Here is a 288,358-nt window from a genome sequence, read left to right on the forward strand (position 1 = left end):
AGAAAACCATTCTCAGAGCAGTGCACCGATCCTCGCCCAACCGTTCCCACAGTACTCAAGAAACAGCCGCGCTTCAATGCCATGGTTTTGGACAGCCAGAAGCAGTGTGGCCAGAGGGCAGGGCCCGCTGATCACACATGCCTGGAGCAGCATAATCGGTGCCTTAATTCACCCTCCTCAAGCAGCCAGGTGAGTATAAAAAGGTGTGGCAACTCTCAGAGGTTGATAGAATTGTGAATGTGCTCTTTGGCTCATGCACTTTCTCCCTCTCCCTCTCTCTCTGGGCAGAAAACTTTGCTGATGCAGAGGATGACAACAATTAGCTCAAGCCTTCCATACATTTCCCCAGCAATCAACCCTGTTCTCTCTCCCACTAGGATGCTGACAGACTCTGGCACAGTCAGCACCTGCCAGTGACCCCACTCTAGGCTGGCTAGGGCTCCCTGTCTCCTGCACAGACTGCACTGCTCTCACACTACACTCTCCCTACACTTCCCCTTCATTAATTTTTCATAAAATTCACTGATATTTGCACTGAGGACTTGGGTTTTGTGTCTCCAGAAAACCGCTGTCAAAGCAGTGCACTGCTCCTTGCCCAACCATTCCCACAGTGCTGAAGAAACAGCAGCTCTTCAACACCATTGTTTTGGACAGCCAGAACCAGTATGGCCAGGGGGCAGGGCCTGCTGATCACACATGCCTGGAGTGGCATAATCATCAATAATTCTCCCCACCTTGCAGCGTGAGTCTCACACTGGTGGAGAATGTGAACATGACACCCCCACCCACCCTTCACATGGAACCACTCCTGCAGCACCCCCTGGAGACCAGCCTCCAACAATAGCAGGTGACACAAGAACTTACTAAAGGTCTCCAAATTGCCACCCAGTAGCTGCTGCAGCAACAGGCCAGAGCCTCTCCTCTCCCAAGCCATCTCCACCAGGAAGCTCTCCGTCTACTCCCCAAACTCACCCCAGCAGACAATGTAGAAGCTTTCCTGTACACATTTGAGCAGGTGGTGTATAGGGAAGGCTGGCCAGAAGAAGAATGGACTCAGGCTGTGGCTAACCTCCTCATGGGAGAAGCTCAGCTGGCCTACTTCAGCCTCCCACTGGCCTTGGCAGAGTATTACCCTATTCTGAAGAAACAGATCTTGAGGCAATGTTGGTTCTTTTCCTGCAAGGTCATGACAGAATTCCACTGCTGGGCCTATCAGGCTGATGTCAACCCCCACAGCCAAATGGATGAACTGTTGAAGACCACCAAGCACTGGTTGCAGTCTGTACATTGCTCAGCGGTGCAGGTCGTAGAGTGGATTGCTATGGACTAGTTCCTCCAGGCTCTTCACCCTGTAGAGTGCATGGCCACTGGGATGAGGCCTCCCCAGACCCCCAATGAGCTGGCGGATGCCCTGGAGTGCTCCCTGGCAACCCTGGACCTGAACAAATGGGAGACTGTGAAAATGAGGATGGGGATGTAGGACTGTCTGCCCCCACTTCCTGGCCCAACACCATAGCCCAAAGGCACCTGCCCTACCCTGCTCCCTCTCTAGGGCCCCTCGATGAGCCCATGCCCAATGCACCTGAGCAACCCTTTTCGGCTCCAGCCCAGAAACCATGGCTCGCTGGCTGTGCCGTTTACTCATCCATCAACTCTTATCTCCCGAGCACCCCTGTGTGGATGGAGGACCAACCACTGGAAGCCCTGCTTAACTCCTGCAGCACTATCACCCTGGCTCAACCCTTAATTCTACCTATGGCTGCAGGGTGCTGCAGTACACTCAAGATTACCTGTGTGCATGGGGACACATGAGAGGTGACCATTGCCCATGTCAAGATCAGGAACAAGAGAGGTGAGTGGAAATTAACTCTCTAGGGTTGAGAGCTTCGCCAGCAAAGCTTGAAAGGTTTAGAATGAGTAGGTCATGTATTTAGATAAATATCTTCATGAGTTTTTCATCATACACACATGATAAACATATTGACAGAAACTTTTTACTTTACACTTTCCTATGTGCCCACTTCTAAATAATATTATATATTTTAAATTACCTATATTAAATGAAACATAACTTGTCACCTTACTCAGTCACACTGGAGTCAGAGCACTGAGCACGAGCACTGAGCACGAGGGGGGGGATGTGTGACATCCTGAGAGGCTGCGTCTTGGAGGGGTGCTATATCCCACACAGATGGCTCCAACCACTAGCAGCTATAACTCCATCTGGTGGTGGAGTTAGGAACTTCACCCCTCAGCACACAACATGGCAGCACACCTGTGGCCAATGAGGGCCTAATGAGTAAGAGGGCTTTGTGAGAGCTCAAAACTCTCAGTGTGAAGGTGGAGGAGAGGGTAGAGAGGTTCATGGACTCTCGTTGCTGAGTGAAACCTGCTGGGCAGAGTATTTGTTGAAAAGTTTATCTGGAATTCTTACCTGAAGGATTTTACACTGAAGTACTTACCTGTGTTATGAATGCCTGCTATGGGACTGCCACCGGGCTGAAGACTACAGGGATTATTGACTGGACTCAAAGTAAGGCAGAAGATTTTGTTTATTTGGTGAAAAGGATATTGGACTGAAGGAAACCTGCCTATAATTTTGTTGTTCTAAAGCCAGAGACATTGTTTGAGTTTGACTTTTGGGAATCCATCTTTGTTTGAACATTGGACTTTGAGATACCTTTTCTGTTTAATCTCCTGGCATAACATTAAAAATCTTGATTTATTTTAACCTTTGTGTCCTTGCACTGATTGAAGGGTCCCGCTGAGAGCCAGCCAACCTCTCGTGATGTCACATATGGTGGAGGATGTGGGCATTTCAATCACCAATAATAGTGCATGTATGAGGAGGACACTGAACATTTGATTGCTCAATTTTCCCAGTTAACCATAGGCCCTCTGCATAACAAGATGGAGGAAATTTTGAAGGCCCTTATTGCAGGCCAGCAAGCCCAAATGCAGGTGAGCGTGGCCCTCCTGGAGGATCAAAGGAAAGCCAACCAACTGAAGGCAGAGGAGTTGCAGCTACAGAAGAAGATGGCTGTTCGGAGCGTTGGCCCAATAAAGGCAAGTGATTATCTCCAAAATGGGGGTTACAGATGATGTTGAGGCATACTTGCACACCTTTGAAGCCACGGCCACTAGGGAAGGATGGCCCAAGGCACAGTGGGTTGGACTGTTAGCCCCATTTTTAATGGGAGAATCATTGAACGCTGTCCGAGACCTACCCCCTGACAAGGCTACGAACTATGATGCTCTGAAGACTGAGATCCTCAGCAGACATGGGCTCACCAAGTTTGGTATGGCTCAATGCTTCCACAGCTGGACCTTTCAAGCAGACCAGGCTCCCCGTGCGCAGATGCATGAACTTTCCAGAATCGTGAGGAGACGGCTGGAACCTGAGAAAACCACAGTGGCTGCAGTAGTGGAGGCCATTGTCGTGGATCACTACATTCGAGCCCTGTCATATGAGGCGAAGCGCTTCATCAGCCAACAAGCCCTAACCACAGCTGAACTGACTGTTGAAGCTGTGGAAAAGTACCAGGCCACAACAGAAATGCTCCGTGCTTCCAGGAAGGACCCCAGGACTGCGCCCCCACTGTTGACAGGGGGAGGCCACCCCAAAAAACCCAAGGGGCCCAGCCACAGCAGGACCTGGCTATGCTCCAGGGGGAGCCAGAAGCCAGCTGGGTCCGGTTAGGATTCCCCGTGATGGTGACACCTGACAATGCTTCCGGTTTGGGGGCAGGGGACACATGTCTTGGCAGTGTGGGAAACCGGTGGACGAGCCTATGCCCACTGCAGGGTCCTCCAGCTCACCCTCCGCCCAGCTGTTTGTATCACTCGTTGGGGCTGCAGACGGGCCCCCAGATCGACCCCCCCCACCTGCCCAGTGACTGTGAATTGCCGTGATGTCGAGGCATTGTTAGATTCGGGTAGTCAGGTCACCTTGGTGCATAAGGATCTGGTGGATCCATCATGTCTGACCACTGACAAAGTTCTCCCAGTTTCCTGCGTCCATGGGGACACCAAAGAGTACCCCACCACTGAACTAAAAATGACCACCACCAGGGTGACTATACACATGAGGGTGGGAGTGGTTGATTCCCTCCCTGTTCCTGTTCTGATTGGGTGAGATTGTCCAACCTTCCACCTGCTGTGGAGAGAGACCCAGCAGAGGCCAGCCTGGGTACCCTGCAGTCAGAGAGGTAAGACTCGTCCTGCCACCACACAAGTGCAACCCGCACAACCCCGCATCCCTGCTTTTGCCCTCGCAGGGACGACAGGCACCCAGGCTGACACAGAGACTGGCCCAGAGACTGGAGAAGAGAATGTGACCCTGGAAAGCTCTCCGAGCTCTGACGAGGAAGACGCCCCAGGCATCGAGGAGCTTCCCCCTCTCACAGGCCAGTATGGTACTGCCCAGTTGCAGGATCCCACACTTGCAAATGCCTTAAGAAATGTGCAGGTGCTAGAGGGTGTGCTGTTAGGGGTTACAGCAAGCCCTACATACCCCCATTTTGCAATTATACAGGGCCTACTGTATCAGGTGGTGAAGAAAAATGACAAAGTGCATGAACAGCTCCTTGTACCACAGCCCCACCGGGCGACTGTGCCCAACCTGGCACACACACATCCACTGGGGGCCCACCTAGGTGTAGAGAAGACAAAAGAAAGGATCTTACAGCGTTTCTTCTGGCCGGGAGTGCGCAAGGAAACAGAGAATTACTGTCGTAGTTGCCCAGAATGCCAGAAGGTGGCGCCTAAACCCCCATACCATAACCCGCTCATCCCCTTACCAATTATCGAAACTCCTTTTGAGAGGATTGGACTGGATATAGTTGGGCCTTTGCCAAAAAGCTCCAGGGGGAATCAGTACATTCTGGTCATCCTGGACTATGCGACCCGGTACCCTGAAGCCATCCCCCTGAGGAAGGCTACCTCCAAACAGATAGCCAAGGAGCTGTTCCTCCTCTCCACCAGTCTGGGGATTCCAAAGGAAATATTGACGGACCAAGGCAGTCCATTCATGTCCAGGGTGATGAAAGAACTGTGTGCTCTGTTGAAAATCAAACAGTTGCAAACATCTGTCTACCACCCCCAGACAGACGGGTTGGTCAAACGGTTTAACAGGACTCTGAAGTCCATGCTGAGGAAGGCGATTGAAGAGGATGGGCGGAACTGGGACCAGCTGTTGCCATACCTGATGTTTGCAGTAAGAGAGGTACCTCAATCTTCTACTGGCTTTTCGCCTTTTGAACTGTTGCTTTCTTACATACCCAGAAGGCTGCTGGACATTGCCAAGGAGGCTTGGGAGGAGCAACCCTGCAGACAGCGGACCCTGATCGAGCATGTCGGGGCCATGAAGGAGAGAATGAGGGCCATCTATCCAATAGTGCGTGAACACATGGAGACTGCTCAATGGCAACAGCAGGCCTCCTACAACCGACCTGCCCAGCCGAGAGAGTTTAAGCCGGGGGACAGAGTGCTGGTCCTGGTGCCGACCGTGGAATGCAAGTTCCTGGCAACCTGGCAAGGACCGTATGAGGTCATCGAGCGGGTAGGAGAAGTGAATTATAAGGTGAGACAGCCTGATAAAAGAAAACCTGAGCAGATATATCACGTTAAGGGCAATTCCATGTAAATGTCAACCTCACCATGCAAAAATAAAGCAACATGTAATACATCAAAACCACTCCCAGAGATATCACCTAGGCCTGTATTTTACAGATGTGAATAAGTTGAACCAATTTGTAACCAACCTAATGTGTCACTGTCAGTCTTTCTTTCTTATAATGTAAAACCCAAGCTAAAACCAACTTTGATCATGTACAATTCTATATTATTGCCACAAGCCACAGAAATGTATGCTAAAATCCACAAAACAGCAAAACAATAGCCATCCTAAATATTATTTAAGAACTTTGATAGTTTTAGCTGATATTTAGAGAGTTTTTCAAAGGGTTGTGGTGGTTAAATTGCTGATTTTCTAAACATATGCCATGTCTATTTCAGACGCGTCACATCCATAACGGAATTTTGTCACATCCATAACGCTGACTTTTCCTTCTGAAACTCTGCATGAAATACAAAATATTTTAAACAAAGATTTTTTAATATTCACCTTGGACCCCTCTATCAAATGGATATCTCCATTTCGACATTAGGTTTACGATTTCACAGAGTTTGATAAAAATGTACAGTCACCCAAGAAAAGTGATACTTTTTCTGTCACATCCATAACGCATCTTTTATTGGCGTTTTCTGGCATGCCCTAGATGTACTATGGGAATTGTTCTTGTTCTATCACTTCTCCAGTATGGTACAGCCTTAAAATATGCAACACCTGTTTAAATACTGGGAGACAATAAAACATGCACTTGGTCATTTGTTGCCATTTTGAGTTCAAGTGTCACGTCCATAACGCTGGAATTGCTCTTAACCTCTTGAAAAAATGGCACGCCAGGGAGGCATTGTTCAGTTGTTTGCCCCCAACAGAGTCCAAAGAACCTGCCCGAGAGGAGGTTCAGGTGGGGCCAGGCCTATCCCCACACCAGCAGCAGATGACCCTAGAGCTGGTGGACCACAACCGAGACGTCTTCTCACTCCCCGGGCACACAGAGGTGGTCCAACACGAGATCCGCACCGTCCCGGGCCGAACAGTAACCCAGCGTCCCTATTGTGTGCCAGAGGCTCGCAAGGTGGTCATCCAGGAGGAGGTGAGAAAGATGCTAGAGCTGGGAGTCATAGAGTCCAAAAGTGCCTGGGCAAGCCCCATCGTCCTGGTTCCCAAACCAGATGGGTCGGTGAGATTCTGCAATGATTATCACAAATTGAATGAGGTGTCAGAGTTTGAGTCATACCCTATGCCCCATGTTGATGACTTGGTAGACTCCTTAGGACATGCCCGGTTCCTCACCACTCTGGACCTTACAAAAGGATACTGGCAGGTGCCCCTGACCCCGGCATCAAAGGAGAAGACGGCCTTTGCCACACCAGAAGGTCTCTACCAGTACACAAGGCTTCCATTTGGTCTGCATGGAGCGCTGGCCACGTTCCAGCACTTAATGGATCGGGTCCTGGCTCCCCACAAGAGGTATGCAGCTGCATTTTTAGATGATGTGGTCATTCAAAGTCCGGATTGGGACAGTCACTTACCCCGTGTACAAGCTGTGCTTGATTCCCTCAGAGATGCAGGTCTGATGGCAAACCCGAAAAAATGCAGACTGGCCTTCAGTGAAACCAATTACCTGGGGTACACCGTTGGCTGGGGACTAGTCAAGCCCCAGGAACAGCGTTGCCAGATACTGCTGACGTTTTCCAGCCAAAATATGTTCAAAACCTGCCAAAATCCACTTAAAACCGCCCAATCTGAACACTGCCCAGGAAGCGAAGCTGCAGGCTATACAGAACTGGCCGCAACCCCTCACCAAGAAGCAGGTGAGGTCGTTTTTGGGCCTAGCCGGCTACTACCGGCATTTTATTGCCAATTTTGCCTCCATTGCTGCACCCCTGACAGATCTGACAACCAAACGGCACTCAAGAATGGTGAAGTGGAATCCCGCGGCGGAGGCAGCCTTCATCAACCTGAAGCAGGCCCTCTGTTCCAGTCCGGTTCTGGTGACACCAGACTTCAAGAGGGAGTTCGTGGTGCAGACAGACGCTTCAGAGGTGGGGCTGGGGGCTGTACTCGCTCAAGTACATGAAGGTGAGGAACATCCCATCCTATATCTAAGCAGAAAACTACTCCCAAGAGAGAAGAACTATTCAACGGTTGAAAAAGAGTGTGTCGTCATTACCTGGGCCCTGGAATCCCTACGATATTACCTCCTGGGCCGGCGTTTCATGGTGAACTCTGACCACGCCCCTCTGCAGTGGATGGCCAAGAACAAGGAGACAAACAGTAGGGTTACCAGATGATTTTTCAGCTTGCAAGCATTTAACTTCTCTGTTGTCCACAGGGCTGGCAGGCGCCATGGCAATGCGGATGCCCTGTCCCGGTGAGATGCCCTCTTCGCAACCTTCAGCCCGACGAGGATGTCGGTCACGAGGGGGGGGATGTGTGACATCCTGAGAGGCTGTGTCTTGGAGGGGCGCTATATCCCACGCAGATGGCTCCAACCACTGGCAGCTATAACTCCATCTGGTGGTGGAGTTAGGAACTTCACCCCTCAGCACCCAACACCGCAGCACATCTGTGGCCAATGAGGGCCTAATGAGTAAGAGGGCTTTGTGAGAGCTCAAAACTCTCAGTGTGAAGGTGGAGGAGAGGGTAGAGAGGTTCATGGACTCTCGTTGCTGAATGGAACCTGCTGGGCAGAGTATTTGTTGAAAAGCTTATCTGGAATTCTTACCTGAAGGACTTACCTGTGTTATGAATGCCTGCTACGGGACTGCCACTGGGCTGAAGACTACAGGGATTATTGACTGGACTCAAAGTAAGGCAGAAGATTTTGTTTGTTCGGTGAAAAGGATATTGGACTGAAGGAAACCTGCCTATAATTTTGTTGTTCTAAAGCCAGATACATTGAGTTTGACTTTTGGGAATCCATCTTTGTTTGAACATTGGACTTTGAGATACCTTTTCTGTTTAATCTCCTGGCATAACATTAAAAATCTTGATTTATTTTAACCTTTGTGTCCTTGCACTGATTGAAGAGAGCCAGCCAACCTCTCGTGATGTCACAGCACTCACTTATGCATTCATAAAAGACTATTCACATGGTGATCACTTTCACATTTTCAGTTTCGATTAGTTTCTCTTTTGTGGTGGGAACACCCACTGTAAACAGTGGTCAATCTGTCAGCCAAAGGTCAGGCTATTTGGAGGTAAAACTTATTGCGAGATGGCATGTGGAATTTATGTGCTTTAGATGATTCAGGACAGTGATTCAATTCAGTCTTGAGAACCACAACACTGATGATGAAGGTGCCTTTTTTTTTTTTTACTTCAACTCAATCCAGCCAAAGATCAACTCGAGGAAGTGTAAATATTTCTCCTATTTATTATGAGTAGATCAGTTGATATGATAAAATGACTGAGCAATTTTTCCAAAGTTAAAAGTATTTTCCTCAAAAATCGATAACTTTGCTCTATTTTGAGTTTAGAGAGTAAAATTTGGAGTGGGAGTGGGAGCAAAATGACAGTAATTGTGTAACAGAGTTGGTTGTGGCTCTGAACTGAGTAAAATAGTACAATAGTTAATTTCAAGATGCACTGAATAGTCAAATACCAAAATAAAATCAAATACCAGATAAATGAAGCTGTTGTAAAAAGCAGTTTTAGAACTGTTTTGGAATGTGTGAAAAAACATTGCCTTACCCATTGTGACTTGGCCTGATGGGATTAAGAGTTGGCAGTGGGAGGGGTTTTCACTCTTCTCATTGAATGGAATGGAAATATTTTACACTTCTCATTGAATACCCCTCCCATTGCCAACCCCTTATCCCAAAACAATAGGACATTTTTTTTGATGGCCAGTTAATTTTCCAAATCAATGGAGCAGATTGAAGTTTTTGTGCTTGATTCATTTCTAAGACTGAACAGAATCACCTCAAGTGACCAAAACAGTTCATCACAATGGGTAAAGTCATGTCTTTTTCACACATTCCAACACAGTTCTAAAACTGCTTTTAACATCTTCATTTATTTGTCATTTTTTAAAGTACAATAATGACATACATACTACATAGATATTATTGTAGTTGAACTTGTGCTGAATACAAAAAAAATCATATGACTTTGAAAATACTGCTTAGATTTGTTGAAATTGACAACAAAATCACAGCATGCCAAAATCATTAGTGTGCCATAAAATACCCTCAGACCCCAGAGGGTTAACTGTTGCTGTGATTCCTGACCTTTCTGTTCCTCTCCTCCTAAGTCAAGACTGGTCCGGTTTCTCACAGGAGTTGCCCACCATTTGGAGGACAAGGTGACAATGTACCCCACGGAGGCCAGTGGACCGCATGCTGAGGCCCATGTTGCAGAAGGTGAGTTGCACATCACCTTTAACCCACTCTCATGTGTGTTTAAGCAAGTGACACATAAAAGGAACTTTGGGCAGGAACAGAAACAGGATGAGCAGCTAAAGAACTGTTGGGGTCAGGAATGTGTGGTAGAAGGGGAGAATCAACAGTCGGGGCAGCCCCTCCCACACACCTACTTCCTGGTCCATGTTTCATCAGTGATCACCCCTGCTCTCTCTGCCTCTGGGATACCGACAGACTCTGGCACAGTCAGCACCCACCAGCAACCCCACTCTAGGCTGGCTTGGGCTCCCTGTCTCCTGCATGGACTGCAATGCTGTCACACTACACTCTCCCTACACTTCCTCTTCATTCATTTTTCATTAAATTCACTGATTTTTGCACTGACTTGGGTTTTGTGTCTGTGTTCTCCCCACCTTGCAGCGCGAGTCTCACACATGCTGATTATTTGGTTATTGATCCACTTTATACTTTGTTTTTTGCTCATAGTCTCTGACTTTCAAATTCTGTCTGTCTCGCCTGACCATAGCCTGTTTTGTTGAGACTGCCTTTGACCACTGATTTGGATTTGTCTGCCAGCTTTTCCATAATAAACTCTCTACTGCTTTTACATCCATTTGTCGCCTGCATTCCTGACACAGTAAACACTTGATAACTTCAACAAAATAGACTTCATGTCAAAACTATAATACATTTTCTTTATTATCTAAATTGCACTTTTTGACCATATAGGACACACTTATTTATAATTTGTTTATAATCATGCTATCTGTTAGATTATTCTTTAGGGATGCATTTATAAATTCATATGTTTAAAATATGCAATATATCCGGAATTTAAATATTTCTGTAAAGCTGCTTTGACAATATCTATTGTTAAAATACAAATAAAGTTAATTTGAATGACAGTGTATTATTTTATGATGCCTATCTTCTTCTTTTGGCTGCTCCCGATTAGGGGTCACCACAGCGGATCTTTCGTCTCCTATAATGTGGACAATTTCTTTTTTCAAGTACCTTGATTGATTTTGTGAATGTGGAGTCTACTGACATTGAAGTGACCAATTGTTTTGTGTTCCGAATTGACATGTATGAATGTTATATTGATTTTCACGTGTTTACTAAATTCTAGAAAAAAATCTAAATAACTTTAGCCATTTAAATTAATTGAAGAAAAAAAACCCTAGGGTATACTACTTCCGTCTGTCTGTCTGTCTGTCTCGACACTCGCACGCGCGCGCACACACACGCACTGAATTAAACCCGGCTCGACGTCACAGGCGGTGCGGCAGTGCAGTATAACCGGGCGCGTGGGCAGTTAAGAGCCAAACACACACACACTCTCTCTCCGCATTCCCTTCCTTTTCCTTGGTCTTCTGGATCTTCTTCGGATTTTTCATTGTAGTCACAGAAGGAAGTCGTGCGTGTTGCCGGGCTGGAGACAGTGAGCACTGGGTGAAGCGGTGTGGAGGACGTGTGCGTCCATGCCGTAATGTGTCCGCCGCGTCAAGCGCTTTTATAGCGACACGCGCGCGCACGCTCGCGCGCGCACACACACACACACACACACGCACGCACGCAACACGCGCGCGCGTAGAGATCTACACTTGTTTCCACCTGTAAGATGGAAGAGAACCAGTGTCAATAAGATGGGTAGAATCAGCGCGCGCTTAACTGCTCGGATTGTCGGTTTCCCACCCAGACTACTGCTGCTGCCACTGCTGCTCGCGCTGTTCACTGGCTGCAGTCATGCCATGCCGCACGTCCTGAGATTCGGTAAGTCATTATTCTGTCGTCCGTTTCTATATCCAGTCGAGGCTATGCAAGTTCTTACGGTAGTCTAAGTTCTCCGGTGATGATGGGCCATTGCAGAGATGTTCTGGCTTGGGCACAGATGTATGGCTGCATCTATAGTCTAACTAACATTATTTGCACATTATGTATATAATGCATGTGTCTTACTTTTAAAGTGTGTGTGTGTGTGTGTGTGTGTTTGCTTTCTAACTGCTGGCCAATATTTCTGAAATCTTGTGTGTATTGGCTACTCGAATACAAAGCGGGACTGTCCTCGTATCCTCCTAAATCCTATTATCTGTTGCTTAAACAGTTCTGAATAATGCTGAAAGCCACAGTGTTTATAATTCTAACAGTGTAAGGTGAATGACTTTGAGGTGGTTTATGACACAGATCTTACAAGCTCGAGCTTACAAATCACCTCTCTCCATTTGCTTTGACTGACAGGCTAAATCTCGCGCAAGCTTTCTGCTGATTGTGTGCATTAGCATCTTCCACTATATTGCTCAAATAAAAGATATCATTCAAATCTGACTAAAACCCATGCAAAATGCGACACCATTCCGTTGGATAGCTGTGACTAGAAGGAATCTGTCTAAGATGGTATATGAACCGATGTAGATGACATCGATCACTGTCAAAGTACACTGACAATGTCAGTCTTTCCAGTGCCCAGGTCCAGTTTGCGCATGCTCCGTTTTTTGTTGCCAACGATATTTTAATCCACACGTGAATTTCAGCACTTTCCCCACAGATTAACAAAGCAAATGGAATGCAAGTGGAAGGCAAGCAATGGAAGCCTGTTTCTGCCACTTGAACAAAAAAATTAGTCACGTAGTATAAAAATGAGAACGCATCTCATGATTATAAATGTGTGTAAAATTATGAGATACTGCAGGGACGGACTGGGACCAAAAAACGGCCCTGGACTTTCCCCCCAAATAGGCCCACTATACTATAGTATACTATACTATAGTGCTATAGTAAAGTGCTATAGTGGTATATTGTCTGTCATAACAAAACCCACACAGATGGACTATTTATGATTGTTTATTCAGGTAAGCCTGACAAACAGATCTAAAATTAGGCTATTAACAAATTGCACAATGCAATGCTGCTGTGATTAGTTATGATACCATTCAGCCAATCATCCTTCAAACAACATTTGTAGCCTATTCCACAGACATTCCACCACGCACCACGAAAGAGAAGACAAAGATAAATAGTGCCAAAATGGAAAACACTTCTCCCCCTCAAACTTTTGGTTAATGATAGGCTAGAGCTTTGGTTCTCTTGAACGTAAAGAGCCTAATCTGCATGAATTATGCAGAGGTGAACATATGAAATCGCGGCCATTTGTGCTTGCCTATCTATTTATAATTGGCTTGCTTGGTAGTTACGTGTTTGTTTTGACAGCAATAAACCACATATTTCTCATCATCACACCGCAAATCCAGTCAATAGAAGATTGGCCTACTATGAGAGGGGTCTATGAGTGGCCTTTACGTAACCTGTTTTATGCTATGGTTTTATGTCGTTGTCACTTACCAGTACCTCCTCCTCCAGTGAAATTCCCTCAGCTACCTGTCCCTCATCATGACTATCATCATCAGCATGTGGTTGGTCAGGTTGGATGTCCACCTGGTTCTCAGTCTCGCTCGGTGATAACGTGACATGAACGTTACTGCTGCTGCTTGCAGTTGCACTGCTGCCAAAAAGCTCTGTGAGCTTTCTACATTTTGAAGCATCTTCTTCATGTGACTTCACTTTCTTTTGTTTTAACTTTTCCCATCCACCTTTCTCCTTACGTTTTCTGCTTGCCATCTTTCTGTTGACAGACACTAACGTTACTCTTCTTTGCTGGCTTTTAGGCCTATGGAATAATGATTGACGGATAAATTATCGTCTTAGCACCACCTGTTGTTAGTTGATAGACTGAAAATTTTGGTTATTGAACAGGGCCGACGGCCGTAGACCGGACAGCCGTTCTGGACTTTTCCAGAACGCACAGATTGCCAGTCCGCCCCTGAGATACTGTCATAATTATGACTTACTGTTTCATAATAATGAGAATATCTATCTATCTATCTATCTATCTATCTATCTATCTATCTATCTATCTATCTATCTATCTATCTATCTATAGTGGATATAAAAAGTGTGCACCTGGTTAAAATGATAGGTTTTTCTGACATAAAAAAAATGAGACCACGATAAATAATTTCAAAACTTTTCCAACCTTTAATGTGACCTATAACCTGTACAATTCAATTGAAAAACAAACAAATCTGTTTGGGGGGGGCATAAAAATTAAAAACGTACAATAAGCTGGTTGCATAAGTGTGCACACCCTTAAACTAATACTTTGTTGAAGCACCTTTTGATTTAATTGCAGCATTCAGTCTTTTTGGGTGCACACCTGCCATCAATTAAAATGACTCTGATTAACCCCAAATAAAGTTCAGACATTTACTCAGTTGCATCCTCCAGCAAAAGCCATGGTTCACAGAGAGCTTACAAAGCATCAAAGGGGTCTCATTGTTGAAAGGAATCAATCAGGAGAAGGGTAAAAAAAAAATTCCATGGCATTAGATATACCATGGAGCACAGTGAAGACAGTCGTCAAGAAGTGGAGAAAATATGGGACAACAGTGACATTACTGAGAACTGGATGTCCCTCCAAAATTGATGAAAAGACAAGACGAAAACTGGTCAGCGAGGCTGCCAAGAGGCCTACAGCAACACTGAAGGAGCTGCAGGAATTTCTGGCAAGTACTGGTTGTGTACTACATATGACAACAATCTCCCGTATTCTCCATATGTCTGGACTATGAGGTAGGGTCAAAGAAAAACATTCAGGCCTGGCTAAATTTTGCAAAAGATATACATCAACTCTCCCAAAAGCTTGTGGGAATATGTATTATGGTCTGATGAAACCAAGGTTGAATTTTTTGGCTACAATTCCAAAAGGTATGTTTGGCAAAAAAACAACACTGCACATCACCAAAAGAACACCATACCTGTGGTGAAGCGTGGTGGTGGCAGCATCATGTTTTGGGGTTGTTTTTCTTCAGCTGGAACAGGGGCTTTAGTCAAGGTGCAGGGAATTATGAACAGTTCTAAATACCAGTCAATTTTGGTCCAAAACCTTCAGGTGTCTGCTAGAATGTTGAAGATGAAGAGGAATTTCATCTTTCAGTATGACAGTGACCCCAAAAAAGTTTGTAATGGCCCAGCCATAGCCCAGACCTAAATCCAATTGAAAATCTGTGGGGTGACCTGAAGAGAGCTGTGCACAAGAGATGCCTTCGCAATCTGACAGATTTGAAGCGCTTTTGCAAGGAAGAGTAAGCAAATATTGCCAAGTCTACATGTGGCAGGCTGATAGACTCCGACCCCAAAAGACTGAATGCTGTAATTAAATCAAAAGGGGCTTCAACAAATTATTAGTTTAAGGGTGTGCACACTTATGCAACCAGTTTATTGTACTTTTTTATGTTTTTCCCCCAAACAGATTTGTTTGTTTTTCAATTGACTTGTACAGGTTATAGGCCACATTAAAGATGGGAAAAGTTTTGAAATTATTTATCGCGGTCTCATTTTTTTTACATCAGAAAAACCTATCATTTTAATGGGGTGTATACACTTTTTATATCCACTGTATCTATCCAGCCCAGACATTAAGAATAACTTCTTCTTTATAATGACAGCCTGGCAAATGCCAAAAGACATTTGTAGAGGGAGGGAACGGAGGGACAAAACAAAACAAAACAAAAAACACCCACAAGACAGACAAAATAAAGAATAATGGCTAATTAATCAAACAAAGGTAAACCATTTTTTAGTATCATTAAAAATGTCCGTAAGTCTTTCCTTAAAAGCAGTGATATTAAGTCATCATTATGAGAAATTATAATTATGATTATAATCTCATTATGGAGGTGGAAATGGGCTTCCATAGTTAAGCCTGCATATCACTTTCAGAAGAGTCCATGAGCTTTGTATTTTCTGCACACAGCTGGTCAACTTTGTACTGACACACAAAAATAAGACAACTCACAAGCTCCAAAGTGCTACAAAATTCATGAGGCGTTCCCTCTTGTGTGCAAGACTAAGACTAAACTGCATGAGTGAAATATGTAAATGAGAGTGTTATTTCTGTGCACCCATAACAAGTGTTTACTGGCATTACAATGGTGTTTCCCCAGTAAGTGGGCAGCACAATGGACAGCAGCATATTTATGACAAAACAGTAAATATGGGGGAAAAATACAACTAGATTGCATTTCCTCTGCAGGAACTGCTGGAGTGTGCTTGCTCAATTGTTGCCAGCAACAGTAAAGGGTTAATATACGGTATGAGAATGTGTTTTCGCGCTCTGAAATCCTTGTTTTAAATGGTCAACAGCTCTCACTCCTTCTCTGGCTCAAAGTCTCTTTGTGGCAGGATAGCCCCAGCAGTGGAGAAGACGGAGGAGACCAAATAGTTTTCAACGAAAAGGCTTCATTTTTTTAAAAATTCTTTTTCTCTTTTTTTACCAATGTGCAAATATTTACAGTGACAAGCGTGCATGAAAAAATATACAAAAACAAAAACTGTACAAAATGAAAATAAACAAGCATAAATAGCCAGGCTAAGTCCACAGACCCTGAACTACTATCAAGAGCAACTTCAATTAACAAAACACATTCACTTCACCACCAACCCTCACCTACTGAGGCTCTTGGGCCTAATATAGAGCATTGCTAACTGTAGCCCCACCCACTGGATAGCCCCACTGTCAAAAATAATCAATTAACTAAACAACATAATTATTACCAAATAATAAATCAAATAAGAAAACATAACACAAAAATACACACTGACATTTATTGACATGCACAAAAATACCTTATTGAACCTTATTGAACCCTTGAAATGGCTTTTAAGTCATTACTCCTAAAACACCCCTATCACAATGGGCTGCCCCACAAAAAACCCGGCAAACCCCTCTATCCCCGAACCCCCCCCCCCCCCCCCCCCCCCAGTGGAACAGTCCATCTGTTTCCCCAAACGAGACACAGAAGAATGTTTTGAAAGCCTGGTGAGTGAATTGCTACCGGAGCTGTAATAACAGAAGTTTTAACCAATAAATGAAGTTTTTAACAGCCAGTGTGAATTATTATCTAGTTATTATTATTATTATTATTATTATTATTATTCCGTTTCACCCATTTTTTTGCTAGATGTTAGCATGCTAGCAGTGATTTAAAAATGCCAGCAAATGGCTGCCTGCGCGCTATGCCAGCGTCACGGCTCAGCCCGTCACACTCTTTCACATCATTTTGAAGGGAGATTTCACTGCGCTTCGCTTCGCACAGTGAAATCTCCTCTCCACCCTTTATATGTTTTTCAATTTCATTCAGAGGTTTTACAGGGTTTAAAACATGGATTTTGGCTGTAAAATTGCAGTTTTAATTTTTTTATCTGCTGCTCCCGCTCTAACGTCTAGAGTGGGGGAGCTCCTTATGACGTAATCACTCCAAAGTTCAACCCATTCATTTCAATGGCACAGAATTTTGCCGAAAAACATGAATACTGAACGAATGACAAGGGGTAGTGCAACCATTTTAACAAGCACACCATTCCAGATCGGGCCCTACGTTTCAGCGTTGGAACGGTGTCTCTATCTCGAAAGCCCTAGGAGGAGGAGTGGATCCAAAAAACGGGTGAAAACAAATAATAAAAATAAAACTTAAGAAGAACAATAGTGTGCTTTTGCAAGCACACTAATAACAAGTGTTGCCTGGCAAAACTAACCTTGCTCAGTAGCACTTATGATGAATATGAAGGAAGATATCGCAAAAAAAAAAGGTATCCTGTGGGTACATGTGGCTACTGCTTATAAAAAAAAATAGCTTTTTGATACCATGTCCATACACTAAATATAGCACATACAAACACACATATATATATATATATATATATATATATATATATATATATATATATATATATACACACACACACACACACACACACACACACACTCTATGAGGCAGTAGCCACAAAAATGAAGCTTAATCCAAAAATGAACAATTTAAAAATCACAGAAGTAAAATATATCAAGTGTCTGTACTTTATATTATTCTACTCTTACGTCTTACAGTTTTCACAACTGAAACCTCCGAACTGAGGCTGACATACACACGCTGTCGCCATGACTGAAACTCTTATTTTGTCCCAGTGCTAGAGCTCAGTGGAATGCACTTTCCCTCTGTAATAAGCATAAACATGTCTGAAAGCAATTTCTTTAGTCTAGTCCATTTATTTCCAATGGTGAACCGAATTGTATACACGTATCGGCCATTTTAATCAGAGCACATGTATGCATATGCGCAGTTCGCGATTGTTACACTCTTACATTCTTACAGCACAATGACATAGTGGCTAGGGCCTCTATATGAGGCAGTAGCCACAACAAAAATGATTTTGACTTTTTTTTGCTGACCTTGACCAAATGACCCTCAAAATGTTGGAGGTTCTATTTGAGACCAATGCCCATCTAGCCTGAAAGTTTCATGAAGATTGGTCCAGCCGCTTTCCCATAATATCGTTAACAAACAAACAAACCCGACCAAAAACAATACCTCACCCCCTGGTGGAGTCTGTCCTGGGCGAGGTAACTATTCTACTCATACTGAAAAAATTTAACCTTGGATCAAAGTAAAAAAAACAAAAAGCATCAAATTATTACAGCAATTTATTTCAAATTCAGTAAAAAGAAAAAAATATATATACACACACTATTTGCCAAAAATATATGGACACCTGACCAATCACATCGATGTGTGCTTGTTTTAGATTTACTCCATATCTAGAACAGATATGGAGTAAATCTAAAACAAGCACACATGGACAACAAAGACACGTTGTGTTTGGTGTTATAATAATCTCCACTCTTCTGGGAAGGCTTTCTACCAGATTTTGGAGTGTGGCTGCAGGGATTTATGATCATTCAGCTACAGGAGCATTAGTGAAGTCAGGTACTGAAGGGGTTGAGGCCAGGGCTCTGTGCAGGACACCCAAGTTCTTCAATTCCAGTCCTAGCAAGCCATGTCTTCACAAAGCTCGCTTTGTACACAGGGGCACTGTCATGCTGGAACAGGTCTGGGACTCTTAGTTCCAGTGTAGGGAAATCTTAATACTATGGCATACATTCTATACAGTTATAACAGTTTAAGGAAGGCCCATTTATGGGTATGATAGTCAGGTGTCCCTGTACTTTTAGCTATATATTATAGCTTTAATAGGTTGATACATTACTTTTTTAAACTTTGAGCTTTAGTTTTGTTTTTTTCTCAGTGCATTTACAGTATGTCTTAGCTGATAATTTGCCAATGTTTTCCCTGTGCAAATAAGGACTAATTATGAAGCCCTTAAGTTAGCTAATCAAATGTCTGTGTGTACAGAAGATTTAACCCCCAGTCTAATATTAATCCATATTATTTAGGAGCCTCAATGAATAATTCAGAACCTGCAGTGAAAAAATTAAGTAAGTCATGTAGTAAGCATTATGGTTTATTTGTTAATACCAGCGAAGGAATATAAATTCACTCCACGAGCAGACATAAATTTCTGAAGCATGTAGCTATGAAATTGAAGATTAAGCATTTTGCTCAAGGGACCAGTAGTGGCTTTGTGGCAATCCTCTGGTCTCATATCACAGAACATTAACCTCTGAGCTGCCAAAGGGTCTGCTAGATTAATAAATACAAATCTTCATACACCTGATTAATATGGTTTCTGCACAGCACTGATACACAAACTCTTTGGTTGTGGGGAATCTGTGGGGAACCCTTACATTCTCATGTTCTATAAACAGCAGAATGTTTCCCTATCACAAGTAGAACCCTTTTTGGAAGCCAAGCTCCCTTAATTATCCAAATAACCCTTTAAAATCCCTTCAAGGATCCTTTCTTTTTAAAGTTGGTTTTGTACTGTGTAATTTCAGCAAGAATTTATGATTATTATTTGCTACACTGTACAAGATTATCCCAATAAGAATTCTATAACAGACTGTGCGATAACATGTTCTTAACATGTAATAACATATTCAGTTTAATTGATGAAGATAGTTACTGTGTTGGGGCGGCACGGTGGTGTAGTGGTTAGCGATGTTGCCTCACAGCAAGAAGGTCCGGGTTTGAGCCCCGTGGCCGGCAAGGGCCTTTCTATGTGGAGTTTGCATGTTCTCCCCGTGTCCGCGTGGGTTTCCTCCGGGTGCTCCGGTTTCCCCAACAGTCCAAAGACATGCAGGTTAGGTTAACTGGTGACTCTTAATTGACCGTAGGTGTGAATGTGAGTGTGAATGGTTGTCTGTGTCTATGTGTCAGCCCTGTGATGACCTGGCGACTTGTCCAGGGTGTACCTCGCCTTTCGCCCATAGTCAGCTGGGATAGGCTCCAGCTTGCCTGCGACCCTGTAGAACAGGATAAAGCGGCTAGAGATAATGAGATGAAATGAGTTGCTGTGTTCGGGGTGGCACGGTGGTGTAGTGGCTAGTGTTGTCGCCTCACAGCAAGAAGGTCCGGGTTCGAGCCCCGTGGCCCACGAGGGCCTTTCTGTGCAGAGTTTGCATGTTCTCCCCATGTCCGCGTGGGTTTCCTTCGGGTGCTCCGGTTTCCCCCACAGTCCAAAGACATGCAGGTTAGGTTAACTGGTGACTCTAAATTGACCGTAGGTGTGAATGTGAGTGTGAATGGTTGTCTGTGTCTATGTGTCAGCCCTGTGATGACCTGGCGACTTGTCCAGGGTGTGCCCCGCCTTTCGCCCGTAGTCAGCTGGGATAGGCTTCAGCTTACCTGCGACCCTGTAGAACAGGATTAAGCAGCTGGAGATAATGAGATGTTACCGTGTTCTGCCAGACTGGTTGCACAATGACATAGCACAGGTTTGTAGCTCTTCAACTGGAAAGCATAACAAATTTCATGTTGTCATAATAGTAAATAAACTCTATGAACAGAGTTTCTGAATGCTAATTAGCTAGCTACACACCTGGAATCTGTAATTAATCTTCTGTTTCTTTCCATGTCGCTTCCCATTTTGTCCAGTTATGATACAAGTGTGATTAGAGAGACAGTCTGTCTTCTGCTGCAATTCAACACACTGTTCTTCCTTTTAATGGCCTGAGGTTGGGCTGAAGTGCCCTTGAGCAAGGCACCTAACCCCCAACTCCTCTCCGGGCGCTGTAGCATAGCTGCCCACTGCTCTGGGTATGTGTGTGTGCTCATTGTTCACTTGTGTGTGTTCACTGCTTCAGATAGGTTAAATGCAGAGGATGAATTTCACTGTGTGCTTAAGTCTGTGCTTGAGTATATGTGTGACAAATAAAGGCTTGGCTTCTTCTTATATGTTTTGTTTACATTTCATCATTGCCATTACGATGTTTGTAGATATCATGTGTGTTTTGTGTAATCATATGTTGTCCTCCTATTGATGGATTTTAGACAGTAGCAGCACTCAAACTCTGAGGTTTTAAGCATTTTGACACTGCCAGAACTTTGCCACCGGCTGTCTTTTGTCAAACAAAAATCAGGCACCAGTTGGTGTCACACTATAAATTCTGACACCACTGATCTCAAGTCATGACCAAGATTTACTATGTATGATTTTGCCTGCAACAGCAAAATCTAGTCGAATATCATGCCATGTAAACCTGGCTTAAGACACTTATTGTAACACTGCTGTAAATACATTTATGAGAGTATTTCTTTTTACTCACATTTACACACTTGTGAGGAGGAGCCTTCTCCTGGCAGTATGCATTTCCTGTCAGGTTTTCTTTGTTCTTTTTTTTTGCTTTAATGTGGAGAGACTGCGCAACTAACAGGTTTTGCTTACCGGATCGCATCATGAAACCACCAAATGCTGTTCCTGTCAAAATTCTCAATCCCACGATAAACTACTAAAACCACTACAACCACTGTATGATATGAGATGAATATTTGGTCAAGTGATGAGTGCTGTGAAACTGACATTTTTAAATACCGAAAAGAAATACAGCTAGTAAATACTGACCTTATGCTTCCACCTGACTGGCATGCTTCATGGTATCATTGCTAGGACTAGAAGTAAATTGCTTCCACTTCCCTCTTGTGATATATTTTTAAGAGAATAAACCCTTTTCTGAGACTTGCATTATCCAAACTGATGCTTAGTCAGCACCATAGACAGCCCCACACCATTAAACATAGATATCAAATATATAATTATAGTTCCGATAATTTTAAAGTCATTGCCTTCTTTAACTTATTTTACGACTGAGATGAGATGATGCAAGGAGACAGATAGACATAACTGTCCACATTTGTTCATATATAATAGTTACATATGAATAAATGAGTAGCAATAGTAGTCAGTGGGTAAAGTTCCTATTTAGTGGCGTGAAGGTTGTAACTTCAAATCTTCGCACAAGATTCTTAACCCCCAATGATCCGTTATATATGCCAGGATTATACTGTGCCTCATTTCTCTGGATGAAAGTGGCTAATAAATGAAAATGTTGTCTTCTTAGAGCACAGGGTGACTGTGAAACCACACATTCTTAATTTTCTTGCATTAAATTGTGCACCAAGTAAGGAATAAAACATGGGAGGGTGGGCATACAGTTATAGGAAAATAATAAATGACAAGGTTGTATGATGTGCCACCACTACCACCTCAGACTATGGAACATACAGTGGTGCTTGAAAGTTTGTGAACCCTTTATAATTTTCTATATTTCTGCATAAATATGACCTAAAACATCATCAGATTTTCACACAAGTCCTAAAAGTACATAAAGAGAACCCAGTTAAACAAATGAGACAAAAATATTATACTTGGTCATTTATTTATTGAGGAAAATGATCCAATATTACATATCTGTGAGTGGCAAAAGTATGTGAACCTCTAGGATTAGCAGTTAATTTGAAGCTGAAATTAGAGTCAGGTGGTTTCAATCAATGGGATGACAATCAGGTGTGAGTGGGCACCCTGTTTTATTTAAAGAACAGGGATCTATCAAAGTCTGATCTTCACAACACATGTTTGTGGAAGTGTATCATGGCACGAACAAAGGAGATTTCTGAGGACATCAGAAAAAGTGTTGTTGATGCTCATCAGGCTGGAAAGGGTTACAAAACCATCTCTAAAGAGTTTGGACTCCACCAATCCACAGTCAAACAGATTGTGTACAAATGGAGGAAATTCAAGACCATTGTTATCCTCCCCAGGAGTGGTCGACCAACAAAGATCACTCCAAGAGCAAGGTGTGTAATAGTTGGCAAGGTCACAAAGGACCCCAGGGTATCTTCTAAGCAATTGAAGGCCTCTCTCACACTGGCTAATGTTAATGTTCATGAGTCCACCATCAGGAGAACACTGAACAACAATGGTGTGCATGACAGGGTTGCAAGGAGAAAGCCACTGCTCTCCAAAAAGAACATTGCTGCTCATCTGCAGTTTGCTAAAGATCACGTGGACAAGCCAGAAGGCTATTGGAAAAATGTTTTGTGGACAGATGAGACCAAAATAGAATTTTTGGTTTAAGTGAGAAGCATATATTTGGAGAAAGGAAAACACTGCATTCCAGCATAAGAACCTTATCCCATCTGTGAAACATGGTGGTGGTAGTATCATGGTTTGTGCCTGTTTTGCTGCATCTGGGCCAGGACGGCTTGCCATCACTGATGGAACAATGAATTCTGAATTATACCAGCAAATTCTAAAGGAAAATATCAGGACATCTGTCCATGAACTGAATCTCAAGAGAAGGTGGGTCATGCAGCAAGACAACGACCCTAAGCACACAAGTCGTTCTACCAAAGAATGGTTAAAGAAGAATAAAGTTAATGTTTTGGAATGGCCAAGTCAAAGTCCTGACCTTAATCCAATCGAAATGTTGTGGAAGGACCTGAAGCGAGCAGTTCATGTGAGGAAACCCACCAATATCCCAGAGTTGAAGCTGTTCTGTATGGAGGAATGGGCTAAAATTCCTCCATACCGGTGTGCAGAACTGATCAACAGTTACTGGAAGCATTTAGTTACATTTATTGCTGCACAAGGGGTCACACCAGATACTGAAAGCAAAGGTTCACATACTTTTGCCACTCACAGATATGGATTATTGGATCATTTTCCTCAATAAATAAATGACCAAGTATAATATTTTTGTCACATTTGTTTAACTGGGTTCTCTTTATGTACTTTTAGGACTTGTGTGAAAATCTGATGATATTTTTGCACTGTAAAAAATGATTTGTTGTTTTAACTTAAAAAAGTTAGTGCAAGGGTTGCCTTAAGGGCTGCCTTAAAATTTTGAGTTCACTGAAATTAATATAGTAAGTTCACAACAATTTAACTTACTATGTGAATTCCAGTGAACTCAAAATTTTAAGGCAGCCCTTGCACTAACTTTTTTAAGTTAAAACAACAAATATTTTTTACAGTGTGGTCATATGTATGCAGAAATATAGAAAATTATAAAGGGTTCACAAACTTTCAAGCACCACTGTAGCTAAGCATTCAAATCAGCAGATGTAGATGCTGCTCCCAAGCCCTGGAAAAGAACAGCCTTGGAAAAACACCAAGTGTTTTTCTATTATTACTTCCAGTATAACAAGTATCAACACTCGTGTCCTCACCAGCCACTCAAATAAGAATAAGACAAAATCTAGAATTTATAAATAAAAAATGCAAATCAACACTTTCTAAACAATTAGAATAGAGAATTCAACAGTACTGTAGTATAAATGGTTTAAGTGTATTTCAAAATAATTACAGTGTAGCCTTTATACATGTCTGTCCTGGAGACTGCACCAGGAATACAGCAATGTATTCAGGTCAAGAGATGTAGAAGACCCAGTCCCACCCAAGATAAGGCATAATAGGACAGGATATGAGGGTTGTCAGTTGTCTCTATTTGTGTGATCATGTTGCAAGCATGAAAATAAGACATTAATCATGTATTTTTATGACTAATAGGAACCTGTTGAAGAGAGAGTGGTATAGTTCGTATTGGTTTGGTTAGAATTAATACATTATAAAGAGATCAGTCAGAAATTATTCTCTGATATGTGTAACAGGGCAGCATGACACATACACAGAAGAAAGTGATATCTACCCTCTTCTGCATACATGAGTTCACAAACGCTCATGATTGGCAAGTGTCTCTGTGATTGACAAGGGAGAGAGAGTATGTCATTCCTCATTCCCAGTGAGCACAGCCAATTTCACTCCTTTCGATCATGGTCACAGATGGCTTCAGCATCATCCAATTTCAAATTTGCAATCTCTGGATGATAGTGCAAATGCTTTTCTGTTCAGTAGCAAGATGTTCTTCCATTTTAACCAACATTTCAATAAGATATGCAACTTGCCCATGTAACATAACCTTATCTGTCCAGCTGTACAACTATGTTTAGAACCACAAGCTATGATCGTGTTATAGTTGTGCAGCCCGCATAATGGAGCAGTGTTTTGTGGTAATGGTAAGATACTCAGGTGAACCAGAATATGCTGTTTGAGTCTCATTCATGTCATTTAGTTAAAAGTAAACTGTGTTGTAATAACAGCTGGAACAAATTAAACTACCCTGCCATATATTGCACTTGGTGTGAATTAGGGCATGATAATGTGCACTGAAACAAATGCAATGTTGTCATGACTCTGTTTCTACGGTGTAATTAAAATAATATCATGTCATCACCGTTGTCACTTTGCAATGATTGACTGCATGAGTGGGCAAATAATGACCAATGCCTGCTGTCTCACATAGCATGTAGTAGATTAGTTCCTAACAGTCCAATCGATGCCACAATCAGTGGCGGTGGCAGAGGGGGGGCGACCCCCCTAAAATTATGTTGGGGGGGCACCTCCCCCAAGTTACAATGGGAGTTCTTTGACTATTTACAAGGAAGAAAAGGAGAGAATAGTGTAAATAAACAGCCCACTGTGCGCCTTTGTTTTCCCTTATTAAATCCGGCTGCGTCCCTTCACCCTGGCGACCCGGCGTCATCCCTTTGTACTGTAAGTTGGTAGCACCCATTCGCACCAAAACCGATGCAAATTAGCCTGGCCCTGATGTCACCAATTACCTCTGCTTTCCGGGATTTTTCTTATTTGGCTTACGCGGAACTACAAAACCCATCACTTTTAGTAGACAAGCTGATTTATGAATATTCTGTGGACTAATTAACCCATTGCTGTGGCAACTGTCTAGACATGTCTGGTCTCCTTGGGTACTCGCGCCAAAGCAGGGACCCTGTGACAGCAAGGCTATGACAGTGTCGCTACATTTGTATCTGACTGTACATTTGTAACTCGTGTCCTGTCCGGATGGCTACATAGTGTTCACGAGGCATACAAGCAGTTTTGGGCACCCAAAAACTTGATGCTGCTCTAGCTCTACATGAATTTGCTTGCTGCCCTGACCACTCACTAAAAATCAGTATGAAGAGGAGTTTCAGACAATATCCACTGCAAACATTTTGAGCTTGACAAAGGCACACAAGTTGCTTGATGATAATGAGGTAAGTTTTCAGTACAAATTTTTTTAACATCCTGTGGCAGCGGGGCCATGGCCAAGCGCCGGTCTGTGACAGGAGGGCGGAGTCAGGGAAGGTAAGTGGCAGAATCACTACACCTGTTGTCAATTAACCTGTGTTTGTGTGTGTCTTCCCAGTGACCATGCCCTATTTAAAGAGGGAGAGCAGAGAGCTCATCCCAGAACCAGACGCCGGTTGTGTGTTGGTGTGTCTGGGTTCTAATTTGTTCACTGAAAAGTGTGGCAATAAAAATCGTAGTTTCAAACCTGATCTCTGTCCTGCTGTCCTCTGTGCTCCACCCCTTTGTGAGAACTGTTACAGTGGTGCTGAAACCCGGGACCTGGAGCACAGCAGCCTAACAGCCCCATGGAGTCCTCCCCGTTCGCCGAACTGGTCCACGCCCTTGCCACGGCCCAGCAAAGCCAGCACCAGGTGCTACTCACCCTCCGAAAGGAGCAAGAACAGCGGTTCGATGCCCTGGTGTTGGCCCAACAAGAAGATCGACAGGTGTTCCGGCACCTCCTCGCGTCGGCGGGGTCCACCAACGCTCCCACCGCAGGTCCGTCCCCCCTCACCCTAACAAAGATGGGCCCGCAGGACGACCCCGAGGCATTCATCACACTCTTCGAGCAAGTCACAGAAACCTCGGGGTGGCCGATGGAGCGGCGCGCCTCCTCCCCGTGCTAACGGGAGAGGCACAACTGGCCATGCTACAGCTCCCCGCCGACCGCCGGCTGGCCTATGCGGACCTTCGCCAGGCCATCCTCCAGTGCGTGGGGCGCACCCCGGAACAGCAGCGGCAGCGCTTCCGCGCTTTGCGCTTAGAGGAAGTCGGCCGGCCGTTCGCGGTCGGCCAGCAACTCCAGGACGCCTGCTGACGGTGGCTGAGGGCCGACAACCGCGACACCGAGGGGATCATCGACCAGGTGGTGCTGGAGCAATTCATCGCACGCTTGCCAGCGGGAACTGCGGAGTGGGTCCAGTGCCACCGCCTGGCGTCGCTGGATCATGCAGTCGAGCTGGCGGAGGACCAAATGGCGGCTGTCCCGGCGGCAGGACAGCAGACAGCCTCTTCTCTCCTCTTCTCTCTCTCTCTCCCTCTCCTGTGTCTCGTCCTTGCCCCATTCCCCCACCAGGGAGGCGGGGGCCGGCACCACCTGTGCCGGCCCGCCGCACCCGCGGTGCCCTCCCGTTTCTCCCTTCTGTGTCTGTTTCCCCCCCCCCTCAGGTGAGTGAGCCCCAGAACACCGGTGCGGAGAGGAAGCCCGGGCCGGCTTGCTGGTGCTGCGGGGAGCCGGGCCACCTCCAACAGCAGTGCACGGTCATGGAGGTGGGCGCGGTGGTTCGGATCCCTGACGCGCCAGGAGCCGCCCTCGATCGGGCCGGAGCGTATCGCATACCGGTGAGTATTCAAGGGGATACATATCAGGCATTGGTGGATTCTGGTTGTAATCAGACCTCAATCCACCACAGCCTGGTTCAAGATGAGGCATTGGGGGGAGCACAGGGGGTAAAGGTGTTGTGTGTGCATGGGAACGTTCACAGCTACCCTTTGGTGTCGGTCCAGATTGTTTTCAGAGGGGAAAAATTTATAGTGAAGGCGGCGGTTAATCCTCGCCTTACCCACTCTTTAATTTTGGGGACAGATTGGCCGGGATTTCGGTATTTAATGACACACTTAGTAAAGAGTGGGTCCTGCCATTTAACAGGGGGAGGTCCCGGTGCTGCTTTGGCGGGAGCAGCTGTCACAGAGCCATCTACATCATCTCTGCATCAGAGTGAGGAGCAGCAGGCTCCTCCTCTCTCTGTTGCGGAATCCCTCACAGATTTCCCATTAGAGCAGTCGCGAGACGAGACTCTGCGGCATGCGTTTGACCAAGTGAGAGTAATCGATGGTCAACCGCTCCAGCCGAACGCCACCCCATCCTTCTCCTACTTCGCAATTAGGAAGGATAGGTTATACCGAGTGACGCAGGACACTCAAACTAAGGAGCGAGTCACGCAGCTTTTAATTCCAAAGAGCCGCCGGGAATTGGTATTCCAGGCGGGTCACTTTAATCCCATGGCTGGACACCTAGGGCAGGATAAGACACTAGCCCGAATAATGGCCCGATTCTATTGGCCGGGGATTCGCGGCGACGTTCGTAGGTGGTGTACGGCGTGCCGCGAATGCCAGTTAGTGAATCCAGCGGCCATTCCAAAAGCGCCTTTGCGCCCTCTACCATTAATCGAGACCCCGTTTGAAAGAGTTGGGATGGATCTCGTCGGGCCATTAGATCGGTCGACACGAGGGTACCGCTTTATATTAGTTCTAGTGGACTATGCAATGCGATACCCGGAAGCAGTGCCTCTGCGCAATATCTCAGCACGCAGTATTGCGGAGGCGCTCTTCCGCGTTATCTCCCGAGTTGGAATCTCGAAAGAGATTCTGACTGATCAAGGCACCACATTTATGTCACGGACACTGCGCGAACTGTATGGGTTATTGGGGATTAAGCCGATCCGCAACAGCGTGTATCACCCACAAACAGACGGTTTAGTGGAACGGTTCAACCGCACCCTCAAGAATATAATTTAAAAATTCACAAGTAAGGACACATGTAATTGGGATCAGTGGCTCGAGCCCTTGCTGTTTTCAGTGCGAGAGGTTCCCCAAGCCTCCACGGGGTTCTCCCCGTTCTAATTATTATATGGGCGTAAGCCGCGCGGCATTCTAGATGTGCTGTGGGAAAATTGGGAGGAGGGACCTTCACAAAGCAAAAACAAAATTCAATACGTTATGGACCTGCGCGCAAAACTCCACACGCTCACCCACCTAACCCAGGAGAATTTGCAGCAGGCCCAAGAACGGCAAACCCGCCTGTACAACAAGGGTACGCGCCTTAGAGAGTTTGCACCGGGAGATAAAGTACTCGTACTGTTGCCCACATCGAGCTCCAAATTGGTCGCCAAGTGGCAAGGACCCTTTGAGGTCACACGGCGAGTCGGAGACGTCGACTATGAGGTGAGGCGAATGGACAGGGGTGGGGTGCTACAGATTTACCACCTCAATCTGCTTAAACTCTGGAATGAGGAGGTCCCCGTGGAATTGGTGTTGGTGGTTCCGGAGAAGGCGGAGCTGGGGCCGGAGGTCCAAAAAGGGGCATTGGTGTCATGTATCCCTCCGGTCCCCTGTGGAGACCACCTCTCCCCGACCCAACTCGCAGAGGTTGCCCAGTTGCAGACCGAGTTTTCGGATGTGTTCTCGCCCCTGCCCAGTCGCACTAACCTCATAGAGTACCACATTAGAGATGCCCCCGGGGGTGGTAGTGTGTAGCCGCCCTTACAGGCTACCCGAACACAAAAAAAGGTGGTTCGGGAAGAACTCGAGGCCATGCTCGAAATGGGCATCATCGAGGAGTCCCACAGGGACTGGAGCAGCCCAGTGGTCTTGGTGCCCAAGGCCGACGGGTCGGTCCGGTTCTGTGTGGACTATAGAAAAGTCAACGCGGTGTCTAAATTTGACGCGTACCCAATGCCTCGGATTGATGAGTTGCTCGATCGACTAGGCATGGCTCGCTTTTATTCGACACTGGATTTGACAAAGGGATACTGGCAGATCCCCTTGACTCCACTATCCCGAGAAAAAACGGCCTTTTCCACACCGTTCGGATTACACCAATTTGTCACACTTCTGTTCGGGCTGTTTGGGGCGCCCACTACGTTTCAGCAGCTGATGGACCGGGTCCTCCGCCCCCACGCCACCTATGCGGCCTCCTACCTTTATGACATCATCATCTATAGTAATGACTGGCCGAGGCATCTCGAACATCTGAGGGCCATCCTTAGGTCGCTGAGGCGAGCGGGTCTCACAGCCAACCTGAAGAAGTGTGCGATTGGGCGGGTGGAAGTACGGTATCTGGGCTTCCACTTGGGCAAGGGGCAGGTGCGGCCCCAAATTAACAAGACCGCAGCAATTGCGGCCTGTCCGAGACCCAAGACCAAAAAGGGGGTGAGACAGTTCCTGGGGCTGGCTGGCTATTATCGGAGGTTTATACCTAATTATTCGGACGTCACCAGCCCGCTAACTGATCTCACTAAAAAGGGGGCACCAGATCCAGTCCAGTGGACGGAGCAATGCCAGTGGGCTTTTTCTGAGGTAAAGGCCGCACTGTGTGGGGGGCCACTTTTACACTCCCCTGACTTTTCTCTCCCCTTTATATTACAGATCGACATGTCGGACAGAGGGCTGGGGGCGGTTTTGTCCCAGGAGGTGGAGGGGGAGGACCGCCCAGTCCTATACATCAGCAGGAAGCTGTCAGTGCATGAGGGGCACGACAGCACCATAGAGAAAGAGTGCCTGGCAATCAAGTGGGTAGTCCTCGCCCTCCGTTACTACCTGCTGGGCAGAGGTGGAAAAACTGGATTGACAAAGTAAAAGTCCTGCTTAGGTTTTCCTTCTGCCTGTGCTCTCAACACAGATGATTTCACCAATTAGCTCATTAACCTGGCTTAGGGGATGTGGTAATTAGGATCAGCTGGTTCACTGAATTGGCTGGAACAAAAATGTGGCAGGGTTTTTACTTTCTGCACCCGGGTTTTTCCACCTCTGCTGCTGGGGCACCCTTTCACCCTCTGTTCGGACCACGCGCCCCTCCAGTGGCTCCACCGCATGAAGGATGGCAACACGCGGATCACCCGTTGGTATCTGGCACTCCAACCCTTTAATTTCAAGGTGGTCCACAGGCCAGGGGCGCAGATGGTCGTGGCGGACTTCCTCTCCCGTCAAGGGGGGGGGAGTCGGCTGCAGGCCGGACGGCCACCCGGCCTGAGTCGGGCGGTGGGGGTATGTGGCAGTGGGGGCATGGCCAAGCGCTGGTCTGTGACAGGAGGGTGGAGTCAGGGAAGGTAAGTGGCAGAATCACTACACCTGTTGTCAGTTAACCTGTGTTTGTGTGTCTTCCCAGTGACCGCACCCTATTTAAAGAGGGAGAGCAGAGAGCAGAGAGCTCATCCCGGAACCAGATGCCGGTTGTGTGTTGGTGTGTGTCTGGGTTCTAATTTGTTCACTGAAAAGTGTGGCAATAAAAATCGTAGTTTCAACCCTGATCTCTGTCCTGCCGTCCTCTGTGCTCCACCCCTTCGTGAGAACTGTTACACATTCCAAGTCAAATTTTGCAAACTAAGAAATGAATGACTGTTTACTTGCACTGAAGACAAAAGGAAAGACAGTTATTCATGCTCTTGCTTTATACCACTGTAAAATCAGAGCAGGTGGGTGGAGCACAGAAGCACGGCAGGCCAGAACTGAGTTCTTACAAACTTATTTTGTATATACGTATAGCTTTTCAGCTTTCTTTCTCATACACACTCACACATGCATTCAGGTCGGGAGAGAGCTCCCTTTCTCTGCTCTCTCTCTCCTTTTATAGGGCGCGGTCACTGGAGGAGACACACAAACACAGGTGTAGCAATCCCTGATGTGGGTGGAGCACAGAAGCACGGCAGGCGAGAGTTGATATGACCCAGACGACTTTATTTAGCTTTTCAGCTTTCTTTCTTTCTTTCTTTCTTTCTTTCTTTCTTTCTTTCTTTCTTTCTTTCTCACTCATTCATTCATGTGTTGTGGTCGGGAAGAGAGCTTCTTTTCTCTGCTCTCTCTCCTTTTATGCTCCACAAACACACACACACACACACACACACACACACACACACACACACACACACACACACATTATTGACAGCAGGTGGAATGATTTGGCCACTTACCTTCCCCAACCCCGCCCTCCATTCACAGACTGCTGCTTGGCCACACCCCCGCTGCCACATACCCCCACCGCCCAACTCAGGTCGGGGAGCCGTCTGGCCTGAAGCTGACTCCCCCTGATGGGACAAGAAGTCTGCCACCACCATCTGCACCCCCGGTCTGTGGATCACCTCGAACTTAAATGGCTGGAGGGCGAGATACCAACAGGTGATCCGCGCATTGGCATCCTTCATGCGGTGGAGCCATTGGAGGGGCGCGCGGTCCGAACAGAGAGTGAAAGGGCGCCCCAGCAGGTAGTATCAAAGGGCGAGGACTGCCCACTTGATGGCGAGACACTCCTTCTCGATTGTGCTGTACCTACTTTCACGCATCGAGAGTTTCTGACTGATGTACAGCACGGGGCGCTCCTCACCCTCCACCTCCTAGGACAAAACGGCCCCCAGCCCTCTGTCCGATGCATCAGTCTGCAAAATAAAGGGGGGAGAGATGTCAGGGGAGTGTAAAAGTGGCCCCCCACACAGTGCAGCTTTTACCTCAGAGAAGGCCTGTTGGCATTGCTCCATCCAATGGACCGGATCTGAAGCCCCCTTTATAGTGAGATTGGTTAGCGGGCTGGTGACATCCGAATAATTAGGTATAAACCTACGATGATAGCCAGCCAGCCCCAAGAACCATCTCACCTCCTTTTTGGTCTTGGGCCTTGGGCAGGCCGGAATCGCTGCGGTCTTGTTAATTTGGGGACGCACCTGCCCATGGCCCAAGTGGAACCCCAGATACCATACTTCCACCCGCCCAATCGCACACTTTTTTGGATTAGCTGTGAGGCCTGCCCGCCTCAGTGACTTTAGAACGGCCCTCAAGTGTTCCAGGTGCCGTGGCCAATCATTACTGTAAATTATAATGTCGTCTAGATAGGCAGCCGTGTAGGCAGCGTGAGGGCGGAGGACCCTGTCCATAAGCCGCTGGAATGTAGCGGGCACCCCAAATAACCCAAAAGGGAGCATGACAAATTGGTGTAATCCAAACAGTGTGGAAAAAGCCGTTTTTTCTCGGGATAGAGGAGTCAAGGGGATCTGCCAATATCCCTTTGTTAGATCCAGCACTGGGCTGCTCCAGTCACTGTGGGACTCCTCGATTATGCCCATTTCGAGCATGGCCTTGAGTTCATCCCGAACCACCTTTTTTTTTGTGTTCGGGCAATCGGTAAGGGCGGCTACGCACTACCACCCCCAGGGGCGTTTCGATGTGGTGTCCTATGAGGTGGGTATGACCAGGAAGGGGTGAGAACACATCAAAAAATTCCTTCTGCAACTTGACTACCTCTGTGAGTTGGACCGGTGAGAGGTGGTCTCCACAAGGGACCAGAGTGGTCCGAGATGTTATCTTTTTTACCTCCAGCCCCAGCTCCGCCTTCTCTGGGACTACCGATGCCAACACCACGGGGATTCCCTCATTCCAGTGTTTTAAAAGGTTGAGGTGGTAGATTTGCAGTGCCCCGCCCCTATCCGTTCGCTTCACCTCATAGTCGACGTCCCCAATTCGCCGTGTGACCTCAAAGGGCTCTTGCCACTTGGCGACTAGTTTAGAACTCGACTTGGGCAATAATATGAGCACTTTGTCTCCCGGCATGAACTCTCTAAGGCGCGTGCCCCTGTCATACAGCCGGCTTTGATGTTCTTGTGCCTGCCACAAATTCTTCTGGGTTAGGTGCATGAGGGTGTGGAGTTTTGCAAGCAGGTCAAGAATGTACTGAATTTCATTTTTACTTGGTGAAGGTCCCTCCTCCCAAGTTTCCCATAGCACATCCAGAATGCCACGTGGCTTATGCCCATATACAACCCCGATTCCAAAAAAGTTGGGACAAAGTACAAATTGTAAATAAAAACGGAATGCAATGATGTGGAAATTTCAAAATTCCATATTTTATTCAGAATAGAACATAGATGACATATCAAATGTTTAAACTGAGAAAATGTATCATTTAAAGAGAAAAATTAGGTGATTTTAAATTTCATGACAACAACACATCTCAAAAAAGTTGGGACAAGGCCATGTTTACCACTGTGAGACATCCCCTTTTCTCTTTACAACAGTCTGTAAACATCTGGGGACTGAGGAGACAAGTTGCTGAAGTTTAGGGATAGGAATGTTAACCTATTCTTGTCTAATGTAGGATTCTAGTTGCTCAACTGTCTTTAGTCTTTTTTGTCGTATCTTCCATTTTATGACGCACCAAATGTTTTCTATGGGTGAAAGATCTGGACAGCAGGCTGGCCAATTCAGTACCCGGACCCTTCTTCTACGCAGCCATGATGCAGTAATTGATGCAGTATGCGGTTCGGCATTGTCATGTTGGAAAATGCAAGGTCTTCCCTGAAAGATATGTTGTTTCGACCTCCCACTACCATAGGACATCACACATAAAAGCAGCCGGACAACAATTGATATATTAACGTTTTTCCCTTTTACTTGATATTTTTCATATATTACAAGAAAAGGTTTTAACAGCACAGTGGAAAAATATTACAGGGCGGTTGGCAGAGGAGATAAGAAAACCAAAACAAAACCTAGCCAACAACTGACTCCTCATTCCAGCTTTCCTCACTCCTGTGTTCCACGCGCAACCGCGAGGTACAAAATAACAGTGAAATCTTCCGGTCCTTTGCCTAACCTACACTGACTAACTGTTCTACAAAACGTGCAGGAACAACCACCCAGAACTAAAACTAGCTAACACCACCACCACCAGCTAAAGATATTTACAAAAGAAATCAAAACTAATTATCAAAACATTAAAAGGTGCGCGTGTGCCAGCGTCTGCTCAAAAGGGAAGTGCAAGCGAGAGAGAGAGAGCGCCATCACGAAGTTAGGGTGTCTTTATAGTTGAAGGACCACCCAGTAAGCCCAATGCCAATGCACCAACGCCTTCACCTATGGGATATGATTGGAGAGACATTAACAAGACCAGCAACACATCATTAAACAAACATAATTACCGCAAGCAACACCAGCACCACATAACACCCCCACCCATAAAAATAAACTGGTGGGGGGGGGGGTAAACTAAATACACCAATAACCCCAAAACCAATATATACATATATATAAGAATGGGAAACCATACTCATCTCCAGTCAAGCCCTACCACAGCTCAACTGGGGAAGAAAAAAACAACACAAATTTACAGATTAGTGTACAGTAAACCCCACAGTTTATTACCAGGGCGCGATATGCACTCTAAACAGACGATGGATTAAACACTGCATAATAACAGTGACCAATCAAAACTAAGTGTGAGAAAGCGCATCTGCCAACACATTTTCACTACCACGAATGTGTCAGATAGAGATGTTAAAGCTCTGGAGGATGAGGCACCACCACATCAAACATTGATTTTGATTACACATGCGATGCAAAAATGTCAACGGGTTATGGTCGGTGTAAACTACAACGGGCTCAACGGCCCCACCAACATAAACCTCGAAATATTGGAGTGCCAACACAAGCGCCAGGGCCTCTTTTTGAAATTGTGGAATACGCGCACTGATGACTGTTAAATTTACAGGAAAAAAAAACAGAGGATGTTCCACACCATCAGAGCCACGCTGCATCAGTACTGCTCCAGCCCCCAAATCACTGGCATCAACTGCCAGCGAAAAAGGCACAGAGAAATTAGGGGCTGCCAGTACAGGAGCAGTAGTGAGTAATGCCTTCACAGAATCAAAAGCCAATTGGCTTTCTGCAGTCCACAGAAACACCCTTTTTAAACTGAGAAGATCAGTAAGAGGTGCGGCTACAGCAGAAAAATTCTTACAGAATGACCGGTAATAACCGACCATTCCAAGAAAGCGTCTTAACTCATGAAAAGACGAGGGGACAGGGTACTGCAAAACAGCTTCCACTTTCGCACTAACCGGGCACACTTGCCCACCACCAAGCACCTTGCCCAGATAAATAACGGAGGCATGGCCAAACTCACATTTTGCGAGGTTTATGGTGAGATTCGCACAGGACAGACGCTGGAGGACAGCTTCCAAATGGTTGACGTGGTCTTGCCAGGTGGCACTATATACAAGCAAATCATCAAGATAGGCCTCATAATTCGAAGTACCGGCCAGGACATGATTAACCAACCACTGGAATGAAGCGGGCGCATTCCGGAGTCCGAACGGAAGGACAGTATATTGCAAAAAACTGTCAGGTGTTACAAATGCCGAGATCTCTTTGGCACGGTCAGACAATGGAATTTGCCAATAGCCCTTTAATAGGTCTAGTTTGCTAACAAACGCAGCGGAGCCAATACGATCAACACAGTCGTCCATTCTGGGCAGTGGAAAACTGTCAGGCTTTGTAACCGCGTTAACCTTTCGGAAGTCAGTACAGAAGCGGAACGTATTATCCGGCTTCGGAACAAGGATGCATGGAGAACTCCATGAACTAAAACTCTTTTCTGCAATGCCATTTTCGAGCATGAATTTAACCTCTTCCTGCAATTGTAAACGCTTGCATGGATTTACCCGATACGCATGCTGTTTTACCGGTTTACTATCCCCTACATCAACGTCATGAGTGATAACCGAGGTGCGAGTTGGAACATCTGAAAATAAATTCCCATAAGAACCAAAAAGAAAAATTAAATCCTCCCGCTCAGAGGGAGAAAGATGAGAAAAATAACAATTAAAATCTGCCAAAATTTCCGAATTTTTCAAACGTCCCACAATCACCTCTGCGGAAGGAGGGCGAACATCGTCCCCAACACACAGAGGCTGCGGAGGTGGTAAAACCCCTGCACAAGTTAGGGGCAGCGCGACAGCGGTTTCAGCACCATCAGCAGTGGACAGCAGAGGTGGAAAAACTGGATTGACAAAGTAAAAGTCCTGCTTAGGTTTTCTTTCTGCCTGTGCTCTCAACACAGGTGATTTCACCAATTAGCTCATCAACCTGGCTTAGGGGATGTGGTAATTAGGATCAGCTGGTTCATTGAATTGGCTGGAGCAAAAATGTGGCAGGGTTTTTACTTTCTGCACCCGGGTTTTTCCACCTCTGGTGGACAGCGATACCTCTGGGCCATCCACGCTGTCACTCAAAACGCCAGCGCCTCCAGGACAATCCTGGACATTACTACAGTCATCACGTTCACTGTAACGTTTTAACATGTTCACATGGCACAAATGAGTCTTCCTCCGCCTATCTGGAGTAGCAATAACATAATTCACATCACCAACCCATCACTCAACACAATATGGACCAGAAAATCGAGGTTGGAGAGCCGAACGGAGCAGTGGAAGGAGAAGCATAACTTTGTCACCAGGCTGAAACTCACGCACAATAGCCTTTTGATCGTAACGCTTCTTCATGCGTTTCTGACTAATTTCAAGATTTTCTCTGGCCAATTCTCACAGGCACGATTTAATCTGTGGCGGATCTTAGACACATAGTCAGAAAGACTACTGTGCAAAGGCTTCTCACTTCCTAGCCATGAGTCCTTTAACAGTTTCAAGGGACCACAAACAGAATGCCCAAAAACCAGTTCAGCTGGACTGAAACCCAAAGACTCTTGGACCACTTCACGTACAGCAAACAGAGCAAACGGGACACCCTCATCCCAATCACATGCAAATTCAAGGCAGAATGCTCGCAACATTGACTTTAATGTCTGATGAAAATGCTTAAGCGAACCTTGAGTTTGAGGGTGATAAGCACTCGATGTAATATGTTTAATGCCTAATTGATGCATTGCTTGTCTGAACACCTTGGACATAAAATTAGTGCCTTGATCGGTTTGCACTATCTTCGGGAGACCAAACAGAGAGAAAAACCTTACCAACGCTTTAATAATAGCGCAAGCAGATATTTTACCCAACGGTATTGCCTCGGGAAAGCGGGTAAGTGTACACATGATGGTCAAGAGGTACACCTTACCAGTCTTCGTGCGAGGTAGCTCACCTACACAATCAAGCACAACATGTTCAAACGGCTCCGACATTACAGGAATGGATTGCAATGGGGCGGGCGGAATCAGTTGGTTTGGCTTACCCGTAACTTGACAGATGTGACATGTTTTACAAAAACTTGCCACATCGCGTTTGAGACCAGGCCAAAAGAAATGACGCAAAACACGGTCAGATGTTTTAGTAACCCCTAAATGACCCGAGAAATGGTTATCATGGGCTAAGCGCAAAACTTCATTGCGAAAAGGAGTAGGCACAACAATCTGAAACACAACGCGCCAATCATCTTTAGCCGATGCAGTTAATGGTCTCCATTTACGCATTAATAAATTCCATCTCTTAAGAAATAGCCCTGGGGCATAAATTCAATTTCTTTTTCTGATACAGCATCAGAAAATAAAGACGAAAGGGAGGAATCATTCTTCTGCTGAAGAATTAATTGTTCGCGGCTCAGAGACATATCTGCAAAACAAGGTAACATCGACAGTGGAGAGGGTTTCTTTATTTTCGCCCCACCACTATCAGAACAAGAACCGTGTCGGAGAGGTCAAAATAATCATCCCTACATGTTTCTACAGCAGTCTCGGCCTTCTTGGCCGTTGCACACATAACAACATTTGCGTGGAAAACATCAGGAAATTCCACACTTAACTTATCAGGGCTTTCAGCCTCAACAGTGTTCGTCATGACAGGTCCAGGAAAAACCACTCCTCCAATAATATCATGACCTAACAAAAGGTGCACATCTTTAACAGAGAGGAAAGGGCGCACGCCCAGTTTAAACTCACCGGTAACTAAATTAGATGCGAGAACAGCCCTATGAAGGGGGACATTAATAAAGCCCATCTCAAAACCTTGCACAAGGACATTTTCACCGGTATAAGACTTGTCATTGAAATTCAAAACACTCTCCAGGACAAAACTTTGCGAGGCAGCCGTGTCATGGAGCACCTTCACAGGCACACCCGTACCTTGCACACCTGGCAAAGTGACAACGGCGTCCATAATAAACGGAGCGAAAGCCTGATTTCTCTTGTCTTTCCGAGACGTCAAAGGGAGAGAAGATATACAGTTAGCGTCAGCCCTGTAAGAAGGGGTAGATTTAATTACACCATGCTTCAGTTTGAAACAATTTGCTACTGTGTGACCACGCTTCTTACAGTGCGCACAAAACTGATTTTTCACTTGCAACGCTCTATCATCTGCACTCCAAACAGGCTGAGCAGCAACAGTTACAGCGCCTTTCGCATTGTTCTTCTGAGTAGCAGCGTACAAGGGCCTAATGGCAAAAGCACTCGCATCCTTATGGGCCAATGCGTATTCGTCTGCCATAACGGCAGCGTCCGCAGGTTTTAAAATTTTATGTTCACCCAAATAAGAAGCGACGCTCTTGGGCAAGCAATTTTTGAAGTCTTCAAGCAATATTAAATCACGAAGACCTTCAAAGGTGTTAACATTCTGTGACCCCAGCCATCGATCAAACAAGATCTCCTTTTCGCGAAAAAACTCAACATAAGTTAGAGCATCCGGCTTTTTATAATCGCGATATTTATGCCGGTATGCCTCAGGTACAAGCGAGTAGATGCGCAATACCACTTCTTTAACCTTATCATAGTCTGCCGCATCATCCAACGACAAAGCAGAGTATGCTTGTTGAGCTTTTCCCTTAAATATACTCTGTAGAGTAATAGTACAAACTGTACCCGGCCACTTCATCACCGTTGCTACACGTTCGAAATGAGCGAAAAATGTATCCACCTCGTCCTCATTAAAGGGAGGAACGAGCCTTATGTTACGAGTGACATCGAACTGATCAGAAGGAACAAACACCCCAGACTCCCGAGCACTCAACTCGAGCTCTTTTACACGAAGGGCTTGATTTAATTCAAGTTCCTTCATTCTCAGTTCGTGCTCCCTCTGCTCTCTTTCTCGTATTATAAGCCTATCTGCCTCCAATTTTGCCTTTTCGCGTTCCCACATTAACTCTTTTTCCTGATCTGTAGGCGACGGAGCTCAAGGGCAACCTTAGGAGTTGCGGCAGGCGAAGCAGGTGTTTCAGCAGGTAGGATGGGCTTGTCACCACCCAAAACCTCATCACTATCTACCAAAACACCGTGGGCGATTAAAGACTCCGTCAAGAGTTTCAACAGCTCGGCTTTAGATGGACTACCGCTAACATCTATATTATAATGCCCCGCTACCATCACGAGATAATCCCGTGTGATAGACGACAAGACATCTAAAATTGGAGAAGCAACAAACTCCTCCAAACTGAACATTGCGTCGCAAAATTTTGAGTAGCAAACAATTACCCAAATAAGCACACAAAGGGAATGCGAAGCAGAAACCGGCACACAAGAAAAAAAAATGCACCACTAATTAAAACAGCTTACGCCTAAAGGGTGTTAACAATTAGCCAATTAGAATCTGGTGGTTCAACTCCCGGACGAGTCCCCATTTTTATGTTACAACCTCCCACTACCATAGGACATCACACATAAAAGCAGCCGGACAACAATTGATATATTAACGTTTTTCCCTTTTACTTGATATTTTTCATATATTACAAGAAAAGGTTTTAACAGCACAGTGGAAAAATATTACAGGGCGGTTGGCAGAGGAGATAAGAAAACCAAAACAAAACCTAGCCAACAACTGACTCCTCGTTCCAGCTTTCCTCGCTCCCGTGTTCCACGCGCAACCGCGAGGTACAAAATAACAGTGAAATCTTCCGGTCCTCTGCCTAACCTACACTGACTAACTGTTCTACAAAACATGCAGGAACAACCACCCAGAACTAAAACTAGCTAACACCACCACCACCAGCTAAAGATATTTACAAAAGAAATCAAAACTAATTAACAAAACATTAAAAGGTGCGCGTGTGCCAGCATCTGCTCAAAAGGGAAGCACAAGCGAGAGAGAGAGCGCCATCACGAAGTTAGGGTGTCTTTATAGTTAAAGGACCGCCCAGTAAGCCCAACGCCAATGCACCAATGCTCCACCTATGGGATATGATTGGAGAGACATTAACAAGACCAGCAACACATCATTAAACAAACAATTACCACAAGCAATACCAGCACCACGTAACAGACATCGTCTGGATGGGAGCATATGTTGCTCTAGAACCTGGATATACCTTTCAGCATTGATGGTGTCTTTCCAGATGTGTAAGCTGCCCATGCCACACGCACTAATGCAACCCCATACCATCAGAGATGCAGGCTTCTGGACTGAGCGCTGATAACAACTTGGGTCGTCCTTCTCCTCTTTAGTCCAAATGACATGGCGTCCCTGATTTCCATAAAGAACTTCAAATTTTGATTCATCTGACCACAGAACAGTTTTCCACTTTGCCACAGTCCATTTTAAATGAGCCTTGGCCCAGAGAAGACGTCTGCACTTCTGGATCATGTTTAGATATGGCTTCTTCTTTGAACTATAGAGTTTTAGCAGGCAACGGCGGATGGCACGGTGAATTGTGTTCACAGATAATGTTCTCTGGAAATATTCCTGAGCCCATTTTGTGATTTCCAATACAGAAGCATGCCTGTATGTGATGCAGTGCCATCTAAGGGCCTGAAGATCACGGGCACCCAGTATGGTTTTCCGGCCTTGACCCTTACGCACAGAGATTCTTCCAGATTCTCTGAATCTTTTGATGATATTATGCACTGTAGATGATGATATGTTCAAACTCTTTGCAATTTTACACTGTCGAACTCCTTTCTGATATTGCTCCACTATTTGTCGGTGCAGAATTAGGGGGATTGGTGATCCTCTTCCCATCTTTACTTCTGAGAGCCACTGCCACTCCAAGATGCTCTTTTTATACCCAATCATGTTAATGACCTATTGCCAATTGACCTAATGAGTTGCAATTTGGTCCTCCAAAAAAGCTGTTCCTTTTTTGTACCTTTAACTTTTCCAGCCTCTTATTGCCCCTGTCCCAACTTTTTTGAGATGTGTTGCTGTCATGAAATTTTAAATGAGCCAGTATTTGGCATGAAATTTCAAAATGTCTCACTTTTGACATTTGATATGTTGTCTATGTTCTATTGTGAATAGAATATCAGTTTTTGAGATTTGTAAATTATTGCATTCCGTTTTTATTTACAATTTGTACTTTGTCCCAACTTTTTTGGAATCGGGGTTTTAATAATTCAAAGGGAGAAAACCCCGTGGAGGCTTGCGGGACCTCTCGTACTGCAAACAACAGGGGCTCGAGCCACTTATCCAAATTACGCACATCTTCACTTATGAATTTGTGGATTATGTTTTTGAGTGTTTGGTTAAATCGCTCTACTAAGCCACAAAGATCTGTTTGTGGGTGATAGACACTGGTGCAGATAGACTTAATCCCCAGTAACCCATACAGCTTGCACAGTGTGTGTGACATAAACGAAGTGCCTTGGTCTGTCAGGATTTCTTTCGGAATCCCAACCCGGGAGATAAAGCAGAAGAGCGCTTCAGCAATACTGCGTGCTGAGATATTGCGGAGAGGCACTGCTTCCGGATATCGTGTTGCATAGTCCACTAGAACTAAAATAAAGCGGTATCCCCGTGCTGACTGATCTAATGGCCCGACGAGATCCATCCCAATTCTTTCGAACGGGGTCTCGATTAATGGCAGGTGGCGCAAAGGCGCTTTTGGAATGGCCGCAGGATTTACTAACTGGCATTCGCGACATGCCATACACCACCTACAGACATCGCTGCGAATCCCTGGCCAATAGAACCGGGCCATTATTCGGGCTAGTGTCTTATCCTGCCCCAAGTGTCCGGCCATGGGATTTAAGTGAGGCGCCTGGAATATGAATTCCCCATGGCTCTTTGGGATTAAAAGCTGGGTTATTGGTTCCTTAGTCGGAGTGTCCTGCGTCACTCGATATAATCTATCTTTAATCATGGAGAAATAGGGGAAGGACGGTGTGGCGTTCAGCGTGGCATTTGGCTGGAGAGTTTGACCATCAATTACTCTCACTTGGTCAAACGCATGCCACAGAGTCTCGTCTTGCAACTGCTCTAACGGGAAATCTGCAAGGGAATCCCCAAGAGAGGGAGGAGGATCAGGCTGCTCCTCGCTCTGACGCGGTGATGACGTAGACGGCTCTGTGACAGCCACTCCCGTCAGTGCCACTCCGGGACCTCCCCTCGCTAAACTATGGGAGGCCCCACTGTTCACTAGATGCGCCATTAATTCCCCAAATCCTGGCCAATCAGTCCCCAGAATTATCGAGTGGGTAAGGCAAGGATTAACTGCTGCCTTTACTCTAAATTTTTCCCCTCGAAATAGAATGTGGTCTGACACTAAAGGGTAGTTGTGAACATCCCCATGCACACACAACACCTTCACCAATTGTGCTCTTCCCATTGCCTCGTCTTGCACCAGGCTTTGGTGGATTGAGGTCTGATTACAGCCGGAATCCACCAAAGCCTGATACATATCCCCTTGGATACTCACCGGTATGTGATACGCTCCGGCCCAATTGAAGGCGGTCCCTGGCACGTCAGGGATCCAGACCACCTTGCCCACCTCCATCACCGAGCACTGATGCTGGAGGTGTCCCGGTTCCCCACAGCACCAGCATACTGGCCCAGGCTCTCCCTCTGCACCGGTGTTCTGGACATCACTCACCTGAGAGAGAGCGAGAGAGAGAGAGAGAGAGAGAGAAGAGAGGGGAGAAGAGGAGACACGCTGTCCTGCCGTCGGGATGGCCGCCATATGGTCCTCCCACAGCTTGATCACCTGATCCAGCGACACCGGGCGATGGCACTGGACCCACTCTGCTGTTCCTTTCGGAAGTCGGGAGATGAATTGTTCCAGTGCCACCAGGTTGACGATTCCCTTGGCGTCGCGGTTGCCGGCCCTCAGCCTGGAGTTGCTGGCCAATCGTGAATGGCCGGCCGACCTCCTCCAGGTGCACCGCGCAGAAGCGCTGCCGTTGCTGTTCTGGAGTGCGACTAACACATTGGAGGATGGCCCTGCAGAGGTCCACGTAGACCAGCCAGCTGTTGGCGGGGAGCTGCAGTGCAGCCAGCTGCGTCTTGCCCGTTAGTAGGGGGAGGAGGCGTACCGCGCGCTATTCCACCGGCCAACCCCACACTTCTGCTGCCTGTTCAAAGAGAGTGAGGAAGGCTTCGGGGTCATCATGCGGACCCATCTTCATTAGGGTGAGGTGGGGAGGGTCCGCGGTGGTGGTGGTCGTGGACCCTGTCGACGCGAGCAGGTGCCAGAATGCCTGGCAATCTTCCTGCTGCGCCAGCACCAGGGCTTTGAACCGTTGTTCCTGCTCCTTCTGGAGAGTGATCAGCGCCTGGTGCTGGCTCTGTTGGGCCGTGGTGAGGGCATGGACCAAGTCTTTGAAGGGGGAGGACTCCATGGGGCTGTCTCCTTCTGCGCTCTGGGTCCCGGGTTTCGGCACCAATGTAAAATCAGAGCAGGTGGGTGGAGCACAGAAGCACGGCAGGCCAGAACTGAGTTCTCGCAAACTTTTTATTTTGCATATACATATAGCTTTTCAGCTTACTCTCTCATACACACTCACACATACATTCAGGTCGGGAGAGAGCTCCCTTTCTCTGCTCTCTCTCTCCTTTTATAGGGCGCGGTCACTGGAGGAGACACACAAATACAGGTTAACTCACACCAGGTGCAGTGATACTACCACTTACCTTCCCTGACTCCGCCCTCCTTTCACAGACCGATGCTTGACCACGCCTCCGCTGCCATAACCATGTAGCTGAGCGGGTATATAAATCTATTAGCTCTTTAATTCAACAAGGACATTGAGGACAAATTTTCTCGCGTTTTGTTTTTGTGTGTGTGTGTGTGTGTGTGTGTGTGTGTGTGTGTGTCTGGGGTCCATGAGAAAACTAAGGGAATGTAGTTTTTACAATTTACCGACACAGCCCCATATGCCATTCATACATGCTTCAATACACCAATATCACACAGTTTTGATTTGAAAAATATGCAACAATAGTATCATTGGTTCTGTTTCATATAGAAAAAAAATACATGGATGAAATGTACTCTAATAGAGACATTAAACTTAGCTTTACTCCACCAAAATTTGCCTCTCAAAATGTGGGAAATAGCATTTTAGAGGGTTAAAAATTCCATAATTTCCTGGGGGGAGCATACCCCCAGACCCCCTTAGATTTGGCACGCCTTCAGCACACGACATGTCACTCCCCCCATCCAAAACTTCCTCCTGCCAACTCTGACAATGTTATCAAACCAGCATATTCTACTTCTTCTATTTAATTCCACAAGATCTGTCATCATGATCTGTCATCAAGATCTGTCCGCATTCAATGGCGTATTTTGGTTGTCTTATTACATGACCACAGTATTGTAACTTGTGGGATTTTCTATGACTGAGAAGTTCGTTTTGCATTTCAGCCAGTTTGTAGACTTGCTCATTGGTCATAATAGTTGTCCATGGCATTCTCATTAACTTTCTTCCATACTGTATGTCATTACTGACCAAACCAAGGCTTTCATCAGGGGCAGCTTGGTGACAGAGGTTATTGACCTGTTTTTCTACATGTTGTTTAACTCAATCATTGTCTCCATGCCCATGGCCAGTCTCAATTTCACCTTGCTTGTGCCATCAGCATCATTAGTTTTTCTGCTCCCTAAATATGCAAGCCAGTCTATTTGTTCTAGTTTTATGCTGTCTACCCTTTAGAACTTCATCAGTGTTTGTCATTACTTTAGTTTTTGCTGCATTGATCAAAAAGTTTTATTCCTTTCCTGCCCTCTTAACTAGTTCCACAAGTTCTTGAAGTGCTTCGGGAGACGTGGACAATAAAACGATGCCATCCTCAGATTATTGATGGTTTTTCCACCAATTTTGAATCCTCCAGAATATCCTTGTAGATCTTTCTGCATAACTTGTGCTGCTCGAATATTGAACAGGCACAGAGAGAGGTTACATCCTGATCAGACTCCTTTTCACACATGGAACCCTGCTGAAATACAATTGGTTTTCCTTATGGCAGCATGCTATTGGTTGTACAGTTTCTCCAGCAGTCAAGCATGGTTAATCAGAGCTGGTCATGCCTGACTATCTATCTAAGGCCTTAGTGAAGTCAATGAAGCAGAAGGAGTGCTTGTTTCTTTTCTCTTGCTTTTTCAAGGATGATTCATAGATTTATTATCTGATCACATGCGCTTCTTCTTGGCCAAAATCTAGCCTCTTCCAGGGAAATCTCTCTTTCAACTTTAGTTTGCATTTGCTCAAGGATTAAATGAAGCATGACCTTGCTGGCATCCGGGTTCGAGCCCCATGGCCATCGAGGGCCTTTCTGTGCGGCGTTTGCATGTTCTCCCCGTGTCTGCGTGGGTTTCCTCTGGGTGCTCCGGTTTCCCCCACAGTCCAAAGACATGCAGGTTAGGTTAACTGGTGACTCTAAATTGACCATAGGTGTGAATGTGAGTGTGAATGGTTGTCTGTGTCTATGTGTCAGCCCTGTGATGACCTGGCGACTTGTCCAGAGTGTACCCTGCCTTTCGCCCGTAGTCAGCTGGGATAGGCTCCAGCTTGCCTGCGACCCTCTAGAACTGGATAAAGCGGCTAGAGATAATGAGATGAGATGAGATGACCTTGCTGGCATGTGACACCAGTGCAATTGTCCGGTAGTTGCTGCACTGTAGTAAATCACCCTTCTTGGGGAGTGGAAGGAAGACTGACTGAATCCACTTATCTGGCCAGATCCAAGTCTTGCATACCTCCATACAGATCTCATGCAATTTGTATAAAGTCATTCCTCCACCCAACTAGATAAGTTCAATGGCTACAGCATCTAGTCCCAGTACCTTCAGTGGGAGGATTCTTTTTCTTTAATTTTGATCTGTGTGTTTTGTTTCACACAGTCATCTAGCTCTTCACAATACTATTTACATCCATGGCACACTTGATCTGGGTTGACTTATGTCTTTCCTGTTTTGTCTTTGATGGCTGAAGTGTGAGGCTGGAAAGATTTGGGCCACTTCTTCACTATTTGGAAGATGAGCCTGCTGTTTCTTCTCTTTACATTCTCTTATAGCTCACCGCAAAATATGTCTAACTCTGCTTGCTTGTCCCTTCCGATCATATTTTGCACTTCACTTCATAGTTTCTTGTACTCACTTCTGGACTTTAATGATCTCAAACGTTTTGTGGAGATCCAGTTCTTACACTTGTTCTTTTGCAGTTCTTTTGCAACACTAGATGTTGCAGCCTTCAGTTGCTACCACAGTTCATCTGGTGAGTGCGGTTCACTAAGTCTCTCTATCTTCTCAAATCTGTAAGCAATTTCAAGTTGATATCACTGTTTGAATTGATCAATGCCAAGCTTTTTCAGGTCCAGTAACAGTACTTTACTGCCTTGTTTCTTTTTGAACCTGATCTTCATCTTCATAAACATTAAGTTGTGATCAGAGACACAGTCTGCACTGAGGCATGTATGCATGTTTTTAATTGACTGTTTCCACTGTTTTCTGATCAGAATGTAGTCAATTTGGGTTCTAGTAACCTCATTTTGGCTCTTCCAAATATAGCTGTGTCTGTTATGTAGGTGGAAGAATGCACTGGTGATAACCAGCTTATACTCTGCACCAGTGTTTCACCCTGCCCATATTGCACAAGACCAAACAATTTATATCTTATCGACATTCGGCTCCCTGAGACAGCACCGGCCTCGGTTAAGGCCGTTGCTGAGACAACATTTCCCCCTGAAGGTCACTGCTGGGAGACGCTCTCGCATTCCTCGCATTCCTTCTTTAACTTTCCACGGTCACCATTTTCGCCCCCAGTGTGACAAGCGGGTGCGTGACCAGCACCTTCATGGCTGCAGGAGCGGACGGCTGCTTGCTTGCGTTGGGTTACCTGCCCCCTTCTTTACCCCCTTTCCCCCCCTCAAGTCCCGTGTTTTAAAGTGTATTTGTGTTATTGTGTGCTTATGTACAGAGGTTTTTAAATGTTCCCACACTGTACTCCTGACAGGAGCATAGTGGGGGGGGGGGTTCTTTTTTTCTCATCTCTCCTCATGTTATTATTGTGTTTCCTTTTCTTTTATCCTTGTCTTCCTGTCCTGTTCCCCCTCTGTAAGGACAGGTTGATGGTCAATTTCACTGGCAACAGTGATAATAAAGGGTTCATTCATTCACTTCAATCTCTACTCCATTTTCTTCAACTCTTGCATTGAAACTGCCTGTGATTAAGAGTGTTTTCTGCTTGGTTGTTTCTGCAAGCATATATTTCACTTCTTTGTAAAACTGTTCCATTTTTTATCTGGTTTGTCAGCAGTTGGGGCATAGCATTTGACCACAGTCACATCTTTTGGTTTTGAGGCAAATGTGGCAGAGATTACTCTGCTGCTCACTGTGTTGTAAGATGTTCAACACGGAGTAACACTCTTATATACCCACATGACAGTACCATGGTGCTCACGTTCTGCTTGGCCTGAGACAGCAATGTGTGGCTGTCTTCTATTGTGAAATACACAGTGCCTGTCCATTTCGTCTCCAATAGTCCACACATGCATATTTTCAGCCTCTCCAGGTCACTGCTGAGTATTGATAACTTGCCCAGTGTGTTGGAACCTCTCACATTCCACTGTCCTATACTGACACATTGTCTGCCATTCAGTCAGTGCTTAGCTCTTCCTTCTCTGTTGTGTTGAGCTTGGCATCCTGTGATGCTGGGGAGCTAATAGCAACCTTGTCAATGCCCACCCTGCTCTCACAGGATGTCACAGACCTTTTTTCCTGGGTGACATCCCAGCCAGCATGGCCTCTTTTATTGCTTTACCCATTTGTGCTTTCTGTTGGATTAAAGACTGAGCACATCAATCTCGTGTTGGTCCAGCAGTTGACTTGCCACTGAACTGAGTTATATTCCTTGGAGTGAAGCTCAATCAACTGCCATTGGGCACGTTAAGGCACTTTTTCTGCCAGAAGTCATTAAAAACCGCAATGCTGCCCACAATTCTGTTTTGTATTTGGAGTTTTCTTTCTCCTAGGTACCACTGGTTCACAGTGCCTTAGTCTGTGTTACTCAGCGCAACCCCTGAAGGTCTCCCTTGGAGGGCTTCCCCTATCCGCCACTGGGGGGATGCCCCTCTACACTGTTGTATCTTAGTGAGAGGAATTAACATAAAAACAATGCAGTTATCCAATTATTCTTGAGCATGTGAATACATACTTGGCCCCAAAATAATATGGATAATAATTATCAACTTCACTCTTAGTGAGAAAAAAGTTCTATATTGCACCAAAACGGTTCTTTGTCTTGGAACAAATAGCAGAATCCTTTTTGGTGTCATACATTACCAGTTTTAAAAGGTTCTATAAAGAACCATAAATCAACAATTTCCATATTCATACCAATCATTACTTTTATACATTTGTACACATGTTTGCATTTGTAATGGACCTGAACTGGGAGTTGATCCTCTTTGGATCTTTCTGGAAAGCTTTCTATTTTATGTCTGATGTTACTGAGAAAGCAAATTAACTTTGTTTCAAAATGTATTTTCTAAAGGAAAAGAAACTGTTATTTAGGCTACAGCTGACAGTAATAGTCATGGAATAATATTTGATTAGATTTGCTTTAATTTTGGTTGTTACATTCCAGAAAGATCAGAAAAGTTATCCGGACATACTTTCAGAATCTGCTTTAAAACTGGGATGCATTATAGCTGTGAGTCAAAATTAAATCCTTAAAGCAGCATTTAACTACATATGCTTGCATTCTGAGAACATTTTCTTGTAATAAATGTTGAAAAATGATAATTTAAGAGTGATGAAAAGCACCTGCAATGGATGTACTCATTTTATAATATTAAAAATAATTAATTAAATGATTTTTTTGAAGAGTCCTGCAGAGATATGCTGCCTTGTGCACAGCACACTGTCTATATGTGTTAGGATGCAGGCACTTACGGATGTACCATATATGCAGGGGAGAGCAGGGAATGCAGACTGGCAAACAAATCCAAAACGCGAGACGAAATCAAAGTTGAGGGACAGGCAGGGGTTGATCGATCTGAAACAGAATAATAAGGGCTAGACTAAAGAGTAATGAGAATGAGACAATAACGAGGGTTGAGAACACGATAAGGCAGGCAGAATAACAAGGCTTGGTATGACAGGTAAGACACTGAGTGATATTTCGCATTGCATGAGTGTGGGAGAGGTATTATACAGCATGGGCTGATTACCCAGGGAATGAGTGACAGGTATAATTAATAGGCAGGTGATAGGGGGCGCTGTGGTTCTTGGGTGTTGTAGTTCAGATTGGCCATGTTTGTAGTCTGACTGGAAGTGGCGTTTTCTATTGCATTACTGATAGAACCGACCCCCCCCGAGGAGCTCCCTCCAGGAGCTACATTCTTCCTAGGATGCTCCCTCCTTCTGGGTGTGGGCTTGTTGGGGTGCTGGTAGTGAAATTCTTGAGTAAGGAGAGGGTCTAGGATGTCCTTAGCTCCCACCCAGCTTCGTTCCTCAGGTCCATAGCCCTCCCAATCTACCAGGTACTCTAGCTGACATTTTCTACGTCTAGAGTCGAGGATTCGATTTACCTGGTAGATGGGTTCTCCTTCTGGGCCAGGAGATGGGTGGTCAGGGTCCCCTGCATGTTCTCAGACAGGGGACCCTGAATGGAGGGTTTGAGGCAGGAGACGTGGAAGGTGGGTGACAGACGTTTGTGAGGTGGGAGCTCAAGTCTATAGGAAACTTCATTGATGTGCCAGAGCACCTTGTACAGTCTGATGTAGCGTGCCTGCAATTTTCGGCATGTGTTGGGTCCCTAAGGTCCCTGGTGGACACCCATACCTGATCGCCAGGAGAGTACTCGGGGTTGTTGCTCCGGTGCTTATCAGTGTATTCCTTGTACTTGGCATTAACTGACATGATGTGTTGGTGAATTTCTTCCCAAATTGACTGGCTACGGGTGAACCACTTTTCCACGGCCTGTACCCGTGCTGGAGAGTCATCCCAAGGAAACGGGGAGGTTGATAGCTGAGCATACACTGGAAGGGTGTAAGTTGTGTGAATGAATGAATGAAACCTTTATTGCCCCAAGGGGAATTTGTCTTGCACTTAGGAGCCATAAATTACATAAAACAAAACAACACTTAAACATGCAGACTTACACAATAATACATAGAATAACAAACAAATCTAAAAAAAATTAAATAAACAATATATAAATAAGGGCGGCACGGTGGTGTAGTGGTTAGCGCTGTCGCCTCACAGCAAGAAGGTCCGGGTTCGAGCCCTGTGGCCGGCGAGGGCCTTTCTGTGCGGAGTTTGCATGTTCTCCCCGTGTCCGCGTGGGTTTCCTCCGGGTGCTCCGGTTTCCCCCACAGTCCAAAGACATGCAGGTTAGGTTAACTGGTGACTCTAAATTGACCATAGGTGTGAATGTGAGTGTGAATGGTTGTCTGTGTCTATATGTCAGCCCTCTGATGACTTGGTGACTTGTCCAGGGTGTACCCCGCCTTTCGCCCGTAGTCAGCTGGGATAGGCTCCAGCTTGCCTGCGACCCTGTAGAACAGGATAAAGCGGCTAGAGATAATGAGATGAGATGAATATATAAATAAAAGGTGTATACTTTAGAATTGTATCAACCTGTCTGAATTCAGCCTGTTTAGCAGCTGAATGCTCCTTGGCACAAAAGATGTTATAGCTCTGTTTGTTTTTACATGTGGCATTCTATAATGGAGTCCTGAGGGGAGAGGGGAGTACTCAGGGAAGAAGGGGTGGGATGGATCATCCAGTATCTTCAAGGCCAAATTAATGGTGTATTCATCAGAAATCTGCATGATACTTTTCACTTCTGATCCAGTTATTTTCCTACCAAGTGGCTGAATGCTTGAGAGTTTTTGTGTGGATTTGGCCCATGGGATAAATCAGGCCCAGTCCCCTTGGTTTTGCTTGCAGAAGATTCTGAGGAAACATCCTATTTCTTGGTTGGCTCTCTATCTGGCCATTTGACTGGGGATGATATCACGAAGTGAGGCTCACCGAGACCCCTAGCTGCTCCATGAAGTTGGCCCACAGACGAGAGATGAATTGAGGGCCACAGTCACTGACTATGTCTTCTGGGATGCCAAAGTATTGGAACACATGCTGGAACAATAATTCGGCGGTCTGAAATGCTGTGGGTAGGCTGGATAATGGGATGAGTCTCAGTGCCTTGGAGAAGTGGTCAATGATGACCAAAACTGTAGAGTTGCCTTAGGACGGTGGTAGGTCAGTGATGAAGTTGATTGCCAGGTGGGACCATGGTTTCTGAGGTACAGGAAGAGGGCATAGTTTGCTAGCTGGAGGAGTTCAAGGGACCTTGGCTTGAGCACACTCAGTGCATGAAGAGATGAAACGAATGATCTCAGTCAGCATGTTCTCCACCAATACTTGTTTCACAGCAGTTGGTGGGTGCGATGGCTGCTGGGATGACCAGTGGCAGGAGAAGTGTGTGCCTATGTGATGAGTCTACTCCTGAGATGATTAGGGACATACAGGCAGCCCAGTGGGCAGTTGACTGGAGGATTCTGTGGTTGTGAGTCCCTTATCTCCTTGTCAAGGTCCCAGGTGATCGCCTGGACGAAGCATTCAGGTGTCAGGATGGGATGAGGTTCTTGGTCATGAAGAGACGGGCTGAAGATGCATGACAGGGCATCAGCCTTGGTGTTTTTGGTGCCAGGATGATAAGATACCGTGAAGTTGAAATGGGTGAACAGTGCCCATCGGGCTTGGCGTGGGTTCAGTCTCTTTGCCTTCTTGAGATACTCAAGGTTTTTATGATCAGTAAAAATGACAAGGGTGTGTGGCCCCCTCCAGCTGGTGCCTCCATTCCTCTAAGGCGAGCTTGATGGCCAGTAGCTCTTGGTTCCCAACATCATAGTTCCTCTCTACTGGAGTGAGCTTTTTGAAGAAGAACGCTACCGGGTGGAGCTTGGGCCTTTTGCCAAAGCACTGGGAGAGAACCCCTCCTACACCAATCTTGGAGGTATCAACTTTGACTGTGAAAGTTCGGGTCGGGTCCGGATGCTGAAGGATAGGGGCTGTGTTGAAAGCCGTTTTGAACCTGTTGAAGGCCTCTTCGGCTGTGGGGTTCCAGTGGAGGCATTTTGGTCCCTTCTTCAGGAGGGAGGTCAGGGGCCCCATGAGGGTTCTGAACCCTCTAAAGAAATGATGATAAAAGTTTGTGAAGCCTAGGAAATGTTGGAGCTCCTTCACCAAGGTGAGTACTGGCCAGGATGTGAATGCAGTTACCTTGGAGGGGTCCATGCTGACCCCCTCAGCACTGATGATGTACCCCAGGAAGGAGATCTTATTAATGTGAAATTCACACTTCTCAGCCATGACATAAAGATGGTTCTTAGACAGGCACTTGAGTACTGATCGAACATGGTTAAGATGACTCTCTTCATCTGGGAGTAGTTCAGGATATCATCAATGTAAGCTATGACATACCTCCCCAACATGTCTCACAGCATATCATTAATGAGGCACTGGAACATTCTTGGTGCTGAAGAGAGGCCATAAGGCATGACCTGGTACTCAAAATGGCCGGCGCTGGTACTGAAGGTGGTCTTCCACTCGTCGCCCTTGTGGATGCAGACCAGTTTGTAGACACTATGTAGGTCAAGTTTGGAGAAGATTGTGGCGCTGCGGAGCTGTTCCAATGCAGAGGGCACACATGGAAGTGGATATGACTATTTCATTGATATCTGATTGAGTCCTTGAAAGTCTATACATGGACAAAGTCCGCCCCCTTTCTTCTCCACTATAAAGAATCCCGCTGACACTGGTGAAGTGGACGGGTGTATGTACCTCTGCTTGAGGGCCTCCTGTATGTACTCTTCTATGGCAGCTTGTTTGTTCTGGGACATTGGGTAAATGCGGCTGTGTGGGGGAGAAGTACCAGGCAGGAGGTTGATGGCACAATCATCTGGACAATGTGGGGGTAGGCTACATGCTTTGCCCTTGCTGAAGACCTCCCTAGGTCCAGTTAGCATGTGGGAATCCCTTCCAGGGAATCAGGGTGAGGATTTCTATGGGGGAAAGATTTAACTGAGGATGTCCAAGGCAGTTCTGTGAACATGTTGGGGACCACTGGAGAATCTCCTTGTTCTGCCAGCAGATGAGTGGGTCATGAAGCTGTAGCCACAGATAGCCTAGGATGATGTCGTCATGCTTGGTAGCTGTGATGAGGAGTGAGATTTGTCCAGAATGAAGAGATCCTACCTGAATATGCATGGGAGTGGTCTGGGAGGTGATGAGGCCATCCCCACGGAGCCTCCATTGATAGATCGGATGCTGAGTGGGCTCTGCAGTGAGTTTGTGGGCAGATTGAACCTCTGAATGACTGAGCTGGCAATGAAGTTCCCCTCTGCCTGAGTCAATAAATGCAGACAGCATGTGGGTAGAGGAAAACAGTTTCAGTAATACTGGAAGCTTGAAAGATCGAGCTCCTAGTGACCTCATGGGACTCACCGAATCAGCCTTGGTCTCCTTGGAGCTGGTGCGTGGTGAGCAGACTGGACCCTGGATGATAGGTTGACTGGAGCTCCTACAATAGAAGCACAATCCCTCCTTCTTTCTCCAATCTCGTTCGGAGCGTTTCAGGCGAGCATGAGAAATTTCCATGGGAGAGGGAGAATCAGAAGCAATGGCAAGCTTGGCTTCCTCCCGGAGGGATGGGTGGCTGGATAGCGGATGGTCTAGCTGAATGGTGAGATCAATGAGAGCATCCAGAGAGAGATGTTCATCGCGGCATGCTAGTTTATTCAATACTGAGGGGTGAAGTCCTTGGCGAAACACCATCTTTAATGCTGGCTCATTCCATCCACTGGCAGCTGCAAGAGTCCAGACATCTTGGGCATAATTGGTGACTCTCCTTGAACCTTGGGTGATGGTGAGTAGGCTCTCACCAGCTTCAGTTCCCTCTGGTTTGTGATTGAACACATGCTTGAATAACTCCAGAAAGCTGTCATAGGAGGTGGTGTGTTCACCTCCGCTTCTCCACACTGCGCTGGCCCATTGTAGTGCTTTGCCAGTTAAAAGCGAAAGAAATCCGTCGATCTCGTGTTCATCCGAGATGTGTAGGAGTGAGGAGAAGTACATAGAGCACTGAAGCAGAACCCCCTTGCAGCTGAGCACATTCCCAATGTACTTCTTGGGGCATGAAAGTGGGAGTGTGGGACTCGAAGGAGCTTTGGGGCTCATTAGGAGGGCCTACGGCATCATAACAGCAAGCTGAGATATCTTGGTGTTGAGATCAGCGAGCATCTGCTGATGTTCTCCTAAGAGGTGCCTCTGAGCAATCAAAGCAGTCTGCTGCACCTCCTCTGCTGCATCGATATGTGGCAAAGTATCCTGTCAGGATGCAGGCGCTTACAGATGTATATGCAGGGGAGAGCGGGGAATGCAGACTGGCAAACAAATCCAAAACGCTAGACGAAATCGAAGTCAAGGGACAGGCAGGGGTTGATCAATTGGCAGACAGAGTAATAAGGGTTAGACTAAAGAGTCATGAGAACGAGACAATAACGACGGTCGAGAACATGATAAGGCAGGCAGAATAACAAGGCTTGGTATGACAGGTAAGTCACTGAACGATACTTCACATCAAGTGAGTGTGGGAGAGGTGTTTATATAGCGTGGGCAGATTAACCAGGAAATGAGTGACAGAGGGCGCTGTGGTTCTTGGGTGTTGTAGTTCAGATCGGCCATGTTTGTAGTCTGACTGGAAGTGGCACTCCATCACGTTACTGACACACACACACACACACACACATATATATATATATATATATATATATATATATATATAATGTGTAAGTAACGCGATAGAGTGTGCCACTTCTGTCCTGAAAATCTTCAGGACAGGGGAGTTTCTGAATTCAGGATTATATATCCTGAATTCAGAAACTCCTCTGTCCTGAAGATTTTCTTGCATCTTACTGACTGTTACAAAGCGCTGACACTGGACACTAATTCCATAAATGTTACATAAATGTCTCATAACAGAAAACATCACCACATCAACAATTCTAATTTTTTTCTTTGTTAACTAACACTGCTTTTACTATTAGTCCTAGATTACATGGAGCGTCTGCCATACAAGGCCCTATGTATCAGCTGTTACAACAGGGACAATAACGTATCTGAAAGAGTGCATTAATACAAATTGATCATTTATGTTACAGTCAGATCTACAGTCAGAGCTGCTGTTATAAAAAATGAGTTAACAACTTCCGATTAAACAAATCCAACCATGCTGTGGTATAAATTATCTTTACTTATAATTAACAATTTTTTGACAAAGATTCTATGTAGAACTGCTTAACAGAGGGTTTCCCCATTCAGGAGTTAATACATTTGACTATCCAATGAACCCTGAGTTATACACTTGACTATCGAGGTACCCTTTGTACACCCTTTGTATCTAAAGATGTGCTGTAAGAAAGAATAAAGCAGAACCTAATGCAAGGATCATGAATTGTGCAGTAGAGACTCTGAGTTTATTTGAAAGAAAAATGTCCACAGTAATCCCACCGAATGTACTGTTGCTTCATTTACACAGTTTACTTTCATGACCAAACACTGAGTTACTTAATATATCGTTCATCAGATTACTCATAAACTCATAAGATCACACACACACACATACACACATGGATGAACAAATACTGTCTCAGTAGAAGAGTCCTCTAAAATTCTGTTGATCTAAATGCTGATGAGAACACTGAGTGAACACAAGGGTGGCACAATATTTACCAAATGTCATGCTGTGATTCTGTTTGCAATTCATTTGAGATCCATTCATGCACTCTTGGCTTGATTTGCTAAAAATCTTGCCTGAACAAATTTACATTTTACATGTATTCATTCATCAAAGCACACACACACTTGTGATGGTCAGAATGCCCACAGTAGGTAATAATCAAATCAAATCAAGTTTATTTGTATAGTGCTTTTAACAATAAACACTGTCGCAAAGCGGCGGCACGGTGGTGTAGTGGTTAGCGCTGTCGCCTCACAGCAAGAAGGTCCTGGGTTCGAGCCCCGGGGCCGGCGAGGGCCTTTCTGTGTGGAGTTTGCATGTTCTCCCCGTGTCCATGTGGGTTTCCTCCGGGTGCTCCGGTTTCCCCCACAATCCAAAGACATGCAGGTTAGGTTAACTGGTGACTCTAAATTGACCGTAGGTGTGAATGTGAGTGTGAATGGTTGTCTATGTGTCAGCCCTGTGATGACCTGGCGACTTGTCCAGGGTGTACCCTGCCTTTCGCCCGTAGTCAGCTGGGATAGGCTCCAGCTTGCCTGCGACCCTGTAGAACAGGATAAAGCGGCTAGAGATAATGAGATGAGATGAGATTGTCGCAAAGCAGCTTTACAGAATTTGAACGACTTAAAACATGAGCTAATTTTATCCCTAATCTATCCCCAATGAGCAAGCCTGTGGCGATGGTGGCAAGGAAAAACTCCCTCAGACGACATGAGGAAGAAACCTCGAGAGGAACCAGACTCAAAAGGGAACCCATCCTCATTTGGGCAACAACAGACAGCCTGACTATAATATTAACAGTTTTAACAGGTATAACCCTCAACTGTCCTCATGGGGCCGTCCTTCACAGGAGCGGTGCGATAAAACTCCGACCAGACACAGGGCACCAGGATGGATCAAGCAAGTCCGAGGGTCAGAAGAGGCCAGCATCTCAATCCCAGGATCAACATGTAACTCAGAGGGACAGATTGGGGGGGGGAAGAGAGAGAGAAAGAAAACACATGTTGTTAGGTATGCCCTAAAAATGACAAGTATTAAATCTGTGTGGTAGGCTCGCAGAGACGAGAGTCTTTACATCAGGCATAACACACAACAATGGCATGTTAATATGGTAAAAAATATATCATGACCTGCTCTGGCTGGATGCTTGATTAGGTGATGGGAGCACACTCCTCAGCAATGATGAGATGCAGATGGGACCCTTAGGGCTGGCCAAGACAATTCAGTTACATTTCACCAGGTCTGGGACATGTGACAGAATGTCTGACGGCCGATTCCCTGCAGGCTACGATAGCCAGTCGAGGTCTCCACCCTCTCCACCAAAAGATTTCCTGTTGACTCCATGTAACTCAGAGGGACAGATTTGGGGTGGGGGGGAGGGAAAGAAAACACAGGTTGTTAGGTATGCCCAATGTCACCTGAATAAGTAGGAGCAGTATACATATTGCACCGAGTACAAGCAGGGACTCCGGCAACTAACTATGACAGCATAACTAAAAGGAGAGAGCCAGAAGGTAACACAGGCATGAGGGAGCCCCGGGACATAAAGCAGCCAGCCACTACACCGTCAACAAACTCGAGTGAGCAAGCGATTGGGGACTGACAGCATCCATACATCCCAGTTTACCAAAACACTCTATGTCTGAGGACCCTCTAGATCTACTCCTTTACCTCATAAACACCATTAACAAAAGGCTTGACTAAACAGATATGTTTTCAGTCTAGACTTAAATGCTGAGACTGTGTCTGATTCCCGAACATTACTTGGAAGGCTGTTCCATAACTGTGGGGCTTTGTAAGAAAAGGCTCTGCCCCCTGATGTAGCCTTCACTATACGAGGTACCAGCAGATAGCCTGCACCTTTTGATCTAAGTAGGCGTGGCGGGTCATAGAGGAGCAGAAGTTCACTCAGGTACTGTGGTGCGAGACCATTTAGTGCTTTAAAGGTCAATAGTAGTATTTTATAATCAATACGAAATTTGATAGGGAGCCAATGCAGTGTGGATAAGACAGGCGTGATGTGGTCATATTTTCTAGTTCTAGTAAGGACTCTTGCTGCTGCATTTTGAACTAACTGGAGCATGTTTATGCACTTATTGGAACATCCAGACAGTAAGGCATTACAATAATCCAACCTGGAGGTAACGAAAGCATGGACTAGTTTTTCTGCATCATGCAATGACATTAAATTTCTTATCTTTGCAATATTTCTGAGATGAAAGAAAGCTATCCGGGTGATGTTATCAATGTGAGTTTCGAATGAAAGACTGGGGTCAATAATCACTCCGAGGTCTTTTACTGCTGCACGTTAAGAAACAGAAAGGCCATCCAGAGTCACTGTGTAATCAGAAAACTTACTTCTAGCTGTATGTGGTCCTAGTACAAGTACTTCAGTCTTGTCAGAGTTAAGCAGAAGGAAATTAATAAGCATCCAGTGTCTAATGTCCTTAACACATTCCTCAATTCTATTTCGCTGGTGTCTCTCATCAGGTTTTGCAGAGACATACAACTGTGTGTCATCAGCATAACAGTGGAAACTAATACAATGTTTACGAATAATATCACCCAGAGGTAACATATATAGAGAAAAAAGCAGTGGACCCAAGACAGAACCTTGTGGAACACCAAACTTTACCTCGGTACGTCTAGAAATATCACCATTTATATCAACATACTGATAACGATCAGTTAGATAAGACCTGAGCCAGGAGAGGGCCATTCCCTTAACTCCCACAACATTTTCTAGTCTATCCAGAAGAATGGAATGATCAATGGTATCAAATGCTGCACTAAGGTCAAGCAACACAAGTAGCGAGACAGCCCTGATCAGACGCCAACAGTAGGTCGTTTACTACTTTAACCAGTGCTGTCTCTGTGCTATGATGATGTCTAAATCCTGACTGATACATTTCATGGATGTTATTCCTATGTAAATATGAGCATAACTGCTGTGCCACAGCTTTTTCAAGGATCTTGGAGATAAAGGGGAGGTTTGATATTGGCCGATAATTGGACAGCTGACAGGGATCAAGGTCAGGTTTTTTAATCAGGGGTTTGATAACTGCTAGTTTAAAGGATTTGGGTACATAGCCAATCATAAGAGAAGAATTTATTATTTTTAGAAGCGGTTCAATTACTCCAGGCATTATCTGTTTGAATAGATGTGTAGGTAAGGGATCTAGTACGCAAGTTGAGGCTTTTGATGTAGAGATTAATGAAAGTAATTCAGTTTCTTTTAGGGGAGTAAAACATTCTAACTGATGATCTGATACAGTTATATTGTTAACTACAAGGTCACTTTCATTGTCTAACCTTAAATTAGTAGTTTGAATTTTTTGTCGGGTATTCTCAATTTTGTCATTAAAAAAATTCATGAAGTCGTTGCTACTACATACTGCAGGTGTGCATGTGTTGATAGTGGACTTATTCCTGGTTAATTTTGCTACAGTATTAAATAGGAATCTAGGATTATTTTTGTTATCTTCTATTAGGGAGGAGAAATATGTTGATCTCGCAGCACTAAGAGCTTTCCTATACTTCAGGAAGCTCTCCTTCCAATCTAATTTGAACACTACCAATTTTGTTTGACGCCATTTACATTCCAGTTTTCAAGTGGTCTGTTTTAATGTGTGAGTGTCATCATTATACCAGGGTGCTAATTTTTTGTCTCTGACCATTTTCCTTTTTAGAGGAGCTACATTATCTAAAGTATGGCGGAATGTTGACTCTAAGCATTCAGTTGCCTGATCAAGTTCTGCAGGGGTTGACAGTGACCCAATCAAAGTTGATAACTCTGGGAGATCATTTATAAAGCTCTGTGCAGTAGTTGACGTGAAAGTACGTTTAATACAGTAGCGTGGTGAGGTGCATATATTATTACTCAGACATAGCTTGAATGAGATGAGACAATGATCTGAGATAACTTCAGACTGTGGAAGTATGACTATATTGTCTACGTTTAATCTGAATGTTAGTATTAGATCAAGGGTCTGACCACCATTATGGGTCGGTCCTATGACATTCTGCTTAATCCTGACTGAATCTAAGATGGACACAAACACTGTTTTTAAAGGGTCTTCTGGGTTATCGAAGTGAATATTAAAATCTCCGACAACTAAAGCTTTGTCTAAGGAAATAACCAGATCTGAGATAAAATCTGCAAATTCAGAAAGAAACTCAGAATATGGCCCCGGGGGCCTGTAAATAATAAGCAATGGAATTAACTGGGTAGACTTATTTTTCGAGGCTACATACATTATATGAGTATGAAGAACTTCAAATGTATTAAATTTATAACCAGGTTTTTGTGTTACACCTAGATAATCGTTATAAATAACCGCGATGCCTCCTTCTCTGCCAGTTAGACGAGGCTGGTGTATATAACTGTATCCAGGAGGACTCGCTTCATTTAATGCTATATATTCATTTGGCTTAATCCATGTTTCTGTTAAACACAATACATTAAACTCCTGATCAGTAATGAGTTCATTAACCATTAGCGCTTTAGATGTAAGAGATCTAATATTTAATAGCCCCACCTTTAGATCAAAGGTGCTGGCAGCAGCTGTACAGTCAGTATGATCTAATTTTATATTGATTAGGTTACTGGAACAAACTCTCTGAAAATTTCTACCTTTTTGTTGAGCTCGGGGAACAGACACAGTCTCGATGTAGTGGACCCTGAGTGACGACTCCGTGCAGCTAGCAGACAGTCGGTTTAGCCTGTTCGTCTGCTCCCTGGCCTTGGTTCTAGATTGTCAGAAATTAACTAGGCCTGTTCTGAGACTATGACCTATGCTGCAGGAAATGAGAGCAGCACCTTCCCAAGTGGGATGGATACCGTCCCGCCCTAACAGGCCAGCAGTGCCCTCAAAATTAGCCCAATTATCTATAAAGCCCACACTGTTTTCAGAGCACCACCTGGACAGCCAGCAGTTCAGCGACCATAACCTGCTGTAAGCTACATTGCCACGCCGCATTGGGATGGGGCCAGAGCATACTACAGCATCGGACATCGCCTTCGCTAATTTAAACACCTCTACACAGTTACTCTTAGTAACCTCAGACTGACGAAGGCGTATATCATTAGCTCCTGCATGGATAACTATCTTTGAGAACCTGTGCTTGCCTAGGACCCTAAGATTACCTGCTATGTCCGGCACCCTGGCTCTCGGTATACACCTGACTATAATAATAATAATAATAATAATAATTAATTAATTATAATTAATTATAATTATAATTATTATTAATCATAATAAATGTAGTGATTTGTTATACGGCTTATTTCTATAATTAAGGCATCATGTGATATATCAGTATTGCAAATGATACAACCCCGATTCCAAAAAAGTTGGGACAAAGTACAAATTGTAAATAAAAACAGAATGCAATGATGTGGAAGTTTCAAAATTCCATATTTTATTCAGAATAGAACATAGATGACATATCAAATGTTTAAACTGAGAAAATGTATCATTTCAAGAGAAAAATTAGGTGATTTTAAATTTCATGACAACAACACATCTCAAAAAAGTTGGGACATGGCCATGTTTACCACTGTGAGACATCCCCTTTTCTCTTTACAACAGTCTGTAAACGTCTGGGGACTGAGGAGACAAGTTGCTCAAGTTTAGGGATAGGAATGTTAACCTATTCTTGTCTAATGTAGGATTCTAGTTGCTCAACTGTCTTAGGTCTTTTTTGTCGTATCTTCCATTTTATGATGCGCCAAATGTTTTCTATGGGTGAAAGAGCTGGACTGCAGGCTGGCCAGTTCAGTACCCGGACCCTTCTTCTACGCAGCCATGATGCTGTAATTGATGCAGTATGTGGTTTGGCATTGTCATGTTGGAAAATGCAAGGTCTTCCCTGAAAGAGACGTCATCTAGATAGGAGCATATGTTGCTCTAGAACCTGGATATACCTTTCAGCATTGATGGTGTCTTTCCTGATGTGTAAGCTGTCCATGCGACACACACTAATGCAACCCCATACCATCAGAGATGCAGGCTTCTGAACTGAGCGCCGATAACAACTTGGGTCGTCCTTCTCCTCTTTAGTCCGAATGACACGGCATCCCTGATTTCCATAAAGAACTTCAAATTTTGATTCGTCTGACCACAGAACAGTTTTCCACTTTGCCACAGTCCATTTTAAATGAGCCTTGGCCCAGAGAATGTTAGGACTGGGACTGTTTTGGCCTCTAGAGGCCGCTGTTATTTCTTTCTTGTCATGTTTGTTTTGGCCTCTAGAGGCTGCCACTGTTCTGTGTTTTATGTTTGTTGTTTTCCATGTGTCTTGTGCCCTGCCTAGTCCTCATTAGTGTCACCTGTGTCCTATTTTAGTTTGTGTATAAATACCCCTCTGTTTGTTCCCTTGTCACGGAGTCTTTTTCCTATGTTATGCTGTTAGTGCTAGTTCCTGCTATCCCATGCACCTTGCCTGTGTCTTTGTAAATTTTTGCTTCTTTCTTTTGGACTTTGTGGATTTTATTTTTGACCTTTTTGATCTTCTTAGCGTTTGAGTTTTTGCCTTTTTTCTTATTTGGATTTTGGACTTTTACCCTTTGGATATTTTTATTTTTGTTATCTTCTGAGCTTTTGCATTTTCTTTTAGTTTTTTCCATTGGATTGTAAATATTGTACATAGTGTAAATAAACTGTTTTTTGATACTCTACTTTTGCCTCACCCTCTGCACTTGAGTCATCCCCCTGGTGGCCTAGTGGGGGTTTGCTGGATTATCACACCAGTGACCCGGGTTCAAATCCCAGCAAAACCCTAACAGAGAAGACGTCTGCGCTTCTGGATCATGTTTAGATATGGCTTCTTCTTTGAACTATAGAGTTTTAGTTGGCAACGGCCGATGGCACGGTGAATTGTGTTCACAGATAATGTTCTCTGGAAATATTCCTGAGTCCATTTTGTGATTTCCAATACAGAAGCATGCCTGTATGTGATGCAGTGCCGTCTAAGGGCCCGAAGATCACGGGCACCCAGTATGGTTTTCTGGCCTTGACCCTTACGCACAGAGATTCTTCCAGATTCTCTGAATCTTTTGATGATATTATGCACTGTAGATGATGATATGTTCAAACTCTTTGCAATTTTACACTGTCGAACTCCTTTCTGATATTGCTCCACTATTTGTCGGCACAGAATTAGGGGGATTGGTGATCCTCTTCCCATCTTTACTTCTGAGAGCCGCTGCCACTCCAAGATGCTCTTTTTATACCCAATCATGTTAATGACCTATTGCCAGTTGACCTAATAAGTTGCAATTTGGTCCTCCAGCTGTTCCTTTTTTGTACCTTTAACTTTTCCAGCCTCTTATTGCCCCGTCCCAACGTTTTTGAGATGTGTTGCTGTCATGAAATTTCAAAATGTCTCATTTTCGACATTTGATATGTTGTCTGTTCTATTGTGAATAGAATAGAATATCAGTTTTTGAGATTTGTAAATTACTGCATTCCGTTTTTATTTAGTTTGTATTTTGTCCCAACTTTTTTGGAATCGGGGTTGTAATATTATAATAACTTTCCAAATGATATATTATGTGGCTATAATAAAGATGGCCAAGTCTCAGCAGGTATGCACTTTAAAATGAGTGCAACTTGCACAAACTGTAGTACAGTTATTTATGGCATGTCGTGTGAAGTAATAAATCACATGACATTGGTTTTTATATTCTGTTGTCAAAGAGTCATGAGTTTCCATTGCAGTTTTGTGCAGCATCAAAGCAATTTAAAAAATGTTGACAAAACAAAATTGCAAATGGTCTGTGTTTCCATTGAGTGATGTTATTCGATGAAAGCTTAGTTTTCTCCTCTCACGATAGTCATTCCAGTTAAACACGGTGACAGAGCTCCAAGACCTGATAAGTGCTGGCATGGCAATTTTTATTGGTTTTGTTCCTCTTCTGGTCATGTCATGTGACATCAATACATTTGAAAAACATTTTTCCATTTCAATTTTGCGAAATATTGCTTCATCAAATCATCTGAAAAACTATGTCATGTGAGTGGATAAGCTTTTTTTTTTTTTACAATATTTGAGAGTATTTTTAAAATTCATGTGTTTCCATTCCTTGTTTTGAGTTCACAATTTAAAATTACGCATTGAGCAGGTTAATAGAAACCCACCAAGTGTGAATAACAACAGGAGGAAGATGATTGAAGTTATACACACTACATTATAGAGTAATATAAGCGAGACTAGAATTCCTGCATACCTCCTAACATAATATTTTTGCTATAAAGATACTCTCCAGGCACAAAGATGAATCAGACATTTCATTTGGCCTTGGGGACACTACACACAGGACTGTAAACACTGATTTGTGTTTAAATATACATGCATGTGTATATACAGAGAATACCTTATTTTAGTTGAAGGGTACCCACATGGGGCCTTCAGAACACATTCATTTGCATTGCTTAAATATTTAATACAGCAATACTGTAGTAGTATGAGATGAGATGACTAAAGATTTCTAATGTCTTGACATGAAAGAGGGAAGAGAGAAGAATCTGGCATTATCATTTGACTGATTCAGTCTATTATATGCATCCATCTATCCATTATCTGTAGCTGCTTATCCTGTTCTACAGGGTTGCAGGCAAGCTGGAGCCTATTCCAGCTGACTATGGGCGAGAGGCGGGGTACACCTTGGACAAGTCGCCAGGTCATCGCAGGGCTGACAGAGACAAACAACCATTCACACCTACAGTCAATTTAGAGCAGCCAATTAACCTAACCTGCATGTCTTTGGACTATGGGGGAAACTGGAGCACCCAGAGGACACCCACACAGATGCAGGGAGAATATGCAAATTCCACACAGAAAGTGTCCTCGAACCCAGGACCTTCTTGCTGTGAGGCGACAGTGCTAAGCACTACCGTACTGCCCTCCTGTTATTTATTTATTTATATATATATATATATATATATATTTTTTTTTTTTTTTTTGAGGCAGCACGGTGGTGTAGTGGTTAGCGCTGTCGCCTCACAGCAAGAAGGTCCTGGGTTCGAGCCCCGGGGCCGGCGAGGGCCTTTCTGTGTGGAGTTTGCATGTTCTCCCCGTGTCCACGTGGGTTTCCTCCGGGTACTCCGGTTTCCCCCACAGTCCAAAGACATGCAGGTTAGGTTAACTGGTGACTCTAAATTGACCGTAGGTGTGAGTGTGAATGGTTGTCTGTGTCTATGTGTCAGCCCTGCGATGACCTGGCAACTTGTCCAGGGTGTACCCCGCCTTTCGCCCGTAGTCAGTTGGGATAGGCTCCAGCTTGCCTGCGACCCTGTAGAAGGATAAAGTGTCTAGAGATAATGAGATGAGATATATATATTTGCCTTTCCTTTAGTATTTTGTCTTTACATACAGCACATTCATGAAGCGTTGAGAATTTTTGCATAAACTATCCACCTGTCATTTTGCCTTTTAGGAAGTATAGGCACTGTATCTACTTCCTATATGAGCACAAAATTCAGGGTTTTTTTTTAACTGAAGCGGTCCTTTTCAGTGGCAGCTGGTAGGGGAAGTGCAGCTGTCTGTTACTAAAGTATTTATCTGTGTGTTCTGTTTTATGAGAGAGATCAGAGCATTTTTTTCACAGACAAGGCCAGCACTACATGCCTATGGTCACAGCACTACTTGTCAGCCAGTCAACTTTATTGTACCAAGAGTGCTGATAGGACCTGTTTTTGGTCCCTGGCAGCTGGATTAAATCAACTTTGGGCATTGGTCTGCCCTCTTGTTTAAAAATCAAACAAAGCTCCAAATTAAAATGTCTGAAACCAACCAAATTTTATTTCCATATGTTTATGTTTGAAATGCTGTGAGTCAGGGACATTACTAGGTATTTAATCTAGTTGGGGGTGGTGGTGGTGATGGAGAGGGGTCTATCCTGATGGATATCCTTATGGATAAAAATTTACCTCAGAATTTTTCTTTGTCATTAGTTTTATAGTAAAGTCCTCATAATTTCAGTTGAGCATGGAGCTACTCATATAAATGCTATCCATCAGCTTACAACAGTCACAGAGCAAAGCCTTCATAACCAAGAATATCTCCATGTGGATGCAAGTTACTGGTCTAAAGAATGTTATAAGTTTACATAGCCAACAATTTTTTTCAGTCTTATTTGGTTCAACCAGAAAGAGCAGAACTTATAAGGTGTAACAAATCTGTCATTTTCAAGGTAACTGTAACACGGCAATGACAGACCAGATGCTCGTGGATTAAGAACAAACTCAGGGTTTTAATAGACACTGAGAGAAGGCAATGTACAATAACCAGGCCAGGTCAATACCGGGAAATCCAACTGAGTAACGAGGGCTAGACAGATCGTGGTCATGAAACGGGCGAGTCTATGAACTGGAAATCAGGAAAACACAGGCAGAATAAACACAAGGACTAGACAAATCAGAGTCGAGAAACAGGTGGAGATCGAGAAACCGGGAAGCGAGAGAAAAGAGCAAACAAACAAAAGGGCTAGGCAAAACAGGAAGAAACCGGAAGCAAAAAGGGTCATACACGAAGATGCAATCAGGTACAACCTCTCAGTAGGCTCACAAAAAATGTGGAGGCAATATTGTGCAAAGAACTAAACAAACAGAGGGGTATAAATACAGACATAAACAAAAGGTACAGGTGATAACAATTAGAACTCGGGGGAGCCACTCCTAGGAAGTAGCTCCAGATTGGTGGATTGGGGTGCACATGGTAGTGTCAGGTGTGTGAGTGGGATTGTGGGAAGTGGAGTCCAGAGAGTTAGGTGAGCCCGGGAGCGTGCCAGTAACACTTGTGTAACACCTTTCACTTTTGGGCAATAAGGAGTTGGGAGACAGGCATGACAGTTCAAGGTGCGTTTTATTTTTCTTTCTAATTTCACTTTTCAGTGTCTTTACCTTCTTTTTATCCCCCCGTGCGCGCACGCACACACACACACACACACACACACACACACACAGTGCTGGGTAACTCAGCTCTCTCTTGTACTGACCATCTCAAAAACACAAAAGGCACACCTTAGTAGACAGCCAGAAATCAACCACAGGTGTAACTCATCATATGGTACCTGCTGGTTTACCTGACTCCATGCCGTTCACAGCCAATGTTCAGCCACACCCCCACTGCCACATACCCCTACCACCTGACTCAGGCCGGGGAGCCATCTGGCCTGCAGCTGACTTCCACCCGGTTGGAGAGGTAATCCACCACCACCACCATCATCTGTGCCCCTGGCCTGTGGACCACCTCAAAACTTAAAGGGCTGAAGAGCTAGATAGAATGAGTGATCTGTATGTTGACATGCTTCATGCAGCGGAGCCACTGGAATGTAGCATGGTCAGAACAGCAGTGAAATGGTGTCCTAACAGGTAGTATTGGAGAGTGAGGACTTGATGACCACCCACTTGATGACCAGACACTCTCCTTCTTGATGGTGCTGTACTTAGACTCTCACATCAAGAGTTTGTGACACCACCTGGGATAAAACTGCCCCCAGCCCTCTGTCTGATGTGTCGGTCTACAAAACCAAAGGGAGAGAAACATCAGGTGAATGCAACAGTAGGCCTCCCCACAAAACCACTTTAATCTGAGCAAAAGCCCGATCACATGGCTCAGTCCACTGGACCAGATCTGGTGCCCACTTTTTAGTGAAGTCAGTCAGCGGGCTGGTGACCTTCAAAAAATTGGGCATGAACCGCCTATAAAAGCCAGCCAGCCCCAGGAACTGCCTCACCCCCTTTTTGGTCTTAGATCTCAGGCAGGCCGCAATTGCTGCAGTCTTATCAATTTGGGGAATCACTTGCCCATGACTCAAGTGAAAGCCCATATACTTCCATCTGCCCAATTGCACACTTCTTCAGGTTTGCCATGAGTTCTGTGCACCTCAGAGATCTCAGGACAACTCTCAGATGTTGTAAATGCTGCTGCCAGTTATTCCTATAAATAATGATGTCATCTAAATAGGCATCGGCATATGCACTGTGGGGATGGAGAATTCTGTCCATGAGAAGCTCAAACATCGCTGGGGCCTCACACAACCCAAATGGAATTGGGACAAATTTGTGTAACCCAAACGTAGTGGAAAGGCCATTTTTTCATAGGATAACGGAGTAAAGGGGATATGCCAATATCCCTTCATCAAGTCCAGTGTCGTATGAATGCGAGCTGTGCTGAACTGACTGAGCAGTTCCAGGCACTGGAAATGCCAGGCACTGGAAATGTGTCAAATTTAGACACTGTGTTGATGTTTCTCTGGTATACACAGAACCAGACTGTCCCATCAATCTTAGGAACTAAGATGATCAGGCTGCTCCAATTGCTGTGCAGCTCCTCAATTACACCCATGTTGAGCATTGCCTTGAGTTCATCCTGAACCATATTTTTTGTGCTTGGGGAGCTGATTCACAGCAAATTCCTCAGTGTTGAATTAACACTTTCAGAGTTAATTTGTGTCCAATTGGACACATATAAACACAGTAGGGTGTTAATTTAACACTCTGGGTGTTAATTCAACACTGGGGATTTTGCTGTGTACAGGTGGCTGTGCACCACCACCCCTGGAGGAGTCTCTATGGAGGGGGTGAAAACACATCACAGAATTCCTCCTGCAACCTGATAACTTGTATTCTCTGTGATGGTGAGAGGTGGTCTGCACAAGGGACTGTGATGAATTGGACCACACTTTTTGGACTTGTAGCAAATTCTCTTGGGTTCTGTGGCTCAATGCATAGAGTTTTGCTCTCAGGTCAAGAATGTACTGAATTTCATTTTTGCTTTGAGAAGGTCCCTCCCAATTTTCTCTGATGATGCCTAAGACACCACAAGGCTTGCACCCATATAACAATTCAAATGGGGAAAACCTGGTGAAAGCTTGTGGGAGTTCATACACCGCAAACAACAGAGGGTTGAACCATTTATCCCAGATTCTAGCATCCCTCTTGACGAATTTATGAATCTTGTTTTTAAGTGTTTAATTAAATCGTTTGACCAGCTTGTCTGTTTGCAGATGGTACACATGAGTATGAATCGATTTAATCTCCAATAATTTGTACAGTTCATGTGGTATATGTGACATGAAAGTAGTGCCTTGATCAGTCAGGATTTCTTTCACCATCCTGACTTGGGAGATAATGCAAAAGAGTACTTCTGCAACACCACATGCAGCAATATTGTGGAAAGGCACTGCTTCCAGGAATCACCTTGCATAATCCACTATGACTAATGTAAAACGATATCCTAGTGCAGTTTGACCGAATGGCTCAATGTAATCCATGCCTGTTCTCTCAAAGGGTATCTCAATTAGAAGTAATGGGTGCAATGGTGCTTTTGGAGTGGCCAGTGGATTCACCATCTGGCATTTGTGACAAGCCACACACCACTTATGGACATTGGCACGAATCCCTAGCCAGTAGAAGTGGGCCAAGAGATGATTATCCTGACCTAAATGCCTAGTCATAGGATTACGATGAGCTAGATGGAATAAAAGTTCCCTATGGCTCTTTGGAACCAACAACTGGGTCATCCTTTATTTACTCTGAGTGTCCTGCATCATTCGAGAGAGCCTATCCTTAATAATGGAGAAATACTGGTAGGACACGGGTTCAGAGTACGGGTTTTGGGGAGTTGGCCCCCATTTCTGCAAGGCTGAGGTAGGGTAGGGGTGAGGAGAGAGAGAGAAAAAGAGAGAGAGAGAGAGAGAGAGATTGCAGGAGTGGCTGCTTCCAGAAACACCATCAGGTAATCCTCTGCCATCCTCTGGACTACCTCCTCCAATGACACCACATGGTGACACTGGATCCACATCGACATTTCACTCAGCAGTTGTGCGACAAATTGCTCCAGTGCCACTTGATCGACAAGGTCCTTGGCATTGCCCTCACCAGTCAGCAACTACCATTGGCATTGTCACCATTGTCTCAGAGCAGTTGAGAAAAAGTAAATGGGCGGCCAACTTCATTGTATGCCAGTGTGTGGAAGTGCTTGCAATGCTCTTTTGGTGCATGGCTGACCTGCTACAGTATAGCCCACTTCAGGTCCAAGTTCTCCAGCATGCTGGTGACAAGGAGCTGCCAAGCCATGAGCTGGGCTTCCCCCAACCAGAGCGACAATAGACAGGCCACCCACTGTGAGGTTGGCCATGAGCTCACCTCCATGACATGCTCAAACAGCTTGATGAAGGCTTGTGGGTCATCCTGCAACCCTGCCTTGACCAGCTGGATGGGAATGCTGACCACAGGAGTGACCACTGAACTACCTGCTGACTGGACCAGGCTCTGGATCACCTGCCAGTCTTCTGCCTGGGCCTCAAGCAGAGCCTGGAAGCGCTGCCCCGATCAATAGACAGTAGGATGAGGTCTTGACGCTGGCACTGGAGTTTGCTGACAAGTGTCTGGAGGAGCTCTTTGACTTTTTCAAACTCTGGTGGCATTTGGTCATCAGTCCCAGGTTTCGGCACCAGTGTAACACCTTTCACATTCCGGCAGTGGGTAGCTGGAAGACAGGCATGACAGTTCAAGATGCACTTTATTTTTCTTTCACTTTTCAGTGACTTTAGTTTCTTTTTATTCTCGCACACACACACACACACACACACACACACACACACACACACACACCAAAAAGAAACCCCACACAAACACTATGCTGGGTAATTCAGCACTCTCTCTCATACTGGCCACCTGAAAGACACAAAAGACACACCTTAGTAGATACCAAGTGATCAACCACAGGTGTAACTCATCACATTACTGTAAATGCTGATTCACCTGACTCCTCACCATTCACAGGCGATGCGCGACTATGCCCCCACTGCAACAGCTTGTCGGCACAAATGTGCAAGATCCTTTAAATTGCTCATAAAATATTTTAAAAAGTCTCTATTGAAAGCTAGAAACCTCATTTATTTATTTATTTATTTGACTAACTTCCATTAGACCTGTTCCTTTTGGCCTGCTGTCAGTCTCTCTTTCCTCTCTCTCTCCCTCTAATTGCTTGCTGGTATTAAAACAAAGAAACTCAGATCCTTGCCATTCACAGGTGACGCTCGACTACGTCCCCGCTGCAACAGCTTTTCAGCACAAATGTGCAAGATCCTGTAAATTTTTCATAAAATATTTTAAAAAGTCTCAATACAAAGCCAGAAACCTCACATTCATTCATTCATTCATTCATTCATTCATTCATCCCACTAACCTCCATTAGACTTGTTCGTTTTGGCCTGCTGTCTTTTCTCTCTCCCTCTAATTGCTTGCTGGTATTAAAACAAATAAACTCAGATCATCCACACATGATTAAGAAATCATTAAATTCTATACAGTGGTGCTTGAAAGTGTGTGAACCCTTTATAATTTTCTATATTTCTGCATAAATATGACCTAAAACATCATCAGATTTTCACACAAGTCCTAAAAGTACATAAAGAGAACCCAGTTAAACAAATGAGACAAAAATATTATACTCGGTCATTTATTTATTTATTAAAGGTTTGAACAAATATGAAAAGCATGTGCGTATCGAGCTGTGGGGTGACTTTATGGAACAGACTGGAGACAGAAATAAAACAAAGTGCAAATATAAATATGTTTAAAAAAAGGTACAAAAAATATTTTTAAACAAGTATATTGAAGAGGAAGTATGTTAATGGAGGATGATGAGGGATAAATAGAATAGGGTTGATTGTTATATTAGAACTAACTTAGTATATGGTATATATTTATTTATGGGGATAGATATCTTCATATTTACAGGGATAGGTATGTAGTAGATATTTATTTTTGTAATTATATATTTATATAGATATTTATGAAGTGTATGTGTGTATATATATATATATATATATATATATATATGTGTGTGGATATGGTATGTAGTATATATTTCTCATCTCATCTCATTATCTCTAGCCGCTTTATCCTTCTACAGGGTCGCAGGCAAGCTGGAGCCTATCCCAGCTGACTACAGGCGAAAGGCGGGGTACACCCTGGACAAGTCGCCAGGTCATCACAGGGCTGACACATAGACACAGACAACCATTCACACTCACATTCACACCTACGGTCAATTTAGAGTCACCAGTTAACCTAACCTGCATGTCTTTGGACTGTGGGGGAAACCGGAGCACCCGGAGGAAACCCACGCGGACACGGGGAGAACATGCAAACTCCACACAGAAAGGCCCTCGCCAGCCCCGGGGCTCGAACCCAGGACCTTCTTGCTGTGAGGCGACAGCGCTAACCACTACACCACCGTGCCACCCTAGTATATATTTATTTTTGTAATTATATATTTATATGGATAATCATGAAGTGTATATATGGTATATATTTTTATAGGTGTATTAATGTAGTTTGGATTTCGGGGTAGTTAAAAAGGAGTGGGAAATTTAAAAAAAGTATTGTGCTTCTTCCCACTCCTTTTTCGAACAATGTGCGGTGTATTGTAATGTCTTCGCTCTCTATGTTATTTTATTTATTCTTTTTTTGTCACTTTTTTCATTTTCTTTCTTTTGTATGTACAAATAGTTACATACATTTTTATACATGTTCGAAATAAATAAATTCATTCATTCATTCATTCATTCATTCATTCATTCAATGATCCAATATTACATATCTGTGAGTGGCAAAAGTATGTGAACCTCTAGGATTAGCAGTTAATTTGAAGCTGAAATTAGAGTCAGGTGGTTTCAATCAATGGGATGACAATCAGGTGTGAGTGGGCACCCTGTTTTATTTAAAGGCATCGTGCGGTAATTTCAGCAATCAGGCTATATCATGTGTCAAAATGTCGGGTTTGGTGGGTTATTCAAGCCCCTCGGTTTCCCGCAATCTCAGTGTCACGATGCGCCCGCTACAAGCATTTAACGTTGACGCGCACAGCCAAATTTAGGCAGCCAGCCGTTAACTAGGTCAACTTATGTGTTACGTCATACCAGTAACCTCCCTTGGGTGATGCTGGCCTGTTGCCATGTTTTCTCTATAGCGTGCGTTTACCAGAGTTGTTTACATTGCGGATTTTGTGGATTTATTCAGTTTGTGGATAGTTTTGAACACTCAAAACATGAAATGTTTTATGAAACATGTATTAATATTAATGAAATGATGTATTAATATTCTGTGATACAAAATGCCTAATCGGTGTATTGTGTTTGGCTGTAACAACGAACACTGAACACTATTTGTGACTGTTGTTATCAATGGATCTGATTTCAAGGTCATGGCTAGGTATTGATAGAAAAAAATATTTTTTAAAAAACATGTTTTAAGTGTTTCTATGCATCAATCATTAATTGTACAAAATGATTTTCATACATTTATGTATTTGTCATATCTTTCTTTGTCACATGAAGTGTTGTCTTGATAACATATGTGGCACATAATTTTAGCAAATGGATGACAGAAGATTAATTGAAAGATTTATGCCACAGAGCTGCCTTTTACTAATAATTATCACTTATTACTGACGATTGTACGTTTACTAAACAATACAATACAAAGCTCAATACTCCCAGCCTATAACATACTGAATATCAAGTTAAAATCAACCGCAATAAAAGGAAAATGATGAAAACTGGAATATCAAGGGGTCTACTGTATCAGAAGGCCCACTGCATTTCGCGAGATCGCAAGCTGTCAAGTTGCTAGAATTCAATCTTTCTAGCTATACTTTCACCCCCTACAGCTATCAGTATTACACATAATCATAGATTAATCACACAGCATTCTAATTCAAGTGAAAATGGTCTTTAAAAATACACACAAGTAGTGATTTAGTCAGAGAAACCAACCAAAACAAGTCTTCAAGTCGCCGGTCTTCTTCATTCTCGTCTTCGTTTCTGTCGTCATCAGAACTGTCCTCATTTTCTTCTGAAGATGAGCGCTCAGGTTCAAATCTGTAAGGCTGGATACCACCAGGACATTCAGCTGTCAAAATCTCTACTTGTGGGCCATTTTCTTCTTCTGTATCGGTAAAATCAAAGCTAATTTCCTCAGCATCGCTCCTATTTTCTGGTATGTCCGCCATTGCAACTGCACCGAGTGGTTACTGGTATGACGTCACGCAGCTGTTTCATTGACCGAGAGGGGGCGCTGCGAACGCGGGAAATTTCAAGTGATGGGCATGACCAAATAAGGACTGATTACAACCGCGGGAAGCTTTTGAAAAATCGACGGTCAATTTATTTCGAATCTCGAAAGCATTCTGGTGCAGAATAATGCGACTTTTATCGTCACTGCGTGACGCCTTTAAAGAACAGGGATCTATCAAAGTCTGATCTTCACAACACGTTTGTGGAAGTGTATCATGGCACGAACAAAGGAGATTTCTGAGGACATCAGAAAAAGTGTTGCAGATGCTCATCAGGCTGGAAAAGGTTACAAAACCATCTCTAAAGAGTTTGGACTCCACCAATCCACAGTCAGACAGATTGTGTACAAATGGAGGAAATTCAAGACCATTGTTATCCTCCCCAGGAGTGGTCGACCAACAAAGATCACTCCAAGAGCAAGGTGTGTAATAGTTGGCGAGGTCACAAAGGACCCCAATTGAAGGCCTCTCTCACATTGGCTAATGTTAATGTTCATGAGTCCACCATCAGGAGAACACTGAACAAAAATGGTGTGCATGACAGGGTTGCAAGGAGAAAGCCACTGCTCTCCAAAAAGAACATTGCTGCTCATCTGCAGTATGCTAAAGATCATGTGAACAAGCCAGAAGGCTATTGGAAAAATGTTTTGTGGACAGATGAGACCAAAATAGAATTTTTGGTTTAAATGAGAAGCATATATTTGGAGAAAGGAAAACACTGCATTCCAGCATAAGAACCTTATCCCATCTGTGAAACATGGTGGTGGTAGTATCATGGTGTGTGCCTGTTTTGCTGCATCTGGCCCAGGATGGCTTGCCATCACTGATGGAACAATGAATTCTGAATTATACCAGCAAATTCTAAAGGAAAATATCAGGACATCTGTCCATGAACTGAATCTCAAGAGAAGGTGGGTCATGCAGCAAGACAACGACCCTAAGCACACAAGTCGTTCTACCAAAGAATGGTTAAAGAAGAATAAAGTTAATGTTTTGGAATGGCCAAGTCAAAGTCCTGACCTTAATCCAATCGAAATGTTGTGGAAGGACCTGAAGCGAGCAGTTCATGTGAGGAAACCCACCAACATCCCAGAGTTGAAGCTGTTCTGTATGGAGGAATGGGCTAAACTTCCTCCATACCGGTGTGCAGAACTGATCAACAGTTACTGGAAGCATTTAGTTGCATTTATTGCTGCACAAGAGGTCACACCAGATACTGAAAGCAAAGGTTCACATACTTTTGCCACTCACAGATATGGATTATTGGATCATTTTCCTCAATAAATAAATGACCAAGTATAATATTTTTGTCTCATTTGTTTAACTGGGTTCTCTTTATGTACTTTTAGGACTTGTGTGAAAATCTGATGATGTTTTTGGTCATATTTATGCAGAAATATAGAAAATTATAAAGGGTTCACAAACTTTCAAGCACCACTGTATATTCAATTGAGCTGGCAACATTTTCTCACCAGACCGGCCTTTCACAGAGCTGCTGGTGCTCCAGAGAAAATAAGAATGTGTGACTTCAAAAGAGAGGTTATTTGTGAACACAGCTGACAGACCCTCCAGGATTTCGCGATGTTGCGATTTGCAACATCAACGCAAATTCAACCAATCCCCGCAAATTCAGGGCGGTGTTGCAATTATATCCAATCACCGCAACTTTCCCGCAAATTTGACCAATCGTTGGCGTCGTCTTGAGGTGACGTCGACAAACTACCTTCCGCCTTACTTCCAGTGTTGCCAGATTGGGCGGTTTCAAGTGCATTTTGGTGGGTTTTGAACATATTTTGGGCTGGAAAACGTCAGCAATATCTGGCAACACTGCTTACTTCCATGTATACGTTCAAGAGAAGCAGCATGTGTGAGTCAGTGTTTATATAGGCTTAAATTCTGTTACTGAAAGTGTTATGTTTACAGTGAAGGACTGTGTGCACTTTACATTATTTTTTTACTTAATACAAGAAATTAATGGATGCCAACATTTTTGCCAAAATGGTATTTTATTTTCCATTGTTTAGGCAGCTTCAGCATCATACTGTGAGATTCTGTTCAAATTGTTTTTTTCTTCTATGAAGCCTGAGCCATTTATTTTATTAGTTTATAATTATTGTTTAATTTAGTCTTCAGGAGAGACTGCCTGCACACAGTATTAATAGTTTTTTTCTTACATGAAAGCTGAGGCATTTATATTATATTTTAAGGTAACTTCATGTTGTGCTGTGAGGTTCTATGCACTTTAACTTTTGAACCAACAGGTGCATTTGGATAAGTAAAGCCTATTTTTCTGCATTGTTGTAGTCCTGGTAATCTTTTATATTGGTAAAGTTGTTTATAGGACCATTTCTCAGTGTCTTTGTTTTTTTTAATCAATAGTTTTTCAGTAATAACTTAATATTTAACGTACGGTATCACTCAATTTTAATCACAAAAAGAGAAAATCGCAACAATTTCTCGCAACTTTCACTTCCTCCCGCAATGTAATCGCAACAAAAACCTAAAAAACACCGCAACTTTCATCGCAATTTTTTGGAAAACCCCCCGCAACATCAGACATTTTAGCCCGCAACAATCACAAAAAAGGCCCGCGAAATCCTGGGGGGACTGAACTGTTACCACACAAGACTTATGTTAAAAACTTCTCACATTATCTAGCAAGGTAACTTTTCATTAGCAGTAGGCTAATAAACAATGGCAAATGAGAGTTTTCCAATATTTATTAGGCTATATCTTTATACAAATCACTATACAAACTTTTTATGAATTTTAACTTACAAACCCCATTTCCAGAAAATTTGGGATATTTTCCAAATGCAATAAAAACAAAAATCTGTGATTTGTTCATTCATACGAACCTTTATTGAACTGACAAAAGTCCAAAAAAAAAGATTTTCAATAGTTTTAATAACCAACTTAAATCTATTTTGTAAATATAAACAAAGTTACAATGTGATGCCTGCAACACACTTAAAAAAACAAACAAAAAATAAACAAAGAAACAACTGAGTCAGAGGCATTATTACCATTGTGTCACAGCACCTTTCCTTTTCATAACACTAATCATATGGGAACTGAGGATACTAATTGTTGCAGTTTTGCAATTGGAATTTTTGCCCATTCTTGCTTTATACAAGACTTCTGCTGCTCAAAAGTCTGTGGTCGCCGTTGTCTGATTCTCCTCTTCATGATGTGCCATACATTCTCAATAGGAGACAGATTTGGACTGGCAGCAGGCCAGTCAAGCACATGCACTCTGTGTCTATGAAGCCACACTATTGTAGCCCATCTAGAATTAGGCCTTGCATTGTCCTGCTGAAATAAGCATGGACTTCCTGGGAAGAGACGTCGCTTGATGGCAACATATGCTTCTCTTAAATCCCAATATATGCCTCCACATCAATGGCGCCTTTACACTCATGCAACTCACCCATGCTGTGGGCACTGATACACCCCAATATCATCAGAGATGCTGGCTTTTGCACCTTTCTCTGATAACAAACTGGATGGTCGTGTTCACTTATGGCACTGAGAACTCGACGTCTGATTTTCCCGAAAACAAGCTGAAATGTGAACTCATCTGACTACAAGCACATGGTTCCACTGTCTTTCAGTCCATCTGAGATGAGTTTGGGTCCAGAGAAATCGGCAGCATTTCTGCATAGAATTGATGAATGGCTCCCTCCTTGCATAAAACAGTTTCGGGTTGCATTCCTGGATGCAGCAGCGGACTGTGTTCAGTGACAATGGTCTTCCGATGTACTCCTGAGCCCATGTGACTATATTTGTCGCATTAGCATGATGGTTTCTCAGGCAGTGTGGGTCATAAACATTCAGCAGTGGTTTCCGACCTTGCCCTTTACGCACCAAGATGTGTCAGAATTCTTTTCTGAGAATTCTCTGTAAAAAACTTTTCACAATATTATGTACTGTAGATTTTGAAAGACCTAAATTCTCTGTGTGGAATAAATATTTCACTGAATAAATGAAATAAATATTCAATAAATGAAATAAATCTTTTATTGAGAAATATTCTTTTTGAATTGACTAACAAGTCTCTCATGAATTTTGGCACACAGTGGTGAGCCACAACCCATCCTTGCTTTTAAAGACTGAGCCTTTGGTGCATGCTCCTTTTATTCCCAATCATGATACCCTCACCTGTTACCAATTAATCTGCTTATTGTGGAATCTTCCAAAATGGTGTTACTTGAATGTCCTATAAACTTTTCAGTCTTATTTTGCCTCTGTCCCAACTTTTTTTGAGTGTGTCACAGGCATCAAATTCTAACTTCATTTATATTTACAAAATACAATTAAGTTGGTCAGTAAAACTATTGAAAATATTTTCTTTGCACTTTTGTCAAATTTGTTAAGTTATGGTTCATGTGAATTAACAAATCGCAGCTTTTTGTTTTTATTCCTTTTCATAAAAAATCCCAACTTTTCTAGAAATGGGGTTTGTAAGTGCTGACTACTGCAACTCTTGTGGTTACCAGAGGACTAGCCCCCCACTATAACCTTAGCTATGTTATAGGCGAGAGGCTGAGGGCTATAGAAACAGAGATTGGTGCCACCCAATGTGCCTTAAGGGCCTAGTTAGTATTTAGACATAAGACTGCCTGGAAAAACCAGGTCTTGGCAAGGGAGGTACTTTGACTTACTAATGCAGCTTATCCATATCTCACATGAACTGTGATAAAAGTTAGGTGTAGCTACTTGATAGAGCGAGTCTCATCTCATTATCTCTAGCCGCTTTATCCTGTTCTACAGGGTCGCAGGCAAGCTAGAGCCTATCCCAGCTGACTACGGGCAAAAGGCGGGGTACACCCTGGACAAGTCGCCGGGTCATCACAGGGCTGACACATAGACACAGACAACCATTCATACTCACATTCACACCTACAGTCAATTTAGAGTCACCAGTTAACCTAACCTGCATGTCTTTGGACTGTGGGGGAAACCGGAACACCCGTAGGAAACCCACGTGGACATGGGGAGAACACGCAAACTCCACACAGAAAGGCCCTCGCCGGCCACGGGGCTCGAACCTGGACCTTCTTGCTGTGAGGCAACAGCACTAACCACTACACCACCATGCCGCCCTGTACAAGACTCATCTCATCTCATCTCATCTCATCTCATTATCTCTAGCCGCTTTACCCTGTTCTACAGGGTCGCAGGCAAGCTGGAGCCTATCCCAGCTGACTACGGGCGAAAGGCGGGGTACACCCTGGACAAGTCGCCAGGTCATCACAGGGCTGACACATAGACACAGACAACCATTCACACTCACATTCACACCTACAGTCAATTTAGAGTCACCAGTTAACCTAACCTGCATGTTTTTGGACTGTGGGGGAAACCGGAGCACCCGGAGGAAACCCACACGGACACGGGAAGAACATGCAAACTCCACACAGAAAGGCCCTCGCTGGCCACAGGGCTCGAACCCGGACCTTCTTGCTGTGAGGCGACAGCGCTAACCACTACACCACTGTGCCGCCCCTGTACAAGATTCATTTCTGTTAAAAACTTTTCATTATCTAGCAAGGTAATCTTTCTTTAGCAGTAGTCTAATAACTGCAAATGAGTCTACAGTCCAATAAATGTTGAGATTTTTTTTTCTATGTAAACTCCTACATCATAGCCTTATTGACTTCCAGAGAGGCTGTGCATTTGGGTAAGACCCAAAACAACACATTAAAAAGCCTGTTGTCTAATGAATGTTGATTATTGCTCTGTTAAAACACTGTGTACTTGAATTTCATAGTTTGATCTATTAAAATATTGAATTTGACCAATAGTGATGAATAATATAGGTTCATTGGTAAACATCTTATTTTAATCACATTTTAACAAAATTTTAGGGGAGGCTGTAAAACAATTGCCTGATATCTATTTGCTTTCAAAACTATTATGAAGCATCATTCCAGTGCAAATGCAGTTATTTAGGACACCCGTAAGCCAGCCAAATTAATGATTTGAATGCCATCAAACGTGTTTGCTTTCATAACACCGTTGTGAAACACCTTTGACAACTTTCTTTAAGTGTCATGAAACAAACTAGTTTGCTAACAAATTTGCTAGATAAGGCTAAATAACTTTACAGTGACAATTTTGATGAATCTACCCATGACAATAATTGACAGTTGCTCTCATATAAAGCTTCTAATGTCACAAATTTAATTTATTCATTACCAAATACTTATAAAAATGCTATTAATACTATTTAACAATTGAATGAACATAAACATTTACTTTTTATTAAGCCACATTAATTGATACTTAAAATGGCCTAATTTATTGATGCTTCACTCATTTGCATTTTCGATAGTTACAGTTATCTGAACCAATTCAATCATCAAATAATGTTTTAAAATATAATTTTCTTTACTTCACCAGACGTTACTTCACCATATCTCTCAACAGTGCAAAATACATACAGGTTTACATGCTTTTATTTGCTTATTTAAGCTCAGTTTTACTTGTTGCAAATATTTACAAATAGACAATGTTAGCATAAATCCAGTACATTAATGTATCGCTAATGAGTATCTAAATGGAGCTACAGTGTTCCCTCCCATTTTTCACACCAGTTTGGAGATTACAGAGCAGAGATGGATTACGTATTTTAGTATGCATTGCACACAACAAACCTACAGCGAAAGGCTGAAGGAGAAAGAGGGGAGGGAGAAAGCAGCTGCATGAATTCAGTAGGTCATGTTCAAACCACCCAGATGGGAAATAAAAAACCCTTGAAAGTCTACCTTAGTTACTGTGAGACTTGTAGTTGTGAGATTGGAAGTTAAGTGCATTCTAAACTATACTTTGTGAGAACTGTATGCTGTCAAATGAGTGAATTAAATGAAAATTAACTTTGTTCACTAGGATATGAAATCGCTACCCCATCAGGCCTTGTCATTAATATCTGTTTACCTTTTTTTTTTTTTAATTACCAATATAAGCAATATATTGACAGGTTTGTGGATTAGAAGCATGTATATGTGGAGATGATAGATACACTAATCAAATTCACCTGTTTATATCATGTTTACAAGAACATAATTTTAATTTTTATGTTGAGGAAAAATATTGATCCCATTTTTTACAGGATCATTCTGAAAACATGGCAGGTTTTACATGGGTTGCAGACTGAATGCGAAAATAATGTGGATGGATATTGAAGTTGATAGCGCTGATATGTCTAAAGAATACAAAATGTATATCATCCTCTGGTGCAGAGCAGCTCTGCTTTCTGCAGTGACTCTCAAACATTGATACAGGACATTATGGTTAATCGTGAACTGTGGCAAATAAACAAAAACAGAATTTCATAATGGAACATGCAAAGCTTTACTAAAACAAGCACTGATATTCAGACTATCACAACCAGAACAATGTAAAGAGAGAGAGAGGGTGTCACACTAATCACAACTAAATTACTTTAATGAATTTTAATTATTTTTCCCTACTTAAATAGATCTTCCACAAATAGACTTTTTTGCTTCACCAGTCTGAAGGCTAATTTATGTGCATTTATGGCTTGGTGATTATTTACAAAAGCACAAATTAATGGTGCTAGTAAGCATCAGGGGTGCTCTTATTCAATGGCGTTGGAATGAATGGAGTAAACGAAATGTAACAAACTCATGCATAATTTTCATTAGCATGTGTCATTAAATCTAGTATAAGACAGTAAAAATATCAAATATATAAAAATGATACAGGTTTAATAAAATTATTGAAAAGCAATAAAATATTTCCATTGAATAAACCATTTTATACAACACGTGGATTTGGGTAAAATATAATTAAGGCACTGTGATGACCTGGCGACTTGTCCAGGGTGTACCCCGCCTTTCGCCCATAGTCAGCTGGGATAGGCTCCAGCTTGCCTGCGACCCTGTAGAAGGATAAAGCGGCTAGAGATAATGAGATGAGATGAGATAATTAAGGCACTGTGATGACCTGGCGACTTGTCCAGGGTGTACCCCGCCTTTCGCCCGTAGTCAGCTGGGATAGGCTCCAGCTTGCCTGCGACCCTGTAGAAGGATAAAGCGGCTAGAGATGATGAGATGAGATGAGATGAGATAATTAAGGCAGCTAGATTCTGTGAAGCAACAAGTGATGGTGGACAAGCAAATGAAAACCTCCTGACACTGGAGAGCTCTTGTAGCAATGTTTATTGGATGTAATTAATGAACAATATAAAATATTGCATTGCATCAAGTATTTATTGACATGGCACGTTAATTCATTTTCATTATCCTGGTTAGGTACGAAATGGATCCAAAGTCAGATCTTGGGAATGCTGTTCCTCATGGAAAATCACCATAATGGCAAATTAATCTTAAAGGGCTAATCAATAACTTGACTCTCTAGTTTGGTTTTGTTTGTTTTAGTTTGGTTAGCCTTATTTTTTTTTTTTTACATTTTCTGTGACCAAAATATTGCAAGTCAGGCAACCCACAGAGAGTTGGACACTATTTATTTAGGCTTGTCTAAGACTCATAATTGAGATCCAGTAGTAGAGCAGAATACAAACAAGTTTGTTACAGAGGTAAATCTGCAGTCCTAACTAAAAACAGAAAGGTTAGGATCAGAACCTCTAGAGAGCTGGGACACAATTTTGGGAAACAAAGAATTGTAGAGTAATAGAAAAACTAAGAAATGTAAGGATTGTACAAGAGTGTTGTTAAATTCTTAATTCAGATTGGTCAGACGATGTAGGTTCATTTTCTATAACAGCAGTTCTGACAGAAAACAATCACAGATTTATATTAATATGTTCTTCCTAAAACATTAATGATTCTACAGTACTGACTTATGCCGCTTTTCCACTACCAATGCGGCTGAGTTGGGCTGAGCCGTGCCGTGCTGAGTCGAACTGAGCGGGGCTGTTGGAGTTGCATTTCGACTACAACCGCGCTGAACCGTGCTGGCTGGAAGTGGGTGGACACATTGGGTGGAGTTAGCGAAAGTGGGTGGACGTCACGTGATGTCGTTAAGCAGCGCAAACAGTGACATCAGTGAGCTTTTAAGTGGTAGTCTCACGACCCGGATAGTAAACAATAAACATGGAGGACATGGAGTCGTTAGTGTTGCTGGTCTTGGTTCTGTGGCTTGTTGTCACCGACAACGCCAACAGATACTGGAAAGAGCGTATAGATGAGGCGAGGCGCATAAGGCTTCAGAAATTCTCGTAATTATTATTCTTCCGGGTTTACGGTGTTTATAGATCCCAGCGTGCTCGCGGGGCGTGTGTGGGCATGTGAGGACACTCCTCCTCACCAATCAGTGCACAGGGGAGTGTCTGCTCACGCCCCCAGCCTCACTCGGCTCGGTTTGGCTCGCTTCAGCCCCACTCCAAAACGGTGCGAGTTTTAGGGGCTAAGCAGGGCTGAAGCGAGCTGAGTCGTGCTGTTTTTTGGTAGTCGAAACGCGAGCCGTGTCGGGCTGAAGTGAGCTGAAGCGAGCTGAAGTGAGCTGAAAAAGGGTAGTGGAAAAGGGCCATTAAATTTGGGCTTGTATGATAAATATTCACACAATTTTTAAGTCTAAAAATAAAATGATTTCAAAAGAGAAAATGCTGTTAAAAAGGAAAATTGCTGCTACTATGAAGCTTTCCATAACCAGAATCTTTAATTAACATTGATAGAAAAAGATTCCACATTAGCGTTTTAAGTGGAAGCTGTACCTATAAACAGAGAAAAAGTAAGATGTGTTAGTTTTAATGAATAAAAAAATTTAAGTTGGTAAACTGTTGTAGTATCAAAGGAATAAAACACTTTGGGACACTTTTTTAATCATACAACCTCATCACTGATTGTTTTCCTATAACAACATTCAAGAGTTCACAGAAAAAATGCAAATGAATGAATAACCTTTCAGTACTGTGCCATGTTTCTTTTCCTGTGTTATCTGACATAGCTCTGCTTTCTCTGATATTTATGACTTTTCTGTAAAACCATCTGAGACTTACTGCAGAGATGGAGCCTATAATCTTTGATAGCTATCTATCTTTGTTCAAACGATTGGCTCAGCTGTGGACTCTCATTTCAAGCTGGATAAAATATTGTAAAAACCTCAGGTGCTCCAGAGACTTGACCTTTACCTGGGACCCAAATATGGCAGAAATGAAGAACAAATTTAGCAGCCAAAAGGATTATGATAATAGTGCTGTTAAAATGTGAGCATATGAGAGAGATAGAGATATTCATAATTAAATAAAATAAAGATATTTAAAAGCGTTTGAAATTTTAGAAACTGTATTAAGGTTGCACTGCAGTCTCATAGCTCCAAGGTCTAATTGTACAGTTTCACATATTCTCCCCATGTCTGGATGTCTGGGTACATTCCATCTGGAGTTTCTGTTTTCCTCCCATGCTGGTAGGTAGATTTGATATTCTAAATTTTAGTGAGGTGTGTGTGTGTGTGTGTGTGTGTGTGTGTGTGTGTGTGTGTGTGTGTGTGTGTGTGTGTGATTGTGTACATGTGGGTTAGTGAAAGGGGCTATATAAATTAAACGTCGTTGTTGACGTCGGCATTCCACCTTGGGTGTATTTCCACCTCATGCTCAGTGTTTCTGCATCCACTGTGACACTAACCAGGAGGAAACAGTTACTACAAATAAATGAGTAAATATTAATTTGGGACCCATTTCCAAAATCACCCCTCAAAAAGATTCACACATATGTGTACGTTCAACAGGAGAGGCAGTACAGTCAACACCAAAGAAGGTTAAAATTCATTGTGTCGGAGACATTCATCCTGTCTAAGGGCAGATAACCACAGAGAGCTGAGAATGGTGTTCTCAAGGACAGTTCAACTGTGTTAAGACACCCTTCACATACAGTGCATGATGAAAACAAAATAGATGAAATGTAACATCCTCTGTAGTTAAATATAGATGTCCTCTACTACAATAATAACTACAGTAGCATATAAAATCTACTTAAACTGGAATAATTTTGTCTCCTTTACTCCCTTACAAGAGCCATGCACCCCCCCATCAATTCTAAAAGCCTGAAAAAGAATAAGTGTTATTTCTGCTAAACTTAACCTAAAAGTCTTGTTTTTTTTGTAACATATGTTTTGAAAGCAGAATGAATATTTCATAAAAGCATTTTGAGCTTTTGCTGTCAAGTTTTAGAAAGAGTTGTGTTGCAGTTATTCATATGTTTATATTTAAAGTAGGATAAAATAATATGTTAAGTGATGTGAAAGTTAAAAGAAAGCATAAAATATGAGTTTTCAAATTTAATCAGAGCTTAAAATGAGAAACATTCATGGTCCTGAGGTACAGTAGGCACTTGTGTCATATGTGGTAAAACTTGGAAAATAAAGAGGGTTTGCTCATAAATCTCAGATTTGACTACAAGGACACAATGAATGAAGAAAAGCCTTCTATTTTCAAATACAGTCCAAAACTTTCTCATCAGTCATTTAAATACAGTATATGCACATATATGACTTTGCTGGTATTAGATGGGCTGGGTTGGATATTTCAGAAACTGTTGAGAAGGGAATGGCCAGGTTGGTCCAAGCTGACAGGAATGCTATGGTAACTCAAACAGCTACCAATGTTACCTCCATGCCACATCATTTCTTCTATCACTATGTTCCCCACTTTCTATTTCTAGAGTAAGCACAGATTCACTGGAACTGAACAGTTCAAGACTGGAAATAAGCCAGGTCATGTTTTTCACTATCCAGTTGAAAATGTGCCTACTGAAGCCTCATATTGCTGATCATGCAGTATGTCTCTGACCATAAAGGAACATATAGTATAAATAAATAAATAAATAAATAAATTTGTCCCCTTCACATACTGTAAACCACTGAGCAAAATGTCAAGGATCATTTTAAGAATGCCACACATTGAAGGAGAAAGAAATAGAAAGTGAGGAGCTTATTGAAAGAAGAAATAATGATGTGGCATGGAGGTAAAACTTGTACTGGAAATCAGAGATATGAATAGTGTTTCATCTTAAAACATGGAACAGACAGTTCCCTCCACAATTATTGGCATCCCTTGTAAAGATTTGAAAAAAAAAAAGGGTTAGGAAAAAAAATTCACCTTTTGGTGGTCACATCATCTCATACTGAATAAAATGAGAAAAATCAAGCTTTGAATTTAAGTTAATTTATTCAGAGAAAAACAAATCCCTCATCAATAAATAATTATTTTCAACAAAAACACATGTGCCACTATTATTGGCACACCTGGAAATGATAGTGAACTGAAGCATGTTTCCCATTTAAATTGGACATTTTTTAGTTAATTGGAGTGTGTAGGAAATTTCAAGCTGTAATCCATGACTTCCTGATTAACAAATATCGTCAAATATGAGGTGACACAGAGGCCAAATTCCCGTAATCATCCATCAACATGGAAAAGATAAGAGGACACACAAACCAAATGAGGGAGAAATGTGTTGACCTTCATAAGTCAGGGAATGGTTATAAAAAAAAATGGCTACTCGCCTGAAAATGTCCATGTGGCAGCGAGGGCGTGGTCAAGTATCAGCTGTGAATGGTGAGGAGTCAGGTTGAACCAGCAGGTAACATGATGGGTTACACTTGTGTCTAATTAATGGCTATCTATTAACCCCTTCGGACAGAAAGAAAAATGCTATGGAACTGCATGCTATGGAAGTTCATGTATACGTACACATTATGTCCGAAGGAGTTAATATGTCTTGCAGATGGCCAGTAACCAGAGAGAGAGAACTGAGTTACCAAGCACGGTGTTTGTGTTTGCATGTGTGCGTGCGCAGCAAGATCACTGAAAAGTGAAACAAAACACAACCCCCCCACCTGCACTGTGATGCCTGTCTCCTCGTTCTTCATTGCCCTAATATTGAGAGTTGCTACAGTCCATTTCTACTGTTGGGGCAATAATAAAAAAGTGGTCATCACTTGGAACTGTAACAAGCTTGCCTGAGTACCCAAGTTTATTTTGCCCCACATACCGTACAATGAGGAGGATGGTAAGAGAGGTGAAAAAAATTCCCAAGGCTCACTGTTGGTGAATTACAAGAAAAAGTAAAATCTTGGAGTTTCCAAGTCACCAAAACCACCATCAGATGCCACATGCATGCCAAGAGATTATGTGGAAGGTCTAAGAGACAAAAAAAAAAAGCCTTTTCTGTCAGTTAACTACAAACATAAGCACCAGAAGTTTGTGAAGTGCTACTACAACATTGACTGGAACCATGTTCTGTGGTCTGATGGAACAAAAATGGAGCTTTTTGGCAATAAACACTCAAGGTGGGTTTGACATAAAAAGAAGGATAGCTATGGTATAATGGAAAGAACCCAATCCCAACTGTAAAGTACATAGGTTATTTTTATGTAATATTCAGTCATTCTATTCTAAAATTCTATTCTAAAATTCAGTAATTCTAGACATTTTGGCTGTTTTACACTGCATTGTAAGCACTTTTTCACTCTTTCATCATTATTGTGTGTTACTAGTTGCGCACACACACACACACACACACACACACACACACACACACACACACACACACACACACACAGAGCATAGATAATCCCAGTTGGTTCTTTATTAATAATGTATTTTCTTGTTAATTCACACTTACTGGCGCAGATACACATTTCACACTTAAGAAATGAATTGCCTTCTACACATAGATATCACGGGAACTCGCAATAAATGAGTCTTTGGCAAGCAGTTGATGCCTCAACCCTCTGTGGTGCAATACACTTTAAACCGTCACTAAATGGGAATATAATTGAGAATATAATGTGAATTATCACTTGGTATTTACTTTATTCATTTGGTTGACACTTTTATCCAAAAGAGACAGGGTACACTTGAGCACTTGAGGGTTAAGGATTCAACTATGACAGTCTGGCCATGCTAGGATTTAAACCTTCCAATCAGTAGGCCATAGTAGACCAGTAAGTCTGAAGCACTGAGCCATCACTGTATTTAAACCATTTAATCCTAATATCGTTTCTGCAACAGGTGGGATTTTTGAGTCTATTGAGAGTGGCCCATCTGGTGCTGAGGAACTGGCCTTCAAATTTGCACTGAACACCATCAACAGGAACCGGACACTGCTGCCTAACACCACGCTCACCTATGACATCCAGAGGATCAATGTCTTTGACAGCTTTGAGGCCTCAAGGAAAGGTGGGAGGAAGAGAAAGCTTTACAAACAAAGACACAGAGCTGTTTTGTTTCTGGAGTACATTTAAATATATGATTAAATGTATAATATGTTACAATGGTTACGAAAAGCCTTCAGGGTTTGGGAGGTGTTTTGGGAGTGGAGGTTTTTTTTTATTATTATAATGTAATCCTAATTATGCCCTTTTGTTCCCCTGAGACACAGTTCTCCTTTTGCTGGGAATGGTAGAAATCACATAATGAACGTGCATTAGAGTCTAATTGGTGGTCTTTGAGGTAGCTTTTTTTTTAATGTACTGAACAGCATGCATAAATTGAAGACAAAACAATCAGCGTTCACCTAGTCTGGTTAACACCAGACCATATCACAAGTGAAATATGGTTTGGAATCCGCCTATTGAATTTCTCGTAGGGGAGGTGTGGTTTACGATTGTCAACGGCCGTTTATTGGACGTTGCGAATGTCTATCATTTGGCGTATACGTAGCCCATGGCCAATCATGGCAGTTGTACCCGGTGACGTAGTTAGAGCGACGAAGAAGACGAAGAGGCGAAGAAGAGAAGGAAAGAGAAAGAGAAGGCAAAACAAAAATAGGAAAACAGTGGCACCGTACGATTACTGCCGTTTGTGCAAGACAAATATGAGAGAAGGTGGTTTGGTTAGTTTGGTTCGTATCGCTCGCCGCCATGTTAAATGTGATCCGTAAACAGTCCCAAATAAACTACAAGCTTCCGTTTGTCGAGTAGTACGCGTCACCGTCTTTCCATCCCTCCCCACTCTCTGATTGGCTCCCTAACTCAGGCGAGCCTTTAGACCATAGTTTCCATGCTGTCTTTTCAGATCGGAACAGTTGTGCAAAGCAGCATGGGATTTCCCAGGCTAAGCGTTCACCTATTCCAGTTTCTAATTGTGCCTGCTTTTGTGCCTGCTATACTACAGACTTATACATGCAAACATTTTGTGTAGCTATTTTTAGTTCCTACCCCTACTCTAGATGTTTATCACAGTTCTATGAGACCTAAGTGTTTAAATAATTGCTAATTAAATAAATTTTTGTCATGCCTGACATCTTTTACCTTCTCTCAGCAGCTTGTGAGCAGCTCTCTTTAGGTGTAGCAGCCATATTTGGGCCATCACAAAGTTCCTCAGCCAATGCAGTGCAGTCCATCTCCAATGCACTAGGAGTACCACATATCCAGACCAGATGGAAACACCAAGTTTCAGATAATCGTGACTCGTACTATGTCAGTCTCTACCCTGACTTCTCCTCCCTCAGCCGTGCCATCCTGGAGCTTGTTTACTTCTTCAGGTGGGAGACAGTTACAGTGGTGTACGACGACAGCACGGGTGAGTCGGGCATACTTACATCAATAACGTAATAGAAAATGTAAAAGATTATAGATAATGTAGATAATGTAATAGATAGGGCGGCACGGTGGTGTAGTGGTTAGCGCTGTCGCCTCACAGCAAGAAGGTCCTGGGTTCGAGCCCTAGGGCCGGCGAGGGCCTTTCTGTGTGGAGTTTGTATGTTCTCCCCGTGTCCACGTGGGTTTCCTCCGGGTGCTCCGGTTTCCCCCACAGTCCAAAGACATGCAGGTTAGGTTAACTGGTGACTCTCTAAATTGACCGTAGGTGTGAATGTGAGTGTGAATGGTTGTCTGTGTCTATGTGTCAGCCCTGTGATGACCTGGCGACTTGTCCAGGGTGTACCCCGCCTTTCGCCCATAGTCAGCTGGGATGGGCTCCAGCTTGCCTGCGACCCTGTAGAGGGATAGAGCGGCTAGAGATAATGAGATGAGATGTAATAGATAGTAATTATAGTATGATTTATATTATTTTATAGATGCTAGCACCCTTTTAACACACTGAGATTGTTGTGTGAAATGCATGCTATGCAGTTTGTTCTCAGAGATTAAATTACATTTCCTTTGACAAATCAGTCCAATTATTAAATTACACAACAATATTAAGGATGTCAATTACTTAATTACTCTTTATTCACTCATAGGACAGAGAAAGGCATTCTGTTATACTCACTAATCCTCAAACCTATTATTGACCATACCTAATGAACAATAGAGCTGTTTAACTCCTGAAATAACACTGACTGAATGTCTTTGAACATTTTTAGTTCACTACCACATTGTTCTCTCATTTCACATTTTAATTGTCTAATCAAGTAGCATAAGCTCAATGTATCGCCGATTTGTCCTTTTCTTCCTGTAATACCCCTGTGTTATTGTGTTTATTCCATGGCTGAACAGATGAACAGAATTTCTGAAGCGGGTTTACAATATCCACTGAAGAATTATAATTTGGATAGAAATTATAGGAAATACAACATTTTATATTTTAATGACAAAACAACAACAACTTCAAAAAACATCTTAAAAATAAAGATATGTGCAATGAATAACTGAATTAAAAGGAACTAATTTCTTTTAAATATTTTAACTTATCTGGTCATTAAATAAAAATATATTTTATTTTAAACATATGCTTACAAATTAATTAATGTAAATGAAATACTGTATAATTGTAAATTTCAGTTCAGACAAATGGTAACTGATACAAATATTCCATGAAATGAATATTATACAGTGGTGCTTGAAAGTTTGTGAACCCTTTAGAATTTCCTACATTTCTGCATAAATATGACCTAAAACATCATCATATTTTCACACAAGTCCTAAAAGTAGATAAAGAGAACCCAGTTAAACAAATGAGACAAAAATATTATACTTGGTCACTTATTTATTGAGGAAAATGATCCAATATTACATATCTGTGAGTGGCAAAAGTATGTGAACCTCTAGGATTAGCAGTTAATTTGAAGGTGAAATTAGAGTCAGGTGTTTTCATTCAATGGGATGACAATCAGGTGTGAGTGGGCACCCTGTTTTATTTAAAGAACAGGGATCTATCAAAGTCTGATCTTCACAACACATGTTTGTGGAAGTGTATCATGACACGAACAAAGGAGATTTCTGAGGACCTCAGAAAAAGCGTTGTTGATGCTCATCAGGCTGGAAAAGGTTACAAAACAATCTCTAAAGAGTTTGGACTCCACCAATCCACAGTCAGACAGATTGTGTACAAATGGAGGATATTCAAGACCATTGTTACCCTCCCCAGGAGTGGTCGACCAACAAAGATCACTCCATGAGCAAGGCGTGTAATAGTCGGCGAGGTCACAAAGGACCCCAAGGTAACTTCTAAGCAACTGAAGACCTCTCTCACATTAACATTAGCCAATGTTCATGAGTCCACCATCAGGAGAACACTGAACAACAATGGTGTGCATGGCAGGGTTGCAAGGAGAAAGCCACTGCTCTCCAAAAAGAACATTGCTGCTCATCTGCAGTTTGCTAAAGATCATGTGGACAAGCCAGAAGGCTACTGGAAAATGTTTTGTGGACAAATGAGATCAAAATAGAACTTTTTGGTTTCAATGAGAAGCGTTATGTTTGGAGAAAGGAAAGCACTGCATTCCAACATAAGAACCTTATCCCTTCTGTGAAACATGGTGGTGGTAGTATCATGGTTTGGGCCTGTTTTGCTGCATCTGGGCCAGGATGGTTTGCCATCATTGTTGGAACAAGGAATTCTGAATTATACCAGCGAATTCTAAAGGGAAATGTCAGGACATCTGTCCATGAACTGAATCTCAAGAGAAGGTGAGTCATGCAGCAAGACAGCAATCCTAAGCATACAAGTCGTTCTACCAAAGAATGGTTAAAGAAGAATAAAGTTAATGTTTTGGAATGGCCAAGTCAAAGTCCTGACCTTAATCCAATCGAAATGTTGTGGAAGGACCTGAAGTGAGCAGTTCATGTGAGGAAACCCACCAACATCCCAGAGTTGAAGCTGTTCTGTATGGAGGAATGGGCTAAAATTCCTCCAAGCCGGTGTGCAGGACTGATCAACAGTTACCACAAATGTTTAGTTGCAGTTATTGCTGCACAAGGGGGTCACACCAGATACTGAACGCAAAGGTTCACATACTTTTGCCACTCACAGATATGTAATATTGGATCATTTTCCTAAATAAATAAATGACCAAGTATAATATTTTTATCTCATTTGTTTAACTGGGTTCTCTTTATCTACTTTTAGGACTTGTGTGAAAATCCGATGATGTTTTAGGTCATATTTATGCAGAAATATAGAAAATTCTAAAGGGTTCACAAACTTTCAAGCACCACTGTATATTATTCTATCCACATTCACTAGATAATATCAATTGTGCACTCTGATTGACTACTCTACTACTAGGATATCAGCTCATATACCGTGAGTAGAGAAAAACAAAATGGCGGAGCGTGTTGCTGAACCAACCAAGGACAAAATAAAAACTCTACTCAAAAACAAAATCCCAAAAATGATCAAGTATTTAAATGAAACAGAAATAGCTAAAAGAATATAGTTTTATTTTCATTTTTTCTGCAATATCTTCTGTTCCATACTCCAACCCAGTCGGTGGCGGTAATGCACCTTTAAGTTGGTTTGCCAACTGCCAAAAAAAAATCTAAAGAAGGAGAAGACCCCAAAAATACAAAAAAGCAAAAAAATATGGAATAAAACTATTTGATGGTAAGAACGTATCTTTTTAATTTTTCAAGAATTATTATAGCTTTTTTCACAAATTGCTACTGTCATTTTGTTTGTTTACATTCTAAGCGGAAATAATTTTGTCAGACATTTTGTATAAAGTTTTTATTTATCAAAGTAGTTAAAAATAAAAATCCTCTGTTTCTTAAAATCCAGTCAATGTAGATAGAATAAAACAGTTATTCCACTCAATCTTGTTGTACATGGCTTTTTGCCAACTCGGTGCTACACGCCTTGTTGGCTATCGATTTCATGGAATAACTGTTAATTATATCCAACACATATAACACTATTTTTTAATTGTTACATCCCTAAATCAGAAAAAGTTGGGACAATTTGTTGAAATTGAAATTAAAATTGAAAACAATAATTTGTAAATAATTTTTGATCTCTGTTGCACTCAAAACAATACACCAGCAAATCGTTTGATGTTTGGCCTCATGGATTTAATTGTTTTTCTTATTTTTTTTTTTTCAAAATTAATACTTATTTCAATTTTAATTCTTTTTTCTAAAAAAAAGTTGGGATGGAAAAGCATTTACCACTTTGTAATGTTACCATTCCTTTTCACAACACTTAAAAGATGTTTAGGGACTGAAGACACCAGGCTTGTACTTGAATCCAGGGCTCGGACTCAAGTCCGACTCGTGCCCTAATTTTAAGGGCTCGTAACTTGACTTGGACTTGAGCACTGATGACTCGGACTCATGCATTAACTGCATTTGGACTCGTAAATTGGAGACGAGGACTCAGATTTTTTCTTTATTTTTTGTAATATGCCATAATAACTTGGCATAAGATATTTATATCTACATTAACTTTTATGCTAATTTTGTTCAAGAGAATGCACATTCACCTGTTCATATGTCATGTTCAGGAACAAACTAATGTTAATAGTGCTAATATGCCTGGAGAGAATGCCCCTAGGATTGTCCGCTTTGCTTATACAGACTTCGCGTGCAGTGGGAAAAATGCACTGCTATGTATGTGTTCCATATGTAGAAGAACTATCAAGGAAATGATGGGGACAACCTCAAACTTCACTCATCATTTGACAAGACAGAGAAGTAAGTGACATGCTATGCTCATTGCTCTGTTGATAGTGGGGCTTGCTTGCTGACCGATGAACTAGCTAGTGTTAAACTCTCTCTCTCATGTTATTTGCCCTGTTGATAGCAGGGCTTGCTGAGTGATGAACTAGCTTTTTTATCTGTAGCCTATTAACTAAAATGGGGCAGTCAAGCAGTAACGTTAGTCCAACACAGTAGCAGAGCTGGTTTCACATAAAGGCAGCAACAGCCACTGTCAAATGGTGCAGTTGAAGTCTTGTTCTCGGGCTCGACTCGGACTCGACTCAGATCAATAGTGGACTTGACTAGAAAATTTTCTTTAATGACTTGGACTTGCCTCAGACTTGAACACTGGGAGCTTGAGACTGGACTCAGACTCAAGGTTTAGTGACTTGACTACAACACTGGAAGACACCAAGCGATGAAGCGTTTCAGGTGTTATTTTGTCCCATTTTTCTTGCAAACAGGCCTGAAGGTGCACAACAGTACGGGGTCGTCTTTGGCACATTTTTTTTCATTTCATAATTCACCACACATTCTCTATTGGGGACAGAGGGGACAGGCACCCTCTTCTTCCACAGCCATGTCTTTGTAATGTGTGCAGAATGTGGTTTTGCATCGTTTTGTTGAAATATCCCTGGAAAAGATGTCATCTTGAAGGCAGCATATGTTGCTGTAAAATCTCAGTGTACTTTTCTGTATTAAGCTGCTGTCACAGAACTGTAAGATACCTTTGCCAAGGGCACTGACACAACCCCCATACCATGACAGATCCTGGCTTTTGGACTTGTTCCTGGTAACGGTCTGGATGGTCCTTTTCATCTTTGGTCTGAAGCACACAATGTCCATTTCTTCCTGAAAAAAGACCTGGAATACTGATTCTTCTGACCACAATACATGTTTCCACTGTGTGATGGTCCATCCCAGATGCCTCCGAGCCCAGAGAAGTTCACGGCACTTCTGGACACAGTTGACATAAGGCTTCCTTTTTGCACAGTAAAGTTTTAACTGACATTTGTGGATGTAACTCTGTATTGTAGTGTTGGACAAAGATTTGTCAAAGTAATCCCAAGCCAATGTAGTTCTTGTTGCAGTGCCATCTGAGGGATCAGAGATCACAGGTGTTCAGCTTAGGCTTGTGCCCTTGCCCTTTATGCACCAAAATTCCTTCAGATTCCTTGAATCATTTCATGATATTATGCACTCTAGAGGGTGAAATATCCAAATCCCTTCGTATATTTCTTTGAGGAATATTGTTTTTAACATTTCAATTATTTTCTCATGCATTTGTTGACAGCCCACCGGCTCCTCAAAGATTAGGCCTTTCCTGGATACTGATTTTGTACTAAATCATGATTACAATCATTGTTGACATCACCTGTTTCAAATCACATCATTATTTAATTGTTTCACCTCATTACTAGCCCTAAATTTCACCATCCCAACTTTTTTTGGAATGTGTTGCAGGTCTAAAAGACAGGAATGGATATATATTAACAAATGAAATGAAGTTGACTGGACAAAACATGAAATATCTTGGGTTCACGCTGTCTGCAATGAAATACAAGTCAAAGTCAATTTAGAAATCACTGCTTTTTTTATTTGCATTTTGAATACTGTCCCAACTTTTGCTGATTTGGGGTTGGATATAAATACCCAGTTTCTCTCCACTCATGATTAAATGGATATTTCTTGTCGTCTTAGCAAAAAGATCTCATGAGAGAAGACTATTTGTCACTCAGGAGAGGAGTGTGTGTTGAATGTATAAATGCCTTAGCTGTGCGCTCTCTCTCTTTCTGTGTGTGTGTGTGTGTGTGTGTGTGTGTAGGTTTGATTCGTTTGCAGGAGCTGATCAAAGCTCCCTCCAGATACAACATCCGTCTGAAAATCCGCCAGCTCCCTGCAGAGAATAAAGATGCCAAACCACTTCTTAAAGAGATGAAAAAAGCAAAAGAGTTTCATGTAATCTTTGACTGTGGCCATGAGATGGCTGCGTGGATACTCAAGCAGGTCTGTTGATTTTCCCTCTGTGCTTTCCCTCTCCCTTTCTCACAGACCCAATGTCTGTTTGTTTTTTGAATTGTTGTAACAAAACCAATTTGTACCTTGTAAAGTGAATTTTGTAATGTGTATGGATGACCATTTTGCCAATGGTCAGTAAGTAGACCTGTGATACCAGAAGATTAATGGCACAGAAATACAGGATAACAAAGGACAGATAATAAATCAGGAACCTGACAACTAAAGTCAAAACACTGAAAAAACCACCGAGCAATAAAAAACATGTAAAACAAAACATGTGGCTTATAAATGCTTAAACTGGGTAGGGTGACTGTGATTTTTATTTTTATTTTTGCTGGGATCAATGAGGAACTGGCGACAGGTGCTACAATCCAAGATGCACTTTTAATGTTCACTTTTCAGTGGCGCTATCTCTACACACGGCAGCACAGTGGTGTAGTGGTTAGCACTGTCGCCTCACAGCAAGAAGGTTCTGGGTTCAAGCCCAGTGGCTAACGGGGGCCTTTCTATGTGGAGTTTGCTTGTTCTCCCTGTGTCTGTGTGGGTTTCCTTTGGGTGCTCTGGTTTCCCCCGCAATCCAAAGATATGCATGTTAGGCTAATTGGAGTCTCTAAATTGATTGCAGGTGTGAGTGTGAATGTGTTTGTGAATGGTTGTTTGTCTCTGTGTGTCAGCCCTGCGATGATTTGGTGACTTGTCTTGGGTGTACCCCACCTCTCACCCATAGTCAGCTGGGATAGGCTCCAGCTTGCCTGTGACCCTGCCCAGGATAAGCGGTTACAGATAATGGATGGATGGATCTCTATACACACACACATGCATGCACAGATTGCAGGACGCAGCTCTCTCTCTTGTTACCAGCTATCTGAAAGACACACAGAGACACACATTAATAGACAGCCAGTAATTAGACACAGGTGTACCTCATCACATGTTGCCTGCTGGTTCAACCTAACTCCTCACCATTCACAGCCGACGCTTGACCACACCCTCGGTGCCACATACCCCCACCACCTGACTCAGGCCGGGGAGCCGTCTGGCCTGCAGCTGATTCTCCCCTGATGGGAGAGGTAATCCGCCACCACCCCATCTGTGCTCCTGGCCTGTGGATCACCTTGAATTTAAAGGGCTGAAGGGCCAGATACCAATGAGTGATCCATGTGTTGGCATCCTTCATGCGGTGGAGCCACTGGAGTGGGGCATGGTCAGAACAAAGGGTGAGTGGGCATCCTAGCAGGTAGTACTGGAGAGTGAGGACCACCCACTTGATGGCCCAACACTCCTTTTCTATGGTGCTATACTTTGACTCTCGCATGGAGATCTTGTGGCTGATGTACAGCATCAGGTGCTCCTCCCCCTCCACCACCTGGGACAAAATGGCCCCCAGCCCTCTGTCTGACACATCAGTCTGTAAAACAAAAGGGAGAGAGAGGTCAGGAGAATGGTGCAATGGTGCAAAGTGCAACAGCGGGCCCCCACACAAAACTGCTTTTACCTGAGCAAAAGCCCATTTGCATGGCTCTGTCCACTGGACCGGATCTGGTGCCACCTTTTTAGTGAGGTCAGTCAGCGGGCTGTGACATTCAAAAAGTTAGGCATGAACCATCTATAATAGCCAGCCAAAGGAACTGCCTTACTCCATTTTTGGTCTTAGGTCTTGGGCAGGCTGCAATTGCTGCAGTCTTATCAATTTGGGGATGCACCTGCCCATGGCCCAAGTGGAAGCCCAGATATCATACTTCCACCCATCCATTTGCACACTTTTTTGGGCTTGCTGTGAGCCCACTGTGACTCAGCGACCTCAGGACAGCCCTGAGATGTTATAAATGTCGCTCCCAATCATTACTATGTGTCATTTAAATAGGCCGTTGCATACACATTATGGGGACAGATAATTCGGTCTATGAGACACCAATATGTTGCTGGGGCCCCAAACAACCCAAAAGGAATGGTGACAAAGTGGTGTAAACAAAACGGTGTGGAAAAGGCCATTTTCTTGCGGGATAATGGGGTCAAGGGGATTTGCCAATATCCCTTTGTTAAATCCAGTGTCGAATAAAAGTGAACCGCACCTAACTGATCAAGAAGTTCATCAATGCGAGGCATCAGATATGTATCAAATTTAGACACCGCATTGACTTTTCTATAGTCCATACGGAACTGGACCACTAGGATGCTCCAGTTGCTGTGTGACTCCTCAATTACTCCCATCTTAAGTCTCACCTAGAGTTCATCCCAAACCACATTTTTCTTGTGCCTGGGAAACTGATATGGGTGGCTGCACACCAACACTGCAGGGGAGTCTCAATGTGATTTTCTATGAGGTCGGTGCAACCAGGGAGGGGCAAGGAGAGAGAGAGAGCGGGGAAGAAGGGGAAGGGGGAGAAAGTGAAAGTGTGAGAGAGAGAGGAAGAGCGCCTGTTTCTGGAAATGCTGTCAGGTTGTCCTCTGCCAGCCGGACTGCCTCCTCCAGTGACGCCGCTTGGTGACACTGGATCCACGTCGATGTCTCACTCAGCAGTTGGACAATGAACTGCTCCAGTGTAGCTTGATCGATGATGGTCTTGACATCACACTCACCTACCAGCAACCACTGTCGACAGGTGTCCTGGAGCTGTTGTGTGAATGCAAATGGCCAGCCAACTTCACTGTATGCCAGCATACGGAAGCGCTGGTGCTGGTCTTCTGGGCCACAGCCAACCCACTGCAATATGGCCCAATTAATGTTGGGGTACGCCAGCATGCTGGTGGCTGGGAGCTGCTGAGCCCATTTTGGTATATCAAATAGGGGATGTACCAAATACTAAGAAAGTCTGAAATTCATGTAAATATTTGTAAGGTTCTACTCAAATAATTTCAGAAAATACAATTTCTGGTGTGTGTGTGTGTGTGTGTGTGTGTAAAATATGTCGCCATTAAAAAGTGGTCTTTATATTTTTCTCCAGTTTTACTACATGGTTTGGATCCAGTTGTCCCCTTACAACAGACCTGGGCATTTTACGGCCCGCGGGCTGCATCCAGCCCTTTGGTTCATTCTGACCAGCCTGCGTAAGGTTAATTAGAAATTAGAAAATAAATGTATTTTCTAATTTTACCCCATGCATGGACTGAATGTGCATTGCTTTTATTTTGAAGTTGTGTTCAACAAAAACGCAGTACGCACGACATGAGCATGACATGAAATCCCATGAAACCTAATCCCGCGATAACTACTTCCGTAATTTGTCCAGACCAACCACAAACTTGCACGTCATCCTTCAAACGGTCCAGCCAATCACATAGTGTGACGTCACCAGCAGGTGCCGGAGCCTGAGCCGATCTGTAAATCTGATACCTACACCGAATCGATGTTGTTGGGAGCAGATCACAAGAAGACTTTAGCCCCCAAAATGTCCTCAAAAAGAAGAAAGGTAGATGCCGAATGCAGGGCTTTCAACAAAACATGGACTGCTAAGTATTTATTTACTGAAGTCAGAGATAAAGCTGTGTGTTTAGTTTGTGGAGAGCAGATCGCCGTGTTCAAAGACTACAATTTGAGTCAGCATTACCAGACGAAGCACGCTGAGAAATACCGAAACTTGACTGAAGCTGAAATAGCGCGGACATCGGAAGCTTTGCTGGCTAAGCTAGAAAAGCAGCAAGGCTTTTTTACCAAGTGTCACACATCCAGGGATGCAGCAACCAAGACCAGCTTTGTGCTTTTCCCACAAAATCGCTAAAAACAGTAAGCCATTCTCGGAGGGGGAATTTGTGAATGAGTGCTTGGTGGACTTGGTGCTTGATATTTGGAGTAGAAAGACAATATTGTGATGTCTTTATTGTGTTTTGGGGTGAATGTGACTGAAAAAAAATGGTACAAACATTCGCATTTTGTTAACCATTGTTTTGGGAAATTTGATTGAATAAATTACATTTTTTTGTAAGGCAACCTCGTTTTTTCCATACTCTTACCAGTCTTAGCAGCTTATAAAAACAATGTTATTTACTGCTTTATCTCATCTCATCTCATCTCATCTCATCTCATTATCTCTAGCCGCTTTATCCTTCTACAGGGTCGCAGGCAAGCTGGAGCCTATCCCAGCTGACTACGGGCGAAAGGCGGGGTACACCCTGGACAAGTCGCCAGGTCATCACAGGGCTGACACATAGACACAGACAACCATTCACACCTACGGTCAATCTAGAGTCACCAGTTAACCTAACCTGCATGTCTTTGGACTGTGGGGGAAACCGGAGCACCCGGAGGAAACCCACGCGGACACGGGGAGAACATGCAAACTCCACACAGAAAGGCCCTCGCCGGCCACGGGGCTCGAACCCGGACCTTCTTGCTGTGAGGCGACAGCGCTAACCACTACACCACCGTGCCGCCCACTGCTTTATATAAAGAAATACAATTAATATTATGCAGAATTTAGTTCAGCCTTTTGGTCCGGCCCTCCACAAAATTTTCTGTTTCTCATGTGGCCCCATGGAAAAAATAATTGCCCACCCCTGCCTTACAAGGATGAGTCACTGCAAATCAATAAAGTCAAGTCAAGTTTATTTTTTATAGTGCTTTTAACAATAGACATTGTCGCAAAGCAGCTTTACAGAATTTAAATGACTTTAAACATAAGTTAATTTTATCCCTAATCTATCCCCAATGAGCAAGCCTGTGGCGACAGTGGCAAGGAAAAACTCCCTCAGACGACATGAGGAAGAAACCTTGAGAGGAAGCAGAGTCAAAAGGGAACCCATCCTCATTTGAGCGATAACAGACAACCTAATTATAAAATTTTAACAGTTTTAACATGAAGTCAGCTTCGTTGATGTTATAACTCTTCATTGATGTAAACTTGAGTGCAAAACTGTTCATGACAACCTCAGTCCTAAAGTTAGCAAGTCACCTCAGCCATAAAAGCATTACTGTAAGTATCCAGAGCATCTTCCAAGTGTGGCTTTCAACTGTCCATATGGGGCCATCCTCCACAGGAGCAATATGATGAAACTCCAACCAGACGTAGGGCATCAGGATGGGTCAGGCAGGTCCGATGAGCAGAGGAGGTCAGCATCTCAATCTCAGGATTGACATGTAACTCAGATGGACAGATGGGGGAAGGGGGGAGAAAGAGAGAGGAAACAAAGGTTGCTAGGTATGCCCAATGTCACCTGATGAGTAAGAATGGTATACATTTTGCGCCGAGTGCAAGCAGGGACTCCGGCAAAACTAACTATGACAGCATAACTAAAAGGGGAGAGCCAAAAGGTAACCCACACATGAGGGCACCCCAGGACGTAAGCAGCAGCCACTACACCATCAACAAACTCAAGTGAGCAAGTGAGTGGAGGACTGACAGCATCCATACATCCTAGTTTATCAAAACACTTTTTGTCTGAGGACCCTCCAGATCTACTCCTTTACCTCATAAACACTATTAACAAAAGGCTTGACTAAACAGATATGTTTTCAGCCTAGACTTAAATGCTGAGACTGTGTCTGATTCCTGAACACTACTTGGAAGGCTGTTCCATAACTGTGGGGCTTTGTAAGAAAAGACTCTGCCCCTTGATGTAGCCTTCACTATATGAGGTACCAGCAGGTAGCCTGCACCTTTTGATCTAAGTAGCCATGGCGGGTCATAAAGGACCAGAAGTTTGCTCATGTACTGTGGAGCGAGACCATTCAGTGCTTTAAAGGTCAATAGTAGTATTTTATAAACAATACGAAATTTGATTGGGAGCCAATGCAGTGTGGATAAGACAGGGGTAATGTGGTCATATTTTCTAGTTCTAGTAAGGACTCTCACTGTTGCATTTTGAACTAACTGGAGCTTGTTTATGCACTTATTGGAACATCCAGACAGTAAGGCATTACAATAATCCAACCTGGAGGTAACGAAAGCATGAACTAGTTTTTTTGCGTCATGTAGTGAGATTAAATTTCTTATCTTAGCAATATTTCTGAGATGAAAGAAAGCTATCCAGGTAATATTATTGATATGAGTTTCAAATGAAAGACTGGGGTCAATAATCACCCTGCGGTCTTTTACTACTGCACGTGAAGAAACAGAAAGGCCATCCAGAGTTACTGTGTAATCAGAAAACTTACTTCTAGCTGCATGTGGTCCTAGTACGAGTACTTCAGTCTTGTCAGAGTTAAGCAGAAGGAAGTTAATAAGCATCCAGTGTCTAATGTCCTTTACACATTCTTCAATTCCATTAAGCTGGTGTCTCTCTTCTGGTCCTGCAGAAACATACAACTGTGTGTCATCAGCATAACAGTGGAAACTAATACCATGCTTATGAATAATATCACTAAGAGGTAACATATATAAAGAAAAAAGCAGTGGACCTAAGACAGAACCTTGTGGAACACCAAACTTTACCTCAGTATGTCTAGAAAAATCACCATTTACATCAACATACTGATAGCGATCAGTGAAATAAGAGCTGAGCCAGGAGAGGGCTGTTCCCTTAACTTCCACAACATTTTCTAGTCTATCCAGAAGAATGGAATGATCAGTGGTATCAAATGCTGCACTAAGGTCAAGCAACACAAGCCGCGAGACACAGCTCTGATCAGACACCAACAGTAGATCATTTACTACTTTCACCAGTGCTGTCTCAGTGCTATGATGAGGTCTAAATCCTGACTGATACATTTCATGGATGTTATTCCTATGTAAATATGAGCATAACTGCTGTGCCAGAGCTTTTTCTAGGATCTTGGAGATAAAGGGGAGGTTTTGGCCGATAATTGGACAGCTGACAGGGATCAAGGTCAAGTTTTTTAATCAGGGGTTTGATAACTGCTAGTTTAAAGGATTTGGGTACATAGCCAATCCTAAGAGAAGAATTTATTATTTTTAGAATCGGTTCAGTTACATCAGGTATTATCTGTTTGAAAAGACGTGTAGGTAAGGGATCTAGTACACAAGTTGAGGATTTTGATGCAGCAATTAATGAAAGTAATTCAGTTTCTCTCAGGGGAGTAAAACATTCTAATTGCTGATCTGATACAGTTATATTGTTAACTACAGGGTCACTTAAATTGTCTGACCTTAAATTAGTAGTTTGAATTTTTTGTCAGATATTTTCAATTTTGTCATTGAAAAAATTCATGAAATCGTTCCTACTACAACCCCGATTCCAAAAAAGTTGGGACAAAGTACAAATTGTAAATAAAAACGGAATGCAATAATTTACAAATTTCGAAAACTGATATTGTATTCACAATAGAACATAGACAACATATCAAATGTCGAAAGTGAGACATTTTGAAATTGCTTGCCAAATATTGGCTCATTTGAAATTTCATGACAGCAACACATCTCAAAAAAGTTGGGACAGGGGCAGTAAGAGGCTGGAAAAGTTAAAGGTACAAAAAAGGAACAGCTGGAGGACCAAATTGCAACTCATTAGGTCAATTGGCAATAGGTCATTAACATGACTGGGTATAAAAAGAGCATCTTGGAGTGGCAGCGGCTCTCAGAAGTAAAGATGGGAAGAGGATCACCAATCCCCCTAATCCTGCACTGACAAATAGTGGAGCAATATCAGAAAGGAGTTCGACAGTGTAAAATTGCAAAGAGTTTGAACATATCATCATCTACAGTGCATAATATCATCAAAAGATTCAGAGAATCTGGAAGAATCTCTGTGTGTAAGGGTCAAGGCCGGAAAACCATACTGGGTGCCCATGATCTTCGGGCCCTTAGACGGCACTGCATCGCATACAGGCATGCTTCTGTATTGGAAATCACAAAATGGGCTCAGGAATATTTCCAGAGAACATTATCTGTGAACACAATTCACCGTGCCATCCGCCGTTGCCAGCTAAAACTCTATAGTTCAAAGAAGAAGCCGTATCTAAACATGATCCAGAAGCGCAGATGTCTTCTCTGGGCCAAGGCTGATTTAAAATGGACTGTGGCAAAGTGGAAGACTGTTCTGTGGTCAGATGAATCAAAATTTGAAGTTCTTTATGGAAATCAGGGATGCCGTGTCATTCGGACTAAAGAGGAGAAGGACGACCCAAGTTGTTATCAGCGCTCAGTTCAGAAGCCTGCATCTCTGATGGTATGGGGTTGCATTAGTGCATGTGGCATGGGCAGCTTACACATCTGGAAAGACACCATCAATGTTGAAAGTATATCCAGGTTCTAGAGCAGCATATGCTCCTATCCAGATGACGTCTCTTTCAGGGAAGACCTTGCATTTTCCAACATGACAATGCCAAACCACATACTGCATCAATTACAGCATCATAGCTGCGTAGAAGAAGGGTCTGGGTACTGAACTGGCCAGCCTGCAGTCCAGATATTTCACCCATAGAAAACATTTGGCGCATCATAAAATGGAAGATACGACAAAAAAGACCTAAGACAGTTGAGCAACTAGAATCCTACATTAGACAAGAATGGGTTAACATTCCTATCCCTAAACTTGAGCAACTTGTCTCCTCAGTCCCCAGACGTTTACAGACTGTTGTAAAGAGAAAAGGGGATGTCTCACAGTGGTAAACATGGCCTTGTCCCAACTTTTTTGAGATGTGTAGTTGTCATGAAATTTAAAATCACCTAATTTTTCTCTTTAAATGATACATTTTCAGTTTCATTTTAAATGATACATTCTCAGTTTAAACATTTGATATGTCATCTATGTTCTATTCTGAATAAAATATGGAATTTTGAAACTTCCACATCATTGCATTCCGTTTTTATTTACAATTTATACTTTGTCCCAACTTTTTTGGAATCGGGGTTGTACATACTGCAGGTGTGCATGTGTCTATAGTGGTCTTATTCCTGGTTAATTTTGCTACAGTATTAAATCGGAATCTAGGATTATTTTTGTTATCTTCTATTAGGTAGGAGAGATATGTTGATCTAGCAGCACTAAGAGCTTTTCTATACTTCAGGAAGCTCTCTTTCCATGCTAATTTGAAAGCTACCAATTTTGTTTGATGCCATTTATGTTCCAATTTTTGAGTGGTCTGTTTTAAAGTGCAAATGTCATCGTTATACCGGGGTGCTAATTTTTTCTTTCTGATCATTTCCTTTTAAGAGGAGCTACATTATCTAAAGTATAGCAGAACATTGACTCTAAGCATTCATTTGCCTGATCAAGTTCTGCAGGGGCTGACAGTAACCCAATAAAAGTTGATAACTCTGGGAGATCATTTATAAAGCACAGGTCAATAGGTTTGCCTGGTGTCACCTAATGTATATATTTTGTGCTGAGTGCAAGCGGGAACTCCGGCAAGACTAATTATGACACTATCAACAAACTTGAGTGAATGCACAAGTGTGCGTGTGTGTGTGCGTGTGTGTGGCGGGGGGGGGGGGGGGATAGCATCTATACATCCCAGTTTAGCAAAACACTCTATGCCTGAGGACCCTCCAGATCTACTCCTTCAACTACTAAAAAGCTATTTAAAAAAGGCTTAACTAAAAAGATATGTTTTCAGCCTAGACTTAAACACTGAGTCTGTGTCTGATTCCCGAACACTACTTGGAAGGCTGTTCCATAACTGTGGGGCTTTGTAAGAAAAGGCCCTGCACCTGATGTACCCTTCACTGTATGAGGTACCAACAGATAGCCTGCACGTTTTGATCTAAGTAGGCATGGCAGGTCATAAAGGACCAGAAGTTCGCTCAGGTACTGTGGCACAAGACCATTCAGTGCTTTATAGGTCAACAGTCGTATTTTATCATCAGGGCAAAATCTGATTGGGACCTAATGCAATGTGTATAAGATAGGGGTGATGTGGTCATATTATTATCTTCTAGTTCTAGTAAGGACTCATGCTGCTGCATTTTGAACTAACTGTAGCTTGTTTATACACTTATTGGAATATAATGTAAGACATTGCAATAATCCAACCTAGAGGTAGCAAAAGCATGAACTAGTTTTTCTGCATCATGTAGTGACATTATATTTCTTATCTTAGCAATATTTCTGAGATGAAAGAAAGCTATCCTCATAATGTTATCGATATGAGTTTCAAATGAAAGACTGGAGTCAATGATCACCCTGAGATCTTTTTTTATTGCTGCACGTGAAGAAACAGTAAAACCAGACAGAGTCTACTTCTGTCTTGTCAGAGTTAAGTAGAAGGAAGTTAATAAGCATTCAGTGTCTTGTGTCCTTTATACATTCCTCAATTTTATTAAGCTCGTGTCTCTCATCTGGCTTTGCAGAAAAATACAACTGTGTGTCATCAGCATAACAGTGGAAACTAATACCACGCTTATGAATAATTTTACCCAGAGGTAACATATATATATATATATATATATATATATATATATATATATATATATATATATATATATATAAAGAAAAAAGCATTGGGCCTAAGACAGAACCTTGTGGAACACGAAACTTTACATTTGTATGCATAGAAAAATTGTTATTTACATCAACAAACTGATAGCAATCAGTTAAATAAGACCTGAGCCAGGAGAGGGCTGTTCCCTTGACTCCCAGAACATTTTCTTGTCTATCAAGGAAAATGGTATGATCAATGGTGTCAAAGGCTGCAGTAAGGTCAAGCAATACAAGCAGGGAGACACAGCCCTGATCAGAGGCCCATAGTAGGTCATTTACTATTTTAACCAGTGCTGTCTCTGTGCTATGATGTAGTCTAAATCCTGACTGATACAGTTTCTGGATGTTATTCCTATGTAGATATGAGCATAATTGCTGTGCCACAGCTTTTTCTAGGATCTTGGAGATAAAGGGGAGGTTTGATATTGGCCTATAATTGGACAGCTGACAGGGAGTCAAGGTCAGGTTTTTTGATCAGGGGCTTGATAACTACTAGTTTAAAGGACTTGGGTACAGTAGGGACTTCTAGAGATTTTTAGAATAATTGCTAATATGCTCTCATGCTGTTCTGGTAACTTGTGGTCACCAAACCACTTACCAAGTTAATTTAATTTGTCATGTGACTCTCTGGTCCTGTTTACACTTGGTCTTAAAATGTGCCTTTGGTGATCGGATCACAAGTGGACAGCTGAGACACATTACCATTTACACCTGTTTCTATCATGCATGTCTCCCAGGTGTCCAGCTGACTGCTTGTGTTCAGATTTCGTTTCTGCCTACATCACTTCTGCTAGAAGGTCAAAGGGACCTGTGCACAGTTATGTTAAAAACATTAAACCTGTAACGTACCATTATTATTTTCTTGCACTCCAAGCATGTACATCAGTGCTCCTCTCCATTATTTTGACTGTGGTATGCTGTCACCAGAACAACCACAACATCCTGCATTAATGACGTGTTTTCCTGTTACATCCTTGACAGGGACACATCAAAAGACATTAGCATTTACATAACAGATATATGGCCAAACACATCCTGAACCACCAAAGCAAGTGATTTGAGTGAACGCACCTTGAATGCATCTCGGTGGTCATTTACACTTGTACTGTATGTATGTATCACTGTCCACTTGTGATCCATTAATGAAAGATGCATTTTAAAACCAAGTGTAAACAGGGCCTATATTTTCAATGTGTATTTCAATATAGTATTTATAGTCTCATCTCATCTCATTATCTCTAGCCGCTTTATCCTGTTCTACAGGGTCGCAGGCAAGCTGGAGCCTATCCCAGCTGACTATGGGCAAAAAGCGGGGTACACCCTGGACAAGTCGCCAGGTCATCACAGAGCTGACACATAGACACAGACAACCATTCATACTCACATTCACACCTACGGTCAATTTAGAGTCACCAGTTAACCTAACCTGCATGTCTTTGGACTGTAGGGGAAACCGGAGCACCCGGAGGAAACCCACGCGGACACGGGGAGAACATGCAAACTCCGCACAGAAAGGCCCTCGCCGGCCACGGGGCTCGAACCCGGACCTTCTTGCTGTGAGGCGACAGCGCTAACCACTACACCACCGTGCCGCCAGTATTTATAGTACCAGGCAAAAGTTTCTACACCTACTCATTCATAGGTTTTCTGTAGTTTGACTATTTTTTTTTTACATCGTAGAACAATACTGAAGACTTCAAAACTATGAAATAACATATGGCACATGTATGGAATTATATGGAAAACAAAGTGTTTAAAAAACAAAATACATTTCATATTTTAGATTCTTCAAAGTAGCCACCATTTACCTTGATGACGCTTTGTACACTATTGGTATTATCTTAACCAGCTTCATGAGGTAGTCACCTGGAATGCTTTTCAATTAACAGGTGTGTCTTGTCAAAAGTTAATTAGTGGATTAATTTCTTGCCTTCTTATGCATTTGAGATCAAACAATAAGTAATAAATAATAAAAATAGAGTAAATAGCCCAGTTCCACAACTGTAGTAATGCGTATTATGTCAAGAACTGCTCAACTAAATTAAGAGAAATGACAGCCATCATTACTTTAAAAGGCATGAAGTGTCTTTTAATTAATTAAATAAAAATAAAGAAAAAAAAAAACAATGAGTTAGAAGATGTGTCCAAATTTTAGACTGGTACTGTATATTAATAATTTTTCCTTGTACAACCCTGATTCCAAAAAAGTTGGGACAAAGTACAATTTGTAAATAAAAACGGAATGCAATAATTTACAAATCTCAAAAACTAATATTGTATTCACAATATAACATAGACAGCATATCAAATGTCGAAAGTGAGACATTTTGAAATTTCATGCCAAATATTGGCTCATTTGAAATTTCATGACAGCAACACATCTCAAAAAAGTTGGGACAGGGGCAATAAGAGGCTGGAAAAGTTAAAGGTACAAAAAAGGAACAGCTGGAGGACCAAATTGCAACTCATTAGGTCAATTGGCAATAGGTCATTAGCATGACTGGGTATAAAAAGAGCATCTTGGAGTGGCAGCGGCTCTCAGAAATAAAGATGGGAAGAGGATCACCAATCCCCCTAATTCTGCGCTGACAAATAGTGGAGCAATATCAGAAAGGAGTTCGACAGTGTAAAATTGCAAAGAGTTTGAACATATCATCTACAGTGCATAAAATCATCAAAAGATTCAGAGAATCTGGAAGAATCTCTGTGCGTAAGGGTCAAGGCCGGAAAACCATACTGGGTGCCCGTGATCTTCGGGCCCTTAGACGGCACTGCATCACATACAGGCATGCTTCTGTATTGGAAATCACAAAATGGGCTCAGGAATATTTCCAGAGAACATTATCTGTGAACACAATTCACCGTGCCATCCGCCGTTGCCAGCTAAAACTCCATAGTTCAAAGAAGAAGCCGTATCTAAACATGATCCAGAAGCACAGACGTCTTCTCTGGGCCAAGGCTCATTTAAAATGGACTGTGGCAAAGTGGAGAACTGTTCTGTGGTCAGACGAATCAAAATTTGAAGTTCTTTATGGAAATCAGGGACGCCGTGTCATTCGGACTAAAGAGGAGAAGGACAACCCAAGTTGTTATCAGCGCTCAGTTCAGATGCGTGCATCTCTGATGGTATGGGGTTGCATTAGTGTGTGTGGCATGGACAGCTTACACATCTGGAAAGACACCATCAATGCTGAAAGGTATATCCAGGTTCTAGAGCAACATATGCTCCCATCTAGACGACGTCTCTTTCAGGGAAGACCTTGCATTTTCCAACATGACAATGCCAAACCACATACTGCATCAATTACAGCATCATGGCTGTGTAGAAGAAGGGTCCGGGTACTGAACTGGCCAGCCTGCAGTCCAGATCTTTCACCCATAGAAAACATTTGGTGCATCATAAAATGGAATATACGACAAAAAAGACCTAAGGCAGTTGAGCAACTAGAATCCTACATTAGACAAGAATGGGTTAACATTCCTATCCCTAAACTTGAGCAACTCGTCTCCTCAGTCCCCAGACGTTTACAGACTGTTGTAAAGAGAAAAGGGGATGTCTCATAGCGGTAAACATGGCCTTGTCCCAACTTTTTTGAGATGTGTTGTTGTCATGAAATTTAAAATCACCTAATTTTTCTCTTTAAATGATAAATTTTCTCAGTTTAAACATTTGATATGTCATCTATGGTCTATTCTGAATAAAATATGGAATTTTGAAACCTCCACATCATTGCATTCCGTTTTTATTTACAATTTCTACTTTGTCCCAACTTTTTTGGAATCGGGGTTGTATTTAAGTAGCATTCAGATAAATACATTTGGAGTGTGTAATGCTGTTGTGTTGTGTTGTGTTGTGTTGAATAGGCTCTCTCTATGGGAATGATGACAGAGTATTATCACTACATCTTCACAACACTGGTGAGACATGCTTCCCACACATCATCACAACATCTGCATACAATTTTTACATTTTCAAAAGCTATATAACATAAAAAAAAAAAAACAGTGCAGAAGCAGTGGAGGTAATACATTCTTAGTTTTGGGGAACTGACAGAATATTTTAAAATCAGGCGTATTAAGAAGGGGACTCTTAACTGTTATTAGTTCATCAAAGTAATATTAAATTCCCATTTCTTTTATTTTTGCCTGGTATGACAAGCATAAGAAATAATATTTAGGAATAATAAGTAGAAGAAACAATATTTAAAAGCCTTGTAGAAGACATACAACAACAACACTGTTTTGACCAGTGTAGTATAACAGCCATGATGCAGCTATGTCTGATTTCCTTCCTAGAAAGTTGAAGTTGGTCAGTTATTTTGTAAAATGTGTGAGACTGGAACACTAAGGGAGAGTTGATCCAGCAAGTGGACAGAAAAGTAAAAGGTCCTGGAACATATACGCTAGTCGTAACAGTGCGACAACAAAGTGTTTCATTTAATACAGTACTATTGAATGCTCTCATATAAATCTAGGGCCAATAGTGTAAGTATGTATTTATGATGACCAAGATATGATGAGGCATTGTAACCATACCCTTTCAGTGATGCCGTGGGAAGCCTGGAGAAGTCAATTTTACAATTCCTATTTGTTAAATTCTGGGTCTACAAAAGTACATTATGCATAATAGCATCATGTTGCAAGATGATCTGCTCATCTGTGGCAGTTTGGTGTCTATAAGAAATCCAAAAATGCACACAAAGCACAAAGTTGAATTTTGTGAGCGATGGGCTAACAAGTTTCAGAAACAGAAATGACACCTCCCTTGCTTTTTCAGCATCTTGTTCCACCCCATCCTTTCTGCTTACTTGACTTGACCTTTTTTTCCTGCAATATGCATGAGCACATCATGAGTTCACTATGATTACTGGTTACTATTTGGTTATCATGGAAATGAGCTATTTGTTTTTTTAGAAGGGAAATGAAACACTAAAAAATATAATTCGCTAAAATGTTTATTATTGTTGTTGTTGTTGTTGTTGGTGGTGGTGGTGGTGGTTTATTTAACGTTTTATTTAATTTTTATTAATAGAAAAAAATCTGTAGAGGTGTAAATAATCTGGAACACAGGCATGATCTGACACAAATTAATTACCGGCCCTGTGTCTGTCTGTGCTGTGTACTTGAAGGCTCTCCAGCTCTTTTTCTCTGTAAAACATGGCCGTCCTTGACGGACGTTCAGTAATTGTGCCAGCTATCCCAGGTTGCCAGACTACATTCTCACACATTTTTCCTCTCAGTACAAACACAGTACAGTATGCACACACACTCACTCACACTCTCTCTCTCTCTCTCTCTCTCTCTCTCTCTCTCTCTCTCTCTCTCTCTCTCTCTCATACTATATACTGTAGATAAAACGATCCCCTTTGTGGTCAGAGTAGAAGTAAATCACCATAAAAAGTCTATACATTGATCTATCTATAATTATATTGCATTATATTGTAGAGCACCATAGCTAACATTGCTTTTAAGTGGTTAAAGTTACGTATATAATAACATCACATCATTATATAGACAATATACAGCCCCAATTCCAAAAAGGTTGGGATACTCTGTAAACTGTAAATAAAAAAATAAAATGTGATAATTTGCAAATAATGGAAACCCTATATTTTATTGAAAATATTACAAAGTATCAAATATTGAAACTAAGAAATTTTATTTTATTTATTTATTTATTTAAAAAATATATGCTCATTTTGAATTTGATGTCAGGAGCACATTTCAAAAAAGTTGGGACAGGGGCATGTTTACCACTGTGTTGCATCAACAACAGTCTGTAAATGTTTGGGAACTGAGGAGAACAGTTGCTGTTGTTTTGAAAGAGAAGTGTTGTCCCACTCTTGCCTGATATACAGTTTCAGTTGCTCAATAGTCCGGGGTCTCCTTTGTTGTATTTTGTGCTTTATAATGTGCCAAATGTTTTAAGTGGGAGACAGGTCTGGACTGCAGGCAGGCCAGTTTAGTCAAGTCAAGTCAAGTTTATTTTTTATAGCATTTTAACAATAAACATTGTCGCAAAGCAGCTTTGCAGAAAATTAAAGACTTTAAACATGAGCTAATTTTATCCCTAATCCATACTCAATGAGCAAGTTTGTGGCAACAGTGGCAAGGAAAAACTCCCTCAGATGACATGAGGAAGAAATCTCAAGAGGAACTAGACTCAAAAGGGAACCTATCCTCATTTGGGTGAGAACAGACAACGTGCTTATAAATGACTTGCTTCTATATATGTCTGATATAGTCACAAAGTATAACTGTGTAGCCAGGAAATTCATTATAGTTTTAACATGAAGTCTGTTTTGTTGAAGTTATAAACTGTTCATTGATGGGAACTTGAGTACAAAACTGTTCCTGACAACTGCAGTCCTAAGTTTAGCAAGTTAACTGTAGTCCTCAGTCATAAAAGCATTACTGTAAGTGTCCAGAGCCATCTTTCAAGTGCGATTTTTGACTGTCCATATGGGGCTATCCTCCACAGGAGCAACGTGATAAGACTCCAGCCAGATGTAAGGCATCAGGATGGATCAGACAGGTCCGAGGAGCAGAAGAGGTCAGCATCTCGGTCTCTGGATTGACATGTAACTCAGAAGGACAAACAGAATTGGGGGGGGGGGAGAGATTTAGCACATGGGCTCTTTTTTACTACGGAACCATACAGTTTTAATATGTACAGAAAGTGGTTTGGCTTTGTCTTGCTGAAGGAAGGCCTACCCTGGAAAGCATATTGCTCTGAAACATGCATATATCATTTAGTATTCACGATATCTTCCCAGATGTACAAGCTACCCATGTCATGCGCACTAATGCATCCTCATACTATCTCAGATGCTGGCTTTTGAACTGTGCACTGATAACAAGTTGTATGGTCCCTCTCCTCTTTAGCCTGGAGGATGTAGTGTCCATGATTTTTAAAAAGAATTTCTAATTTTGATTTGTCAGACCTCGGGATAATTTTCCACTTTGCCTCAGTCCATCGTAAAAGAGCTCCAGCCCAGAGAAGGTAGTGGTTTTTCTGGATATTGTTTATATATGGTTTTAACTTGCATTTGTGGATGCAGTAATTAACTGTTTTCAGAGACACTGGTTTTCTGAAGTGTTTCTGAGCCCATACAGTGATTTCCACTACAACTGGGAGGAGACCTCGGGTGTCTGTTTTTAATGCAGTGTCACCTGAGGGTCTGAAGATTACAGGTATCCAATGTCAGTTTTCAGGGCTCTTGCATACAGAGATGATATCCATCCATCCATCCATCCATCCATCCATCCATCCATCCATCCATCCATCCATCCATCTTCTTCCACTTATCCAAAGTTGGGTCATGGTGGTAGCAGGCTAAGCAGGATATTCCAGGCAGCCCTCTCCCCAGCAATGCTTTCCATTTCTTCCTGGGGGATCCCAAGATGCTCCCAGGCTAGATGCAATATATAATCTCTCCAGCGTGTTCTAGGTCTACCCCGAGGTCTCCTCCCAGTTGGACGTACCTGGAAAACCTCCAAAGGAAGGTGCCCAGGCCATAGATATGAGCCCCAAATTCTTTGCAATTTTAGATTGAGGAATGTTATTCTTAAATTGTTGCACTATTTGCCCACGCAGTCTTTCATAGAGCAGTGAACCCCTCCCCATCATTACTTTTAAGAGACTCAGCCTCTCTGGGATGCTCTTTTTATACCCAATCATGTTACTGACCTGTTGCCAATTAACCAAATTAAGGTTTTTTTTTTAGCATTACACAACTTTTTCAGTCTTTTGTTGCCCCTGTCCCAACTTTTCTGATCAAATTCAAAATGAGCATATATTTTCAATAAAACAATAACATTTCTCAGTTTCAAAATTTGACATATTGTCTTTGAACTATTTTCAATGAAATATAGGGTTTCCATGATTTGCAAATCTTCACATTCTGTTTGTTTTTATATTTTACACAGTGTCCCAACTTTTTTTGGAATTGGGGGTGTATTTTAATTAATATAATGCATTGTACTGTTGTCTATTATGGTGTAATTATTTTTTATATTAAATATTGAACAGCATTACTGTTTAGTTGATATTAATGCAGTAAAAACAAATATTTGGATTTATATTCTAATAATCTCATGATATCCTAGGATTTGTTTGCATTAGACATGGAGCCCTATCGCTACAGCGGGGTGAACATGACTGGTTTTCGGATCCTAAATACGGAGAGTGCTCAGGTGTCTTCAATAATAGAAAAATGGTCCATGGAAAGACTACAGGCCCCTCCAAAGCCTGACTCAGGACTGTTGGATGGATTCATGACGGTGAGACACAGAGAACAAAAATACTCTTATGTATCCTGTCACTTTATGTTGTATTTACAGCTTAATCAATAATGTATTAAACCACAGCGTGTACTATATCACAGGCTACTGGTGTGAAGTAAAAACAAACAAACAAATAAATAAATGATTGTTTTAAGAGTAGATGGCTTTTTCACAGTAAATAGGGACTCAAGCAACAGGGAACAAATGCATGCTTAATTTAGCTGCATTCACACAGATGACACACTGTCTCTACAGGTAGCTGATGTTGGAGCCAAGGTCATCACATGATGTGAGACATAATGACCATTTATCATTTTTGCCATTCAGTCTTGTGTTCTATAAAGAGACTTCAGAGAGAGAGAGAGAGAGAGGCTTTTTAGGCCATCTTCTTAATAAGAGGGTGTAAAGATGATTTGAATGGAAAGCTGCTAAAAGTAGATATTGTTCCAGAAATATTCAAGTTCATGGTCCTTATTTACAAGATAACGTGTCTTAAGAAACTGATTTTGGTAAACCCTAAAATATCAATGCAATCTGTATGCAGTTTCCTCACTTTTTATTGTCATCCCACCCATTACTAATATACAGTGTATATAGACAGTAGGATACACTGTGCCTACTGGACTGTGGGCAACATAGAGAACAATTCAATTCACTCAACATAATACAATAAATACATACATATTAAATGTATGCAAGTACAACCCCAATTCCAAAAAAGTTGGGACAAAGTCTCATCTCATTCTCATTATCTGTAACTGCTTTATCCTGTTCTACAGGGTCGCAGGCAAGCTGGAGCCTATCCCAGCTGACTACGGGCGAAAGGCGGGGTACACCCTGGACAAGTCGCCAGGTCATCACAGGGCTGACACATAGACACAGACAACCATTCACACCTACGGTCAATTTAGAGTCACCAGTTAACCTAACCTGCATGTCTTTGGACTGTGGGGGAAACTGGAGCACCCGGAGGAAACCCACGCGGACACGGGGAGAACATGCAAACTCCACACAGAAAGGCCCTCGCCGGCCACGGGGCTCGAACCCGGACCTTCTTGCTGTGAGGCGACAGCGCTAACCACTACACCACCGTGCCGCTGTTGGGACAAAGTACAAATTGTAAATAAAAATGGAATGCAATAATTTACAAATCTCAAAAACTGATATTGTATTCACAATAGAACATAGACAACATATCAAATGTCGAAAGTGAGACATTTTGAAATTTCATGCCAAATATTGGCTCATTTGAAATTTCATGACAGCAACACATCTCAAAAAAGTTGGGACAGGGGCAGTAAGAGGCTGGAAAAGTTAAAGGTACAAAAAAGGAACAGCTGGAGGACCAAATTGCAACTCATTAGGTCAATTGGCAATAGGTCATTAACATGACTGGGTATAAAAAGAGCATCTTGGAGTGGCAGCGGCTCTCGGAAATAAAGATGGGAAGAGGATCACCAATCCCCCTAATTCTGCACCAATAAATAGTGGAGCAATATCAGAAAGGAGTTCAACAGTGTAAAATTGCAAAGAGTTTGAACATGTCATCATCTACAGTGCATAATATCATCAAAAGATTCAGAGAATCTGGAAGAACCTCTGTGCGTAAGGGTCAAGGCCAGAAAACCATACTGGGTGCCCATGATCTTCGGGCCCTTAGATGGCACTGCATCACATACAGGCATGCTTCTGTATTGGAAATCACAAAATGGGCTCAGGAATATTTCCAGAGAACATTATCTGTGAACACAATTCACTGTGCCATCCGCCGTTGCCAGCTAAAACTCTATAGTTCAAAGAAGAAGCCGTATCTAAACATGATCCAGAAGCGCAGACGTCTTCTCTGGGCCAAGGCTCATTTAAAATGGACTGTGGCAAAGTGGAAAACTGTTCTTTGGTCAGACAAATCAAAATTTGAAGTTCTTTATGGAAATCAGGGACGCCATGTCGTTCGGACTAAAGAGGAGAAGGACGACCCAAGTTGTTATCAGCGCTCAGTTCAGAAGCCTGCATCTCTGATGGTATGGGGTTGCATTAGTGCGTGTGGCATGGGCAGCTTATACATCTGGAAAGACACCATCAATGCTAACAGGTATATTCAGGTTCTAGAGCAACATATGCTCCCATCCTGACGACATCTCTTTCAGGGAAGACCTTGCATTTTCCAACATGACAATGCCAAACCACATACTGCATCAATTACAGCATCATGGCTGCGTAGAAGAAGGGTCCGGGTACTGAACTGGCCAGCCTGCAGTCCAGATATTTCACCTATAGAAAACATTTGGTGCATCATAAAACGGAAGATACGACAAAAAAGACCTAAGACAGTTGAGCAACTAGAATCCTACATTAGACAAGAATGGGTTAACATTCCTATCCCTAAACTTGAGCAACTTGTCTCCTCAGTCCCCAGACGTTTACAGACTGTTGTAAAGAGAAAAGGGGATGTCTCACAGTGGTAAACATGGCCTTGTCCCAACTTTTTTGAGATGTGTTGTTGTCATGAAATTTAAAATCATCTAATTTTTCTCTTTAAATGATACATTTTCTCAGTTTAAACATTTGATATGTCATCTATGTTCTGTTCTGAATAAAATATGGAATTTTGAAACTTCCACATCATTGCATTCCGTTTTTTATTTACAATTTCTACTTTGTCCCAACTTTTTTGGAATCGGGGTTGTATAAGGTAATATAGGTAAGTAACCACACAGTACACACTTACTACACAGAACAGCAGCAGAATCAGAATTTTGATTGTAGCATTATTTTATTGAGGGCATCATGGTGGTGCAATGATTAGCACTGTCACCTCATAGCAGAAACATTCTAGGCTCAAACATTGTGGTCGACTGGGGCCTTTCTGTGTGGAGGTTGCATGTTCTCCTCGTGCCTGCGTGGATTTCTTCCAGGTGCTCTGGTTTCCTCCCACAGTCCAAAGATAAGCGGATTAGGTCAACTGGCTACTCTAAATTACCCATAGACCCCTTGTGCGTGATGTCACGAATCACATGATAATTTCTCCTGGGGGACAACCAGACAGTGTCTTTCCTGTAAGCAAGGCTTAATCTGTCTTCAATATGGTTCATTTTTGTGCTGTTTTTGGTCTCACAAGTGAGAAGAGAGAAGAAGAAGGGAAATTCATTTATAATGGATAAAAAAAAGAAATTATTGAAAGCTATTTATTTTTATGTATGTAGATATACAGTACCAATCAAAAGTTTGGACACACCTATTCATTCATAGGTTTTTCTATATTTTGAATATTTTCTACATTGTAGAACAACACTGAAGACACCAAAACTAACATATGGAACATATATGGAATTATGTGGTCAACAAAAAAGTGTTTAAAAGAAAAAAAATATGTTTCATATTTTAGATTCTTCAAAGTAGCCATTGTTTACCTTGACGCTTTGCACACTATTGGCAGCTTAACCAGCCTCATGAGGTAGTAACCTGGAATGTTCTTCAATTAACAGCTGTGCCTCGTCAAAAGTTAATGAGTGGGATTTCTTGCCTTCTAACTGCGTTTGAGATCAAACCGTAAATAGTAAATAATAAAAATACAGTAAATAGCCCTATTCCACATTTGTAGTAATCCATATTATGTCAAGAACTGCTCAACTACAGTAAGTAAAGAGAAACGACAGTCCATCATTACTTTAAGTAGGGTTCTAACTAGGACTTTTCAGTGTATTGGGCTGATACGCAATGTTTCCTTACCACTATGCCCACAATATTGCCAATACGGCTGTAAAAGTTGCCGCTACATTAATAAAAAGACTTGTTAATCTTGAAAATGTGGTCTTTTGTTTAATTTTCTCTTGTTATTCCCATGCAGCAGTGATAGCGTGCCACCATGCGAATGTTCTACATTCGGACATGCTCCACTGCATAGCTGCTTGAGCTACGTGGAGATTGTCACTGACATGCTAGTTGTTATGCATTGTCATGCTAGTTCGGTTTACCTCTGTAGCGAAGCAGGAGAACAGTCACCTTATCCTGCCTTGAACCCAGGTTTATAGGATGCCAAACCTGCACCTTGACCACAACACTAAAGAGCCAGGCTTGTTGGTATGGCAGTCAGAGCACATAAGCCACAGTTCTTTTGGTGATCAGCAAAACAATAAATTAATCTGGAATTTGAAGAGATCAGGAAGTGCGGTACCGGCACCATCTACACCCATCCATTTTTATGATGGTCTTTGGTATGACCTGACCGTGAGTAGAACTCCCGATCTCCCGATCGAGAGGCGGACACACAACCACTAAGCCAACTCACAGTATGTTATGTAATAATGTATATAAAAACTCCTGAAAACTGCTAACTTCACATATAATAGCATTAATCAGCAAACACATTTATGCTCACACATACTGCATACAAAACCATTTGCATAGAGATGCCTCTCGATTCGTAAAATAGAATGAATCAAAATAGAATCTTACAAGATTAACAAATAGGATATTCAATAATGGCAGCACGGTGGTGTAGTGGTTAGCACTGTCACCTCCCAGCAAGAAGGTCCTGGGTTTGAGCCTAGCAGTGCATGAGGGCCTTTCTATGTGGAGTTTGCATGTTCTCCCTGTGTCTGCGTGAGTTTCTTCCGGGTGCTCTGGTTTCCCTCACAGTCCAAAGACATGCATGTTAGGTTAATTGGTGGCTCTAAATTGACTGAGTGTGAATGGTTGTTTGTCTCTGTGTGTCAGCCCTGCGATGATCTGGCGACTTGTCCAGGGTGTACCCCACCTCTCACCCATAGTCAGCTGGGATAGGTTCCAGCTTGCCTGCGACCCTGCACAGGATAAGCAGCTACAGATAATGGATGGATGAATATTCAATAATTTAATAGGCCAGTAATTATAATCTATGATATGTATATAACAAAACTGCTAAATTTGCAAATGGTATTGTTTAACAATTACTGTAGGTAATATATTTCAAATGCAATCTCCTTCATATGAATGTTTGCACTTTGATCTGACACCATGACTTAAAAAATAAATATATACATAGGTAGAAAAACTGCTAAATAAACATACAGCAACAAGTGTCTAATAATATTCTAAATCAGTTGACACTGTACAGAAATTTGCAATAAAGCTGTTTACTTCACCTGTAATACCATTATTTCCACAAACACATTTGCACTATGCTTACATATACTGCACACAATTGAGTTTAGAAGACCTTCCAATGCCACTTGAAAATAGAACCAATATATTACTTTCAATTGTCATTATAAGCCACATGTATAAAAAACCTGAAACATCTTCACTGTGTATTGTTCAGTAGTCACTATAGTTATTATATTTAACCTGTATTTCAAGTCCATCTTGTTTTCCTTAAATATGCAGTATATTTATTATGATAAAATACTACACTCTCCTCCCCCACCCCCGAAATAGCCATAATGTCTACACCATAGCGATGTCATGCATAGTCTAAGATAGCTGCTATGATGTTTTATATTAGCTGACTTTGAAAAGTGAAGAGGGAACACTTGTAAAATGTTGTCAGAATCAAAAGCACTAAAATAAGTGCTGCCGGGCGAGGTTTGTTTTGTATGGCAACACTTGTATATAAATTGAGTTGTTGTTCAGGCTTTTTGGACTTGTACCATTTTTACTGTTAGAACTTTGACTTTGTACATGTACAATTGATTGACAGAACATTGAATTACATTCGATCAGAATCAGCATTCAATATTGGTAAGTTACTCCCCTGTTCTTAACTTTTTGTAAAATTTATAATTGTTTCATTGAATGTATATGCATAATAATAATAATAATAATAAGAAGAAGAAGAAGAAGAATGGCTGTCTTTTTTCTTGATATATCAGATATATTCCATTCAGCTACTTGTCTTCGACTCGTTCAATATCATGCTAGCTGAATGGAATATATCTGATATACCACTCAAAGCCAGCCAATATTATTTAAATATTAATTATAATAAGTCTTCAATCAAAAGCAATCACAGCAACTTTTGGCAAATAAAATCTCATTAAAATTACCAAAAAAGAGTGACTTTCAGGGAGGCCTGCAAGTGCCAGGAAAAACACTAGAATGCATCTCTGAACATGTACACAGCAAAATCCCCAGTGTTGAATTAACACCCAGAGTGTTGATTTAACACACTACTGTGTTTATATAGGTCCAATTGGACCCAGATTAACTCTGAAAGTGTTAATTCAACACTGATGAATTTGCTGTGTAGAACCTGTGAGCTTTCAGGGGCCTAAGGTGGCCCCCGAACCCCCAGCTGTTATGACTGGTGCCACTATGCCGATATTTTGTTAGAACCCCGTTTAAGACATGAAATGCCTTTCTATTCATAAAAATAAAGACAGACATTGAATCAGAAGGTGTGTCCAAACTTTTGACTGGTACTGTACATAGAGTTATTCAATGATTTTAGAATCATTGTCTGAGCATCAAAAGAAAGTTGTGCAAGAGAGAACGCAAACTTGGGATAGGTGATTAGTCCTTATGAAGAAATTTAACTGAGAATGCTATTAATTTCTATTGAACTATTTGTATTTATATTTCTTAATGGATTTAGATGGATTTCAATGGTATGTATGAGCCAGTTGCAGGGATACTGATGAAATTGTACAGGTTGAGATGTTAGTGAAAGTGGAGAAGTATAAGTTGTAAGAAGTACCAGTACAACTGTACCTCTATAATCCTCGTAATAGTAGAGAAACAATGCACCACTGTCAGTTTATGCATCTTGTATAATAATATTATAGTATTATACAAGAATACAGTGTAATATTATACAGGGTGCAAAAATTAATAATACAAAATCATAATGAATCATTGTATTCTATTTCACAACGACTGTAATAGGACCTAGAGGCAAGTGAGTACTTGAAGAGGGAGTTCTATATAATTTAATTCTTGGATGGATAACAATGCATGGCAGGCTTTATATGTCCAAAGGTTTGAGCAGGATGGTAATAAAATGTTTCATTAAAGAGCTGTGTTTATGACTTACCGAGAGATACATTTCTCACTCTAACACTGCCTTTCTACTGACTCTGTTTGTAGCCATCCTTGATTTCCTCAAATTAGTTTAAAAAAATCAATGTCCTAAGGCTTAATTTGTAACAGAGTGTTTTTCTAAATTCAGTATTGGTCTGTATTTTTCCTTGTAATCTAATATTGTGTGAGAAATCTAAATTCACTGATGAAAATTGAGAAAAATAAACCATATGGCTTTAAATTGCCATATGGTACACTATGGAGAATTAGAGCCTGCTACAAACACAGATCTCTTTGAGTGATCTAAAGAGAGATAGGGTTAATGCTGACAGCTATGGAGTATAAACATTATGACACCCGAGTATGTGAATAAGAAGACAGATTCACTTTCATATCTGACATGTTCAGAGAAAGACAAATGAATTCTTAGTTTTAGCTAAGTTTTGCTGGTTTTATCCTATTTTGCTGTGCACTGTCTGAAACCACAGACCTTTGCCTTCGCCTTTACCATGACATATGCACACATGTACACGCACACACGCACGCACGCATGCACACACACGCAGAGAGAGAGAGAAAGACACACACACAGACAAACAGACAGACAGTCCTGACAATCATTTCTATAGAGGTTGTTACCAGAGATGTGGGGTTGCTGTGGAAACAGTACCTGGTGCAGCGACCTGGTGGAGCTCCTTTGCAGCAATTTCAGCCCATCCATCAGTGCAATGATTTATTGCTGTCTAGAAGCTCCCTGCATGAGGGGAGAGAGAAAGACCTATTACAAAAGAGACAGAGAGAGAGACTGAGAAACAACTGTATTTGACCAAGACAGGTGTCTCTAATTCAGCCATAGAAAATGATGCACAAATGGGCTGAAATCATTTGTGCAACAAAAGTTTCATCAAAAATTGTCCATCATGTGAAAATTCCCATGGTGCTACTGAAATGCTTCTGCTTAGCAGTTGTTTTGTGCTGTTGTGTAGACACAAATCTTATCTCAGACCTCTGTTTTGGTCTTCAATAAAAATGCAATAAAGTACTTTATTTGTGTTATGTACAATGGAGTTGGGAAAAGCATGCACTAATAAAAACCATTAAAGATTATAGGAACAATTTTCAAACTTAGAGATTATGTAAACCATATTAAGAAACACTTAAATGCTTTTTTATAGTGATTACATTAGAATTGCAACTTCTTTGGAGGTAGTGGAAAATGTCAAGGGAAAAAGGGAAAAATCAATCAAAGAAAAAAGGCAAGATACACTAACTGGAAAAATATGTGAACCATCACACCCATATGTGGTGAACCCATCACACCTATACTTCATCAAACTGTTGCCACAAAGTTGGAAGCTGTAATGATCTCTGGGATAATTTGGTTTTCCTGTTTTGTGTTGGCTCCTCTCACCTACTCACCTGAGGCCTGTCTTACCTGGTTCAGCTGCTATATAAGATCAGTTTGGCAGATACCAGAGAGAGAGAGGGGAAGGGACAGGTGGCAGCTGTCCTTTCTAGGTCTTCTTGGTTTGTGTTTTTTTTTTTGCATTATTATTATTATTATTAATAATAATGGCGGCACGGTGGTGTAGTGGTTAGCGCTATCGCCTCACAGCAAGAAGGTCCGGGTTCGAGCCCCGCGGCTGGCGAGGGCCTTTCTGTGTGGAGTTTGCATGTTCTCCCCGTGTCCGCGTGGGTTTCCTCCGGGTGCTCCGGTTTCCCCCACAGTCCAAAGACATGCAGGTTAGGTTAACTGGTGACTCTAAATTGATTGTAGGTGTGAGTGTGAATGGTTGTCTGTGTCTATGTGTCAGCCCTGTGATGACCTGGCGACTTGTCCAGGGTGTGTACCCTGCCTTTCGCCCGTAGTCAGCTGGGATAGGCTCCAGCTTGCCTGCGACCCTGTAGAAGGATAAAGCGGCTAGAGATAATGAGATGAGATAATAATAATAATTTATTTTTAACAGGGCACCACACCTTGTGTTCCATTCATCCAGACACTTTCCTTACACTATTGATTACTGACTATCCATACTTGTCAGGTATGAGGTATGCAGATGTATGTGTAGAAGTATATTTATTTACAAAGGTAAAGATATATACAAGCATGAAAACAGACACAGGCAAACAATCCAAATTGGCAGGCTAAATCCAAATCGTGAAACAAGTAACTATGTGTGTGTCTAAGCAGTGCTCCTTATTTCAGAGCAAATATTGCTCCTCAATCAGGTGCAGGCGCATGTTGTTAATGGCGCGTGTGCGAGAGGTCACTCAACACGTGCACAGTCTGGAATGTGCCAGAGAGTTCTTCAGGTGAGCGTGCCAAAGCGTGCCGGACTGACAGAGCCCCCCCCCAAAGAGCTCCCTCTGGGACTGAAAATCCATCCCTCTTGGCTCCAGTGGGGGCTCAGGCTCAGGACAAGACTTGGACTCCTGACTTGCACTGGTGTTAGGCTCTGGAGATGACTTGAGCTCTGGGCTGGACTCAGGCTCCAGCTCAGGTGAAGACTCAGGCTTGAGCTCTGGATCTGGCTCGGACTCAGGGTTGGTAGTGTGCTCGAGCTCTGGGCTGGACTCGAGCTCTGGAGATAACTCTGGTTCTGGACCGGACTTGGGCTTGAGCTGTGGAGAAGACTCGGGCTTGAGCTGTGGCGATGACTCCGGTTCTGGGCTGGATTCAGGCTCAGGAAATGACTTGGGCTCTGGGCAGGAAGCATGCTCAGACTCTGGACTTCACTTGGACCCTGGACTTGACTCAGATCCAGGACTGGACTGTAGTTCGAACTCTGGACTTGACTTGGACACTGGACTTGACTTTAGTTTGAACACTGGACTTGACTTGGACTCTTGACTGGACTCTGGCATGGGGTCAAGCTCTGTCAGCTCATGGCTTCGGTCCTGGTTAGGACCTGGCGGCGGGACGACACCACCTTCATGTCCAGGCGGTGGCAGGATGACACCTTCATTATCAGCTGAGGCAGCTCCATCGTCCTTGGACACTGGTTCTGGAACAGGCTCAGGTTCTGGCATTGGCTCAGACTCTGGTGCTGGCACTGGTTCTGGAACAGATGCTGGCACTGACTCCGACTCTGGCACTGGCTCTGGAATAGGCATGGGCTCTGACTCTGACTCCGACTCTGGCATTGGTTCTGGAGCAGACACTGGTGCTGACTCCGACTCTGGCGCTGGTTCTGGAGTAGACACTGGCGTGGGCTCTGACGTTGGCACTAGCACTGGAACTGATGCTGGCACTGACACTGGCTGGTGCTCTGGTTCAGATACTGGTTCTGATGCAGGCTTGGGTTCAAGTGTGGATTCAGGTTCAGGCACTCGTGCACATGCTGGTTCTGATGCAGGCTCTGGTTCAGGTGCTGGCTTTGAAGCAGACTGAAGAACCAGCTCTGGAATGACAGCCTCCTCTGCTGTCTCTGCAAAAGCCACTGAAGGGAGCTCTGGAGCAACGGCCTCCTCTGCTGCTGCTGTGTCAGCCTCAGGCATGACAGCCTCCTCCCAAAAAATTTCATGGCGGTCCTCCTTTTCCAAAGATTCATAGATGGACCTCAGCATGGCAAAAAAGGTCTGTGAGCTCTGGAGGCATGGATGCTCTACTCTGATCAGGTAATCCACCCATTGGCCTGCTTGTCCAGAAATAAACATGAGGATAAAACTTACCCAGATGGGTTCTGGTGGCTTGGGCGCTTAGAGGTCCTCATAGAAAAAGTCACACTGAAAACTGAATCCCCAAGGATGATATATTTCATAGTAGAGTGCTGGGGGACTCCAGTCAGAACTCAGCTGGAAATACGAGGCAAGGGGCTGAGACAGAGAAACCTGGAAGCGGTGTGGAATTGTGTGCTGAAATAACTCCGCTACATCCATGGTTTAGTGAAGTATTGTGTCAGGTATGAGGTAGGTGGATGTATGTACAGAAGTATATTTATTTGCAAAGGTGAAGATATATACAAGAGTGAAAACAGACACAGGCAAACAATCCAAATCAGCAGGCTAAATCCAAATCGTGAAACAGGCAAAGGGTCGGGCAAGGTGAAAACAGGATATCAGAGGCAGAGTGAAAATGGGAATGAGGAACAGAAACAACAATAAGGAAACCAGGAAATCAAACTCAGGTAGAAAGGCTCAGTAATGCGTACTGATGTAGCATAATAAAGACTATTCGTGCGTCTAAGCAGTCCTTATATAGGAGCACATATTGCTCCTCAATCAGGTGCAGGTGCGCATTGTTAACAGCGTGTGTGCGAGAAGTTGCTCGATGCGTGCACAGTCTGGAATGCACCAGAGACTTCTTCAGGTGAGTGTGCCAAAGCATGCCAGACTGACAATACTGACCCATTTGTTTTTTTTTTGTTTGCCTTTTACTCTTTCTTCAGTTTAAGTTTTGTTTATGTTTATTCCAATAAATCCTTGAGTTTTCTAATTTAAAGATGTGTGTCCTCCTCTTTTGTTACAGTTTTGAGCCAGGTCATAACAGAGGTACAAAACTGTATAGAATGTCTCTGTAGATTAGATAAAACTTTATTGATCCCTTTGGAAGGGTTCCCTCAGGGAAATTAAGAAAAAGAAGTCTCCCCTTTTATTTTTGCTGTGACCTGTATGCTGTAGCTTTACAATTTCCCTTCACTGGAACTAAGAGGTCCAAACCTGTTCCAGCATCACAATGATCCTGTGAGCTCCATGAAGACATGGTGTGTTGGTTGGAGTGGAAGAACTCAAGTGTCCTGCACAGAGCCCTGACCTCAACCCCATTGAACACCTTTGGGATGAACTGGAACACTGACTGCACCCCAGACCTCCTCAATCAACATCAGTGCCTGATCTCACTAATGCTCTTGCAGCTGAATGATCCCAAATCCCCACAGCCACACCCCAAAATCGAGTGGAAAGCCATCCCAGAAGAATGGATATTATTATAAGGGCTGTTTCACAATCAGGGTATACACTGCAAAAAGCTGAAAACTGAATTTGAGAAGAAAATTCCTTAATACGAGTGCAATTATTTTACTCCATGGACAGATAACTTTACTTGAGAAGACATCTTGGAATAAGTTGGTTGCAATCTAGAACTACAACCCCGATTCCAAAAAAGTTGGGACAAAGTACAAATTGTAAATAAAAACGGAATGCAATGATGTGGAAGTTGCAAAATTCCATATTTTATTCAGAATAGAACATAGACAACATATCAAATGTTTAAACTGAGAAAATGTATCATTTAAAGAGAAAAATTAGGTGATTTTAAATTTCATGACAACAACACATCTCAACAAAGTTGGGACAAGGCCATGTTTACCACTGTGAGACATCCCCTTTTCTCTTTACAACAGTCTGTAAACGTCTGGGGACCGAGGAGACAAGTTGCTCAAGTTTAGGGATAGGAATATTAACCCATTCTTGTCTAATGTAGGATTCTAGTTGCTCAACTGTCTTAGGTCTTTTTTGTCATATCTTCCGTTTTATGATGTGCCAAATGTTTACTATGGGTGAAAGATCTGGACTGCAGGCTGGCCAGTTCAGTACCCGGACCCTTCTTCTACGCAGCCATGATGCTGTAATTGATGCAGTATGTGGTTTGGCATTGTCTCATCTCATCTCATCATCTCTAGCCGCTTTATCCTGTTCTACAGGGTCGCAGGCAAGCTGGAGCCTATCCCAGCTGACTACAGGCGAAAGGCGGGGTACACCCTGGACAAGTCGCCAGGTCATCACAGGGCTGACACATAGACACAGACAACCATTCACACTCACATTCACACCTACGGTCAATTTAGAGTCACCAGTTAACCTAACCTGCATGTCTTTGGACTGTGGGGGAAACCGGAGCACCCGGAGGAAACCCACGCGGACACGGGGAGAACAGGTTTGGCATTGTCATGTTGGAAAATGCAAGGTCTTCCCTGAAAGAGATGTCGTCTGGATGGGAGCATATGTTGCTCTAGAACCTGGATATACCTTTCAGCATTGATGGTGTCTTTCCAGATGTGTAAGCTGCCCATGCCATACGCAATAATGCAACCCCATACCATCAGAGATGCAGGCTTCTGAACTGAGCGCTGATAACAACTTGGGTCGTCCTTCTCCTCTTTATTCCGAATGACACGGCGTCCCTGATTTCCATAAAGAACTTCAAATTTTGACCACAGAGCAGTTTTCCACTTTGCCACAGTCCATTTTAAATCAGCCTTGGCCCAGAGAAGATGTCTGTGCTTCTGGATCATGTTTAGATATGGCTTCTTCTTTGAACTATAGAGTTTTAGCTGGCAACGGCGGATGGCACGGTGACTTGTGTTCACAGATAATGTTCTCTGGAAATATTCCTGAGCCCATTTTGTGATTTCCAATACAGAAGCATGCCTGTATGTGATGCAGTGCCGTCTAAGGGCCCCTGCATGCTCTTGCGACAAGGCTTTCGCAGATAGCTTTTCGCAGACAGTTGTAATTTATCATGGAGCGGGGAGTAATAGGCGTATGCGATGTTATTCACCGCCACAACGCAAGGGGGCGCGAAGTTGCGAAATCGCTAGGAGTAGCTGGTGGGTGTGGTCAGTGGAGTGTTTATCCTCTGGTTACTTATAATGACTAGAACTGGAGTCGTATAGATGTATGTACTTCCTCACTTCCTCGATCAACTGCTCTTCGTGCTGCTCCATCTTCGCTCATGTTTTTAAAAATGGTGGTAGTGAAAACAAAACAAACCGGGAAAATAGGGAAGCGGAAGTGCGTGTACAGCGGATGTAGAGTGGACCAATCAGAGCCCTCTTGTCTGCGACGCTGTCTGTGAGGCTTCTGCGGTGGTCACAATTTTTGCGAGGTGCGCGCAGAGCATCTGCGAAGGGGGGGGGGCTACGCAGACGCCATCTGCGACACCATCTGCGAGGACTGCGTTGTCAGCATAAATTGGCCTTAAGGGCCCGAAGATCACGGGCACCCAGTATGGTTTTCCGGCCTTGACCCTTATGCACAGAGATTCTTCCAGATTCTCTGAATCTTTTGATGATATTATGCACTGTAGATGATGATATGGTCAAACTCTTTGCAATTTTACACTGTCAAACTCCTTTCTGATATTGCTCCACTATTTTTCGATGCAGAATTAGGGGGATTGGTGATCCTCTTCATGGCGGCACGGTGGTGTAGTGGTTAGCGCTGTCGCCTCACAGCAAGAAGGTCTGGGTTCGAGCCCCGTGGCCGGCGAGGGCCTTTCTGTGTGGAGTTTGTATGTTCTCCCCGTGTCTGTGTGGGTTTCCTCCGGGTGCTCCGGTTTCCCCCACAGTCCAAAGACATGCAGGTTAGGTTAACTGGTGACTCTTAATTGACCGTAGGTGTGAATGTGAGTGTGAATGGTTGTCTGTGTCTATGTGTCAGCCCTGTGATGACCTGGCGACTTGTCCAGGGTGTACCCCGCCTTTCGCCCGTAGTCAGCTGGGATAGGCTCCAGCTTGCCTGCGACCCTGTAGAACAGGATAAAGCAGCTAGAGATAATGAGATGAGATAAGGTGATCCTCTTCCCATCTTTACTTCTGAGAGCCGCTGCCACTCCAAGATGCTCTTTTTATACCCAGTCATGTTAATGACCTATTGCCAATTGACCTAATGAGTTGCAATTTGGTCCTCCAGCTGTTCCTTTTTTGTACCTTTAACTTTTCCAGCCTCTTATTGCCCCGTCCCAACTTTTTTGAGATGTGTTGCTGTCATGAAATTTCAAATGAGCCAATATTTGGCAAGCAATTTCAAAATGTCTCACTTTCGACATTTGATATGTTGTCTTTGTTGTATTGTGATTACAATATCAGTTTTTGAGATTTGTAAATTATTGCATTCCGTTTTTATTTACAATTTGTACTTTGTCCCAACTTTTTTGGAATCGGGGTTGTAGTTTTTATAATCTCAGAGTTGGTGTCTTGTATTCTTCTAATAGGAAATGCTAGATCGTTTCGACTATCTCATTATCTCTAGCCGCTTTATCCTCTTGTACAGGGTCGCAGGCAAGCTGGAGCCTATCCCAGCTGACTATGGGTGAAAGGCAGGGTACACCCTGGACAAGTAGCCAGGTTATCACAGGACTGATACATAGACACAGACAACCATTCACACTCACACCTACGGTCAATTTAGAGTCACCAGTTAACCTAACCTGCATGTCTTTGGACTGTGGGGGAAACCGGAGCACCCGGAGGAAACCCACGCGGACACGGGGAGAACATGCAAACTCCGCACAGAAAGGCCCTCGCCGGCTACGGGGCTCGAACCCGGACCTTCTTGCTGTGAGGTGACAGCGGTAACCACTACACCACCGTGCCACCCCCGTTTCTACTATATTCAAGATATTCTAACTTGTTAAGATATCATATTTGCAGTATAGAAGAATACAAGACACCAACTCTGAGATTATTAAAGCTAGTTCTAGATTGTAACCAGCTTATTCCAAGATAAGTAAAAGTATCTGTCCATACAGCAAGGTAATTTCACTAGTATTAAGGAATGTTCTCTTCAAATTCAGTTTTCAGTTTTTTGCAGTGTACTTTTCAGGTCCACAATAGTCCCAAAATCAAACCTCAGTTTTTTTGTGTTTCTCTGCTGCCAAAAACAACAAAAGAGAAAAAAATTTTCTTAAAAAATCATTTACAACCTCATCATATGGTGAGTGTTTTATGGACAGGACATTTTTGATGGACACAGGATCCTGTCAGACGCACTTAGTTTACAAAAAAAAAAAAAGGAACTTCCACTTATACTTTAATTCATAATAGAAAGATATTTATGTCCCAAAATAAGACCTAGTTAGTGCTAAAAAAAAATGCCATTCTGAAGTTAACCAGTAAAGTCTATGTGTAATAATTAAGGTAGAGTAGAATTAAGTGAAATGACCACAAGGTCAAAACTGATTAATTTGCACACAGCATTACCAGTGAATAAATACCTATTGTTTAACTTTGAGGTTGTGTGTGTGTGTGTGTGTGTGTGTGTGTGTGTGTGTGTGTGTGTACCAGTACTAGCTTACTTTATGGAACTTAATGAATCCTCCACTGATGAAAGTGTAGTATGTATATCTCATAGGCCTCTGTCTACCATTAGATAGTGATATTGATTATAGGATCATTTTACAGCATGTCAGGGTTTATATACACATCAAATTTGTTGGAATTGTAGTTCAGTGAATATGGGAATGCAGCAAAATAACCTTAGATACAGAATTGTAGCATTGGCAAACTACACATTTCATATTTTTAGTGTGTGTGAGAGAGCGCGAGAAAGAGAGAGGAGATGACCATAAAACCAAAGGGCTTGGAGATAGAGATAAAAAGAAAGGCTTCTCTTTTGATCTCTCTCTCTCTCTCTCTCTCTCTCTCTCACACACACACACACACACACACACACACACACACACTGAAATGCATTCCCTAGTGCTAGAAGAGACGTTTGCAATTACTCCCTTTGGAACCAGAAGCAATCATTAGTTTTGTAATACATCTTCACACAGTGACAGCTGAACTGCATACACGTATGCACACACGCTCGTGTTCACACAAACTCACAGTTCTGTTAGTCTCTTTGCTCAGTGAATATGTCACATATTGTATGGCAATGGCATTAAATGTCTTTTCACCCCAAAGTCTCAAAGACATGGTTCAAATCATATGACCATAATCCTACACTAACTATGTCTAAGAAAAATGGAAATTTGTAGCAAAATTAGTATTTATGCAAGCAGCATGTAATAGCCCGTGGTTATTTAAATAGAGTTATAATTACTCTATAAATACAATTACTCTAAAAGTAGTGTTTATATTATTGAAAGCAACATGCAATTACAGATCATAGCACATAATGAATAAAGCTGTAATTAGTGCATAATTAGAGCAAAATGTTTGCATTTGTGTTGTTTTTAATTAACATGCAATGACATATTGTGATGTCTGCACTAGCGAGCCCTCTTCCTAGAATTCACAGCTGCCTTCAAACATGGCTGCCATGGACTACAACGCCCTTCCTGCACTTTACCGTTAACAGTCTCCCTTTTGCACACATCTGGATCAGACAACATTTCACCAGAGGTGAACAAAGTACCCAACTTCATTACTTAAGTCAAAGTACAGATCCCACTGGTCAAATGTTACTCCTATACAAGTGAAAGTTGTACAGTCATTTTTTTTTTTACTTAAGTCAAAGTACTGAAGTACTTGCTTTTAAAAAGACTTTAAGTATTAAAAGTAAATTTTCTGTCAATGCATCATTGTATTATTGCCACAACACTTACAAAACCTAATGCCATGACCAAAGACAGAAATGTACCTTGTCCAGGTCTTCAGTTGTCGTCAGGTGATGGCTCTGCCTGCGCACATTTTTTTGCATTCATTCAGTGCGGTTAACAAGCGGCGACACCACCTGTTGCAATCTAATGCTAGTCTCGCACCATCTGAGATGTTGCAATCGTCACCCAAGAGGAGCCAGAGGTCTTGTTCTAAGATCTTCAACAGGGATAGCCTGGGATGCCCAACGTGTTGAGACCCATGAGTGGGCAACCAGTAGAGGAGATGTAATGGGAGCCTTTCACTTAGCATTCTAGCCACATGGCCGAAGTAGAGGAGATGTCGATAACTGATGACGGTTGCTAGTGTGGAGCACCCAGTTCTTCTCCTTATCTCGTGGTTTGAAATGTGGTCATAAAATCTCATCATCTCTAGCTGCTTTATCCTGTTCTACAGGGTCGCAGGCAAGCTGGAGCCTATCCCAGCTGACTACGGGCGAAAGGCGAGGTACACCCTGGACAAGTCACCAGGTCATCACAAGGCCGACACATAGACACAGACGACCATTCACACTCACATTCACACCTACGGTCAATTTAGAGCCACCAGTTAACCTAACCTGCATGTCTTTGGACTGTGGGGGAAACCGAAGCACCCGGAGGAAACCCACATGGACACGGGGAGAACATGCAAACTCCACACAGAAAGGCCCTCACCAGCCACGGGGCTCGAACCCAGACCTTCTTGCTTTGAGGCGACAGCACTAACCACTATACCACTGTGCTGCCGGTCATAAAATCAGACATTCAAAATCCTTTGTAAGCAGTTGTGATGGAATGCATCCAAATGCTGTAGTTGTTGTTGTTGTTTAAGAGCTCATTTTGCACAGCCATAGAGCAGTGTCATGATTACTCCACACTCATAGATTGCAATTTTGGTGCTCAATGTGATCCCTCTATTCTTCCATATATTATTCAGATCGTTAAAGGTGCTAGAAGCTAGACCAAACCTGGTGTTAATCTCTTTATTGATTGAGCCATCACTAGAGATCGTGGATCCCAGATAACGGAAGTGATTTGCTTGCTTGAGATTTATTCCCTTGACCTCTATATCCAGGGTCTCAGAAAGAGGGTAAGGATGCCGTTTATGGGACCTTCCTATCAGCATGGTCTTTGTCTTGTTTGTGCCAATCTGTAGGCCTGCTTCCTTGCCATATCTCACGATATGGTCGGTGGTTTCTTGAAGCCCGGGTATGGTACTGTCAAGGGCGGCTATATCATCTGCGTAATCCATGTTAGTGACATCGACGGCAGCATATCGTGAGCTTCTCCTTTTCTGGAGCAGGAAGCCTCTGGAGACCATTTTCTCCTGCATGCCCTGTTCCATCACCCAGTTCAGGATGAGATTAAAGATGAGTGGAGCTTGAATGTTACCCTGCCCAGTTCCAGACTTTACTGCAAACCACTCTGTAAGGTTGTCTCCAACACGCACTGAACTGACAGTGTCAGTGTAGAATGCCTTGAAGACATTTATGCATTTCTGTGGAATCCCATAATGTTCCAGGGCAGACCAGATAAACTCTTGGTTCACTGAGTCAAATGCAGCTTTGAAGTCAATGAACTTGACATAAAGTGGTAGGTCAAACTCCAGCGCACGCTCGATGATGACTCTCAGCGAGAAGAGCTGGTCTATACATGATCGGTTCTTCCAGAAGCCACATTGGTTTTCGCGAAGCATAGCCTCGATACCATTGGATAACCTCAAGATAACAATAATTTGAAAGTGCTTAGACGCAACACAGCAAAGCATAATTCCTTGGTTGTTCTCACAGTAAGAGATGTCACCTTTTTTCCCTAGCTTCGTGATGACCCCTTTCAACCAGTTGGTGGGGACTCACTCAGAGTTCCAAACTTTCTCAAATATAGGCATGAGTTTTTCCACTGTCGTTTCGCCACCAAACCGGAGCTACTCATTACTGATTTGATCTATGTCTCCTGCCTTGTGATTTTTCAACTTTGAAGCGCGTTTCGAACTTCACCTGCAGTTGGAGGGTACATCGGGAGATCGAGAAAGAGGTCTACCACAACTGGATCTACAGGTAGAATATCAACTGGGTTTCCAACTGGTGGATTCAGGAGTTCTTCAAAATGTTCTCTCCATCGGTCTAGCTTCTTTTCCTTGTCTATGATAAAATTGCCATTTCTATCTCAGGCTGCAGAGGTGTTCTTCTGCTTTCTTCTGGACAGGACCTTGATATTATGCCATACTTCCCATTGGTTGCCTGTATTAGAGGTGTGTTGAAGTTTATTGGCGATTCGCAAGGCCCATTTTTCATCGTCTTTCCTTATGCTTTTCTTTACTTTCTTGTTGGCTTGAGAGTACAGTGCGCAGTTTGCATCAGTGGGTTTTGATCTCTTGAGTTGGTTACGCTTATCTATGAGTTTGATGGTTTCAGCAGAGAGACACTTTCATGGTTTCAGCAGTTAGGGTTTCTTTGGCCTAACACCCAGCATTTTGTTGGCCACAAAATGGAAGGCATTCTTAATGTGTTCCCAGTCAGAAACATCAACCGTGTGGAGCCGGAGGGCTTAACAGAAATGTGAATTCACAAAATGAATGCATGCTGTGCCATCATGGTGTTTTAACGTTAAGATAGCTTGTCAGTGAAACTCCACCTGACATGCTAGCAAACCCTTTTCAAACTCAAAATCATATTGGGTAGTTAATGCTACTAGAAAATAAAAATTTCTACATTATGTTTATTTGGTAAGATTATGCTAAAACTTATTTCAGAAAGGACTTCAGATAAGTTAATGTTATTCATTTTAGTGTAACTCCATTTTTACATGCTAACTAACAGTGTCCAAGTTAACTAGCTATTTGTTAATGTTAGCTGTGGACAAGGCGATGGCAACTTGGCGGGCAAATCCATAGAAAGTCATTTGACTAACCAGACTGCATAGCTGTTGCAACATTATCGCTAGCTCTAAAACACAGACAACTTCCTTGCAAGCTTTCTCTTTGAATAAAACTTTTACATACCTCAATATGCTTCCACAGGTTGGATGGCAAGTTTTTGTAGGCCGTGATGTGGTTCGTTTTCGGCAAACATTTAAAACAAAACAAATCTTTAATCCTTTCAGAAAACTGAAACATGGGTTATAGCTATAGCCATGAGTGCTTGCATTCCCCAGAAGAACCACCTCCTTCCATTCTGCCATCAACTGATTATGTTCAAATAACGCTGCGGAGAAATCACTGAACTTGATTTTATACAGTCTATGGACGTGGCGTGATCCTAGTGATTACTGAGGCTGTCTCAGTGTCACCTGTGAAAAAAACTAATCATGTTTTAGAAAAGAAAAGAAAAAAGCACTTTCAAAGCTGCTTCATAGTAACGAGTAATGAGGACCCTGACAGAAATGTAGTGGAATAAAAAGTACGATATTTGCCTTTCAAATGTAGTGAAGTTAAAGTCATAAGTTTCCAAATAAAAATTACTCAAGTAAAGTACAGATACTCAAAAAGTGTACTTAAGTACAGTACTCAAGTAAATGTACTTCATTAATGTCCACCTCTGCATTTCACCTATTTAAGCCCTCTCACTGCACAGTAAACACTCAATATATCCTGCCTGACTTTACTAAGCCTCGTTATTTTCCGTGATGATATTCTGGTTTTGACTTTGTTTTGTATTTTTAGACTTCGCCTCTTGACTCTGCCCTTGATATTCCATTTGTGCCTTGCCTGATTATTGACTTTGATTTTGTCTCATGATTTTATCTTTCAGCTTTTATATCTGTCTGTCACCTGCATCCCTGACACATATATGCCAGAGAAGTTGGTTATTAGAAAGTAAGGAATAAAATACTTCAGGACATGCTGATGTGGGAAAATTATCCACTATGGGCCCATTATTTTCCTTTAACCCCATCTCCCAAATTACTTTATTCCTCTAATACCACAGCAATTTGTCAGTGATTACAATTGTTGTGTATCCCTCCATTTTTCCTATAATTTTGGTCACTTGCCAATTCCCTCTCACCAGCTTGCTGTCATACAAGCTATCATACAACAACTACTGACCAGGAAAGGTGAAAGCTAACACATACTTCTTCTTTTTGAACCATGTGGTGTTGTACTGCTGCTTTTGCTGCAACACAGGGCGGAGTAACACACTCAGAGGAAAGTGCCTTCTGTAGGTACCGCCTGAATTGTCTTTTAGGACTACAACTCCCATCACCAGCTTCCGCGTTGACCTGCGTCACGCCGGGGCGGGATCACCAATGTCACATCCTCCATGAAGGCATAAGTAACGGAACATGTTTCCGCTCTCCCTCTTTTCCATCTGGAGCAGCTGTCTGGACACAAAGAGATTTGCTCTGCCGAGCAAACCAGATAAAGATGTCTTTTCTTTTCCTCAAGAATCAGAGTTTCGCGCTCTTCTTTCACCTTTGGCCACGGTTGATTCTAGAATCGCGTGACTTTAAACTCAGATTGAGTTACAACCAGTTTTCATTTGTTCCTTATAAGTACGTACAAAACTGCAGCCCAAGCAGTTAATTTAAAGTTAAGAAGTGGCTGGATCCCTTCTAACTAAAAAGCTGTGCACATTGTTTGACCAGAGTTTTTCTTCCCACGAGCTACAAAGCATCGGACCAAGAATTCTCTGTTTCCTACAGAAGTCTCCACGAGCTCCTGTGAAACTCAGCCTCTCCAAGAATTCTCTGCTTTCTACAGAAGGGCGAGATACTGAAGTAAGACTTGGCATTTTGGGCATAAAAACTAGTCTTAGGAATTAGATTTTTTTTGAAGTAGTGTGAATTTGAACTCAGGAATGTTTTAATTGTTTACACTGTAGACACGCAGCGTGTTGAATTGATGATTGTTCTATTTTGTTTTAATCCCTCAATTGTTTAATAGATAGGCTGTGCATGCTTCTCTATTCCTTACTAACATCCTTAATTTCCTTATTACACATTTTGACCGCATCAAGATTTCAGTGGATTCAGTACTGTTATAAGCTAGTGAAATTAGCCTACGGCTAATTCTTTTGTCCCATTAGCATCCAGGGTTAAGGGTATTGTCTCAAGGGAACACGTGGCGGTCCTCCTCCATACTCACATACACACCTTTTGTCTTAACTCCACGAGGTAGGATCCTTGGGCCTTAGCTAGCCACATACGGTTAATTCTTTTGTCTAATTAGCAACCAAGTTAACTCTCTTGTTTTACTTAGAAACACGTGGTCACCAGGCCTCTCACACACAAACACATGCTAGCTAGCCTTCCTTTGCCTTAGCTAGCAACACAAAGCTAATTCTTTTGTCTTAGCAACCAAAACTAATTCCTTTGTTTTACTTAGAAACACGTGGTCAACTCCCCCCCCCACACACACACACCTAGCCATCATTCAAAGCTAACTCCTTTGTTGTAGGCCAGAAGGCTTTACAGACATACCTCATGTTTCATGTTTAATGTTTAATTTCCTTTTAATACACACACACTACGTTTCATGTTTAATTTCCTTTTAATACACACACACACACACACACACACACACACACACACACACACATATACATACCTCACACTTTGCTGAAGATTTCAACTGTTATTATTCATTTTTATCTTTGTTATAATAAATTCCATTATTATTGAAACAGTGTGTGTTTATTTGTTGTCCCAATATTTTTGAAGTTGCCCAAATCTCAAAAGAATTCCAAGGTGCATATGAGTTATGTAATATGGTAAGTGATCATAATGATTTGGAACATACCATAATTTAGCTGTTTGGTAATTTATTATTAAGCACCAAAATTAATGGTATTAATTAATGAGACTGATTTAATGAGATTATCAATGAGACTGATTTAATGAGATTATTAATGAGACTGATTTAATTAGATTGATCACTGTGGCAGCGGGGGCGTGGTCAAGCGCCGGTCTGTGACAGGAGGGTGGAGTCAGGGAAGATAAGTGGCAGAATCACTTCACCTGAGAGCAATTAACCTGTGTTTGTGTGTCTTCCCAGCAACCACGCCCTATATAAGGAGAGAGAGAGCAGAGGAAGGGAGCTCTCTCCCGCACCAGATATCTTGTGTGTGTGTGTGTGTGTGTGTGTGTATGCATGTGGCTGGGAGAGTATACATTGCTACTGAAAAGTGCAAAATAAAATAGTTTTTGGAACTCAGTTCTGGCCTGCCGTACTTCTGTGCTCCACCCACCTGCTCTGACTTCTACAGTGGTGCCGAAACCCGGGATCTGGAGCACAGCAGCCTCACAGCCCCATGGAGTCCTACCCATTTGCTGAACTGGTCCACGCCCTTGCCACGGCCCAGCATAGCCAGCACCAGGTGCTACTCACCCTCCGAAAGGAGCAAGAAGAGCGGTTCGAGGCCCTGGTGTTGGCCCAACAAGAAGATCGACAGGCGTTCCGGCACCTCCTTGCATCGGCGGGGTCCACCAGCACTCCTACTGCGGGCCCATCTCCCCTCACTGTCACAAAGATGGGCCCGCAGGATGACCCCGAGGCATTCATCACGCACTTTGAGCAAGTCGCCGAAGCCTCGGGATGGCCGATGGAGCAGCACGCGGCGCATGTCCTCCCCCTGCTCATGGGAGAAGCACAGCTGGCCCGCTACAGCTCCCCGTCGACCACCGGCTGGCCTACGCAGACCTCCGCCGGGCCGTCCTCCAGCGCGTGGGGCGCACTCCAGAACAGCAGTGCCAGCGCTTCCACGCGCTGCGCTTGGAGGAAGTCTGTCGGCCGTTCGCGTTTGGCCAGCAGCTCCGGGACGCCTGCTGGCGGTGGCTGAGGGCCAACAACCGCAACGCCGAAGGAATCCTCGACCAGGTGGCGCTGGAACAGTTCGTCGCTCGTTTGCCAGCAGGAGCTGCGGAGTGGGTCCGGTGCCACCGCCCGGCGTCACTGGATCAGGCAGTCGAGCTGGCGGAGGACCATTTGGCGGCTGTCCCAGTGGCAGGACGGCAGATGGCATCTTCTCTTCTCTCCTCTTCTCTCTCTCTCTCTCCCCCTCCTCCTGTGTCCCGTCCTCGCCCCATTCCCCCACCGCGGAGGCGGGGGCCGGCCCCACCCCAGCCGGCCCGCCGCACCCATGGTGCCCTCCCATTTCTCCCTTCTGTGTCTGTCTCTCCCCCACCTCAGGTGAGTGAAACCCAGATCACCGGTGCAGAGGGAAAGCCCGGGCCGGTTGGCTGGCGCTGCGGGGAGCCAGGCCACCTTCAACAGCAGTGCACGACAATGGAAGTGGGCGCGGTGGTTCAGATCCCCGACGCGCCAGAGGCCGCCCTCGATCGGGCCGGAGCGTATCGCATACCGGTGAGTATCCAAGGGGCTACATATCAGGCGTTGGTGGATTCTGGTTGTAATCAGACCTCAATTCGCCAAAGCCTGGTTCAAAACGAGGCATTGGGGGAGCACAAGGGGTGAGGGTGTTGTGTGTGCACGGGGATGTTCACCGCTACCCTTTGGTGTCGGTCCACATTATTTTCAGAGGGGAAAAATTTATAGTGAAGACGGCGGTTAATCCTTGCCTTACCCACTCTTTAATTTTGGGGACTGATTGGCCAGGATTTCGGGGTTTAATGACGCACCTAGTAGAGAGTGGGTCCTGCCAGTTGACAGGGGGAGGTCCCGGTGTCGCTTTGGCGGGAGCAGCTGTCACAGAGCCGTCTATGTCATCTCCGCGTCAGAGTGAGGAGCCGCTGGCTCCTCCTCTCTGTATTGGGGAATCCCTCGCGGATTTCCCATTAGAGCAGTCGCGAGACGAGACTCTGCGGCATGCGTTTGACCAAGTGAGAGTAATCGATGGTCAAACGCTCCCGCCGAACGCCACCCCGTCCTTCCCCTACTTCGCGATTATGAAGGATAGATTATACTGAGTGACGCAGGACACTCAAACTAAAGAGCGAGTCACGCAGCTTTTGATTCCAAAGAGCCGCCGGGAATTGGTATTCCAGGCGGCTCACTTTAATCCCATGGCCGGACACTTAGGGCAAGATAAAACACTAGCCCGAATAATGGCCCGATTCTATTGGCCGGGGATTCGCGGCGATGTCCGTAGGTGGTGTACGGCATGCCGCGAATGCCAGTTAGTAAATCCAGCGGCCATTCCAAAAGCGCCTTTGCACCCTCTACCATTAATCGAGACCCCGTTTGAGAGAATTGGGATGGATCTCGTCGGGCCATTAGACGGTCAGCACGAGGGTACCACTTTATATTAGTTCTGGTGGACTATGCAACGCGATACCCGGAAGCAGTGCCTCTGCGCAATATCTCAGCATGCAGTATTGCAGAGGCACTCTTCCGTGTCATCTCCCGAGTTGGAATCCCGAAAGAGATTCTGACTGACCAAGGCACTATGTTTATGTCACGAACACTGCGCGAACTGTATGGGTTATTGGGGATTAAGCCGATCCGCACCAGCGTATATCACCCACAAACGGACGGTTTAGTGGAACGGTTCAACCGCACCCTCAAAAATATTATTAAGAAATTCGTAAGTAAGGACACACGTAATTGGGATAAGTGGCTCGAACCCTTGCTGTTCTCAGTGCGAGAGGTCCCCCTAGCCTCCACGGGGTTCTCCCCGTTCGAATTATTATATGGGCATAAGCCGCGCAGCATCCTGGACGTGCTGCGGGAAAATTGGGAGGAGGGACCTTCACAAAGTAAGAATGAAATTCAGTACGTTATGGACCTGCGCGCAAAACTCCACACGCTCACCCACCTAACTCAGGAGAATTTGCGGCAGGCCCAGGAACGGCAAGCCCGCCTGTACAACAAGGGTACGCGCCTTAGAGAGTTCACACCGGGAGATAAAGTACTCGTACTGTTGCCCACGTCGAGCTCCAAATTGATTGCCAAGTGGCAAGGGCCCTTTGAGGTCACACGGCAAGTCGGGGACGTCGACTATGAGGTGAGGCGAACGGACAGGGGTGGGGCGCTACAGATCTACCACCTCAATCTGCTGAAACTCTGGAACGAGGAGGTCCCCGTGGCGTTGGTGTCGGTAGTTCCGGAGAAGGTGGAGCTGGGGCCGGAGGTTCAAAAAGGGACATTGGCATCACGTACCTCTCCGGTCCCCTGTGGAGACCACCTCTCCCCGACCCAACTCATGGAGGTCGCCCAGTTGCAGGCCGAGTTTTCGGATGTGTTCTCACCCCTGCCCGGTCGCACTAACCTCATAGAACACCACATAGAGACACTTCCGGGGGTGGTAGTGCGTAGCCGCCCTTACAGGCTACCCGAACACAAAAAAAAGGTGGTTCGGGAAGAACTTCAGGCCATGCTTGAAATGGGCATCGTCGAGGAGTCCCACAGTGACTGGAGCAGCCCGGTGGTCTTGGTTCCCAAGGCCGACGGCTCGGTCCGGTTCTGTGTGGACTATAGAAAAGTCAATGTGGTGTCTAAATTCGACGCGCACCCAATGCCTCATATTGATGAGCTGCTCGATCGACTAGGCACGGCTCGCTTTTACTCGACACTGGATTTGACAAAGGGATATTGGCAGATCCCTTTGACTCCATTATCCCGGGAGAAAACGGCCTTTTCCACACCGTTCGGCTTACACCAGTTCGTCACACTTCCTTTTGGGCTGTTTGGGGCGCCCGCTACGTTTCAGCGGCTGATGGACAGGGTCCTCCGGGCCCACGCCACCTATGCGGCCGTGTATTTAGATGATATTATCATTTATAGTAACGACTGGCAGCGGCACCTGCAACACCTGAGGGCCGTCCTTAGGTCGCTGAGGCGGGCGGGACTCACTGCCAACCCAAAGAAGTGTGCGATTGGGCGGGTGGAAGTACGGTATCTGGGCTTCCACTTGGGCAACGGGCAGGTGCATCCCCAAATTAATAAGACAGCAGCGATTGCGGCCTGCCCGAGGCCCAAGACCAAAAAGGGGGTGAGACAGTTCCTGGGGCTGGCTGGCTACTATCGTAGGTTTATACCTAATTATTCGGACGTCACCAGCCCGCTGACTGACCTCACTAAAAAGGGGGCACCAGATCCGGTCCAGTGGACGGAGCAGTGTCAGCGGGCTTTCTCTGAGGTAAAGGCTGCACTGTGTGGGGGGCCACTTTTACACTCCCCTGACTTCTCTCTCCCTTTTACGTTACAGACGGATGCGTCGGACAGAGGGCTGGGGGCCGTTTTGTCCCAGCAGGTGGAGGGGGAGGACCACCCGGTCCTTTACATCAGTCAGAAGCTGTCAGTGCGTGAGGGGCGCTACAGCACGATTGAAAAGGAGTGCCTGGCGATCAAGTGGGCGGTCCTCGCCCTCTGTTACTACCTGCTGGGGCGCCCTTTCACCCTCTGTTCGGACCACGCGCCCCTCCAGTGGCTCCACCGCATGAAGGATGCCAATGCGCGGATCACCTGTTGGTATCTGGCACTCCAACCCTTCAACTTCAAGGTGGTCCACAGGCCGGGGGTGCAGATGGTCGTGGCGGACTTCCTCTCCCGTCAAGGGGGGGGCGAGTCGGCAGCAGGCCGGACGGGCGCCCGGCCTGAGTCGGGCAGTGGGGGTATGTGGCAGCGGGGGCGTAGTCAAGCGCCGGTCTGTGACAGGAGGGCAGAGTCAGGGAAGGTAAGTGGCAGAATCACTTCACCTGAGAGCAATTAACCTGTGTTTGTGTGTCTTCCCAGCAACCACGCCCTATATAAGGAGAGAGAGAGCAGAGGAAGGGAGCTCTCTCCCACACCAGATGACTTGTGTGTGTGTGTGTGTGTGTGTGTATGCATGTGGCTGGGAGAGTATACATTGCTACTGAAAAGTGCAAAATAAAATAGTTTTTGGAACTCAGTTCTGGCCTGCCGTACTTCTGTGCTCCACCCACCTGCTCTGACTTCTACAATCACTTAAAACTAATTGCACCTACACTTCTTTTCCAATATGTGAGCTCACAGTCACCAGTGACTGGCTTGCTTCACTGTTGCCCCTTTTACACATCCTGTCAAATGCAGGAATTTTGCATCTTTTTTTCACCTTTCTGTCTTAAAGATTTGAATGCAGAATGGGGAATAATTTTGTTCTGCTTCTGAGCCAGAACAGTTGGTAGTAACAGAGCTGGAATCGATATCTACTGTATGTAAAAGTTACAGCCAGCACAGCGGGACAAGGGTGTGATGTTTTTGACATTGACATTCTTCTTTCTGATACCAGTGCAAATTCAAATGTCTCTGTCTACAGTGTCTAAAGCCTAGGTCACAACCGGCGTGACGTGTAGTATATGTCACACTAGACACTAATGCTCTGTCATGCCTCTTGTTGCAGAATGCCAGAATGCTATGTAAAAACACACTGGCATGGCTTTTTACCAGCTTTATTTGATTCAGTGTAAACAACCAAAGCCAGCACAATGAGAGGTCTACTTTATGTCAATATTGCAGAATATCTGTGCTTGACAGAATGTCTTGTGATTGACAGGGGATAAGGAGTATGCCCCACCCACCCAAAGAGCACAGCCAATTTGAACATACAATCTCCAGATGATAGTCGGCACGGTGGTGTAGTGGTTAGCGCTGTCGCCTCACAGCAAGAAGGTCCGGGTTCGAGCCCCATGGCCAACGAGGGCCTTTCTGTGCAGAGTTTGCATGTTCTCCCCGTGTCCGTGTGGGTTTCCTCCGGGTGCTCCGGTTTCCCCCACAGTCCAAAGACATGCAGGTTAGGTTAACTGGTGACTATAAATTGACCGTAGGTGTGAATGTGAGTGTGAATGGTTGTCTGTGTCTATGTGCCGGCCCTGTGATGACCTGGCAACTTGTCCAGGGTGTACCCCGCCTTTCGCCCATAGTCAGCTGGGATAGGCTCCAGCTTGCCTGCGACCCTGTAGAACAGGATAAAGCAGCTAGAGATAATGAGATGAGATGAGATCTCCAGATGATACATCAAACGCAACAGATGTAAACAGTTGCTCCCTCACCAATCTCTCTTTGTTCTGTCTCTTGAAGTTAATATGACAAAAACACAGCTTGTCCTGTTACAACCCCGATTCCAAAAAAGTTGGGACAAAGTACAAATTGTAAATAAAAATGGAATGCAATGATGTGGAAGATTCAAAATTCCATATTTTTTTCAGAATAGAACATAGATGACATATCAAATATTTAAACTGAGAAAATGTATCATTTCAAGAGAAAAATTAGGTGATTTTAAATTTCATGACAACAACACATCTCAAAAATGTTGGGACAAGGCCATGTTTACCACTGTGAGACATCCCCTTTTCTCTTTACAACAGTCTGTAAACGTCTGGGGACTGAGGAGACAAGTTGCTCAAGTTTAGGGATAGGAATGTTAAGCCATTCTTGTCTAATATAGGATTCTAGTTGCTCAACTGTCTTAGGTCTTTTTTGTCGTATCTTCCGTTTTATGATGCACCAAATGTTTTCTATGGGTGAAAGATCTGGACTGCAGGCTGGCCAGTTCAGTACCCAGACCCTTCTTCTACTCAGCCATGATGCTGTAATTGATGCAGTATGTGGTTTGGCATTGTCATGTTGGAAAATGCAAGGTCTTCCCTGAAAGAGACGTCGTCTGGATGGGAGCATATGTTGCTCTAGAACCTGGATATACCTTTCAGCATTGATGGCGTCTTTCCAGATGTGTAAGCTGCCCATGCCACACGCAGTAATGCAACCCCATACCATCAGAGATGCAGGCTTCTGAACTGAGCGCTGATAACAACTTGGGTCGTCCTTCTCCTCTTTAGTCTGAATGACACGGCGTCCCTGATTTCCATAAAGAACTTCAAATTTTGATTCGTCTGACCACAGAACAGTTTTCCACTTTGCCACAGTCCATTTTCCAACTATCAAGCAGTTCCCCTGTAACACCCTGTAACACATGACAGCTCAAGGTGCGCTTTATTTTAGTTTACCTTTCAGTGACTTTATTTTTGCTCTGTGCACTTTAGACACACACATGATGCTGGGTTACTCATCTCTCTCTCTCTAGTTACTGGCTTCTCTTTGCAAGGACATGAGAGACATATAAATAAATTGCCAGTAATCAAACACAGATGAAACTCATCACATGTTGCCACTTGTTTCTGATTATTTGAATTGAAATGTTCATTTTGTGGCACTTGTCTCATATCTCTTTTAACAGCTGTATAGCTGGAATGCATTCTGCCTGATGAAAAAGATTGTTTCAGAATGATAATATGTAAATATAAAGCAATAGCAGCACAGAATAGGTGTGAAGAGAACTCTACATCATCTCTATCTGAAATTTGATGAACTCCTGACTGGTTCAAATTGCTGGATTATGACATCATTATGGGAAGCTCTTATATGAATTTTCTGCTCTAATGACTATTTCCATTTCAGCCTAAATAATAATTTAACTTATAATAATAACTGAAGAAGGAGCTACTGTACATTTGTGGTGCTTGTTCTAAAAAATACTACCTTTTAAATGTGAAGCAAATCAGGAATCTGATTTATAACTCAGATTTATTTATATTACGGTATCTATTAATATATCAAGACAGCAGCTACAGTAGTCACAGGATAAAATTTCCTAATTCTATGTTATGTTTTTATCTGCTTGCCAGTAGGAGTGCTGAAACCAACAGCGCTAACCAAACTACAAACATGGCCGCCAAAGACTACAATGACCAAGATTCACCTGTCACCAGAGTACTGAACTCAGCTGTTTGTCATTAGGTCAATCACCACCACACTACTTAAGCCCCTCTCAAACTCTGCCTCATTGTGAAGTATCGTTCTGCTTTCCCAGTCCATACCAAGCCTTTGTATTATCTGCCTGATCTCTCATTATTTTGACTTTTGTTATCCTTCTCACGTTTCCTCTTCCTGGTTTTGTCTAAGTTACTCTGTTTGCTGATCGACCAACCCTCGTCCACCTACTGACTACGATTTCTGCTTTTCGATTTGGCTCTATGCTGTTTGTTCGTTGCTTTCTTCCTGCAGTTACATCTGTAAGTGCCTGCACTCTGACAGGATACTTCACCATAGCATGGATGTAGCAGAAGAAACCAAACAGACCTCTCTGAACACTCAGGGAAGATTGTTAGGAGAACATCAACAGATGCTTGCTGATCTCAACATGCGGATGACACAACTTGCAAAAGTGATGTCGCAGGCCCTCCTTCCACACCCTGAAACAGCTTCGAATGCCATGCTACAGCTTCCTGTTCCCGAGAAGTATGCTGGAGATACCACTGCCTGTAAGGGATTTCTGCTTCAGTGTTCACTGTATTTCTCCACTATGTCCCATCTCTCAGATGAACACAAGATTGTCAAGTTTTTGTCCTTTCTCACTAGTAAGGCACTACAATGGGCCAGTGTTGTATGGAGTAAAGGAGGTGAGCATACAATTTCGTATGAGAATTTTCTCAAGTGTTTCAAATGAGTATTTGATCATGAACCTGAGGGCATAGAAATTGGAGAGTCTCCTCAACATGAAGCAAGGCTCTAGAAAAGTTGCGGAGTATGCCTTAGACTTTCAGATGCTTGCTGCAGCCAGTGGATGGAATGAACCAGCATTGAAAGCCGTTTTTCATCAGGGCCTCCATCCTGAGATACTTAGCGAAATGGCATGTACGGATGTCAACCTGACACTGGACTCCCTGATAGACCTCGCCATCTGGCTGGACCATCTGCTTACCAACCAACCCTCTATCAAAGAAACCTCCAAGTCTGCTCCACACACTGGGGAAGGTACACCCATGGAAGTTTCTCACATTCACCTGAAGAGATCGGAGCAAGAAAGGAGAAAGAGGGTCTCTGTTTCTACTGCGGAAATTCTGCTCATCAGACAAATCAATGTCCCATCTGTCCTGCACACTCCAAGCCTGTGGAACCCACCACCAACACTGTCTTGCACACCCACAACTCAGGATCGCTTCCACATTGGTGGAGAGCCCCCAGCCAGACTCCATCGAAAACATCCCTGAGTGCTACCTAGACCTGCAAGAAGTTTTTAGCAAGGGGAAAGCTTGTGGGTTGCCACCTCACAGACCATATGACTGTGCCATTGACCTTATACCAGGTATGTCACCTCCCCGTGGCCATATTTACCCTCTGTCCCAGAAGGAAGACACGGCTATGGAGGAATACATTCAGGAGGCCCACAATCAGGGATACATCCGTCCCTCCAAGTCACCAGCCTTGGCAGGCTTCTTTTTTGTTGAGAAGCGAGGTGGCCACCTTAGGCCATGTATCGATTATCAAGGACTTAATCAAGTCACAGTTAAATACTCGTATCCCTTGCCTCTTGTTCCATCTGTGCTAGAACAGCTCCGCTCAGCAAAGGTGTCCTCAAAGCTCGACCTGTGCAGCACATACAACTTGATAAAAATCAAGAAAGGTGATGAATGGAAAACTGCATTTAGGACCACCACTGGTCACTTTGAATACCAGGTAATGCCATATGGCCTTTCTTTGGCTCCCAGTGTATTCCAATGTCTGATCAATGACTTGCTAAGGGACATGCTAGGCCACTATGTCATAGCATACATAGACAACATTTTGATATATTTCCCCAGTGAAGAAAGCCATCGAGAGCACATCAGAGCAGTTCTCCAACGTTTATTGGAGAACCACCTCTATGTCAAAGCCAAAAAGTGTGAGTTCCATAAGAAGCAAATCTCATTCCTAGAATGCATCATTAGTTCTGAAGGAGTCAACATGGACTCTTCCAAAGTATCCGCAGTTATGTCTTGGCCAGTACCCACCTTGATCAAAGAACTTCAGCATTTCTTGGGGTTTCGCAAATTTCTATCAACTCTTCATTCAAGGTTTTAGTTCCATTGCAGCACTGCTGACAGCTTTGCTTAAAAAGGGACCTAAAAGGCTGTAATGGAATCCCTCTGCAGAGGAAGCCTTCAACCGGCTAAAGAAAATGTTCACCTCAGCCCCAGTTCTGCAGCATCCTGACCCAACCAAACCTTTTGTCGTGGAAGTCAACGCATCTGGCATGGGTGTTGGAGGAATCTTGTCCCAACATTGTGGAGAGAAGCACAAACTTCACCCCATGGCTTACTTCTCAAAAAAACCCTCACTTCTGCAGAATGAAATTATGATGTAGGTTACCGTGAACTCTTAGCCATCAAACTCGCACTTGAGGAGTGGCAATGCTGGCTGGAGGGAACCACTCATCCTTTCACAATACTCACGGACCACAAAAACCTAGAATATCTCAAGAAAGCTAAGTGTCTCAATCCATGCCAAGCCAGATGGGCCCTCTTCTTCACCCGATTCAATGTCACCATCTTATTCTATCCAGGGTCAAGAAATATGAAGGCAGATGCTCTGTCATGCACTTTCACCTCCTCACAGCAAGAATTCACCATTTCTACAATTCTTCCACCCAAGTGCTTTGTTCAGTCTATCACTTGGGACTTAGACCAGCAAATACGAAACGCTCAGCCCAGAATCACTCCAGTAAGCCTTCCACCTGGTCTTTTTTATGTCCCAAAATAGTTCAGAGGATGACTCATCACCTGGACCCACATGTCTACCACTACAGGACATCCAGGCAGCTGAAGGAGCCACCAGTTACTGAGCAACAAGTACTGGTGGGAAAATATGCTCACAGAGATCCATCAGTTCATTGCATCTTGGTCAGAATGTGCCCAGGCCAAGGTGCCTTGTACTCCGCCAGTGGGTAAGCTTTGTCCACTTCCTGTAACACAGAGACCATGGTTACACATAGCCCTCGACTTTATCACAGACCTGCCACCTTCTATGGGAAACACCACCATCATTGTGATCATAGACCGATTCTCCAAGGCACTAAAGCACTTTCCATTAGAATAGAATAGAATAGAATGCTTTTATTGTCACTATACACATGTACAATGAGATTAAAAGCAACTCCAATCACAGTGCAAACAGCATAAAAATATGCAGTATAAACACAGAACAAAGAATATAGTGAAAAAAAGGGTGCTATGTACAGAGAAAGTCCGGGTATTGCACATTATAAGTATTGCACAGGGAGAATCTGGGGGCTGGGGGGGTTAGACTATAAAGTCAGTGCATGTTCGAGTTCAGGGTGGTCATGGCTTTTGGAAAGAAGCTGTTTTTGAATCTATTTGTTTTTGCCTTGATGCACCTGTAGCACCTCCCTGAGGGCAACAGGTCAAACAGATCAAAGCCAGGGTGGGAGTTGTCCTTGGTAATGTTCTTAGCTCTGCTGAGGCAGCGGGAGTTGTAAATGTCCATCAGGGAGGTGAGAGGGCAGCCGATGTGTTAGGGTTTTGCTGGGATTCGAACCTGGTTCGTTGGTGTGATAATCCAGCAAACCCCCACTAGGCCACCAGGGGGATGACTCAAATGCAGAGGCGTGAGGCGGAAGTAGAAAAAGAATCAAAAGGTTTATTTAAACTATATACACTATATACAGGGCAAAACAAAAGACAAAAAAAAAACAAAACCAAAGAGTATAATCCAAAAGAAAAGCAAAGTGCAAAAATTCAAAAGCTAAGAAGATCAAAAAACACAGTACAAAGGAAACTGGAGATAAACATAACAGCACAAAGACTCCGTGACAAGAGGACTGAACTCAGGGGTATAAATAGACAAACTAATTAAGGACACAGGTGAAGATAATTAGGCAATTAACACAAACACAAAACACAGGAACAGTGGCGGCCTCTAGAGGCCAAAATAAACACGACATGAAAAGGAAATAACAGCGGCCTCTAGAGGCCAAAACAGTCCTAGTCCTAACAGGACCCCCCCCTCTAGGAGCGTCTCCTGACGTTCCCAGGGCGATCCGGATGGGCCGAATGGAAGTCCCGACATAGTTCTTTATCAAGGACATCCCGAGCAGGAACCCAGCAGCGCTCCTCAGGACCATAGCCCTCCCAGTCCACCAGATATTGCAACCCGCCGCGGACCCGGCGGGAGTCAAGCAGGCGATTCACAGTGAACACAGTCTGCCCCTGGAAGATGCGGGGGGGTGGGGGGTTCCTAGGGGCAGGGGCATACGTAGACGTCAGTACGGGCCGTAACAGGGAAACATGGAAAGTGGGGTTGATCCTCAGAGTCCGGGGCAACTGGAGCCGGTAGGAGACAGGGTTCACCCTGCGCACCACCTTGAAGGGGCCAATGTAGCGAGGAGCAAGCTTGCGGTTCTCCACCTGCAGTGGAAGGTCCTTAGTGGACAGCCACCTCAATACCCCAGCGGACAGGGGCCACAATCCGGGACACAGGGATAATAGGCCCGACTTCATTCTCCCTGTTAGTGGCAGAGAACAGTCTGGACAGTGCGTCAGGTTTGGTGTTCTTGGAGCCGGGGCGGTATGAGAGGGTGAAGTCAAACCGACTGAAAAACAGGGCCCACCTAGCCTGTCGAGGGTTCAGTCTCTTGGCTTGCTGGAGGTACTCCAGGTTCTTGTGGTCAGTCCAAACCAGGAATGGATGTTGTGCTCCCTCCAGCCAGTGCCTCCACTCCTCAAGGGCCAGTTTGACCGCTAGCAGTTCTCGATCCCCCACATCGTACCGGGACTCAGCAGGACTCAGGCGGTGGGAGAAGTAAGCGCAGGGGTGCAGCTTTCCTTCCGAACGTTGAGAGAGCACCGCGCCGACACCACTGTCCGAGGCGTCCACCTCCACGATGAATGGTTGGGAGGTGTCCGGGAGAACCAGAATGGGTGCCATGCAGAAGCGGTCCTTGAGGTCTTTGAACGCCTTTTCTGCCTGAGGAGACCAGCCATAAGATCCACCTGTCCCTTTGGTGAGGTCTGACATGGGTGCTGCCACAGAACTGAAGTTCCTGATGAACTTGCGGTAGAAGTTAGCGAATCCTAAGAACCGCTGAACCTCCTTAACGGACTTGGGAGTAGGCCAATCCCGGACGGCCAGGGTCTTGGCAGGGTCCATTTGGAGTTGGCCTGTCCGTACAATAAATCCCAGAAAGGAGACCTCGGGAACATGAAATTCGCATTTCTGGGCCTTGGCGAACAGATTGTTCTGTAGCAGCCTCTGGAGAACCTGGCGGACATGGTGGCGGTGCTCCTGTACGGTCTTGGAAAAGATAAGGATGTCGTCGAGGTAGACAAAAACGTATAGGTTAATCATGTCCCTTAAGACGTCGTTGATTAGGGCCTGAAAAACAGCTGGTGCGTTGGTGAGTCCGAAGGGCATCACCTGGTATTCGTAGTGCCCAGACGGGGTGTTAAAGGCAGTCTTCCACTCGTCTCCCTGTCGGATACGGATGAGGTGGTATGCGTTCCGTAGGTCCAACTTGGTGAAGACGGTGGCGCCTTGGAGCAGGTCGAAAGCTGTGGACATCAGCGGAAGGGGATATCGGTTGCGCACAGTGATCTTATTCAGGCCCCTGTAATCAATACATGGTCGGAGCCCCCCATCCTTCTTGCCGACAAAGAAGAAGCCGGCTCCAGCAGGTGAAGTGGAGGGTCGAATAAACCCAGAGACCAGGGCATCTTTGAGGTATTCCTCCATGGCCTTGCGTTCTGGCTGAGAGAGTGAAAACAGTCTGCCACGAGGAGGGGTAGTCCCAGGGAGCAAGTCGATGGCACAGTCGTAGGCCCGGTGCGGAGGAAGAACGGCGGCCCTGCTCTTGCTGAATACCTCCTTGAGATCCCAGTACTCTGTGGGAACTTGAGATAACTCGGTGAGATCAGGGGGCTCGGCAGGAGACACAGGAGAGCTAGAGAGCAGACAAGAGGCATGGCATGCAGGGCCCCATTCCACAACCTGGCTTGTTACCCAGTCTATGCGAGGGTTGTGGCGAGTAAGCCAAGGAAGGCCTAGAATAACTGGGAACTCAGGTGAAGGAATCAGGTGCAGGGATATTTCTTCCTTGTGACCTTGAGACTGGAGGAAGACTGGAGAAGTAACTTGGGTGACTCTTCCATCACCTAACGCTTGGCCATCGAGGGCAGACACAGACAGAGGGACTTCAAGAGGTGCAGTAGGTATATTGATGCTTTGGGCGAAGTGAATATCCATAAAGTTCCCAGCCGCCCCTGAGTCTATCAAAGCTTGACAAGAGTGGACAGACTCACCCCAGGAGATGGAGGCCGGGATGTAGATTCCTTGGCCAGGGAGTCCGGGAGAGAGGGTAGGCCCCGTCACAACCCTCCCTCGGCTGGACGGGGCGGTCCTTTTCCCAAGAGTTCGGGACATGATGCTCGGAAGTGACCAGGCTTGCCACAGTAGATGCAGCACTTGTCCCTCCTTCTGCGCTCCCTCTCAGATGCGGAGAGGCGAGTACGACCCACTTGCATGGGTTCTGGACAGTCACTGAAGGAGGTAGACGGTCTCCAGGTAGAGGTAGGGAGGCTGGGGGGGCTCAAGGCTTGGTGGCGTTCTCTCATCCTGTTGTCCAGACGAATAGCATGTGAGATGAGGGTTTCGAGGTCACTTGGGCATCCAATAGAGGCCAGACCGTCCTTGATGGGGTCAGACAGACCATGGTGGAAGGCTGACACCAGGGCAGTCTCGTTCCATCCACTTACTGCTGCGAGTGTTCGGAACGAGATGGCGTAATCTGCGACGCTTCCTCCTTGCCGGATGGACATGAGCTTTCGGGCTGCGTCGGTACTGATGTCTGCCTGATCGAAGACCCGAAGCATCTCTTCAGAAAACAGCTGGAAATCAAAGCACTCAGGTCCCTGTCTTTGCCAGATAGCAGTAGCCCAGGCTCGCGCCTTACCAGCTAATAAGGTGATCACAAAGGCAATCTTGCGGCGATCCGTAGTGTAGGTGGTAGGCTGAAGCTCAAAGGTGAGTTGACACTGGGTAAGGAACTCTCGGCACTCACTGTGCTTGCCGTCATACCTCTGTGGTGCAGGAAGGCTGGGTTCGCGAGGTGAAGAAGGCAGCATTGCAGGAGGCACTGGAGCAGGAGTGGGAGCTGGATCAGGAGCAGGAACTGGATCAGGAGCAGGAGATGCAGGCAGAGATGTCAGCTGTGCCAGGGTTTTCCCAATTTGCTGAAGCAGTTCCTCGTGGCGAGCGAGGGCCTCACGTTGGCTGGTGAGCGTACGTCCATGAGCGTCCATGGTCGCTCCGAAGCGTGTCAAAGCTGCCATAATTCCCTGAAGGTTGGCCGGGTAGACAGTTGAAGCAGCCTCTGCTGAGTCGGTCATGACGGAGTCTTTCTGTTAGGGTTTTGCTGGGATTCGAACCTGGTTCGTTGGTGTGATAATCCAGCAAACCCCCACTAGGCCACCAGGGGGATGACTCAAATGCAGAGGCGTGAGGCGGAAGTAGAAAAAGAATCAAAAGGTTTATTTAAACTATATACACTATATACAGGGCAAAACAAAAGACAAAAAAAAAAAAAACCAAAGAGTATAATCCAAAAGAAAAGCAAAGTGCAAAAATTCAAAAGCTAAGAAGATCAAAAAACACAGTACAAAGGAAACTGGAGATAAACATAACAGCACAAAGACTCCGTGACAAGAGGACTGAACTCAGGGGTATAAATAGACAAACTAATTAAGGACACAGGTGAAGATAATTAGGCAATTAACACAAACACAAAACACAGGAACAGTGGCGGCCTCTAGAGGCCAAAATAAACACGACATGAAAAGGAAATAACAGCGGCCTCTAGAGGCCAAAACAGTCCTAGTCCTAACACGATGATCTTCTGTGCTGCCTTTACTACTCTCTGGAGCCTCTCCCTGTCTGCAGCAGTGCAGCTGCTGTACCATACTGTGATACAGTACGTCAGCAGGCTCTCGATGGATGAGCGGTAGAAGGTTAGCAGCAGGTTGGAGTCTAGGTTGTACTTCCTGAGGACTCTCAGGAAGTGTAGCCGCTGCTGAGCCTTCTTGTTGACTGCCATGATGTTCTGTGTCCAGGAGATGTCGGCGGAGATGAGAACGCCAAGAAACCGGAAGGTGTGGACCCTCTCCACACACTCGCCATTGATATGAAGGGGGGCTAGGTCAGTGCTGTGCTTCCTGAAGTCAACGATGATCTCTTTTGGTTTTCTTGGTGTTCAGAGCAAGGTTATTCTCCGAACACCAGGCTGCCAACTTCAGGACCTCCTCTCTGTAGGCTGCCTCGTCTCCCTTCGAAATGAGTCTGACCACAGTGGTGTCATCAGCAAACTTGACGATGAGGTTGTTGTTGTGAGTCGAACTGCAGTCGTGGGTGTAGAGGCAGTACAGGAGGGGGCTCAGCACACAGCCCTCTGGAGAGCTGGTGCTCAACATGCGGGTGGAGGAGAAGTGGGGGCCAAGTCTCACAGTCTGGGGCCGGTTGGTGAGAAAGTCCTTTATCCAGACACATGTGAGATGGGGGAGGCCGAGAGTGTCCAGTTTTCTGATGAGGATGTCTGGGATTATTGTGTTAAAGGCTGAAATGTAATCCACAAAGAGTATCTGGACGTAGCTCTGGCGCTGCTCCAAGTGGTTCAGTGCAGAGTGGAGAGCTATGGCAATGGCGTCCTCTGTGGATCTGTTTGCACGATATGCAAACTGGTTGGGGTCGAAGTCTGGGGGGAGGTAGTCCTTGATGTGCTGAAGAACTAGTCTCTCGAAGCACTTCATGATCACTGGGGTGAAGGCCACAGGACGGTAATCATTCAGGCTGGTGACGGGAGACTTCTTCAGCACTGGGATTATTGTTGCTGATTTTAGGCAGGGCGGGATGACTGCCTGAGCCAGGGAGAGGTTGAAGATCCTGGTGAAGGTGAGGGCGAGCTGATGGGCGCACGCTCTGAGCACCTTGCCAGGTACTCCGTCTGGGCTGGTAGCTTTCTTGGGGTTCACTGCCAGGAGCATCCGTCTGACATCGTGCTCCTGTACAGTGAATGGAGTGGTGCAGGAACCAGGTGGGGGTGGGGGCAGGGCTGGAGCAGATGAGTGCTGCTGGGATGTTTCAAAGCGAGCAAAGAAGCAATTTAGCTCCTCTGCCAGCGGCACACTCAGGTCTCCTGTTGACACATCACAGCCTCTAAAGTTTGTGATGTCTTGTATACCCCGCCACACCTCCCGTGTGTTGTTGCTGGACAGGTGGAACTCTATACTCATCCTATGGTCCGCCTTGGCTTTTTTAATTCCTCTTTTCAGGTCAGCTTGAGCAGCTCTGTACAGAGCTCTGTCACCTGACCTGAAGGCAGTGTCGCGGGCCCTCAGGAGTGAGCGGACCTGGCTGGAAATCCAGGCTTTCTGGTTTGGGAAAATCCGGATGTTTTTGTCCACTGTCACATTCCCGATGCAGAACTTGATATAGTCCAGTACCGTTCCTGTGAATATCTCCAGCTTCTGGTGTTCAAATAAGTCCCAGTCTGTCTGATTGAAGCAGTTTTGTAGTTTGGAGAGTGCATTGTCAGGCCAGGTTGTAACATTCCTAATGGTGGGCCTCGCTCTGCGTCTGAGGGGGGTGTAGGCTGGGGAGAGCAGGAGGGAAAGATGGTCTGATTGGCTGAGGTGGGGGAGGGGTATGGCTCTGTACGCATGCCTGATGTTGGAGTAAACATGATCCAAAGTGTTCTCCCCTCTAGTAGAACACTTGACATGTTGATAGAACTTCAGCAGTACAGTCTTCAAGTTGGCCTTATTAAAGTCTCCCGCAATTATGTGAACACCGTCGGGGTGGGCTCGCTGCTGTTCGTTTATGGTGTTCAGCAGGAGAGAAAGTGCTGTGTTTACACTGGCGTCTGGTGGAATATACACAGCCGTGACAATCACTACAGTTAGCTTTCTCGGTAGAAAAAAAGGCTGGCATCTTACAGACATGTACTCGAGGTCTGGGGAACAGTGTTTGTCTATAATTGTTCCGTTGTTACAGCAGTTATCATGCATATAAATACAGAGCCCCCCTCCTCTGCTCTTACCGGAGTCCTCAGTCCTGTCCCAGCAGAGCAGAGTGCAACCTGCTAGCTGCAAGCTAGCATCGGGAATTCCCGGGTGAAGCCAGGTTTTGGTGATAATCAAAATACAGCAGTCACAAACATAGCGATTTCCAGCGAGTTGTAATTCCAAGTCATCCGTTTTATGTACCAGGGATCTGGCATTGGAGAGATACAGGCTCAGTAGAGGTGGCTTGTGTGGTTGTTTTCTTAGCCTTAGCATAATACTGGACATGCGGCCCCGCTTCTGCTTCCTCTCCCTCCTCCGTCTGCACCACCTCCTAGACCCAATAACAATCCATGGAGAGCCCGGCGGTCTCGCTATGTCGTCTGGGATGTTATGCGAGTAGTGAAAATCGCTCGAAACAGATATCTGGTATTGGTCACTGATGTCCAAAAGTGTCTGGCGGGTATACTGGATGTTCGCAGAACCGATGGTGCACAAACAAGCAAGAAAGAAATACAATAACAAAAAAGAGCACTGAAAAGGAGAGCCATGAGCTGCTGCAACCATGCGCACTGCCATCACAACGCAAATTACCTGGCATCCTGACTGCATTCCAGACCGCAAAACTTCTGTTTCAGTACATATTCAGGTACTTTGGCATTCCAGAGGACATAGTCAGCGACAGAGGTCCTCAATTCATTTCCCATCTATGGTCATGTTTTATGGAGCGACTGGGAGTATCGGTCAGTCTCACATCAGGGTATCACCCTCAGTCTAACAGACAAGTGGAGTGGGCCAACCAAGAAATCTGATGCTTCCTAAGGAGCTTTTGCATGAGGAACCCAGGTGACTGAGCACATTTCATTCTATGGGCCAAATATGCACAAAATTCTTTGAAACACTCTGCCACGCAGCTGACTCCTTTCCAGTGCATACTCGGCTACCAGCCCCCTTTGTTCCCCTGGGATGATATGCTTACACAAGTCCAAGCCATCGAGGACTGGTTCTCACACAGCCAAGCCATTTGGGAAGAAGTACCTTAACATATTGAAACAGTCAATGCAAAATATAAAGAATATGCCAACAGACACAGGGGTAACAACCTGGACTTCGCACCTGGTGACAGGATATGGGTTGCCACCAAGAATCTCAGACCATCTAACACCTCCTGAAAGCTCCAAGCTTAGCCCATGTTTACATTAGACCGTATCAGCGGATCATCAGATTAACGTTTTTAAAACGATTAGTGTGCACACAGCAACACCAATACACGATTTGCGTGCACACAGTAACGCCAATATACGGATACGCTCGGCTCCGCAGGCATCCTGCGCTCCAAATCACTCTGGGTGCGCACTCCAGCCCTGCGCAGCTCACACAGCGCGCGAGTGAAGTGCACAAGCCACGATTCGGGACTGAGCCGCTGTGTGTGTGATCCCAGCGCATATCACTTACTACTTGCAAGTGGAAGGATGGCAAGCCTAAAGACAATCATAACTACACAATGGGCAGTATTTGCATCAGTATTTGCAGTATTTTCATACTTTTATACTCTTTAATGAAAGGTGATACAAGGCGGAAGTCCGCGCCGTTTTTCAGCAGTCGCGTCACATGACCAACGCCAGCGAATCAGGAAGGTGGATGTCACAGTGACGTTGTCCAATGAGACGCCAGCTAGAGCTCAGCACAGCGTATCCGCGTATTCTGAATGTTTACACAGCATCGGAGCTGACACGATCTGGATTGAATACGTGGACGCTGGCAGATTCCCGTTTCCCGGCGTTTCCAGGCGGTTTAATGTAAACGGACAGTGCATCCGCGAAGAAAACGAGACAGATACGGTCTAATGTAAACGTAGCCTTAGTACATTGGTACATTTAAGGTCCTGAGATGAATCAATGAAGTTTCCTACAGGTTAGAACTCCCCCCACAGAGTCGGATATCACCAACATTTCATGTTTCCTGTCTCACGCCGGCCATCCCAGACCCACTAGCTGAGAACCCTCTCATCCAAGAACCACAACTACTGAGTTTGGAGGGATAACCCATCTACCAGATAAATTAACTGCTCAATTCCAGACGCAGAAGACATCAGATTGAATATCTGGTAGATTGGGAAGGCTATGGGCCTGAAGACAGAAGCTGGGTATGTGCTAAGGATGTCCTCGATCCCCTGATGAAACAGGAGTTCCACACTCAAAATCCCGACAAACCCACACCTGGTTTTGTCTATGTTACTCTGTTTGCTGATCGACCGACCCTCACCCGTCTACCAACTATGATTTCTGCTTTTTGATTTGGCTCTATGCTGTTTGTTCATCGCTTCTTCCTGCAATTACATCTGTAAGTGCCTGCACTCTGACAGTGATCTTAAATCCAGTTAGGAAAAGGGGATTGCAGGGGCATATTAACTCACTAAAATCCCAAGAAAATATTCTAAAATGTAAGACTAATTGTGACTTAATGTCTATTTTAATAACATTTTTATAACAGTAGAGGTGCACCAATGGTTGAATATGAGATGTGTCCCAGTTACCTTTGAATCCAGTATACATTACCTGTAATAATGGCTTTTACATCCTTAATAGTGTACTATATATCCAATGGGTGGGGGGAATTTCATTTTAACTTACAATTCACAAAAATTCTGGAAAAACTCTTCAACAACAGATTGGACACATTTTTAGAAAAACACAAAATTCTTGCAGAGAATCAGTATGGGTTTAGGTCAAACAGATCAACATCATGGGCAATAATAGAGGCAATAGAAGAAATCACAAATGCTATAGATCGCAAGCAATATGCTATTGGAGTATTTATTGATTTAAAAAAAGCTTTTGATGCAATCAACCATGAAATATTAATCAAGAAACTGCAAAGATATGGTATCAGGGGAATAGTGCGGGATTGGGTGAAAAGTTATTGAAGTGGGAGACAGCAGTTTGTGAAATTGGGTGACTGTTTCTTCATGTTTGGACATTGCTTATGGGGTCCCCCAGGAGTCAGTGTTGGGCAGTAAATTTTTCATTTTGTACATTAATGATATATGTAAAGTCACTAAGGTATTGCATTTTGTGTTGTTTGCTGATGACACAGATATTTTCTATTCTGGGGATAACTTACAAAAATTACAGAAGGACATCACTATAGAAATGAGCAAACTAAAACAATGGTTCGACGGAAACAGGTTTATGGCAGCGGGGGCATGGTCAAGCGTTGGTCTGTGACCGGAGGGCGGAGTCAGTAAGTCGTAAGTGGCAGAATCACTGCACCTGATGTAAATTAACCTGTGTTTGTGTGTCTTCCCCAGTGACCGCGCCCTATAATAAGGAGGGAGAGAGTGGAGGAAGGGAGCTCTCTCCCCAACTGGATAACTGATGTGTGTGCGCGTGTCTGAGTGTCTGGGAGAGTGTAAACGCTGAAAAGTGTGACAATAAAGAGTTTTTGGAAACTCAGTTCTGGCCTGCCGTACTTCTGTGCTCCACCCACCCGCTCAAAGTGTAACAGTGGTGCTGAAACCCGGGACGGAGCACAGAGGAGAACAGCCCCATGGAGTCCTCCCCCTTCACAGACCTGATCCATGCACTCGCCACGGCCCAACAGAGCCAGCACCAGGCGCTGGTAGCCCTCTGAAAGGAGCAAGAGCAACGGTTCAAGGCCCTGGTGCTGGCACAACAGGAAGATCGTCAGGCATTCCGGCACCTTCTCACGTTGGCGGGGTCCACCGCCTCCACTGCCGCGGGCCCACCCCACCTCACCCTAATGAAGATGGGCCCGCACAATGACCCCGAGGCCTTCCTCATGCTATTCGAACAAGCAGCAGAGGCCTGGGGCTGGCTGGTGGAATAGCGTGTGGTGCGCCTTCTCCCCCTGCTAACGGGCGAGGCACAGCTGGCCGCGCTACAGCTCCCCGCCGACCACCGGCTGGTCTACACAGACCTGCACCGGGCCGTCCTCCAGCGTGTGGGGTGCACCCCTGAACAACAACGCCAGCGCTTCCACGCTCTATGCCTAGAGGAGGTCGGCCGGCCGTTCGCGTTTGGCCAGCAACTCTGGGATGCCTGCTGGTGGTGGCTGAGGGCTGACAACCACGACGCCGAGGGAATCATCTATCTGGTGGCACTGGAGCAGTTCATCGTCCGACTTCCTGAAGGAACAGCGGAGTGGGTCCAGTGCCATCGCCCGGCGTCGCTGGATCAGGCCATCAAGTTGGCGGAGGATCATTTGGCGGCTGTTCCCACAGCAGGATCGCAGATCTCCTCTCTCCTCTCATTCTCTCTCTGTCTCTCCCTCCCCCTCCTCTTCTGTGTCTTGTCCTTGCCTCGTTCCCCCACCGCGGAGGTGGGGGCCGGCTCCACCCCAGCCGGCCCGCCGCACCTGCAGTGCCCTCCAGTTTCCCGCTTCTGTGTCTGTCTCTCTTCCCCCTCAGGTGAGTGAGCCCCAGAGCGCCGGTGCAGAGAGAAAGCATGGGCCGGTTTGCTGGCGCTGCAGGGAGCCGGGGCACCTCCAGCATCAGTGCTCGGCAATGGAGGTGGGCGCGGTGGGCTGGATCCCCGGCGCATATCGCATACCGGTGAGTGTCCAAGGGGATACGTATCAGACTTTGGTGGACTCTGGTTGTAATCAGACCTCAATCCACCAAAGCCTGGTGCAAGACGAGGCATTAGGGGAGCACAATTGGTGAAGGTGTTGTGTGTGCACGGGGATGTTCACAACTACCCTTTAGTGGCGGTCCACATTCTATTTCGAGGGGAGAAATTTAGTGTAAAGGCGGCGGTTAATCCTCGCCTTACCCACTTGATAATTTTGGGAACTGATTTGCCGGGATTTGGGGAATTAATGACTCATTTAGTGAAGAGTGGGTCCTGCGGTAGTTTAGCAGGGGGAAGTCCCGGTGTGGCATTGGCAGGAGCAGCTGTCACGGAGCCATCTACGTCATCTCCACGTCAGAGTGAGGAGCAGCAGGCTCCTCCTCCCTCTCTTGGGGAATCCCTCACGGATTTCCCGTTAGAGCAATCGCGAGACGAGACTCTGTGACATGCGTTTGACCAAGTGAGAGTAATCGATGGTCAAACGCTCCAGCCAAATGCCACCCCGTCCTTCCCCTATTTCTCCATTATAAGGGATAGATTATACCAAGTGATGCAGGACACTCAGACTAAGGAGACGATCTCACAACTTTTGATCCCAAAGAGCCGCCAGGAATTGGTATTCCAGGCGGCTCACTTTAATCCCATGGCTGGACACTTGGGGCAGGATAAGACACTAGCCCGAATAATGGCCCAGTTCTGTTGGCCAGGGATTCGTGGCGATGTCCATAGGTGATGTACGGCATGCCACGAATGCCAATTAGTAAATCCAGCGGCCATTCCAAAAGCGCCTTTGCGCCCTCTGCCATTAATCAAGACCCTGTTCGAAAGAATTGGGATGGATCTCATCGGGCCATTAGATCGGTCAACACGAGGGTATCGCTTTATTTTAGTTCTGGTGGACTATGCAACGCGATACCCGGAAGCAGTGCCTCTTTGCAATATCTCAGCACACAGTATTGCAGAAGCGCTCTTCCACGTCATCTCCCGAGTTGGAATCCCCAAAGAGATTCTGACTGATCAAGGCACTTCGTTTATGTCACACACGCTGTGCAAACTGTATGGGTTACTGGGAATTAAGCTGATCCGCACCAGTGTTTATCACCCACAAATGGACAGTTTAGTCGAACAGTTCAATCGCACCCTCAAGAACATAATTAAAAAGTTTGTACGCGAGGATGCACGCAATTGGGATAAATGGCTCGAACCCCTGTTATTTGCAGTGCAAAAGGTCCCACAAGCCTCCACGGGGTTCTGTCCGTTCGAATTATTATATGGGCGTAAGCCACGCAACATCCTAGATGTACTGCGGGAAAATTGGGAGGAGGGACCTTCACCGAGCAAAAATGAAATCCAATATGTTATCGACCTGAGCGCAAAACTCACACACACCTAACCCAGGAGAATTTGCGGCAGGCCCAAGAACGGCAAATCTGCCTGTACGACAGGGGTACGCGCCTTAGGGAGTTTGTACCGGGAGATAAAGTACTCATACTGTTGCCCACGTCGAGCTCCAAATTGATCGCCAAGTGGCAAGGACCCTTTGAGGTCACACAGCAAGTCGTGGACGTTGACTATGAGGTGAGGCGAATGGACAGGGGTGGGGCACTACAGATTTACCACCTCAATCTGCTCAAACTCTGGAACGAGGAGGTCCCCATGGCATTTGTGTCGGTGGTTCCGGAGAAGGCGGAGCTGGAGCCAGAGGTTCAAAAAGGAACATTGACATCGCGTACCTCTCCGGTCCCCTGTGGAGACCACCTCTCCCCGACCCAACTCACGGAGGTTGCCCAGTTGCAGACCGAATTTTCGGACGTGTTCTCGCCCCTGCCCGGCTGCACCCACCTCATAGAACACCACATTGAGATGCCCCCAGGGGTGGTAGTGCGCAGCCGCCCTTACAGGCTACCCGAACACAAGAAAAAGGTGGTTCGGGAAGAACTCGAGGCCATGCTCGAAATGGGCATCATCGAGGAGTCCCACAGTGACTGGAGCAGCCCAGTGGTCTTGGTTCCCAAGGCCGATGGGTTGGTCCAGTTCTGTGTGGACTATAGAAAAGTCAGTGCGGTGTCTAAATTCGATGCATACCTAATGCCTTGTATTGACGAGTTGTTGGATCGACTAGGCACGGCTCACTTTTATTCTACACTGGATTTGACAAAGGGTTATTGGCAGATCCCCTTGACTCCACTATCCTGAGAAAAAACGGCCTTTTCCACACCGTTTGGCTTACACCACTTTGTCACACTTCCTTTTGGGCTGTTTGGGGCGCCTGCTATGTTCCAGCGGCTTATGGACAGGGTCCTCCACCCCCATGCCACCTACGCAGCGGCATACTTAGACAACATAATAATCTATAGTAATGACTGGCCGTGGCACCTGCAACACCTGAGGGCTGTCCTTGGGTCGCTGAGGCAAGCGGGTCTCACGCCCAACCCGAAGAAGTGTGTGATTGGGCGGGTGGAAGTACAGTATCTGGGCTTCCACTTGGGCAATGGGCAGGTGCATCCCCAAATTTAAAAGACAGTAGCAATTGCGGCCTGCCTGAGGCCCAAGACCAAAAAGGGGGTGAGACAGTTCCTGGGGCTGGCTGGCTACTATCGTAGGTTTATACCTAATTATTCGGACGTCACCAGCCCGCTGACTGATCTGACTAAAAAGGGGGCACCAGATCCAGTCCAGTGGACGGAGCAATGCCAGCGGGCTTTCTCTGAGGTGAAGGCTGAACTGTGTGGGGGGCCACTGTTACACTCCCCTGACTTTTCTCTCCCCTTTATGTTGCAGATGGACGCGTCGGACAGAGGGCTGGGGGCTGTTTTGTCCCAGGAGGTGGAGGGGGAGGATCGCCCCATGCTGTATATCAGCAGGAAGCTGTTAGTGCGTGAGGGGCACTACAGCACAATAGAGAAGGAATGCCTGGCCATCAAGTGGGCAGTCCTAACCCTCCACTACTACCTGCTGGGACACCCTTTCACCCTCTGTTCGGACCACGTGCCCCTCCAGTGGCTCCACCGCATGAAGGATGCCAACGCGTGGATCACCCGTGGGTATCTGGCACTCCAGCCCTTAAACTTCACGGTGATCCACAGGCCGGGAGCGCAGATGGTCATGGCGGACTTCCTCTCCTGTCGGGGGGGGGAGTCGGCTGCAGGCCAGACAGCTGCCCGGCCTGAGTTGGGCGGTGGGGGTATGTGGCAGCGGGGGCATGGTCAAGCGTTGGTCTGTGACCAGAGGGCGGAGTCAGTAAGTGGTAAGTGGCAGAATCACTGCACCTGATGTCAATTAACCTGTGTTTGTGTGTCTTCCCCAGTGACCGCGCCCTATAATAAGGAGGGAGAGAGTGGAGGAAGGGAGCTCTCTCCCCAACTGGATGACTGATGTGTGTGTGCATGTCTGAGTGTCTGGGAGAGTGTAAACGCCGAAAAGTGTGACAATAAAGAGTTTTTGGAAACTCAGTTCTGGCCTGCCATACTTCTGTGCTCCACCCACCTGCTCAAAGTTCTCCAAGGTTATCTCTAAATCTGAGCAAGTTAAAAACAATGCTGTTTGGTAATTGTACACTGAATACACAGGTACTAATAAAAATAGATGGGGTTGAAATAGAAAGAGTTCACGAAATTAAATTTTTGGTGGTAACAATCAATTGGAAATCACATATCAAACGTACAAACTAAAGTCTCAAGAAGCATTGCAATAATAAACAAAGCAAATAAGGTTTTGGATCAGAAATCACTCCACACTCTTTACTGTTTCCTAGTCTCACCATACTTTCAATACTGTACTGAGGTTTGGGGCAATAACTACAAAACATCACTACGGCCACTAACCATCATTCAAAAAAGAGCAATATGGATCATTCACAATGTTGGCTATCAGGAACACACAAACTCATTATTTCTACAGTCCAGATTACTAAAATTTACAGACATCGTGGATTATTAAAGAGCTCAAATAATGTTCAAAGCTAAAAATAATCTATTACCAGTAAATATACAGAAATTATTCAGTATCCATGAGGGGCGTTATCATTTCAGGGGAAAAATTAACTTTAACTTTATTTCGTACAAACAGGAAAAGTTTTTGTGTTTCAGTTAGCAGGGTGAGACTATGGAACAGGTTCACCATGGAGTTGAAGCAGTGTCCAAACATGAAACAGTTTAAAATGAGATTCAAAGGCACTATTTTCAGGACAGGAAACCAGAGGTTTAAGCTGTGATACCTGAAAGGTGGGGTGAATACGTCGCATGGTGAGTGGTGTTGCCAGTCTAATGGAACATGGGTTGATTACCTTCTTGATGAGGAAGGGTCCAAGGAACCTGGGTGCTAGCTTGTGAGAGATGGCCCTAAGTGGCAGGTGGCGTGTGGAGAGCATAACTCATTGACCCACTCAGTAGGTGGGTGCCTTGGAGCAACGTTTGTCAGCCTGCTTCTTGGATACAAGTGTGGAGCAAATGAGTCTTCTCCAGGCCAATGCCCATGTTCTCCTGCAGCAGTGTATAAAGGCCTGGGCTGATGGTACAGCAACCTCCTCCTCCTGGCTGGGGAACAGTGGTGGTTGGTATCCTAGTGAGCACTGGAACAGAGAGAGACCTGTGGCAGAGGAAGGGAGAGTGTTGTGCGTATTCGATCCAAGGTAGGTATTTGTTCCAAGAACTGGCATCCCTGGACGCCATGCACCTGATTGCAACCTCCAAAGCCTGATTAGCCCATTCTGCCTGGCCATTGGTCTGTGGGTGGAAGCCTGAGGAGAGACTACAGGTGGCCCCGAGGAGTTTGCAGAAGGCTCTCCAAAACTGTGCAGTGAACTGAGGACCCTGGTCAGAAACCATGTCGGTAGGCAGACCATGTAGGTGGGAAACATGGTGGATGAGTAGTTCTGTGGTCTCTTTGGCTGAGGGGAGCTTGGGCAGAGGAATGAAATGGACGGTCTGAGAAAAACGGTCAATGACAGTGAGGATGCATGTATTGCCACCTGAGTTAGGGAGTCCTGTGATGAAGTCCAGGGTGATGTGAGACCAAGGTTGATGCGGAGTAGGAAGGGGTCTTAGGAGCGGCAGGGGGTCAATTGGCTGTCTTGTTCTAGGAGCATGTGTCGCAGGCTGCCACAAACTCCTGGACATCCTCCTTGATGGATGGCCACCAAAAGTGCTGCTGGATGAGAGACAGGGTTTGGGCAGCTCCCGGATGACAGGCCAGCTTGGAACCATGACCCCACTGCAGCACCTGAGTTCGCACATGACAGGGAACAAATAGATGGTTACGAGGAATATTGTTGGAGTTACCTTCACTGGGGTCCTGCTCCAGGGCGTTCTGCAAGAGCGTCTCAACTTCTAGAATAGCAGCTCCCACCAGGCATCGTGGAGGAAGGATAGTCTCGGGTGGCTTGGACTCCTCTTGGTGGGAAGAGAACATCCTGGACAGGGTGTTGGGTTTGCTGTTCTTGGAGCCTGGGCGGTAGGAGAGTGTGAAGTTGAATCGGGAGAAGAAGAGAGACCAACGGGCTTGACAAGAGTTGAGATGTTTGGCAGACTTGAGGTACTCCAGGTTTTTATGGTCAGTCCAGACTAGGAACAGGAGGTCAGACCCCTTGAGCCAGTGCCTCCACTCCTCCAAGGCTAATTTCACGGCTAGTAGTTCTTGGTCGCCAATGTTGTAGTTTTGTTTGGCTGAGGATAGCCGGCAGGAGAAAGAGCATGGGTGGACCTTGTTGTCTTTGGCCCTCTGGGATAGGATGGCTCTGACCCCTGACTAGGAGGCGTCGACCTCAACGATATAAACTGTTTGGTAGAATCGGGTATGGTGAGAATGGCTGCTGTGGTAAACTTGTGCATGAGACTGGAAAAGGCTTTCTCTGCTTCCTCTCCCCACTTGAACTTGGTCTTGGTCAAGGTCAGGGCTGAGAGAGGTCCAGCCACCATACTGAAGTTATGGATGAAATGCCTGTAAAAGTTGGCGAACCCCAGGAAGCACTGGAGCTCTTGTCTCAAAGATGGGGTGAGGCAGTCAGCGACTGCCTACAGCTTGAGGGGGTCCATCTGGATCTTGGCTGGTGAAATGATGAACCCCAGGAATGAAACAGAGCCGTGGTGGAACTCGATCTTCTCTGCCTTAATGAACAGCTTATTCTCCAGCAGGCTTTGAAGAACCTGTCGGATGTGACCCCGATGTTCCTCGAGGGAGCGAGAGAAAATCAAGATATCGTCCAGGTAAACAAAGACAAAGGTGTTAAGAAAGTCCCTCAAGACATCATTACCCAACGCCTGGAATACCCCGGGCACGTTAGTCAGGCCGAAAGGGACTACAAGGTACTCATAGTGGCCTGTGGTGGTGTTGAAGGCCGTCTTCCACTCGTCCCCTTCCCTGATCCTAACTAGGTGATAGGCATTGTGCAAGTCCAATTTAGTGAACACTTTAGCTCCCTGGAGTAGTTCGAAGGCTGTAGTCATGAGTGGTAGTGGGTAGCGGTTCTTGACTGTGATGGCGTTGAGACCTTGATAGTCAATGCAGGGGTGGCGCGACTTGTCTTTCTTCTCCACAAAGAAGAATCCTGCCCCTGCTGGGGAGGAGGAAGGGCGGATGATCCCAGCTGCCAGAGACTCAGTGATGTATTTCTCCATGGCTTGTCTCTTGGCAGGGGAAAGAGAGTAGAGACATCCCTTGGGTGGCACTGTCCCTGGCAGGAGGTCGATACCACAGTCATAGGGCCTCATAGTGGCCTGTGGTGGTGTTGAAGGCTGTCTTCCACTTGTCCCCTTCCCTGATCCTAACTAGGTGATAGGCCACCCAAGGGATGTCTCTACTCTCTTTCCCCTGCTTTCCCCCCTCTTTCCAAGCCATGGAGAAGGGGGAAGGGACACTGCTTGGGTCTTACTGAAGACAGGCTTGAGGTCCAGATATTCCGGAGGCACATGAGAAAGGTCGGGAAACTTGCTGACTGAGGTGGTTTGGCGGGAGGCAGAGCAGAGTTCAGGCAGGAGGCCAGGCAGGAAGGACTCCAGCTTAAGATGGTGTGGTCAGTCCAGTTTAAGTGGGGGTTGTGCTGCATCAACCAGGGTAATCCAAGAATAACAGGAACGTGAGGGTTGTTCATGATGTGAAGTTGTATAGTTTCGGAGTGATTGCCTGAAATCCTTAGGGTGAGTGGAGTGGTGAGTGATGGTGGTCAAGCCAGTGCCATTGAGTGTCAGGATGGTGAGAGGGACCTTGAGGGTGAGTAACGGGATTCTGAGATCCTTGGCGGTGGTGGAGCAGATCAGGTTCCTGTCTGCCCCTGAGTCGATGAGCGCCTGAAGATGGTGATGATGATTGTTCAGAGTGATGATGACAGGGAGCAACGGTCGGTCGGCAGGGGACTGGTTCCGAGCATTGCCCACCAGGGCCCCTCGATTCACTGGTGGGCTTGTCCTTTTAGTGGGCAGGCTTGGCAGATGTGTCCCTGCTGACCGCAGTAGAAACAAGCCCCCGTGCTCCATCGGCGCAATCGTTCCTCTGCTGACACCCATACCCGATCTACCTGCATGGGTTCGATGGATGAGGCAAGTGGTGGAGAGGGGTTGAAGTTGTGGTGGCTCCTCTCTTTCCTCCATTGTTGGACCCGTATGTCAGTACAATTGGCAAGGTTCATCAGGCTAGAGAGGTTCGACGGCAGTTCCCATGAGACGAGTTCATCCTTGATGGCGTTGGATAAGCCATGTAGGAACGCGTCAACCAGGGCACTCTTGTTCCAACTGCATGATGCTGCCAACGTCCGGAACTCGATTGCATAATCCGAGGTAGATCGGGACCCTTGCCGCAGCTCCATGAGCTCTCTTGCCGCCTCCTGGCCGGACAGAGAGCAGTTGAATGTTCGACTCATTTCCTCAGAGAATTCCTTGAAGCTGGAACAGGGCACGTCGGTGTTCCCCCCGTCCCCCATTCCCTGGCCTTGCCGGTGAGGATCGTGATGGTATAGGCTACCCAGGAGGTTCTGTGGGGAAAGCCAGAGGTTGAAGCTCCAAGATCAGCAAACACTGTGACAAAAAAGATCTGCAGGTACCTGGTTCTCCACTGTGGGGCTGAGGCGAAGGGAGTCTTGGTTCGTGGAGAGTGGCGGTGGTGGGAGATGAAGAAAGAAATGGCTGGGCAGGGGTAGGCATGGCTTGGGAGTGCTGGAGTTGTGTGGCTAAGAAGTTGAGTGAGTCAGACAGGGTGGCCAGGTTCTGAGTGATCTGCCTGAGTTCCTGTTGGTGGGTCCCGAGGAGGGCTCCTTGCTGCTGCATAGCTGTTCTCAGATGGTAAATTCGCTGGATCCATGTTGGCCAGAATGTACTGTTAGGGCAGACCAGGAAGTGAATGCCGGCAAGATGGACGTCCCATCCCAGATCCGGATTGCGCTGAACTGGGATATAGTAAATCTCCGGAGTGGAAGTCCGGGGCGGATCATGACAATATATATATATATATATATATATATATATATATATATATATATATATAATATGCCCTGTGATGACCTGGCGACTTGTCCAGGGTGTACCCTGCCTTTCGCCCGCAGTCAGCTGGGATAGGCTCCAGCTTGCCTGCGACCCTGTAGAAGGATAAAGCGGCTAGAGATAATGAGATGAGATTATATATATATATATATATATATATATATATATATATATATATATATATATATGTGTGTGTGTGTGTATGTGTGTGTGTGTGTGTGTGTGTAAATATATATATTTATATATATATTTACATATATCCATATGTAAATATTCATATTTACATATGGACATATGTAAATTACATTTAGGTTTTCTCAATACAAAGTGAGAAATACATTTTATTTATCTATAAGTATCAGGCATGAGCATCTAGACAGGTAACAAGGAAGCTTGTTATTGTTATTCATTATTTAAGGAGAAGGGATGGGAGTTTATGTTATACTTTTTCTCACTCCTTTTCCAATATGTATTTCTATGTATTATGTTTAAATCTGGGTGGCACGGTGGTGTAGTGGTTAACGCTGTTGCCTCACAGCAAGAAGGTCCGGGTTCGAGCCCCGTGGCTGGCAAGGGCCTTTCTGTGTGGAGTTTGCATGTTCTCCCCGTGTCCGTGTGGGTTTCCTCCGGGTGCTCCGGTTTCCCCCACAGTCCAAAGACATGCAGGTTAGGTTAACTGGTGACTCTAAATTGACCATAGGTGTGAATGTGAGTGTGAATGGTTGTCTGTGTCTGTGTCAGCCCTGTGATGACCTGGCGACTTGTCCAGGGTGTACCCCGCCTTTCGCCCGTAGTCAGCTGGGATAGGCTCCAGCTTGCCTGCGACCCTGTAGAGCAGGATAAAGCGGCTAGAGATAATGAGATGAGATGAGATGAGATGTTTAAATCTCATCTCATTATCTCTAGCCGCTTTATCCTGTTCTACAGGGTCGCAGGCAAGCTGGAACCTATCCCAGCTGCCTACGGGCAAAAGGCAGGGTACACCCTGGACAAGTCACCAGGTCATCACAGGGCTGACACATAGACACAGACAACCATTCACATCTACAGTCAATTTAGAGTCACCAGTTAACCTAACCTGCATGTCTTTGGACTGTGGGGGGAAACCGGAGCTCCTGGAGGAAACCCACAGGGAGAACATACAAACTCCGCACAGAAAGGCCCTCGCCGGCCACGGGGCTCAAACCCACACCTTCTTGCTGTGAGGCGACAGCACTAACCACTACACCACCGTGCCGCCTATGTTTAAATGTTTTGTTTTATTTTTCTTTTTATTATTTTGGTTTTCATATTCAAAATAAACACTTCAATCAATCAATCAATCAATCAATCAATCAATCAATCAATCAATCAATCATTTGCATGACTAACATTTGCAATATTTAGTTTGTATACATCTGCTAGTTGAGGATTCCCTAAGCTAACATAAGATGCTGGAAGATAAGATATTAAGATAGAATTTAGTTCTGTAATATGAATGTGTTAAATTCTGCCTTGCACTTAAGGATAGGAAATAATAACCCCCCAGACTTTCTTTTGTTTCAGTTACTTTAATTGTTTTGTTGTTAATCATTCACACTTTATGTTTCATTGATGCAAAACACAATATCAGGGTTCACATGACCAAACACAAGCTGCATTTCCTGATACAAAATAATACTGCTCAATATTAAAAATGTCTCTTCAGTGACTGTGATGGACTAGCATCTGATCCTGGATGATTTCTCCTGCTTTGTTACTGGGATACCCTCCACATAATAGGGATAGTGTTGTTACTGAAGATTAATGAATAAAAATCTTGAGTCAAAATGATGAACTACACTATTATGCCACTATTAATACACTTACCATGGATAAATATTGTAGTAATTATGGCAAACCTTATCCATGCAATCACAAACAGTACAGTGCAAATGTTTTAGCACCCTAATCATTTTAGTAACAGTATTTTATCGGTTATTGTTCATTGTATGACGTTTGCGTCATCAAATCAGTACAAAACCATTTTTGGTTTCCAAACATTACTTTTCCAAAGGAAACATTTATAGAAAAGTTACAGAAAAATGTACAAACTGTTTTTTTTAATATTCTGCCATTAATATTGTGTCAGTTCTCTTAATGTTCTGTATATTATTTACAGAAAATGTCTTTTCACAAAAGCTATTTCTGTGGTTGAAAAGGATGCAGGTGACACTTTGAGGCTTGAATAAAGCCTGGCCAAGGCTAGGACTGGCACTGAATTTTGAAGAGAAGAAGGAAACTGGCATCAATCCACACTAATAAGATCTGACAAATACTCATATGGTTGTACTCATATTGCCTTGAATGGAGTACAAAGGTTGACACCCAGTCCATATAAATATACGGTATAAAGCAGGATGCGCTGGCATTGTAATTCAGATCTGAATATGTTCAGTTTGATCTGCTAAATCCTGTAAATATAAAATATAAGTGAGATTACTACAGTTAAATAGCACCAGGGTGTGCATCCGTGTCCTTATTCACTAAAAGAACACTTGAATTATGATCAAATTTTCAGTGTTACATTAGATGAATTGTATCTATCATGTTTTTGGTGCATACGTGCATGTGCGCGTGTGTGTATGTCCACAGACAGATGCGGCTCTGATGTATGACGCGGTGCATGTTGTAGCAGTAGCCGTGCAGCAGGCGCAGCAGATCACTGTGAGCTCTCTACAGTGTAACCGACATAAGCCCTGGCGCCTTGGAGGGAGGTTCATGAGCCTCATTAAAGAGGTATGCACACCACATACGGTACATACACACATTCTTATACACACATACAGATGTACTGAATATACTGTACAAAACAATTTTAGGTATACTTCATCCAGGAATTATCCTTAATGGATTTTTAAATCAATTTTATTCAAAGTATGTTAAATCATAAATACATGGTTAAAGAAAGAAAATGTAAAACGACAGTCATGCAATAAATAGTTCTGTAGTGAAAAATTAAGGTTTACACCTAATGTTAATTTGTGATGAACTTGTCTATATTTGAATTACTTCTTATCATCAATATCATTATATTGTGTTCAGGTTATTGTGATGTTGATGAATATTGTGACATGATTTTGTGTGTCATGTACTGTATATTCATTTGTTTGCCTTGAACAGATAATCTGGATCATATTTCAAGTTCAACAATCATTTTTGCTTTCTTTATGATATCCTCTATACTTTAATTCAGTTCTGATGGTATTATCATGAGCAATTTATGCAAAGGCCAGGCACTTCCCCATCCTTTCTTCATTTATTGCACCCTCTGTCTCTTGAACTTCAACCTCTCCTTTCTTTGTTCTTCTCTGCTCAGTTCTCTGACAGCTTTGAAGTTAGACTTCAGATAGAGTTACTTAAAGAACACTGAACACAGCATCTTCTTTGTAGTGTAATGCTGTGTTGAGATGTCAGTGTGATAAACAACAGATTATGCTTTTGATCACACTTTTATTATCTCAGAGAGAGAGAGAGAGAGAGAAAGGAAGCAAGAAGGAGAGAGCAGCAGAGAGACAGCTGCATACACTGATCCCTTGCAGAAAGTGTGTTCATAGAATGTTAGTTGTTTTATTATGTACTATAGATCAGTGTTTCTCAACCACTGGGCCGTGGCCCATTAGTGGGCCATGAAGCGCCATCTAGTGGGCTGCAAATTTTTTTTCAAGTTTGAAGCCAAATACTAAATAGTTCAGGATGTCATAGTGTCCCAAATCCGGTAGCTGATTTGCCATACACTTTTCAAGTAGAATAAATACATTTGTGGGTAAATTAAGAAGAACAAGCCTTTAGTTTTGTCATATTCCTCCACTGCATTTAACCTGCGCATGCACACATACACACACACAGATAGAGAGTGCGCATTCAGAATAAATAAATATGTTTGTGGCTAAATTATATGGATCTGTGATACCTGCTGGAAGAAAAGAGCAGGGCGGATTGAGAGTCAAGCGGCTGTGGTTTGTTTAGACCTGATACTAAAACTTGTAGCGTCCTAGCAACCATCTCAAAGACATGGACAAAAAGCCCAGAAATTCCTCCTTACCCAGGCGTAAACAATACAGGATTTATCTTGTAGTGTCTTGATCCCCAAATCTTTAACCCAGCCGCATATAAAAAGTTGTTTGCCTCCATGCTCCTCCAGGTTTTCATCTGTTTGTTCATGTAGAATGATGTCTGCAGCACCAGGGAGTTTGAGATCTCGTCTCATCTCATTATCTCTAGCCACTTTATCCTTCTACAGGGTCGCAGGCAAGCTGGAGCCTATCCCAACTGACTACGGGCGAAAGGCGGGGTACACCCTGGACAAGTCGCCAGGTCATCACAGGGCAGAGTTTGAGATGTTGGGGAAATCACACACATCACATCACATTATCTCTAGCCGCTTTATCCTTCTACAGGGTCGCAGGCAAGCTGGAGCCTATCCCAACTGACTACGGGCGAAAGGCGGGGTACACCCTGGACAAGTCGCCAGGTCATCACAGGGCAGAGTTTGAGATGTTGGGGAAATCAATGGATGGATAATTTTCCAACTCATAATGAATGAATGAATAAATGAATGAATGACATTATTTAAACACAATTTTGATCAGTAGAGCTGGTGGGGTCGTGCATGTACATATACAAATAATTACAAATTCAAAAGACCAAAAATATACTCAATCCTTAAAAAAAACTTTAAATCTTTAATTCCTTTTGACTGAGAATGCCCTGCTGTCCGTAAAACCGCTGGAGATGAGTAGACTACAAACATGGACAGCTCGGACTACAACTCCCAGCACACACAGTGCCCTCTATCTCCTGCCTTCTGACTCTCAGTTGACATTCATTTCCTCATCACCTGTCTCAGTATTTAAACCCCAGTCACACAAGCACACATTGCGAAGTATTGTTCTGGTTTTTCTGTACATACCAAGCCTTGTTATTCTCTGACTACCTTTCTGCCTGTTTGACCTTTGCTAGTGTTTTCTCATTTCCTCGATTTCTATTTTGCACACGTTACTCTGTTCGCCCATCGCCTGACCCTAGCTTGTTCTTTGACTATGATTCCTGTCTCTTGTTTTGGCTTGGTTTGCTATTCTAAAGCTGTCTTCTGCCGCACATACATCCGTAAGTACCTGCGTACTCACAGGATACTTCACCAGCATGGATGTAGCAGAGGATCATAAACACACGGCTCTCAATGCACTGGGGCGACTGTTAGGAGAACATCAACAGATGCTCACCAATCTGAACACCAGGATGACGCAGCTAACAACTGTTATGTCGCAGGCCCTCCTAGCGTGCACTGAATCTCCTCCACGCTCGGCACTGCAACTCTCCGCACCAGAAAAGTTCGCTGGCAACCCTGTCACATGTAAGGGCTTCTTGTTACAATGCTCATTGTATTTTGCCACCATTCCAGATATTCCGGAAGAACACAAAATCATTAAATTTCTGTCTCTCCTCACCGGCAAAGCACTCCGCTGGGCTACAGCTGTCTGGAACAAAGATTGAAAGCCAACGGGGTCTTATTGAACAGTTCCTCTCCCTATTCAAGAAGGTATTCGATCACGAGCCCGAGGGAATCGAAGTTGGGGAAAGCCTTCTCACCAGCTCACAGGGCACCAGAAGCATCGCCAAGTATGCCCTGGATTTCAGGACTCTTGCAGCCTCCAGTGGATGGAACGACCCAGCACTCAAAGCAGTCTTTCGCCAGGGACTGCACCCTGAAATACTCAGCGAGCTGGCATGTAGGGATGAGAACCTCTCACTGGATGCGCTGATTGAACTGGCCATATGTCTAGACCAGCTATTGAAGCACAAGCTTTCGCTGCTCATGGAGAAGCAGCCAACATCGCCTCCTGAGGACCACACACCTGTAGGTGCAATAGGCTTATCAAATCAGTCTCATGTAAAAAGGGATCAGTCTCATAAATTCATTAATCATTAATTCAATTGTCTAATAGTTTATAGCTAAGCTATTAAAACCAATGGAATAACTTAGTGGTGATGTTGCTATAGTTTATTGAGGATTGTAGCTCTAATGTACAACCCCGATTCCAAAAAAGTTGGCACAAAGTACAAATTGTAAGTAAAAACAGAATGCAATGATGTGGAAGTTTCAAAATTTCATATTTTATTCAGAATAGAACATAGATGACATATCAAATGTTTAAACTAGGAAAATCTATCATTTAAAGAGAAAAATTAGGTGATTTTAAATTTCATGACAACAACACATCTCAAAAAAGTTGGGACAAGGCCATGTTTACCACTGTGAGACATCCCCTTTTCTCTTTACAACAGTCTGTAAACGTCTGGAGACTGAGGAGACAAGTTGCTCAAGTTTAGAGATAGGAATGTTAACCCATTCTTGTCTAATGTAGGATTCTAGTTGTTCACCTCTCTTAGGTCTTTTTTGTCATATCTTCCATTTTATGATGTGCCAAATGTTTTCTATGGGTGAAATATCTGGACTGCAGGCTGGCCAGTTCAGTACCCGGACCCTTCTTCTACGCAGCCATGATGCTGTAATTGATGCAGTATGTGGTTTGGCATGGTCATGTTGGAAAATGCAAGGTCTTCCCTGAAAGAGACGTCGTCTGGATGGGAGCATATGTTGCTCTAGAACCTGGATATACCTTTCAGCATTGATGGTGATTTTCTAGATTTGTAAGCTGCCCATGCCACATGCACTAATGCAACCCCATACCATCAGAGATGCAGGCTTCTGAACTGAGCGCTGATAACAACTTGGGTCATCCTTCTCCTCTTTAGTCCGAATGACACGGCGTCCCTGATTTCCATAAAGAACTTCAAATTTTGATTTGTCTGACCACAGAACACTTTTCCACTTTGCCACAGTCCATTTTAAATGAGCCTTGGCCCAGAGAAGACGTCTGCACTTCTGGATCATGTTTAGATATGGCTTCTTCTTTGAACCATAGAGTTTTAGCTGGCAACAGCGGATGGCACGGTGACTTGTGTTCACAGATAATGTTCTCTGGAAATATTCCTGAGCCCATTTTGTGATTTCCAATACAGAAGCATGCCTGTATGTGATGCAGTGCCGTCTAAAGGCCCGAAGATCACGGGCATCCAGTATGGTTTTCCGGCCTTGACCCTTATGCACAGAGATTCGTCCAGATTCTCTGAATCTTTTGATGATATTATGCACTGTAGATGATGATATGTTCAAACTCTTTGCAATTTTACACTGTTGAACTCCTTTCTGATATTGCGCCACTATTTGTCAGCACAGAATTAGGGGGATTGGTGATCCTCTTCCCATCTTTACTTCTGAGAGCCGCTGCCACTACAAGATGCGCTTTTTATTCCCAGTCATGTTAATGATCTATTGCCAATTGACCTAATGAGTTTCAATTTGGTCCTCCAGCTGTTCCTTTTTCTACCTTTAACTTTTCCAGCCTCTTATTGCCCCGTCCCAACTTTTTTGAGGTGTGTTGCTGTCATGAAATTTCAAATGAGCCAATATTTGGCATGAAATTTCAAAATGTCTCACTTTCGACATTTGATATGTTGCTATGTTCTATTGTGAATACAATATCAGTTTTTGAGATTTGTAAATTATTGCATTCCGTTTTTATTTACAATTTGTACTTTGTTCCAACTTTTTTTGGAATCGGGGTTGTAATATGTTTACTCTAGATCTATAACATTCATATAACAACCAAATGGGCAAAGGCAATTAGAATACTTACTTGGCAGAGGTTGGCATTCAGTGGGTGTTGTAGCAATAAACAGGACACAGTTTATTCCAAAGATACCATTTATTGAAATAGCTGACACGAATTAGCAAACTAATACTGATCAGATATAGCAACAATAGCAGCAAAGGAATAATTCAATATAAATGGTGATACTATGTATACAAATAAGAATCAGTAGTGCATATGATAATTAAGGCACTAATGGTGATCAGAAGTAATAAGCTATATACAAGTTTACAGTGTAGGGGTGAGTGGATGTTAAAAGGTGATAGGGAAATCACGTGTGTGTGTGTGTGTGTGTGTGTGTGTGTGTGTGTGTGTGTGTGTGTGTGTGAGAGAGAGAGAGAGAGAGAGAGAGTGTTTTATGTAAGAGTGTGTGTATGGGATGCGAATGGAATGCGCGAACCCTGTGCTAGGCCACACCCAGAAGGGGGAGAGTCAACCCAGGAAAAGCATCCAAAAAGAAGAAACAAAAGAATCTGTAGTTTAAACTAGTCTCGTCTAGGCCTTAAACCCAAACTTCTACTTAACCCTTAGCTACTCCTGAAATCCCAATGTTGAGGAGTGGAGTACGACAGAGGGAGTTAATAAGAGAGTGAGAGAATGCATGCACGATCTAACTAAATACAGATAGTAAACAAAGTAAATCAAACAACATGTGGTCTAAGACCGACTTTCATGTGAATCAAAATGCGTACATTTAAACCATAAATGAATTCAAATAAACAACACTCTTCACATTAACTAGTCACAACTAAGACTAACAATTGCCCAGATGCCAGCCTTACTTGAGATCGCTCTTGTTAGTGACTGAAAGTGTGCCTTCTGTTATCCGAAGACAGCGCGGAGCGCAGGTCCAGGGAGAAAGCAGTTCTGTTCCTTTTACTTTACAGCTCGTCAGCTGAAGATCTTCGGTGTTCCGTTGGTTGTCTGATGATCTGGAAGGAATCTTGTTTATAGTTCGTCAACATTGAGAAAGGGAACAGGGATCTTTTCTCTTTGAAATACTGCATGGGCTGCAGTAACTAACCGGTTCAGTTATTATTACCACTCTGCGAAGGTTAAATACGTTGAACTTTGGCTAAAGGTCCGGTATCAATAGCTCATTCTTTGTCCTTTGTCCTTCTGTAGCACCGATGCACAACTTCTCTTTCACCTGTGGAATCCACCACCAGAGAGAAAGAATTTCGATTTCACCACGGGTTTTAAGCACAGTCGTGACGTCACTGTATTTGGTATCTGGTATCATCTCTGTATCCAATCCCATTACAGGAAGTCAGAAGAATGGGCAGAGATAGAACATGGCGTCGAGTACAGGGATTGGTGTGTTCGATGCTGTACAGTGGAAGGGGGAAGATTACTATGGCTACAGCATGGCAGTCCATCCCTACATCCCCCCTTTTGGTCTCAAGACTGGGGTTCTTCCATAATCCTTGAGAGCAACAGAAGGCTGTATAGTCCATGTCCGTAGTCCACTCACGCTCTTTCGGTCCTGAAAACATTAGCAGTTTATACATGCTTGGGCATCCGGGCACATATAAGGCTGTGAGCATCTGGGCAAATATGTCTACTATTCGTGTAACTAAGCAACACTAGATAAGTATGAGGTATTCCACACTTTAAAAGGTTATATTTCAAGTACATTTTCAAATACATTCAACACATTTCAAGTATAATTTCAAGTGTACCTGGAAAGAGAAACAAAGAGGTGTTAGTTATAGGAGTTAGCAAGCCTACTCTTTGGGAAGGTTAGTGGCGGCCTGCAATGAGGGGGGTGTACCGGACACTGCAGCACTTCCAGCTGTCAGGTACATTGACTATGGAGTCAAGTTTGGCTTGTAGTATTTGTATGTGTTTGTATAGCATGTACGCAATTCCTGCCATGGTAACCCAGCCACTGAGGAGGAGTCCCAGGGCAACCAGACTGACAGGATGTCCTAGATTAGATGACTGTCTGCCTAATTGGTTTGAGAATATGTTTTTAGTCCAGCTGGTTCCAGATTGAACCTTACCATTTTTGTCCCTTCAGCCAGGAGCTGCTGTTGAAGGGTGTCATCAATGTTCAGGTCGTGACCTTGGAATGCATCTATCATTTCAATTTCGGTCTCATATCTATCAGGGTTGAGGTGATGTAACACAATATCATCTATATGAATGGTAGCTCCCTGTGGGACATTCAGGAACACCGTCTGGTTGGGAATTTTCATCCGAGTGACTGTGTCATGCCGGATGTAAGACATCAGGATTTCAGTGTTTGGGGTGTTAACTATCCATCGATTACCTACCCTTTCTACCCTAGTTTCAGTGCTCTCATCCTCGATGGACATACTACCGATGCACTTTTGTTAAGGGGCATCAGTTCTCAGTCCACACAAATGCTCAGTTGTGTCCCTAATGAATGGGTTGCTTGGGCAGACCCAGTGTGTATCTTAGGTGGAGGTGCACATGTTCAAGTTAGGGATGAGGTAGCGAGATGGATTGTCATCGTGGTACGCTAACATGGGTGGTGTTTTGATATGTATGTGGAAGTTGTCTTTCCAGAAGCCTATGTTTAGGACAGATTTCAACCTACAGATGTTCTGTCTCTCAATGGTGGGTAGATTAAGTATGAATCCTATTTCCAGGTTTTGCGGGTTAACAAATATGGGAATAGCACTGCCAAGACTATATGCCAGGTGTACTTGTGAGGTATACACATTAGTGGTGATAGTAGCTTTCAGTATGTTCTCAACCATGCTAAGAGGAACTAAGTAAGGAGGGATTTTTCACCACTTAAGTTGTTAACTGAGCTACTAACTTCTCTCAGCAAGTCCTGCATCAGATCTCTAATTATACACACATAGGTTATATCTGACTGTACAATTCCTGACAATGTGTCTAAAGCATACAGGGTGTTATTTATTAATGCTGAGTGCATGTTGACTGTGAGAATGGTTCCCTGCAGGGTTCTGCCTAGGCCCTGCAGCTGGTCCTGTGGACAAGCAGTCTCTGTTGGATTTCTGTGTGAATACTTAATGGTGGTGCATGCCTATGGGATTAGCAACGCATGCAACGTAAAAAAAAGGTGGAGTGAGGCCGCTATGGGCTACCCACCCCCCTTTGGACTGGGGGAGCATTTATATGACGTAGCAAGCTGCTTCTTGATGTCAGCCACGAGCTCCTTTAAGGTTTCTATTTCTGCCCTAAGTTGGCCCTTGGGTTCAGTCTCATTGCCTTTGAACCCGCACTGGAGGCCATAACTGGACCGATCATCTGGTCTCCTATCAAAATGATTTCTCTGCAGCTCATTGGGGTAACAATCTTGTTGTCGATTACTCTGCTCCTGGTGGGTCGGTTCCCTTCGTGGGTGGCGGCCATCCGGCTTGCTCAGGTCATTAGTACCATAACCAACAGCTCTCCTGGGCTCGCTTCGCTGGCTTTTCCACCTGCCCTGTTGGTGATTTTGTGGGAAGCAGTTTTGGGTGGTTGGTTTTCCGGTTGACCCTTCTGACAGAACTTTGCAGCCCTCTAATTCCAACAGTGCGCTACCCTGAGATTGTACGTTGAGCACCCTTACGTCCTCATCCAGTTTGTCGGTTGGGCACACAACTGTCTCCCATGTCATCTGGGCCATCTGTCTGATTTCCTGCATTGTTTTCTCACATTGTCGGCACATTAGCATAATGTGAGTGTGCGCACATGGGTGAAGGTTGTGCAGAAACAAGGATCTGAAACCTCAGTCTTCTTCCAGGCCTGGTGCATTTCTGCCTTGGAAGTAGGCATTCCTCAGTACTCTCATGGGGGTTCTGCTCATTTATGCTTAATTTGAATGGTGCTGATGGTCACCAATGTCTCATCTGTGCAAGTTGAGTACTCTTTGCACAGAACCTTGTGGAATCTGGAGTACTTGTCGCGGATACGGGACGGCTGGGTTTCAATGAACGCATGAACGCTTCTACTGGTTGTCTTCCAGATAAGCTTCAATTTCTCCCTTGGTGTGGCTTGGGGCAGGTCAGAGAGGCAATGTTCCACTTCCCTGAGGTAATCTTCAATGTTGGAATTGCGGCTGTCGGGGTTGAATCGCTCAATGTCCTTTGCAAAGGAGTCAAGCTGGTGCATACGGAGGCCAGGGGAACAGTTCCTTTGTGTCCTCCTGGACCTTTGGGGAGGTTCGCTCTCTGAGCTACTTGATGATGAGTTTGATGGAGGGGGATACCTCACATAGTACTCATCAGAAGAGGAGGAGGAAGAGAATGAGTGTTCTTAGGTGGGGTTTACCACCAAATACTTCTTATTCTTCTTCTCCCTTTTAATGGTCAGGAGCTTTGGGGGCCCCTCAAGTGCAGGTGGGCGTGATTCCGCTCCACTGGGATTGTGGGAGGGGGCAGCAACCTGGCGCTTTGGTTTGGAAAGCGGGGGCATTTGGTGACCGACCAAGAAATCTTCGAAGTCTGTGTTCGACTCGGCCCCTCTCCCAGCTCCTGGCTCTGTTTCTGCCTTTGCCTCCATGGATGGTGCCTGAAGCACTGCTTGGGCCCTGGCGCACATTTTGCGACTTTCTTCCTGGGCCTGGTCGTTGGCAGCTTTCCTGCTAGACCATTCAGCTAGCTGGAGTCTATTGGCACACTCCTCTAACAAATCATTGGTAAGCTTGAGTTCATCCCGCAGGGTCTGATTCATTGCATCTAGCTGGTCACGGCTAGCACTCCACTCCTTGTTCTCCCCCCAGAGCGTTTCCAGCTCCAAATGGGTATGTTGGTGATGGAGCAGAAATAACTTGCCTACCACCTCTTGGATGATGATGACACCATGTTGGGGATTCTGCACGTATTGTATCAAGCTGTCATTCTCTGTCTGACACTCATCCTGGGTTAATTGCCCAAGTTCTTCCCTTTTCTTAGGAGAGATTTTGAGGAGATCAGAGACGAGGTCAGAGAGGGGAATAGGTTCCAGAGGAGGAAGGCTATCCTCCTCACCTCCTGACATATGTGGGGTACTACGGTGGCTCATCCTGACTGCCTGGTTCGGGCACAGACCTACACCTGACGAGCTAGTGACATGGGCACTATTTCTCAGTCTACCCCTTTTAATGTAAAATAATGTCATGGCTATGAGGCGACAACAGACAGGCTGTGCTCAAACAGCGAAAATAAGAAAATGCACAGGTGACGCTTCTAACCTGTGGTTCTTGTTTACTATCACTCTCTCTCAAAATATACCAACTAACTATGACAACTGTACTTGTTTCTACCAGTGGCTACTGGTGGTACAGTCACTTACTCCCTACTAGCTGTGTTTATAGTATGACTGAAGACTGTTAGTTAAACAACACTATCACTACACTGCAATTAGCCCAAAATACACTTTGTTATAGCCTTGGCAATTCCGCTTGACTAGCCTATTACTGAGTAGAGGCCTGGAATGGCTCAACATTAAATTTATCCGTTATTGCTACAAAAATCACTGAAGCCAACAATACCAATCCTCACACAGGACACCAAAATATGTAGGTGCAATAGGCTTATCAAATCAGTCTCATGTAAAAAGGGATCAGTTTCATAAATTCATTAATCATTAATTCAAGTGTCTAATAGTTTATAGCTAAGCTATTAAAATTAATGGAATAACTTAGTGGTGAAGGGGCAGGACGGTGGTGTAGTGGTTAGCGCTGTCGCCTCACAATAAGAAGGTCCAGGTTCGAGCCCTGTGGCCGGCGAGGGCCTTTCTGTGCGGAGTTTGCATGTTCTCCCCGTGTCCGCGTGGGTTTCCTCCGGGTGCTCCGGTTTCCCCCACAGTCCAAAGACATGCAGGTTAGGTTAACTGGTGACTCTAAATTGACCGTAGGTGTGAATGTGAGTGTGAATGGTTGTCTGTGTCTATGTGTCAGCCCTGTGATGACCTGGCGACTTGTCCAGGGTGTACCCCACCTTTCGCCCGTAGTCAGCTGGGATAGGCTCCAGCTTGCCTGTGACCCTGTAGAAGGATAAAGTGGCTAGGGATAATGAGATGAGATGAACTTAGTGGTGATGTTGCTATAGTTTATTGAGTATTATAGCTCTAATGTAATATGTTTACTCTAGATCTATAACATTCATATAACAACCAAATGGGCGAAGGCAATTAGAATACTTACTTGGCAGAGGTTGGCATTCAGTGGGTGTTGTAGCAATAAACAGGACACAGTTTATTCCAAAGATACCATTTATTGAAATAGCTGACACGAATTAACAAACTAATACTGATCAGATATAGCAACAATAGCAGCCAAGGAATAATTCAATATAAATGGTGATACCATGTATACAAATAAGAATCAGTAGTGCATATGATAATTAAGGCACTAATGGTGATCAGAAGTAATAAGCTATATACAAGTTTACAGTGTAGGGGTGAGTGGATGTTAAAAGGTGATAGGGAAATCATGTGTTTATGTGTGTGTGTGTGTGTGTGTGTGTGTGTGTGTGTGTGTGTGTGTGTGTGAGAGAGAGAGTGTGTGTGTAAGAGTGTGTGTATGGGATATGAATGGAATGCGTGAACCCTGTGCCAGGCCGTGCCCAGAAGGGGGAGGGTCAACCCAGGAAGAGCACTCAAAAAGAAGAAACAAAAGAATCTGTAGTTTAAACTAGTCTCGTCTAGGCCTTAAACCCAAACTTCTACTTAACCCTTAGCTACTCCTGAAATCCCAATGTTGAGGAGTGGAGTACGACAGAGGGAGTTAATAAGAGAGTGAGAGAGAGAGAATGCATGCACGATCTAACTAAATACAGATAGTAAACAAAGTAAATCAAACAACACGTGGTCTAAGACCGACTTTCATGTGAATCAAAATGCATACATTTAAACCATAAATGAATTCAAATAAACAACACTCTTCACATTAACTAGTCACAACTAAGACTAACAATTGCCCAGATGCAAGCCTTACTTGAGATCGCTCTTGTTAGCAACTGAAAGTGCGCCTTCTGTTATCCAAAGACAGTGCGGAGTGCAGGTCCAGGGAGAAAGCAGTTCTGTTCCTTTTACTTTACAGCTCGTCAGCTGAAGATCTTCAGTGTTCCATTGGTCATCTGATGATCTGGAAGGAATTTTGTTTATACTTCATCAACGTTGAGAAAGGGAACAGGGATCCGGTTGCCTTTTCTCTTTGAAATACTGCATGGGATGCAGTAACTAACCGCTTCAGTTATTATTACCACTCTGCGAAGGTCAACTACATTGAAGGGGGAAGATTACTATGGCTACGGCATGGCAATCCATCCCTACACACCCATGGAGCTGTCACGCACACGGTTGTCCCATGCTGAGCGTGCCAGAAAGCGCAAGGAGGGTTTGTGCTTCTACTGTGGGAGCGCCAGTCATGACATCCAACACTGCCCAGTTCAACCTGCCTGGGGAACCTCAACCGAGAGACCTGTTCTAGCCCAAAGTCCGGTGAGAAAACTTTACTCTAAATCCTTCAAAATCCCAGTGTTTCTGAAGATGGTGTCCTCCACTTATGTCCTATCCGCCTTCATAGATTCAGGAGCAGAGGGGAACTTCATCAGAGAAGCCCTCATGCAAAAGCTCAACCTGCCAGTCACCTCTCTGCAAAGTGCGCTTAGCATCCGGACTATAGACAGCAGACCCATAGGCAATGGTCTAGTCACATCACGGACACAGTCGCTGCAGACACAAGTGGGGGCCCTACATCATGAACTAATCTCTTTGTACATCATGACCACTGATCATCATGATATCTTCCTCAGCTACCCCTGGTTACAAATGCATGATCCCCTCATCTCATGGCAGAACAAGGAGATACTCCAGTGGTCACCTACGTGCTTTCAGAGCTGCCTCTCTCATCCCCAACTCATCGTTTCCTCCACCTCAATTGAGCGCCTGCTCCCTGACTCCATGGACAATGTTCTAGAATGCAACCAGGATCTTTCTGAGGTCTTCAGCAAGGGGAAGGCCTGTGGACTACCACAGCGTAGGCCCTGTGACTGCACCATTGAGCTGTTGCCAGGCATGGTGCTACCACGAGGTCGCATGTATCCCCTTTCCCAGAAAGAACATGCTGCCATGGAAGAGTACATCCAGGATGCTCTCAAACAAGGTTACATCCGGCCATCAAAATCTCCTGCCATGGCCGGCTTCTTCTTCATGGAGAAATGAGGAGGTGGACTTTGGCCCTGCATAGACTTTAAAGGGCTTCATGAAGTCACAGTTAAATATTCGTATTCTCTCCCTTTGGTTCCGGCAGCTCTGGAGCAATTCAGATCGGCCAAGGTGTTTACCAAGCTGGAGCTTCGAAGTGCCTACAACCTGATCCAGATTAAATGAGGTGACGAGTGGAAGACTGCCTTCAGCACAACCACGGGTCATGCTATATGGCCTATCTTCGGCTCCCAGCTCATTCCAAAGTTTCATCAATGACATGCTGGGGGACATGCTGGGAAAATACGTCATTGCCTACATAGATGACACCTTGATCTATTCCTCAGATTTCCCCAGTCATCAGGGCTTTGTCAGAACTGTCCTCAAACAGTTGCTGGACCTCTATGTCAAAGCTGAAAAATGCGAATTCCACCAAGACAAGATCTCCTTCCTGGGCTACATCATTAGCTCCAAAGGGGTCAGGATGGACTCAACCAAAGTCTCAGCCATTACCTCGTGGCCCCAACCTAAGTCAGTCAATGACCTCCACAGATTTCTAGGCTTTGCCAACTTCTACTGCCGTTTCATCAGGAACTTCAGCACCTTGGCTGCTCCATTGACCACTCTCCTGAAAAAGGTGCCTCCGATGGAATCCTCAGGCAGAAGAAGCCTTCAACAAGCTGTAAACTGCCTTCATGTCGGCTCTGATTCTCCAGCATCCAGACCCCACAAAACCATTCGTCGTGGAGATAGACACCGCCGACACGGGAGTAGGAGCCATCTTGTCCCAGTGGTTTGGGGAAAAGCCAAAACTACACCCAGTGGCTTTCTTCTCCAAGAAGCTAACCCCTGCTGAGAGGAATTATGATGTGGGCAATCGCGAGCTGCTGGCCATCAAACTAGCCTTGGAGGAATGGCGACACTGGTTGGAAGGAGCAACTCATCCATTCATCATCCTAACTGACCATAAGAACCTAGAGTATCTCAAGAAGGCCAAGAGGTTGAATCTACATCAGGCCAGGTGGGCGCTGTTCTTCACCTGTTTTAATTTCTCTATCTCCTTCCAACCAGGGTCCAAGAACACCAAGGCGGATGCTCTGTCCCAGGCTGTAGAACCATCCCTCAAAGACACAGAACCTCAACCCATCATCCCAACACAGCACTTCGTACAATCCATCATGTGGGATCTGGACAATGAAATCCATAAGTCTCAACTACAATCTGTACCTAGTCACATCTCATCTGGTCTTCTCTTTGTGCCAGCACATCTACATAGCAAACCCATCACCTGGGCACACTCCTCTCCTTGCGCTGGTCACCCCAACAGTCAGTGTACCTACCAGATGCTGAAGAATAGGTACTGGTGGAACAATATGCTGACCAAAATCAACCGGTTCATCTCTTCCTGTTCCGACTGTGCCCAGGCCAAGGTTCTTCAAGCTCCTCCAGCCGGCAAACTCATGCCTCTACCTGTCCTGCTATGACCCTGGTCATACTTGGCAATCGACTTTATCACAGACCACACCCACTCAAGATCACCCTTCTCTGAATCTCAATGGGGAACCCATCTACCAGGTCAACAAAATCCTTGAATCCAGGTGAAGAGGTGGCCAGATCGAGTACCTGGTAGATTGGGAAGGGTATGGGCTGGAAGAACAAAGTTGGGTCAAGTCCAAGGACATCCTCGACCCTCTGCTCAAGCAAGACTTCCATGCCCAACACCCCAGCAAGCCAGCACCCAGAGGTCGAGGACCCCCCCCCGCCCCCGAAAGAGTATAGTTCCCAGAGGTAGCTCCTCGGGGGGGCCCTCTCTTAGTAAACCTGCTGGAGATGAGCAGACTACAAACATGCACAGCTCGGACTACAACTCCCAGCACACACAGCACCCTCTATCTCCCACCTTCTGACTCTCAGCTTGATATTCATTTCCTCATCACCTGTCTCAGTATTTAAACCCCAGTCACACAAGCACACATTGCGAAGTATTGTTCTGGTTTTTCTGTACATACCAAGCCTTGTTATTCTCTGACTACCTTTCTGCCTGTTTGACCTTTGCTAGTGTTTTCTCATTTCCTCGATTTCTATTTTGCACACGTTACTCTGTTCGCCCATCGCCTGACCCTAGCTTGTTCTTTGACTATGATTCCTGTCTCTTGTTTTGGCTTGGTTTGCTATTCTAAAGCTGTCTTCTGCCGCACATACATCCGTAAGTACCTGCGTACTCACAGGATACTTCACCAGCATGGATGTAGCAGAGGATCATAAACACATGGCTTTTATTGCATTTATTTAATTCCTGGACTCTCATCTGTAACAAAGAATGATGTTGCATTCCATTAATACACTTTACAATAGATTATTAGTTTCTAATAGAATAGATGAGCCAAAATAATTGGAGATCTTTTTTTAATGGGCCTTGACTTGTTACACATATGAATAGGTGGGCTGTAAAGCAGAAAAGGTTGAGAACCCCTGCTATAGATCACATGACAATGTTTAACTAATAAGAATACAAGTAGATGGGTTGGTTGAAGAAGGTTCTGAGTTTGAACCTCATGGTCAAATGGGGCCTTTCTGTGCAGGCTTTGCATGTTCTCCTTGTGCCTGTGTGGGTTTCCTCTGGGTGCTCCAGTTTCCTCCTACCATCCAAAGACTTGTGGTTCAGGTCAACTTGCTACTGTAAATTGCCCATAGGTGTGAATGTGAGTGTGAATGGTTGTTTGTCTCGGTGTTAGTCCTGTGATAAGTTGGCGACCTGCCCAGGGTGAACCCCGCTTCTTGCCCAAAGTCATATAGTATTGACTCCATTTGCTTCCCCCATAACCCTGACAGATAATCGGTATAGATAATGGATGGGTGGAAAGATGGAGTACAAGTAGACATGTATGTGAATATAGTAATATTACAATTTAAATAGCAGACATCAGTGACTGCTTGCGAAAAACATTTTTTATTCTAATGTTTTTATTCTTTTTATTATTCATCTTGAGTGACTACCTTGTCCTTTATATAGAGTCTATCTTGAGAACACTGGATGTGGGGCAGGGATGCACTGTGGGTGGGAAGCCAGTCTATTACAGGAGTTCATACACACACAGTCAGCATGTTTTTGGAAGGAGATAAACAGGTAACAGACTCAAGATATTGTCATTAGATTACATTAATGGCATTTAGCAGACACTTTTATCCAGAGCAATGTACAACATACCCAGAGCACCCTGGGGTTAGGTGACTTGCTCAAGGGCACTTCAGCCATTCTGGCTGCTCCAGGGAATCAAACTGGTGACCTTTTAGTCCCAAAGCTGCCTCTCTAACCATTAGGCCATGGCTTCCCTCAATCAAGTCAAATTTGTTTGTATAGCACGTTTAACAATAGACATTGTCCCAAAGCAGCTTTACAGAATCTGAATGACCCAAGACATGAGCCAATTTTATCCCTAATCTATCCCCAATGAGTAAGCCCATGGCAAGGGTGGCAAGGAAAAACTCCCCCAGATGACACGAGGAAGAAAGCTTGAGAGGAACCAGACCCAAAAGGGAACCAATCCTCACCTTGACAACAACAGACAACATGACTATAACATTAACAGTTTTAACATGAAGTCAGTTTCGTTCATGTTATAACTCTTTCATTAATGGAAACTTGAGTGCAAAACTGTTCATGACAACTGCAGTCCCAAAGTTAGCAAGCCAACTGTAGTCCTCAGCCACAAAAGCATTACTGTAAGTGTCCAGAGTGTCTTCCAAGTGTGACTTTCAACTGTCCATATGGGGCCATCCTCCACAGTGATGTAATGAGACTCCAACCAGACATAGGGCATCAGGATGGATCAGGCAGGTCTGATGAGCAGAGGAGGATTGACATGTAACTCAGAGGGACAGATTGGAGGGGGGAGAAGAGAGAGAAAACACAGGTTGTTGGGTATGCCCAATGTCACCTGAATTAGTAGGTACAGTATATATTTTGCGCTGAGTACAAGCAATAATGCAAAGTTCCCTCGTGCAATGAAACAGCAACACTACCTGTTGCACCACCATGCTGCCGTTCTACATTCTAACTACATAAAATGAAAAGCATTAAATAAAACAAGCACTCTGATCTGTACTCATGTATACATACAGTATATTACATGTTTACTTTTAAATATAAACATGCAAATATGCAACAAAGCAGGTTCTTAATAATTTATCATCATTTAAGAATGAACTCCTTTCATGTTTTCAATTATTATCCACATTTTTACAGTTATATGAATTTAAACCATGTAACAGAGTGCCTCGTTATGTTCTTCAAAGGCTTCGTGGGATGGTCTGACAGGGCGAGTTCTCTTCAACAAAACCAATGGCTTGAGAACGGACTTTGATCTAGACGTGATCAGTCTGAAGGAGGAAGGGCTGGAAAAGGTACAGTGTATTTGGCATTTCTGCATGTCTGTGTACATTCTACATTTGTTTTTGTGAATTTTTTTATATATATGCATATGTCTACTGGATCAACAGATTGGCACATGGGAACCTCTGAGTGGCTTAAATATGACAGAGCATCACAAGAGTAAAGCAGCCAATGTTACAAACTCCTTGTCCAACAAATCACTAAAGGTCGCCACTATTCTGGTAAATGCATGCACTTAAAAATCTTCAGAATGCAGAACATGTGTCACTGAAATACTATGGAACGGTATTCAATGGTAATTGATTAATTGATTAATTGGATAGTTGATTAGTCCACATGCTGACAGTGTGTGTGTATTTAGTATCCTATGGCCTCATCTAGTTCATCATAGGGAAAAGAAAATACTTCTAGATTATTACTATAATTAGTACAAGGACTACTCAGTCAATAATATATTGACAGTAAAGCCTACTCAACACTTATTAGATGCTTTTTAAAATTCTTTTCATATTTATGTATCATTGTCTTAGACTTTTTTATTTATTATTTACCCCTTGCATTTATGTTTCTTTATGTGATTTTAAGATTGTTTTAATGTCATTTTAAGTGATCTTCCTTTGTACCGTAGCTTACATTTTCTGACTTAAAGGCAAATTTTTGTCTTTAAAGTTGACTGTATAGACGCTATTTGAAAATCCAACACCTCTAAAAATCTCTAGTTGAGAAACAAATGGCAACCTCAGAGGCATGATCATTTTAATGGTAATGATAAATATAGTTTTCATTTTAATAACCTGAATGGGCCACACAGAAAACCAACTTAGGCTGGCTCTTAATATGGGGAATATTAATAAATAAAATATTAAGTATATTCGGAGACAATTCGGTTTCTAACTCTGCTTCTTACTTGCATCGATTAAGGTGGTGGCATCTCAAGCTACAAAATGAAAAACATTAGTCTACATCTACAGGTCTCACTGACTCAGTCACAACAGCACTCACTGAGCAGTATTTAATGTTTCTAAAACCAGATTATAAAACCTCTTATGATGGTCATTGTTATTGATTATTTTTTTTTACTCATTCTGTAGTCTACCAAAGAACAAGCATTCAGATTTCCTTTCTAATTGTCCCTAGAATAATATGGTTATACTAAGTTCTGAGCTTACTTTTTCATTCCTCTTCTGTCTCATACATGCAGGAAGAACCTTACGTGATGTTTAAGAAGTCGGATAAACCTCTCTGTGGCAATGACCGCTTTGAGGGCTATTGCGTGGACTTGTTGCGTGAGCTCGCTGGTATTCTTGGATTCCATTATGAGATCCAACTGGTGGAAGACGGGAAGTATGGAGCATTAGAGGAGAGCACAGGCCAATGGAACGGGATGGTGCGAGAACTTATGGACCATGTAAGTCTTTGTTTTGGTTCCACATGGACTCCAGTAAAATTTCAATAAATACCAAGTACAAACATTTACTTTTTGTTGTATTTATTTATGGCAAAGTAAATAGCTAACTTGGTAGAAGTCTTGGTATCTGAAATGGAGATTAATGAAGACTGACTAAAGAAAAACAAACTTAATGTCCACAAATTTACTGTTTTGTACAAAAATTGCAAAACCACGGTATAAACAATACCGTGTTTTTGCACGGTATAAACAATAGTGTTATACTATTTGTGATTGGTCTTGGTTTTGAGACTGGTCTCAGGACTACTTTTTGAAGATCTCAGCCTTATTTCAGAATCAAGCACATTTTTACTTGGTCTTGTCTCAGTCTCAGACATAGAGGACTCTGGATTTTATTTCAAGCCTGGTCAAGACCACAACTGTGGGGATATCACTAAATTGCCTGTGCATTGCCTGGTTTATTTGTTAACATCATTATTGTGATTGGATGTAACATCCTGCTTCAAATGCAACCAATAATGTGTCTCATTGCTAATTTGAAATTTTTGTTCCTGATAAAATTTGAGAAGTGCCTATGGTTTGCATGTTCCACATTTCATTGTGTGTCATGCATTGTGGGACTCGCACTGACTTGGTCTTGGATTGGTCTCAACCCCTCAAAGTTTTGGTCTTGACTTGGCCTCGAAAAGCTTTTTCTGGTCTTGGACATGACTTGGTCTCAGGCATCTATTGATGGTCTTGACTCCAACACTGATGATAAATCTGACACACAAATGTATTGCACAGATAATTTTCCCCAATTCCTTTCAAGCTAACTGTTTGTACATTTGAGTACGGATCAAATAGATGCCTTAAAGATATTGTGTGTTTATAATGAACTTGCTGGCTACATAATGAAACAGTGTGCATTAAGAATACAGAAACAAGAATATTTTTAGGTGCCAGATACACATGGGGGCTCAAATTAATTGGACTTCACAAATATGTGGCACAATTGGTATACACATACACCATATTATACAATGACTCTCCAGAGACAGGAATAGATTCAATTGGAGAGATTAAAGCAAATACAAAAATCTATGTCAGACAGTCCAAGTCAGTTTACCAGTAAAGAAGAGTATCAGAGGCAAGGCAGATGCACTTTAGAGTTTCTAGATCAATACAATATGGCATGGCAAGAACAACAGATTTAAAAAAAAATTAGAAACCTGGCATACACAATGATAGCAAACAATAATCTATTGGTCAAACATTCAGCTAGAAATTGTGGTAAGACATCAGAATTATAGATATCTAACAGGAAGTTTAATGAAGTAAACAAAAAGGCATACAAGCAGTTTTGAAGTAAGGACTGATGATGATGACCGCCTCTGGCTGGTGGGAGAAGTCCACTTCGTGACTGCTGGCCTAAAACCATTGATCCACTGCTGGAATGTTGGTTGACCAGGTGTTAATGGAAAAAAGAGGAAGCTGATAGCCTAGAAAACACTTGGGTTAGGTTTGTAGAAGTGGAGTAAATTAAAAACAAACAAACAAACAAAAAACTTTTATCAAATGGCATGTTTTCAAGGAATAGGTTTGTTATGGCTTGAATTTCTCTAGGGATGGCCTGCTAAATAGGAGCCACAAGCAGTTTCAGGGGAGTAACAACTTAAGTTTTTGTCGTTTTGTGTTATGGCTTGTTAATTTTAATAAGTGCATCAACTTTTGTGGTTTTATTCCCAAGTAGGTAATCAGGTTTAAAAAAAAAAAAAAAAAAACAGAACTGAGCAAGCTATACCATTCATTATGCTCTTGCATTGTTGCTTATAGCTCTTGCATTTGGACCAAGGTTGCTGCTAGCTCCTGTGTGGCACTCATTCTTCCCATTCCATCGGACTAAACAGCCAAGCCTTTGACCCATTTCTGTTCTTGCTGTGACAACACTGAAAAGGAGCTTACTACGATGTGGAGGCGTCATGTTTTCGGGCTGTCTGTCAATGTGTCAATCTAAGATTCTTGTTTGTATGATATTTCCAAAATAAGTGGTTGAATGTTTATAGGCCAAAAAGTATATTTTAATGGTATTTCAGGAATACAAATTTGTATTGTATTCAGCATGCATGGTGGTGCACTGGTTAGCACTGTTTCATCACAGCAAGAAGGTTCCAGGACCTTTCTGTGTGAGGTTTGCATGTTCTTCCTGTGTCTACGCTGGTTTCCTCCCACTTATCAAAGTTGTGCAGGTTAGGTAAAAATACCCGGCCACTGGGGTTGCACAAACCAGTGCATACTTAGTGCTGGTCCCAAGCCTGGATAGATTGGGGAAGGTTGCGTCAGGAAGGGCATCTGGTGTAAAAACCTATGCCAAATCAAATATGCAGATTGTGGTGACCCCTAATGGGAGCAGCTGAAAGAAAAAGATTTCAGGAATACAAATTCGTAACAAGAAAGACTAGAGGTGTTGAAGGTGTCAAAACAAATGGTGGAATGTGATAGACAATTTTTAAAAGTGGTTATTTCTATAATTATCTAATAATTTACTGAGTGTAGCTCAGTTCTCTTTGCTTAGGTGAATGTTTATAGGCCAAAAAGTATATTTTAATGGTATTTCAGGAATACAAATTTGAGCGGCATGGTGGTGCACTGGTCAGCACTGTTTCATCACAGCAAAAAGGTTCCAGGACCTTTCTGTGTGAGCTTTGCATGTTTTTCCTGTGTCTACGCTGGTTTCCTCCCACTTATCAAAGTTGTGCAGGTTAGGTAAAAATGCCCAGCCACTGGGGTTGCACAAACCAGTGCATACTTAGTGCTGGTCCCAAGCCTGGATAGATTGGGGAAGGTTGCATCAGGAAGGGCATCTGGTGTAAAAACCTATGCCAAATCAAATATGCGGATCATGGTGACCCCTAATGGGAGCAACTGAAAGAAGAAGAAGATTTCAGGAATACAAATTTGTAACAAGAAAGACTAGAGGTGTTGAAGGTGTCAAAACAAATGGTGGAATGTGATAGACCATTTTTAAAAGTGGTAATTTCTATAATTATCTAATAATTTATTGAATGTAGCTCAGTTCTCTGTGCTTGGGTGACTTTTCATTATTTCTATGCACACTTGCCAAAGGTATATTTTTGTTGTATTTCAGACCAATGAATGAAGGAGATTTATGTGTGTATTTCTGATTAATTTAATTACATGCAATGAGAAAATAAACCAAACCAAGAAGTGAATGAATGAGTATGAAAATTTGCTCTAATTCAGACTGAACTAATAGCTGAGAAAGCAGACTTTCACGTAATATTGTTATGGGTTGCATAAGCTGCTCAACCCAGCGATCCAGTTTATCAGTGGCAATGGAACTCCGGTGGCTGTTGTTGTTTTTTTCCAGTCATGCTTCTCTGCCAGCAACCACCTCCAACATGTCCTGGAGCTGTTATGCTTGCTTAGGATCAGGGAGAGGAAACCAACTCACCTTCCAGTTTATCTTAATGAGGTGAGTTGCAGGTGGAGTACCAGAAGGCTGCAGTGAGCTCTGGAGCACCTGTTAGTCCTCAGTCTGTGTTTTCAGAAGTGCCTCAGAAGTCAAGGAGGGCCTGGTTTTGATCCCCTTGTCAAAGGTGTATAGCAGTGTCCTTGATCCTTGCACCTAGTTTTTTTTATTTGATTTTTTTCTCTTACAGTGCTTTTCAGCACTCTTGTCAATATAAATGGTTTCAAAATGTGTGTGTATATATAAGGTGCACACACACAATGTGCTGCTGTTGTAGCTCAGTTCATGGGTAAGGCCTACTCTCACTAGTGTTTGGGCCATACTCAGAGTAGTTAAATCACACATAGTTTTAGACTCACTCATTAAACGCCCATTCCCTGTAACTGTTTCAGTCCATCACAGCTGGTGCTTGTCCACGCTTCTAAAACAAAGAGGTGTTGTGCCACCACAAACCCCTATAACAGTTTCAGGACTGTAGTATTGGAGGAATGAACATCATTCTTCTGAACGATTACCTCAATAGGTGGTTTGATGGTGATGGAGAGTGTTAATATTTCGGCACAAAATCTTACATAGGTGATCAACTGGTTTGCAAACTGGAGACTGTAAAGGCCATGGTATATTATTTAGAAGAGATCACACCTGTCAGGATCATCACAAGTGATAAAGGCACGTAGTCAAAGGATAGAGGTGGTCCATCAGCATAACTTTGTTTGCATTTGAAGTGACTCTTCCCACTGAGGGGACAAGTGAACCTAAACCATACCAACAAAATGCTCCCCACAGTATAACAGTCCTCTGGCTTTTTAGTTATTACCTGTCTGTATTTCATACAATTGTTATACCATTCCATTCTTAATTGGGACATATGGGGAATCTTATCCCTGAGAAATAATGACAACTGGAAGAGATGGATGAGAGCTTGGCAGGTTGTAGGAGCATTGTTTATCTTTTCTCCAGAGATCTTATTAAGAGACACTGTAGCCAGAGCATGTGCATGTGTAAAACACTCTGTCATCCAAAACAGTGAACACTGCTGAATGAATTATTGATATAATCCTTTATTATATCATAAATTAGCTATGTGATCAGCTGAACATTGGATGGTTAATGCACCTGATTCCTTGTGGATTATTGTGCATCGCTTTCTCTCAATAATAACGTGGCATTTTTATATATTGTTTTAGTGAATACTTAAGATTAATTTTATAAAATTGTACTAGTTGTTTAGTGATCTCTATTTTATAGTCTTATGCCATATCTTCTCTACAGTAGTAATCCTTAAATACCTTTTCATCAAGCAGCCTAATGTCATTTACATTGTGGCAATCTATCTACGACTGCTATTTTTAAGAAGCATGTCATTTCATATGACATGAGAGCGGACCGAGAGGTTGCGCGGGAGCGAGGCTGCGCGAGAGCAGGCCGCGAGGCTGTGCGGGAATGGGCCGCGTAACAACAAACAACGCAATGCCCCCGAAGAGAGCTCCTACAGTCAAGGAGATTGATGACATTAAAAAATCCCTCGACTTTCTGGGTGAAGAAATCTCTGCTGTCAGGATGCAGCAGAAGACCATCCTGGACCTGGTGGAAGAGGTCAAAGCTCTGCGGCTGCAGAACACGGAGAAGGCAAAGAGGATCGCCTTTCTCGAGAACCGAGTGGAGGAGCTGGAGCAGTACACCCAGATAAATGACATCATTGTGACCAGACTGCAGATTAAACCCCGGTCATATGCTGGAGCAGTGACGAGAAGAGATGGAGAGGAGCAGAACGAGGAGGATGCTAACTCTGTGGAGCAACAGGTGTTAGCATTCCTGCACTCCAAGGGTATAGAGGTAAAAAGCACTAACATCGAAGCATGTCACCCTCTCCCACGGAGAAGCAACACAGGCAAACCGGCTGTAATAATAAGATTTGCCAACAGAAAGTATAAGATGCAGCTGTTAAAGCAAGGGAGGAAACTGAAAGGCTCAGACGTTTTTCTGAATGAGCACTTAACAAAAAAAAAATGCAGACATTGCAAGAAAAGCGAGACTCCTGAGGAAACAGGGGAAAATCCAAAACACTTGGACACAAAATTGTAAGATATTCATAAAGCTGAAGGAATCTCCAGAAGAGGCCAAGATCCTGGTCGTCCGAGATATTGGGGAACTGGACAAATTCTGAGGGAGCCAATCAAAGTAATTTACAATCATGACACAAGGATTGGACACTGGACACAAGAACTGGACACCTTCCTTTATACTGAGCATAAAACACAAGATATGGAAAATAATATTGATCCGGAAAATAATCTTTTCAGCAACATCAATATCAGCTGCCGGTATTACACTGAAAATCAATACAATGCAAAGATCAGAGAAGGAAATAAGATATCAATTATTCATTTCAATACCAGAAGTCTGTATGCCAATTTCCATAAAATGAAGGAATATCTCAGTCAGTTCAATACTCCATTCAATATAATAGCCATATCAGAAACTTGGATCAATGATGAGATGGGAGTAGATTTTGAGCTGAACGGGTATGAATTTAATTATATAAACAGAAAGAACAAAAGAGGAGGGGGAGTGGCAATATATGTTGATAATAGTTTGGAAAATAAAATTAATAATAAAATGACGGTAGCTGTTGATGATTGGATGGAGTGTATTACAGTAGAAATATGTTGTGAAAAAATGAAAAATATAATGGTGAGCTGTATATACAGATCTCCTGGATCAAGCATAGAAGTTTTTATAGATTGGATGGAAAGTATGTTTATAAAATCAACACAGAAGGTTATGTACATCTGTGGTGATTTTAACATCGACCTCTTAAATCATAAAAAAATATAAAATGACAGAAGAGCTCATTAACTCAATGTTCAGTATGGGACTGTATCCAACTATTACCAGACCAAGCAGGATCACTTCTCACAGCACCACTTTAATAGATAATATATTTACTAATATCCTGGAAAATAATATAGAGAGTGGACTACTATTAACAGATATCAGTGACCACCTACCTATTTTTAATGTATATTACTGTAATTATAGCAAGAAAAAGGATACTAAAAATTATAAATATATAAGAGTGAAAACTGAAGAAACCATGATTGCACTAAAAAATGACTTAATGATACAGGACTGGAATGTAGTTTATAAAGAAAAAGATGTTGATAAAGCATATGAGGAATTTTTAATAATATTCAATGAACTATATAATAAAAATTGTCCTATAAAGAAATACAGTAATATACATAAATATACAAATAGTCCATGGGTCACCAAGGGGCTACAAAATGCCTGCAAAAAGAAAAATATATTATACAGACAATTCTTAAAGCATCGAACTATAGAGGCAGAGGAAATATATAAAAAATATAAAAATAAATTAACTAATATTATGAGGATATGTAAGAAAGACTATTATAATAAATTAGTGGAGAAAAATAAAAAACAATATTAAAGGTATATGGACTGTACTAAATGGTATTGTGAGAAATGGATCCAAAACTACAAATTACCCGGAGTACTACACTGAAAATGATAAGATCATAAAAAATATGGAGGATGTGGTGAATGGTTTTAACCAATTCTTTGTAAATGTGGGACCAGATTTAGCGGCAAAAATAAAGGAACCCGATACAACACAATGTGGGGACATAGAAGATATGGGGGACAGAAATCCAAGTACAATTTTTCTAACTGCAACTGATGAGGAAGAAATTATCCAAATTGTAAGAAAATGTAAAAACAAAACCTCTGCAGACTGGAATGATATAGACATGTTAACAGTAAAGACAGTTATTGAGGGAATTGTGAAACCACTCGCCCACATCTGCAATTTATCTTTTCAATCAGGTACATTTCCAGACAAAATGAAAATTGCAAAAGTGATACCATTGTTTAAATCCGGAGATAGACACCATTTCACAAACTACAGGCCTGTTTCTTTACTCCCCCAATTCTCCAAAACACTCAAAAAAACTTTTTTCAGATAGACTGGACAAATTCATTGAAAAACACAACCTCCTTACAGACAGTCAATATGGATTCAGAACGGACAGATCAACATCGATGGCACTAATGGAACTAATAGAGGAAATCACAAAATGTATACACAATAAAAAAAAAATAGCAATTGGAGTATTTGTGGACCTAAAAAAAGCATTCGATACCATTGATCATAGTATATTATTAAGTAAACTAGAAAAGTGTGGTGTTAGGGGAGTTGGGTGGAGCTGGCTGTCGAGCTATCTAAGAAACAGGCAACAGTTTGTGCAGATAGGTGACCATAAATCTGATTTCATGAACATTACATGCGGGGTACCACAGGGGTCAATATTAGGTCTGAAATTATTCATATTATATATTAATGACATATGTAGAATTTCGCGAGTACTGAAATTTGTTTTGTTTGCAGATGACACTAATATTTTTTTTGTTCTGGTGAGAATTTGCAGCAGACTTTAGAGACAATCACAACTGAAATAAATAAACTAAAACTATGGTTTGACAAAAATAAATTATCATTAAATCTAAGCAAAACAAAGATCATGTTGTTTGGGAGACACAAAATAGATTGTAATGTAGAATTGATAATAGACAATACTAAGATAGAAATGGTACAGGAAATTAAATTTCTTGGTGTGATTTTGGATCATAAAGTCTGCTGGAAACCTCATGTAGGATATATACGAGCAAAACTGGCAAAATGCTCGGCAATTCTGTGGAAAACAAAACATATTCTTGATTGCAAATCTTTGCATACTCTATATTACTCATTATTTTTGCCATATCTGACTTACTGTGTCGAAGTCTGGGGAAACACCTACAAAACCACTCTGCAGCCAATATGTACAATACAGAAAAGAGCAATAAGGACAATAAACAAAACAGGATACAGAGATCACACAAACCCACTATTCATAAAATCATACATGTTGAAATTTATGGATCTGGTCAAATTCAGAACAGCACAAATAATGTATAAAGCAAGAAATAATCTATTGCCAAAAAAATATACAAGGAATGTTTAGTGAGAGAGAGGGGGGATATAATCTAAGGGGAGACCTAAATTTTAAAAAACCAAAGGTTTGAACAAATATGAAAAACATGTGCATATCGAGCTGTGGGATGACTTTATGGAACAGACTGGAGACAGAAATAAAACAAAGTGCAAATATAAATCTGTTTAAAAAAAGGTACAAAAAAATTTTTAAAAAAGTATATAGAAGAGGAAGTATGTCAACGGAGGATGATGAGGGATAAATAGAATAGGGTTGATTGTTGTATTAGAACTAACTTAGTATATGGTATATATGGTATATATTTATTTATGGGGATAGTTTATATACTCATATTTACAGGGATAGGTATGTAGTAGATATTTATTTTAGTAATTATATATTTATATAGATATTTATGAAGTGTATATATGGTATATAGTGTGTGTATATATATATATATATATATATATATTTGTGAAGTGTATATATTTATATAGATATTTATGAAGTGTATATATGGTATGTAGTATATATTTATTTTTGTAATTAAATATTTATATAGATATTTATGAAGTGTGTGTATATATATATATATATATATATATATATATATATGGTATGTAGTATATATTTATTTTTGTAATTATATATTTATATAGATATTCATGAAGTGTATATATGGTATATATTTTTATAGGTGTATTAATGAAGTTTGGATTTCGGGGTAGTTAAAAAGGGGTGGGAAATTAAAAAAGTATTGTATTTCTTCCCACTCCTTTTTCGAACAATGTGCGGTGTATTGTAATGTCTTAGCTCTTTATGTATTTTATTTATTAATTTTTTTGTCACTTTTTCGTTTTCTTTCTTTTGTATGTACAAATAGTTACATACATTTTTTATACATGTTCGAAATAAAATAAATTCATTCATTCATTCATATTCTATTATAGTAAAGTCAATTTTATTTAAAAGTTTGTGAAAATTTTGTTCCCATTTAAGAATACATGCATAACAGTAAACATATTTAAAAATGAGTAAATTAATTGCTGTTAATGTATATGCATAATGTGATAGCATCTTAAATTTTGAATTAGCATTTCATATGACCTGAATATTGTTATGAGAAACTATCTACAACCCTGATTCCAAAAAAGTTGGGACAAAGTACAAATTGTAAATAAAAATGGAATGCAATGATGTGGAAGTTTCAAAATTCCATATTTTATTCAGAATAGATCACAGATGACATATCAAATGTTTAAACTGAGAAAATGTATCATTTAAAGAGAAAAATTACCGTAGGTGATTTTAAATTTCATGACAACAACACATCTCAAAAAAGTTGGGACAAGGCCATGTTTACCACTGTGAGACATCCCCTTTTCTCTTTACAACAGTCTGTAAACGTCTGGGGACTGAGGAAACAAGTTGCTCAAGTTTAGGGATAGGAATGTTAACCCATTCTTGTCTAATGTAGGATTCTAGTTGCTCAACTGTCTTAGGTCTTTTTTGTCGTATCTTCCGTTTTATGATGCGCCAAATGTTTTCTATGGGGGAAAGATCTGGACTGCAGGCTGGCCAGTTCAGTACCCGGACCCTTCTTCTACGCAGCCATGATGCTGTAATTGATGCAGTATGTGGTTTGGCATTGTCATGTTGGAAAATGCAAGGTCTTCCCTGAAAGAGACATCATCTGGATGGGAGCATATGTTGCTCTAGAACCTGGATATACCTTTCAGCATTGATGGTGTCTTTCCAGATGTGTAAGCTGCCCATGGCACACGCACTAATGCAACCCCATACCATCAGAGATGCAGGCTTCTGAACTGAGCACTGATAACAACTTGAGTTGTCCTTCTCCTCTTCAAATCAAATCAAATCAAGTTTATTTGTACAGCGCTTTTAACAATATTGTCGCAAAGCAGCTTTACAGAATTTGAACGACTTAAAACATGAGCTAATTTTATCCCTAATCTATCCCCAAAGAGCAAGCCTGTGGCGACGGTGGCAAGGAAAAACTCCCTCAGACGACATGAGGAAGAAACCTCGAGAGGAACCAGACTCAAAAGGGAACCCATCCTCATTTGGGCAACAACAGACAGCCTGACTATAATATTAACAGTTTTAACAGGTATAACCCTCAACTGTCCTCATGGGGCCGTCCTTCACAGGAGTGGGGCAATAAAACTCCGACCAGACACAGGGCACCAGGATGGATCAAGCAGGTCCGAGGGGCAGAAGAGGCCAGCATCTCAATCCCAGGATCAACATGTAACTCAGAGGGACAGATGGGGGGGGGGGAGAGAGAAAGAAAACACGTTGTTAGGTATGCCCTAAAAATGACAAGTATTAAATCTGTGTGGTAGGCTCGCAGAGACGAGAGTCTTTACATCAGGCATGACACACAATGGCATGTTAATATGGTAAAAAATATATCATGACTTGCTCTGGCTGGATGCTTGATTGGGTGATGGGAGCACGCTCCTCAGCAATGATGAGATGCAGATGGGACCCTTAGGCCTGGCCAAGACAATTCAGTTACATTTCACTGGGTCTGGGACATGCGACAGAATGTCTGACGGCCGATTCCCTGCAGGCTACGATAGCCAGTCGAGGTCCCCACCGTCTCCACCAAAAGATTTCCTGTTGACTCCATGTAACTCAGAGGGACAGATTTGGGGTGGGGGGGGAGAGAAAGAAAACACAGGTGGTTAGGTATGCCCAATGTCACCTGAATAAGTAGGAACAGTATACATATTGCACCGAGTACAAGCAGGGACTCCGGCAACTAACTATGACAGCATAACTAAAAGGAGAGAGCCAGAAGGTAACACAGGCATGAGGGAGCCCCGGGACATAAAGCAGCCAGCCACTGCACCGTCAACAAACTCGAGTGAGCAAGCGAGTGGGGACTGACAGCATCCATACATCCCAGTTTACCAAAACACTCTATGTCTGAGGACCCTCCAGATCTACTCCTTTACCTCATAAACACCATTAACAAAAGGCTTGACTAAACAGATATGTTTTCAGCCTAGACTTAAATGCTGAGACTGTGTCTGATTCCCAAACATTACTTGGAAGGCTGTTCCATAACAGTGGGGCTTTGTAAGAAAAGGCTCTGCCCCCTGATGTAGCCTTCACTATACGAGGTACCAGCAGATAGCCTGCACCTTTTGATCTAAGTAGGCGTGGCGGGTCATAGAGGAGCAGAAGTTCACTCAGGTACTGTGGTGCGAGACCATTTAGTGCTTTAAAGGTCAATAGTAGTATTTTATAATCAATACGAAATTTGATTGGGAGCCAATGCAGTGTGGATAAGACAGGCGTGATGTGGTCATATTTTCTAGTTCTAGTAAGGACTCTTGCTGCGGCATTTTGAAATAACTGGAGCTTGTTTATGCACTTATTGGAACATCCAGACAGTAAGGCATTACAATAATCCAACCTGGAGGTAACGAAAGCATGGACTAGTTTTTCTGCATCATGCAATGACATTAAATTTCTTATCTTTGCAATATTTCTGAGATGAAAGAAAGCTATCCGGGTGATGTTATCAATGTGAGTTTCGAATGAAAGACTGGGGTCAATAATCACTCCGAGGTCTTTTACTGCTGCACGTGAAGAAACAGAAAGGCCATCCAGAGTTACTGTGTAATCAGAAAACTTACTTCTAGCTGTATGTGGTCCAAGCACAAGTACTTCAGTCTTGTCAGAGTTAAGCAGAAGGAAATTTATAAGCATCCAGTGTCTAATGTCCTTAACACATTCCTCAATTTTATTAAGCTGGTGTCTCTCATCAGGTTTTGCAGAGACATACAACTGTGTGTCATCAGCATAACAGTGGAAACTAATACAATGTTTACGAATAATATCGCCCAGAGGTAACATATATAGAGAAAAAAGCAGTGGACCCAAGACAGAACCTTGTGGAACACCAAACTTTACCTCGGTACGTCTAGAAATATCACCATTTATATCAACATACTGATAACGATCAGTTAGATAAGACCTGAGCCAGGAGAGGGCCATTCCCTTAACTCCCACAACATTTTCTAGTCTATCCAGAAGAATGGAATGATCAATGGTATCAAATGCTGCACTAAGGTCAAGCAACACAAGTAGTGAGACACAGCCCTGATCAGACGCCAACAGTAGGTCGTTTACTACTTTAACCAGTGCTGTCTCTGTGCTATGATGAGGTCTAAATCCTGACTGATACATTTCATGGATGTTATTCCTATGTAAATATGAGCATAACTGCTGTGCCACAGCTTTTTCAAGGATCTTGGAGATAAAGGGGAGGTTTGATATTGGCCGATAATTGGACAGCTGACAGGGATCAAGGTCAGGTTTTTTAATCAGGGGTTTGATAACTGCTAGTTTAAAGGATTTGGGTACATAGCCAATCATAAGAGAAGAATTTATTATTTTTAGAAGCGGTTCAATTACTCCAGGCATTATCTGTTTGAATAGATGTGTCGGTAAGGGATCTAGTACGCAAGTTGAGGCTTTTGATGTAGAGATTAATGAAAGTAATTCAGTTTCTTTTAGGGGAGTAAAACATTCTAAATGATGATCTGATACAGTTATATTGTTAACTACAAGGTCACTTTCATTGTCTAACTTTAAATTAGTAGTTTGAATTTTTTGTCGGATATTCTCAATTTTGTCATTAAAAAAATTCATGAAGTCGTTGCTACTACATACTGCAGGTGTGCATGTGTTGATAGTGGACTTATTCCTGGTTAATTTTGCTACAGTATTAAATAGGAATCTAGGATTATTTTTGTTATCTTCTATTAGGGAGGAGAGATATGTTGATCTCGCAGCACTAAGAGCTTTTCTATACTTCAGGAAGCTCTCCTTCCACGCCAATTTGAACACTACCAATGTTGTTTGACGCCATTTACGTTCCAATTTTCGAGTGGTCTGTTTTAATGTGCGAGTGTCATCATTATACCAGGGTGCTAATTTTTTGTCTCTGACCATTTTCCTTTTTAGAGGAGCTACATTATCTAAAGTATGGCGGAATGTTGACTCTAAGCATTCAGTTGCCTGATCGAGTTCTGCAGGGGCTGACAGTGACCCAATCAAAGTTGACAGCTCTGGGAGATCATTTATAAAGCTCTGTGCAGTAGTTGACGTGAAAGTACGTTTAATACAGTAGCGTGGTGAGGTGCATATATTATTACTCAGACATATTTTGAATGAGATGAGACAATGATCTGAGATAACTTCAGACTGTGGAAGTATGACTATATTGTCTATGTTTAATCTGAATGTTAGTATTAGATCAAGGGTGTGACCACCATTATGGGTCGGTCCTATGACATTCTGCTTAATCCCGACTGAATCTAAGATGGACACAAACGCTGTTTTTAAAGGGTCTTCTGGGTTATCAAAGTGAATATTAAAATCCCCGACAACTAAAGCTTTGTCTAAGGAAATAACCAAATCTGAGATAAAATCTGCAAATTCAGAAAGAAACTCAGAATATGGCCCCGGGGGCCTGTAAATAATAAGCAATGGAATTAACTGGGTAGACTTATTTTTCGAGGCTACATACATTATATGAGTATGAAGAACTTCAAATGTATTAAATTTATAACCAGGTTTGTGTGTTACACCTAGATAATCGTTATAAATAACCGCGACGCCTCCTTCTCTGCCAGTTAGACGAGGCTGGTGTATATAACTGTATCCAGGAGGACTCGCTTCATTTAATGCTATATATTCATTTGGCTTAATCCATGTTTCTGTTAAACACAGTACATTAAACTCCTGATCAGTAATGAGTTCATTAACCATTAGCGCTTTAGATGTAAGAGATCTAATATTTAATAGCCCCACCTTTAGATCAAAGGTGCTGGCAGCAGCTGTACAGTCAGTCTGATCTAATTTTATATTGATTAGGTTACTGGAACAAACTCTCTGAAAATTTCTACCTTTTTGTTGAGCTGGGCCCTGAGTGACGACTCTGTGCAGCTAGCAGACAGTCGGTTTAGCCTGTTCGTCTGCTCCCTGGCCTTGGCTCTGGATTGTCAGAAATTAACTAGGCCTGTTCTGAGACTATGACCTATGCTGCAGGAAATGAGAGCAGCACCTTCCCGAGTGGGATGGATACCGTCCCACCCTAACAGGCCAGCAGTGCCCTCAAAATTAGCCCAATTATCTATAAAGCCCACACTGTTTTCAGAGCACCACCTGGACAGCCAGCAGTTCAGCGACCATAACCTGCTGTAAGCTACATCGCCACGCCGCATTGGGATGGGGCCAGAGCATACTACAGCATCGGACATCGCCTTTGCTAATTTAAACACCTCTGCAAAGTTACTCTTAGTAACCTCAGACTGACGAAGGCGTATATCATTAGCTCCTGCATGGATAACTATCTTTGAGAACCTGTGCTTGCCTAGGACCCTAAGATTACCTGCTATGTCCGGCGCCCTGGCTCCTGACATACACCTGACTAAAGCTGCTGGTGCCCCTAAAGGCTGAGCTAATTTCACGTGCCGTATGATAGAGTCCCCTATAACCAGATCTCTTTCAGGTTTCTCAGTGGGTGCATCACTAAGGAGAGCAAACCTGTTCGACACGTGATGCGGAGAGGAGTGGTGCTCCTGTGGGCGAGCCTCAGCGGTAGCTTTGGCTCTACGCTTATGCCGCCGAGCCGTCACCCATTCGCCCCGCTGTAAGGGCTCTAATGCCAGAGTTGGGGGATTGCTAACTCCACCTAGGGCGTCCAGACTTTCCCTAACAGAAACTACACTGTTCTGACGCTCACTAACCTGCTCTAAAGCCTGGACACGTGCTTCTAGCACTGAAATCTTCTCCGTCAGAGAGCTAACTAATCTGCACTTATCACAAGTAAAGCTAATAGAGCTATCGCTAGTGACGGAGGAAGAATGACTAAACATCCTGCACTCAGCACACTGAACAGGCTGAAGGTGTGCCATGATGAAAAGATTCACGTACCTTAAATGAAGATCTGTTGATATTAAAGCAGATCAGATGGCCTCCGCTTGTCTCTTTAGTCCGAATGACACGGCATCCCAGATTTCCATAAAGAACTTCAAATTTTGATTTGTCTGACCACAGAAGATGGCGCCACAAGAGTGGCAGCTAGTTGCAGTAGCTCCGAGCATGTTTGTGTTTTGGTATGTTTTTGTACTTTTTTCATGCTTCTTTCTGCACTAGTCTCAGTCAGAAGTGTGTACCTCGGGATGCACTACTCATGAGACTGTGCATTTGTATTTTTCTCTTTTTCTTTCTGGGGCTATTTAAATCAGCATTAGTGGACACTTTCAGCCATGGCTCCATTGTTTACACTCGGGAGCAGCTGTTAGCACTGCACAACACCAAGGTACTCCCCATGGAAAGACTGGTGATCCCCGTGGAATTAAGGAGAAGGGGATGCAGAGCTGGAATGAAGTGCCAGGAGAAGAAAAGATGGTATAAACCATGTATACCATCTGTCACCATGGGAAACGTAAGATCTCTCCCTAATAAGATGGATGAGCTAATGGCGCTAACCAGGCTGCAGAGGGAGTACTGGGAGTGTAGCCTTATGTGCTTCACAGAGACTTGGCTGAATGAACTCTCACCTGACTCACAAGTCACTCTGGACGGATTTCAACTCATGAGAGCGGACAGGAAAGCCAAGGAGAGTGGTAAGAGGAAAGGAGGGGGTATAGCGATGTTTGTGAATGACAAATGGTGTAACCCGGGGCACATCAGGGTAAAGGAGCAGTACTGCAGTAAAAACATTGAACTGCTAGCAGTTAGCATTCGGCCATATTACCTCCCAAGGGAATCCTTGCATGTTATCGCGATAACTGTGTACATCCCCCCAGCGGCCTATGCTGCTGCAGCCTGTGAGCTCTTACACACTACAGTGTCAAAGCTTCAGACATCGCACCCCCAGTCCCTGCTACTAATCTCCGGTGACTTCAATCATGCTTCCCTGTCCTCCACTCGCCCAACCTTCACTCAGTATGTAAAATGCCACACCAGAGACAAGAGAAATTTGGATTTAATATATGTGAACATCAAGGACACATATAGTTCATCACCCCTCCCCCTGCTGGGCCGTTCTGACCATAATCTGGTTCACTTGTCCCCTACATACATACCTATGATGAATAAACAACCACCCACCAAGAGGTATGTAAGGAGCTGGTCTGAGGAGACCAGTATGGCACTGAGGGACTGCTTTGACACCATGGACTGGGATGTGTTGTGTGAACCTCACGGGGATGACATTGATAGCCTGACAACCTGCATCACGGATTACATTAATTTCTGTGTTGAAAACACTGTGCCAGTCAGGAAGGTACAGTGTTTTCCCAACAATAAACCCTGGGTGACCTGTGAACTAAAAGCCCTATTAAACGAGAAGAAGAGGGTTTTTAAATCTGGCAACAAGGAGGATATGAGGAGAGTGCAGAGGGAGCTGAAGAGGGGGATAAGGAGAGGCAAGGACAGCTACAGGAGGAAGCTGGAGGAGCACCTCAAGGGGAGCAACACCAGAGAGGTATGGAGAGGCCTGAAAACCATCTCTGGCCACACAAAGGACAGTGGGAGGGGCCTTGTATCTGGGGGCCAAGACTGGACAAATGAGTTGAATCTCTTTTTCAACAGATTTGACTGTGCCACCCCACCCTCCCCCACTCACCATAGTCCTGACCGGTCTGTGATATTACTCCACCCCACCCCACCCATAATACCTCTGACACCAACAGCTCCCTCCTCACACCACATCACCTCCCTGATCCCTGCCAGACCAATCCACACACTCCACTCCCGACCTCACTCTACAGGACTCACACCTCGGCTACACCCCTCGCCTCTCCATAACAGCTGATCAGGTGTTGAAGGAGCTGAGGAGGATCAAGACAAAGAAAGCTGCTGGCTTTCCCTGATGGTATCAACTCCAGACTGCTTAAGGACTGTGCAGATCAGCTCTGTGGGATTTTTCTGTACATTTTCAACCTGAGCCTCAGTCTGGAGAAAGTTCCACTTCTGTGGAAAACATCATGTGTGGTTCCAGTTCCCAAGACTGCGCACCCCAGGGAGCTCAACCACTTTTGGCCAGTAGCTTTAACGTCTCACCTAATGAAGATCATGGAGAGGATTGTTCTCTCCCACCTCTGACACCTGGTGAACAGCAAGATGGACCCCCTGCAGTTCGCATATCGACCGGGCATTGGTGTGGATGACGCTGTCATTTACCTGCTACACCGTTCACTTTTGCACCTGGAGGGCACTGGGAGCAGTGTGAGAATCATGTTCCTTGACTTCTCCAGTGCTTTCAACATAATCCAGCCATCACTGCTTAAGGGGAAGCTGGAGGGAGCTGGTGTCGACTGCCACCTGGCTGCATGGATCATCGACTACCTCATTAACAGACCGCAGTATGTGAGGCTCCGCGACTGTGTGTCTGATGTGGTAGTCTGCAGCACGGGGGCTCCACAGGGTACAGTGCTCTCTCCTTTCCTCTTTACACTTTACACATCTGACTTCAGCTACAACACGGACAGCTGCCAATTCCAGAAGTTCTCAGATGATACAACCATTGTTGGACGTGTGTCAGAGGGGGACGATCTGGAGTACAGAGAGGTCATCACCAACTTTGTCGCCTGGTGCGAACTGAACCACCTGTGCATCAACCCCAGCAAGACAAAGGAGGTGGTGATTGATTTCAGAAGGATGGTTCCTCAAATTGCACCAGTGAACATCCAGAGTTTGGACATTGAGATTGTAGAGGAGTACAAATACCTGGGTGTTCACCTCAACAACAAACTGGACTGGACTAACAACACAGATGTCCTGTACAAGCAGGGCCAAAGTCATCTCCACCTCTTGAGAAGACTGAGGTCTTTTGGTGTGTGCAGGACACTGCTTAGGACTTTTTATGACTCTGTGGTAGCATCAGTGATTTTCTACGCTGTGGTCTGCTGGGGCTGTGGAAGTTCAGAGAGGGACAGGAAGAAACTTAATAAACTGGTCAGAAGGGCTGGCTCAGTCTTGGACTGTCCTCTGGACTCCATTGAGGTGGTGGGTGAGAGGAGGATGTTAGCCAAGCTGACCTCAATCATGGATAACTCCTCTCACCCCCTACATGAGGCTGTGAGGGTTTTAAGCAGCTCTTTTAGTAGTAGACTGCTACACCCATGGTGTAAGAAGGAGAGATACCGCAGGTCATTCATACCTGCTGCTGTCAGACTGTATAACACCCACAACTTGTGACATAGCAACAATAACCTGTTTGTCGTTATATTTGCACTACTTCACTACCTCTGCCATCTCTCATCGATGCAATTATTATGTGCAATAATATAGGCCTTAAACTATTTTTATGCATACTTTATATATATATATATATATTATTTATGTCTATATGTGTGTATATATACACAGAGTCTACCTGTAATGTGCAATTTTTCCAAGCCTCTCAATAAGGCAATTTTTCTATACTTTTTCACGGTAGATAATGCAAATAGCCCTTTGTATTTAATCCTTCATTTGTCTAATTTTTAATTCAGTTTTATTTGTTATCAGTTTGACATTTTCTTGCTACTGTAACACGTGAATTTCCCCGATGTGGGATGAATAAAGTGAATCTAATCTAATCTAATCTAATCTAATCTAATCTAATCTAATCACAGAACACTTTTCCACTTTGCCACAGTCCATTTTAAATGAGCCTTGGCCCTGAGAAGACGTCTGCACTTCTGGATCATGTTTAGATACGGCTTCTTCTTTGAACTATAGAGTTTTAGCTGGCAACGGCGAATGGCACGGTGAATTGTGTTCACAGATAATGTTCTCTGGAAATATTCCTGAGCCCATTTTGTGATTTTCAATACAGAAGCATGCCTGTATGTGATGCAGTGACGTCTAAGGGCCTGAAGATCACGGGCACCTAGTATGGTTTTCTGGCCTTGACCCTTACGCACAGAGATTCTTCCAGATTCTTTGAATCTTTTGATGATATTATGCACTGTAGATGATGATATGTTCAAACTCTTTGCAATTTTACACTGTCGAACTCCTTTCTGATATTGCTCCACTATTTGTCAGCGCAGAATTAGGGGGATTGGTGATCCTCTTCCCATCTTTACTTCTGAGAGCCGCTACCACTCCAAGATGCGCTTTTTATTTCCAGTCATGTTAATGATCTATTGCCAGTTGACCTAATGAGTTGCAATTTGGTCCTCCAGCTGTTCCTTTTTTGTACCTTTAAAGGACCCATGGCATGGTGGTTTGTTGATGCTTTAAACGGGATCATGGAGGCTTCCGGATATTATATCCGCAGCCTTTCTCGAAATGAACCCTCGGAATGTAGATATAGCCTCCTGGAAGAAGGCCCCATTTCAGCCCTTTTCCCAGTGCATCATTTTGCTAATGAGAAGCATGGAGGCGGGGAAGGGTAGAGGGTGGGGGCGTACCATGGGGGGAGGGGGAGGGGCTGCCGTCTGCCTCCCAAGCCGGCCGAGAGCACTCCTCGTCGGGCACGGCCAGGCGGGCGAATGCCCTGGTCCGTCCGCCCTGTCTAAAAAAATGGTACAACTCGAGCCCATGGTAAAACTGGGACTTTGTCATTTTTTCCCACCTGAGGCCCATGGTAAAACTGAGCAGTGGGACTTTGTCATTTTTTTCCGCCTAAGGCCCATGGTAAAACTGCACTTCCAGGAGGGGCTGCCGTCTGCCTCCCAAGCCGGCCGAGAGCACTCCTCATCAGGCATGGCCAGGCGGGCGAATGCCCTGGTCCGTCCGCCCTGTCTAAAAAAAATGGTACAACTCGAGCCCATGGTAAAACTGGGACTTTGTCGTTTTTTTTTTTCAGCTTGAGGCCCATGGTAAAACTGAGCAGTTTTACCATGGAGGAGTGGGGACTTTGCCATTTCCTCCCCCCAACTCACCCCTGGGAGAACCGCTGCCTCCACGGGCGGCCGGTGCCGCTGGAGGGCCGCCCGCGCAACCTCGGCTCCCGACAAAAGATTGGATCTAGGGCTGACTTTCAATGGATCACAGCGATGGAGCTGCTCTGCCACTAACGACACCCCGGCCCAGAATCAGGGAAAAATACCGCGCGCTGACGTCATTAAGGTGCGACGCGAGGAAATAAAATAAATTCAACAAATGTTTGGGTTTTTACTGAACAAACAAACAAATAAAATGAACGAGTGACTTAAAAAAAAGAATGTGGGTGTCTTTGTAAAAACTGTTTTGATTGGCTATTATAACAGAGGTAGTGCAGAGTACCTGGCTAACTGCAGGAAGCGGTTAGCTGCACAGCTAATGTAGCCATTGCAAACGCACCAATTTTAAAACACGGCAAAACGACTTAACAGTTATACACTTACTTGTTCGGTGTTTGTGGCTGATGCGGCAGGGATGCTTAGTACGGACCCAGGCTTCAGTGACAGTTGATGTGCAAAACCTGCCCTGTACTGTCCCAAGTTGTGGAAATATTCCTCAGGAAAATGCTTCCGACAAACATACACCGTCTTAGGTAGACTCGACGGCGTATTATTGAAGTAAATAAAATTAAGCCACTGCGTCTTCAGGGGCTCTCCCGTCGGCAGTAAAAACACATGGATGTGACAACACAGAAAAGACTCTTTTCTGTGTTGTCACATCCATGTACAGCGCAATTTCCATGTTTTGCTCGCTTAGATGATGCCATGTTGTTGTGTCCTCTATGGTCTCCTCACTACAACTGGGCGGGCAATCCATACAGTGGGTGGGAATCCAGAGGGGGGCGTGGGGATCATCTCCCTTGCTGACGTAGTAAAGGGAAGAGCTTATCAACGCGCCATTTTGACGCGCCATTCTCAAATGTTGGGCATAGTTTGGTTTACACATTATGAAATTTCTAGCCACTGGGGTGACTTAAGAAGGTCAAAGGAACTCATTTTAACATTAATAAACCTCAGAAAGTGAAAATTTCATGCCATGGGACCTTTAACTTTTCCAGCCTCTTATTGCCCCTGTCCCAACTTTTTTGAGATGTGTTGCTGTCATGAAATTTCAAATGAGCCAATATTTGACATGAAATTTCAAAATGTCTCACTTTCGACATATGTAGTTTATGTTCTATTGTGAATACAATATCAGTTTTTGAGATTTGTAAATTATTGCATTCCGTTTTTATTTACAATTTGTACTTTGTCTCAACTTTTTTGGAATCGGGGTTGTAGACCACAAGTAATTAGTTCATTATTTGAGGGTTTTGAATCAATGTTTCTTAATTGCTTCTCTCTTTTTTGCTGTTTTGTTTGACAGAAAGCAGATCTGGCAGTGGCTCCCTTGGCTATAACATATGTGAGGGAGAAGGTGATCGATTTTTCTAAGCCCTTCATGACTCTTGGCATCAGCATCCTGTACCGCAAACCCAATGGCACAAACCCTGGCGTCTTCTCCTTCCTCAATCCCCTTTCCCCTGATATCTGGATGTATATTCTGCTGGCTTACTTGGGTGTCAGTTGTGTGCTGTTTGTCATAGCCAGGTAACATGTCAACTTTGATGGAGAAAAAAAGGATATTTTGTCAAGATCAGAAAATTATGCAAAACACTCTTTTTTTTGTACGGTATATTCTTCCATTTTGTTTAACCGCAAAACTTTTGAGTGGTGTCTCAATTCTAAGGCCCTCAGAAGTATTGTGGTTAAAGGTGTGTCACCCTCAGTGTTACTGGCACTATGATACCTAAAAAGAAAGGTCACAATTGTCACCCAAGTTGGTTCAGAATATGCATTCAACAAAATTTTAATGATGTTGCTGTATGATGGGTAAGTTTGTTTTTTGTCTGACTCTTGGAACCCTCTGCATATTACTGAGAAAATGTATGATTTTGTTTTTTAATTAAAGGCAGGCTAATCATAGGAAAATGTATATAATCCAACTAAAAATATAAGAAATATTAGAAACTAGATTTTTCCAGGAAAACAATACAAGCTCACATAATCTTCAGTCAAAATCACATGCAACAATTAACAAAGACACACTACAATGGGGTATATAAGAATGCCCCCCACCACCACCTGATTTCCTCTGTTTTTGCATTTTTGTTACAGTAAATTGTTTCAGATCATCATACAAAAACTCAAGGAGAACATGAGAAAACACAAAACACAGTTTTTACATGATAATCTCCCTCCTCCTGGCAAAACTTAATAAAAGGTTGTGCCATCTTTAGCAGCAACCAGACACTACTGATAACCAGAAATCAGCTTTTCAGGTCATTGTGTAGAAATTTGGCCCACTTTTGTTTGTAGAAGTGCTTTAGTTCAACCACATTGGAGGGCTTTCAGGCATGAAGCAACTACAGTGGTGCTTGAAAGTTTGTGAACCTTTTAGAATTTTCTATATTTCTGCATAAATATGACCTAAAACATCATCAGATTTTCACACAAGTCCTAAAAGTAGATAAAGAGAACCCAGTTAAACAAATGAGACAAAAAATATTATACTTGGTCATTTATTTATTGAGGAAAACGATCCAATATTACATATCTGTAAGTGGCAAAATTATGTGAACCTCTAAAATTAGCAGTTAATTTGAAGGTGAAATTAGAGTCAGGTGTTTTCAATCAATGGGATGACAGTCAGGTGTGAGTGGGCACCCTGTTTTATTTAAAGAACAGGGATATATCAAAGTCTGATCTTCACAACACATGTTTGTGGAAGTGTATCATGGCACACACAAAGGAGATTTCTGAGGACCTCAGAAAAAGCGTTGTTAATGCTCATCAGGCTGGAAAAGGTTACAAAACCATCTTTAAAGAGTTTGTACTCCACCAATCCACAGTCAGACAGATTGTGTACAAATGGAGGAAATTCAAGACCATTGTTACCCTCCCCAGGAGTGGTCGACCAACAAAGATCACTCCAAGAGCAAGGCGTGTAATAGTCGGCGAGGTCACAAAGGACCCCAGGGTAACTTCTAAGCAACTGAAGGCCTCTTTCACATTGGCTAATGTTAATGTTCATGAGTCCACCATCAGGAGAACACTGAACAACAATGGTGTGCATGGCAGGGCTGCAAGGAGAAAGCCACAGCTCTCCAAAAAGAACATTGCTGATCATCTGCAGTTTGCTAAAGATCATGTGGACAAGCCAGAAGGCTATTGGAAAAATGTTTTGTGGACAAATGAGACCAAAATAGAACTTTTTGGTTTAAATGAGAAGTGTTATGTTTGGAGAAAGGAAAACACTGCATTCCAGCATAAGAACCTTATCCCACCTGTGAAACATGGTGGTGATAGTATCATGGTTTGGGCCTATTCTTTAAGTTCGTTTCTTAAGACACGTATTTTTTAGTATGTTACCTCACTTGTTGACAGTTTCGGCGAACACTTCCGCCTTCTTCAAAACAGTCACCAGATGTCGAGTGGTGACGTGCCTTATCAGCTGATGTTACTCTATGGAGGCGTGAACGTCCCGCCCAATTTGACAGGTAGTCCACGCCTCCTGCTGTCAGGTCGCTGCCCCAGGACTGCGCTCCAGGTATGTGACAGCGCGTACGCTCCCTCATCCCGGTTCATCGTCCTCTGCGCCCGCTTACGTATCTCTACTGCCTCCAAAATCCAACGCTGATATCTATTCTCTTCAGCGCGAATGACTCTGGCCTCTTCCCAATTCATAATATGATTCTGTCGTTTGCAGTGGTCTGAAATGGCTGATTTTAAGTTTTCTTGGTTTGCTTTTTCTTTTTCGGATCTTGTGAGTCTTTTTGTTGTTTCTTTTTCACATTCTAATTGGTGTTCTTTCCTGCGAGTGTGGAAGCATCTGCCCGTTTCACCAATATAGACTTTATTGCATGACCGGCAAGGGATTTCATAGATGACATTGCATTTATTGTCCAGTTGTATTTTGTCTTTGGGGTGAACGAGCAGCTGTCGGAGGTTCTTGTATGGTTTGACCGGGGTGTTGATGTGGTATTTCCTCATGGATCGTTGGATGCGTTCTGTAACTCCTTTTATGTATGGTAATGTGACAAAGCCCCGGTTTGTTTTTTCTGTGTTTTTTCTTGTTTGTTTTTTTCCTTTTTTTGTGTCTGTGATTTTCCTTTTCGAATTGCCCACGGTGGATATTGGCAGTTTTTTAATGCCTGTTGGATGTGTTGTTCCTCCTCCTGTCTGTCTTTCTCCTCCGTGATGTTCTGTGTTCGGTCGTATAGTGTTCTGATTACTGACATTTTGTGTGCTATGGGATGTTCAGATGTCCAGAGAAGATATTGATCGGTATGTGTAGGTTTTCTGTATGTTGTAATTCTGATATTACCTTCTTCTGTGTGGTGTATTTTTAGGTCCAGAAATGCTATTGTCCTGTCCGTTTCCTCTTCGTGTGTGAATTTGATGTTGCCTGTCTTGTCTATGGAGTTTAGATGATCCGTGAGTTGTTGTGTGTGACCTGTTTTGGTTATTTCAAGAATGTCATCAACGTATCTTTTCCAGAAGATAGGTTTGCAGTCATCCGGTGCTGTTTCTATGGCTCGGGTTTCCAGATCCTCCATAAAAAAGTGTGCATAGAGTGGCAGATAGCGGGTCTCCCATTGCAAATCCCTCTTTTTGTCTGTAGATTGTACCTCTGTATTGGAAATATGTGGACGTGGAAATGAAATGTAATAGTTTTGTTATGTCCTGTGCTGTAAGTTTTGTACGTTTTTTCAGGGTTCTGTCTGCTTTTAACCGGTTTTCTACTATGTTGAGAGTGTTTGTGACCGGTGTTTTTGTAAAGAGGGATATGACGTCATGTGATACAAAGATTTCATCCTTTTTTATCTTGATTTCCTTTAGTTCTTTCGCCAGTTGTTTTGAGTTTTTGCAGTGGTATTCCGTGAGTCCGAGGAGTGGTTTAATTATGTCTGCCAGTGTCTTGGAAAGGTTGTAAGTAACTGATCCTATACTGTCTACTATGGGTCTTAGGGGTGCTCCATAGAGTAACATCAGCTGATAAGGCACGTCACCACTCGACATCTGGTGACTGTTTTGAAGAAGGCGGAAGTGTTCGCCGAAACTGTCAACAAGTGAGGTAACATACTAAAAAATACGTGTCTTAAGAAACGAACTTAAAGAATAGTTATAATAATCAGACATAATGAATTTTCACTACATGGTTTGGGCCTGTTTTGCTACATCTGGGCCAGGACAGCTTGCCATCATTGATGGAACAGTGAATTCTGAATTATACCGCGCATTCTAAAGAAAAATGTCAGGACATCTGTCCATGAACTGAATCTAAAGAGAAGGTTGGTCATGCAGCAAGACAACGACCCTAAGCGCAAAAGTCGTTCTACCAAAGAATGGTTAAAGAAGCATAAAGTTAATGTTTTGGAATGGCCAAGTCAAAGTCCTGACCTTAATCCAATCGAAATGTTGTGGAAGGACCTGAAGCGAGCAGTTCATGTGAGGAAACCCACCAACATCCCAGAGTTGAAGCTGTTCTGTACAGAGGAATGGGCTAAAATTCCTCCAAGCTGGTGTGCAGGACTGATCAACAGTTACTGGAAATGTTTAGCTGCAGTTATTGCTGCACAAGGGGGGGGGGGGGGGGGGGGGGGGGGGTCGTCACACCAGAAACTGAAAGCAAAGGTTCACATACTTTTGCCACTCATGGATATGTAATTTTGGATCATTTTCCTCAATAATTAAATGACCAAGTATAATATTTTGTCTCATTTGTTTAACTAGGTTCTCTTTATCTCCTTTTAGGACTTGTGTGAAAATCTGATGATGTTTTAGGTCATATTTATGCAGAAATATAGAAAATTCTAAAGGGTTCACAAACTTTCAAGCACCATTGTATTTAAGGTCTTGGGGTTCAAGTTAGGACTTTGACTATGCCAGTACAAAACCTTAATTTAGATTTGTTTCAGCCATTCATAGGAGGACTTGCTCTTGTGCTTTGGATCATTACACAACTGCACTTGAGCTTTTGTTCACAAAGTGACAGACATTCTCATTCAGGATTTTCTGGTAGAGAGCAGAATTCATGGTTATAGCAATTTGCCTAGGCCCTGAAACAGCAAAGCATCCAATACTATCACAATACCGCCACCATTTTTGACTGTTGGTATGATGTTCTTAGTAAGGAACACCAAGTTAGTTTTACGACAGATGAAACAGAAACCATGTCTTTCAAATGTTTCACTTTTGACTTATCAATCCATAGAACTTCATTATAAAATGCTAGGCAGTCATCAAGGTGTTTTTTGACAGATGAGTCTTTGTTACTCTTGGTTAGCAGTGGCTTTCACCTTGCAACTCAACCATGGATACCATTTTTGCCCAATAGTTGAACAAGATGAACAAGACCTACAGTTCTTTAGATGTTCCTGTGAGTTCTTTTGTGACTTTCTGGATGACAAGCCTCTTGGAAGAATTTTGGTAGGTCAGTGACTTCTGGGAAGATTCACAACTCTTCCAAGTTTTCTCCAAACTGTGGTTTGATGGAGTCCCAGAACCTTAGAAATAAGTGGCTTTGTAACTCTTTCCACGCTGATATATTTCAACTTACTTTTTCATCTCTTTTGGAATTTCTTTTGATTGTGACATAGTGTGCTGCTTGCTGAGAACTTTTAGCTTACTTCACATTGCTGGAAATGGTATACAGTATTTAAGTGATGTTTAGATTCAACAAGGTTGGCAGAACCCAATTATCATATCAATTAAATTTGGTTAACTGGTTGATTAAATAACTAAGGGGAGGAATTATACTGCAACCCTGCTATAACAAACTCTTTTACGATGAACGTTCACATATAAGAAACTAAGTTTGTCTCCCACCTTTAATGACAATGAGTCTTCAAAACAAACATTACTGAGCTATGCACTCCTCTTTCCCCCAGAGACAAGCAATAAGTAATCAAGTCTGCAGTCAAGTTAAAAATACGTGTTAACGCCATAAAACAAAGGCTTAATGACGATGATCGAGAACAGCAATCATTGACTTCAAAAAATCCCTTAAAAAGGACTTTACAAGCTAAAAGCAGTTTTACTCGAGTCTTTACTCCATAAGCATTGTTGTCATGGCTCCTCGTAAACGTAAGATACTCTCTGCAGGCGATAGATGGATATGATCACTGGAAGAGTTTTATTTAAAACACACTGGCAAACAGATCCAAATCACTGATCAAAAATCAGTCAGGCAATGGTCAAGTGAGGCATAGACAGGATATCAAAGGCGGAGACAAAGGGCAAAATCCAAAACACAAAATAGAGGCAGAAAACAGAATATCAGCACAGTGCTACAAAAAAGCTTGGTAATATGAGACACAAGGTACAGCGTGTCGACTTTGCAAAGTCTGTGTGTAGTGAGAGTCCTTATGAGCACATGCTGTGATTGTTCTCTAATCTGGAACAGGTGCATGCTAATTAGCCCTGATGGCGCTGCGCGCGTGTATGAGAATAGTAGTTCGAGGTGCGCCACTGCATTTGTGTAGATGTGACATCTTTGAAGGCAAACTTCATATCATGGACTGTAAAGTGTGATGAGAAAGCAATGAATTTGTCGAAAGAATATGGTATCCCGAACAAATCAATTCCAACTTTTAAAGCAAAAGAAAAAGGGCACCAAGCCTTTATCAATAACTGCAATCAGCATGATGGACTGAAAAGAAAGAAGATGTGGCAAGCAAATGATGGCGAGTGTGACTTATTTCCTTTATTTAAGAGTGACTTATTTCCTTTACTTCGTAAATATGTAAGTGAATTCAGTGTAAATATACATTAAACACAGTTGGTCTTATTTTACATAAGAGTGAATGTTTGGCATGACAAGTGGGTCCATTTCAGTATTATGAACTTTTCAGTATAACAAAGTATTTGGACGTCCCCCAAGGAGTTTGTTATAATGGAGCTGCGGTTTACTTTTTTTTCTTTTTTTTAATCTCACAGGGACAGTTGGTGTTAGAAAATGTTTTTTTTCCTTCAATAAATGAAATGATCATTTAAAAACTATTTTTTTATTTACTCACATTGTTTTGTCTTTGAATTTTTTTATTTTAAAAAATATTTAAATAGAAGAAATAATGAAATACTTTTTTTCATGGCACTGTATATTAAACAGACCCCCAATTTCCTGTTGGGTTCCAATAATTCTGGGGTTGACTGTACATCACAGGTCCTCAATTCCAGTCCTGCAGTTTATCAGGATTTAGTTATTTACCTGCTCTAACACTCATACTCAGCCTGTTAATGAGTGAGTAATTTGAATTGAATGTCTTTGATCAGTTGAATCATCAAATTATGCTGGTCTCTGGCCAATCAGGACTGGAGACAAATACCCCTGAGTTTATAAGCCTGTTTTGGGGTGCTTCCTTTCATTTAATAATTTCCTGTAGACCAATAGACATATATGTACTCTACATGAAAGAAGAAATATCAGTTCTATAGTCTTTGGTCAAGGTGGATTGCTTGACCATCTAATAACAGGTAATGCAATAAGAGCTGCTTGGATAATAGAGCTTCAGCTACTGGACATAGAGTGCTTATTCATTTATTATAAATCTATTGAATTATTTAAAAGGCAGGCATATTCAGCATAAAATGAATGGATAATTCAGTTTAATGAACTATTCAAATGTCCTACTGATTGTAAGATAACACTGGACAAATCCATTTAACAGTAATGACCATATCTTTAAGAGAATACAAGATCAGTCATTCCATTGAGGGACAATTGTTTTATGTATGGCACTTTTCATCTTTCATTAATGCTTGTCTAACCATCTTTTTCTTTTTCTCTACATCAGGTTCAGCCCATATGAGTGGTATAATCCTCATCCATGTAACCCTGATTCTGATATGGTGGAGAATAATTTCACTCTGCTAAATAGTTTCTGGTTCGGAGTTGGTGCTCTCATGCAACAAGGTAGACGCTTCAGCCTGTCTGTGCTATTATTCTGGCTCACTGTAGCCCAGTCGGCTTCTCTGGGGCCCCATTTGGTTTAGAGCTGGTACTACAGGCTGCAAAGGACTCTGTGTGTGTTCACACAATATAGAATTTACTGAGAGAAAGCTGGGTAGGACGGTGGTGTAGTGGTTAGCACTGTCACCTCAGAGCAAGAAGGTTCTGGGTTTGAGCCCAGTGGCCGACGGGGGCCTTTCTGTGTGGAGTTTGCATGTTCTCCCTGTGTTTGCGTGGGTTTCCTCTGGGTGCTCTGGTTTCCCCCACAGTCCAAAGACATGCAGGTTAGGTTAATTGGTGGCTCTAAATTGACCATAGGTGTGAATGTGAATGTAGAATAGAGTAGCTTTACTGTCATTGTAAATAAATACAATGAAATTAAATGCAATCTTTGGTGCAAAAAAAAAGTGTGTGAATGGTTGTTTGTCTCTATGTGTCAACCCTGCGATGATCTGGTGACTTGTCCAGGGTGTACCCCGCCTTTTGCCCATAGTCAGCTGGGATAGGCGCCAGGTTGACCGTGACCCTGCACAGGATAAGTGGTTATGAATAATGGATGGATGGATGAGAGAAAGCTGCACTTCAGTAAAACAAACAAACAAACAAACACAGTAGCTCCATCAGTTATACTTGTAACAGGCTGATGCTCAGAATGCTTTTCACAACACAGACATTCATTTGAATGCATACTCTTCAATATACCTTGCATGCTTGAGAGTGAAGGTGCTTCTTCCTCTGCACCATCGCTGCAATTCATTTAGCAAGTAGAAACCACTAGAAATAATAACATATAATTAGTTCAATTTATAGTGAGTTAAATCATTACAAAGTCCTGTGCGATGCTGTTTCCCAATAGCACTCAAGAGAACAGCACAAAAGGATACACTTAAAAATTAAGATAGCATGGCATTTCAAGGTTTACCCATTAGATAGATTACACTTCAGATTGTGATTTAAGCAGTTTGATTTTTACCAAATGCATAAAATGCATGCACGTTGATAAAAATCTAGTCATGAGTTTCAACAACAACAAAAAGATTCCAGAAAACACTGTAAAATAGCAACACCAGACATGGCCTGGCTTGAGAGTTCATGATACAGCAATACCCAGAAGTCATTATCTATAGAGCTCAGTGAAAATATGCATCTTAATATGGAAAATATGAGAGATGAGACTGCTATACACTGTACCCTAGGGAATGAACACTACAGAGTCCCTTGCCACTGTAGTTTGCCCCATAGGGGTCAGTGGGAGGTGGTGATGAGGTTTGAAGTTACCTTGGGTGCATGAAAGTATGACCCAACAAGGTTTTCAGTTGGATGAGAGACAAAACTTCTATTCTATTTTGTTCTGTGCAGTCTAATTCTGCTTTGGGGAAAATGCATGAAATTACAAGTGTTAGTGTGTCACACATTTTTGGCCAAGCGTATGCAATCTCCATAGTTGCCAGATATCTAGAAATATCTAGACTTTTAAACAAACAACATGTTTGCAATAATATATACAACCCCGATTCCAAAAAAGTTGGGACAAAGTACAAATTGTAAATAAACACGGAATGCAATAATGTGGAAGTTTCAAAATTCCATATTTTATTCAGAATAGAACATAGATGACATATCAAATGTTTAAACTGAGAAAATGTATCATTTAAAGAGAAAAATTAGGTGATTTTAAATTTCATGACAACAACACATCTCAAAAAAGTTGGGACAAGGCCATGTTTACCACTGTGAGACATCCCCTTTTCTCTTTAAAACAGTCTGTAAATGTCTAGGGACTGAGGAGACAAGTTGCTCAAGTTTAGGGATAGGAATGTTAACCCATTCTTGTCTAATGTAGGATTCTAGTTGCTCAACTGTCTTAGGTCTTTCTTATCGTATCTTCCGTTTTATGATGCGCCAAATGTTTTCTATGGGGGAAAGATCTGGACTGCAGGCTGGCCAGTTCAGTACCCGGACCCTTCTTCTACACAGCCATGATGCTGTAATTGATGCAGTATGTGGTTTGGCATTGTCATGTTGGAAAATGCAAGGTCTTCCCTGAAAGAGACATCGTCTGGATGGGAGCATATGTTGCTCTAGAACCTGGATATACCTTTCAGCATTGATGGTGTCTTTCCAGATGTGTAAGCTGCCCATGGCACACGCACTAATGCAACCCCATACCATCAGAGATGCAGGCTTCTGAACTGAGCGCTGATAACAACTTGGGTCGTCCTTCTCCTCTTTAGTCCAAATGACATGGTGTCCCTGATTTCCATAAAGAACTTCACATTTTGATTCGTCTGACCACAGAACAGTTTTCCACTTTGCCACAGTCCATTTTAAATGAGCCTTGGCCCAGAGAGGACGTCTGCGCTTCTGGATCATGTTTAGATACGGCTTCTTCTTTGAACTATAGAGTTTTAGCTGGCAATGGCAGATGGCATGGTGAATTGTGTTCACAGATAATGTTCTCTGGAAATATTCCTGAGCCCATTTTGTGATTTCCAATACAGAAGCATGCCTGTATGTGATGCAGTGCCATCTAAGGGCCCGAAGATCACGGGCACCCAGCATGGTTTTCCGGCCTTGACCCTTACACACAGAGATTCTTCCAGATTCTCTGAATCTTTTGATGATATTATGCACTGTAGATGATATGTTCAAACTCTTTGCAATTTTACACTGTCAAACTCCTTTCTGATATTGCTCCACTATTTGTCAGCGCAGAATTAGGGGGATTGGTGATCCTTTTCCCATCTTTACTTCTGAGAGCCACTGCCACTCCAAGATGCTCTTTTTATACCCAGTCATGTTAATGACCTATTGCAAATTGACCTAATGAGTTGCAATTTGGTCCTCCAGCTGTTCCTTTTTTGTACCTTTAACTTTTCCAGCCTCTTATTGCCCCTGTCCCAACTTTTTTGAGATGTGTTGCTGTCATGAAATTTCAAATGAGCCAATATTTGGCATGAAATTTCAAAATGTCTCACTTTCGACCTTTGATATGTTGTCTATGTTCTATTGTGAATACAATATCAGTTTTTGAGATTTGTAAATTATTGCATTCCGTTTTTATTTACAATTTGTACTTTGTCCCAACTTTTTTGGAATCGGGGTTTTATATATATATATATATATATATATATATATCCCTGTGATTACCTGGCGACTTGTCCAGGGTGTACCCCATAGTCAGGTCAGCTGGGATAGGCTCCAGCTTGCCTGCGACCCTGTAGAACAGGATAAAGCGGCTAGAGATAATGAGATTATATATATATATATATATATATATATATATATATATATATATATATATACACTGTGTATATAATATATACTGTGTGTGTGTTATATAACAGTATCAAAATATAGCAGCTCATGTTTTTGGACAAATAACAAAAAGAAAGGTAGTTGGTACCACCACTCACTGTCTGATTTCAGCCTTCCTTGGGTGTATAAATAAAAACAGTACTTATTTTTCAACTAATGACAATATTCTCTAGGTAAGTAAAAAGCTATGTCTTTTAAAAGTATCAGTGAACTATGTTGGTAGTAAACTATGAAGTGTAATGTACTCTAGCACAGAAATTTAGAAACGTTTATGTAGAAGAGAAATGGTTTATGGTAGAAGATTTAGACTTGGATGGAGGAAGGGAACCTTCCAGGTAAAATGGCTCACTTGTTACCAGGTCTTCCTTTTTTCCTGTTTTCCATTATTTTCCTCTTTTTTAAAATCCTTCTCAATCCTGTACTGCCATTTGCTCCCCTTTCCACTGTACTGTCTGCACTGTACTACAGGGTCTGAGCTGATGCCCAAGGCTTTGTCTACCAGAATAGTTGGAGGAATCTGGTGGTTCTTCACTTTGATCATCATTTCATCATACACAGCAAACCTTGCTGCATTCCTCACTGTGGAGAGAATGGAGTCTCCCATTGACTCAGCTGATGACCTGGCCAAGCAGACAAAGATCCCCTATGGTGTAGTTGAAGATGGATCTACCATGACATTCTTCAAGGTGCTACAGCTGAAATCAAACAAGAGAGTTATTTTTTTACAGTCCATTTTCATCTGAGGAGATAAGTTCATAAGCTATTTAGAAGAATTATGCCTTCATCAGATTCTAAGACAGAACCTTGTTTTGGATGTAAATGACCAGAAATTATTTAGAGCTCACTAAAGCAATTCATAGATGGTCATTTCGCTATTATCTTTTAAAATGAATCAGCACTAAATATTTTCTCTCCATTCTCCTTATGTAGAAGACAAAGATCTCTACTTATGATAAGATGTGGGAGTTCATGAACAGCAGGAGGCAATCTGTGATGGTAAAGAGTGTAGAAGAGGGCATCCATCGAGTGCTGACTTCTGACTATGCATTCCTCATGGAGTCCACCACAATCGAGTTTGTCACTCAACGCAACTGCAATCTTACACAGGTTGGAGGCCTCATCGATTCCAAGGCCTATGGTGTAGGAACACCTATGGGTAAATACTACAACCTGTAACTGTAGTTCATAGTAGAATTGTCATATGCAACTTTTCTTTACACTTTTATTAGTTTTATGGTACAATTTGAACTTTTGGAAGCATGACCAAATGGCTGGGTGGCACGGTGGTACAGTGATTAGCACTGTTGCCTTACAGCAAGAAGGTTCCAGCTTTGAACCTCATGGCCAACTGGGGCCTTTCTATGTGGAGTTTGCATGTTCTCCCTGTGTCTGGGTGAATTCGCTCTGGGTGCTCCGGTCTCCTCTCACAGTCCAAGGACAGGTGGATTAGGTCAATTGGCTCCTTGAAATTGCCCATAGGTGTGAATGGTTGTTTGTCTCTGTTTTAGCCCTGTGATAGATTGGCAGTTTTCCCAGGTTGTACCCCACCTCTCACCCAAATTCAGCTGGGATTGGCTCCAGCTTCTCCAATGACCCTGACAGATAAACAGTATAGATAATGGATGGATGGATGGATGGATGGATGGATGGATGGATGGACTGAGGGGCTGGAAGAATACTACAATTAATTCTGGTTTCTACAAGATGACTGCCCCATAACATTATTGAATTTCTGCACTGGATGGATTTTGAGACAGATACTTACAATGTGTCGGCATATAATTTATTTAATACATTTAAAACATACCCAACATACAAATTCACGCATAATGGGTTAAGTAAAATATAGACAAGATTTACAAGGAATTGGCAGAGAAGTGACACTTCTGAGGGTTTTAAGTAAGTTACTGAGTTCCTAGCACAGGCACAGCCTATGACAGTTATTGTTATGTGACCTACTAATGATATTTGCCTGGTCCCATGCACTACAGCAAGTTTATAATGAAGGTCGAAACAATCAGATTGTATTAAAATGAGTTGTACATAGTATGCATGAAACATTCAGTGTAACAATGATGTATACATCATGAAGACACTCCCATTTCTGTGATTTGTACGGAGATTGCTTTTCTGTGCAAAATAATTATAATCACTACAGACTGGCAACATTATTTAACAGACATACAGTATGTCCAGAAATCTTATCTCATCTGTAAAGCACTTAGTTTTTTTTAATTCATTGAAGTGATATGTTTTGTCCTCATAGGCTCTCCTTACCGAGACAAGATCACAATAGCGATCTTGCAGTTGCAAGAAGAAGGAAAGCTTCACATGATGAAAGAGAAATGGTGGCGAGGAAATGGTTGTCCAGAGGAGGAAAGCAAAGAGGCAAGTGCACTTGGAGTGCAAAACATCGGGGGCATTTTCATCGTGCTCGCTGCAGGCTTGGTCCTGTCTGTTTTTGTGGCAGTGGGGGAAGTGCTATACAAGTCCAAACAGAATGCACAGATGGAGAAGGTAAGCGGTTACATGTCTTGTTTGTGAAAAAAATAAATAAATAAAAATACAGGGTGTTGTATATTTTCTGCATTTTTTATTTTATTTTTTTACATTTTTTCTTTGGCAAATAAAGATGGGAGACTACATACCATACTAAACAGCTTGGGATCACCAAATTTGTAATATATGCTATGCAAAGATCAACACAAAAATACACTGTATGGCCAAAAATACAGTATGTGGACACTTAACAATCATACCCATAATTATGTGCTTGGTGAACATCTCATTCCAGATGTAGTTCCCCTATGGTTGTAATAATAAGCTCCATTTGTCTGGGAAGGCTTTCCAAGAGATTTTGGAGCATGCCTGTGGGGATTTCTGATCATTCACCTACAACAGCATTAGTGAGCTCAGGCACTGATGTTGGGTGGTGAGGCCTGAGGTGTAGCCAGTGTTCCAGTTCACTTTTTTTGCACAAGGGCATTGTCATGCTGGAATAGGTTTGGGCCTCTTAGTTTCAGGGAATGGAAATCGTAAGGCTACAGCATACAAAGATATTCTAGTCAACTGTGTGCTTCCACCATTGTGGCAACAGTTTGAGGAAGAACCACATATGGGTGTGATGGTGTCCACAAACATTTTGCCAGGAGACATATGGTATTTTATGAATATCTCACTCCTGTCAAAATTAATTCTTAGCCCTCTTCCTCTCTCTTAAATCTGTTTAGTCCAGCCTTCTTCAGGGGTCAATTCACTTTTGGGCTAGAGCTCAGTTTGACTGTTACCACCAACTGTGACAGTGAAAGCAAAACAGAAATGATCAAATTTGTTTCCCAGCATTGTTTCTTATCATCCAAGTACAGTGTCTTGCAAAAGCATTCATCCACTTTGGTGTTTGTCCTATTTTGTCGCATTACAAGCTGGAATTAAAATGGATTTTTGCAGGGTTAGCACCATTTGATTTACACAACATGCCTACCACTTTCCAGGTGCAAATTGTTGTTTTATTGTGGCACAAACAATAATTAAGATGAGCAAACAGAAATCTGGAGTGTGCATAGGTATTCACCCCCCAAAGTCAATACATTGTAGAGCCACCTTTTGCTGCAATTACAGCTGCAAGTCTCTTGGGGTATGTCTCTATGAGCTTAGCACATCTAGTCAATGGGATTTTTGCCCATTCCTCAAGGCAAAACTGCTCCAACTCCTTCAAGTTAGATGGGTTACGTTGGTGTACAGCAATCTTCAAATTATGCCACATATTCTCAATTGGATTGAGGTCTGGGCTTTGACTAGGCCATTCCAATACATTTAAATGTTTCCCTTTAAGCCACTCCACTGCAGTTTTAGCAGGATGTTTAGGGTCACTGTCCTGCTGGAATGTGAACCTTCATCTCAGTCGCAAACCTCTGGCTGACTCAAACAGGATTTCCTCCAGAATTGCCCTGTATTTAGTGCCATCCATCTTATCTTCAATCCTGATCAGCTTTTCTGTCCCTGGAGATGAAAAACATCCCCACAGCATGATGATGCCACCACCATGCTTCATTGTAGGAATGGTGTTCTCAGGGTGATCGGAAGTGTTGGGTTTGTGCCACACATGGTATTTCCCATGATGGCCAAAATGTTCAGTTATAGTCTCATCTGACCAGAGAATCTTCTTCCATGTGTTTGGGGAGTCTGCCACATGCTGTTGCGAAAACTCCAAATGTGTTTTTTTTTCCTGGCCATTCTTCCATAAAGCCCCACTCTGTGGAGTGTACGGCTTAAATTGGTTCTCTGGACAGATAATCCTATTTCCACTGTAGATCTTTGCAGCTCCTTTAGTGTTATCTTTGGTGTTTTTGTTGCATCTCTGATAAATGCCCTCCTTGGCCAGTCTGTTAGTTTTGGTGAGTTGCCTTCTCTTGTCAGGTTTGTCGTGGTGCCATATTCTTTCCATTTTGCTATAATGGAAAGTATAAACGGTGGTGTAGTGGTTAGCACTGTCGCCTCACAGCAAGAAAGTTCTGGGTTTGAGCCCAGCGGCTGGCAGGGGCCTTTCTGTGTGGAGTTTGCATGTTCTCCTTGTGTCTGCGTGGGTTTCCTCTGGGTGCTCCGGTTTCCCCCACAGTTCAAAGACATGCAGTTACTGTAGGTTAACATGGGGTGGTCTTGGGCTGAGGTGGCCTTGGGCTGAAGTGCCCTTGAGCAAGGTACCTAACCCCTAACTGTCCCCTGGGTGCTGTAGTGTGGCTGTCTACTGCTCTGTGTGTGTGTGTGTGTGTGTGTGTGTGTGTGTGTGTGTGTGTGTGTGTGTTCACTGCTTCAGATGGGTTAAATGCAGAGGATGAATCTCACTGTGCTTGAGTGTGCATGTGACAAATAAAGGTTTCTTCTTCTTCTTTAATCAAATTTCGTATTGATTATAAAATACTACTATTGACCTTTAAAGCACTGAATGGTCTCGCACCACAGTACCTGAGTGAACTTCTGGTCCTCTCTGACCCGCCACACCTACTTAGATCAAAAGGTGCAGGCTATCTGCTGGTACCTCATATAGTGAAGGCTATATCAGGGGGCAGAGCCTCTTCTTACAAAGCCCCACAGTTAGGGAACAGCGTTCCAAGTAATATTCAGGAATCAGACACAGTCTCAGCATTTAAGTCTAGGCTGAAAACATATCTGTTTAGTCAAGCCTTGTGTTAATGGTGTTTATGAGGTAAAGGTGTAGATCTGGAGGGTCCTCAGACATAGAGTGTTTTGGTAAACTGGGATGTATGGATGCTGTCAGTCCCCCACTCACTTGCTCGCTCGAGTTTGCTGACGGTGTAGTGGCTGGCTGCTTTATGTCCCAGGGCTCCCTCATGCCTGTGTTACCTTCTGGCTCTCCCCTTTTAGTTATGCTGTCATAGTTAGTTGCCAGAGTCCCTGATTGTACTCCGTGTAATATGTATACTGTTCCTACTTATTCAGATGACATTGGGCATACTTAACAACCTGTGTTTTCTCCCCGCCCCCATCTGTCCCTTTGAGTTACATGTCGGTCCTGGGATCGAGATGCTGACCTCTTCTGCTCCTCGGACCTGCCTGATCCATCCTGGTGCCCTGTGTCTGGTTGGAGTTTCACCACATCACTCCTGTGGAGGACGGCCCCATGTGGACAGTTGAAAGTCACACCTGGAGGACGCTCTGGACACTTACAGTAATGCTTTTATGGCTGAGGACTACAGTTGACTTGCTAACTTTAGGACTGCAGTTGTCATGAACACTTTTGCACTCAAGTTTCCATCAATGAAGTGTTATAACATCAACGAAACTGACTTCATGTTAAAACTGTTAATGTTATAGTCATGTTGTCTGTTGTTGCCCAAATGAGGATGGGCTCCCTTTTGAGTCTGGTTCCTCTCGAGGTTTCTTCCTCATGTCGTCTGAGGGAGTTTTTCCTTGCCACCATCACCACAGGCTTGCTCATTGGGGATAGATTAGGGATAAAATTAGCTCATGTTTTAAGTCATTCAAATTCTGTAAAGCTGCTTTGCGACAATGTTTATTGTTAAAAGCGCTATACAGATAAACTTGACTTGACTTCTTCATATTCTTTCCATTTTGCTATAATGGATTTAATGGTGCTCTGTGGGATATTCAAAGTTTGGGATATTTTTTAATTTTTAACTGATCTATACTTCTCCACAACTTTGTCTCTGGCCTGTCTGGAGTGCTCCTTGCTTTTCATGTTGCTTGTTGTAGTGTTGTAGAATCAGGATCCTTCCAGAACAGGTTGATTTGTACAGACATCATGTGACCGATCATGTGACACTTTGATTGCACACAGGTGGATCTTAATCAACTAATTATGTGACTTATGAAGCAAACTGGTTGGACCAGGTCTTATTTAGGGGTTTCATATGAAAGGGGGTGAATACCTATGCACACTTCAGATTTCTGTTTTTTCATCTTAATTATTGTTTGTGTCACAAAAAAAAAACAATTTGCACCTTTAAAGTGATAGGCATGTTGTGTAAATCAAATGGTACTAACCCCCCCCCCAAAAAAAAAAAAATTCCAGCTTGTAATGTGACAAAACAGGACAAACACCAAGGGGGATGAATACTTTTGCAAGACACTGTCATTTTTTCATATTCACTTGTGTACTATTTTTTTATTGGCCATTAAATAATCAATTTTAGATTCAAGAGTTATATGCTCAGAGTTTGGTCCAAAATCAGTGTTTGATTCACTGACTCATTTTGACTTGCTAGAAAATAGACTGGGTGACAATAAATAAGAGTGAGTTCTCAATCATGAGTCTTGCATATTTTATTCACCGTGCCAGAGTAGATGTGACTAGCATAGACTTTGTAGCTACAATTAGACTTAAAGTTATTAACACATAGTTCATGAAATATGTCATAGAAAGCATGTATTTGTTGTTTTAACATATGAAAAGCCCATGAAGCCCATTGATGACTATTAATTAAAATAAGTAATTTTTAGAGAATCATTGGTTGAATCAGTTTAACCACTTTTTTTTACTCATTTTGTTTAGATTTTTCCAATCCTTTCTTCTTTTTCTCCTCTGATTTTCCAGCGATCCTTTTGTAGTGCCATGGTGGATGAGCTAACTGTGTCTCTGAAGTGTCAGCGGCGACTCAAACAAAAACCTCAGCCTCCTGCCATTGTCAAAACTGAGGAAGTGATAAACATGCACACCTTCAATGACAGAAGACTGCCAGGAAAAGAGACCATGGCTTGAGACTCATCACTTCCCTGCCTCTCTCCCCTCTCAGGGAGGTGTGAGAAAGTGTGGGGCAAGAGGGTGCGTAGGGCAGGAATCAATTCCGCAATGCCTTTGGGTCCACCTGGACCAACCCAGCTCTTGTCCTCAGAGATGTTTCCTGTGGAAATCCAGATACCTGGGCAAAATAGATCTGTAAACCTTTACAGACCTGCATAGCAATTACATCAGTTTAAAGTCTCTTGCTATGTCTCACACTGTTTGCCACATAAGAATGAGATTTTACTACTTGTTCTTATTGTTCCAATATTCATTCCAGTAAATGTTCAACATCTCCTTGGATGGAGAGCCTCAGAGTTTGAATAGTACCATTTTCTAATATTTCCATTTATCAAATTCAGTTTGTGTTATTAGTTTTTAACCCTTATGTATTAAAAAAGACGACTTTGAATGTGATTTTTTCAAAAAGTGACTGAATGTGTATGAAAGAGAATGTTCAGACAAAAGCTCAAATACAGCTTTTTAGCTAAACGTACCCTTAACTACGGTGGCTCACAACTGGAAAACACATTAACAAACCAAAAACACATTAACAAAAACAAAGAAGTGTTACTTCAAAACGGAAATCTGCTTGTTGCTCATTGGACACAGCGTATGACTATCACAAGGAAAATGATTTTTTTTCCCAGTCTGTTTTCTAGTTAGCCTAGTGAAACTGATTTAATGCAAAAGTTTGTTATTATAGTAACTGGATCAATATAAGATTAATCCTTTCTTCTGAATGACCCAGCTTTCTTTAGGTGACTTTTTAGCATCCACATATGATATAAAGTAGACAAAATTTCACGAACAACATCATATGAATATACATGATAAACACATCAGTAGTGTAATGAATCAGTAGATTCATTTAGACTCATCATTCCTCTTATTGTAAATGTCCTCCAGCTCTGATTTTCCACATTTATTTTCAAACTATTGCACGCTGTAGCCAATCAATGAGCAAGTGTTTTTTTGTTTCTAAATAAGAACTACCCTTTCTGTTTGTTTTTAGTTGGTGCTTGTGTGTTTTTGGTTTTGCTGTCATGTTTCTGAATTTGTGGTCATGTTTTTCGTTCTTTGCTATTAATTGCATAGTTGTTGCAGTTTTGGTTTGTTCATGTGTTTTACACTTATATGGCACTGTACTAAGCTATTTTTGAGCTACACCTTGAATGGCTAGTAATCTTAAGCCCTGGGAAAAGTTAACTAAATAAGTATGCCTTGAGACAGTTGTAACTGACAAAAGACTGTAAAACAGTCAATATTGTATGATCGTTGTATGAACTAAACTGACACTTGAAGCTTTCATTTCTGTAATTCAGCTGCTTATTTTTCACTGGCATGAATGGAAACACCATAAAATTGTCAAAAGTGGTCAAACATCTCTTCAGAGGGAACTCAGCATACAGTTTAACTTTGTTATACATATGGAAAAGAAAGCTGGAACCAGAGTGCAAACTAAGAAATTGTCCTTCTGGCCATAAACATAACATGATAAATCTGGAATCAAACTGCAAATATGCATTCATACACACGAGTGGCTTTCACCTTTTGACTGTTTTTTTTTTTTTAATTGATATGGTTAAAAAGTGAAAATGTGGCAATATAGAGGCAAAATAAATGAATTTTTAGGAATGACCATGAGTACTTGACTCACAAATCACTGTCAGTACACAATTCACAGGAAATGCATGAATGAATATTACATTCCCCCCCCCATCTTTCCACTTTATTCAATGCATTGTATATCCAGAGGTTTAAGCTGTGATACATGAAAGGTAGGGTGAACACGTCGTATGGTGAGTGGTAATGCCAGTCGAACAGAACATGGGTTGATTACCTTCTTGATGAGGAAGGGTCCAAGGAACCTGGGTGCCAACTTGCAAGAGATGTCCCTAAGTGGCAGGTGGTGTGTGGAGAGCATAACTTGTTGGCCCACTTAGTAGGTGGGTGCCTTGGAGCGATGTTTGTCGGCCTGCTTCTTGGATGCAAGTGCAGAGTGAAAGTCTTCTCCGGGCCACTGCCCACATCCTCCTGCAGTGGTGTATAAAGGCCTGGGCTGATGGTATGGTGACCTCCTCCTCCTGGCTGGGGAACAGTGGTGGTTGGTACCCTAGTGAGCACTGGAACAGAGAGAGACCTGTGGCAGAGGAAGGGAGAGTGTTATGTGCGTATTCAATCCAAGGAAGGTACTTGCTCCAAGAACTGGCATCCCTGGACACCATGCACCTGAAAGCAACCTCCAAAGCCTGGTTGGCCCATTCTGCCTGGCCGTTGGTCTGTGGGTGGAAGCCTGAGGAGAGACTACAGGTGGCCCTGAGAAGTTTGCAGAAGGCTCTCCAGAACTGTGCAGTGAACTGAGGACCCCGGTCAGAAACTATGTCGGTAGGCAGACCATGTCGGGAGAAAACGTGGTGGATGAGTAGTTCTGCAGTCTCTTTGGCTGAGGGGAGCTTGGGCAGAGGAATGAAATGGACGGTCTGAGAAAAACGGTCAATGACTGTGAGGATGCATGTATTGCCACCTGAATTGGGGAGTCCTGTGATGAAGTCCAGGGTGATGTGAGACCAAGGTCAATGCGGAGTAGGAAGGGGCCTTAGTAGGCCGGCAGGGGGTCGATTGGCTGTCTTGTTCCGGGAGCACATGTCACAGGCTGCCACGAACTTCTGGACATCCTCCTTGATGGATGGCTACCAAAAGCACTACTGGATGAGAGCTAGGGTTTGGGCAGCTCCTGGATGATAGACCAACTTGGAACCGTGACCCCACTGCAGCACCAGAGTTCGCACATGACAGGGGACAAACAGATGGTTATGAAGAATATTATTAGAGTTACCTTCACCAGGGCCCTGCTCCAGGGCCTTCTGCATGAGCGTCTCAACCTCTAGAATATCGGCTCCCACCAGGCAGCGTGGAGGAAGGATAGTCTCGGGTGGCTTGGAATCCTCTTGGTCGAGGAGAACATCCTGGACAGGGTGTCGGGTTTGCTCTTCTTGGAGCCTGTGCAGTAGGAGAATGTGAAGTTGAATTGGGAGAAGAGACCAATAGGCTTGACGGGAATTAAGATGTTTGGCAGACTTGAGATACTCCAGGTTTTTATGGTCGGTCCAGACTAGGAATGGGAGGTCAGACCCCTCAAGCCAGTGCCTCCACTCCAAGGCTAGTTTCACGGCCAGTAGTTCATGGTCGCCGATGTCGTAGTTTTGTTCGGCTGGGGATAGCTAGTGGGAGAAGGAGCATGGGTGGACCTTGTTGTCTTTGGCCCTCTGGGATAAGATGGCTCTGACCCCTGACTCGGAGGTGTCAACCTCAACGATAAACTGCTTGGTAGAATCAGGTATGGGGAGAATGGCTGCTGTGGTAAACCTGTTTGAGACTGGAAAAGGCCCTCTCTGCTTCCTCCCCCCACTTGAACTTGGTCAAGGTCAGGCCACTGTGCTGAAGTTGCAGATGAAACACCTGCAAAAGTTGGCAAACCCCAGGAAGCACTGGAGCTCTTGTCTCGAAGATGGGGTGGGCCAGTCAGCGACTGCCTCCAGCTTAAGGGGGTCCAGCTGGATCTTGGCTGGTGAAATGATGAACCCCAGGAACAAGACAGAGCCTTGGTGGAACTCGCTCTTCTCTGTCTTAACAAACAGCTTATTCTCCAGCAGGCATTTAAGAACTTGCCGGACGTGACCCCGATGTTCCTCCAGGGAGCAAGAGAAAATCAAGATATCGTCCAGGTAAACAAAGGTGTTAAGCCCCTCAAGACATCAGCCAATGCCTGGAATACTGCGGGCACGTTAGTCAGGCCAAAAGGGACTACGAGGTACTCAGTGGCCTGTGGTGGTGTTGAAGGCTGTCTTCCACTCATCCCCTTCCCTGATCCTAACTAGGTGATACTGTATGCATTGCACAAGTCCAATTTAGTGAACACCTTTGCTCCCTGTAGTAGTTCGAAGGCTGTAGTCATAAGCGGTAGTGGTTCTTGACTGTGATGGCGTTGAGACCTTGATAGTCAATGCAGGGGCAGAGCAACTTGTCCTTCTCCACAAAGAAGAACCCCACCCCTGCCGGGGAGGAGGAAGGGCAGATAATCCCAGCTGCCAGAGACTCAGTGATTGATTTTCTCCATGGCCTGTCTCTCGCCAGGGGAAAGAGAGTAGAGACATCCCTTGGGTGGCGCCATCCCTGGCAGGAGGTCTATACTGCAGTCATAAGGCCTATGGGGGGGGGGAAGGACACTGCTCAGGTCTTACTGAAGACAGGCTTGAGGTCCAGATACTCCAGAGGCACATGAGAAAGGTCAGGAAACTCGCTGGCTGAGGGCAGAGGTGGTTTGGCAGGAGGCAGAGCAGGGTTCAGGCAGGAGGCCAGGCAGGAAGGACTCCAGCCTAAGATGGTGTGGTCAGTCCAGGTTAAGTGGGGGTTGTGCTGCATCAACCAGGGTAATCGAAGAATAATGGGAATGTGAGGGTTGTTCATGACTTGTATGGTTTCGCAGTGTTTACCTGAAATCCTTAGGGTGAGCAGGGTGGTGAGGTGAGTGATGGTGGTCAAGCCAGTGCCATTGAGTGTCAGGACAGTGAGAGGGACCTTGAGGGTGAGTAACAGGATTCCAAGATCCTTGGCGGCGGAGCAGATTAGGTTCCTGTCTGCCTGAGTCAACGAGCACCTGAAGATGGTGATGCCGGTTGTTGAGAGTGATGATAATGGGGAGCAATGGTTGGTTGGCAGGGGACTGGTTCTGAGTATTGCCCACCAGGGCCCCTCAATTCACTGGTGGGCTCGTCCTTTTAGCGGGCAGGCTCGGCAGATGTGTCCCTGCTGACCGCAGTAGAAGCAAGCCCCTGTGCTCTGTCAGCACAGTTGTTCCTCCGCTGACACCTGTACCCGATCTACCTGCATGGGTTCGATGGACGAGGCGGGTGGTGGAGAGGGGTTGAAGTTGCGGCAGCTCCTCTCTCTCCTCCATTGTTGGACCCGTACGTCAATACAATTGGCAAGGTCCATCAGGCTGGAATTTCCTCAGAGAATTCCTTGAAGCTGGAACAACAGGGTGCGTCAGCATCCCAGACCACTGTCCCCCATTCCCTGGCCTTGCTGGTGAGGAGCATGATGGTATAGGCTACCCGGGAGCATTCTGTGGGGAAAGCCAGAGGTTGGAGCTCCAAGATCAGTGAGCACTGTGACAAAAAAAGATCTGCAGGTACCTGGTTCTCTACTGTAGGGCTGAGCCAAAGGGAGTCTTGGTTCGTGGAGAGCGGCGGTGGCGGAAGGTGAAGAAAGGGACAACTGGGCAGGGGTAGGCATAGCTTGGGAATGCTGGAGTTGTGTGGCTAGGAGGTTGAGTGAGTTGGACAGGGTGGCCAGGTTCTGGGTGATCTGCCGGAGTTCCTGGTGGCGGGTCCCGAGGAGGGCTCCTTGCTGCCGCATAGCCATTCTCAGATGGTTCAGTTCCGCTGGATCCATGTTGGCCAGAACTTACTGTTCTGGGTGACGAGATGTGGTGAGTAGGATCCAAAAGCAGAAACACAAACCAGAAAATCCAATGAATAAAAAATGATTCAATTAAAGTCCAAGAGAATAAACAAACAAAAAAACGTAGCACAAAAACATGAAAAAATGGCAAGACAAGAGTGCAAAAACTGTGGCAAAGAATAGGCAAAAACAGAGAGCAAAAATCCAGGAAGCAAAATGGCACAGAGACAATGTGAGAAACAGACAAGACATTCTGGCAAAGTCCCCTTCTGAGAACGGCCTATTTATACACAGCAGAGCAGACCAGGAAATGAATGCCGGTAAGATGGAAGTCCTGTCCCGGATCCGGATTGCGCTGAGCTGGGAGATAATAAATCTCTGGAGTGGAAGTCCAGGGCAGATCATGACAAATAGTGGAATTTTGGATAAGAGCTGGACAGATGACAGACAGTAATTTCCAGAAATTTTCTGTCAGAAACTAGAGCACTTGCGCCCCTTATTCTACATGAAAACTGTTCTCCGAGAAAGCCAACTAATGGTTTTATAAACATGCAGTAACGTGGAAGAAACCACACTTTGACAAAAATAAGCAAAATGCAGCCCAAAGCAATTATATTAATACACTATCACATAACATTTAATAAATTTAATATAGCCAGGCTAGAATAATGCCTTTTACCACAGTTGGGCATAGTGTTGTTACGATACTAGAATTACATTCCTAATACAACTTTATCACAAATACCACAAAAAACAGGAAATTTTTTTAACACATAATGAGAAATAGAAAATGCATAACAAATGTATTGACAAAGAGTATTCACACCTCTCTTCTCAGTACTTGCAGTCTATCTGACTTCCAAAATTAGTGAAAAATAATAGTTCTACATTCTTTTGTATTATTAATTTCCACTAATTACATCACACTGTAGACTGATATACAGTAGGATTGTTTGGAGATATGTGATGTAGGATAAAACACTTTCCATGTCAGTTCAAAAGTGTAGCACTGTGTTTATGTATACTAAGATGCAAATGGCTCTGATGAATTCTGTGACAATATAATATTAAGAATAGACCTGGATGACCTGTTATGCACAAATCAGAGTCACTAATCAAAATTTTTTTAAATATCATATCAGTATTTTGCATATGAATAACTGCATAAATATTAAGGTTGTGCTGAAAGTTAATTATGAACACACATTACATAACATAATTTAAAAATCACTGCAGCAGTGGAGACAAAGACCATACCAATAGTGTTAATCTACACTTTCCATTTCAGTTCAAAAGTCCGATTCAAAAGTCAGATTCAAATTCACAATATATCAAACATACTGTCTATAATTAAAAGGATCAGGAACTTACTGAAAATGATTGATTGAATGAATGAATGAATGAATGAATGAATATGGAATATCATAACCAACCAGTGGAGCCACACACTTCATGTTTGTACATTACAACTCAAGTTAAAGTGAAAAGATGTTTGTTCGTACCATCAGTTTGTCCGGGGTGGTATAGAGTTCCAAAGTATTTTTCTTTTATAACACTCTGGACTCTCTCTGAAGATCTAAAATTTTCAGATTTCACATCACTATATTAATTGATTTGAGTCATTTCCCAATATCTTTTTTTGTTATTTTCCTTCCTTTGTTGGTTTGTTCTTTTTTCCCCTAAATTTGCTTTTCCCATACATTTAATTGTAAGAACTATCTGCCTTTTGTTTTTCAGAAAGTTATCAGGTGATGTCTGAGTCATTAAGGCTTTATTCACCAAAATGATGTCTATTGTACAGAGCCAATTTTGTAGTAATTTCTATTGGTGCATATGAGATGTAGCCTACTGTATTTGTATAACATTATGAGACGCATTCATTTTCAAGGCTCAGAATGATGCATGTCAAAGTTTATGGTTTGAATGATTGGTGTGATTGCTGTCGTCTGTGTTTCTCAGTCTGTGATCATTAATTGTATTATTTTGCCAGTAATTTCTGTTAATGTATGTGTTTTAGGTTGTCTGCAGTGGAACCATTTTATAAGTGATCACATAAAAAAAATCTCAAGAACAGTTTGTTGACTAACCATTAAACAGATTTATATTTAAAAGTGCCACAGTCATTTTTTAAAAACTCATACTAGCACAAATAACCTGGAACTCATGTATAACATGATACAAATAAATTGTACAGTTATAAGTAATCAGCACAGTTGCATAATGAGGCTGAGAAAACCTGTTTGGAAAACTTTGCTACTGGCTGGATTGCTTGTTTGTGTTTACATGGTCCTGTCTCTTTTTATAGAATCTCTTAATCTTGTAGTACTTGAGTACTTGTAGTATAAGTCTTGGTATTGAGACCGGTCTCAAGATGACTTTTTGAAGGTCTTGGTCTTGTCTCAGAATCAACTGCATTTTTACTCGGACTTGTCTCAGTTTAAGACAAAGAGCACTTTTTCAAGGCTGGTCAAGACCACAACTGTGGGGATTTCACTAAATTACCTGTGCATTTTCTGATTTATTTGTTAACATAATTACTGTGATTGGATGTGAAACTTCCTGCTTCAAATGCAGCCAATACCATGACTCACTGCTAATTTTATTTTTTTATTTTTACTGTCACCCCTTGCCGCCCCATTCATGTGCACTGGTCTGGCCTTGGCTTGACTTGGTCTCATTCTGTCTTGGTCTTGAGTTGGTCTCAATCCCTCAAAGTCTTGGTCTTGTCTCAGGCTTGATACACTCTGATCTTGATCATGACTTGGTCTCAGTTTAGGTGGTCTTGACTATAACACTAAATACTCCACAACACCCTTTCACTCTGTCCCATCTCACATGGCAGAAACTGGTAAATGACGAGCACAATCAGATACTTTCACAATGAGGGAAAAAAACTGTACTTTGATAAATCATGATGATAAGAAACAGAGTATCAATGTTGGCAGTGGTTTATTAATGGTGAAGGGGATGAAGCTGGACATGGAATTACTGACATTGCTCCTGGACATATATGTAAACACAATCCATATAAAGCTTTGAATTATTTGGATGGGGTTTCACATAATGAATGAAGTAAATAGAATGTTATCACTTAGAGATTCAGGTAAGGCAAAGCTTTGGATGAGTGCCTTCTAAGAAATGTCTACAATGCTGTCTAACTCCTATGCAACTAACAATGTTAATGATGCTAACTAGCTAACACCAGAGGTTACAGCTTAAAAACTCATGAGAGCTGATTAAAAAGAATAAAGGACAGTGAAGGCACACTTTACCATTCTCATAAATCAGTATGAGCTGGATTGTGCATGTATGTATGCTATAACCTGGTTTTCAAGCAGGTGAATGGCAGAGGGGCAAAAACAGAGGTCAGGCGCAAATGGTAACACCATCAACTATGGGAATCTGAGTTCCAACACTGTAACAAGAAGAGTACTTTTGTATCATCAAAAATATCAGACTATAAGTCACTCTAGATAAGAGAAATGTACTGGTCAAAAATTGCTGTGGTAGGTGGGGGCTTGGTTTGGTAGGAGTCTGCAGTGGGAACATGGGGGAGGGGACAGCTGAATGCAGAACATGCTTGCCTGGTCCGATTGGTAATCTCCTCACTGAGTGAAGTGCCATCAGAAATGACACTTCCCAGAGTTTGCGTTCTCCAATACAGCACCATTTGACACTGTGATGGCCATTGGATGCTCCTTGTGATGAAATGAAGTTTGCAGGGACAGTGTCTTTAGCACGTTGATGTCAAACCCCATACATTTCGTAGGCCAAGTTTAAGAATGCAGTGATCCTTTGGAGGCCTGCTGGAAGGAAGGAAATGCCAACACTATCATCAGCATACTGGAGATCGAAGTCTTTGAATGAGGTCTTGGAATGGGCTAAAAGACTTCAGAGATTTAAGACATTGCCTTTCTGATGATAGTGAATGCGTACTCCGTTGTTCAAATCAAGTGCATTTCTGGAAATGAGGGTGACAGATGTTGAAGAGCACTGGTGCCAGAACACAGCCTTGCTTAATGCTGACTGTGACTTAGAATGCTGGAGAAGGTTCACCACCAACAAGAACTTTCACTGTCATACCATCATGGAGTATGGTAAGAATTTGGGGGGGCATCCAAATTTTTGGAGGAGACTCCACAGCATCTCATGGTTGACTGTATTGAAGACCTTATGCAGGTTGATGAAGGTGAAGGTAATATCTTTCTGTTATTGTCTACTGTGCAAAGATTGCAGTGTGAGTGGTGTGTTCAGCAGTCAGTGATTATCAGTCCAGTCTTACAGAGGTGAGAAGTCTGATGGCATGAGGAATTGAGGTAGTATATGAAAAAGGGAATAAATAAATGTAAACCTTGTATGTGTGAGAGACATTGTAACATTGTAAGCAATAGTGCATTATTTTCCACTGTGCAAGATTGCAGTGTGAGTGGTGTGTTCAACAGTCCATGAGAATCAGTCCAGTCCCTCAGAGTTGAGGAGTCTCATGGCATGTGGGAAGAAACTGTTACAGAGTCTGGCTGTGAAGGCCCGAATGCTTTGGTACCTTTTTCCAGATGGCAGGATGGTGAAGAGATTCTGTGAGGGGTGTGTAGGGTCGGCCACAATGCTGGTGGCTTTCTGGATGCAGCGTGTGGTGTAAATGTCCATGATGGAGGGAAGAGAGACTCCGATGATCTTCTCAGCTGTCCTCACTATCTGCTGTAGAGGTTTGCAATCCAAGATGGTACAATTCCCAAACCAGACACTGATGCAGCTGCTCAGAATATTCTCAACAGTCCCTCTGTAGAATATTGTAAGGATGGGTGATGGGAGATGGGTTTTCCTCAGCCTCCATAGGAAGTAGAGATGCTGCTGAGCTTTCTTGTCTGTGGAGCTGGTGTTGAGGGACCAAGTGGGGTTCTTTGCCAGATGAACACCAAGGAATTTGATGCTCTTGACATTCTCCACAAGTGAGCCATCAATGTACAGTGGAGAGTGGTCACTCCATGTTGTTCTGAAGTCAACAACATTGTTTTGTCCACGTTCAGAGACAGGTTGTTGACTCTGCACCAGTCTGATTGCCATTGCACCTCCTCTCTGTATGCTGACTCATCATTCTTACTGATGAGACTCACCATAGTTGTGTCATCAGTAAACTTGATGCTGTTGAGCTGTGAGTTGCTGCACAGTCATGAGTCAGCAGAGTGAACAGCAGTGGACTGAGCACACAGCCCTGAGGGGCCCCAGTGCTCAGCATGGTGGTGCTGGCAGTTCTGCTCCCAATCTGGACTGACTGAGGTCTCTCAATCAGGAAATCCAGGATCCAGTTGCATAGGGAGGTGTCCAGGCCCAGCAGGCTCAGCTTTCCAATTAGCTGCTGAGGAATGATTGTGTTAAATGTTGAACTGAACTCTATGAACAGCATTCATACATACAGTGGGGCAAAAATGTATTTAGTCAGTCACCAATTGTGCAAGTTCTCCCACTTAAAAAGGTGAGAGAGGCCTGTAATTTTCATCATCGGTCCACTTCAACTATGAGAGACAGAATGGGGGGAAAGAATCCAGGAAATCACATTGTAGGATTTTTAATGAATTAATTGGTAAATTCCTCGGTAAAATAAGTATTTGGTCACCTACAAACAAGCAAGATTTCTGGCTCTCACAGACCTGTAACAACTTCTTTAAGAGGCTCCTCTGTCCTCCACTTGTTACCTGTATTAATGGCACCTGTTTGAACTTGTTATCAGTATAAAAGACACCTGTCCACACCCTCAAACAGTCACACTCCAAACTCCACTATGGCCAAGACCAAAGAGCTGTCAAAGGACACCAGAAACAAAATTGTAGACCTGCACCAGGCTGGGAAGACCGAATCTGCAATAGCTAAGCAGCTTGGTGTGAAGAAATCAACTGTGGGAGCAATTATTAGAAAATGGAAGACATACAAGACCACTGATAATTTCCCTCGATCTGGGGCTCCATGCAAGATCTCAGCCCGTGGGGTCAAAATGATCACAAGAACGGTGAGCAAAAATCCCAGAACCACACGGGGGGACCTAGTGAATGACCTGCAGAGAGCTGGGACCAAAGTAACAAAGGCTACCATCAGTAACACACTACGCCACCAGGGACTCAAATCCTGCAGTGCCCCCTGCTTACGCCAGTACAGGTCCAGGCCCGTCTGAAGTTTCCTAGAGAGCATTTGGATGATCCAGAAGAGGACTGGGAGAATGTCACATGGTCAGATGAAACCAAAATAGAACTTTTTGGTAAAAACTCAACTTGTCGTGTTTGGAGGAGAAAGAATACTGAGTTGCATCCAAAGAACACCATACCTACTGTGAAGCATGGGGGTGGAAACATCATGCTTTGGGGCTATTTTTCTGCAAAGGGACCAGGATGACTGATCCGTGTAAAGGAAAGAATGAATGGGGCCATGTATCATGAGATTTTGAGTGAAAACCTCCTTCCATCAGCAAGGGCATTGAAGATGAAATGTGGCTGGGTCTTTCAGCATGACAATGATTCCAAACACACCGCCCGGGCAATGAAGGAGTGGCTTCGTAAGAAGCATTTCAAGGTCCTGGAGTGGCCTAGCCAGTCTCCAGATCTCAACCCCATAGAAAATCTTTGGAGGGAGTTGAAAGTCCGTGTTGCCCAGCGACAGCCCCAAAACATCACTGCTCTAGAGGAGATCTGCATGGAGGAATGGGCCAAAATACCAGCAACAGTGTGTGAAAACCTTGTGAAGACTTACAGAAAACGTTTGACCTCTGTCATTGCCAACAAAGGGTATATAACAAAGTATTGAGATGAACTTTTGTTATTGACCAAATACTTATTTTCCACCATAATTTGCAAATAAATTCTTTAAAAATCAGACAATGTGATTTTCTGGATTCTTTCCCCCCATTCTGTCTCTCATAGTTGAAGTGTACCTATGATGAAAATTACAGGCCTCTCTCATCTTTTTAAGTGGGAGAACTTGCACAATTGGTGACTGACTAAATACTTTTTTGCCCCACTGTATGTGTCCTTCTTGTCCAGGTGGCTAAGGGCCAGATGAAGGGTGGTGGCTATGGCATCATCTGTTGACCGGTTATGGCAATACACAAACTGCAAGGGGTCCAATGAGGGAGGCAGCAAGATCTTAATGTGCCTCATGACGAGCCTCTCAAAGCACTTCATAATGATAGCATGAGTGCAACAGGATGGTAGTCATTGAGGCAGGACACTGAAGACTTCTTCAGCATGTGGGCAATGGTAGTGGTCTTGAAGCACTTTGGAATGATAGTGTTACTCAGGGAGATGTTGAAGCTGTCAGTGAGAACATCTGCCAGCTGGTCTGCACATCCTCTGAGCACTTTACCAGGGATGTTGTCTGGTCCAGCAGCCTTCCATAGGTTGAGTCTGTGTAGAGTTTTCCTCACATTGGCTGTGGTCAGACACAGCACCTGGTCACTGGGAGGAGGTCTTCCTTGCTGCCACACTGTTCTGTGCCTCAAACCATGCATAGGAGCTGTTCAGTGGATCTGGAAGGGAGGCATCATCATCACAGGCAGATGGTGTTGTCCTGTAGTTTGTGATGGCCTGGATGCCCTGCCACATGCGCCGTGTGTCACCACTGTCCTGGAAGTAGCTGTGGATTCTCTGGGCACATGCATGCTTTGCTGCTCTGATGGCCCAAGACAGTTTGGCCCTCGTTACCTAAGGGTAACGAGGGCCAAACTGTTATCCCTAAGGGACCACCCTGGCACCTGCTCTGAAGGCAGCATCTCAGATCTTGTTGTGCATGCACCTCTGCAGTAATTCACAGTTTCTGGTTGGGGTGAGTGGTGATGGTCTTAGAGACCGTAACATCATCAGTGCATGTAGCTAGTCACTGATGCTGTGTACTCCTCTAAGTTAGTGCAGTTGCCATTGGTTGCAGCCTTCCTAAACATGTCCCCATCAGTTCTCTCAAAACAGTCCTGGAGAGCAGAGATTGCTCCTTCTACCCAGGTTTTCACCTGCCTTAGAACTGGTTTGGAGCATCTGACAAGCAGTGTGTATGCTGGAATTAGCATAACAGAGATGTGGTCTGAGTAGCCAAAGTGGGGGCAGAGTTCTGCCCAGTATGTGCCAGGAATGTTTGTATAAACAAGATCCAGTGTGTTTGCCCGTCTCATTGCAAAGTCCACATACTGATGAAATTTAGGGAGCAGTGACCTGATATTCGCATGGTTGAAATCTCCAGCAACAATAAACAGTCCAACTGGGTGTGCATTCTGCAGTTCACTGATAGCACCATACAGCACACAGAGTGCTTCATTAGCATTAGTGCTGGGGGGAATGTAAACTCTGGTTATTAATGTGGAAGTGAATTCCTGTGGTAAATAAAATGGTCTACATCTAATGGTCACAAACTCCACTAGCGATGAGCAATAACCGGAGACTAGCACTGAATTCTTGCACCATTCTGTGTTGATGTAAATACACAAACCACCTCCACAAGTCTTACTACACAGAGCTGCATCTCTGTCAGCTCGGAACAAAGCTAGCCCATCCAGCTGAATGGTGGTGTCTGGAACTCTGTCGCTGAGCCATGTCTCCATGAAAACAAGGACACAGTAGTCTCTAAACTCACACTGGGTAGTCTGCTGGGGTCGGATATAGTCTAGTTTATTTTCCAGGGAGTAGAATGGATGGGAGAGCCAGCTGACTAGGGTTAGCTATTAGCCTAGCATGAACACCTCCACATTTGTTGCATTTCTATCTCCTTGCACACTGCTTCCGATGACTCCTCCCTGTGTCACCGGCCTCAGGCGAGGCTGAGGACTGGAGGCCTGTTTCTCACAGCAGGCAGCAATCGCGTAGTTTCTCCAGCAGATCATCTTTTATGTTTTCTGCATGGTATCTGTATTGAAGGAGTGTCTGCTGATGGTAGACACAGACACCAGTTGATCCGATGTCCATGTGCTGTACAGGGTCAAGCAGAGGAACAAAATGACACAAAAAAGCACCGTTTTGGATCTGGAAAGGCTGCTGCATGCTACTGCCATGCCACCATCTTATTTCTAATTTTTCCACTCCTACAGAACCAACTTGATGGCCAACAGTTCCCGATCACCCATGTTATAGTTGTGCTCAGCTGGAGTCGAGTGGTGCGAGAAAAATGCACAGGGGTGCATCTTGCCCTGAAAGATGATCTTAGCGGGAAGCAACAGCCTCTCAGCAAGGGAAAACTGTGTCAATACAGCCACCTGTATCCCTGCTGCTACTGGTGGGCAGGCCCTTTTAACAGGCAATGAGAGATGAAATATCCAGGTTTGCCACAGTAAAAGCAAGACTTGGTCTCATGGCAGTGCCTTCTCTCTTTAGGGGTGACATGGGTCTTGCCTAACTGCATGGATTCTGGTTCAGGGGAAGCAGCGGCCTCAGACGAGGAAACGGCAACCTTGGGTTCCAACCTGAGGCTCCTTTTCAGGTTTCGTTGGCATAACCGGGTATCCACCAATGTCCATGAGGCCCTCCAGAGTCTTGTGGAGGTCGTGAGGGATGATCTCATCCAATATAGACCTATTAAGTCCATGAAAAAAGCATCATACAGGGCACTGGCCTTCCAGTCCACAGTTGCAGCCAAGGTACGAAACTCAATGGCATAGTTGTAAACTGGCCAACTGCCTTGCTTGATCCTCATTAGTCACCTAGCTGCTGCCTTGCCCTTGGACAAGCAGTCAAAAACCTTCTGCATCTCTTCAGAGAATTCCTTGTAGCTAGAACAACAGGGGGGCCCTGCACGCTAAACCCCACTCCTGAGTCCTTCCAGTCTGAAGCATGATGACATAGGCCACTCTAGAGCTCTCAGAAAAGAAAGTGGAGGCCTGGAGTTCCATCGACAAGGAGCACCGGGAAAGCAATGAGTGGGAGGTCCCAGGATCCCCATCGTAAGGTTGCAGGGCAGACATGCATGGCTTTCAGGGGGTTGCAGCATTGGAATGACTGTAGGGGCAATGGGTTAGCTAACAGGCACAGGTACCAGCTGACTCAAGATAGAATTCTGAAGGCTCTCCATCTGAGAGGAGAGTTTCTGCAATGTCTCTGTGATAGCAGCTCAAAATAGAGCCATGTTTGGTCAATGCTGCTCTGACTGCATCCAAGTTTGCTGGGTCCATTCCCTTGGTGGGATTGTTCTGTCATGAGCAAAATGGCTATAGGTGCTGGCTAGACCCAAAAAGCAGACTCACGTGCACAGGAGTGAAGAAAAAAGGTCTTTAATCTTGAATGTGACACACTGGAGGAGGGGAGCAGCCACCAGGAAAAAAAAATCTGGAACGGAGTATTAGGGGAAACAGGAAGAGTAGAAGTCCCCAATGAGTGTGGAAGCAGAAAAAATGTCACCAAGTCCAGAACGCAGCCCCGCAGCAGGAAAAGAGCTCACAGCACAAAAACAAAAGTTAAGAGTCCAGAGCACTCCTATGGTGGAAGGAATGTGTTCACAGCCCCAAAAAACAAGAGGCAAAAGTAATCCAAGAGGAAGAGTGGAGTAATGCCACAGCACACAGCAAAGTAGCAAAATAACAGAGTCCAAAGCAAAGCTGGGGGAAAAAAGGCGAAATAATGTAACCTGAGGCAAAGACTCTCCAAGTGGTATAATATAGAGCCGTGGATGACCTGATGAGAGACAGGTGTGCTGGCTGCACCACAGGGAAGGCTCAGGGAAAACCAGGGAGTGAAGTAAAAGACCGGATCAGGACCTAGATATTCCTGGCTGGCTCATGACAGCAGATGAGTCGGTGGAGCATAACATGGGCAAGTATCTTGCCAGCAACATCCAGTAGTGAGATGCTGTGACTGTTGCGACATGTAGAGTGATCCCCTATTTTCTTGTAGATGGTGACTATGGCATGCTTCCATGAGTCAGGGATGGGGCCCTGATTCCAACAGATGGAAAAGTAATTGGTGAGTTTCAAAAGGAAGTACAAGCCTCCATATTTGGACACTTCTCTGGGAATTGCGTCTCCGCCAGGGGCTTTCTTGTTCTTGAAGGCTTGGGCTGCATGTTGGACTTCATCAAGGGTGGGACATTTGTCAAGTTCTGGAACCAAGGGGAATGAATGTGGGGAGTTCCTCAAGGACTGTGGGGTCAGATGGGCTGACTCTGTTCAGGGGTTCCTGAAAGTGCTCTGCCCAGCAATTGATTATTTTTTGCTTGTCTTTGAGGAGTGTTGCCATCTGCAGAGTGGACTGGGACCACCATACTTCAAAAAGGGCCATAGATGCCTTTAATGGCATTAAATAATTCATGGGACTTGTTTTCATCAGCAAAACACTGGATTTCTTGAGTTTTGTTGATCCACCATTCATTTTGGATCTCACAATGTCTGCACTGAGTAGTAGTCCTCCCTTTCTTCCATTTTTTTGAGGACAGCCATGGACACCGGATGTGCCCAGTGTGGGTGCAATCAGTTAATTATTGAAATTAAGTGATCAATCTCGTTAAATCAGTCTCATTAAATTTTGAAGGTTAATAATTAAAATGAATCAATCCCATTGAATCATTTACTTTGACTCACTTGAAGTGAATCATACCATAGAATCAGTCTCATTCAGTGAATCATTCAATGAATCGTTTAGTGAATCATTTGGTGAATCGTTCAATGAATCATTTAGTGAATCATACCATTAATCCTGGTGCTTAATAATAAATTACCAAACAGCTAAATTATGGTACATTTCCAAATTATTAAGATCACTTACCATATTATATAACATTTGCACCCTTTTTGAATTCTTTGAGAAGATTGGGGACTTCAGATATTGTTCACAAATAAACAGTTTGTTTAATAAATGAATTTATTATACAAAGATAAAAAGATAAAAATAATAAATCAATATATACAAGCAGTGAGGTGTGTGTGTGTGTGTGTGTGTAGGACTTAACCACGTGTTTAGCCTCGTGTAGCTAACTACACGTGGTGGAGGCCTAGCTTGTTGGTAGCTAAACAAAAGAATGTTATCTAAACAGAACAAAGGATTAGCTCTGTGCTTAGCCTTGTGTTGCTAGTGTGAGTTTGCTAAAGGCCCTATGGCCTAGCTAAAGTGTGTTTGTTAGGCCTGGTGAGGCCTACTGAGCACGTGTTGCTAAAGACAAGGGTATTAGCCGTAGCTAACTAAAAGCTAGCTTGTGGATTTCTAGCTGAGGTGTGGTTTATCAGGCCTGATGGCCTGCTGAGCACATGGTAGGCCTTGATTAGCTTTGTGTTGCTAAGCAGACAAAAGGGAAGCTGTAGCTAACCCACTAGCTCATAACCATACTGAATCCACTGAAATCTTAATGACATCAAGATGTATAATAATGAAATTATAATATTAGTAAGAATAAAAGAGAAGCATGCGCAGCCTATCTATTAAACAATTGAGAGAACACAGAACCAAAATAAATCAACACGCTGCGTGTCTAACAGTGTAACAGATAAACCTGGGTTTAAATTCACACTATTTCAAATAAAAGCAAATTCCTAAGACTATCCTAATTATGCCCAAATGCCAAAATCTTACTTAATCCTGCCTTTAGCAAGATATGAAGAACTATTCGCCGGTGTAGTCTCGGGCCTCGCCGTGGGAGCACGTGAGCCGCTCGTGATGGAGGTGGAGAAAACTTTCGGGTCCAGCGGAGCACTTGGGTGGTTCCCGTGGAAAGCAGAGGATTCTTGGTCCGAACCTCAGCGTTCGTGAGGAAAAGTCTCTGATCAGAATAAGATGCACAGCGCTTTTGAGTTAAAAAGGATTCAATCGCTTCTTAACTTTTAACTGCCTGGGCTGCAGTCGTGACGTCACTTCTAATGCAAGTAAACCGGTTGTAACTCAGGTTGAGTTTAAAGATCGCGCGACTCTAGAGTTTACCTTCGCCAAGGGTAAGAAAGAAAATCGCGCTGAGTGATGGATCTTGCAAGAAAGAAGACGTCTTTCTGGGTGGAGAGCGCGCCTCTTTATACGTCCAGATTCTTCGGAAGCCAGCCGTGAGAGACAAAGATGGAAGCGTTGTCCCATTGTTTTATGCGTGCATGTATGATGACGTAGATGATCCCGCCCACGCGTGCCGTAGGTCACACGGAAGTTGCCTGGGAATTGTAGTTCTGACACAAGATGGCGGCATGATACCTACACCAGTAAGCTTGGAGTGTAACATTCTTGGCCCTCAGCAAGGGAAAAATATCTTCTGCATTTTCATCAAACCAGTCAGGGTTCTTCCTCCTCAAGTATCCCAGGACTTCCTTGGAGGAGTTCTGAAGAACTTTGAGGAGCTCCAAAGTACTTCAGTGTTAGGGTGAGTTTTTGTATCTGTATTCACAGTTGGGAGTTTATTGAGTTTTCTGCATATGTTTTCCCTGAGGGCGCATCCGGTGTCAATACTCCCAAGTGCTGCAACACTGAGTTGTGGTTTCAGTGGTTGCTTTCTTGCAGGTGGTCAGAGAACAGCTTGAAGAATGCTGCAGAGAAGTCTGTGATCTGTCCAACATTTGGCTCCATGCATGGCCTGAGTGATTTGTACATCTCGGATGTCTCAACAACATACAATGACATAGTCCAGGAGATGCCAGTTTCTCGAGTGCAGACACATCCATGTGGCTTTCAATTTGTTGGGCAGTTGGAAAATTGTGTTTGTGATACAAAGTACATGCTCTGCACAGAGGGACAGTAGGCGAAGTCCATGTACATTCATGTTCCCTGTTCCTTGCTTTCTGATGACTCCATTCCATACAGTGGGGTTCCTCCCTATTCAAGCACTGAAGTCACCAAATAGGGCAATCTTGTCAGCCATGGGAATATTGCAGATTGTTTTGTCCAGGGAAACATAGAAGGCATCCTTCGTTTCTTCCTCAGAGACCAGGGTAGGTGCATATGCACTGATGATGGTCATGTGGGATCCCTTTGCCAATGGGATGAGAAGGGTCATCAAGTGCAAGCTGATGCCAATGGGAGACTCCGATATCTTGGGGAGGAATTCATCCTGGATAGCAAGACCAACACCATGGATCCACTGCTCTGTTAGGGATAGACCTTTCCAAAAGAAGGTGTATCCTGCTTGTGCTTTGGTGATGGAGCCTTCATTGGCAAGACGAGTTTCGCTGAGCACGCAGGTGTTGACTATGTACCGTTGGAGCTCAGAGGCTATGAGTTCTGTTCTTCGAGGAGGTCTGTCAATATTGGTAGTGTCCATGAGTGTCCAAATATTTCAGAAGGTGAGAATGAGAGATTTCGGTGTAGGTTTTGAAGCTGTTTTGAGTGGTTTGATAGTTTCTGAAATTATCTGACCACAGGAATGGGATGCAGTATTCTGGACAAGGTAAGTGGGACAAGCTTTCTTTAGGACATCTTTTATTGTTCCTTCCCCAGATTGGGGTAGGCAGTGCTATCCTTGAATAAGGCTGCCCAGACATGCTGGCAGGACATGGACTGGGCACTTGCCCCAGTTGTGTCATGGAATGGCCATCACACCGGCACCATCTATGTGCAGGTTCCATACTGAGAACTTCCACTGTCATCCACAGCTGTTCTCACTGCATGTATTCCATTGCCGTAGGGCTTGGAGATGGGAAAGAATACATGAGGATTAGGTTGAGGAGGAGAACATAAGCCTGCACAAGACTTGTTTTGAACAGTGATAGTGCAGGTGCACAATCCTCACTCACACCACTTCGCTTCCACTTGTCCAAGTGGCAAGCAAGAGAGCAAGACAACGAGGGCTAGTGGGAAGCTGCACCACTAGTGATGGATCCCTGGTGAGATATGCCAGAGCTCCATTAGCTCCATTCCATTTCAGGATTCCAGATGAGCCTTCACAGCAACCATGATGGCACCAGGGCACATACCATCTCCACTGTGCTTCATCCCATCTGGCAGTCCCCTACTTTGGACCGTTTCACCCATGCACCACATTTACCCCTTTTCCACCAAATCAGTTCCAGGACTGGTTTGGGGCCAGTGCTGGTGCTGGTTCACAACTCGTTGAACTTGCGAGCCAGCTGAGAACCAGTTTGCTTTTCCATAGCTTGGGGTGCTAAGGGGAGCCACGTCATTATGTCACTGTATACATCAGTTACATCGCTGCTTTTGCATAAACCTTGGTGCGAACATTGAAGCAACAACAACATGGAGAAGAAGAAGCAGCAACAACAACAACAATAATGGATGACTTCACATTTGTACAGCTGCTGCTTCTGGCTTTACGGTACTTCATTGGGATCAGAAAACGGCAGATCCAATATGTTTGTGTTGATCGATAGGTTTTGAGTGGATGGTGATTACGTTCTAGGAGACAGGTAATAACCTAATAACAGTTTGACTCTTACTTACACTGAATGTGAGATGGTTATGTTAGCCTTTGTTATGAGCTAACGTTAGCCGGTGTTAAAACACATACTTTTGCCACTCACAGATATATGATATTGGATCATTTTCCTCAATAAATAAATGACCAAATATAATATTTTTGTCTCATTTGTTTAACTGGGTTCTCTTTATCTACTTTTAGGACTTGTGTGAAAATCTGATGATGTTTTAGGTCATATTTATGCAGAAATATAGAAAATTCTAAAGGGTTCACAAACTTTCAAGCACCACTGTATGTGTTGACATAAGCCAAATTCCTTTAGTCATTCAAAAAAGTGTTGACCATAAACCACGCAAAGGCAATAAATAAATTAAATAAATAAATAAATAAATAAATCAGGTATACGCTTGAAAATGCCTATATCTACTGTATGTTTATAATTTAGGAGTTGAAAACAATTGGAACTGGATTGAATAAAAGAGGATGCAAGTGCATTTTGCCCCCACAGAGTACAGAAGATTACAGTTACAAAAAAAAAAAAAAGACGCATTGTACCCTGTGCCAAATGGTCACATAGAGCCATGTTGTGGCTTCACAACCTGCAAAATGAAGAGTGGGGGTCAGGTGCAAAGACAGCAAGTGTTTTAATGTGATTGATTTAGTTTCACTCCATAGCCCATTAAGATAGGTTTATTACATCATTGTACCAGGCAGGAGAACAGAAGCACATTGTTCTTGGAGACTTTCAGGGGACTTTTTATGTACAGATGAGTTGCCACATGGGGGCATTGCCTGACAAAGTAAGTGGAATGAAAAATCTCACAGCTTGACAATGTTCTTTTGTGATCCTGGATTCTGACAATATTGATTGTTTCTAAGTGGGATGTTGTGTATGTTTTGGCACAGAAGGGAGTAGAGCAGGTTGGCATGGTTGTGCATGTAGTTGCACATGATTTCTGTGTCAATTTGATGAATTGGTCTGCCAAATACAAGGGTGGAAAATACTTGAGTAATTGTACTTCATTATTATATTTACGTATTACTGTATTTTGGTGTAATTATACATTACTTGAGTGTTATTGATAATACTAAATACTAAATAATAGTAATCCTAAATTAAAAGTTCAACAAGATTGCTACTTTTAAATGTACTCAAATATTAAAAAGTGATTAAGTTAATTTCATGTTTTCATGTGAAAAGTAACTTTTATTACTTATTATAACTGTTAGAAGTTGAGTTTAGTTTTAATGCAACTAAGCCACCTTGGTTCCAAGAAGCATAGCCAGAGAGCAGGGTTGGACGTATGCACAGGCTAATCTGGGCTGCAGCCCAAGGCCTGGTTGAAAGAGGGCTTCCAAATTAATCAGACACTATAAAGAAATACTCCTGTAAATAAATCTAAAAATAACAAATACCATTCATTATCCAAACTACTTATCCATTAGGGTTCCATTAGGGTGGAATCTTCCTTCTTAATATCACTGGGAAGGCCTTCACCTGGGAAGCATTGAAAAGGCTACAGTCACTAGCAGACCGAGTATATCCAGAATCTCAATGTGGATTTAGGGCAGGAAGATCCACTATCAACATGATCTTTTCCCTGAGGCAGCTTCAGGAGAAATGCCGGGAGCAATGACAACCCCTCTATCTTGCCTTCATCGACCTGACCAAAGCGTTTGACCTGGTCAGCTGCAAAGGTCTTTTCACAATACTACAGATGATAGCTTGTCCCCTGAAACTGCTGAGTTTCATCAAATCCTTCCATGATGATACGAAAGGCGCCATACAATATGATGCCTCATACTTCAACCCATTCCTAATCAAGAGTGGTGTAAAACAAGGTTGTATTCTTGCTCCCACATTGTTTGGCATATTCTTCTCACTGCTATTATCCACTGCTTTCAAACTTTCAGAAGACAGAATATACATCCACACTAGGAGCAACAGGAACCTCTTTAAGCTCTCCCATCTCAGAGCGAAAACTAAACAGCGCCAAGTACTGATCAGGGAGCTGCTATTTGCTGATGACACTGCCCTAGCAGTCCACAGTGAAGCTGACCTACAGTGAATGCTTGACTGCTTTGCGCATGCGTGTCAAGAGTTTGGTCTTTCAATCAGTATAAAGAAGACCAACATCCTGGGCCAAGACGTCAGTAATATGCCCAACATCCATATTGGTGATCACATCTTGGATGTAGTAGAGAAATTCACATGCCTGGGGTCAACTATTTTCAACAACCTATCCCTAGATGCTGAACTTAACATCCAAATTGGAAAAACAGCTACAACAATGGCCCGACTCTTAAGAGGATCTAGGATAATAATAATAAGCTCACCATCAGGACCAAAATGAAAGTATATCAAGCTTATGCACTAAGGACACTGCTTTATGGCAGTGAAGCATGGACACTATATTCTCTCCAAGAATGGAGGCTGAACACCTTCCATCAACGCTGCCCTCAAAGGATTCTTGGACTGACATGGAAGGACCATGTGTCCAACAAAGCTGTTCTGGATATAGCCAGCATGACAAGCATGTATGCCATGCTGCAATACAGAAGGCTCTGCTGGCTTGGGCATGTCAGACGTATGCAGGATGGTAGAATCCCGAAAGACATGCTTTATGGCCAGCTTGTAAGAGGAACCAGGCCTCATGGTAGACCAAAGCTGAGATACAGGGATGCCTGCAAGAAAGACCTGTCTGCAGGTAACAGTGACTGCAATTCCTGGGAGACCCTAGCTGCAGACTGCATGCAGTGGAAGCAGACAGTGAGAAACTGTATCAAGAACAGTGAGAGGAAAAGAGAAGAACTGCATGCAGCTAAGAAAGAACGAAGCCGACGGCGTGCACAGAGCGTACTACCTCAGCATGGCTTCGCCTGTGCAAATTGCAGCAAAACATGCAGTTCGCAGATAGGACTTTTGAGCCACAGCAGGCACTGTGTGCCCTAACCCAGGGCATTTGCCATTATCTCTCAAGACAGAAGGCAGCCATCAGCCTATCCATTAGGGTTGCTGGGGAATTTGAGCTAATCCTAGCTGATTTCAGGCAAGAGGCAGGGTACACCCTGGGCAGATTGCCAATTTATCACAGGGAAGAATAACCATTCATACTCACATTCACACCTATGGGCAGTTGACCAAATCTACATGCCTTTGGACCATAAGAGGAAACCAGAAACCCACTCAGGCACATGGAGGACATGCAAATGCCACACAGAAATGCCCCAATCAGACAAAAGTTTTGAACCCAGAACTTTCTTGTTGTGAGGTGACAGTGCTAACCACTGAAGAACCATGTTGCCCAAATACTACAGAATAAATACTTAATAATGCTAATATATATGACCTAAAGGTTAGAGAATCAGCTTTGAGAGAAAAAAAAGTTGCTAGTTTGATTCCCTGGACCAGCAGGAATTGCTGAAGTTCCCTTGAGCAAGGCACCCAACTGCTCCCCTGGCTGCCCACTGCTGTGGGTATGTGATGGCAGTTTGTGACACACGACCCCTCACCTGTTTACGGTCAGCTCTGTGTGTTGGACACAAACCAACATGGGGGCATTTTACATTAATCAGAGTATGCATGGTTGCATGTAAATGGGAATATTAGTGAAATATTCATTTTCATTAGCCATATTCTTTGTGTCCAACCACGTGACAAAAACAGTGTGATATATGCACCCACCATCATGTTGGATGATATATAAATCCAGAATGCAAGGACATGTAAAGTGGTGCTTGAAAGTTTGTGAACCCTTTAGAATTTTCTATATTTCTGTTAGGGGTGTGGTGAGATTAGGATCCAGAAGCAGAACACACAGACAGTAATCCAATAAATAATGTGATTTAATCCAGGGAAAGGGCGTGGCAAAAAGGTAAACAAACAGTATAGGAAAAAAAAACAAATAGCAAAAATAGTCCAGGAAAAAAGAGACAAAAAACTTGACAAAAAATGAGGCAGGCAAGGACAAAAAACACAAGCACAAAAAACATGAAAAAGACAAAAGATTAGTGCAAAAACCATGACAAGAACAAGCAGGCTAGAGAGCAAAAAAACAAGATGCATAAAGGGCACAGAAACGACGAGAAAAATTGATGAGACATTCTGACAAAGTCTCTGTCGGTGTTTTTATAGACAGCAGAGAAAACCAGGACGTGAATGCAGGCAAGATGGAATTACCGTCTGGGATCCAGATTAGCGGTGACCTGGGAGATAAGTCATCTCCAGAGTGGAAGTCTGGGGTGGAGCATGACAATTTCTGCATAAATATGACCTAAAACATAATCAGATTTTCACATAAGTCCTAAAAGTAGATAAAGATAACCCAGTTAAACAAATGTGACAAAAATATTATACTTGGTCATTTATTTATTGAGGAAAATGATCCAATATCACATATCTGTGAGTGGCAAAAGTATGTGAACATTTGCTTTCAGTTTCTGGTGTGACCCCCTTGTGGAGCAATAACTGCAACTAAACGTTTCCAGTAACTGTTGATCAGTCCTGCACACCGGCTTGGAGGAATTTTAGCCCATTCTTCCGTACAGAACAGCTTCAACTCTGGGATGTTGGTGGGTTTCCTCACATGAACTGCTCGCTTCAGGTCCTTCCACAACATTTTGATTGGATTAAGGTCAGGACTTTGACTTGGCCATTCCAAAACATTAACTTTATTCTTCTTTAACCATTCTTTGGTAGAACGGCTTGTGTGCTTAGGGTCATTGTCTTGCTGCATGACCCACCTTCTCTTGAGATTCAGTTCATGGACAGATGTCCTGACATTTTCCTTTAGAATTTGCTGGTACAGTATAATTCAGAATTCATTGTTCCATCAATGATGGCAAGTCGTCCTGGCCCAGATGCAGCAAAACAGGCCCAAACCATGATACTACCACCACCATGTTTCACAGATGGGATAAGGTTCTTATGCTGGAATGCAGGGTTTTCCTTTCTCCATACATAACACTACTCAGTTAAACCAAAAAGTTCTATTTTGGTCTCATCCATCCACAAAACATTTTTCCAATAGCTTTCTGACTTGTCCACGTGATCTTTAGCAAACTGCAGATGAGCAGCAATGTTCTTTTTGGAGAGCAATGGCTTTCTCCTTGCAACCCTGCCATGCACACCATTGTTGTTCAGTGTTCTCCTGATGGTGGACTCGTGAACTTTAACATTAGCCAATGTGAAAGAGGCCTTCAGTTGCTTAGAAGTTACTCTGGGGTCCTTTGTGACCTTGCTGACTATTACACACCTTGCTCTTGGAGTGATCTTTGTTATTTGACCACTCCTGGGGAGGGTAACAATGGTCTTGAATTTCCTCCATTTGTATACAATCTGTCTGACTGTGGATTGGTGGAGTCCAAACTCTTTAGAGATGGTTTTGTAACCTTTTCCAGCCTGATGAGCATCAACAACACTTTTTCTGATGTCCTCAGAAATCTCCTTTGTTCATGACATGATACACTTCCACAAATGTGTTGTGAAGATCAGACTTTGATAGATCCCTGTTCTTTAAATAAAACAGGGTGCCCACTCACACCTGATTGTCATCCCATTGATTGAAAACACCTGACTCTAATTTCAGCTTCAAATTAACTGCTAATCCTAGAGGTTCACATACTTTTGCCACTCACAGATATGTAATATTGGATCATTTCCCTCAATAAATAAATGACCAAGTGTAATATTTTTGTCTCATTTGTCTAACTGGGTTCTCTCTATCTACTTTTAGGACTTGTGTGAAAAATTGATGATGTTTTAGTTCATATTTATGCAGAAATATAGAAAATTCTAAAGGGTTCACAAACTTTCATGCACCACTGTACATAAGTCATATATTTTATTAACATATTTTGATATTCTAATTATTAGATCATCCAGCCAACAGGCAGATGAGCGTATGCCATCATGTGTTTTCTGTCATCCGTCTGTCGTCCACCATCTGTCTAGCATCATCCACATTTCACGCAAATTGCTTCTTCTCTCTCAATTCTTCACTGTTTTTTATTCTTTTTGGCAGGAATGTAGGTCTGCCTGGGGTGCATATGGCTTCTACCCAAATTTGCATAATTGCAATTAATAATGAAGATATGGAGTAATTAAGCCATAATGAGCAGTTTCCACATAAATCGCTTCTTCTCCCTCAATTCTTCAACAATTTTGATTCTTCCTGGCATGAAGGTAGGGGTACCTAGGATGCATATAACTTCTACCCACTCCAGCCCCGTCTAGTCCAAAAGGAACAATCTAAAGTGGGCTACCTTGCACAGTTCTACTCTCAAATATTTGAGCTGGACTGTTTGAGAGTAGAACTGTGCAAGGTGGCCCAATTTAGATAATTCCTTCTGGACTAGAAGGTGCCAGAGTGAGCTACACCATCACTAACAGACAGTCTCATTCTTGGTTTTATATTATTAATCCAACAAACCTTTATATTTCAAACAACAAAGATCTTTGACAAAATAGAGCACAAACATAGTCTAAAAGCATCACTAAACATGTAGTACTATCTTTTGCTAATTATTTTCTTTCCATAGACAAGTAAAGTCACTCTAATCAAAAGGAACAATTGATGGAGATAAATTACACAAGGCACAGCATACTTTGGCAATCTTATCAAGTTAAATCAGCATCCAATATTTTTTCTTAAGTTCCACCAATTCACAAGTCATATCTCTATTGCACTGCTCCATTTGAGATATTTGTGTCCCAGTGAGTTCCATCTGGCAACCACTTTCATGTGCGTCTCTGCTGGGAGGGTTTCAGGCACAGTTTCATTTGACTCTGGTACATCTTTAAAACAAAAAGTGCATAAGTAAAATGAAGTTACTGGATTACTGGAACGGCATTGCTAATATCTCACCTGGCAAAGTTGACCCACATTGTTCTCCTTGTGTATCCAAACCTGCTAAGGTTTGCGCTGCTTCTAATCTGGCTTTCTTGGCAGATCTTTCATTTATCCTGTTGCTTCTTCAAAGACGTGGTTAGGTTAACATGGGGCGGCCTTAGGCTGAGGTGCCCTTGAGCGAGGCACCTAACCCCCAACTGCTCCCCGGGTGCTATAGCATGGCTGCCCAGTGCTCTGGGTATGTGTGTGTGCTCATTGCTCATGTGTGTGTGTTCATTGCTTCAGATGGGTTAAATGCAAGGAGGAATTTCACTGTGGTTAAGTGTGATGAATAAAGTTCTTCTTCTTCTTGATACTGCAAGATGAGTTTTCATCTTCCTCTTATCGTGTCCTAATTTGAGTGTTGATGCCCAATCTGGATTTGTTTTATTGTGTAGGTTTGCCAGTGCTCCTACAAGGTGAGAAACAGAATGTTCACACTAAAGCTCAAAAGTTCAATTTAATCAGCAGAAAACATAGCTTTAATTTGCGATGAACTCTTACCAGATATAAAGTGGTCACCACACACGTGGGTGTAATTAGCTTTTTCCTCAGTTAAGTCCATACGATTTATCTGTCGGTGCTAAAGAAGACAACTGAATTTGCTTAAAATCCTTGAAGATGTTCTTTAGCACCTATGGATTACGATGACTTGGATGACTGAGAACCTTCACAGACATACCTTACGATTTATGTTTTTGAACCACAGTACACAGCGTTATCTGGACAGTTCTTCATCTGTTTTGTCACTGTTTTTTAAATTATTTTGGGAATTCTGAAGAATTCTGAAACATTATTACCACAATTATATACCGCACACGAAGTAGGCATTGTCTTTCTTCAAAGGAAATTAAATCAAAAGTGTAGGTACAACACACAGTCCCTTTAAGAAACTACATTTCCCATCAGCCAACTTCCGCGTTGACCTACGTCACGCCTGGGCGGGATCACCTACGTCACTTCCTCCCGGAAGCTATAAGTGATTCAAGCACACTTCCATCTGTCTCTTTGGATCTGGAAGCACGCGGTAACAGACATAAAAAGAGTCTCTCTCTCCGGACCGTCCAAAATCACAACTTCTGCCTGGCAAGAAAGAAGATTTCAGCGCGTTTTGGTTTATCATTGGCCACGGTAAACTTCCAAAATCACTCAATCTAACTCAGATTGAGTACAACCGGTTTTGATTTGTTCATTATAAGTAACGTTACGACTGCCGACCCAAAGCAGTTTAATTAAAAGTCAGAAGCGACCGGATTCCTTCTGACTAAAGCGCTGTGCACATTGTTTGATCAGAGACTTTTCTTCACGAATGACAAAGCGTCGGACCAAGAAATTCTCTGCGTTTCCACGGAATCGACTCACATGCTCCTGTGGACTCCAAAAGTCTCGGAACATCTCCATAATCTTACATAAGCAAGATACTAATAAGACTGGCATTTTTTGGGCAAAAAGACTAGTCTTAGGAATTAGCTTTATGAAGTAGTGTGAATTTAAACTCAGGAACTGTTTAAATTGTGCATACTTAATTTTGTGTTTGACATTGTTCTATGTTCTCTCAATTGTTAAAGGTCCCATGGCATGGTGGTTTGTTGATGCTTTAAAGGGGCTCGTGGAGTTTTCCGGATGTTATATCCGCAGCTTTTCTCGAAATGAACCCTCGGCACATAGATATAGCCTCCTGGGAGAAAGCCCCATTTCAGCGCTTTTCCCAGTGCGTTGTTTTGCTAATGAGAAGCAGGAGGTGGGGAAGGGTAGAGGGTGGGGGCGGGTCTTATCATTAATATTCATGACATGTAAACATGTTACCTCTGATTGGCTAACAGCACTGTGACGCTACCTCCGGTGGGTCAGAACAAGCGGATGTGGGTGTCTTACTATGGCGAGAGAGAAGGAACAAACCGCGAAGGGAAAAATACCACGCGCTGACGTCATTAAGGTGTGATGCGAGGAAATAAAATAAATTCAACAAATGTTTGGGTTTTTACTGAACAAACAAACAAATAAAATGAACGAGTGACTTAAAAAAAGAATGTGGGTGTCTTTGTAAAAACTGTTTTGATTGGCTATTATAACAGAGCATGCTGCATGCTTTTTGGTTTTGTAGCGCAGAGTACCTGGCTAACTGCAGGAAGCGGTTAGCTGCACAGCTAATGTAGCCATTGCAAGGCTAACGTGGCACCGATTTTAAAACACAGCAAAACATAAGCTCATAAGTTACAGTCAATTTCCAGACTGAACTCAGTTTAACAGAGCATGCTGCATGCTTTTTGGTTTTGTAGCGCAGAGTACCTGGCTAACTGCAGGAAGCGGTTAGCTGCACAGCTAATGTAGCCATTGCAAGGCTAACGTGGCACCGATTTTAAAACACGGCAAAACGACTTAACAGTTATACACTTACTTGTTTGGTGTTTGTGGCTGATGCGGCAGGGATGCTTGGTACGGACCCAGGCTTCAGTGACAGTTGATGTGCAAAACCTGCCCTGTACTGTCCCAAGTTGTGGAAACATTCTTCAGGAAAATGCTTCCGACAAACATACACTGTCTTAGGTAGACTCGACGGCGTATTATTGAAGTAAATAAAATTAAGCCACTGCGTCTTCAGGGGCTCTCCCGTCGGCAGTAAAAACAGACTCTTTTCTGTGTTGTCACATCCATGTACAGCGCAATTTCCATGTTTCGCTTGCTTAGGTGATGCCTTGTTGTGTCCTCTATGGTCTCCTCACTTCAACTGGGTGGGCAATTCATACAGTGGGTGGGAATCCAGAGGGGGGGGCGTGGGGATCATCTCCCTTGCTGACGTAGTAAAGGGAAGAGTTTATCAATGCGCCGTTTTGACATGCCATTCTCAAATGTTGGCCATAGTTTGGTTTACACATTATGAAATTTCTAGCCACTGGGGTGACTTAAGAAGGTCAGAGGGACTCATTTTAACGTTAAAAAACCTCAGAAAGTGAAAATTTCATGCCATGGGACCTTTAATAGATAGGCTGTTGCATGCTTCTCTATTCCTTACTAACATCCTTAATTTCCTTATTACACATATTTTGACCTCATCAAGATTTCGATGAATTTGGTAATGTTATAGGGAGTGGGTTAGCCAACAGGGCTAATTCTTTTGTCTCATTAGCAATCAGCTAATCCTTTGTTCTCCTCAAAAACACATGGTGACCCATTCCCCAACTCACACACACACATACTCTCCACACACACACACACTTCAGATAAGATTTCAATCACTCTCTCTCTCACACACACACACACACACACACACACACACACACCATTTCAGCTGCTATTATATCACTGTTTTTATCATTGTTATAATAAATCCAATTATTCTGTTAAACTGTGTCTGTTGTTGTACCGATATTTTTGAAGTCACACAATTTCAAAGAACTCGAAAGTGTGCATAAGTGCTATTGGCTGTCTTTGTAATATGGTAAGTAATACATTTAGCTGTTTGGTAATTTATTATTAAACGCCAAAATTAATGGTATTATTAATGAGACTGATTCAATGAGAATGATTCAATGGTATGATTCAATGAGACTGATTCAATTTAATGATTTAATGAGACTGATTTAATGAGAGCCCTGCGATGACCTGGCGACTTGTCCAGGGTGTACCCCGCCTTTCGCCCGTAGTCAGCTGGGATAGGCTCCAGCTTGCCTGCGACCCTGTAGAACAGGATAAAGCGGCTAGAGATAATGAGATGAGATGAGATTTAATGAGAGCCCTGCGATGACCTGGCGACTTGTCCAGGGTGTACCCCGCCTTTCGCCCATAGTCAGCTGGGATAGGCTCCAGCTTGCCTGCGACCCTGTAGAACAGGATAAAGCGGCTACAGATGAGATGAGATGATTTAATGACATTAATCACTTAAGACCAATAGTACATACATGTACCTACAAAAGAAAATCACAAAGCGTTGCAGCAGCTCACATGTGAAGCGCTGGTTCCTGGTTATTGTTATCATCTAACATGGTGGACTTCCGGTTTGGAAAATAAGCATGACATCACTTGTACACAAAGAATAAGAAGCTTGGTAGGCATATTATCTTTTTCAAAATACGGGCAAAACTGGAATATTTTGTGCATGTCAATATAATGTGTGTTATATTTTCTCCCCTTTTTAGGGTTTAGAATAGAATCTTCTGTTCCTTTTCAGTCACATCACAGTGCTGTGATTTACTACATTACGTTACTGTTTACATTTTTTACGTTACTTTTTACATTACATTACTACATTAGCTGCAATTTACTAAATTACGTAAGCGACATAGGCTACATTTTCATAAAAATACAAAATACGTTGACAAATACAATATTAATAGATTCAAGACATTGTGGAGGAGGTGTTTGGTGGAGGGCTCCACGGTTCAATACATTGGCCCATGGCTCTGAGTTCTTAATCCATTGTTGCTCATGGGTTTGAAGTCGGTGTCTGTGTGGAGAGCCTGTGCATATTCTCTCTGGTCTACATGGTGCCTTTTGATGGACTGGCATCCCATTTAGAGATTACAGGTCAGGATCTCCAAGCAGATCAGGGTTACTAGCTAAATTCGCCTTCTGGAACTTCCACGCTTCTGCCCAGCAACAAGAAGGTTTTGCTTTTGATTTTTCACTATGCAATACACACCTTTGACCAATAGATGTCGTCTGATGTGTTGAGCAATAGGACTTGGCGCTGTAGGGAGGGCAATTGAAACACAGCCCTTGAAGTCAGCTGACAGTAGGAGCGCATGACAAACAAAACCACTCATATGACTGTTCTGCTGCAACTGCTTTTTAGCGCCAGAATATCTACTTCAGCAGGTTACAATTAGAGAATAAGGCAAGCGATAAGCTTCTGTATCGCCAGACTTAAAACTTTAGCTATTAATCTGTGTGGGCTGCAGAAACCTCGCTTCCGGAAAAAGGGGGATTTCTGTGAATTTCTCCGTCGGATTCGGTGAGTAGCGACTCCACAGGAAAATGTACCGGGTTTGAATGAAATTACTGAGTGATTTCTAATTTCTAGCTCATTTTTACCGAATAATAGCAAGACTAATTCTGTACATAGTCCACATAAAATCAGTCTTTAGCTGAACAAAGGTCACTTCCGTTTCTACTCCATGGTACTTCATCTCCTCATTCAGGTGTGAAAATAATTCAACAGCCCCAGAAAACACTAAATTTTATTCTGTTCTTGCTACATATAATAGATGCAGTATGCTTAGCAATATATTAAAACATAGATTTTCCAACATTACATGGCTAGATACTGTATTTCATCAGTAAACATTAGTTAATTCGACTGTGATGCCTTCACCTGCCGAACGTGTGTAAATGAAGGTAGCTGAAGGTGTTTTGGAGGCTCAGTAACATTTTCAGTGGTTTGTTAGAGGGATGCATTACATTTATAGCCTTTATTATGTGATATAAAAGTTCAATATTGCAATGATTGATTTATTGTGCAGCCTTACTACAATGAGTGCAACATAAACAAATGTAAAAATCAGTCAATTAATTGATTGCAATCCTGAGATATTGTAATTACAACCTGTAACTGAGAGGGGATGTTACATTTTGAGTTTAAACTGTTTTGACAGTCATCGCTGCAAGCAAAACATAGAAGAGAAACTTTTAGTGTTACTCATCATCTGTAAACATCTTGAGCACTGTTCGTGCATGCAGTACTGTGCAAAAGTCTTGGACCCCCCCCCCCCCCCCCCCCCTGAACAAACTTAATTGGAGATTTTTATTCGATAACTTCTACATTATCAAGTCAGTTAAAAAATCAGATTTCCAAACATTAGTTTTCTAACACAAAATTAAATGTTAAAGAATAATGTTTTTATGTCAATAAAGAAATCAGTGTATTACATAAGAGAGCACTTTTCAGACAAAAAACCAAAAACAATCAATCAGTGAAGGCTATTGGGTTTTGCTGCAAAAATAAGAAGGAAGTATGACAGTCAAAGTCTCCAGAAGAACTGTGACAGGTTCTGTCAGCTGTTCAATAAAACCTACAGCTCATTTCTTTACAAAACTGCACACATGACTGAGATTGTACCTGAGACTACTATGGAGGGAAGCCATGACCCAGTGGGTAAAGAAGCAGCTTTGGGACCAGACGGTCACCAGTTTGATTTCTTGGACCAGCAGGAATGGCTGACATGCCCTTGAGCAAGTCACCTAACCACCAACTGCTCCCCAGGCTGCTCTGGGTATGTTGTACGTCGCTCTGGATAAGAGCATCTGCAAAATGCCTGTAATGTAATGTACTATTTTTACGTCCACCAGCTTTGTTGGAGGAGGTTATGTTTTCGCCTCCGTTTGTTTGTCTTTTCCCAATGCGACTCAAAAAATAGTGAATTACACACATCACATCACATTATCTCTAGCCGCTTTATCCTTCTACAGGGTCGCAGGCAAGCTGGAGCCTATCCCAGCTGACTACGGGCGAAAGGCGGGGTACACCCTGGACAAGTCGCCAGGTCATCACAGGGCTGACACATAGACACAGACAACCATTCACACTCACACCTACGGTCAATTTAGAGTCACCAGTTAACCTAACCTGCATGTCTTTGGACTGTGGGGGAAACCGGAGCACCCGGAGGAAACCCACGCGGACACGGGGAGAACATGCAAACTCCACACAGAAAGGCCCTCGCCGGCCCCGGGGCTCGAACCCAGGACCTTCTTGCTGTGAGGCGACAGCGCTAACCACTACACCACCGTGCCGCCAAAATAGTGAATTAATTTTTATTAAATTTTGAGGAAAGGGGAGCCATGGGCTAAGGAACAATTGATTAGATTTTGATGCAAATCTGGATATGTTTGTAAACACAGCAAACATCTACTATGTAGCTTGCTGGAGGTATGCATTCTACAGAGTGCCCTCTACTTTTTTAAAGCAAATGACCATCACAGCAAATATTGACCATTTCATTTCTTACTGTTTACTGCTCTTTATAGTATTTTTTTTTAATGCAGAACATTTCATTATTTTTTAAGGCAACTTTGCTCAACAGCTTTTTTTTTCAGTACCTAAGACTTTTGCTCAGAATTGTATATCTGTAAAATGTGCCTGAAACTGAAAAAAGTGTCCCACTCTTAACACTTTGCAAGACCTAACCCATATAAATCACATGATAATCCTGCAAGAAGATAACATCTTTAGAATGGATAGTGGTAAGCCTAATCAATCCAATGGAATAATAAACCAAGTAAAATCTCATTTCTCACTGCTGTGAAAAAAATGTCTTAGTCTTCCCAAAGCTCCTCTCATTTGTTTAAATAGCTATTTGCTTGGGAAGGCCCTGCCTTCGTGTACATTTCAGTTATGTAGATACAGTATGTTTTTGGCATGTCTGGAGTCATCAGGTGAGGAGTCACAAGGTGTCTAATCATGCGATACAGCTTCCTTTGTCACAGTAGGACTAAGATATTATTCCCCACTATTGCTGACACAGCAATAACCAACTAGTTTATTTCAGCAAATTTGCATGTTTACAAAAGAGTCTTATAATTGTCATCATATCAAATACTGCACAAGGTCATATGAGCCATCCCATACCATGTTTTATTTTTTGTTAACTCATTCCTTACGAAATACTTCAATTTTTTTCAGTCACGTTTTGATGGAATACTTTTTGTGAAAATCACGAATTTAATAGATTCAGTTAAATGTCTCTATCTCCATAACAAATTATTTTAGAGGTAGAAAAGTATACATTTACCGAGTCCTTGAAATCTATCCTTTCTAAATATGGAATTATTTTTGTATAATTCTGAAGTAGGTAGGTTTCACAAGCATCAGTCATAATATTATATTATAATACTATAATAATATTATAGCAGTCTATCCCTGCTATAATAAACCTTCCCTACGCGGGTTTCCTGCTAATTATAATATCCAAATGAGGTCTATGTGCAGTCCTCTACAGCTCTGATTGGTCAAATTCACGTGTACTGCTTTATTATGGGGGTTTCCAAGGGAATTCCGTATGACGTCACCAAAGCCGATAGTACTGGCTTTCCGTAGGGAATGGGAAAATTCGCCGAGCCGCTGTCAGCGGCTTGCCGTAGGGAATGAGTTAAGGATCCAGCAACACTGGGACTGTCCTATAAATTAGTTAAGGATTAACAGTTAAAAAGTACTGCTAGCTAAAATAATTATCATGCCCCTGCACTGAAGATTGATAAATACAATTATATGATCAAAAAAAAAAAAAAAAATATATATATATATATATATCTGTCAACCACACTGTCAAGGCATGTGCTTGTTGAACATCCCATTCCAGGTGCAGTCCCTTCTTTGCTGTTATAATAACCTCCATTCTTCTGGGAAGGCTTGCCACTAGATTTTGAGGTGTGGCTATGGTGATTTGTGATCATTCACCCACAAGAGCATTAGTGAGATCAGGTACTGATGTTGGATGAGGAGGTCTGGGGTGTAGTGGGTGTTCCAGTTGATCCCAAAAGTGTTCAGTTGGGTTGAGGTGTGGGCTCTGTACAGGACATTCGGGTTCTTCCAATCTAACCTTGGCAAACCATATCTTCATGGAGCTCATTTTGTGCACAGGGGCATTGTCATGTTGCAACAGGTTTGGGCCTCTTAGTTCCAGTGAAGGGAAATTGTAATGCTATAGCATACAAAGACATTCAATACAATTTTGTGCTTCCAACTTTGTGGCAAGAGTTTGGTGAAGAACCGCATATGGATGTGATGGTCAGGCATCTACAAACCTTTGACCATATAATGAATTTATATAAGACATGAGCATTGTATCTAAGAAATATTCTGAACTGAGATGCATGAAGTTGTTGAATGACTGTGACAGAAATTATGTTTATTATTAGTGAGTTGTGATTTAAACCACGTCTAGGTGTTGACCAGTGTATGTTTATTTTGTGTAAGTAAAGCCCTTTTGCTACCCATTAATTTCCTTTCTGCCATCTGATTTTTATTTGGTGTTTTCTTTCAGGTATGCAGCACACAGTGGTTAGTTTATTGCTGGCATTCTCCACAGTCACCCAGGCTCTGGACAATGGGTTGATGAGGACCCCACCCATGGGCTGGCTGGCATGGGAACGATTCCGCTGTGACATTGACTGTGAAAATGATCCTCAAAACTGCATTAGGTAAGGATAGGTTCAAAATGCCAGCTACTCTAAACAATATCCACAGAGAGAAAAAACAGTCTATAAATTATATATACAGAGATATTGCTTGGATGAAAAATACAGCATTTATGCCACATAATAAAACAATTTATAGCAATTAAATGGCATATTCTGGACCAATTTAATTTTTTTTAAATATGAAAGTATGTCTCTTTACACACTCATCCAGAAGGGTAATTTTGCACAAGGCCATCTGTCTACAGCAGAAAAAAACAAAAAAACAAAATGCGTCTGGAAAAATCCCAAGGGAGTCTGGAGCCAGAATTGTGACGTTACCTGCAGAAGTGCCAGCAGGCTGCGCGAGCTCTGCACGGTTTAAGTGCACAGCCTGTGTAGACCAAGCGCTCCCATTTCTCTCTCCTTGTCCGGTCTTTTGGAAAACGATGAGTACTAATCCCATCATGATTGGTGTTGCTGCACCCTCCTACGATACATCTGTTAACCATTTTAATAATTACGTGATAAAGTTGAAGAAACTTGCAGAAAACCACCATGTCGTTTTCTCATAAACAAGCCTGCGCTGACATAGGATTCAGAGGGAGGCGTCCCGCACGTGACGTCACAAAAATCAGTGTTTCCCGGGAAATTCAAATGCAAGTTTTTTCAGAGGCGGACCAGTTCGCCTCAAATGGCTTGATTTCAAAAGAATTTTTCTGGTATTGCGCAAGGTAAAAAAATTGCAGAGAAAGCAGAATGTTACAGATATTTGACCAAAGTTTAATATAAAATAGGAGAATTACATTGATCTTGCTCCTGAATTTACCTGTGATATGCCCTTTAATAATTATATGTATGAGGGTTGTGTGTGTCTCATATATAAAATATAATATAAATAAATATAAATAAAATTTTCCTTAAAAACTAGCATGTACAACCCAGTGGCAACAGTATCGATGGAGATGCCGTCGCCACAACTCTTGTCCTTGTAATAAAACCCTTAAAATATACTTCAAATGGGAACGAAGCTATTGAATGAAACCTAAGTCAAATATTTGACCTTGCTGTGACCTTGATCTTGTTTGGATCAATTAAAAAATATAATCAGTTCATCTACTGTTTACAGTGATAATTCCAAATAAATGCTAAAAACATTGAACCACTCATTCTTGAGCTGTTGCACTAATTTTGCAACATTCAGTAATTTTCAAATTTAAATTTACATCTCTCATTTGGCTGGTGCTTTTATCCAAAGCAACTTACAGTTGAGACAGGACACAATTTAATAATTTGTAGAACTTGGTAAATGTCATAAATTGGTCGACATAGGTTTGCTGACAAGTTCGTTCACTGTATGTAGTATATTTTAATGCAAGCATTTTCTTTGCAAAGACTCATTTCTTGTACAGGTCTGGTTGTTATTGCAGCTATCATTTTGTATTCTTATTAAATTGGATAACTAGATAGCTTAGCATCATTGTATTCTTAGCCATGGTTAATTGATGGTAGCTGCATTTAAATGTCAGCTACTGTAAAATCAATGTTTCAGCGCCAAAAGGTGTAATTGCTATTATGTGTCTGTGTGAATGAATTGCTACTTGTTTTTTTTTTTTTGCTTTTTTTATGATGGTGTTGGGTCATGTTAAGTCGGTATACATGGTGTGGTAATGGCAAAAACAGGGCTAGATGTTTATGAAATATTAAGGGTGTGGAAGCATGCACATGCAAACACTTTATCTGGAAAGGCAATGTGAGTAGGGACAATGTGTAACTGTAACGCTTGCACAGGGGCCCCATCATGAAGTTCCACCATTGCTGTAGGGTGCTGCCTGAATAATCCTTTCAAAGGATTGTCAGTACCATTACTTGATTATGATGTCATGCTTATGTTTTTGATGGCATAGTTGGCCTCAGTTATGGGATATCTGCTTTAAATTTCTCCAGAACTTTATCCCTGACCTGTCTGGTGAGTTCTTTGGTCTTCATGATGCTGTTTGTTCTTCAGTGTTCTCTAACAAACCACTGAGGCCTTCACAGAACAAGTGTAATTACCGTATGCTGAGAGTAAATTAAACACAGTAGGACTTTATTAACTAATTAGATGACTTCTGAAGGCAATTGATTGCACTGGATTGTATTTAGAGGTATCAGAGTACAGGGGGCTGAATACTAATGCACACCACATTTTTCAGATTTTTATTTGTTTAAAATTTTGAAGACCATTTATCATTTTCATTTCACTTCACAATTATGTGCTACTCTGTGTTGGTCTATCACATAAAATCTCAATAAAAAACTTTTAATTTCGTGGTTGTAAGGTGGAAAAATGTGAAAAAGTTCAAGGGGTATGAATACTTTTGCAAGGCACTGTATGCGCTATACTTGACTTAGTGCTACATATGCTTACACAAGTACATACATACAAGGCGTTCCATGATCAGTGTCGCGCAAAAATTGTGGCATTTCATTAGCAACATAGGATGACTGGCTGTTGTAAGAGACTGATGTTTCCATTGAGGCAGCTTGCTGTTGAAGTCTGTGTTGCCGGCGCCATTGTGGGTCAACTCAGTAACATAGGACGAGTGGCTGTTGTAAGAGACTGATGTTTTCTTTGAGGCAGCTTGCTATTGTTGGTGTTGGCACTGTGTTTATCAATTCAGTAATAAGGACGTGTGGCTGTTGTAAGAGGCTGATGTTTTCTTTGAGGCAGCTTGCTATTGTTGGTGTTGGCACTGTGTTTATCAATTCAGTAATAAAGACGTGTGGCTGTTGTAAGAGGCTGATGTTTTCTTTGAGGCAGCTTGCTATTGTTGGTGTTCAGCGGTCTCAAAAGTAGCCGGTCACCGGCGGCAAATCGCCGGCTATGGCTTGTTATGCCGCCGGCTATTGTCAGTCGAGTCACAAAATTTAATATTAAATATTTCTGACAGCAAAAAAAGTTGTGAACGTAAATTACATCCACTATGTCATGTATGTCCGTTGCCGCGTCAACTGTGTTTACATCCTCGACACGAGTGCAGCCATTACTGCCGCCTGTGTTGCCAGATTGCGCGTTTTCCTGCCCAATTTGGGCGGTTTTAAGTGCATTTTGGCGGGTTTTGAACATATTTTGGGCTGTAAAACGTCAGCAGTATCTGGCAACATATTTTTTTACTTAATACAAGAAATTAATGGATGCCAACGTTTTTGCCAAAATGGTATTTTATTTTCCATTGTTTAGGCAGCTTCAGCATCATACTGTGAGATTCTGTTCAAATTGTTTTTTTCTTCTATGAAGCCTGAGCCATTTATTTTATTAGTTTAATTTAGTCTTCAGGAGAGACTGCCTGCACACAGCACTAGTATTAATAGTTTTTTTTTTTCTTACATGAAAGCTGAGGCATTTATATTATATTTTAAGGTAACTTCATGTTGTGCTGTGAGGTTCTATGCACTTTAACTTTTGAACCAACAGGAGCATTTGGATAAGTAAAGCCTATTTTTCTGCATTTTTGTAGTCCTGGTAATCTTTTATATTGGTAAAGTTGTTTATAGGACCATTTCTCAGTGTCTGTTTTTTTAATCAATAGTTTTTCAGTAATAACTTAATATTTAACATATCACTCAATTTTAAACAACCCCCGTGCCTCCCCCATAGTCTCCAAAATTTCTGTGGGAAACACTGGCGTGCGTAAGAACGCTAATCAAGCTTAAGCTAGACAACCCGCCTCAAATACCCGTCCCGGGTAAATGTTATCCCAATTTTAGATGGCCTGTTCCAAACCATCCCGCCCCATGAAAAATTCGTACTTGCATATCTCTCTCTATATCCATCCATCCATCCATCCATCCACCCCCCATCCACGCTTTGCGTGCATTATGTCTGCCGCTGGCAGACATTTTACCATTTTGCACCCTGCTGTAAATTATTTGTACCCTGCTATTCTCCCAAACTTTGAAGCCCCTGGGTGTTGGCACTGTGTTTATCAATTCAGTAATAAGGATGAGTGGCTGTTGTAAGAGACTTAAGTTTTTATTGAGACAGCTTGCTGTTGAAGTCTTTGTTGCTGGCACTGTTGTGGGTCAACTCAGCAACATAAGATGACTGCCGTACCCACTCCGACAGTGACGGCCCTGGGTTGCTACGTGTTTAGCTCCCCTACCCAGACACCACCCTTGAAGGTGAGCCTAGGCAGCCATGAGTGTTGTACCCACCCCGACAGTGAGGGGCTTGGGTTGCTACGTGTGGGTCAACTCAGCAACATAGGACGAGTGGCTGTTGTAAGAGACTGATGTTTTCTTTGAGGCAGCTTGCTATTGTTGGTGTTGGCACTATGTTTATCAATTCAGTAATAAGGACGTGTGGCTGTTGTAAGAGACTTAAGTTTTTTATTGAGGCAGCTTGCTGTTGAAGTCTTCATTGCTGGCGCCGTTGTAGGTCAACTCAGCAACATAAGATGACTGCTGTACCCACTCCGACAGTGATGGGCCTGGGTTGCTACGTGTTTAGCTCCCCTACCCAGACACCACTCCTTGAGGTGAGCCTAGGCAGACATATGTGAACAGTGAGGCATCTAGTTCAAACAATAGATTAAAATTGATGTTGAAGTCTTTGTTGGTGGCGCCGTTGCGGGTCAACTCACCAACATAGGACGAGTAGCAGATCTGTGAGACCTGCTCGCCTATACATAGCCTGACAGTGATGGGCCTGGGTTGCTACGTGTTTAGCTTCCCTACCCAGACACCGCCCCTTGAGGTGAGACTAGGCGAACAGTGACATAGATCCACATTGAAATCAGTTCTGAAAAACAGTATACATTGGTCTGTGGTAACTGTAATATGAATGGAGTACTCCTGATGATATGCACTTTTGTGGGTGAGAGGTGAAGATTAGCTCGAGTTCTGTATTCTTCTCAGTTGTTGTTCCCTGCAGGGTTTTTTCTAGAAAAATTTAGTATGAGGGCGCTCACCATGGCGAGGGAGCGAAGCGGGGGGGGGGGAGATGGTGCCGGTTGTCCCCCCCGCCGTGCAAAGCCTTTGAAAAATGCTCCAATGGGACATTCTGAGGCTATCGGAGAGGGAAATTGTAACAAATTGTCTGTCAACATTGAAAAAGAAAGAAGTAATCTTCTTCTGCCCCGGACAGTCTTTGGCTTTCTTCCGCTTCGTGGCGCGGGATGACATCTTTAAATGCCCAAGTGTCAACAAAAACAACTCGCGAACTACTTCTGTCAAAAGCTCCCGCGCCGGTGGGTGAAAGGTCATTCAGTCTCGAGAAATCTCACTCTACAAGTCAGCTGATCTTGTATGTAACCCATGTCAAATCTCGCGAGAGCAGCCGTGACAAGTAAACAACTAAACAACATGGCGCCTCAGTCTGGAAAACGCCAATTCGGATTGTTTTTGCACCGTCTGGCAGTGTATCTACTATGATTTGGAATATTTTTGGAGCAATTATAACGCATTTGATGATCAGACACATTGTCACGTAGTGTTGCTGGGATGTTTTCACGGAGTCGGTAAGGGGGCGCACGCCGAGAGTAAGAGGGCGCAGCGCCCCTGTTCCCCCGTTTAGACGAAAGCCTGCCCTGTATTAGTTGTGTATATCCTCGGAGCACAAAATATTCATTAATAGGCTTTGTGTTTGATGTCATGAGATCCTCCTTGAAATCTCCACAGATAATCACATGGTCCACGTCCATAGTCTCAACAGCTTCCAAAAGATTCTTCAGGTTTTTTAGGAAGTCCATCTTGTTGTAATTTGGTGGCCTGTACATAGCAGCTATTACAGCTTGAACTGGATCTCTGATTTTCAAAGCAAGGAATTCCAAATCGATGACACCCATCATATATTGCAAAGCCTGGGCATGTATGTGGTTCTTTGCATATATTGCAACACCACCACCCTTTTGGCTTGCCAATTGTGGAAAGGTGCTGTAGGACACTTGCCTGTTCCTCCTGAACATGTTATAGCCATCAAGTTGAACTCCCTCAGGGACAGTTGATCCAAACAAGTGAGTTTCAGTGAAGCACAAAATGCCTCCTAGAGACATCTCGTGGTGTTTCTTAATGTCATCAATATGGCAGACTAAGCCTTCTACATTGTGATGGATGACAGTAAGGCTTCCACTGGCTGAAGTTTTGGCATGTTGAAGAAGTGGCATAACATTGTCGATGTCTGCTTTTGGCATGATTTTCAGTGAATCCAAAACTTCATTACAGTAGATCATCTTTTCATCAAAGTTGATGATGTGCAGGCCCTGCAAGGACGTGGTTCTGCTGAGAGCGACATAAGCCATGCCTGCTTCAAAAACACGCTTCAGAGAAACCACCGCTGATGATGTTGCACCTTGGACCTTGTGGGTTGTCGATGCGTATGCTAATTTCAATGGGAACTGCCTCCTCACCAAATATTTTTTTAGTAGCATGCTCTTCCACAATGCAAACAGTATTGTCATTGTTGTCAGGGGCTTGATTGCGTCGCTTGAGTCCAGCTGTTGGGCTATCTAATTCTAGTCCAATTAAATCTATGTACGACTTGCCATTTCTGTCCACTTTAGTGACTATCTTTTTGAAATTTTTCCAAAGTTCCTGTTAACCAAGCCATCTGACGTGTCCACGTTTCTTATTACGATGCGTGCCCCTTCTGACAGGAGCAGTGTGTCAGGTAGATGTCCTTTTCCTCCTTGGCAAGGAGTTGTCTCCTTAATCATTCGTCCCGTTCGTTGATCTTTTACATAGTCTTCTGCGTCAACATGGAGGATACTGGGACTCAGGAGAGACAAGGCCTCCTTGTTGTGTGCATCAACTTCCTTGTTTGACGGAAAGATGTGTAAAACATCAAAAGGGCAATCTTCCTTTTTGGCAAAAGTGCGTGAAGCCAGCAGTGTTCTGTCACAGTCCAGTAATGGTTCCTTTTTCTTTTTCACACAAAGTCTGTTGAGCATCTCTGCAAATGCAGTGTCTTCTCTTTGTCTCATGATTTCTGTCAAAGTGATTATCTGGAAGTTGTCTTTCCAAATGTCCACAGTATTTTCTTCAAAAACACACAGTGGTTTTGATCTGATTGGGGACAGCTGAAAAAAGTCCCCTACACAGAGGATGGAGAGCCCTCCGAAAGGTTTTTTGTCGCCTTTTATCTGCTGAAGTCTTAGGTCCATATATGTGAACAGTTCTTTTGAAATCATAGAGACTTCATCAATGACAATGACTTGCAGATGTGACAGAACTATTCTTATTTCATCCAAACAATTTCCCAATCCTTGGTATGGTGGGTTCAGAACCCTTGGCAGTTTTAATATTGAATGTACTGTAATGTGTTTCCTGAGATGATGTATGCAGCAGTTCCTGTAAAAGAGGTCAGCAGTACTGTTGGTCTTGATATGTCATCTTCATGCAAAGCACGTAGTCTTCTCAAGATCTCTGTGATTTCATTGTAGATGCATTTGATTAAGTGAGATTTGCTAGTGCCAGCTCCTCCAGTAACAAAATAAAAGAACTGGTCAGGGTTTTGTCCATTGACAAGTCTCAAAGCCCAGTCTCTCTTATTTTGTAAAACACTGCTGCTTGTGTCTGATTGAGGCTTTGATACATCTGCCGCTGCTCTCTGGAGCTTAGCACTGGGCATTCCACAAGGGGCACTGCTGTTCCTCCATCTGAATTTCTGATGAATTCTGGGACATCATCTTGCTCTTCATCCTCTATTCTCTCTCCTGGGCGGCGCTCTGAAAGAGCCTCAATTCTAATGAGCTCAGAGTTTGGAGCAAAATTGGCCCATACATCCTCAATGGGCCCCATCTCTGCAAAATCTTCGATGGCACGTTCCACAGCATCACATTCCTTTTCAAATCGTTTCCTGTTGTCTTTCACAATCTCGAACACAGGTGTCATTGACTCTGACCCAGGGAGCTTGATACATGCATTGCTGTAAAAACCCTGGTAAGAGTTAAATGGTGGGATCTTGAATTGAATTTCTGATTTGAAGGGGACAAAAACCTTCAGTAGAGTTCTGTAATACTTTTCAGGATCCTTCTGCTCTGAGAAGCGTGCATACCTGATCACTGTCGCTTTGCCTTTTGTCCTCTTTTGAATGAATCCCATGTCATTTTGTAGCGGTATGACATTCTTGCCTTGTTTCTGTGTTCCATAAACGACTCTGTAGTTGGATGCAAAGTCTGCCATACACATCCCTTTAAACTCAGCAGTTGAAGGTCTAGCTTTGTACTTTTCTGGCAATCCAGTCATCCATACGTTGTCAGTCAGGATCTCTTGTTTCCAGACGATTCATTGGTAGGCTCATTTTCAATGCATTGTCATCCGTTGGTATGAAAATAACATTGCATGAGCACGACTTGAGTTTCAAGCTGCAAGCTCGAGTGACTGCCTCTTGCACACTGACCTCTCGGTTTTTGGAGTATGCCTGTATGACCTGTTTCATTTGTTCAAGGTCTGAGGCATTTTGATGGGTCGAGTCCTTCACAATTGTGACAACCCCTTGGGCCCCCTTCAGGCACCAGTCTGCCAGTGCATGGGTAGGTCTGGGCCTGACTGATTAGGCTAGATCAGGGGTGTCAAACTCATTTTGGTTCAGGGGCCACATACAGCCCATCTGATCTCAAGTGGGCCGGACCAGTAAAATAATTGCAAAATAACCTTTGTCAACTCCAAATCTTTAGCATTGTTTTTTCAGTAGGCTATGCTTTATGCTTCAGCCTACATTTGTAGCCTACATAATCACTGATCATAAGGGATCTAGATTATTACACATTTATTCACAGAGAGGCCAATGGATTTGAAATAAAATGCATTTCACTCTCAAACAACTGGTTTATTTTTATACAGTTGAGTGAATACATTTTTACATCTGACAACCTGAACCAACTCCCCACACTAATGTTGGCAAAGGCAGATTGCTTTTCAGGGCACACAACTTCTGCAGCCTTCAGCATGCATTTTTTCACAAGTTCACCATCAGAAAATGGCTTGGATGCTTGCACCAACTTGTTTGCATTAAGGTAGCTAGCTTTCACTGCTCCATCACTGACCTCATGGCTGCGAGTAAATGCAGACTGCTGTTTCTTCAGACCAGCTAACAATTCGTTTATCTTCTCTTTTCTTAATTGTCCATGCAAATTGTGAAATTTTTCTTTATGATGAGTCTCATAGAGGCTCTGAATATTATATTCTTTGAGCACTGCAACCTGTTGATTACATGCCAAGCACACTGGTTTTGTATTCACCTCTGTGAATAAATAACTCAGTCCATTTTTCCTGGAAAACTCTGCACTCTATGTCAACTTCTTTTTGACAAAGACATTTTGGTAATGGGGGTATCACTCTTGATAATTTTGATAGCAACTTAATAGTGGTGAGGCAAGACTGCCATTCATGGAATCAGACAGCATATCTGGGCACGTTGCTAAAATGTGCTGTTTATTTCCTGATCTCTTATGTCAGTGCTGCTTTTTTGGCTGCCCCTAGCGGCTGAATTGAGCATTTCGGTTATTTCTTTAAAAATTCATAAGTCGTCACGGGAGTGGGCTAGAGATTTCCTTTTTTTTTTTTTTTGACATCCTTAGAAATTTTTTCTCTACAAGTCTGGGGCCGGATTAAACCATCTAGCAGGCCGAATCTGGCCCGCAGGCCGTATGTTTGACACCCCTGGGCTAGATCATTAAGTACACCTGTGTAGGTGGTACGGCCTATAAGGTGGGGTCTCTCTCCCTCTCTGATAGGCACTTTTATTCTTTGTGTGGGCAATCTTTGTTGTCCTCCTGTTTTCTTTGCTTTTTGCTCTTTTTCTCCCCCCTTTCTTTTTCTTTGCCTCAACATTTACCATATACTGACACAAACACACATCCACTCAGGCAAGACCATCACTACATTCATACCCTAGACACTTTTGAGTTGTTATATTTTGTATTGGTTAATAAACATATTTTTGTTTGAACTTTAAACCCTTGTGTTGCGTCCCCCTTCTTATGTTGTGGTGTGTGAACGAGCCCATGTCGTAACATAATTGGGGCCTTGTCTGGGAGCCTGTAAACAGGTGATGAAACGGGACCATAGCCTCGCGTGCATTCAGGTGAGCTTCTGTTGGTTGTGCAGCTAGCATCAGTCTCTGGTTAGAAAGGGTGCTTCAGCTGGGTTTCCCTTCCGTCGGAGCACTGTTTGTTTCTTTCGTTTATTATTTTAGTTTGTTGTTTTGAGGGGTAATCCTGGTCCGGAGTTTTGCACTCCTGTCGGGGGCACGCTTCGTGCAGTAAAGTGCAACGAGTTCAGTGTTAACCAGTCGCCCTGAGGCCTGCAAGCCCTGGAAGACTAGCCAGGTGAGCTTGTGTAATTTAGGACACCAGAGAACTGTGCATAGAAGATTTAGCAGCGACCAACTGAACAAACCAACTTTTTTGTCAGTTTGTTTTATATATGAGAGTTTTTTTTCTTTGTTGTTTGTTTTGTTTTAAACGGGGTAAAGCCTTTACAAAAAACAAACAACAAAGAAAAAAACTCTCATGTATACTAACCCTGATTAACCTGTATACCCTGTATGCCCCCACATTTTGTATGCTGCTGAATCTGTCCTTTTCTCAGTAGCTTTGTATAAACAATAACCGCTAAATGTAATACAATGTTATGTAAGGTGATCGCCTAGGCATTCTCATTGTGAAAAGTAAGTCACATGTACATGGACTGGCATTTAATGTTGTATTTGTTCCTTTCTATTTGTTTTTTGTCTGTTCATATTCTTTTTGGGGGAGTAAAGTCAGTTTAAAAATGCCGTTAAATGCATAGGCCTATAGGCCAAGTTTAATGACCTTGAGGTTATCAGAGGTCATATGTCGTTTTACAAATGAAAAATAAATTCAGCACCCAAACATTTAACAAACAAGGCCATTTGCTAACTTCATTAATCATTTTAGTACATTTCATTCCTTAGAAAGCTGAGAAACTGGGTTCAGCTGAGACGTTTACAGGCCCAAAGTTCAATGACCTCTAGAGGTCAACAGAGGTCAGATAGAGCTCGGCATATTGCAGATTTGAATTCGGCACACCCAAATTGACAAAATAAGACTGTTTGCCGACTTTGTCTCAAAAATGCCTTTGGGTGTCACAGTTCTGGATTTTGGTACCAGTCTATTGATGCATTTACCTCCAGTGTGTGATCTTCATCTGTCAATGTCTGAAAGGAGACTGGTAGCAAATCATACTGTTGATCTGCTTCAAGTTCCAATGAAGTACAGAACAGTAGTAGAAGTCGGTTTGCCAGATCAATCACCTCCTGAAAAGTAACCATCACGGCTGAACCATTTGCATTTCGAGAATGCGGATAAAATCCATAAAGTCCATTGCTGTCTTGATAAACACTAATGCACACAGCACCAACAATCAGCAAGGCCCGTGAAAACACACTTCCAAGTTGTCCAAGTCTCTGTGAAAGATTCAAATAATTTTCCAAGCCTTGAGGTGCGTCTTGGAGCAAATATCCACTCATAGGGGTGTCTTTCAGAATGATGTGGTGTTTTTCACCTGATGTAACAATGTTTGGTATGTCATCAAAATTTAAATGCTTACAAACAAACATCTTCCTGGCCTCTAGGTTTTGTCTTGTTTGGCAGTACAATTCGTCGCCTTTTTTCAATATGTCGTCTAACTTCTCTCTGTCCATATCCTGTGTCTCATGGAGGTGGATGAGAAACATCAGTGAATTCGCCACACATTGGTTCCCTCTGCTGAATGGTGAAAATCTCAAATCTGATTGGCTGATTGAGGCTCTCAGTGAAATCTCTGTCTCCTTCCGCAATTTCCATTGCTGCTTTTTGCATATGATTTTTATTTCCGTCGAGGCATTTTGGTTTGGTTAGACACTTCCTGTCTAATTATGCAACTTAAAAAGTAAAATATACAAACTGCAATCTGTAAAAAATATCTAAAAAATAAATAAATAAATAAATAAATAAATAAAAAATTTAATAAAACCTACCTGTCTGTATGTGACTTACCTTTGCTTCAACACCAGCAAGTTAGTACCTGTAACTGTGCTCACTCTAGGACCCAAATTGTTTTAGCGAAAAGTGCTAAAGACTCAAATTTTTCTTTAGCAATTTGCAATTTTGCTTAGCAAGAAATGCTAAAAGAACAATTTTCTTTTTAGCAAAGTAATTTTTTAGCAAGATATGTTATACTTCTAAATGTTTCTTGCACTGACATAATATTGAAAAATGAGTTATTGTAGTTTGTTGGTGAATCCTCTTATTTTGATAATTTCATCAACTGTATATATGTAATGAAATTGTGTGTTTAATTTAACCCGCTTAATCTGGTTTACGGAGTCCATATTTTTAATTATAATTATATCTAACATCTGGTGTGATGTGCTTTGCATTCTTTGCTATCTATGCACCTTTTAGCCCTTAGTCACCCTCTGTAGTATGCTGACGTGTGTGTGTGTGTGTGTGTGTGTGTGTAATTGGGATCCGTGTGTGTGTGTTTGTTTAGGGGGAGGGGGTGTCTTTATGGGTAGGATGAAGGGAGCTCAGGGAGTTAAAATCAATGGTTGTTTCTTATAAATTAATCTCATAACCCAAATATAATGATATTCACCATTAATTTCTCAAATGAAACACTTGCAGTCAAAACTTTGAACCATGTGCGTCAAAACGCTCTGAAAACAAGGTACACTTGATCGATATATCCTGGTTCATCTGTGAGTTCTTCCAAAGTTCTGTCAGGGTTATTATTCAGAAAATATGTCTTTAGAATGGTTATATCGTGTTTTTATCCCTAACTGAGAAAGCTAACAGAATATTCTAATATGTTCTCACTTTTTAGATAAGTTTTTGTCATACGTAAAGTCGGATAATTTATTTTAAACAAACCTCGCTATAATCTTGTTCACTAATGAGCGAGAATTGCCGACATTATTAGCGCAACTCGGAAATTGATCATTTTATATGTAAGGTCCGATGCTATTGGAAGACGTAATTTGCGGTCAACCAGTAAGAAGCTTCGAAACTTGGGGGCGTTGGTTATAAATCAAAACATCGAAGATGGACACGAAAGGCAGGGCCTGAATTTCATTTTTCAGAATGGGGGGGAATTCCCCCCTCAGTGACTCAAATGGGGGGGATTTACACAGTTTGGGGGGGGATTTATACAGTTTGTGGGGAACGCTACTTGTGGGCTTAAATAGTTTAGGTCTTACCTTCTGCCACTACTCAGATTGAAGATCTCTACAGTATGTAACCTTTTGTCACCATTTGAGGTATCCTTTTTAGTAGACTCTTCATTTTGATATCTCCAAATTTGGATAGCATTGTCAGACAAAGGCCAGGTGGATAAATGCAAGTATCATTCCCACCAGCCGTCTAAGATATGGACTGTTCAGTTTCGGGTGGAGGGTAGAAAACCACCACAAAATGAAAGAGATCCTTTACAGCATGACATTGCTGACTGACTATATTATGCCATCAAACACCAATAGCCTTTTTCTAGCAGTGCGAGTAAGGCTCTAGGAAGAGTTTAGAAGGTTGTGTGCCTTTTAGTTAAGCTAATTTTACAACCTCCTTAGTGTTGCTTTATACAGCTGCTTCTTCCTCATCTTCATGCACTATTCTTTGTCACTGCTTTGTTTAATTATAAAAAAAAGAAAAAAAATCAGTCTGTTCTTAATAGCACTCAATGAATTTATTGACAAGTCTAATTTAAAATCTAACTTAAACCAGTCTGCTGACTTTTCAGGATTCTCTTAACTATGTTTGTGTTATTTGTCTCTTCTTTTAGTGACCATCTCTTTAATCAGTGACCTTTGCTTTTTCCTTTTATAACATTTTTATATCTTTTTTTTATCAGCTTTTATATCATTTTTCTATTCTCAGGTTTGATCTGATCATCCCTGTCCTCTGTTTTAATGTCTACAATTAAAATAAGAAAACACTATCAAACTGTTCTTAACACTGAATGAATTTACAAACTTTGTTTCAGTCCACATATAGAACGTTAACATGACAACAGTCTTTGTTGACTTTTCAGGATTCTCTTATACCATATAGCCCTGTCTCCTGTGTCATATGCCATCTTTAATTAAAAAAAAATCAAATTGTTCTCAACACTGAACAATTCATCTTTGCTGAGTGCAGGATTCTTGTACATATGTAGTCTTTCCTACTCTTTCTCCTAGTGGTCATCCCTTTTGTCAGCATCAGTGTCCTTTGCTTTTCCTTGTAAATACTTTTTTTTCTTATAGCCATGCTCTGATCTAATCCCCTTCGTAACGTCGACGTTAACGTTAGCTGTCTCGTCCTGTGTATTCTCAACGATATCACTCACACTGCTATTACCACCATCGGATTCAGGAGTTTTCCTCTTAGCAGGGGAAACTTCTGCCACTGCACTTGTACGTTTTAGCCAGCGGTCCAGGTTTGTTTTACAGCTAAAGTCTGAGAGAGGAAGAGTGCGCGTGCTGTATCTGTGTGTGTGTGAACTGTCTGTGTCTGCTGTCTGTGTCTGGGAGAGGGGGGTCAGTCAGTAAAAGGACGATTCAATTCAAGTAACCTTGAGAACAGAAGGTAGTCGCGCATTCACACTGATCCATTATTAGATTGACATTGTCAGGCAATGCAGTAATGTGTGCGGGAATCTCTCGCATTGGGATCGGTAAAGGTGCGGGAATTAAAAAATATATATATGCGCGATACCCGCAATCCCGCACCCAAATTCAGGCCCTGAAAGGTACTGTTTATCTTGAGAAATCGCAATTGTTTGATGGATTTTGCTTAAACTTTAAATGACTTTCGCATAAAATGCGAATACAGATGATTTTCTTTTCGCAAATTGGAATAAAACTTCGCAATTTGTGGACGTGCGAGCGGCTAGTGTGAGCCCAGTGTAAAGAGATGTTTTTTTTTTTTTCAAAACTGATCTGTATGATGATCTATTATGAATGTTGTGGGAGGGGAGTTACTGATACAGGATCTGCACATTACAATGCAATATTAGGCCATGGGAGAATGTCAAATCAGTGAGTCAGGAACATGAGTGTGTTTGGGGAGGCGTGTGTATGTTTGTGTATATATGTGACACGGTGGGTGACAGAGTGGAACACATTGACAAAGGCAGAATGTCGAAATGCATGTTTGTGAATAAATGGAATACATAGTGTGGCCTTCTTTCCCTGTTTTGACAGAGTGGAATGCAATGTATGGAAAGTATGTCGGATCCATGTAGGTAGTGCAATGCCTTTGCAAACAAGTAATTTGCAAATGGTTAATGCTACAAGTAGCCTACTACCAGTTTACATCAAGACAATCAGTTGCATATGAAATAGCTAAGACGAGTTTGGTTAAGCAAAATAAAGATTTGTGAGGATTGTTTTTACAACAACACAAATTAAATTTGTCTAGTGATATCATAACAGATAGGCTATGCTGTTGTACATCAGTAGCCTTTGTATTGTGTGTGTGTGTGTGTGTGTGTGTGTGTGTGTGTTTTAAAGAACTACATGCATATTGCATCTAATTGTTTGATACATGTTTTATATGCATTAGGTGTGTATATTCAGCTTGGTCTAGTACAGGGGTGTCAAACTCATTTTGCTCAGAGGCCACATGGAGGAAAATCCATTCCCGCGTGGGCCGGACCGGTAAAATCATGGCATAATAGCTTAAAAATAATGACAACTTCAGATTTTCTTTTAGTTTGGTTCAAAATAGTACAAGAACATTCTGAAAATTGTACACAAACTGTACACATCACAAGTAAACAAAACACAGTGACAAAACACTTCAAATTAGTTAAAAATTCTGAGGACAAAATTGGTGCAATTTCAAGAACACAATGCCTCAGTGACTGGAACTTTTGTCTCAGTGTTTCTACAAAGGCATACAACTTTAAGACCCCGTCCACACGTAGCCGGGTATCTGCTAAATCGAAGATATTTTTCTACGTTTTGGCCTGTCATCCACATGAAAACCCATCAAAAACGAATATTTAAAAAAACTCCGGGCAAAGTGAAGATTTTTGAAAACTCCGTGTATGCCTTTTCGTGTAGACAGAGATAACCGGAGTTTTGCGTTTTAGAACGTCACAATCTGCGCCAAAAAAATGACAACAAATCTGCCCTGACATCAAACGTGCGACCTTTGTTTACTGCAGAAGCCAGATTAAGCATGGACTTAAGCTAGCCGCACACCACGGCGATCCACGCGGTACTGAACTGACCCATTTCAGAGCCGACTCCCGACAGGGCACGCACATATCCCCCGACTGTTTACGAGTGCAGTCGCGATTGAAGCGACACGTGACAACTTAATAGCTTTGTGATTGGCTATTGGATATAGTTACTGTTAAATCCAACACTTGATGCTACAGGCTGAATTACAAATGACACAACATGGAATATGTAGCGCACTATCTAGGCTGCATGAGCTATTATTCCCAACCTTAAATAGTGCACTTATATAGGGGAGTTAAAGCGATTTGGAATTCAGCCACACAACTTGAGCAGAGTGGCTTTCCAGCCCACTGTGTCTATGGATAAAGCTTCAGTCTATGGAATTACAGTATATACCTGCATTAGGTGCTACCAACACGTATTTCTCGCGCTAGAAATTGTGTTTAATGATGTCACGTGTTATATGCGAAAGATATGATTGGCTGTTGCTAGCGACTCTCGCCGATCAGTCTGGCTCCCGATTAGTTTTTCGAATCGGCTGTGAGATGAGTCGGTACCATCGAAAACTAGTCTTTACGCCTGACTCGCGACTTCAGTTGGCTCGGTACGCTGAAAATCGGCGTAGTGTGCGGCTAGCTAAAGAGTAATGGATCGGAGGAGTGCCTTGAAAGCGTTAATTATTGTGCAGGTGCTATTTACATGTTTAATTTTAGAAGCGCAACTACTGCTCCGAGAGCACAGGTGATGTGATTAGGGGGTAGGAATGCCATCTACAGGTTTGGAATGCTTATGAATGTGATTGAAAACGCAGATGTTCGGTTATGTGTGGAAGGGATTTTTTTCGAAGACGAGGTGGTGTGGATAAAACATTTTTATAAACGGAGGGGGGGAAATGTTCGGTTTTAAAAATACCCGGCTACGTGTGTACATGGCATCAGTCACAGACTATCTGGGATTGAACAAAAACAAACAACTCTTCTAGGTATCAAATACCTCATTTGTCATTTCCACATCTTAATTCCGAGCTAAATCACCACACCATACAAACTGAAACTATTCAAGAGGGTTGAGTTCCTCCTTGCCTTGTAGACTACACTATTTATTGATAGAAAAATAAAAGCTTTGCAATGCATAAACAATTTCAATAAAACAAACTTATGAACTATGAATTATTACAGTAAATCACACACTGTTCACTTTCTTTAAATCTCCACAGAAGATATTCATTTTCACAGAACTATATCAGGGTGTTTCTCATGCAGCATTTTAAGTGCATTCAACCCACTGTATATTTTACTCCTGAAACCTGGCATCTTTTAGCTTTCACAAATGCATCAATATCAGGTGTCACATCCTGAGTGACCGCCAATTTCAGGATGTCATTCAAGTGCTTGTGCATGAGCCTTGAATGCAGCTTTGTTTTACTGATGCTCATTACGGAGAAAACTTGCTCACAAAGATATGTGGTTCCAAACATGCATAACACTTTTGCAGCAAGGGCTGTCAAGTTGGGGTAACCTGGCAAGAGATACTGATAAAATGTGTCCAAGCCAGCTGCGGCAAATTTGCCCTTCAAATCTGAGTCACACTGCAAGTCTATTATTTCAAGTTGGATGTTGATGGGCAGATCAGAGGCATTCACGGTGAATGGAGAGCAAAAAACTTTGAAGTCTTTCTCCAGTTCACCAAAAATCTGAAAGCGTTGCTCAAATTCCCGCAATAGTCCCGTTATCTTATCTTTGAACTGCTTCATGTCTGCAGCATGTTGGGTCGCGCACACGTCTTTCAGACAAGGAAAGTGCGCAGCATCACCACCCGCGAGTTGTCTCTCCCACAATGACAGCTTCAACTTGAACGCACATATGCTGTCATAATACTGCGTGACAACTTTGTTGCGCCCTTGCAGCATTTTGTTCAAGTTATTCAGGTGCTCTGTAACATCCACCATAAATGCAAGGTCCTGTATCCATTCTGTGGACTGAAATTCTAACACTGGTTTGCCCTTTTTTTCCATGAACTGTTCAATTTCCACTCGTAAATTAAAGAACCTCCTCAGCACAGCACCTCGGCTTAACCATCTTACCTCGGTGTGGTATGGCAGGCCGTAGTTGTGGTCTTTCTCTCTGAGAAGGCTGTCAAACTGACGGTGATTCAGGCCTCTGGATCAGATGGAATTAACAGTTCGGACGACTACCTCCATGTTTTCCATCTTTAATGACTTGCAACACAATGCCTCCTGATGCAAAATACAGTGGGGTCATTCCATGCCAAATCAACAAATATCTGACAAATTTATGCTTGACCATCTCAGATTTCAATGAAATTTGGAGGGCTCAGAGATGCTATTAAAAGAAGTTAATCCCCAAAATTTGAGCTTCCTATCTCCAACGGTTTCAGAGATACAGGCATTTGAATTTTTCGATTTTTTTTGCATTTTGCTCAAAACATACATATTTCAAAGTGTAATATAATCTTTATTATACAAGATAGAAACATAAAATTTTGCACAGAGAGACTCAATGTCTTGTACTACAAGCTTCAACTTAGAATTTCAATGGTCATTGTATATTAGATGGTGATTTTTATAAGGAAATTAAAAAGACAAATTTGCATTTTTTGCATTTTTAATTCATTCTGGAAGCTTGCCTGTGGCAGTAATGCTTAAACTAAGAATGTTATTCAAATCTACACAGAAATATCTACCAATTTCAGTTTTACCAAGTCTCCACTATTCCTAGTTTGTCTGTAATAGGGTTTTGAAATTCGCCGATTTCTAAAACATGCCATTTTCAGTAGCAAGAAATCCAACGTGGGATAGCAGTTAGGAACTTGTAAATTTTTTCAGTAATCCCCAAGACCCATATTTTATATTTCCAAATTTTTGTTCTGTGTCTCTCAAGTATTTTTAAACTACAGGGGTTTAAAAAATCAATTTTCACCAAATTCGAATTTTTGATATATTTTCATATAACTGAGGGTTAATAAATGCTTCAATAAGACTCAAGTAGGTTAGGAGACATGTTTCTTCCTCAATTTTAAATAAAATTTCAATTAATGCTCAGTATTAATTATTTGTAAATTGATTTTAATCTAAGACTGTGTAACATTAGCAATCAGTGACCAGCTATTGTGTACCAGTCAACAGCCAGCCTTATCAATATCAACACAGCACAATAGGTGACCTTTGATACTAGAACAGGTGGCTCATATCTTATAGTTTTAGAGTCTGTAAACTGCATACTTGTTCAGATAACATTATATTGCTTGGATTATATTAAATACATTGTAATACAGAGCACTGAGAAAATTTACCAATGTTATTAACTGAATGTGTTTCTTTGCAAGGATTGGATATTTTGAATAGTTGACTAGGGAATTTAATTGTAGTTGCTTTCAATTTGAGATCAGTATAAATGAGTTTGTTCTTAGACATCTAGAAATGGCTGAACTTCCTCCCTGTTCTATAGGAATTGGACTAAAGAAAGATTCTGACTGCCATAAACTAACATACAACAGAAATTGTAAGTTAAATACACTCTCTCAGTATAGTTTGGAGCAAATTTCATTAATTAATAAAATTTCATTTTAGAACGTAAAGTTTCTTCTACTCATTGCAGCTTTGCTTTGCCATATGCAGCTTTCTGTTTGTGGCTATACTTGGCAATTTTCAGTGGAGAGCAACCACTACTTTGAACATTACGCAATTTGGCACCCTTGTTGTCCCAAAATGCATTTATCAAAAAAGAGAAAAGTCAACACAGAGTGCAGAGTTTTCCAAGACAAATGGTCATCGTCCTATTTATTTACGGAGGTGAATGGGAAACCTGTGTGTTTGGTGTGTTCACAGGACGTTTTAGTGCTGAAAGAATATAACCTTCGGCGCCACTATGAGACTCTTCATGCCGAAAAATACAACCACTTGCAAGGACAACAGAGAAGAGAGAAGGTGAATGAATTGTTGGTGGGTCTGAAGAAACAGCAGTCTGTGTTTACTCACAGCCGCGATATCAGTGATGCTGCGGTGAAAGCTAGCTATCTTATTGCTAACGAAATTGCACTGGCTTCAAAACCATTCAGTGAGGGTGAATTTGTGAAGACGTGCATGCTGAAGGCTGCAGAGATTGTGTGCCCTGAAAAGCGTCAGGCTTTTGCAAATATCAGTCTGACAAGAAACACAGTTTCAGACAGGATTTCTGATCTTTCGGCGGATGTGGACAGCCAAATGAAGCGCAAAGTGAAGTCATTTATTGCTTTTTCAGTTGCAATTGATGAAAGCACGGACATTACAGATGTTGCGCAACTGGCCATATTAATCCGCGGAGTTGATGACACTTTGA

At 43.1% G+C, this 288,358-nt stretch overlaps 2 protein-coding genes across 2 annotated transcripts in view; both read left to right on the forward strand.

Annotated features, from left to right (window-relative positions):
- The first annotated feature begins 11,723 nt into the window (after positions 1–11,723).
- Positions 11,724–231,086, forward strand: LOC132869568 (glutamate receptor ionotropic, kainate 2). The gene is made up of 16 exons (XM_060902809.1): positions 11,724–11,766; positions 88,929–89,096; positions 90,183–90,440; positions 96,603–96,784; positions 110,975–111,028; positions 115,220–115,393; positions 172,111–172,254; positions 189,639–189,746; positions 189,843–189,956; positions 190,937–191,143; positions 212,906–213,129; positions 220,377–220,495; positions 224,318–224,535; positions 224,780–225,005; positions 226,116–226,366; positions 230,922–231,086. Exons 1-16 carry the CDS (start codon positions 11,745–11,747, stop codon positions 231,084–231,086), a joined length of 2,634 nt encoding a protein of 877 aa, XP_060758792.1. The 5' UTR covers positions 11,724–11,744.
- Positions 231,087–263,460: 32,374 nt separating this feature from the next.
- The window catches only part of naga (N-acetylgalactosaminidase, alpha), a 66,952-nt gene continuing 42,054 nt past the window's right edge, over positions 263,461–288,358 (forward strand). Inside the window, exons 1-2 of the mRNA XM_060902810.1 lie at positions 263,461–263,711; positions 267,739–267,895. Coding sequence (XP_060758793.1) covers positions 267,741–267,895 — 155 coding nt within the window. The 5' untranslated portion in view covers positions 263,461–263,711; positions 267,739–267,740. The remainder of the gene's footprint in view (positions 263,712–267,738; positions 267,896–288,358) is intronic.

The sequence above is a fragment of the Neoarius graeffei genome, chromosome 21 (genome assembly GCF_027579695.1).
Source record: "Neoarius graeffei isolate fNeoGra1 chromosome 21, fNeoGra1.pri, whole genome shotgun sequence".
In the NCBI taxonomy this organism is placed as follows: domain Eukaryota; kingdom Metazoa; phylum Chordata; class Actinopteri; order Siluriformes; family Ariidae; genus Neoarius; species Neoarius graeffei.

Coding starts and splice junctions, on each gene's coding strand:
- LOC132869568 (XM_060902809.1), top strand. CDS start 11,745: ATGCCGCACGTCCTGAGATTCG. Junction 89,097..90,182: donor CTTTGAGGCCTCAAGGAAAG/GTGGGAGGAAGA, acceptor TTCTCTCAGCAG/CTTGTGAGCAGCTCTCTTTA. Junction 191,144..212,905: donor TGCGAGAACTTATGGACCAT/GTAAGTCTTTGT, acceptor TTTGTTTGACAG/AAAGCAGATCTGGCAGTGGC.